This window comes from Coenobita brevimanus, chromosome 46 (genome assembly GCF_032717465.1).
Source record: "Coenobita brevimanus isolate Jiangsu-jjx chromosome 46, ASM3271746v2, whole genome shotgun sequence".
Lineage (NCBI taxonomy): Eukaryota > Metazoa > Arthropoda > Malacostraca > Decapoda > Coenobitidae > Coenobita > Coenobita brevimanus.
In genome coordinates this window covers 11,775,481-12,033,975 of record NC_136999.1, presented here as the reverse complement: position 1 = coordinate 12,033,975, position 258,495 = coordinate 11,775,481, and the positions used below count along the sequence as shown (strand labels likewise).

General features: G+C 41.2%; 1 protein-coding gene and 2 non-coding genes across 3 annotated transcripts; 2 read left to right on the top strand and 1 right to left on the bottom strand.

The window, feature by feature from the left end:
* Window positions 1-75,963: 75,963 nt before the first annotated feature.
* LOC145398811 (cytochrome P450 2L1-like) lies at window positions 75,964-242,375 on the bottom strand. The gene is made up of 10 exons (XM_080271620.1): window positions 242,291-242,375; window positions 231,089-231,188; window positions 222,344-222,474; window positions 221,580-221,798; window positions 180,823-181,022; window positions 177,991-178,105; window positions 170,780-170,960; window positions 167,048-167,165; window positions 98,726-98,870; window positions 75,964-76,148 (listed from the first exon to the last, which is right to left on the bottom strand). Exons 1-10 carry the CDS (start codon window positions 242,373-242,375, stop codon window positions 75,964-75,966), a joined length of 1,479 nt encoding a protein of 492 aa, XP_080127746.1.
* On the top strand, window positions 198,946-199,064 carry LOC145398857 (5S ribosomal RNA). Its single transcript, XR_013897192.1, has one exon. It is a non-coding gene; the product is annotated as a 5S ribosomal RNA (ribosomal RNA).
* LOC145398866 (5S ribosomal RNA) lies at window positions 204,133-204,251 on the top strand. Its single transcript, XR_013897199.1, has one exon. It is a non-coding gene; the product is annotated as a 5S ribosomal RNA (ribosomal RNA).
* Window positions 242,376-258,495: the final 16,120 nt, after the last annotated feature.

Genomic DNA, 258,495 nt, shown 5'->3' with positions numbered 1-258,495 from the left:
GTATAATCCCTCAATATATATATATATATATATATATATATATATATATATATATATATATATATATATATATATATATATATATATATATATATATATATTTATAAATGGCTTCATGTGAGTGTTTCTTCAAGTGTAATGAAGATGTAGCATTAATTACTGGAGGAAAAGGCAACCAAGAAAATAATTTCTTCTAGCATCGCAAGGAATGATACATATCATATAGAATTACAGAGACAGCTAGATAATGGCCCAGATCTAAAAATCACTTTCCATAAGATATGGATATCTACGTACACTTCCTCCCTCCACGTAAAGAGATACTTGAAGCCCATCAGTTTCAACCAACCCCCAAGTGATGCTCCACCATCAAAATTGAGGTCTTATCATCATGAGTACCTGCTCGAGATGTATGATAAAAGAGGTGATCTCGTTGCAGCAGAGGTTCGTGTTAGAATCTATGGTGCCATCAGACATGCAGTGGATGCACAGTATCATCACGATTGTTACATAACTTTTGTTGGAATGGGTAATGTTGCGGCAGCTGCTGCTAGTACGTCAGAAAAGCGAGAAGCAAATCCTCCCAATCTACCACACCTTCTGGACATGAAATACTATGAAGAAGACATTTGCTGATAACTTCATGAAGTCCTTTGACAGATCCCATGACATCAACGTCATATTTGGTCGGTATGATGAACACTCCATTAAATCCCATGCACGTCAGAGATGGGCTATAGGCACAACACCAAGAGAGTATGCGTTGAACAGTAACACCGTACTCCCAACCAGAGGTGTCATCGCGAAAAGTGAGAAAAACAAAGCAGCGCTCATCCAGTATGTGCAACGGTGACAGAACCAATCCACATCTAGAGTTAATTGGGGACGACAGTATATATCATGAAGAAGCTGATGTGAAAATTGTCAGTTATCTTCTGGAGCAGTTACTACAAAGAAGGCACATTCAGATTTTGACTGATGAAACAGATATTTTTGTCCTCCTTGTATATTTCTTTTGGCATTGCAAGTTTAAGGCACAAGATTCCATGAGGAAATATAATGGCAATATGGTTGACATCAATGTTACTGCTGCAATACTAGGTGACAAATCTTATGACCTGTTGACTGCTTATGCATTATCTGGTTGCGACAGCGTGTCAAACCCCTATAGCAAAGACAAGACATCAGCTATCAGTTTGATGTTCAAGTTGGATCTTCATTTGAAGATATTTACCGATGAAGAAGCTGAAGAACATGAGTGGATGAAGGCTGGTATGGATTTGCTCTCCTATTTCTACTGTGGAGAGACTGTTGAATCCCTCAGCAGCTTGAGATATACGCTGTTCATCAACAAGAGGGATGCTCTTGAGATAAAGTCTTCCACCAACCAGAGTGTGCAGCTAATCACATCAAACGTGAGCGGATCCAAGTTCTTCTCTGGATAGCTACCGACAAGAATGCCCCTCCTGCAACTAACCTATCCATGTTTGGGTAGACAATAGAAGAGAACATTCCTGTTCCCGTACAAGATAGTGCAGAGACTGCGCCTAGATTAATAGTACAGCTTGTCGCCTGTAGATGCAGGTCTGCGCCACCATGTTCCAGAGCTACTTGCAGTTGTTGGTCACTTGGACTACCATGCACTACCTACTGCTGGTGTAAAGGTGGTGAACAATGTGCAAATCACTATACAATGAAAAGTACATCTACAGTGGAGACTGATTGAGGAAACTGATGAGGAGGACGAAGAAGCCAATAATGTTCATTGTAATTATTACATTACCAAATGATTTGACCTTGTATGATCATTCATGACCTTCAGCTGACATATTTCTATGTCTTATTCTTCTATTTGTATTACATATAATTTTCATTTTTTACCACATGTGACATGTTAATACAAAAAACTACATTTGACGTACTTATTTCACAATTAAAAAAGTGGTGTGGCTCACATTTCTAAGCTTATCTGACCTCCTGTGACATTAATGATGTCTTTCAAGTGAGCTACATGTAACTTGTACCTTTTTAACTCATATACTTGCATTCCATACGAAAATAGGTTCAATTTGATACCAGACATAAGCATCATATCACAAACGACATTAATCAGGCTTATTAGGTAGTAAACAAGGGGGCATGGCTTACTATTTCAACCTTATTTGACCTCATATGACCTTAAAAGTGACCTTTGAGGGACTTACATTTGATTCGTGCAATTTTTATACTCATAACTGCATTCTTTTTAAAAATAGCTTTAATTTGATACCAAATATGATATGTTTATGTCTCAAAGTACATTTGTCATAGTTACTATTAAGTAAAAAAGGGGGCGTGGCTTATGACGTCAATATAAAAAAATTGTCCAAGGGTGCCAAAGTGGTACCCACATCTATCATTTTCAGCTAAAAAAAAAAAAAAAAAAAATCGAATTAGTACCCTACTTTACTGTTATGTTGAGGTTCTACCAATCTGTAATGTTATCAAGGTTGTGTGTGTGTGTGTGTGTGTGTGTGTGTGTGTGTGTGTGTGTGTGTGTGTGTGTGTGTGTGTGTGTTTTCAAGACTTATTGAGTTATACGAAGCTTTTTAATCCCAGCATTACCCCTACTTCCTTTACGAGGTCTATTCAGAAAGTGTCCGACCTTAGGCTCTTATATTAAAAAAAAAAAAGAAAAAAAGAAAAAATAGCTAACCTGTTAGGCTAGGACGCTAATCCCGCTCAAAACAGGCCCCTTCTGATTTCACACACGTAGCCCAACGTTCTTTCCACTGCCTGAAACATTTTTCGAAGTCTATTTTCGGTATTTCCTGCAAGTGCTTTGTCACATTCGTTATGATATCTTCTTCCTTCACGTGAACAACATGCTCTGCGGATGAACGGTGCTCAAGACATATTGGAGTGTGCAAATCGTGATCCAGACCTTCTGAAGACTGTCATTGCTTGAGATGAGACTTGGGTGTCCGGGTACGACCCAAAAACCAAAGCAAAGACGTCCCAGTGGAAGTATGCAGGGCCACCTGCCCTCCCCTCCCCCCCCAAATAAAAACGTTGTGCATCACGAATATGCATCTGAAGGTCAGACTGTCAACAAACATTACTACCTCGACGTTATCCATTGTTTTTGTGACGCAGTTTGGCGGAAGAGAGCAGAACTTTGGAAAGCAGCAAGTTGGAAGCTGCATCATGACAACGCCCATCCCCATTCTTCTCAACTTACTCAGGAATTTTTGGCCAAGCACAACATCCCGCAGGTCTAGCAGGTATCCTCACTCACCAGACATGACTACGTGCGACTCTTGGTTATTCCACGAGCTCAAAACTCCGCTGAAATGTTCCCGATTTGAGTCGAAAGATGTAATCATGATGAATACGACGAAACACTTGCTGGAGATACTAAGAAGGTTCTCTGGAAAATTTTCAGGCGGTGGAAAGATAGCAGCGCTACGTGTGTCGCGTCAGAAGGGATTTGCTTTGAGGGAGATTAGTGTCCTAGCTCATCAGCTATGCTACGACTATTTATTTTTTTAAGAGCCTAAGGTCAGATTCTTTCTGAACAGACCGTATTTTTTCCATATTCAGTGGTGATTCGCCACTCACTCTTCCATTGCTCATGGTAACAAATGAATCCTTCAGTTCAGTCACTCGATCTGTCTGAAGGGTTCAGATCACAGAGGAGAAAAGATACGGAGTATTAACTCTTACGGGCGAACACGAGACCAGTGTAACAAGCTGGTCAACAGATGGCACTGCGGTCGCCGGTGTGTCGTTTGTTTGTGCACGTAAGTTGACAGGCGGGATGCGACGGGGAATGGCGGTGCAAATAAACATGGCTCCAAACGCTGGACACTACTGCGTTGTTTGTGGGCAAAACCGATGAACTGGAATTAACCTGCGGTTTCATTTCTTCCCAAAGGCCAAAAGGAGTGCGTAAAACAGATGTGATAGTTATGCATAAACAAGTATACAACGGTCATAAATGTACAGTAGGTCCAAATTATGAAGTCACAACAGCTGAAACTGAGCCTCGTCCCGTACGCCTAAGATTAAAATCCGTAAGGATTACTATGCCTCATTTCACATATGATAATGGATCCGTTGGGTATTGACGTGGGACACGTGAGCTTGCTGAGGTAATACTGCTACATTCGCAACGTAAGATATCAGATAATCAATAATTTTTGACAGTATGCATATTTTTTGAACTACTGTTCTATCAATCTATCTATACCCCGACACCCTAATCCCGCAAAGGATGGCTGCAGACAAAACGTCTCCAGGTCCCTCTGTCGCTCACTATTTGACTGCCCTCCCCCCAGTTCACGTTCCCCTCCCTCATATACCTCTCACCTCCATCCCTCGACCTCATCCTCGGTCTCCCCCTCCCTCTCCCTCCCTCCACTTCGCCCACATACACCCTCTTAGTCAGTCCTTCATTCTCCATTCTCTCTACATGTCCAAACCACCTCTGTGTATTTCTCCTAATTTTCTCAATCACATCCACATCCACCCCACAACGTTCCTTTACTTCTTCATTCGTCAGTCTGTCCCTCCATGTCACTTCACATGCTCCTCTCAGGTAAACTCATTTCCACTGCTCTCACTCTTGACTTGTTCCCCTCTAGCCAAGTCCACGCCTCGCTTCCATACGTCAGAGTAGGGATCACAATACTACACGCAGTGACTTCTTAACTTCCATACTCACCTCCCTATTTCTCATCACCGCTTTCAGTGAACCAACAACCTACCTTCCCTGCTGTAGTCTTTCAAGCACTTCTTCCCCAAAATTCCATCCTTACTCATAACACTACCCAAGTACTTGAATGCATTCACATTCTCCTTATCCTCACCATCCAACCGCACTGTGCATTCTGTGACTTCATTCCTTCCAAACACGATAACTTTACTCTTATTTACATTAACTTTCAGATTCCTTTTCTTACACGCTATCCCAAATTCATTCACCATACCTTGCAACTCGCATTCATCTTCACTCAACAATACTGTATCATCAGCAAACCGTACCACCGGAATCTTCCACACGTTACCCTCATTCATTAGAGCCACCCCCATATCTCATGCTTTACCTTGCACCTCCTTTACAATCCCACTCCATCCATGAATATATATATATATATATATATATATATATATATATATATATATATATATATATATATATATATATATATACAAAGCAGAGGAAGGAAAAACAAATGAATAAGAAAAATAATCCATACACCAGATCACTGGTGTCCTCTGTTCATAAAGTATCTGTAACAGTTAGACTTGAACAGCTGTGGGTTGAAATTTGGAGGGAAACAACTCTGGGGAAGCGAGTTCCAGAGGAATGCAGTTCGAGGGATGAAAGAATTCTGATAGGCAGAAGTTCTGCAATATGGCTGTGTGACATTCCAGTCATGAGCGCTATCAGATCACCATGTAGCACGAGGGAAGGCATGGAGAGGTGGCATCATGGATGCAACTTCGTCTGAGCATTTGCCAAAAAAATATCTGTAAAACAATGCAAGGAAGGTAACATTCCTTCTTACTTGTAGGGGAGGTAGTTTATTTGTAATGGCAGGGTTGTTAATAAGTCTAACAACTTTGTTCTGAATTTTGTCTAGTTGTTTTAATGCAACCTCTCCACATCCATTCCACAAGGGTGAGCAATATTCAGGCTGAGAGCGCACATGGCTCCTAGATACTATAGCTAACTGCTCGTCAGTGAGAAGTTATGGACTCTGTACAATAATCCAAGTTTCTTTGAGGCGGTTTTAGCAAGTGATCTAACATGAGAAGTCCAGCTGAGGGCATTGTTAAGTGAGATGCCGAGAATTTCAATACTTTTGGAGATGGGAATATTAGCAGCACTGAAGGTAATGTATGAGTCTGGCAATATCCGTCTATTAGTAAATTGTATAGATAGATAGGGAGATAGATAGATATATAGATATGTCTGTGTGTAAGCATGTGTGTGTGTGTGTGTGTGTGTGTGTGTGAGACCACAGAATGAAGGGTCAAGAAATGTAGGAATATATATATATATATATATATATATATATATATATATATATATATATATATATATATATATATACCGGCATGTTACACTTCGTATGATGAAATACATCAATGAAAAAATACTATTTTAATTAATTATTCCAAGTAATTGGGGACGACAAGGTTAGTGGTGAAGGACGCGAGTGTAGAGGCAAATATATATTCTGACGTATAGGTTACTGGCCTTCGTCGATGATCTTACTTATTATTTTGTTGCTACAGCCAGGCAAATTTCATCCAGGTTTAGGCCACTGCAGCTCATCGAACCTCTGAATTGCCGATTTTGCATGAGAAAGCATGTGATCTGCCCAAGGTACAGGATATTTTGAAGTGGTTAAAACTGACTTGTGTTTTGTTCATGATTTGGAAATAATCACATGAGATATTTCGTATTTCCTCTTTCCCTGTAAGTATTAGCATATTTATGAGTCTCGTGTTACTAAGTGATTAATTCGCAGATAGACAGATACAGATAGATAAATAGATGCAGATATAGATATACGTAGTTAGATGATGGATAGAGAGATAGGCATATGGAGAGGTAGGTAATACTATACAGTTAGATGTATGTATGTTCTTATTAATATACATATGTATTCCATTACATGGACTAGTGCACAAATTGATCTTACTCAAGCTCTTTGGTTTCGTGTACGGTACAGTAAGGTTGACAAACCAACATATTCTAACATGTTTTATATAACGTTTAGTTTGTACACTGTTTATATTCGTCTTCCAGTGTAAATGTCATTACCCTTTGCATGCATAATGGTATGATAAAATCCGCGATTTATGTCACACTCTTGGTAACTGCCCAGCATGTTGTATCGTATCAGCTTAGGCATATGCAAGTTGTGGTATTGTTTGTAAGCTATGTTGATGGTTAAAATGGCATACTCTTGAAAGTATTATGTAATATAACATTCATTTATCTCCAGCTTTAAAAACATGTAAGCTACAGTTAACTTTTTGTTTTCGAATGGTATGTTTCACACAGAAGGATGTATTTATTGTTTTGCCAATATATCCATAGGTATGTGGTACAAGTGCGTCTGAAAACACTAGAAAGGCTTTTATTTTTCTGTTAAATTAATATACTTATGATTAAGGAGCTAAAACAACAGACGGCAATGGGTTTCTGTTTCCCGTCTGAATGCTTTCGGGATAATAATATAACCTAACATGTATGTGGCGAGCTGTCCAACCCACTATCCAAAAAATACCCTATAATATTCTTGTTTGAGTATAAAGTGTAGGGACTGTAAGAGGATGTTCTGGAAAGAGGTGAAGAGAGTAAGACAGGGTGGAAGTGAGGTTAGCAGGGGAGTGAAAGATGAAAATGGTAGATGGAGAGAACACTTTAAGGAATTGTTGAACATACAGGATGGAAGTAATGCACGTATAAGTGGCTGGGGAATGGCTGGGAGAAGAAGGGAGGTGAGAAGACAGGAAGAAATCAGTAGGATAGAAGTTGTGGAAGCGATGAAGAAAGTTATAGTGGGGAAAGCCCCAGGAATTGATGGAGTGTGTGATGAAATGCTGAAGCATGGGGGAGAGGTAGTAGTAGAATGGATGTGGAAGATGTGCAGATTGGCTTGGGAGGAAGGTAGAGTCCCTGAGGATTGGAAGTCAGGTATAATTATTCCCTTGTACAAAGAGAAAAGGGGAAAAAGAAGTGTGTGGTAATCATAGGGGCATTTGTCTTCTTAGTATAATAGGAAAATTGTATGGTAGGATACTTATTGACAGAGTTAGAGAAAGCACAGATGAATTAGTTGGAGAAGAACAGGGAGGCTTTAGGAAGGGAAGAGGTTGTGTAGATCAGATATTCATTCTTAGATCTTTAGTGGAAAAGTTTCTAGAGAAGGGAAAGAAGTTGTATGCGGCTTTCATGGATTTGGAGAAAGCATATGAAAGGGTGGATAGACAAGGATTGTGGAAAGTATTAAGAATATATGGAGTAGATGGAAAGTTGTTGAATGCTGTGAAGAGTATGTATGATGGTGCTAAGGCTGCAGTGCGTGTGGATGGTTAACTAAGTGAATTTTGCTCTTTGAAAGTTGGGTTGAAACAGGGATGTGTCATGTCTCCATGGTTGTTCAATCTGTTCATGGATGGGGTAATAGAAGAGGTACAAGGTAGGGTAGTGGATGTTGGAGTGGCTCTGGTGAGAGAGGATAGTGTTTGGAAACTCCCTGTACTGTTGTTTGCAGATGATACTGTGTTGTTGAGTGAAGACGAAGGGGAGCTGCAAGGCTTGGTGGATGAGTTTGGGAGAGTGTGCAAGAAACGGAATCTAAAGGTGAATGTAGGGAAGAGTAAAGTGATGGTCTTTGAGAGAGGTGAAGTCAGTGAATGTACAGCGAGGTTGGATGGTGAGGAATTGGAAAATGTGAGTACATTTAAGTACTTGGGTAGTGTGATGAGTAAGGATGGAGGTTTGGAGGGTGAAGTGCTTGAAAGGGTACAGCAGGGAAGAAAGGTTGCTTGTTCTTTGAAAGCAGTGATAAGAAACAGGGAAGTGAGCATGGAAGTGAAAAAGTTACTACATGACAGTATTGTGATACCAACTCTAACGTATGGAAGTGAAACTTGGACGTTGTTGGAAGGACACAAGTCAAGAGTGAGAGCAGTGGAAATGAGTGATTTAAGAGGAGCCTGTGGAGTCACATGGAGAGACAGGCTGACGAATGAGGATATAAAGGAACGTTGTGGTGTGGATGTGGATGTGATAGGAAGTGTTATGAGGAACACACTGAGGTGGTTTGGCCATGTGGAGAGGATGGAGGGTGAAAAACTGATGAAGAGAGTGTATGTGAGTGAGGTGGAGGGGGGAAGAGGGAGGGGGAGGACGAGGATGAGATGGAGGGATGGGGTGGAGAGGTATATGAGAGAGGGGGGTGTGAGTTGGGAGCAGGGCAGTGAAATGGCGGGGGTCAGGACGACGTGGAGTCGATTTGTTTGTGGCCACCCCAAACGGAGATTGAGGCGTCTGGCAATAGATGGATAGATAGATAGTATTAATAATACATCCATTATATTCCGAGTCACAAACTTTCATTACTGGACTGAATCTTTGTCTCAGAATACATTATATGGGAGACTACTCACCACCCACATGGTATAAATGGTGAAGGATGCTCATGTACCATATAGTTATCTATTGATAAAATTAAGTTAGTTTCACGTGGTAGGCCGGTAGATTCCCGATTCATAATTTAAGCATAGTCTACCTCATAACCGTTTTCTTTTATTCCCGTTCTCCCTTATCTGTCTTGTGCACCAGATGACGTGAAGGTGTCTCGCAATTTTAACGTTGAGTCGTTACTCAGTATCTTTTCTCCCTGGTTCAGATCTGTGGAAATATGGGTGTGGAACCAAGTCTGAGCTTTTATGTTTGTTCGCTATTTGACTGGCCAATTATAAGCGATACAATGCATTATTTATATTCATATTTCATATTATTCAAGTAATCGGAGTTGAACCCAGTCAGTACATAATACTTCAGTTATACAGATTAAATTAAGTCTTGAGATTTAATGTTGTGACAGGCAGAAATGAATTGCAGGTAACTGTGGTGACCACGACCGCAGTCTGCTACATTCACAGACTGCATGGAGTAGGGCGGATCACTACAGCTGGCCGCAACTGTACTGTATATAGATAGATATATGTTTGTGTGTAAAAAACTTCGCCGTGAAGACATTTATGCAAAAAGCCACAGAAGAAATAAAGGAAGCAACAGTGAGTGCGTTCTTATATTTCATTTTCATACAGAGTGATACAGATACGTAAAGGGTAGAGGTATTTTATCCACACCCGCAGCAGGGAGTGGCACACAAAACAAAGCATGACCTGAATTAAAAATGAGCGATGCACGGAATAATAGGTACATTAGTTTTTTCGTTAGGGATGCACCTGACAAAAGGGGGTAAATACTGCGGCTTACCTTAAGACCTAGAGGATTAATGCTAGGTATGTCCCACACAGGTGTGACTGTGCTACTAGGAGACAACGAGGAACAAGCAGGTGTTAGTTTGGGGGGGAGGGGGTACTGCTTTAAAATTAATTCAGTTAACTATTTATCACATTTAAAATGACCATAGCTTATGTTTCCATTCTTTTCATATGTGCCAGAAATTAGGCAAAATTCTATTAAATTTCTTTTATCAAAGTTTTTTGATCTTGCTAGAATCTTAGAGCCCACCCGGTCAATATGGTGATAGCTGGATGCTTTGTGCTGAAATAAACCACTGATCCGTTGAGCTGTCCTTACACTGTATTTATGTTGTTAATTCCTAGTCTCCAAATCTTTTCCAGATTGTCCTATGTATAATTCGTTAGAGTTTATACATGGGATTTTGTAAACAACGCCTGAATTACTATGTGGGTGGTTCTTCATGAGGATTTTTTTTTTTTTTTTTATGGTGTTCTCATATTTGAATACTACTTGTAAATTAAGTTTCCTATTTTCATGGAAGAGGAGGACAAGGGCTCTTTGAATAGTTTGGAGATTTTGCTTGTTAGCTTTCCCTTCAAGGAATCATTTCTTGGTTGTTTGTGGCACCGAGTTAGTATACATGGTGGATAGTCTCGCTTCTCTTCAACGCTCTGAATCATTTTTAGTTATCATCTAAAAATTCTGGGTCTGAAATTCTATATGCTGTCAAGTATATGGAGAGGAACACAGATTTTTTTTACATTAATGTGATAGTTTGAATAACAGTACACATACATAACATTTATAGTTTTCAGTATGCCTTAGTCTTCACTTTTGTTCCTGATAACGTTTAGATCCAATAATGGCAGCTCATTATCTATTTCCACCTTATGAGTAAACTTTATGAGAACACCATAAAAAAAAAAAAATCCTCATGAAGAACCGCCCACATAGTAATTCAGGCGTTGTTTACAAAATCCCATGTAAAAACTCTAACGAATTATACATAGGACAATCTGGAAAAAATTGGGAGACTAGGAATTAACAACATAAATACAGTGTAAGGACAGCCCAACAGATCAGTGGTTTATTTCAGCACAAAGCATCCAGCGATCATTATATTGACCGGGTGGGCTCGAAGATTCTAACAAGATCAAAAAGCTTTGATGAAAGGAATGTAATAGAATTTTGCCTAATTTCTGGCACATATGAAAAGAATGGAAACATATGGTATGGTCATTTTAAATGTGATAGTTAACTGAATTAATTTTAAAGCAGTACCCCCTCCCCCCCCAGACTAACAACTGCTTGTTCCTTGTTTTCTCCTGGTAGCACAGTCACACCTGTGTGGGACATACTTAGCATTAATCCTCCAGGTCTTACGGTAAGCCGCAGTATTTACCCCCTTTTGTCAGGTGCATCCCTAAGGAAAAAAGTCAGGAACACTCATAATTACTAATCTGACCAGAGTCAGCCGAGGTCGTGGCCAGGCGTAGGCTACACAATCAGACACGCTCGACCATCGTTCCAGAAAGGTTTAGTGCTTCAATGAACAATTTTCTAAGCATCACTGAAACACTTTTGCTTCACATATTACTTTTTCAAGTAATATACATGTATTTTAAGAAATAAACATGAATGTTGATCATTGCTGTTATTTTTAGTGTGTATAGTGATTATGTGATGGTATTTGACACTGATACTGGATTTTATTAATCTGTTAATTATTTCAGTGACCTATTTCCTCAGGCGTGTCTTTAACCGAGCTGTTGATAGGTGATAGCAGAGAAATATCCACGACTACCACAGCAGCCGGCATCCACATAAAATATTCTAAGTATGCTTTATAATTCTTATATCATTGACAAATATTTACCATTACTTGCTACTTTGAACTAAATGCTTTTCTTCTAGTCATAACAGGCCTTGTTACCATCCAGTGGGAATGGTTGCTCTATTTCGACGCGATGTCTTTGCTGCATGTCTCCTCTGGTGAAAATGCGCGCCAGTTAATCCCGTTAATTAACAAATGATTAATATATATGATGCCAATACCCATATAGCACATGCCTATGTACTTGATGGAAATATTCTAAATGCAGACTGAAGAAATGTCGGCGCCTGTCAATAAAAGCAGATTGCTACATTTCGGAACAGAAACAATAAAAATATGGTAAAATCAGAGATGAGGAGTAGAACGCGTCATATCACCTGGTTACAGTTTAACAGTTCTTTGCCCTTACAACTAATCCTTCTGCTTACACTGTTAATCTTTTCTCTCCGTTGGGCTCCTCTGATCACAACCTTATCACCATAACCTGTCCTGTCGCTCCGGTACGGCCTGCGGACCCCCCAAAGAAACGTCGTCTGTGGCACTTTGGAGCTGCGGATTGGGAGGCCCTCAGACAGTACTTCTTTGATTTTCCCTGGAATGATTATTGTTTCCCGGAGTCATCTGGGTGTGCCTTGCGCATTACGGAGGTTATTCTCTCGGGCATGGAAGCATACATTCCTTTCTCATATCCAATGACTAACGCAAGAAAGCCTTGGTTTAATCACGCTTGTTCTATTGCTGTCCGCAACAAGGAGAGGACCTATAAAAGGTACCGGAGCCAACCTACCCCTGAATCACATTTTTTTTACGTTTCTGCTCGAAATCGTGCTCTGTTCTTCGTTTTGCTAAAAATAATTTCATCCGTACTAAATGCTCTCAGCTTTCTAACTCGAATTCTTCCCGCTCCTTCTGGCACCTTGCCAAAAACCTTTCTAACAACTTACCTCATCATCCTTCCCTCCTCTTTTCTACTCTGATGGCTCTGTAGCTATTTCTTCTACCGATAAAGCAGATCTCGCTCAGACTTCCTCCAGTTCCACCTTAGACGATTCCGGTGCTGTTCCTCCATCACTTCCCCGCTCTGACTTCCTTGTGGCTGACATTAAAATTTCTTCAGCAGATTTATTTTCTGCCATCACAGGCCTCAATACTAATAAGGCATATTGGCCTGATGGAGCTCCTCCTGTTGTTCTCAAGAACTGTGCTTCTGTGCTTACACCCTGCCTAGGGAAACTCGCCTTTGTCTTTCAATTTGTACCTTTCCTTCTTGCTGGAAGTTTGCTCTCATTCAGCCAGTCCCAAAGAAAGGTGACCATTCCCAACCCTCTAACTATCGTCGAATTGCTTTAACGTCCTGTATGTCAAAAGTTTTCGAGTTTATTCTTAATAGAAAAATTTTAAAACATCCTTCCTATCACAACCTTCTTTCTGATCGTCAGTATGGGTTCCGTCAGGGACGCTCCACTGGCGATCTTCTCACATATCTTTCAGACTCCTGGTCATCCTCCTTTCGGGACTTTGGCGCAAGCTTTGCCATTGCACTTGACATCTCAAAGGCTTTCGATCGAGTCCGGCATAAATCTTTAATTTCCAAACTGCCTTCTTACGGTTTCTGTCCTTCTATCTGTGCCTTCATTTCTAGCTTCCTTTCTGGTCGTTCTATAGCCTCTGTTGTAGACGACCATCGTTCTTCTCCTAGATCTATCAACAGTGGTGTTCTTCAGGGCTCTGTCCTATCACCAACTCTCTTCCTTTTATTCATCAGTGACCTTCTAAGCTGTACATCTAACCCTATCCACTCATACACTGATGACTCCACCCTTCACCTTTCCATTCGATTCCCGTAACGTCCATCTCAGCAGTTACTTCAATAAACAAGAGATGAGGCTATGGCACACCTAATGTCTGACTTGGGTCGTATCTCTGACTGGGGTAGAAATAATGTTGTTGTTTTTAATGCATCAAAGACTCGGTTTTTGCATCTATCAACCCAACAAAATCTTCAACAGGTATACTCACTAATGTTTAATAACATTCAGCTTAATCCTGCATCATCCTTGAACATGCTTGGGGTTTCAGTTACTCGGGACTTATCTTGGAAAGATCAAATTGCATCTCCTGTAAAGTCTGCTTCCAAGAGATTGGGTGTGCTAAGCCGACTCCGTTCCTTCTTTATCCCTGCACAATTGTTGACTCTATACAGGGGTTTTATCCGCCCCTGCGTGGAGTACAACTCTCATGTGTGGGAAGGCTCCCCACATACAGCAGTTCTCAGTAAGGTGGAGTCAAAGGCTTTTCGTCTCATTAACTCTCCTCCTCTTACTGACTTCCTTCAACCTCTGTCTCTTCGCCGCACTGTTGCATCTTTATCTCTTTTCTATCGCTACTTCAATGGTCACTGCTCCTCTGAACTGTCTGCATGCATTCCTCCACTTCTACGATGGGCACGTAGCACCCGTCTAGCAGCAAACTCTCATCCCTTTTCTGTCCAACTCTCTAATGCAAGAGTTAACCGTTACTCCCAGTCCTTCATTTATGCAACAGGTCAACTCTGGAACGGTCTCCCTCTGTCTGTATTTCCTGCTTCCTATGATCTCCAGTCTTTCAAACGCAGTGCGTCCAGGCATCTCGAAATGATCCGATCTTGAATTTGGCTCTCTCTTGAATTTTGTTTTTCTCTTGGAAGGAACAGTTTTGCGGGCTCGTTGCCTTTGGTTCCTTCTTTCTCTCTCTCTCTCTCTCTCTCTCTCTCTCTCTCTCTCTCTCTCTCTCTCTCTCACACACACACACACACACACACACACACACACACACACACACACACACACACACAAAGTAGTGTAGGGACTTAGACTGCGTGGCTCTTATGTGGTTATAACACTGCCCGCCAAGAGCCTCATAGATTAGTAATCATGAGTGTACCTATTGTTCTGTGCATCGCTCATTTTTAATTTAGGTCATCCTTTGTTCTGTGTGCTACTCCCTGCTGCGGATGTGGATAAAATACCTCTTCCGTTTACGTTTCTGTATCACTCTGTATGAAGATTAAATATACGAAAGTACTCACTGTCGCTCCTTTCATTTCTCCAGAGGTTATTTTGCATATATATATATATATATATATATATATATAGATATAGATATATATATATATATATATATATATATATATATATATAGATATATATATATATATATATATATATATATATATATAGAGAGAGAGAGAGAGAGAGAGAGAGAGAGAGAGAGAGAGAGAGAGAGAGAGAGAGAATTCTTGCTTGCGTTTATTTCCCTTTGTAGAAACTGGTGACGAGTCAATACTGCTTTCTTCAGTTCACTTCATTACTAGGGGGCTCTCCTAGGGAGAGGTAGTCTGGTAGAAGCATGACCAAATTTAACATACGCCATAGAATTGACGAAGTTAAGGTGAACGATGTCACATTTTAAGTGGTTCAGAGATTCCGTATCATTTCTTCATCAGCTATTTATTCCCCACACTACAACTCGATATCCTTCGATATTACTAATACAAAATGATGATTATAAAAAACGTGCAAATGTAGAAAATGATAAATTGTGGTAGGCAAAATAGACTCACCAAGAAAGGATTGGTTCAAAGCCTGGTTGGACGCCGAGAGTAAGATCCCATGACCCCACAACTAAAAGACTCCACTGACGACTTCGACTGAGCAAATCACTTGACTTACTGTCTCTGTGGATGAAGATAAGACCTGATAATACTGTACACTGACAGCCCAGCTTGATTCTCTCTCTCTCTCTCTCTCTCTCTCTCTCTCTCACACACACACACACACACACACACACACACACACACACACACACACACACACACACACACACACACACATCCATCAAAATCTACAGCTTTATCTTGAAGCACTGAGTTATTTCTTTTTGCTATTTTTCCATCGGAGGTGGCAATTTTGCTTACAATTAGTATATACTGACCTTGATTCTCTCGTACTCTCTTTTTCCTAATTATATGAATAAACAGAAGCGCTTGTGGATATCTGCAAATTCATATATATCCCGGTATGTTAAACAGCCTTCCCTCTCGCTGCTCTATAACCAGGTGCTAAATAACGTAACATTCACATTTCTTTTTCCGCTTCCAGTCACCTTTTGCGATGATATTGTCGATTGTACAAATTATTAACGAGGGAACTATTAGAACGGTTACCACGGAATTTTTGGTGAGCCTCACACCTCCCAGTGTAGGTTACCATGACTGAAACTCTTATTGCTGAGATGAAAATAATATCAGTAGTTAAGGACAGATATTTGTGAATTGCATGTATGAAAAATAATAACAGATAAAACAAAACAGCACCCACAGAGTGAATTAAACGCCCTCGATAACTGTTTTACGGGATCAACAATCGTTCTCAAAATCGAATTATTTCATTGTAACCTGATTCTTAACCGTCCCAGTAAATTTGGTCAAAATCGAATCAACTGTTTATCTTTCCCTATGACTTTCATCTTTAACCATTCACTGCGATCTTGATCTCTGATTAATTGTTTCCAAAATCCTATTTCTTACGTTATCCACAATACTTCGACAAAGTTTGCTAGAAATCAGAATATATAAATAAATAAATAAATAAATATATCTATCTATCTATCTATCTATCTATCTATCTATTGCCAGACGCCTCAATCCCGTTTGGGGTGGCCACAAACAAATCGCCTCCAAGTCGCCCTGTCCCCCGCCATTTCACTGCCCTGCTCCCAACTCACACCCCCCTCTCTCAAATACCTCTCCACCCCATCCCTCCATCTCATCCTCGGCCTCCCCCTCCCTCTTCCCCCCTCCACCTCACATACACTCTCTTCGTCAGTCTTTCACCCTCCATCCTCTCCACATGGCCAAACCACCTCAGTGTGTTCCTCATAACGCTTCCTATCACATCCACATCAACACCACAACGCTCCTTTATATCCTCATTCGTCAGCCTGTCTCTCCACGTGACTCCACAGGCTCCTCTTAAATAACTCATTTCCACTGCTCTCACTCTTGACTTGTGTCCTTCTAATAATGTCCAAGCTTCACTTCCGTACGTTAGAGTTGGTATCACAATACTGTCATGTAGTAACTTTTTCACTTCCATGCTCACTTCCCTGTTTCTTATCACTGCTTTCAAGGAACCAGCAACCTTTCTTCCCTGCTGTACCCTTTCAAGCACTTCACCCTCCAAACCTCCATCCTTACTCATCACACTACCCAAGTATTTAAACGTACTCACATTTTCCAATTCCTCACCATCCAACCTCGCTGTACATTCACTAACTTCACCTCTCTCAAAGACCATCACTTTACTCTTCCCTACATTCACCTTTATATATATATATATATATATATATATATATATATATATATATATATATATATATATATATATATATATATGTTGACATTGCCGTGAGACCTTCACCCTCAAAAAAGTTTGCTTTAAATCATATAAAAACTGTTTCAGATACTTCTTTTCCCCACATACGCATATGTCGAATTTTGACCGTGTCCAGTGACCTTGACTTAGGATTTGTTATTCTAAAAAACACAGGATATTTACTCATAATACGATCCAGAAACCTTCCAAGTTTGGTTAAAATCAGATCAGAACATATTTATTTTATTAAACACAAGCACGGGTCGAACTCTGATCTTGCCCTGTGACCATGACATTTGACTGGCTGTTCTAAAAATTAAATAACTTTATTCTTGCTTGACCGTTAACCAGATTTCATCAAAACTGAATAAAAACTGTTTTAGTTAAAACCTGCCACATCCCTGTGGGAAGCTCTCTTGTTTTTGTCAGTATTGCTGTTATTACAATTATTATTATTATTATTATTATTATTATTATTATTATTATTATTGTTATTATCTGTCAACCCATCCATCATCCAATCCAATGTCGCCCCATGAGGAGCGTAGGAACTTGGGGCTAGGCAAGCTGGTCCTGACATTTAAGATGAGTGACCAACCTCACTCATCCCAAAGTGGCATTACATGAGCAATAAACCCCAACCACCCCTTGGCTATAAACCTACACAAGCTCAATCCGATTGGAGCACCTTAATTACCCACTAAACCACCAAGTGCCATATTTTGGTTATATGGTTACCATTCAGCGTAGTAAATAGTTTCCTGGTGTACAGGAAACCATTTGGCTTTGTCAGTGTACTGTCACCCATAGGCAGAAGGAAGAAGAAAGAAGGAAGGAAAGAAAAACAGAAGGGGAAGGATGGAAAAGAGGAAAGACAGAAGAGGGAGTGTAAAGTCACCCGTAGGCAGAAGAAAGAGGAAAGAGTGAGGGAAAGAAAGACAGAAGAGGAAGGATGGAAAAGAGGAAAGGGCTGACATCCACAGCAGCACTACATCGAGTGAGTGGATGGTGAGCGCCCCCACCTACCACAAATTATGTTATGTCCATGTCTGGACAAAAGAAGCAGACAGCTTTCCGATTAAGCTGACAAAGTTTGAAGGGTCTCACCTATTTCGCATTTTCAATATAAGTAATAATAATCTATTGATGGATAGATTATTATTACTTATACTGCAAATGCGAAATAGGTGAGACCTTCAAACTTAGTCAGCTTAATCGGAAACTAAAGCTGTCTGCTTCTTTTGTCCAAATATGGTGGCAATGCTTCAACCGGATCTCCGGATATTATCCGAAACACGGAGAAGCGAGTCGGCCATGCTGTTTCAAGGACCACGTCAGATAGAGAAATGAAACTTTGCTACAATATAGCCAAAAGGCGGACGCAGTGTGTAAAAGGAAATGGTTCCAGTCAGCTGATTACCTAGCCCGGACGGAGTCTGGCGAAGTATTGTTTTTGGTCGAACTTGTTTGATTGTTTGTTTGTTCCTTTGTTGATAGCAACATTACGGGAAAACGACTGAATGAACTTACACGAAACTTTCACTGATCCCAAAAGAAAGTGATTAAATTTTGGAGGTAATCAAGTGGCCCTGAAAGGTGAAAATCAAGGCCACGGATTTTCAGAGGGCAATAACTTGAAATTGGCTGAAGATAGAGATATTTACTATTATGACCATACAGGAACTCGTAATATGGGCTTTCATTTGGCACGAAAACCTTTGACCCTGAGTGACCTTGAAAGGTCTAACTCAAGGTCATGGACATTCAGGAAACTATAACTCGAAACCAGATGAATATAGAGATATTTACTATTATCAGCATATAGGAAGTCCCATAAAGTTTATAATTGGTACCATGAACTTTGACCGTAAATGATCTTAAAAGGCCAAACTCAAGGTCACGGATATTCAGGGGACTATAACTCGAAGCTCGTTGACGATAGAAATTTGCCAGTACTATTATCAAGCTATAGGAAGTCTCATATAGGCTTTTATTTGGCTCCATGACTTTTGATCTGGAATGACCATGAAAAGTCAAAAGCAAGATCACGGATTCTCAGACGACGTAACTTGGACACATTTGCTTCATTACCGTAGACTTTAATTGTGTACCATACTGACACCAAACGGCAATATCAATTCAGTATTTAACAGCAATATAACAACTGCTGTCGGGCGAGGTTTGTTGTGCCTTGCACCACATGTTATTTTCTGAGATCACCTGAGGTAAAAAATTGGGACTTTTCGAGATATTGCAGATGTCACCCAATTTTTCAAGAAAGATTAAAGCTAGAGCCACCAAACTAGGTAAACCTAAGGTCAGTGATGACCTAAGGTGACACGCACAAGATCCATGACCTTGACCTCACCTGGGGTTAAAGATTGGGATTTTTCCAGATATTCTGGATGCCACTAAATTTTTCATGAAGGAATAAAGCTAGGGGCACCAAACTTGGTTATGACCTAAGGTGACATGCACAAGATCAATGACCTTGACCTCGCCTTGGCTCAGAAATTGGAACTTTTCTGGATATTCTGGATATCATCTAAGTTTCCACGAAGAACCTAAGCAACAGCCACCAACCTTGGTGGACTTATAGACTGTGATGACCTAAGGTGACATGCACAAGTTCAGTGACCTTGACCTCAAGGTCCCCTTATAGCTGGACTTATAGTAGGCAGTGGCTGTGGGAAGCTTTCTTTAACAAAATTGTCCTTGGACAATTTTATGGTGTTCTAGTTGTGTTTCTTACATATTTTAAAATTGTGATATTTGTTCGACTTAGTCAGACAGCTGTCTGTTTCTTTTGGCCAGTTATGGTGGCAGTCCTTCAACCGGATCTGCGGATACTATCCAGAACACAGGAAAGGGAATCAGCCATGCTATCTCAACAACAGCTAAAGTTAGGAAGCTGAAATTTTACTACAATATAGCCTTATGGCGGATGCAGTGCGGAAAGGAGTATGGTTTTGATCGGTTGATCATTCTCTGAGATCGCCAGGGGTAAAAAATTAGGAATTTTCTAGATATTCTGGATGCCACTTAATTTTCCATGAAGTATTAAATCTATACAGGAAAAGCAATACCAGTATTGCAACGAACAGCATATTTATTATGTCCAGACTTTTCGACATAATAAATATGCTGTTCGTTGCAACACTGGTATTGCTTTTCCTGTATAAGTTGTCGTTCCCTCAGAACAAGCCTGTCTCAAGTATTAAGTCTAGAGCCACCAAACTTGGTGGACTTATAGATTGTGGTGACCTAAGGTGACATACACAAATCAGTGATTTGACCTCAAAATTCCTCCCTCTATAGCTGAGCTTCTAGTAGGCAATGGCTGTGAGAAGTTTTTATGAAAATTGTCGTTGGACAATTTTAAGGTATTCTAGCTGATTCTGTTATGCCAAATTTTGATTAGTCCTGCAAAACAATAGGATTACTTATTTAACTGTCTCTCAACCATTTCAACTAGTTTGATTAATATCGGGGAAAAAAATGTTGTACCTATTATGTTCACACACACACACACACACACACACACACACACACACACACACACACACACACACACACACACGACGAGTAAAAAGTAATACCCGTTATCCCTTCGAGTACTCACGATAATGATGAAAATAAGTAGTTAGACCCGTGTAGTCGAGTCAGGATTCCGTGGGCTTGAATGATATATTAATAACTGTGCGGCCCTTTTCACTGGGCAAATTGTCAGTAGATTTGCGTACTTTCTCTAAATTGCTTCTGGATCTTATGTTATCCAGTCCTTAGGCAGGATTAAAGGTCAGCATGATGATGTTTTGTACACTACCTCACCTCATCCTTAGGCTGCAGATGGGTTATGATGATGATGATGGTGATGATGATTCCGAACATTATTTTACCTTTGGACCGAGAAATGGGCTGCCATGATGATTTTGATGATTTTAGATCCTATCATACCATATTTTAGATGGATTAAAATGTTTAAGGAGACGATTAGATAAAGAAAACGACCCATATTTACACAGAGTCACTCTCACAAGTTGGCATTGTTGAGCTGGCGTCGTATTTCCTTCAACACAGGACACTTTCTGTCACCCTTGCTCTAGACATTCGTATAGCCTTTTTCTCCATAGCATTGTTTTTTTCATTATCTTTGTATATCTCGTATTGTAACAGACGCAGTCTGAATATCGTAAACAAGACTATCAACCTACCATGTGCAGAAATATACTGGTAAGGATTAGATGGTACGGAGCCTCCTTAACCGAACAGAATACGTGCCTGGTGTGTGAGACTTTATCACGCTCGACGGTTTGGCTATGCACTGTCTGTTGTTGCTTGCTGAGTCAGGGTGAGGAGAAACATATATAAAAACTTTCAACGCTCATGAGTTGTGTAAATGTTCCATAACTCCCACCCATTCAACACACACACACACACACACACACACACACACACACACACACACACACACACACACACACACACACACACACACACATGTACATATAACAAGCAACAATATGTTTAAATGTTTCTAAAACATACACGTACTAAAACGTCTCTCTCTCTCTCTCTCTCTCTCTCTCTCTCTCTCTCTCTCTCTCTCTCAACATCTTCAACAGTCATGATTAGTCTACTCCCACACCCAGCACTCCCACTTACCGATAATAATCATATTCACAGCGCAGCCTTGGCATTCACAAACAGACTTTCGATCAAATGTTTACCATAACTAGATTTGTTTTGCAGGAAGGACAAAGACAGGGGGAGCACAGAATCTCCCAATGTCTCTTGTTCTTCCTCGCAAAGCAAATCTGATTCACGACAAGGAACTGACTAATTTTGTTTCTGTATCTCAGGCATATGTGTGAGACCTTGAGGCCGGCCGACGAAGTGGTTTTGCATGCCTGCATGATAGCAAGTCATCATTAGTTGCTGTGCCCTCTGCTTGACATTGGCTGTTGTATGAGGAGGAGGAGGAGGAGGACTGCAGAAGCTGTTGCTGTCTATTGTTTTGCTGAAATGCAGATATCAAACCATGAAATACTGTAACCCTCTTAACCTAAAGTGCTGTTGAATGATGATGATAACGATGATGATGGTTATAATGATAACTATTATGATTATCTGCACAATGACAACGATGATGACTAAATATGGTCATGCTGTCATTAGTGACTTATATATAACAAATATGACGACGACTTTATTTAATTATAAGTACCTGTAAACGATACACTATACCTTATGTAGTGACCCGTGGTATTGATGCGGTTACGCGAACAAATGAATTGTGTCTGCTATGGGTAACCTCTTCAGTCCTATGACAATCCTTTTTTCACTAAGCTTATTCAACCCATACACAAGTTTCTTAACCCGTCACGTCCCGAGCCTTTCCGCACCTATGACATCCCCCAGTCCCGAGCCTTTTTGGAAATTTTTTTTTCTTATGCAACTTCCGCTTTGGTCGAGAAACTATGGAAAATCTTGATGAAAGTGGTCTCTGCTGTCTATAAGTGGTCTATACAGTTTCCCCCCGCAGGTATCGTATTCTGTAATGGGCTGGATATGCGTAAACGTTTTCTATGGTAAGGAGTAATGGGACAAACAACACACAACACCTCTACATTTATTGAATTTGTACTAATAAACAATAACAGTAACAATATAATGTATTTCAGACACATATATAGGAAAAATAAGCATTGTACCATCGCGCGAGCATAGCGAGTTAGGTCCGAGTCGTATCATGCTATCTGTTAATTTTCTGTTATGAGTCTACCGATCATTTTTTCTACTTGTATACTTCTGTTTCAATGACAATTTACCAATTACAACTGTTTGTAAGTGATTTCAGATGTTTTCATTCATTATGATGACATGCAGCATAAGTATAGCGAACATCAGCTTAGTAAGCGCACTCGCTATGACTCGTATTTCAACATACCAAATTGTTTTATCACTTTCTAATTATTTTCCCATTTACATAGAACCTTTCCCCCACCACTGTGAAGGTTTTCAATTATTTTCATTCATTACGAGGGCATTTAGCGATATGCTAGCGCCTATTCACGTAGCAACCACGATCTCAAACACTCGTGTTTCATCATCTACTTTATTTATTCACTCCAATTATATTTTCCCACTTACATTACACACGTTTACACCCCTCCAATGCACTGTACATACTTACTGCCATTATTTATTCAAGTGAGCGTGAGAATATCGCCTGAAAATACCCTCGCAAGGAATGTTACGTCATACATAATACTCACACACTTATATACTAATTCACTCACACACTTATATACTAATTATTCACTTTATCACTTGCTGACTTTTATTTTGACTAATACGTGCCTTATTCATTCGACTAAGCGTCAGGAAATCTTATCTTTATAGACACGCTATGAATATTTGACTTAGGAAATACATCATCATATACAATAATTTGAACTTATATTATACCCGTAAGAATGTCACATAATAGAAAATTTATAATAAGGGGCCGTATTTATTGCACTGAGCGACAGAATATCGCATCAAACAACCCTCTCTATGTAAGTTTCAACTTAGGGCAGATTTATCTACTTACACCGAATGTTTGCACTTATGTTCTACCCGTAGGCACTTTATACTAATATTTGGCGATCCACATGACTGATATTTTGACAGAGCGTCTGTCTGTCGCATTTACATCATAATTTCTGCGTCCTTTCGCAATCACACCATGCTAAAATTGCAGCAACGTGTGATACTCACTCAAACATGGGTGAATACACAGACCCACGTCACACTGCACGCACTCATAGCGGGTGTCCTTCCTCTGTGTCGTGAGTCTCACCTGGGAATGACTGCACACGTGACACCTGCGCTGGGGCCTAGGTCTGTTGGGCTGGGGCGGGATAGGAGTTGGGAAATGGCGGGCGGATATTCTCTGGGGAGTGTGGGTAATAGGGGCAGTGCGGGGGCGCTGTTGGGGCCTTTCAACAGCATATTTTGCAAAGATTTCTCGTGTGAGCTCCCTCACAAACCCTTCAAGGGTTTCCTGAACTCCTGTGGTCATGGCGTGAAGGTGGTGGCAATTCAGAGTAGTGATATCTAGCAAGTGAAAGAACAGTTTTTTATACCACTTCATCGTGGTCCTGGCACACTCTACCGTCGATATCATGGAGTCTGACTGGTCCACGAGGCGCATGTTTATATTATAGTCCATGACACATTCAGGTTTCCAAACACGACGCCTGCTCTCGCTATGGTACTCAACAGAATCAGTACGGTGCATCAAGGGGCGGTGAACCGTGGACAAGAGGCTTACTTCTCTGTTGTGGTTCCACATTGTTGCAAGGATGTTGTTTGCTTTGAAGAAGACAACCTCACTCCTTGCAAGTTTCCGCCCTACCTTGACCATGTGACGCCGGTTCACCTTTACGGTTCCACAGACTCCCGTTTCATGTCTGTGAAGATAACGAGCGAGAAGAGGGCTAGTGTACCGTTGTCGAGATAGAGAACGTGACCACGATGAAGGTAGTCTTGTATCATCGTCTTTACCACTGCTCCAGAAAGTCCTATACTTCGATCTTCTATTATGTCTGTCTGTGCACCGGTGTACAAGACTACGAGTATGTCTTGCACGTATCCAGTCCTACAGTCACACATAACAAAGATCTTGAACCCAAAACGGTGCCTTTTGCTGGGTATATACTGTCTGAATGAAATATTGCCTCTCCACAACACGAGACTCTCGTCTATGACGAGATCTCTATAGGGATAGAATGAGGATCGAAAGGTTTGCCTGAGGTGATCAAAGACCAGCCTAATTCGCCTCATTTTGTCAGTGTTGTTTGTATTTGCAGGGTCATTAGCTTCATAAAAATGGAGGCGACTTAGAATTTGTTGAAACCGATTACGGCTCATCACTTGACCAAATATGGGGGTAAACATAACAGGGTCCCTAGTCCAGTAAGCAGGAATTCTATTTTTTCTTATTATACCCATCAAAAGGACAAGGGCAAAAAATAAGAACATTTCTGGAATGGAGACAGGGTAATCATAAATCATTGAATGCCTACTCCTTGTTCCCAATCTTTCACTTTCTAGCCGCTGGCCGCTTGCAAACAGGTTTGTTTGAAGCACGATCTGATCAACGAAGGCCTCACTGAAAAACAGGTGGAAAAAATCCAACCTGCTTGAATTACAGTGAATACCTGGTGCAATGCAGCCAGATCGCCCCTGCTCAGTGAAGGGGTGAATGAGGGGAGAAAAATCACTCCCATCCTCCCAATCCCACGACACAAATCCCTCGTCCCCATCACCGCCTTCGTCTGGGTGGGGAGATCCTGGTTTGGGAGGTTGGGGAGAAGGAGTACGGAGGGCTTCCCCACTGTCACTCCTCTTCCCTCTGCCTTTACCCTTTCCCTTTCCCTTACCCTTACGGCCTTGAGGAACATTAGGGGGCTGTGGGGATGAAATAGTTTGATATTGGGGAGCAGAAGACGTGCTGGGGAGTGGTTCCTCCCCACCTTCCCCCTCCATTACCACATCACGTGCTCTCTCACGCAACCTTGCTCGACCACGTGTTAGGGGATATTGGGGAGCATAAGATGTGCTTTGGAGTGGTTCCTCCCCACCTTCCCCCTCCCTCACAACCCCACGTGATAAGGAACGCACCCGCACTGGCCCACGTGATTCACTCTGCCACCTCACACTGCGTAGGGAGAGCAATGACTCACCCACCTCACTCTCACTTTCCCTAATCCCAGGAATGTCCATTTCACTCCCCACTCCCTCCACTTCACTTCCTACCGCCCCAAACAGAATGCTAGGCCCATACCTGATTAGACGACGTGGTGTGCGCTCTGGGCCACGTAATCACCTCCCGCCCATACCACGTGGCAGCACGTCCCACGTCTCCGTCCTCGTCCTCGTCCTCGTCCTCGACCTCGAATTCGGCTTCCAAGGCACGCTGGGGATAGGGATATGACATACCACGTGCCTTCGTTGCCTCCTGCCCCTCTCTAGCAGCACGGTAAGTCACGTACTGCCGCTTCCTTGGTGACGGAACTTCCTCGTCACTGCTGGTGGTTTCTTCCTCCTCTGGCTGCATATAATCTTTGTCCATCTCCTCGTCATCCAGTGGGGAATCACTGTCACCGGTAAAGGTGTCCAGGGTGACTTGAATTTCGCTCTCTGAGAGACCTCTCTTAGCCATGTCTGAGCAGGACCGTGGCTACCAGGTGAGTGGATGAGTGGCGGGCTAGCGCGGGTCGTGCGGGGTTGCCGAGTGTCCCTGCCTGGTGGCAGGTAGGGGAAGGTCAGGCGAGGGTACGTACCGCAAATCAAGCGCGAAATTTGAAAATTGTCGAAATTATGCACATTGCAATTGCACGACGTACTGGTACGTCCCCGGGACTGGCAAATGCAAATCGTGGTGACGTACCCATACGTCGTCGGGACGGGGCGGGTTAAACTCAGGAAAGACCTCATGCCATCAACGTTTAATAAAGGTTATCTTGTTGCCTTGAATTATGAAGAGCCAAATGAAATAACCTATAGGTTAAAAGAACTCAAGAAACAAACATGACGTTGTACTAAAGGGGTTTAATTACAAATTGGATACCTTCAAGGACGTGCGAGATAGTGAAAGAGAGAGAGAGAGAGAGAGAGAGAGAGAGAGAGAGAGAGAGAGAGAGAGAGAGACAGACAGACAGACAGACAGACAGAGACAGAGACAGAGACAGACAGATAGATAGATAGATAGATAGATAGACAGATAGATAGACAGACAGATAGATAGACAGACTGAGACAGAGACAGAGACAGACAGACTACAGTCCGTTTCTTTAGATACATTTAAACATACTGTTGCTTGTTGTGAATTGAATGAACGGAAAGCAATGACCACCACTTGGTGGTGGTCAGAATCAGTGTCCAAACGAAATGGAGAAATAGAAGACGGGAAGGACAGGGGGAAGTTGAGCATACAAGGAGGGTGGAAAGGTGACAAGAGGATGGAAAAAGGGCAGAATATAAGAGAGAAATGGAGGAGCGACTGGGTAAATATGAATTGGAGCAGATGGGGGACATGGAAGGTGTGTGCAAGATATTCACAAAAGAAATCTGTGCAGCATGGGAGGCGGTGTGTGGGGTGAAGAGATGACGAAATGGGATGCAGGGAACAGCATGGTGGAATTAAGAGGTGAGACAGGCTGTGGCACAAAATGAGAAAGCATATAGTGAGTGGATGAGAAACAGGGGCGTGGAAGAAGTTCAAAGACGGAAGAAAGAGTTATATGTAGAGAGGAAGAGAGAGGTGAAAAGCTTAGTAAGAGAAAGAAGAGAGTAGATGAGGAATTTGGAAGGAATTTGAGTGTAAAGTGGAGGGAACGTAAGAAAATGTTCTGGAAAGAGGTAAAGAGAGTTAGATAGGGTGCCATAGAAGTTAGTTGGGGAGTGAAAGATAAGAATGGTAGATTACTAGTGGAGAAGGGAGAAAAAGTGAGCAGATGATGAGAACACTTTAAGGAATTGTTGAGCATAGAGAATGAAAGTAATGCGAGTATAAGTGGCTGGGGAATGGCTGAGAGACGGAGGAATGTGAGAAGAGAGGAAGAAATCAGTAGGATAGAAGTTGTGGAAGCGATGAAGAAAGTTTAAATGGGGAAAGCCCCAGGAACTGATAGAGTGTGTGGTGAAATGCTGACGCATTGGGGAGAGATAGTAGTAGAATGGATGTGGAAGATGTGCAGATTGGCCTGGGAGGAAGGTAGAGTCCTGGGGGATTGGAAGTGCGCTATAATTATTCCCCTGTACAAAGGAAAAGGGGAAAAAAGTATGTGGTAATCACAGGGGCACTTGTCTTCTTAGTGTAATAGGAATAGTATATTGTAGGATACTTATTGACAGAGTTAGGGAAATAACAGAGGAATTAGTTTGAGAAGAACAGGGAAGTTTTAGGGAGGGAAGAGGTTGTGTAGACTAGATATTCATTCTTAGATCCTTAGTGGAAAAGTTTCTAGAGAAGGGATGCAAGTTGTTTGCGGCCTTCATGGATTTGGAGAAACCATATGACAGGGTAGATAGACAAGGATTGTGAAAAGAATTAAGAATATTTGGAGTAGATGGGAAGTTGTTGAATGCCATGAAGAGTATGTATGAGGGTGCTAAGGCTGCAGTGCGTGTGGATAGTGAACTGAGTGAATTTTTATGTTTGAAGGTTGGATTGAAACAGGGATGTGTCATATCTCCATGGTTGTTCAATCTGTATATGGATGGGACTATAAAAGAGATACAAGGTAGGGCAGTGGATGTTGGAGCAGCCCTTGTGAGATAGGGCAATGTTTGGAAACTCCCTGTACTGTTGTTTGCAGATGATACTGTGTTGTTAAGTGAAGACGAAGGAGAGCTGCAAGGCTTGATGGATGAGTTTGGGAGAGTATGTAAGAAACGGAATCTAAAGGTGAATATAGGGAAGAAAAAATTATGGTCTTCGAGAGAGGTGAAGTCAGTGAATGTACAGTGAGGTTGGATGAGGAGGAAATGGAAAATGTGAGTGCATTTAAGTACTTGGGTTTGTGATAAGTAAGGATGGAAGTTTAGAGGGTGAAGTGCTTGAAAGAGTACAACAAAGAAGAAAGGTTGCTGGTTCCTTGAAAGCAGTGATAAGAAACAGGGAAGTGAGCGTGGAAGTGAAAAAGTTACTACATGACAGTATTGTGATATCAACTCTAACGTATGGAAGTGAAACTTGGACCTTGTTGGAGGGACAGAAGTCAAGAGTGAGAGCTGTGGAAATGAGTTCTTTGAGAGGAGCATATGGAGTCACGGGGAGAGAGAGCTTGACAAATGAGGAAGTGAAGGATCGTTGTGGTGTGGATGTGGATGTGATAGGAATCGTTAGGAGAAACACACTCAGGTGGTTTGGCCATGTGGAGAGGATGGAGAGTGAGAGACTAACAAGGAGAGTGTATGTGAGTGAGGTGAAGGGGGGGGAGAGGGAGGGGGAGGCCAAGGATGAGATGGAGGGATGGAGTGGAGAGATATATGAGAGAGAGGGGGTGTGAGTTGGGAGTAATGCAGTGAAATGGCGGGGGACAGGACGACATTGAGGCGATTTGTTTGTGGCCACCCCTCACGGGATTAAGGAGTCTGGCAATAGACAGATAGATAGTTGCTTGTTGTATGTACAGTTGGGGACACAATATCAAACAGAAACACCCCGTCCACCTGCAAGAATTCTCTCCACATCTGGTAACACTGATTAGTATGGAACTTCACCAGGTTTCGTTCGGTCACTAGGACCAACCGAACACGGCGATCATTGCCGCTGTGCTCAGTTACTGATGATAATATATGAGGAATGTTCCGTCAGAAAATATACTGATGATAGTAAGTTTTTAAATTTTATGTCACACAATACACCCTCTGCATAATGGAAGTTATTATGAATGACACGGATTTCATGAGTGGTTTTGACACGGATGTCGTGAGTGGTTTAGTTTCGAGTCAGGAACCATGCAACAGTTAATAGTCTTTCATGTAAGTCATGGTTATCAGCTTCCCCACAACTATCAATGAACAGAAAATTATCGTGACGTCCATCCTCCCTACCGTGAACCGGACATTGGTAGACCTCTGATATAACAAGGTCACTACATACAGGAGGTGGCTCCACAGGGTGCAGCAGGGTGGAGGTGGGGGACCTGGGAGACAGGAGGAGGGAGGCGGATGAGGAAGGGGACACTGGGGGCTAGAGGATAGGGATGATGAGGTAGGAGAAGGTGGACTTTGGTAGACGACAGGAGCTACAGTGGGAGGGATAGATTGCATGGTGATGACTGGGCCAAATCAGTGTTTCATGAAGAATATGGAATTTTTCAGTCCGACCTTGAAACGTTATACTGTACTGGCGTTGCCAAATGTTGTTATTGACCGTCATGGTTTGTAATAGTTCATGACACACTTTCCACTGGGTGACTTAGTAGGCCTACCCTTGAATTATGAGTATGGTGACTATTTGTTAATGTGCATATGTATTATACGTCCCTACATATTGTCAGCTGTTACAGATGTTGTCATACTGATTGGGAATTACCCTTGTAGCTTATTACGTGGTATCATCATGGATGACGACTGATATCGCAAACAGAGCAGGGATAGATCTATGTAGATTTTTCCTTTGTCACCAATAAATATGATCAATCTGACAGTAATGATGGTCCCTATGGTTCTCATTATTATCTGTATGGCATCATCATCATCATCATCATCATCCTGACCTCCTTTCCCACCCAAGGGCAGGGTGAGGAGTAGCAATGTCCAGACAGCACAAACTTGCCCAATCCAAATAGGCCACACTTCCATTCACTCATAATTCAAGCCCCCGGAATCCTGGCTCTACCGGATATGCCAAAAAACATTCACCACATTCTGCAGCTTCACACAAACGTATCCAGTTGAGTCAATCCGGACGCTGCCATGCTCACAAGGGGTGCCAAAATCCCTGATCATGCATTTCTCCTCACAACATTCATCCAGCCAGCTCGATCTCTTGTCAGTTCCCTAGCCTCACCGACTTCCATACCTCTCTTTCTCAAACACTCATCCACCATATCTCTCCACCTTCTCCTTGGCCTACCTCGCCTTCTCCCTCCTTTAAATTAGCTCAGGTATATCTTTTTTCACCACACTATTGCTATCCATCCTTTCCACATGACCATAGCATCTCAGGACACTCTCTTCGATTCTGATTCTGGTGTCCACCGACTTCCTCACTCCACACCTTGCAGGATCACACTATTTCGTATCCTATCCACCCTCTGTACTCCACATACATTCCTCAACAGTCCCATCTCCACTGCTCTTACTCTTGACTTTTCATTTTCATGCCACATCATAGTCTCACACACATATGTTAGAGTTGGCACTAATACTCCCTCATGTAAGCCTCGTGCAGCTGCAACACTCAAGCCTCTGTTTCTTATCAAGGCCTTCATTGCACCATCTACTTTTCTTTCTTGTATCACTCTACTTTCAACTTCTTTTGCACATTTTCCTCTCTTTTCTATCACTGTACCCAAGTATTTGAACTCTGTTACCAATTCCAGTCTCTCTCCATTCACTGTGACATCACATTGGGAGTCCCCTTCTCTCTCAGTAACCATCACTTTACTCTTCTCTACATTTACTCTCAAGACACGACACTCACAGACATCAGCAAAACTCTGCACTAGACTACCAAGTTCCTGTCCGGTACTTGCAAGCAGTACTGCATCATCAGCCTACAACAAATTTGAGATATTCCGTCTATCACCATTCATTACCAACGACATCCCTCTCTCCATTACTCGTGTTTTCACTTCTCTCATCACCCCATCCATATATACATTGAACAACCATAGAGACATCACACAACCTTGTCGGACGCCCACACAGATCGTGAACCATTCACTTAGATGTCCATTAACCCTTACACATGCTTCGCTACCATCATAAAAACTCTTGACAGCACCTAGCAGCTTACCATCTACACCACACATGCACAAAACTTTCCACAATCCCTCCCTGTCTACTTTGTCATATGCTTTTTTCAGATCCATGAATGCCATAAACACCTTACGGTCCTTCTCACAAGCCTTCTCTGCTATCTGTCTCACTGCAAATACTTGATCCACACATCCTCTGCCACTCCTAAAACCCCCCTGTTCATCACTCACTAGGACTTCTGATATCTCTCCTACTTCCTCTATAATAATTCTTCCATATACCGTTCCTACCACACTCAATAAACTTATGCCACGATAATTCTTGCACTTACTTCGCTCACCTTTATTTTTGTTCAGGGGTACAATCACAGCCTTTATCCACTCTGCAGGCACAGTTTCACTCATCCATGCCTTCTTACATATCTTTAACAAGCACGTCATTCCACTCTCTCCACAACACTTAAGCATCTCTGCATACACATCACCAACCCCAGCTGCTTTCCCATATTTCAGCCGTTTCACAGCACTCTTCACCTGTGTGAGTGTCTCGTCTCCTGGCACTGCATTATTCTCTGCACACCCCCAAAACCAATCATGTTTACAGCTGCTCTGTTCTCTCTATTCCCATTCATCAGGCTTTCAAAATATTCTTTCCATCTGGTTCTCACTTCATCTCCATGGGTTAGTAACCTACTACCTGCATCCTTCACACTATCACATTTCTTTCCACTTTCACTTCTACATTTCCGCACCTCTTTCCAGAATAACTTCCTATTTTCAGAGTAGTTCGCATTAATTTTTCTTCCCAGATCATCTTTTACCTTCTTTTTCCTGTAACCACTTTAGCCACTTCCTCATTTCCTCCACCACACTCTTAACCTCCTCATCCCACCGTGCCGTACCCCTCTTCTTTGTTGAATCTCTTGCCACACCACACACCTCTTTAGCATTCATAACTAAACTGCCCCTACATGCATTGCACAGGCTGTCCAGAACCAATTCATTCCAGTTCACTGAATCTAACTCGTCCTCTACTTTGGTCCTGTAATCATCTGCCACTTCTTTGATCCTTAGCTTCTCAACTTTCAGTCTTTCACCCTGACTGCTCTTCTCTCTCCTGATCCACCTCACTCCTCTCAGCTTGATCTTGCATACCACAATCATATGATCTGACAGACCTCCACATCGTCCTCTCACAACCCTCATATCAGCATCCATTCCCATCATCGACCTCTCTACGAGCACGTGGTCAATCAGGCTTCTTTCAACACGATCCCCGTTTCCTCTATACCATGTATATTTATGTGCATCTTTGTGTTTGAAATACGAATTACAAATGCACAACCTCCTCTCCTGACACAATTCCTTTAGTCGATTCCCATTATCATTTTCTCCTGGTACTCCATAACAACCAAGTATGTCATCCTCAGGACCAGTGCCTACTCTTCCATTCATATCCCCCATCACGATCACTTTATAGCTCCTGGGCATTTCTCCCACTACTTCACCTAGCTCATCCCAAAACCCGTCTTTCTCTCTCTCACTACTGTTCTCACACTGCCACTTTCACCTTCTCAAACTTGAACCTGACATACATACACCTCGAGCTGACACATTTGTAGTCTCTCATTGCACTCTGCCACACCTCATTCATCAACAAAGCAACTCCTTCCTTGCATCTTCCTCTCCCATTCATTCCTGATCTTACACATTTCACACCCTCCCACTCCCCCTCTTCGCACCCTTTCATCTTCGTTTCACACAGTGCCATCACAGCATATCTCGCACTCTTGAACACATTCACCACTTCCACCCTCTTGCTCTCCTCATTCACACCTCTCACATTCCACATGGCCACACGAGTCTGCCCATTTGGTTGGGGCCCCTGGGCAGGGATTGGGCCCTCCAAGGCCCTCTGAAACGACTGCCATGATTAAATGATTTTGGATAGGGAAATCTGGGGGACACTTAACCCTGCCAGAAACCTCGGTTATATGGTTACCACCCAGCGTAGTAGAAGGTTTCATGGGTAAAGGAAATCATTTGGCTTGTCACTCAGTGTAGAGGTCATATGGCTTCACTCAACATTGAGTGAGTGGATGATGGGTGCCCTCACCTGTATGGCATCAACGTAAAATAAAGGTGGATTTACTTAACCCATGTATATGTAACCGTTTTCTGTATGCCATGTTTGGCTGCTGATATTACAGATTTGCCAGTGGTTATTAATTATATTTTGGTTCATATTAAGCAACTGTCGTATGCCCTAAGTATTCCTTCACAAACCCTCGAGCCAACAGTGGTGAAACAAGGTTGTAATGTCTGCTGTTATCCAGTCTGAGCAAGTGCATATTACATCAACTATGCCATTGGTTACAGAAATCACCTGTATTAACTGCAAACACACACTTCATCTGCAGTGTGTTTTGTCATGCTAAACAACCGAGTGGCGTTCGCATTGTATGAAATAGATAGGATAAATATAAATACAAGACCATTGCCCAGTTTAAGGAGAGCAACTACTGAGCCACATAACTCAATGGTGTCAGAACATGGAGCTGTTGCCCTGGCTGAGTAACGGTGTATATTGCAATCCACTAAAGAAAACAGGTGAACCACTATAGTTGATGCATAAACATGTGATCCGCCGTTCATGGAGTAGCAGTCATTACCGCCATCTCCCATACCCGTCAGTACCCATGTCTGAGTGCACGCAATTGTCGGGAAGAGGGATGGGGGGACAGTAAACTGGATACTGAGATTGTGAATCAGATTGTTTAGCAGTTACACGTCCTTCATACCACAATTTACTCTATCACTCTAGTGTTAACAATAATCCGACATAAAGATCATATAATACAGCTGATAAGGCATCTCTCTAACCAACTATTAGCTCATCCCAGTATCGCCACATACAGTATGTTCTGGGACTCAGTTCATCCCCCCCCCCCCAGTAAATCACGTGTTGGTTTACACCTGTGCCATACAGATATTAACGAGAACCACAGGCACAAATCACTACTGTTAACTATTATATATTGTAGCAAGAGAAAATTCTTCCCTCCCCCTCCTCTACTTTCAGTATCACAGTCGTCATCCACGATGTTACGTAATCGCAACAAGAATACCTGTAGCTCCCAGTCGCTATGATAACATCAAACAAACATTCTAGAGACGTTTCATATATCACCATGTGATGACATAGTCGTCATCATACACAAATATTGCAGGGTTTGTGTAATGTGCCACCCCATTGGGGGTAGGTCGTCCTTTAGACGATACAACAAAACATGCTGGTAGACTGCGTACCGTGCCAAAGTTTGCATAACGTGTAACAGCCTGCCTATCAAATTCCGTAATCAACGTTAAACGATAGCTGATTTGGCACCATGTCACCAGCGTATCATTTATCTATCCCGTCCTAGTTTCCTGTCACAGTCCACCCTCCCCTGCCGCATCACTCGTCTCCTGTAAAGCCCCCTTTCACCAGCCAGACCAGTATTGCCCCCTCCTCACCCACATCCCTTCTCCTGCCTCCCAAGGCCCCCACCCTGCCTCTTTCTGTGGCGCCACCTAAAGAGGTCTACCAATTTCTGGTTGACGGTCAGGGAGGAGGGGGGTCACGGTAATTTTGTGATTATTATGACAGGTGCGGGGATGCAGACCATCTTATAATGGCTTATATGCTGACCGTCCGTAAATGTTATATGGTTCGTGACGAAACCTGTGTTTCATGTGAATAAATTAAGAATATGTATGGTATGAAATTATTATATTACTAAATTCACAAAACGTTATTATTATCAGCACGGTATATTGTCAGGCGGGATATTGTTTATATACCATCAATAACTGCGCACAGTGGCAATGATCATCGCGTTCGCTTCGTCCTAGCGACCGAGCGAAACCTGAAGTTCCATACCGATCAGTTTTACCAGATGCGGAGAGCATTACACCACCTCGCTGGTGGACGGAGTGTTTCTGTTTGATATATATGTCCGCAACTGTACATGTTTGTGTGTGTGTGTGTGTGTGTTCACTAAAGCTTGTGCGGGTAGGTATTATTAAAATACATTCATGGTGCTTGCAGTCTATTTTCATCAATATTAGAAGGACCCCTTGTGGTGAAGGTAATAACGAAGGTTGTATTTCATCCTGTCATTTCAAAAAGCCTTTCCTAAGCTCAGTAATATTCTCTGTTAATTGCCAGAACGCAACAAACAGAATTGGTTTAAGTTAATGGGTAAGTTAATGAGTGAGAGAGTTGATGACCTTTCATTCTCAAAAATACCAAACCATTAACCCACTCAGGCTCATATGACACATTCTCGTGTGAATATAATCGCCTGGTATTAGTTGAAAGGGAATAATGAAACTGCTTCGATCATGAGAGTTAATGGTGACAATATTAACACTCAGATTCCTGTTTTCTTACTCTCAGCTGAATAAAATCGTCTGACCTGAGCTGGAAGGAATGTTGTCTTGACCATGAGACGTAAACACTTCAGTCAGAAGACGTCTTTTATAATTTATTTTTGACGTCTCTAAAAATTTTACCTGAGAAGGATTAGTATGAGGTTATGGCAAATTCAGTTGTTGTAGGCGCAAGAATTATTGCAATATGCGTCATCGTAGTGAATGGTAACCACTTCACCACGATGACGCATTTATATCTTATTTTTGCTACCACCAGGCAATTAAGACATCGTGGAAGAACATTTTCGCGCTGGAGGGGTCACTTACAGCTTTAACAATTATTGTTTCGCGGCCTTATCGGGCTGTTGCGCACCTACTCCGGTGGAGAGCGAACTTCTCCCTCGAATCTCAACCGTTTGCAGCATGCCATCAACTGTCTGCATTTGCAACACAATGAGTGAAAGAACAGGGTATTTGTTTACACGGCCGAATGCGCAACATAGCGCCTGTGCCAACGGTGCCAAAGTGTACTTAAATTTTTAGTGCTGTAGTTGTATAATGAAGATTACCAATTTTCAGCGATTCATGTCTTCCCGCCGCTCGCCGGTTGTTTTCGTCACCCATGAATGGCTCAAAAACTATGCATCTGCTTTCATTGGTTTTTGCACCATGGCTCGCAGAAATGTATATGGATGCCACTGATAAACATTTTCTTAAAGGAAAACATCATTTTCTGTCACATTTGAATGTTCAAATGGAGCCATTTTTTTCAACCGCTCCTCATGCTGCTGCAAACCGACGAATAGCTCCTTCGACACCGGGCATACCCCGCTCGATATGTTCTGTGTAACGTAAAGCCAGTGGAAACAATTATTAGGAGCCAGAACACCCGTTAGCAAATTGCAGTCAATAATAAATTCAAATGGGCCCATCTGTGACCTAGTGTCAGCCATCCTGCCAAGTTTCATCGCAGACCTTTTTCCAGTCTCGGCTGCGCTACACAGACAGGCAGAAAGACAGACAGCCATAATTATAGCAGGCTATATAGGATTAAACCCCTCAGTGCTAGAGTCATTCCTAGCTTTAATAACACGGTCTGCAGACAGAATAGAACGAAAAAAAAATCTTCATCGCACTAAAGGGATTAGACAATGTACATTAGGCAAGAATGCCGGTCAGCTACCTTCCATCACGTGGTTAGGTGTTTCCTGGTGTGATCTGTTCTTCAGAAGGGCGCAAGTTCGACCCATGGCTGGGTCAGGGAACAGTCTGATGAATTAAACTGTGTTAAAACAGACCTTACAGCTCTTCCACAAGATCTGCTAGCATGCTATCAAACCCATCTATCTATCTATCTTTTGCCAGATGCCTCAATCCCGTAAGGGGGACCACAAACAAATCGCCTCCATCTCGCCCTGTCCCCCACCATTTCATTGTCATCCCCCCAGCTCACACCCTTGTCCATCATATACCTCTCCACTTCATCCTCCCATCTCATCCTCGGCCTCCCCCTCTCTCTTCCCTCCTCCACCTCACTCACATATATTCTACTCGTTAGTCTCTAGCTCTTCAAACTCTCCACATGGTCAAACCACTGCAGTGTACTTCGCCTAACGCTTTCTGTCACATCCACATCACTGCGTTTCTTCACTTCCTCATTTGTCAGTCTGTCTCTACATGTAACTCCAAATGCTCCAATCAAAAAAATAATTTCCAATGCTCTCACTCTTGACTTGTTTCTCTCCAGCAAGGTCCAAGCTTCACTTCCATACACTAGAGTTGTTATCACAATACAATAATGCAGCAACTTTTATGCTTCCGTGCTCACTTCCCTCATCACTGCATTCAAAGAAAGCAACCTTTCTTCCTTGCTGTACCCTTTCAAACACTTCATCCTCCAAACTTCCACCCTTACTCGTCACACTACCCAAGTACCTAAATGCACTCACATTTTCCATTTCCTCTTATCCAACCTCACTGTACATTCAGTGACTTCATTTCTCTCGAAGAGCATAACTTTACTATTCACTAAAATCACCTTTAGATTTAGTTCCTTATGCACTCTCCCAAACTCATTCACCAAGCACTGCAGTTCCCTTTCTTCTTCACTTAATAATACAGCATTATCCTCTAACAACAGTACAGGAAGTTTCCATACCCTGCCCTCTCTCATTAGGGGCCCCTCCAACATCCCCTGCACTAACTCGTATCTCAGTTATAACCCTGTCACGAATCAGTTCGCGACATTTCCCTTTTGTGAGAAGCCACGAACTATTAGTGGAAAACTCACTGTGTATCGCTCAGCTAACCGTTTCTCCCTCCATTTCGGAGTATACTTTTCAAATCATTCGTCACCGTTTTCAAAAAGTGACCGATTTAATGCACGTCACTAAGTGCGCTACTGAGCGATACAATTGTTTCTTTATCGTTCGCCTCTACTTCCCTCAACCGTTAGCCGCGCCTTGCGTCCTGCCCATACAATGTATTTGAATTCAGTCCAGTTGTTGCTGCGACGGAGAGAGGTCCTGTGTTAGCAGTGTGAGGTCACCTAGTACCCAAACTCCACAGTTCTTCAGTACTTCCATCCTAGTTCAGCTTGGGTGATACGCAGCATTCATCGACTATAGTATTTCCTTTGTGTATTTCCTAGTTTTAAGAGTTTAGTTAAGGTGTTTTTCCTAGGAGTAAGTATTTAGCTTTTGTGAGAGTGAGTGAGTGCGTCTCATTTAATTGATTTGAATTGTAACGTTAAATTTATTTTTTGTAATTAATAAATTTAACAGTTCTTTTCCTTGAGCTTAATGTAAAGTAAACTCTTGTTTCATTTCTCCGTAATTAAGCTTATTTCCCACATAGCTCCTAGCTTGCTTAGACGTTTGCTTTCATAACTGGTACTTAGACCAGTCTTGTTGTATTAACTTAATATCCGTTGTGCCACCTGGGAGTTAAGCATCGGCAAGAACCTGATGTTAGTATTAGTTATTTATTGTCAGGGGTGATGTAACTTTCTCCAGAGGCTAACAGTACAGTAATTCAGCAATTGTGAGTAATTAGTCTCTGCTGTGTACTGTTGAGAAAGTTTATAAATTCTCGTTCTTGAGAATCTTAGCAAGTCAGCGTAAAGTAATCGTTGCTTGATGCAGCAAGACAATCATTGTCTCTGCTCTTCAATATTATTGAATATTATTATCAAATTAAATAATATTTAACCATATATATCAAAATTACCCTGATATAATAAAAACCCCGTGACAATTGGCGACCTCATTCCAGGATATTAACTCCTAGCTCTAAAGCTATTCACGAGATAGTGCTCACTCATTCATATTTAGGTATTTATCATTAAAGTTTATAGACACAAGTTTACTGGTGTTTACCGTTAATTTAGCAAGTGAATTTTGCTTTAACAATCCATAGAGTACTTAACTCTAGTTTATTTTTGGTAACGCCAGACGATTTTATTCGCTCCTGGGAAGTCACCGTACCCATTGTGTTTTATTATTGACAATAGTCTTCCCAGTCATTTACATTTTGATTTATTCTTTGCCAGTTAACTGGATAAGACTGGTCACCACTAGCTTGTGTCTGTACTCTTTACTTGTGTTTATTAGCATTCGTTTGCGAAGCAGCAATCAGTACTGAGTCGCTAGTTATTTAGATTGAGTTAGCGACATGGCTACCACCATATTTTTACAGGAAGCCAAAGATATGGGTCTTACAGACCCAACTGAAATTAAAGAATACATACTCTCACGGCATAATCAGGAGCAGCAGCGCGAGAATGATGCCCGTGAAGAGCGTAAGATTCAGCGCGAATACGAGCGAGAACAGAGCGAACAACGTGAAAGAGAGCGTGCATATGAACAAGAGCAGCGTGAGAAAGAGCGCGAATACGAGCGTGAACAGCGCGAATACGAGCGTGAACAACGAGACAAAGAACGAGAACATGAACTTGAAATGATGAAGCTCAAGCGAGATTCCTTGGGTTCAGACACATCTGGTGCAGTTGGTTCAAGCTCCACGTGCGCTCTCCCTGCACATGTTATGGCGACCCCACACATCAAGCTTCCCCCATACAAAGATGGCGAGCGAATCGAGCCATACATAGCTCGATTTGAAGACATGGCTCAGCTTTACCAGCTCGATGATGCAGCTAAGCGGCTTCAGTTTCTTAGCCTGTTTGAGGGCCCTGCCCTCGATATTCTCCACAGAATTCGTGGAGACAATCTCACGTATGAAGTGATGAAAGCTGCACTCATTAAGGCGTATGGTCTCACAGTAGACGACGCCAAAGCTCAGTTCATGCGAGCTCGTCTCCAAGACAAGGAGACAGCTGTTCAGTTCCTCGACCGTCTCACTGCTTACCTAGGTGAGTGGATGGAGAAAGATGAAACTCCTTCCACGCGTGAGGGGATAATTGACCTTATGCTGCGTACACAGCTAGAGAGGTCATGGCCTGCTGAGCTCATAGCACAGCTTAAGATCTGCCAGGTGAAAGATGCCAGCCAAATGGTAGAGAAGGCTGACGCATTCTTTACTGCATACGGGTATCAAGCTCGTAAGCAAAACACCTGGAGCAGAAAAGATACTGATAAGTCTGGGAAGTCGTCTCAGAATGAACCCCAGCAACAAGGCCATTCTCAGAATAATGGCCAAGGTCCAAAACCGCAGTGGAAGGACCAGGGGCAAAACACTCAGAAACCTGAGTGGAAGAGGTACAACAAGTACCCTAACCAGCAGCAGTATCAGCCACGCAACCGACCGTCGGGACAAACTTTTCCACCACCAGCTCAAAAGAGGCAGGAAGCGAATGCAGCCTTCATTCCTCAGCAGCAGCCTGGTGGTCACGTCCCTACCAGTGTGGGTACTTCCCCACAGTTCACTAGTCCCACAGTGACAGTGAACCCCCCTCCACAGATGGCCAATGTTCCATCTTATAACTCACAAGGCACAATGTTTGCCACATCAATTCAGCAGCCTTATGAGTGGCTAGCTGCTTCCTCCACAGGCCCTCCCACAGGTGACAGTACCTTCCTTGTACAGCCAGGGTTTGTGGGAGGCATTCCTGTGAAGGTCCTGAGAGACAATGGTTCCTCAGGTTGCTCTGTTAAGCAGAGTTTAGTTCGGCCTGAGCAGTATACAGGTCGACAGATCCATGCAAAGCTTATTGATGGATCAATGAGATTGTTCCCTGAGGCATGTATCCAGGTGGCATCTCCATTTTATACTGGTACGACACTTGCAGTTGTCATGCCAGAGCCTCTATTTGACTTTATAGTAGGCAATATTATTGGAGTCAAGGATAGTTGCTCCGATGACACTACTCAGACTTCGGCTGCTGCGGTAACACGAGCCATGGCTGAGGCTCCAGATTGTGTCACCCCAGTGATCATTGAATCGCCGCAAGATCTGATGTGTAGTCAACTTGTTGTGCAAGAACAACATTCTGACCCAACACTTGCTACCGTGCGGAACAAACAAAAGGGTCGAGTGATTAAGTATTCACGGGGAGGTCGAGCCAAGTTCCTTCGTAAACAAGGACGGCTCTACCGTGAGTCACGAACACCCGAGGGCGAGGTTCGACTGCAGTTTGTCGTTCCCGCCAAGTACCGCCTAACAGTGTTAGAATGGGGTCATTGTTCAGTCTCAGGAGGTCACATGGGCAAAAGGAAGACCCAGGGCCGTATCCGAGCTGACTTTTTCTGGCCAGGGATGGGACGAGACATAGATAGTTTTGTCCGTTCCTGCAGTGTGTGTCAAAGTAACACCACTAATCAGGGACATGCCCTTCCTGTGCCGTTTCTAACCACACCTGTAATCTCTGAGTCAGTTGAGAGACAGGATAGTGGTAATGTGGGTGTAGACCTGATGTCTCACCTACTAACTGCTTACTAACTAGCAACTGTTGTATGTTGGGTTCCGTAATAGGCATCCTAAGCGATTTGAGTAATCCAAGGACCAGCCTGGTTCCCAGTTAAAAGTGTAGACCAGACGTCTCACTCGTTGGCCCTACAGGACACAGTATATCCAGGGCTTGTACATACATGTATACCATAAGTTAAGGGGGAAGTTTGAGAACCTTGCAGAGACAGTCCGAGGCTGTGTATGAATTACCTTGTGGAATGTCTCGAGCTGTGGGCCTCTCTGAGGATTCCCGGAGAATGCACATTACCCACATGAGTGTTCACACCCACGGTGGGTGTTAAAACGTGACCTGCCCGAGATTGTAGCGATTTTCAGCTTCCTGTATTAGTCGTAAGTGTAGAGTTAGGTTAACCAGTAAACCGCCCGTTCTAAGCAATTTGTGAATTCAAGAACTGGCACGTTTCCTGGTTAATAATGTTAGGTTAACTAGTAAACTGCCCGTTCTAAGAGATTTGATTAATTCAAGAATTGGCACATTTCCTAGTTAATAAGCGTTAACCAGTAAGCTATAAGGGTTCTAAGCAATTTGTGAATTCAAGAATTACGTTTCCTGGTTAATAATGACATAAGTACTGATTGCTAGGCAGAGAGAGAGAGACAGAAATAACAGTTTTGATGCTCCACCTTAATTCCTTTCGCAGGTGTAGCTGGTGGGTGCAGCATTGCCGTGCAGATCAGCTGGCCGTTCCTGTTGCATGCTGCCGCCCCTTCTCTTCTGCCTCGTCATCATTATTTTACTATAAATTTGTATTACTGTGTCATTTTACACGTAGGTACAGTTACACTACAACTGTCACACCTACACCGTGTATTTCATACACTACACTACATAACAATTAGTTGTTAATGTAAATGTAGTGAACTTTCGCTCAGTTTGACCTGAGTACAGGATTTTCACAGTCGTCACGGAGTTTTTCCCTCAAGCTTGTTTCTATTAACGTAAATACGAGTTTTTTTTCGCTCACTGGTGACTGCGACTTTCTCCTGTAGCAGGATAGCACACACACCACAGTGTGAATCTTGTGCGAATGACTTAGGATGTGTACATATATATATATATATATATATATACACAAATTTTTTCCCATAAGGAAAAAATTTAACTTTCTAAGGGCGTAATGTCACGAATCAGTTCGCGACATTTCCCTTTTGTGAGAAGCCACGAACTATTAGTGGAAAACTCACTGTGTATCGCTCAGCTAACCGTTTCTCCCTCCATTTCGGAGTATACTTTTCAAATCATTCGTCACCGTTTTCAAAAAGTGACCGATTTAATGCACGTCACTAAGTGCGCTACTGAGCGATACAATTGTTTCTTTATCGTTCGCCTCTACTTCCCTCAACCGTTAGCCACGCCTTGCGTCGTGCCCATACAATGTATTTGAATTCAGTCCAGTTGTTGCTGCGACGGAGAGAGGTCCTGTGTTAGCAGTGTGAGGTCACCTAGTACCCAAACTCCACAGTTCTTCAGTACTTCCATCCTAGTTCAGCTTGGGTGATACGCAGCATTCATCGACTATAGTATTTCCTTTGTGTATTTCCTAGTTTTAAGAGTTTAGTTAAGGTGTTTTTCCTAGGCGTAAGTATTTAGCTTTTGTGAGAGTGAGTGAGTGCGTCTCATTTAATTGATTTGAATTGTAACGTTAAATTTATTTTTTGTAATTAATAAATTTAACAGTTCTTTTCCTTGAGCTTAATGTAAAGTAAACTCTTGTTTCATTTCTCCGTAATTAAGCTTATTTCCCACATAGCTCCTAGCTTGCATAGACGTTTGCTTTCATAACTGGTACTTAGACCAGTCTTGTTGTATTAACTTAATATCCGTTGTGCCACCTGGGAGTTAAGCATCGGCAAGAACCTGATGTTAGTATTAGTTATTTATTGTCAGGGGTGATGTAACTTTCTCCAGAGGCTAACAGTACAGTAATTCAGCAATTGTGAGTAATTAGTCTCTGCTGTGTACTGTTGAGAAAGTTTATAAATTCTCGTTCTTGAGAATCTTAGCAAGTCAGCGTAAAGTAATCGTTGCTTGATGTAGCAAGACAATCATTGTCTCTGCTCTTCAATATTATTGAATATTATTATCAAATTAAATAATATTTAACCATATATATCAAGATTACCCTGATATAATAAAAACCCCGTGACAAACCCCATCCGTATATACACTGAACAACCAAGAAGACATGACACTTCCCTGTTTCAGTCCAACATTCAGACAGAATGATGCACTCCATTCACTATCCATAAGCACTGCAGCCTCAGCATCCTCATACATACCTTCACATCATTCAACAACTTCCCATTTACTCCATAAATTCTTAATATTTTCCACATTCCTTGTCTATCCACTCTCATATGGTTTCTCCAAATCCATGAAGGCCACATACAACTTTTGCCTTCTCTAGAAACTTTTTCACAATAGACCTAAGAATGAATATCTGATCTCCTCAACCTCTTTCCTTTCCAAAACCTCCCTGTTCTACTCCAACTAATTCCTCTGTTATTTCTCTTACTCTGTCAGTATCTATCCTACAACATACTTTTCCTATGTCACTAAGAAGACAAATGCCCCAATGATTACTACACACTTCATTTTCCCCTTTTCCTCTGCTCTGGGGAATAATTATACCTGACTTCCAATCCTCTGGGACTCTACCTTCCTTCCAGGCCAATCTGGACATCTTACATATCCATTCTACCACTATCTCTACCCCAAGGTTCAGCAATTCACCACAAACTTCATATATTCCTGGGGCTTTCCCCATTTTGACTTTCTACATTGGTTCCACTACTTCCATCCTACTGATCTCTTCCTCCCTTCTCACCTCCCTCCTTCTCCCAGTCATTGTCCAGCCACTTATACTCACATTGCTTTCATTCTCTATGTTTAACAGTTCTTTGAAGTGTTCGTTCCATCTGCTCACTTTTTCTCCCTTTTCCACTATCAGTCTACTCTTTCTATCTTTCACTCCCCTACTGACTTCATCACGCTGTCTAACTCCCTTTATCACCTTCCAGAACACTTTCTTACATTCGTCTCACTTTACCCTCAAATCCCTTGCAAAGTCCTTATCCACCCTCTTCTTACTCCCTCTTAATCTTTTCACCTCTCTCTTCCTCTCTACATGTAACTCACTCTTCCGTCTCTCAACATCTCCCATGTATCTGCTTCCTATCCTCTCACTTTATGCTTTCTTCTTTTGCGTCACAGCATGTTCCACCTTTTCATACCACCAAGCGTTCCTTGCACCTCCTTTCGTCTTCTCATCATTCCACACAGCACCCTTCATGCTGCACAGATTTCTTCTGTGAATAACTTGTACACACTTCCACTTCCCCCATCAGCTCCAAATCATATTAGTTTACCTAGTCGCTTCTCCATTACGCTCACATATTCTGGCTTTTTTCCATCCATCCTCTTACAATCTTTTTACCCTCCTTGTAAGGACCACTTCCTCTTGTCCTTCCCCCCTTCTATTGCTCCACTGGATTTGTACCTTGACTTTCATCACCACGAGGTGGTGGTCAGAAAGTCCACTCCCCCAACCTCTGTATCCTCTTGCATCCATTACAGTATATTCCTTCTCATTCTGTCCTCCACACACACATTATCAATCACTGTCCTCCGTTCATTCAGTTCACTACCTACAGTTCTAATCACTCGCCACGTATACCTGTGGATCATTTTTTGTCTTAAAAAGGTGTTGGCTATCATCAACCCCTACCCAGCGCGAATGTCCTCTAAAGCAGTCATTCTCTCCCACTTCTGCAGGCACATCCCACCCACCAACTACTCCATCCACCTTCACATGCCCTACTTTTCCATTCAGCTCTCCAATCAAAAACACTCTCATTCCTCTCAAACCTTTCCATGCACACTTCCACATTTGCCTAGAAAGCTTCTTTTACTCTGCTTGCATGATCTTGCATTAGTTGCTTACACACACACAATCACCCACGTCTGTAATCTTACTTTCAAGCTTACCCACCCAATCCTTAAACCAACTGATCCTTACTCTCTAATATTCTCCCCCCACTAAAAACTTTGTGTCAGTCCTGTATGAGGCAGCTCTAGCATGTATTCATTATGGACGGTGTGCATTAGTGTCTATGTGGTAAACTATGAATGCATATGGCATGTCTAAGGAATGCTGGAACTTCGGAAACAAACCGTTAAGTCTAAAGTATATCTAGAATCAGGCAAATAAAAAAATCCCCTGGAATATTAACTTCGCAATGAATTATCCGTTGTATTCTATTCCACTTGATTTTAATCAGCTGAGAGTGAGCACATTCGTCTGAAAATGTTAAAACTGTCACTGATAACATCCTAGGTCGGACAACCGTGGTATCCTATTCTAGCGACCTCAGAACGATTTAATACAAATGAAAATGAATCATAAGAGCCTGAATCATAGAAAAGAAGTCATTCGTAATCCAACATTAAATATACTAGGATCTTCATGGACCGTAGTTTAGTCACCCTGTAAAACATAAACGTATCTGTTCATCCACAGAACACGGTAAAAGAAAACTACAATGGTAAACTCATCTAACTATATCTACCGTTAATAAGCATCTGTCTATTAACCTATTGTCATTCATCCTAGTTCCAGAGGGGATGGTGACGTATAAATAACCTCCATTCGCCCTGCTCTTCGCCATCAGGCAATCCCTCCATTCAAAGTCATCCTCATTCACATCCCTTTCCACCCCGTCCCCGGCCTTTGCCTCTCCTAAGACAGAGATGTCCTTCAGTCCAGGTTGGAATCGCCGCTGGGGCAGGGAACAGTTTAAGGATTTGAATTTCATACAAGCAGACTTTACCGATCTGCCAGTAAACCCGTCGACATGTCATAAAAGTATCCCAGCTAATATCAATACACCAGTCCTCTATGAGACAGCTCTAGCTTGTATTCGGTGTGGACGGTGGGTATTAGCACAGAAGTGATGGCATGTGGAGGTGTATGGTATGTAGGAGGGGAACAGGCTGAGAACCTTGAGAACATTGCTGAGAAGCCTATGTCCGGAGTCGGACACATGAAAAAAATGTAAAGGGTGCAAATGATGAGGTGAAAGAAAGAGAGATTGTCCAGGTGGTTGAGGGTGTGAGTGTGGATGCATGTAGATTAACTGAAACTAAATGGAGGTGAGAGTGGGAGACAATGGGAGTATGGATGGGGTATAATGTGCGGGAGTAGGTCAGAATGAGAGGGCAAAAGAAGAAGTGTGTATTGTTGTGAGTAACAGATGGAAGGAGAATACGAGTATAAAGGATTGTGTGGATAAGACTGAAAGTTGGACTACAAAAGTGGGCGATTGTGTGCGTGTATACGCCCACGCAAGATCGTGCAAGCAGAGTGAGAGAAGAGTTCTGGACAAATGTGGAAGCATGCAAGGAAGAGTTTGAGAGGAATCAGAGAGTGTTTTTGACTGGAGATATGAACGGAAAAGTAGTGAATGTGAAGGTGGATGGAGTAGTCAGTGAGTGGGGTGTGCCTGCAGAGATGAATGAGAAAGGCAGCGCTTTAGCTTTAGTGGACATTTGTGCCGGGAGGGGTTTGGTGATAGGCAATACCCTCTTCAGGCACAAAATGATCCATAGGTATACGTGACAGGTGATGAGAAGGGTGGGTGGTGAACTGAATGTATGGAAGGCAATGATTGATTATGTGTGTGTGGATGAAAGGATCCGAAGCTGTGCAATGGATCCAAGAGTATGTAGATGTTGGGGTAGTGGACTTTCTGACCACCACTTGGTGGTGGTCAGGATCAAGGTCCGAATGTAATGGTGAAATAGAAGAAGGGAAGGACAGGAGGAAGTAGTTCATACAGGGAGGGTGGAAAGGTTACAAGAGGATGGAAAAAAGGCAGAATATAAGAGGGAAATGGAGGAGCGAATTGGAAAAATATGATTTGGAGCAGATGGGGGAAGTGGAAGGTGTGTGCAAGATATTCACAGAAGAAATATGGGCAGCATGTGAAGTGGTGTGTGGGGTGAAGAGAAAACGAAAGGGGGTGCAGGGAACATCATGGAAAAAAGAGGTGAGACAGACTGTGGCACAAAAGAAGAAAGCATATAGTGATTGAATGAGAAACAGGAGCGTGGAAGAAGTTGAGAGACAGAAGAGAGAGTTATAAGCAGAGAGGAAGAGAGAAGTGAAAAGATTAGTAAGACAAAGAAGAGAGTGGATGAAGAATTTGGAAGGAATTTGAGTGTACAGTAAAGTGAAGGGAATGTAAGAAAATGTTCTGGAGAGAGGTAAAGTAAGTTAGACAGGGTGCCAAAGAAATTAGTTGAGGAGTGAATGATAAAAATGGGAGATTGGTAATGGAGATGGGAGAATAAATGAGCAGATGGAGAGAACACTTAAAGGAATTGTTCAACATAAAGAATGAAAGTAATGCAGGTTTAAGTGGCTGGGGAATGGCTGGGAGACCGAGGGATGTGAGAAGAGAGGAAGAAATCAGTAGGATGGAAGTTGTGGAGGCGATGAAGAAAGTTAAAATGGGGAAAGCCCCAGGAACTGATGGAGTGTGTGGTGAAATGCTGAAGTATGGGAAAGAGATAGTAGTAGAACGGATGTGGAAGATGTGCAGATTGGCCTGGGAGGAAGGTATGAGTCCCGGAGGATTGGAAGTCAGCTATAATTATTCGTCTGTACAAAGGAAAAAGGGAAAAAGAAGTGTGTGGTAATCATAGGGGCATTTGTCCTCTTAGTGTAATAGTAAAAGTATATTGTAGGATACTTATTGACAGAGTTAGGGAAATAACAGAGGAATTAGTTGAAGAAGAACAGGGAGGTTTTAGGAAGGGAAGAGGTTGTGTCAATCAGATATTCATTCTTAGATCTTTAGCGGAAAAATTTCTAGAGAAGGGAAAGAACTTGTATGCGCCCTTCATGGATTTGGAGGAAGCATATGACAGGGTGGATAGACAATGATTGTGGAAAGTATTAAGAATATATGGGGCGGATGGGAAGTTATTGAATGCCATGAAGAGTATGTATGAGGATGCTAAGGCTGCAGTGTGTGTGGATAGTGTACTGAGTGAATATTTCTATTTGAAGGTTGGATTGAAACAGGGATGTGTCATGTCTCCATGGCTGTTCAATCAGTATATGTACGGGGTTATAAAGGAGATACAAGGTAGGGCACTGGATGTTGGAGCGGCCCTAATGAGAGAGGGCAGTGTTTGGAAACTCCCTGTACTGTTGTTTGCAGATGATACTGTTTAGTTAAGTGAAGACGAAGGAGAACTGCAAGGTTTGGTGGATGAGTTTGGGAGAGTGTGTAAGAAACTGAATCTAAAGGTGGATATAGGGAAGAATAAAGTTATGGTTTTCGAGAGAAAAGAAGTCAGTGAATGTACAGTGAAGTTGGATGAGGAGGAAATAGAAAATGTGAGTGCGTTTAAGTACTTGGGTAGTGTGATGAGTAAGGATGGAAGTTTAGAGAGTGAAGTACTTGAAAGGGTATAATAAGGAAGAAAGGTTGCTGGTTCCATGAAATCAGTAATAAGAAACAGGAAAGTGAGCATGGAAGTGAATAAGTTACTCCATGATAGTATTGTGATATAAACTCTAACGTATGGAAGTGAAGCTTCGACCTTGCTGGAGGGACAGAAGTCAAGAGTGAGAGCTGTGGAAATGAGTTATTTGAGAGCAGCATGTGGAGTCACATGGAGAGACAGACTGACAAATAAGGAAGTGAAGGATCGTTGTGGTGTGGATGTGGATGTGATAGGAAGCGTTAGGAGAAACACACTGAGGTGGTTTGGCCATGTAGAGAGGATGGAGAGTGGGAGACTGACGAGGAGAGTGCAGATGAGTGAGGTGGAGGGAGAGAAAGGGAATGGGAGGCCAAGGATGAAATGAAGGGATGCAGTTGAGAGGTATATGAGAGAGGGGGATGTGAGCTGGGAGCAGGGCAATGAAATGGCGGGGGACAAGGCGACATGGAGGCGATTTGTTTGTGGGCATCCCTTACGGGATTAAGGCGTCCGGCAATAGATAGATAGATGTATTTACATAGGTTACACTCTTCTAGTCAATCGTCCACTCTCCATTCACACCATATTGCCAACTCATTGCAAATAATGCCTGTTAACAATACCAACCAGATATATCAACGCCACAACGGTATCGAATTCTTCAAAATCAACAGTAGACTGTTTGTGTTCACCTGACGGAACTGGGCCACTTCCATAATTTAAAAACTAAGCTGTCATTCTATGATATTCGATGAGCATGTTTTATGAGGTAGGATTTTGTCTCCTTGGTTACAAATGAAACTGAAACCCTAGTCACTACACTTGACCATCAACTGAGCTACAGGGGATAAACGATCTTTGTCAGGTGACAACAAACGCTCTACTGTATAGTGCATATAACCTTTGATGATCGTTGTATAAAATTAGACTTAATGAGTACTGTATAATTATAACAATCCTTGATGATCGTTACCATCCGCATTTAGAAGGCTGAGCGACAATGAATTTGCCTGCCTCTGTGTGTCTATTGATGTGTTGCAGTGTTTAAGTGTATGTATCTGTTCCCGTTATATCTCATGAACGGCCTGAGCTATCACCATGAAATCTTCAGGGTATCAAGTTATGGCCAAAATCCTGGCCGAGTTCGAAAATGGGCACTCGAGGTCAAGGTCAAGGTCGCCAAAGTGGCTGCCAAAGGTCAACTAATTTTTATTGGCCGCCTTTAGCACCATTATATCTCATAAACAGCTTGAGCCATCAACATGAAACCTTCAGGGTATTAAGGGATGGCCTAAATCTTGGACAAATTCGAAAATGGGCACTCGCGGTCAAGGTCAAGGTCACCAAAGTGGCTGCCAAAGGTCATCTAGTTTTGATCGCCTGCCTTTTATTGCTCACGTAATGCCACTCAGGGATGAGTGAGTCTGGTCACTTTCATCTTAAATATCAGGACTAACTTGCCTAGCCCCGGGCTCCTACGATCCCCATGGGGCAATGTAGGATTGGATGAAGGATGGATGAATATATCTCATGAACGGCTGGAGCTATCAACATGAAACCCTCAGGGTATCAAGATATAACCCAAATCTTGGACTTGGCCAACAGCTTCCGAATGCTTTTCTTTCATTGTACCTGTATTATATAACCGTTGATGATAAATGTATATCATTAGCCCTGATGACTACTGTATAAAATAACCCTTTATGACTACTGTATATAATAATCCTTGATGATCACTCCATATAATAGCCTCTGATGACTATTGTGTATATTAAACTTTTATGATGACTGCATAATAACTTCACTGTTCACCGTACACAGTAACCTTTGATGATGACTACATATAACAACTTTTCAGGACTGTATATAATGACTCATTGCATAAAATAACCTTTGACGATGACTCTATATAATTTTTCATGATCACTCCTTATATTAACCTTTGATGATGACTGCATATAATAACCTTTCATGATGATATATGGCAACTCTTCACTTTTCACTGCATTTAATAATCTTTCTTGATGGCTATACGTGTATAATTACTTCTCATGATCACTGGATGCAATAACCCCTGCTGGCTGCTGTATATAATAACCCATGATTACAACTGTATATAATAACCTTTGATAATCATTGAATATAATAACCGTTGATAGTTGATTGTAGCACTAGTCGATTAGGGCGGTACTCCCAAGGTGGATGGAAAGCTGATGACGGAGAGCTGGAGCTTCAGTTTCATCAACCCTCGGGACTACCTTCTGATCATCCCTCATTACTGAACCTTTTCATTGTTTCAGTAACAGAGTAAGCCAGCATACTCCCCTATACAAGTCCTTCTAACTGTCAACACCAAACCACATGCACATAACACACCACACTTCCTATTCCAGATTAACAAAAATGGCATCTCAGCACCCAGCCTCGGAGTCCCCAGAAGAAGGAGAGGGGGGGGAGGATTAAAGCCCCGCCATCCGCCCACCTACAGGTGACGACCAAGATAAATCCATGGAATCACCGTATGACTCATTTCTTGTTCATTTGTGCAACATTCATGGCCTTCCCTTTAATTTTCTCTCTGTTGAACACCATCTCTATCCCTCTAAACTTCACTTTCTCTTCCTCACTGCAACTCAGCTGTCTGAGGTGGCTGATAAACTTTTTTCTGTATCATCCTACTTTCTCCATACTCACATCTAAGCCAAATGTGGCTGTTGTGTATATGTATGCAACAACATACTATCTTGCTCTCATATTTCTGAATCAACTGAATTCTAAACTCTTTGGCTTCGGCTATCCTGTCATTCTCTAATCACATATATCTGTGCTGTGTACTTATCATCTAATTCTTCTGACTGTGAATTTTTTTTTTGACTATCTTACTTCTAAGATCCATTCTAGGTGATTTCATTGTTCACCACCACCTTTGACTCTCCTCCCCTTTCACACATCAAACAAGTCTATATCTTTTTTATCCTTAAATACCTAGAGCTGCATGTACAGCACCTACCAGTATCCCTGACGGCCTTGGAGAGAGTTCTAACATACGAGTACCTAAACTTTTTCTTACAAGCAATTCCTCTGCTTACATTGTTAATCATATCTGTCTGTTGGGCTCCTCTGATCACAACCTTATCACTTTAACCTGACCTACCATTACAATAAGGCCTGTGGACCATCCCAAGAAGCGGTGGCTGTGACACCTGAGAGCTGCTGATTGGAACGCCCTCAGGCATTACATCTTTGATTTTCCTTGGAATGATTATTGCTTCCCATGACCGCGAGCCGTCTGAGTGTGCCTTGTGCATTATGGAGTTTATTCTCTAGGGCATGGAAACATAGATTCCTTTCTCCTTTTTCAGGACTAATGCGCCCCCCCCCCCCCCCCCAAAAAAAAAAAAAAAAAAAAAGGTTTCATCACGCTTGTTCTAATACTGTCCACAACAAGGAGAAGGCCTACAAAAGTTACCAGCCCCAACCTACCCGTGAATCTCATCTCTCTTATGTTTCTGGTCGCAGTGGTGCTAAGTCTGTTCTTTGCTATGCTAAAAATAATCTTATTCATACTAAATGCTCTGAACTGTCCTACCCAAATTCTTCCTGTTCCTCTTGGCAAATTGGCAAAAACCCTATCTAACAACTTCATTTCATCATCCTACCCTCGTCTTTTCCACTTTGATGGCTCTGTAGTTGTTTTTTCTGTTGATTAAGCAGGACACTTTTCTCAGACTTTCTCTTCCACTTCCACCTTAGACCATTCTGGTGTTGTTCCTCCACCACTCTCCTCTCCCCTGAGTTCCTCAAGGATGACATTAAATTTTCGTCAATTGATGGTTTTTCTGTCATTACTGACTTCAGTACTAACAAGGCATATGGGCTTCATGGGATCCCTCCTGTTGTTCTCAAGAACTGTGCTTCCGTACTTACAGTCACCCTGCATACTGTACGTAAACTCTTTCACCTTTGTCTGTCAACTTGTACTTTTCTTTCTTTCTAGAAGTTTGCTTTCATTCAGCTGTCCCAAAGAAGGGCGACCATTCCCATCCCTGTAATTGCCCGATCAATTACTTTAACATCCTGTATTTCTCAAGCCTTCGAAACTACTCTTAACAAAAAAAAAAAAAAAAAAAAATCCTGTCACAACTTTCTTTCCAGTTGTGAATATGGGTTCTAACAGGAACACTCCACTAACAATCATCTGACCCTCCTTCCTGACTCCTGGTCATCCTTCTTTTGGGATTTTGGCGACAGCTTTGTCATTGCAGTTGGTGTCTCAAAAGCTTTCGATCTTTAATTTCCATTCAGCCCTCTTATGGTTTCTATCCTTCTATCTGTGTCTTCATCTCTAATTGCCTTTCTTGTCGTTCTAGAGCTGCTGTTGTAGTTGGCCACCGTTCTTCTCCTAGAGCTATCATTTGTGGTGCTCTTGAGAGTTCAGTTTTGTGACAAACTCTCTTCCTTCTGTTTTCAGTGACCTAAGCAGTACATCTAACCCTGTCCACTCATATGATGATGCCTCCACCGTTCACTTTTCCATTATCTCACAGCATCTATCTCAGTAACTTCAATAAGTAAAGGATAAGGCTATTGGGTACTTAATGTCCGATTTGGCTCATATCTCTGAAAGGGCTATAAGCATGATCTTGTTTTTAATGCGTGAAAAACTCAGTTATTACATCTTTCAACCCATCAGTGCCTTGTACAGGAGTATCCTTTAATATTCAACAATATCCAACTCAACCTGGCATCATCATTGAACATACTTGGGTTTCATTCTCTCGTGACTTATCATGGAAAGATCATAATTCCTCTCTCGTAAAATATGCTTCCAAGAGATTAGGTGTGCTGAGCCGACTCTTTGCCTTCTTTGTCCCTGTACATTTGTTGACTTTATGCAGGGGTCTTATTCACCCATGTGTAGGGTACTACTTTCATGTATGGGGAGCCTCCCCACACACAGCTCTTTTCAACATGGTGGAGTCAAAGGCCTTTCGTCTCATTAACTCTCTTCCTCTCATAGGCTTCCTTTAACCTCTTTCATTTTGCTGCACTGTTACATCTTTATGTCTTTTCTATCACTGTTTATCATCCCTCAACTTGAATCCAGGGCCTTGTGTGTTAACTGTGCCATGTGGAAGAGCTATTGCCGTAAGTGACTTACCAGTGACTATCACTTATATTTTATTTCCTTCCGTTGGCCACTTGCTGTTTTTCGCTGAATAGTTAACACGGTTCCTCAGTTACTTTGTATGAAGGTCCGCTCATACTGTCATCCGATGTGGCAGAGGTCCAGATGTAAAATCTTGTCTTTAATATTGATAACGGAATAAAATACTTGCATTTACTTCAGGATGCAAAGTGATTAGTTCTTTAAAATATACCGAAACTGTGCTGAAAGTTAGTACCCTGAGCAAAACTGAAATAAGCTTTAAAGTAGATATTATCCTCTCGATAAGGTGGTTAGATAAGATACAAAAATCTCTTCTCCACACTCCCATCATTTCAAAGAGACAAGATGATTCTTCTGTTGCCCAAATTACAATTACCATCCCTACATAAGCACCGCAACATCAGCACTACCACCACCACTTTAGCACCATAACGACCACAAGTAGCCAGTCATAACACTTTTCAGTGTCTTTCCGTCAATTCACCATCTGAAAAAGCCAATAACAACAATCTGTGGACACGAGTACATGCAGTGCAGCTTGATAAATACAGAATTCCTACGGCTAGGAATCCTGTTCTCGTTACCAATATATAATGCTGACGAGATCACAGTGGTAATATGCTGTTTAGTATTCTGAAACTCATGTTACTTTGACTGATGTGAGCATCTACTGTAGAGTAGCTGGAAAAATTAGTAGCGTCTGTGTTGATGAGTTAGATCACTCGTCTGCATTGTAACCATCAAGTGAACAGGTTGGTATTACTGCAGTAGTTAAACATAACTGACAACCCGATGATATTATATTTCACTGAACCATACTGTGGACATAACTCAGCCATTAGAGGGCGATACTGAACATTCATTGACGGAAGTCGCTGGAGTCCGTACCAAAACTCTTCACGGTCCGGATTCGGACCGCAGTCCGCCATTTGAGTACCACTGGGTTAACCCTCTCGTTACCATTCGATGCAGGCTGCGTCCTATTGCGAACCGGTACTCGGGAGGCAGGCCTCAGAGTCCAAGGCCACACACTGAGAGACCTCCCCCTTGTCACTGTGCTATTCCTGCACATTCGATAGTTCATAAACAATTTATCCTCACACCCTTATTTATGCTAAGATAATTTTTTTTTTTTTTTTTTTTTTTTTTTTTTTTTTTACCGTGGTCCTGAATAGATATACTTCCTTATGGAGTTGTAAGAAAGATCATCTGAATGTAAATTATGCCTTAATTTATTTTTTTTACTTCAGTTTTTTTTTTTTTTTTTTTCAGGTTTGCCCACAGAAATATAATTTTTTGGTAAATGTTACTAAGGAAAAGTTATACGGTTGGGAATTTATTTGGCTACATATTGGTGTGTAATGAGTTACTGTAGGTCAATTAGGGCTGAGTTTACTGAACACAAAAGGAAATATCTTACACTCGAGCAAGGCTCGTAGCACACTGACTTTTTTTTTTATGCGAGGAAGAAGGAACCAAAGGCTAAGCCCGCATGAACGTTCCTTCCAAGAAAAAAACAAAAACAATACAATAGCGAGCCAAATTCAAGATCCGTTCATATCGAGATGCCTGGACACACTGCGCTTGAAAGACTGGAGATCATAGGAAGTAGGAAGTACAGAGGGAAACAGTTCCAGAGTTGACCTGTTGCATAAATGAAGGACTGGGAGTAACGGTTAACTCTTGCATTAGAAAGTTGGACAGAAAAGGGATGAGAGTTTGTTACCAGATGGGTGCTACGCACCTGCCATGGAGGTGGAGGGATGCAAACAGACAGTTCAGAGGAGCAGTGACCATTGAAGTAGCGATAGAAAAGAGATAAAGAGGCAACAGTTCAGCGAAGAGACAAAGGTTGAAGGGAGCCAGTGAGAGGAGGAGAGTTGATGAGACGAATAGCCTTTGACTCCACCCTATTGAGCAGAGCTGTATGTGGGAAGTCTCCCCACACATGAGAGTTTTACTCTACACAAGGGCGAATAAAACCCGTGTATAAAGTCAACAACTGTGCAGAGGTAAAGAAGGCACGGAGTCGGCTTAGCACACCTAATCTCTTGGAAGCAGATTTTACAAGAGATGCCCTATGATCTTTCCAAGATAAGTCCCGAGTGAATGAAACCCCAAGCATGTTCGAGGATGATGCTGGATTGAGCTGGATATTATTAAACATTAGTGGGTACTCCTGTAGAAGATTTTGACGAGTTGATAGGTGTAAAAACTGAGTCTTTGATGCATTAAAAACAACAAGATTATTTTTACCTCAGTCAGAGATACTAGCCAAGTCAGACATTAGATGTGCCATAGCCTTATCCTTTGTTTGTTGAACTGCTTAGATGAATGTTGCGAGAACCGAATGGAAAGATGAAGGGTGGAATCATCAGCGTACGAGTGGATAGGCTTAGATGTACAGCTTAGGAGGTCATTGATGAATAAGGAAGAGAGTTGGTGATAGGACAGAGCCCTGAGGAACACCACTGTTGATAGATCTAGGAGAAGAATGACGGCCGTCTACAACAGCGGCTATAGAACTACCAGAAAGGAAGCTATAGATGAAGGCGCAGATAGGATAGAAACCGTAAGAGGGCAGTTTGGAAATTAAAGATTTATGGCAGACTCGATCGAAAGCCTTTGAGGCAGTGGGACGACGCTGGGTGCAGAGTTGGTTGAGCGCAGAGGAGGGATACACGGGGTCGCACGTAGTGCTTTGTTCTTTCCCAGAAATCATTCCATAAACAAAAAAACAGAGGCGATTTCCTTCAATGCAACCAGCGTTGAATGGTAACAAGCAGTTGAAATGTACACAAACACAGATTGTGTGAAATGGTAACAAGCGGTTGAAATTTGCACCACGCCCATAAACACGAAGAGGTAAGGAAACAAAGATAGCGAGTTGGATCTCTTATGTTTCTTCCAGTAGATCATCCTCTCCTTTTCGGATGATCTGGTCCCAAATTCTTATGAAAGCAGGCAAGCCCACTCCCTCCCTTACTCCAGTCCTCCATTTGAATGGTATTTAGGTTACTGATTCCACATGAGTAACAGATGCAATAGGGACTTTTTTTTTTGGTAAGACTAATAGAGGTTTTCACCTATTACCTGTAGTCCATACTCCACTCCTTACTCTCCATCCTCTTCACATTCTTAGTATTCGTACCTAGCTGATTCATTCATTCACTTGCATGATCCATTCACTTTCCCTTATATTTGGAAATATGGCAATGCATGCAAAAGGAATTATAAAAAAGTCTATAAGTGGAGTACTGCAGTTGAACATTATTATAATCATTCGGAAAATTATACAGATATGAGTACTACTTTAGGGGGAGTTGATGGTTGAATCGGTAGAGAGGTGGCCTGCAGGCCTGCCAGACCCATGTTCAGTTTAAGGGTTTGAATTTCATGAAAATCAGACTTTACTGGTCTACCAGACCAGGCGACATGTGGTAAACTTACCCCCTCTGATACCAATACACCAGTCCTGTATGAGATAGCCCTAGCATGTATTCAATATGGACTTGGATGTTAGCGCCGAGGTGGTGACATGTAGAGGTGTATGATATGTAGGAGGACTACTGGGCCTTGGAAGCAGGCCGTTAAGCCTATGCCGAGGGTCAGACACATAAAAAAAAAATACAGTATATGTTGACAAGGTGAAAATGTAAATAAAATAAATGTCAAAAATCCTTAACTCAATGAGCTATACGTGACTGAAATGATCCACATAATCATGTTTGCTTATTGACTGATACATATTAAAAAGGGAATATGATTACATATGTTGTCGAAGTTTGAAGCTGAACGTTAAAAGATTTCATTAAAATATATAGCAGGACTACTTGGACATAAGCATTATAATACCAAAAAAAAAAAAAAAAAAGTGCAGAGAAAAACTTTTTTTTTTTTTTTCAAATCTTTATTCTGGCAGTTTGTAAATGTATTTCAAAGATTTTTTATACATCCATGACTGTACTTGTTGGACATGAGTATATTAATTCAGGAAAGAACTAGGCCTATTTGTACATTATAATGAATTTTTTTTTACGATGATAAGAGACTCTGACAAGAAGAAATTAAATTAAATTTATACCTTACCGCTACGAACTGACACTCATACGCTATTGTCCAAGGACGTAGGATTTACATTTTTTCCGACGACCAAACGTTGTATTTTGCATAGCAGAGACTTTTCGAGCGGTAAAGGTTCAATACACATTTCCTTAACAACTTAAGGATGTGTCTGCTCCCCGAAGCTAAATGATATCGTCCGTCAGTAGCAAAATAAATGATAAAAGGACACCGTCCGGGTGAAGGGCTTGAAATGAGAAAAAAAAAGAATAAGGAGGAGGAGGAGGAGGGAGGAGGAGAAGAAGAATTAGAGGGAAGAGAAGTAGATGATGATGATGATGATGATGATGATGATGATGATGATGATGATGAGGAGGAGGACGGAAGAAGAGTGAGGACAGAGGAAAGAATAAGAGTAAGGGCACAGAAGGATAAAGGAAAACGAAGGAATAGAATGTGGAGGAAGAATTGGAGGCAGAATGAAGGAGAAACTAAGAAAGATTGATAGTCAAACTTTATTCGGATGACAAGATATAAATTAACTGTGGTTATAACCAACCAATGATATTCAGCTCAGGGTAAGGGTCTAGAAGGAGGAAGGCTCATAAAAGTAGTATTTGCCCTCTACTGTTCTAAGCCACTCCTAAGCTAAATAAAATAACATGGAAATAGTAGGAATAACATAAAATCATCCCCAAATTAAAGGGCTAATTTCCTCCCAAGGGACGATATCCCCAGCACTAGGACACTGTCTCTCCTGAATAGTAATAAAATGATCTGGCGGCAGCAAAAATAAAATATACACAAAAAACAAAGAGACATGATTAACCCCTTCAGTCTGATGACGTGTCTTTTTAATATATTCATGTTCTTTCCACTTGTTTTAATCCACCTTCCAGAACACTTTATAGCTAAAGGAGTCTGTGATAGATATATCTAAATCCCTAGCTTGAAAAGTCTCTCCTAAACTGACACTTTCCTACGTTATTCACTCACTTGAGATGAATGCCAGGGGGCGCATAGCCTCACTCACCTTCTGACCTCATGTATCCTACAAGGCTTCCCTGCGGCAAGCATCTAGGCAACGGCTTCTCGCCTCCCAGTACTTCCCAACAGAAATGATCGACTTGCTCTAGCCATGAGTTTTGCAGCCTTTCCCTTGGTCTCCTTCCCTGCTACAGACTCTTGTTAGATATCACCCTGCAAGTAGGATCAGCCTTAGGGAAACGTGCCACGTGTCCATAGAGCCATATAACTGAGGCTGGAGTTCATGTATTATGCAGGTAATGGAATTTGACCAAGACTCACGGAGTCATCGCTTGGTATAAACCCATTCGTTCTAGCAATACCTTATGATCCTGCAAAGGCACCTAGTATAAATGGAGCCAATTCGTTGCCCCAAGGCACTGTATAGTGTCCATGTCCCGTTGCCATAAGATAAGCGTGCATCCGGATTTACAGTCTAAGTAAAATACAGCTGTCTCATGCGCAGGAGGATGACGTCACAAGGTCTCCCATAGAGAGAAGTAAAGGGATAATTCAAGTGTGACAAGAATACCCTGTTCAATCAGCTCTGCTGGCTGGAGCCAAGAAACTTTTGAATTAAGGCTGCTCATTGGTTAATGCAACACTGAGGAGCGTGGTAAATCTATCTATCTATCTATCTATTGCCAGACGCCTTAATCCCGTTTGGGGTGGCCACAAACAAATCGCCTCCAAGTCGCCCTGTCCCCCGCCATTTCACTGCCCTGCACCCAACTCACCCCCCTCTCTCATATACCTCTCCACCCCATCTCTCCATCTCATCCTCGGCCTCCCCCTCCCTCTTCCCCCCTCCACGTCACTCACATACACTCTCTTCGTCAGTCTTTCACCCTCCATCCTCTCCACATGGCCAAACCACCTCAGTGTGTTCCTCATAACGCTTCCTATCACATCCACATCCACACCACAACGCTTCTTTATAACCTCATTCGTCAGCCTGTCTCTCCATGTGACTCCACAGGCTCCACTTAACTCATTTCCACTGCTCTCACTCTTGACTTGTGTCCTTCCAGCAACGTCCAAGCTTCACTTCCATACGTTAGAGTTGGTATCACAATACTGTCATGTAGTAACTTTTTCACTTCCATGCTCACTTCCCTGTTTCTTATCACTGCTTTCAAAGAACCAGCAACCTTTCTTCCCTGCTGTACCCTTTCAAGCACTTCACCCTCCAAACCTCCATCCTTACTTATCGCACTACCCAAGTACTTAAACGTACTCACATTTTCCAATTCCTCACCATCCAACCTCGCTGTACATTCACTGACTTCACCTCTCTCAAAGACCATCACTTTACTTTTCCCTACATTCACCTTTAGATTCCGTTTCTTACACACTCTCCCAAACTCATCCACAAAGCCTTGCAGCTCCCCTTCGTCTTCACTCAACAACACAGTATCATCTGCAAACAACAGTACAGGGAGTTTCCAAACACTATCCTCTCTCACCAGGGCCACTCCAACATCCACTACCCAACCTTGTACCTCTTTTATTACCCCATCCATGTACAGATTGAACAACCATGGAGACATGACACATCCCTGTTTCAACCCAACTTTCAAAGAGAAAATTTCACTTAGTTCACCATCCACACGCACTGCAGCCTTCGCACCATCGTCCATATTCTTCACAGCATTCAACAACTTCCCATCTACTCCATATATTCTTAACACTTTCCACAATCCTTGTCTATCCACCCTGTCATATGCTTTCTCCAAATCCATGAAAGCCGCATACAACTTCTTTCCCTTCTCTAGAAACTTTTCCACCTAAGAATGAATATCTGATCTACACAACCTCTTCCCTTCCTAAAGCCTCCCTGTTCTTCTCCAACTAATTTCTCTTTTCTTTCTCTAACTCTGTCAATAAGTATCCTACCATACACTTTTCCTATTATACTAAGAAGACAAATGCCCCTATGATTACCACACACTTCTTTTTCTCCTTTTCCTTTGTACAAGGGAATAATTATACCTGACTTCCAATCCGAAATCTACAGCTTTTTTGATCTTAACACATATGTATTTTTATACTTGTAAACTGCTTGCAATGTAAGCAGCCAGTTTAAATATGGAATAATTTCCGAAGCTAAAGAGATCAAAATTAGCTTCAAAAATTTACCATTTTCAAAGAATATTAAAGTTGACTATAAAATTTTATAAAACAATAAGTGACGTTTGAAGTAAATTTAGGCACTTATTATGGAGCAACAAACGGACGTAGGTGTACACCGTGGTTGGATAATTTACTTCAAACGTCACTCATCTTTTATAAAAGTTTATAATCTTTAATTTTCTTTGATAAAGGTAAACTTTTAAATCAAATTTTGACCTCTTCAGCTTCGGAAATTATTCCATATATAAACTGGCATGTTTTCAAACGTCGCACGTCTGAGCTTCCTGCACGAGTGAGAAGAGACTAAGGGGAGGCTCATCTGCTCCCTACTGCTGCCCCGAGCCAACTGACGCTGCGGGACCCTGTGACGTCATGCACGGGCTGCTCCAAAATTTGAACCAAGCGTGTGACGACTTTATATTACTTAGACTTTGTCTGGACTGAGCGCAGGCAGGTGGGGGCAAGCAAGAGAGGGGGTGAGCTAGAGCGTTTGACCGTCTGCACTACGAGTCTGACTGAGTCAGCCCAGCAGTTGGCGAGTGTGTCCATGGAAACGCCATAATCTCACCCTAGACAGATAGCACTCGTACGAGAGTCACAGCTGCTGGAAAATAGTATGCTGTATACTACAACCTGTCTCTTAAAAGAAGAACCTTGCATTAGACAGAGTTCAAGCTATTAAAAACATAATACCGCCTATCGAGAGCCAGGTCCATTGAATGTGCTATTGGAATTAGGACAAAAATTCAGAATAATAAGTAGAATCATAAAGACTTACTAATAAATCACTACAGATCACTAAAATTGCAACAACGAGTCTGTGGATAATGTGCAAGAAAATCTTGGCAATGTACAGTTTTCTAACTCAGCAAAAAATAGTTACACAACAACGATAAAAATGGGAGAGATATTTTCAGCGTAAATCTGTTTAGATGGAAGTCAGTACCTTGGCAGTCACATGACTTTATCTTTAATACACATAGTTAGTGCTATACAGTAGTCCTATTGTTTTAATGGTGCAATTTACACCAAAATATATGCACCTACATCTTTTCTATCCTAAATGACCAAGAGCATCCTGTACAGCATCCTACCCATATCCATGACTGCCTTGGAGAGAGTTCCAACATACGTGACCTCCTCCTTACAACTAATCCTTCTGTTTATGTTATTAATCTTTCCTCTTCGTTGGGCTCCTCCGATCACAACCTTACCATCTTAACCTGCACTGTCCCTCCAGTACAGCCTGTGGACCCTCCCAAGATGCACTGGTTGTGGCACTTTGGAGGTGCTGATCGGGAGGCCATCAGGGAGTGCTTCTTTTATTTTCCTTGAAAGGATTATTGCGTCCATGGCCGACAGCCATTTGAGTGTGCCTTTTTTTTTTTTTTTTTTTTAATAACAGAATGGAGGAAGGAAAAACAAATGGAGGAAAAAAAAAATAATCCATACACCAGATTACTGGTGTTCTCTGTTCATAAAATATCTGTAACAGTTTGACTTGAACAGTTGTAGGTTGAAATTTGGAGGAAAACAAATCTGGTGAAGCGAGTTCCAGAGAGATGCAGTTCGGGGAATGAAAGAATTCTGATAGGCAAAAGTTCTGCAATATGGTTGATTGACATTCCAGTCATGAGCGCTACCAGATGCCCGTGTAGCACGAGGGAAGGCATGGAGAGGTGGCACCATGGACGCAACTTCGTCTGAGCATTTGCCAAAAAAATATCTGTAAAATAATGCAAGGGAGGCAACATTCCTTCTTACTTGCAGGGGAGGTAGTTTATATGTAATGGCAGGGTTGTTAATGATTCTAACAGCTTTATTCTGAATTTTGTCTAGTTGTCTTAATGCAACCTCTCCACAACCATTCCACAAGGGTGAGCAATATTCAAGCTGAGAGCGCACATGACTCTTATAAATTATAGCTAACTGCTCATCGGCGAAGAAGTTACGGACTCTGTACAATAATCCAAGTTTCTTTGAGGCGGTTTTAGCACGTGATCTGACATGAGAGGTCCAGCTGAGGGCACTGTTAAGTGAGACACCAAGAATTTCAATACTTTTGGAGATGGGAATATTAGTAGCACTGAAGGTAATGTACGAATCTGGCAATATCTGTCTATTAGTAAACTGTATATATTTAGTTTTACTAGCATTAAAAGAGACAAGGTTGTTTTGTCCCCATTCACTGATTGTAGATAGATCTTGATTTATGGAGATGGCTGTATTGAGTTGAGAGGTAGAGATATTAGATTTTGTAAGTGGATGTCTGAGTGTGAATGAACTATGTAGTGTTGAGTCATCTGCATATGAGTGAATGGGATTGTGAGTGACAGATAAGAGATCATTAATATGAACCAGAAATAGGGTTGGCGCCAGAACTGATCCCTGCGGCACGCCGGCGTTAATTGAGTGGAAATTCGAATATACATCATCTACTTTTACTCTTATTTTCCTGTCACTAAGATAAGAAGAAATCAATACGAAGGTTGCTTTCTTGTGCATGGAAGCATACATTCCATTCTCATATCCTTTGACTAATGCAAAACAATACTTGGTTTAACCACGCTTGTTCCAATGCCGTCCACAAAAAGGAGAAGGCCTACACTCCTGAATCTTATCTCTTTTATATTTCTGCCAGGAATCGTGCTAAGTCTGCTCTTCGCTCTGCTAAAAATTATTTCTTTCGTAGTAAATGCTCTGAGCTCTCCAACTCCATTTCTTCCTGTTCCTTCTGGCACCTTGCCACAAATCTTTATAACAACTATACTTCATTATTCTTCTCTCCTCTTTTCCACTCTGATGGCTCTATACTTATTTCTTGTACTGAGAAAGAAGAACTCTTCTCACACACTTTCTCCTCCAGTTCCACCTTACATGATTCCAGTGCTGTTCCTTCATCACTTTCCCCCTTTGACTTCCTCATGGCTGGCATTAAAACTTCTTCAATTGATGTATTTTCTGTCATCACTCACCTTAATACTAACAAGGCATATCGACCTGATGGGATCCCTCCTGTTGTCCTCAAGAACTGTGCTTGTGCTTACAATCATCGTAGGTAAACTCTTTCGCCATTATCTATCAACTTGCACTTTTCCTTCTTGCTGGAAGTTTGCTCTCATTCAGTTTGTCCCAAAGAAGGGTGACCATTCCCATCTCTCTAACTATCAGCCAATTTCTTTAACATCCTGTGTTTCAGAAGTTGTGAAGTCTATTCTTAAAATAATAATGATAATAATAATAATAATAATAATAATAATAATAATAATAAATAATAATAATAATAATAATAATAATAATAATAAATAATAATAATAATAAATAATAATAATAATAATAATAAAGCATCTTTCCTATCATAAGATTCTTTCTGATCGTCAGGTTGGGTTACACAAGGGACACTGCACCGGTAATCTTCTCATCTTCCTTTCAGACTCCTAGTTATCCTCCTTTCAGGACTTTGCCAAAAGCTTTGCCATTGCACCCAGCATCTCAAAGGCTTTCGATTAAGTCTGGCATAAATCTTAAGTTTCAAAACTGCCCTCTTACGGCTTCTATCTTTCTATCTGTGCTTGCATCTCTAGCTTCCTTTCTGGTCTTTCTATAGCTGCTGTTGTAGACGGCCACCGTTCTTCTCCTAGTGTTATAAATAGCGATGTTCCTCAGGGCTCTGTGATATCACCAACTGTCTTCTTTTTATTCATTAATGTCCCTCTTAGCTATACATTTAACCCTAATTTTCTGTACGCTGATTACTCCTCCGTTCATCTTCCCATTCGCTTCCCACAGCGTCCATCTCAGTGCCCATCTCAAACAAGGGATGAGACTATGGCACACCTGACTGGGGTAAAAATAATTATGTTGCTTTTAATGTATTAAAAATTCAGTTCCTACATCTATCAACCTGACAAAATCTTTTGCAGGAGTACCCTCTAACTGTCAACAACATCCCGCTCAATCCTGCATCATCTTCAGACATACTTTAGGTTTCATTCTCTCGGGACTCATCATGGAAAGATCATATTACCTCTCTTGTAAAATCGGCTTCCAAGAGATTAGGTGTGCTAAGCCGACTCCGTGCCCTCTTTACCCCTGCATAGTTGTTAACTTTACAGTATATACAGATTTTATTCACCCCTGCATAAAGTACAACTCTCATGTGTTGGGAGGCTCACCACATACAGCTCATCTTACCAAGGTGGGGTCTAAGGCTTTTCTTCTCATTAACTCTCCTCCTCTTACTGGCTCCCGTCAACCTCTGTCTCTTTGCCACACTGTTGCATCTTTATCTCTTTTCTGTCGCTACTTCAGTGGTCACTGCTCCTCTGCTTGCATCCCTCAGCAAATGCAGCGGGCTAGTAGCATCCGTCTAGCAACAAAGTCTCATCCCTTTTCTGTCGAACTCTAAAGGAAGAGTTAACTATTACTCCTAGTCCTTCATGTACTGAACAGGTCAACTCTGGAACTGTCTCCCTTTGTTTCCTACTGCCTATGATCTCCAGTCCTTCAAATGCAGTGTGTCCAGGCATCTTGAAATGAATGGATCTTGAATTTGGCTCTTTGTAATCATGTTTTTTTTTTTTTCTTGGAGGGAAAAATTTGTAGGCTCCTGGCCTTTCATTCGTTTTTCCTTGAAAAAAAAAAAAAAAACACCTCTCAGAGTAACTGCGTTATAAGATTTTATTCGTACTGTAAAAAAAAAAATCTATTAATCTGCAAAAAAGACTACCACCAGACAAGTATGTACAGTCACTCATAAAAGATAGTACTTGCCCTGTGCGAGGGACATGGTAACTCGCGGTATTCAGGTGTGGCAACAGTGCCCCTGATGTCAGAGATGGGGAGTGAGAAGGCTTCGGAACACTGCTTCACCCCTGCCCCAACCACCCAAACACACCGTCGAATCAGGGTTCAGCACAGTTGCAATGACCGTTTCGTTTAGTAACTCACTACGGACTAAGTTCTGTGGGTAAACGTGATTACACCTACTAAGCAATACATTATAAAGGAATATCTATATAATGTTGAATAACAGTACAAAGCCTTTCAATATCTGGCCTAAAACATTTGAACCTGGTATAAGATGTGCATAATACCACCTAGTTCATGCCTTTCATCCCCCTCCCTCTCTCTTACTGGTGGGAAACAACGTCTGGAGGTTTTAGGTATCTTATGAATCCTGTATTAGGTGATAGGGATTATCTTTTTAATTAAACACGACAGTTTTATTGCGTATCTGGAGTGGGCAGACATCTCATGCATGTGTGTTCGTGAGTGCGTTGGTAGGAATGTGGTTCATCGTCTCAAAGGACCAGAGACAGACAGAGAGAAATCATGTATGTGAGTGAAATTGTGTTCGTGAGTGCAATTATGTTCGTGAGTGAAATTCGGGAGAGAAATTATGGTCATGAGTGCGTTGGCAGGAATGCGGTTCATCGTCTCAAACGATCAGAGAGAGAGAGAGAGAGAGAGAGAGAGAGAGAGAGAGAGAGAGAGAGAGAGAGAGAGAGAGAGAGAGAGAGAGAGAGAGAGACAGAGAAATTATAAAAACCTTGTGAAGGTAATTCACCGGGTCGGTCAGGATCACTTGATGGTCGTGATCGTCAGCTTTTACCCTCCCTGAAGGGAGCTGAGAGCTCATATAGTCAGATCTAAGGGCAGGGCTGTAACCTTCACACACGCACACACCCATCCCCTTGCTCAAGGGGGACAGTAACCACCCTCTTCGTCAGTGAAACTTTTTGCAACCTGAGAGAGGCGCGAACTCCCGTCTACCAGATGGCAAGCGAGAACGTTACCACTGTGCCAGCGAGCGGTGTCGGACATTCAGCGAATAAAGATTGTGAGAGTGGGAACGTGTGGTCGCCGGAGAGTTATGTTGTTGGTGTATGACTGTGAAGGTATATTACATATTTCAAGCAGAGCTGTGACTGATTCGAAATATGACGTGAAGCACTGTTTCATGCAAATCAGCTCCCCTGCACCTCACAGACCCTATTCCTCACCCCCATCCCTGACGTTAGGTGCAGTATTACCAGAGCTGATTGCCCCGAGTTACAACGCCTCTCGTAAAAAAGAGATACTTTCGTTTACGAGTGACTGTACTATTGGCAACATATGAACTTGAAAAAGCATTCACTGAGTCTGTAGCTTGGGTCTGGCAGTTGGTACACCTGCAACCCGTGACGTATTCACATGTTTGGTGTGTCTAGGAGGATGAATGAATGGGTTGCCAATCACTGGTTAAAGCTGACACATAGTTACAAATTATATCGTTAAGAGGCGAGATTTGCCAGTTAGGTATCGTTTGAGAATTCTCGATGTTTCCCGATGTTTACGGTAGCTAGCTTCGGTACATGTCAGAGTTGTAAGTTTGTCTGCTGTTTGTGAGCGTAGTTATTTTGTAAGGTATGCATTAATTTTTATCCTCTTTTTCTTTATAATGTTTTATTTATGTGATTGCTTGTAAAATTATGTAATTTAATTTAAGTCTGGATGCTAAATAATTTACAGTGTTATTTAATGTAAGAAAACTGGAGTGTTTTGCTTGTCTCCGAGTTGGTAACTGTGCTCTCTCTCTAGATTACACCAGAACTGTGGGAAATGTATAAGTTTCTAGTACAATGCAAGCAATTATAAGGACTGATAAGAGACTAGACCAAGTTCAGTCGATTTTCAGTTCAGTTTGAGTGCAGTGTAGTGCAGTGTCAATGAAGTTTGTATATTTTCGGTACTTATGTAATAACAGTAAAGTGTTGTTGGCAAACAATGAAATGTTACTGAAGTTCGTATATCATCGGTACTCGTGAGAAAAGTGAAGTGTTGTCAAACATTAAGCGTAATTGTAGTTAGTAAAGTTTGTATGGCTCCAGTGCATGTGAGAATAGTGAAGTGAAGTTGGAAAGCAATAAATGTAATTATTTGGAAAATAAATACAGTGAACTTAAGAAGCCATTGTTTATTTACAACGCCTGAGCTGATCTTGTGTGCTGTACAGCTACAGGCTGACCATAGAAAGAACAACTCACTGGGCAACGTCCTTCCTATAATGGACTACTGCTGTTGGAGCCTGTGGCAGTGTGGGGATGGGGACGCAACAATATAATTAGAAGACTTTTATTACCCACACGTGCTTGTTTTCTATTAATGTCATACCTCATTTCGTTGACAGATAAACTTCAATTGCAATGTTAATCAATTGGTATTTAGAGGTTTCGTATCGTAGATGATACAGTGGGTGCTCACAAACCTTAAAATCGCTCCTATCTTGCGTTACCAGATGGAAGAGCACTCTTTACCAATGTTCTTTTTTTTTTTTTAATACAGAAATTAAATCATATCCATAAGCTGTATAATGGCATAATCTGTTTGTAAAATGCATACGTCATACACAGATGTGGTTAATGGCTGCAACCGCCTTTATAAAACATAATTCCCCCTTCCCTCTCTGTCAGTTCTTTCATTGCTGGAAACTCACTCCCATATTCCCCTTACCCGCTCCCTCCCCTGATCCCCCTACCCCTCCCACTCTCCCCTTCCCCCTCTGAACAACCAGTCCCCTCCCCCCCCCACTTCCCTCTGCCTGAGGGAGGTGGAGACTGCAGAATCTACTCTCTTTACAGCTTACACCCATAGTGGTTATTTGCCTTAATGGCACTAGCGCGGTGGCTAAGCTATTCTTAATGACAGAGTGACTAGCTCCCCCCTCCCCCCCTCTGTCTCTGTCTGTCTGTCTGTCTATCTATCTGTCTCTGTTTGTCTGTCTGTCTTTGTCTCTGTCTCTGTCTCTGTCTGTCTGTCTGTCTGTCTGTCTGTCTGTCTCAGACCACTTCATATCAGATCTTACCCAAACCGTGTTGCCACTCCGTAGTGCCACATGTCTGTAATGTGAAGTCTATAAGGGAGATCGCCCTTACTCTAGGAATATCGGAGGCAACAGTTTCATTTTCGCTAATGCGTTAAGCAGAAAGTGGAGACCTAAATCACAAACTAAGGGGATGACCACCAAGGGGGACCACGGCCGAAGACGATGGACAGATAAGAAAAGCTGCGGAGAATAATCTCTTTACTAACGAGGCGGCCACACGAGAACAACGTGAGCTAGATGTGACCTGCTCAGACTGTGCGACGACGATTGCATGCCGAGAGTATTCACCGCAACACAACAGACAAAATAACAGCCACTAACACCTAGGCATCGTGAGAGCAGACATGATTCGCAGAGAGCCGTTTGCAGGAAGATCTTATTTATTGGGCTCGTGTTAAATTCACCGACGAAAAAACATTCTCCTCAACAACACACAGGAAGATACATTGCTGGCGAAGAAATAACAGCAAGTTTAGTATTATAGAAGGCATCAATGGTCTGCTTATATACAAGTAAATATGTGTGCATTCCATTTAGGTATTAAATAACACATCTGAAATTTGTGTAAATCAGAGCATATTTCAGGTGCATGTAAAGTTAGTTTCAAAGTGTACAAAAAGAAGAGTTCAGAGTGCAGCATCCGCGCCACACAATTTGTTTTTGATCATAACTTTTGACCCTACTCTGTAACCTTTGCCTTCGACCGAGTATCGTAAAATCCAGTTACTATATGTGTGCCCGACCCTCAACAATTTTACGAATATTGGTTCGATTTAATGAAAGATGTCTTTGACTCTACCTTGTGACACCAACCTTTCAATTACACTCCTGGAAAGAGAATCGCTTCATCCTTGTCTGATCTTAATTCCTCCACGTTTTGTTCAAATCACATAGCTAACTGAGACAAAGAACCGAATCATTACGATTGCCCTGTATTTCTTACCTTTTTCCAACAGATCTAAAATATTATTCACTTCATCCTCTCATGACCCTCAAAATCATTACCACATTCGGTCTGTATTTGGAAAAAAAAAAAAATTGACCATGATCTTGAACTCTAATCTTGTTCGGCCATAATACAATACCTGTTCTGTTTAGTCTCCAATATATTCCGAATTATGATATTCTCTTCAGTAGGATTTCCATTATATTGCCACGAACGTAAGGACTGACAGGCACACGCCAAATAACGTTTGCTCTATTTTCCCAATAACAGATACGATACCCAAAATATCTATGAAGAAGCACGTAGTGGGCACGTCACATGTAATGTATGGGGATGGGGATGTCTCTGTGGTGTGGGCTGTCTCTCTCACATTGACGGACGCATCACAATAGCAATGTATCTTGAAATTCTTGAAGAGGAAGTTCTACCTTCACTCCTTGAGCGAGACTACCCTTTCCCCAGGCGGATACTGTTTTCCAGTGACAACGGCCCAGTTCACACAGCCCACATTGTCCAGAAATGATTTGACGAACACCCTAACCAGGAGCTACTGGACTGGCCGAGTCCGGGGTGCGATATGAACCCTACTGAAAACTTGTGGGGCAACATGGTAAATACTTGGAAGGAAGACGAGGAACGGACGACACAACAGCTGAGGCAGTATGTGGACGGGGTGTGGGAGGTGTTTAGGGGAAGACATGATATGGTGCACAATTTCGTATCTTCTATGCCAACTAGATTGCAGGCTGTGTTTGATATAGATGGTGGGTGACTAAATATTAGTTGCCTTATGGTTTATAGGTACATGTTATATTCGTAGACAAGCTGTCTACAGAAGGCTTAGAAAGCACTGAATTTACCTTGTTTGACAACTGTCATAATTGCTGCTTTTGTTATACGAGCAGTATGTTCATACGCAGTTAGAATGCATGATGTGAAATACATTCGTGCTTTCTAGGTTAAAGTATTGTCATTAATTATATGGTATCTACAAAAATGCTTTAGCAACACATCTATACTGGTGAAGGGAAGAGTGAATATCCGACAGGATAGTGTTAGATAATAACGACACACGAAAATTGTTACTATCCATCTGTGGTGTATGAATGTTCTACAGTATTAAGAAATACATGGTGGGAAAATCAGATCACAAGTTTTACTACTTTTAGTCAAAAGCACATTGCCGTACATATTGCTGGTGCAGTGTCATGCCATTATACATGTGTAGGTAAATTTTTTTCTGCTACTAATCTTTTTGTATCTGATGCAAAGGAATAAATACATACAGTGAGCGTCAGCAAATAGAAGGCCATAAACCTGTAGATAGTGTGAGAGGAAGAGGCAAGAGAACTTGGTAGGGAAATGAATATCGCCAGATTATTAGGAGTGAATGAGGGAGGCGGTGGGAAAGTCGGTAGGTCTGTTGTTCCGGTGGAAGAGGGATCCCGGTTGGTGCAGGGAACAGTATATGGGTATGAATTTCTTTGAAAACAGACTTTGTTGATTTATCATATGACCCGCCGGCATGTCGCAAAAACACCCTCACTAATACTAGTACATCAGTCCTGTATGAGACAGCCATAAAATTGACAGTGGGTGTTAGTGCCGAAGTGGTGTCAAGTGGTGGATTGTAGTTTACGGGAAGACTGCTGTGCCTCAGGGAACAGACTCTTAACCCTACGCCCTGAGTCTGACACATTAAAGAAATTCAGTAGGTTACAGTTGGGAGAGCCCTTCTTGCAGTAGTCCGCCATAGGCTGCTACTGCTGCTGATGATGATGACTGCCCATTTAGCCCGGAGACAGGATTTGCCATTATACTGGATCATTCGTAATCCCAGCCATATAGTATTACAAAGGTTGCCTATCATAAACATAAAACCGACACTTATGCTGGTATCGTTTTATGTAATCGAAAACTCTTCAGTTCTCGAGAAAATTCGATCCCCAGTGAGAGAATGAATGCTACACTGCTGTTCTAGATCTCGTCAACTAGGGTGTGTTGTACCGACCCCTTCTGGACACGGCACCACGCAGCTGTGATCCGTGGTGAGGTGGAAGGTGAGTGGGAGGCTCTTATTACCGTGTGTACTGTACTGTAGATGGTGCGTTTCCAGTGGGAAGCAGCTGCGACAGATTATGACAAGCAAGAGTCAGGCACAGAGCAGATCGAGTTAATGAAATGATAATACTGCCAATATACGTAGTTTTTATCATATGGCATATATTATACACTTTATACTTTGAGTGGTCTTTTTAGTGAAATACTGTATGTGGCTGTATTGTGTCATCATAGCGAGTATATAATAATTTGCATAATGAATATACACTTCCTGTGAATATATAATGCCTCTGAACCTCTCTTTTAATGGAAAGCTGGCCTTTTTCTAATTTATCTAACCATGTCAGTAAAAACTTTGGCTGAAATTTCGTCACACCCACCGTATTATATACATCTGATTACGCACATAGGTAAATACCTATTACAGAGACAACGACTTGGAGGTTAGTGGTTTCCATATTATCCTCGCCACCTTTCAGGGCGACCTGTGGTACTACGGATTGGCGACACACTACTCAGTTAAGATCTGATGTGCGGTGAACAAAGAGAGAGAGAGAGAGAGAGAGAGAGAGAGAGAGAGAGAAGGGGGGGGAGCTAGTCACTCTGTCATTAAGAATAGCTTAGCCACCGCACTAGTGCCATTAAGGCAAATAACCACTATGGGTGTAAGCTGTAAAGAGAGTAGATTCTGCAGTCTCCACCTCCCTCAGGCAGAGGGAAGTGGGGAGGGGAGGGGACTGGTTGTTCAGAGGGGGAAGGGGAGAGTGGGAGGGGTAGGGGGATCAGGGGAGGGAGCGGGTAAGGGAAATATGGGAGTGAGTTTCCAGCAATGAAAGAACTGACAGAGAGGGAAGGGGGAATTATGTTTTATAAAGGCGGTTGCAACCATTAACCACATCTGTGTATGATGTATGCATTTTACAAACAGATTATGCCATTATACAGCTTATGGATATGATTTAATTTCTGTATCAAAAAAAAAAAAAGAACATTGGTAAAGAGTGTGCTCTTCCATCTGGTAACGGAAGATAGGAGCGATTTTAAGGTTTGTGAGCACCCACTGTATCATCTACGATACGAAACCTCTAAATACCAGTTGATTAACATTGCAGTTGAAGTTTATCCGTCAACGAAATGGGGTATGACATTAATGGAAAACAACCACGTGTGGTCAGTAATAGTCCTCTTTATATGATTTGTAGCTATGTGTCAGTTTTAACCACTGATTGCCAACCCATTCATTCATCCTCTTAGACAAAACAAACGTGTGAATACGTCACGGGTTGCAGGCGTACCAACTGCCAGACCCAAGCTACAGACTTATGCTGTGCCAGGTTCATCTGTTGCCGATAGTACATGTACACCAAAGTAAACTTAACCATACACCCCTATTTTTCTCCCTCCAATCCTCTTCCACTGCTGTGACATCAGTACTCTGTTACTGCGTATCATACGGAATGCATCCCACGTACACGTTGGTAGTAAAATATCATTATTAAGCTGTTCTATACCCATTAAACCAGTAAAGATAACTGTTAACTTGCCACCGAGAACTCGAGAGAGCAGGAGTTGGTACCCACTTGCAATCGCTGGTAGTGCAGCCACTCATTTGAGTTACAGTGCAGCATTTTAAAATCTCCCACCTCAACCCGCTCTCGCCCGCCCTTTTCGTTTCCTTCTCTCATTCAGGACACACACATTAAGACAGAAAGCATCAGCACCCTGAAGATACCAGTTTCTAAATAAATGTCAACACCAAATACTCAGAGTGGGTTCATAAGAAATTAAACAGATCATTACAACAATTATCTTCAGCTGATTTACCACCAATGTAAATCACACTACAAAGGGAAGAAGAGGCACGAAGAGAGTGCAGCACAAAAGCCATACAATCAGTCTAAACATCTGTCCACACGATCAGTGGGCATCTGAGGTGCTGAAGTATGGTAATGAAAAAATATTGGAAAATAATCATGTACATTTGATGAATTGATGCACCCTCCTTTCTTCTGGTCTACTGTGTATAGTGTGATTCATCACCCTGCTTCGACACTGATAAGCAACGTGTTCGGACACGACTGCTGCCCACTGATCGTGTGGAAATGTCTTAAGGTCGAATATTTGACCCTCGCCTATGTCCATGACCTTTGACTGATTGCTCTAAAAATTGAATTAATATCTCCCTACCATGCCCTCAACCCATTCTTAAACCCTAGTTTAAATTGGATCAAAAATGTTGAAATTGACATAATTACTTTGACATCCGGGGCTCTTTTCAGCAATATTTTGGCGAATTAAAAAAAAAAAAGCCACTCAAGTAACACTTACAGTACAACAGCTTCCATAATACTTCCATCGCTGTGCTTAGGTCCGCTGTAGTTTTAATGGTTTCTGAGGTAATTAAGATTTGTTGTTCGATTTGGCTCTTACATTTTTTGTTGTTTTTATTCAGCAATATGATGGCTAATTTTGAAAGATCTTCTGAAGTAGCATACAGCATATTACTTTTCCATAACTTTTTCAGTGATATGCATAGATCTAAACTACTTTAGGTTCAACAGTTTTTGATATCATAGTTTGGGTGCTGAATTTGGTGCTTTATGGCTTTTTTATTCCCAGCAACATGGTGGCGAATATTGAATAGCCACGTAGGTAACACCGATTACTGTTTCACAAGCTTTCCAATAATGTGAGTAGATCCGTTATAGCAGTAAAAGTCTCCTAACTAAAACAGTGTCTGTGTTGTTTGCAGGTCAATGGAGCTTCTTTCTTTCTTTCTTTCTTTCTTTTTCTTGATTTTTTTTTTTTTTTTTTTTTGCTCATTTCACCAATATAATGATAGATTGTTTGAGAAAAGTCCTTGAAGTATCATCTATTACTTCTCCATAACTTTTCCAACGATGTGCTTAAATCCGCTACAGCTTTACAAGTTTCCGAAATCACAAAGTTTTGGTGCTGTGTATGTGACCATTTGTCCTCTCCTTGCTCAGTTGAGCAATAAAATCTATCTAAACTAAAATTAAATCATCAGTCTTTTCCTTATCCCATATTGTGATGGAACTTTTGTTCTATTGGAAAGGATGTCCCCTTTCTTTTCTTACCAATGAACCGCTTAAACATCATTTCTATTCCCTGACTGACACAATAAGGTCTTGAGGGATAGGCAGGTGCATGATTGGGTTCCCTGGCAGATAGCGGAGGTCTAGCGTCTTGCCCGGCGGTATGGCGAAACTTAGACTCTGCAGCAGTGCAGTGGAAAAGATGAACAGCTCCATGCGTGCCAAAGCCTCTCCTGCACACTGACGCTTGCCTGAGGGGAAAGCAGTAGTTCAGACTGGAAGAATTATATCTTCCAACCTCGAAGGCTGGAATGGTGTTGTGATAATCATAAATAGCTACACACACACACACACACACACACACACACACACACACACACACACACACACACACACACACACACACACACACACACACACACACACACACACACACACACACACACACACACACACACACACACACACACACACACACACACACACACACACACACACACACACACACACACACATACACACACACACACACACACACACACATACACACACACACACACACACACACACACACACACACACACACACACACAGTTACAACGTGTTACAAGGACAACTACTCCCTCAATGACTTATACCGAAGGGATAGCATGAATGAAGTTTCAAGGGACATTTTGCTGCTTTAACAGTGAAAGAAAAATATAGTAGAGATGAAGGCTCCCCCCATCCACATGTCCCACTCACAGTACAGTTTAAAAAAAAAAAAAAAAAAAAGAAAAAAAAAAAAGCATCTGACTCGGGGGGAAATTGCCAGGCTAGAAAATTAAATAGGAAAGAAACATACAGCCTATGACTAAGTTAGATTTCATAGAACTTTAATCTAGTTTTGAACTGCTCTCTATTGAGAAACTGTAAACTGCTTGTTCTCGTAGGCGAATCCATGTACTGTTCGTTTTATTCGTGAAGAATAAAACCTATTATTAGCTGTCGACACAATCATATAGTTTTGATCAGGCCCAGTGCCTGAAGCCTCCTTTGGGATTCTAGGTGCCTGATGGAGGAAATCAGTTTCAGAGTCTGGATACTCAAGCCTCACGATACCCTTTTTCAGAGTCGATAACGAATACCACACAGCATATTCCAGTTGTGACTGTACAAGAAAATTGTTCAGAATGGACTCTTCCTTTTTTCTGTAATTACAATGCTTCTTTATATAACCTAAAACCCCTTATGCTTCCTTCTCTACTTCAGTGCACCGTTTGGAGAGTTTTAGTTTACTGATGATTAGCAGACCTATCACCTTTCTCCAAATTAGTACTGCTAATAGCGCTTCAAAAGAAAGAATAGTTGGCTCTAGGATTTGTATGATCAGTGTTTCACCATGCACTTAACCAGGCTGAACGGCATTTGCTTCCATTCATATCACTCCTCTATCTTAACCAAGTCCCTATGTAGTTTTTCTGTCTTCTCGAGTGACAAAACGTTACCCCCTAGCTTTGTGCGGTCTGTAAATTTTGCAGGTCGTCTGACGATGCCCAAATCTTTGTCGCTAATACATGCAAGAAACTATAATAGACCTTGAACTGATCCCAGGGGAGCTCTGTTTAAAAATGATTCCCATCCAGAGGTTTCCTCATTGACTGCTTCACTTTACTCTCTGGTGCCGTTTCATCCCATTCTTAATAATTCGTTTAGTTAGTTCTCCCAGAATTCCAGTACACGAGTTTTTGCTTTCAACCTTCGATGAGGCACATTATCAAACACCTTCTGGAAATCCAGATAAAGAATGTCAATTGCCTGTCACTAGTTATAATCAAAACGCATACAATGGAAGAATTCAGTCAAAATGTTCAAAAAGGAATGATACTGGCTAAAACTATGTTGTGAGTCATACAATAAATTAGTTGATTCTTGATATTTTATAATAAACCTGTCTGCAGCTATACCACCTAGTACCTTACCTACCACAGGCTAATTGGACGACAATTTCCTGTATACTGACGATCTCTCTTATAAAAAATGAAGGTCACATATGCTTCCTCTTCAGTCCAGTGGGACAGCCAACGATTTATTAAAGATAGTAGGGACAATCTTGTCACCTACTGCTTGCTCGACCCTTGGAAGAAACTCGTCAGTACCAAGGACTCTTAAATTGGCTTATCTTTCAGACCTTTTTGCTTCGGTACACTGAACATTCTCTAAAGTAACATTATCATAAGTAATGACTAGCTCAGGGCTGGCACTTTCAGCCTCTCTAGCGAACACTGATGGAAAATGAGAATTCAGAATGTCTGTTTCCTGACCATGGATAGACAGATTTACGGAAAGATAAACATACAGGCAGATAAACAGAGACAGACAGACAGACAGGGAGCGTGTGTGTGGGGACGGGGGAGACGGGCTTGCAAGACATTCTGCTGGTGGTCCAAGCTTGATGCCCAGGTGGGTATATTAATGGGTGGATGGGTGAGGGGGACTGGTGGGTGGGTGAGGTGGGATGGACAGTGCGGGTGGATATGTGGGTCAAGAGGCGGGGTGGGTGGGCTGAATGAAGTGGGTGAGGTGGGTGGTTGCACAACAAGTTGGGGTTGGTTGATAGAATGAATGGGTGGGTGGGCTGACAGGAGGGTTGAGTGGGATGCGTGGACTTTGTGGGTAGGGACTGGGGTGGGGTGGTGAGTGAATTTTGTGGGGGAGGGGGGCGGAGGTGGGGGGGATTCCCAGGAAGGAGAGTGGATGTGTGGCTTCCCAAAGGACAATGCAGAGGATAGGTTTACTACACTCGATAAGTGGCAAGTTTATAGTTTGGTGGGTGAATGGGGGAAAATAAGTCCATGAATAGAATAGATCCACGTTAAAAAATGGACCAATAGAGGAATATGAATTATCAAATAAGCCCAAGTAAAGACATAAGTCTGTCTATCTATCTGTCTATTGCCAGACGCCTTAATGCTGTAAAGGGTGGCCACAAAGAAATCGCCTTCCTGTTGTCGTGTCCCCCGTCATTTCATTGCCCTGCTCACATCCCCCTCTCTCACATAACTCTCAACTCCATCCCTTCATTTCTTCCTCAACTTACCTCTCCCTTTCCCAACTCTAACTCACTCAACTCTCCTCGTTAGTCTCTCGCTCTCCATCCTATCCAAATGGATAAACCACCTCAATATATTCCTGCTAATGCTTTCTGTCACAGTTACATCCACACCACAACTTTCCTTCACTTCCTCATTTGTCAGTCAGTTTCCATGTAACTCAGCATGCTCCTCTCAAATAACTCATTTCCATTGTTCTCACTCTTGACCTGTGTCCTTCCAACAAAGTCCAAGCTTTACTTCAGTACATTAGATTTCGTATCATACTACTATCATGCAGTGGCTTTTTACTTCCATGCTCACTTCTCTATTTCTTATCACTGCTTTCAAAGAACCAGCCACCTTCCTTCCATGTTGTACCCTTCCAGGCACTTCAACCTCCAAACTTCCATTCTATCTCATCACACTACCCAAGTACTTTGATGCACTCACATTTTCCATTTCCTCATCATCCAACCTCACTGTGCATTCAGTTACTTCATTTCTTCAAAGACCATAACTTTACTCTTCCCTACACTCACCTTTAGATTCAGTTTCTTACACACTCTCTCAAACTCATTCACTAATCACTGCAGTTCCCTTTTGTCTTCACTTAACAACACAGTATCATCTGCAAAAAACAGAACAGGTAGTTTCCAAATGCTGCCCTCTCTCATTAGGGTCGCTCCAGCAATCACTGCGCTACCTTGTATCTCTTTATATCCCCATCTAAATACAAATTTAACAGCCATGGAGACATGACACATTTTTGTTTCAATCCGACATTCAGATAGAAAAATTCACTCAGTTCACCATCCACACGGGCTGCAGCCTTAGCACAGTCATACATGCTCTTCACGGCATTCAACAGCTTCTCATTTACTCCATGTATTCTTAATACGTTCCATATTCCTTGTCTATCCACCCTTTCATATGCTTTCCTCAACTCCATGAAGGCTGCGTACAACTTTTCTCCCTTCTCAAGAAACTTTTCCACTAAAGACCTAAGGAACAATATGTGATCTACACAACCTCTTTCCTTCCTAAAACATTCCTGTTCTTCTCCAACTAATTCCAGTTATTTCTCTAACTCTGCCAATAGGCATCCTACCATGTACATTTTCCTGTAACATTAAGAAGACAAATGAGGCTACGATTACCACATATATACTTCTTTTTCTCCGTTTCCTTTGTGCAGGGGAATGATTATATCCTCTGGGACTCTACCATCCTCCTATGACAATCTGCACACCTTCCATATCAAATACATACTTTCTCATTCTCTCATCCACACACACATGATCAATCATTGCCTCCCATTCATTCAGTTCACCACCCACCCATCTCATCACTCGCCATGTATACCTGTGGATCATTTTGTGCCTAAAGAATGTATTGGCTACCTCCCCACACAAATGTCCACTAGAGCACTGCCATTCTCATCCACTTCTGCAGGCACACCCCACTCACCAACAACTCCATCCACCTTCACATTCCTTACTTTTCCATTCATATCTCCAATCAAAAACACTCATTCCTCTCAACCTTTCCCTGGATGCTTCCACATTTGCCCAGAACTCTTCTTTCACTCTGCTCAAACGGTCTACATTTTGCGCATGTACACAAACAATCGCCCTCGTTTGTATTCCTTCTTTCAGTCTTACCCACACAATCCTTGAACCAACTGATCCATTCTCTTGCATTCTCCTTCCACCTTTTGCACACAACAATACATACAGCCTCTTTTGTCCTCTCATTCTCATCTTCTCCTGTACATATACCCCAACCACACTCTTACTCTCTCACTTCATCATTTAGTCTCAGTCAATCCACATATGTCCACTTCTGCACCCTCAAGCATCTAACTCTCTCTCTCTCTTTCCCTCATTATTCGCACCCCTTACATTCCGCGTTGAAATCCTTACCATGCACCATGTCCATGGAGGATACGCTTTCATGGGGGAAAGTGGGTCCATGTGGGCATTTGGTGGTTTCCCATGGAAAGATAGTGAGAAGGGGACAGAGTATAAGAGCATAGTGGAAGAAAGATTGGGAAGGTATGAGCTAGAGCAGATAGAAGGGGTGGAAGACGTATGTAAGATATTCACGGAAGAGATAAGCGCAGCGTGTGAGGCGGTTTGTGGAGTGAGGAGGAGATGCAAGGGTGTGCAAGGGACAGCATGGTGGAATGATGAGGTGAAACGAGCTGTGGAACAAAAGAAGAAGGCATATGGTGAATGGTTGGCGAGTAGAGGTAGGGGAGAAGATGAGAGAGAGAAGAGAGAGGTATATGTGAGCAGGAGAAGGGAGGTTAAGAGACTGGTGAAGGAGAGTAAGAAGAAAGTGGATGAAGAGTTTGGGAGGAATTTGAGTGTGAAATGGAGGGAGAGTAAGAAATTGTTTTGGAAGGAGGTAAAGAAAGTAAGGCAGTGTGAAAGGGGAAATAGTAGGGGAGTGAAAGATAGGAATAATAGATTGTTGGTGGAGAAGAGAGAGAAATTGAGGAGATGGAAGGAGCACTTTGAGGATTTGTTGAATGTAGAGAGTGAGAGCAGTGTGAGTATAAGTGGTTGGGGAATGGCTGGGAGAAGAAGAGATGAGAGGAGGGAGGAAGAGATCAGTAGGTCGGAAGTAGTGGAAGCGATGAAGAAGATTAAGCTGGGAAAGGCCCCAGGAATTGATGGAGTGTGTGGTGAAATGCTTAGGTATGGGGGTGAGATTGTTGTGGAGTGGATATGGAAGTTGTGTAGATTGGCTTGGGAAGAGGGAAGGGTTCCAGAGGACTGGAAATCAGGTATAATTGTTTCTCTGTACAAAGGAAAAGGGGAGAGAGAAGTATGTGGTAACCATAGGGGTATTTGCCTTCTTAGTGTGACTGGTAAAATATATGGTAGAATACTCATTGATAGGGTTAGGCATATGACAGAGAAGCTAGTTGGAGAAGAACAAGGGGGATTTAGGAAGGGAAAAGGGTGTGTAGATCAGATATTTGTTCTAAGATGTTTAGTGGAGAAGTATCTAGAGAAGGGAAGGAAAGTGTACGCTGCCTTCATGGACTTGGAGAAAGCTTATGACAGAATAGATAGAAAAGGTATGTGGAAGGTATTAAGAATATATGGAGTGGAGGGGAAATTGTTGAGTGCTGTGAAGAGTATGTACGAGGGAGCTAGGGCTACGGTGCGAGTGGATGGTGAGCTGAGTGAGTTCTTTGATCTCAATGTGGGACTGAAACAGGGGTGTGTAATGTCTCCATGGCTGTTTAATATATATATGGATGGGGTCGTAAAGGAGGTACAAGGTAGGGCAGTGGATGTGGGGGTGGCCCTAATGAATGAGGGTGAGATTTGGAAGCTTCCGGTGTTGCTGTTTGCTGATGATACAGTATTGTTGAGTGAAGATGAATGGGAGTTGCAAGGTTTGGTGAATGAATTTGGGACAGTGTGTAGGAGGAGGAAGCTGAAAGTTAATGTAAACAAAAGTAAAGTTATGGTGTTTGAGAGGAATGAAGTCACAGAGTGTGCAGTGAGGTTGGATGGTGAGGATATGGAGAATGTGAGTGCATTCAAGTACTTGGGTAGTGTGATGAGTAAGGATGGAACATTGGGGGATGAAGTACGTGAAAGGGTACAGCAGGGAAGGAAGGTTGTTGGCACACTGAAAGCAGTGATGAGAAATAGGGAGGTGAGTATGGAAGTTAAGAAGTCACTGCATGATGGTATTGTGATCCCTACTCTGACGTATGGAAGCGAGGCGTGGACCTTGCAAGAGGGGAACAAGTCAAGAGTGAGAGCAGTGGAAATGAGTTACTTGAGAGGAGCATGTGGAGTGACATGGAGGGACAGGTTGACGAATGAAGAAGTGAAGGAACGTTGTGGGGTAGATGTGGATGTGGTTGAAAAGATTAGGAGAAATACACTGAGGTGGTTTGGACATGTGGAGAGGATGGAGAATGAAAGACTGACTAAGAGGGTGTATGTAGGTGAGGTGGAGGGGGGAGAGGGAGGGGTAGACCGAAGATGAGGTGGAGGGATGGAGTTGAGAGGTATATGAGGGAGGGGGGGGTGAGTTGGGGGGAGGGGAGTCAAATGGTGGGTGACAGAGTGACTTGGAGGCGTTTTGTCTGCGGCCACCCTTTGCGGGATTAGGGCGTCGGGCTATAGATAGATACCATGGAAAGAAAACAATTCCACGGTGAAAATAGGTCCATGGGGAAAGATTTTTTTTTGAGACAATGAATGGGGGAAGACAAAACATTGGAAATAAAAAAAGTCTATGTGCCTAAAGGCATCCTCCATTCATAAAATATTTATGACGACTGGAATTCAATAAAAGTGAATTTAATGTTTGTGGGAAGCAACTCCCAGGAAGTGAATTCCAGAGAGTAGTAGTTCTGGGGATAAATGAATTTTGATAAACAGAGATTCTGTATTGCCGAGGAGAGTGTGTGAGTTCATAGGCGCTCCCACCTGCTCGAGTATTTTGGGAGAAAATGTGAAGGGGAAGTACAATTGAAGCAAGTTTGTCAGAGCACTTACGGTAAAAATATCGGTAAAATAATGCTCACGATGCAACATCTCCACGTACTGATAATGGAGGAAGGTCCTGTGTAATGGCAGGATTATTGATTAATCTAATGGCTTTATTTTGAATTTTGTCCAACTGGCTTAGTGCAACCGCTCCACATACACTCCACAGTGGCGAACAATATACGATCTGAGAACGAGGATGACTTTTGTACATTGTGGCCAACTGCTCGTCAGTGAAGAATTCACGAACTCTGTACAGAAGTCCCAGTCTTTTATAAGTATTTTTAGCAAGGGATTTAACCTAAGCTGTCCAGCTTAGGTTGGTGTTTAGTGTGACACATAAGATATCAATTATAATGGATATGGGAATACTGACATCATTTAAAATTATGTGGGAGTCTGAGGGATTCTTTCTGCTGGAGAAATTAATGTATTTAGTTTTCTGAGGATGAGACCATATTTGTTTGTCCCCATTGATTAATTTTAGAAAGGTCCTGGTTCAGAGAAACTGCTGTGTTTATTTGGGAATTCATAATATCAGATTGTCTAAATGAGGTACTAAATGTGAAAGAACTATGAAGTGTCGAGTCATCAGCATAAGAGTGTATTGGGTTGTGAGTGACAGATAGGAGGTCATTTATATGAATGAGAAAGAGGGTTGGGGCGAAAACTGATCCCTGAGGTACGCCAGCATTTTTGGAATGAAACTGGGAATAAATTCCATCTACCATGACCCATATTATTCTATTATGAAGGTAAGAAGAAATTAGAGGAAGCATTGATGCAAGACCATAGTGTGACATCTTAGACAATATGGCCTAATGTCATACTCCGTCAAATGCTTTTGAAATATCAAGTGCTATTGTATGTGTTTCACTATATTGGTCTATTGCTTTTTTAATCTGATGGGTAAAAAGACAAAGAATGTCTACAGTTGAACGTTCATGTCTAAATCCATACTACCGATCATTGATTAATTTATTGAATTCTAGGTACTTGACTATGTGTTTGTTTATTAGTGTTTCAAAAACTTTACTGAGAACGGAAATTATAGCGAATGGTTTATAGTTTGATGGATCAAAAGTGGCCCCCTTTTCAGGAACAGGATGAATATTTGCTTCTTTCCAAGAGGCTGGAAAGCTTGAGGTACAGATGTATAAGCGGGAAAAATTTTGCCAGTACAGGAGCCAACACTGGGGAGCAATTTTTAAGTACTATTGAAGGAATTTCATTTGGACCAGTAGCTTTGTCTGCTGAGAGATTCTGTAATACAAGTTGTACGTATCTTGTGTGAATCTTGACAGGGGGTATTTAAGGGGAATGAAAATCAAGTACAGGAATATTGTGATTTTCTGTATTTAGGGTTGAGTTTGTTGAAAAAATATCCATGGGGGAAAATATGCCCTTGGGGAAACATAGGTCCTTGGGGGGAAAAAAATGGGTCATGGAGTGCATAAGCCACTGGAAGGAAAATAGATTCCATGAAAAAAAATAGGTTCAAGGAAGAAACAGATTCAACGGGAAAAATATGTTCAATGGGGAATAGGTCCATAGAAGAAAACAGGTGCATGGAAAAAACAAGTCCATAGAGAAAATACATCAAAGAAGGAAATTGGTCCGTGAGGGAAAATTGATACAATGGGATATATTATAGATCTGGGTCTGTGAAGGAAAATGCGTCCACGGGATGAAAACAGGTCCATGCAGAAAAAAATAGGTGGTTTGAGAGTTGACCTCTCAGGGGTGTAGCCAGAAATGGGCTCATGTGCCATTGACAGTGACATAAGGATGCAATTCACAGTTTTTGCAGAATTTTGACTCCTATTTTAAAGACATCTCAGACTGAACGTGGCGTCATATCAGCGTATAAACAAAGCATGGTCAAGATCTGAAGTGTGTGCTGTGAGTGTAGTCTTTACATCCCTTTGTTTAACTGATGCAGTTCTCATTGGGTTTTTATTCCGACTGCATGGGAATCATTAACACCTTCTCTCCAAAGACACATTCTCAATTTTATTTGTGCTTCACCGTAGGGAGAGAATTCATTGTTTCCTATTCTCGTCACTGTAAATGGTTTCACTACAAATGACCTTGTGCAAAAATGAATATATATTAAAACCCTGCCTTTCTTTACAACACGACCCACAACAGTAAATGGATCATCTTTTTCCTAATTGCACAGCTGGGTGACAGATATATCTGTACATGTATTACCAAATGATACAGTAGAAGCATCCAATTACACATTATCACTTGGGGTCCAGGCTAGGCTGCAGTACATTTAAATCTTACAAGACCACCTGACGTTTCTGGTAGCGTTTTGCCTTACAGAAAAGCCTCAGTCCAACACTTTGCATCAGAACAGTAGCTCGTTAGCAAACCTCTTCAGTCAGACCAAAGATGTTACCACAGTTGTATGGCACCAAGGTGCCTGAACACCGTGGAAAGAACTATAAACACCCAGGACTGTATTCCAACCTCAGTAATCCTTCTAAAAGGATGAGGAAGTTTCTTAGCACTTTTTGCTTGATGATAAAGTTGACAAATTATATCACATTATTCTCTTATATATATATATATATATATATATATATATATATATATATATATATATATATATATATATATATATATATATATATATATATATACATATACCTAGGCTGCTTCCCCCAAGGAAAGGGAGGTAGCCGAGACAGGACGACTCACTCTCCATTTACTTATCCATTCAAACACATTCATTCGCATCTTAGCTCCAAAGGGGAGAACGTATATATCTATATATATATCTATATCTATCTATCTATCTATATATATATACAGTATATATCTATCTATCTATCTATCTATCTATATCTATATATACAGTATATATCTATCTATCTATCTATATCTATATCTATCTATCTATCTATATATATATCTATATCTATCTATCTATCTATCTATCTATCTATCTATATATATATATACCATAGGGGTAGGGGGGTTTCAAAAATACTCCCCCAGTATCCCTGCTTGTCGTACAAGGCGACTAAAAGGGTTGGTGGTGGGTTAGTGCCCCACCCCGTAAAAAGAACTAACTAAAAAAGCGAACAAAGCGCCTCGGACCTGGACAGACCATACGTTGATGACTAAGGAACGGACGAAGGACATTCTTAGGGTGGGAACGTGGAATGTGAAAGGAGTGAATGATGAAGTGAAAGAGAGAGAGATTGTTCAGGTGCTTGAGGATGCAAAAGTGGATATATGTGGATTGACTGAAACTAAATGGGAAGGTGAAAGGGTGAGAGAATGGGAATATGGTTTAGGTATATGTGCGGGAGTCAATGAAAATGAGAGGGCAAGAGAGGGAGTATGTCTGATAATAAGCAAGAAGTGGAAGGAGAATATAAGAGAGTATGGAACAGTGGGTGCAAGGATTGTATGGGTGAGGATGAAAGTAGGTATACAAGCGTGGGCGATTGTATGTGTGTATGCTCCGACAGAGGATCGAGTGGCAAGAGTGAAAGATGAGTTTTGGGCGAGTGTAGAAGCGTGTATGGACAAGTTTAAGAGGAGCGAGAGAGTGCTTTTGATTGGAGACATGAATGGCAAAGTCGGAAATGTACGAGTGGATGGAGTGGTTGGTCAGTGGGGTGTGCCAGCTGACGTAGATGGGAATGGAAGTGCTTTGGTGGACATCTGTGCTTGTAAGGGGTTGGCAATAGCCAACACCTACTTTCGGCATAAAATGATCCACCGGTATACATGGAGAGTAATGAGGAGAATGGATGGTGAACTTTTTGAACGAAAGGCAATGATAGACTACGTGTGTGTGGATGAGCGAATGAGAAGACAAGTGTTGGATGCAAGAGTGTGGAGAGGGTGGGGGAATGGAGTCTCGGACCATCACTTAGTGATGGCCAAGGTAGAGCTGCAAAGAAAGTGGTTGAGGAGACGAAGGAGAAGACAGGAGGAAGCAACTCCTGTGAGAAGAGTGGAGAAATTGCAAGATAGTGAGAAAATGACAGAGTATAAGAGCATAGTGGAAGAAAGACTGGGAAGGTATGAGCTAGAGCAGATGGAAGGGGTGGAAGACGTATGTAAGATACTCACGGAAGAGATAGGCACAGCGCGTGAGGCGGTTTGTGGAGTGAGGAGGAGATGCAAGGGTGTGCAAGGGACAGCATGGTGGAATGATGAGGTGAAACGAGCTGTGGAACAAAAGAAGAAGGCATATAGTGAATGGTTAGCGAGTAGAGGTAGGGGAGAAGATGAGAGAGAGAAGAGAGAGGTATATGTGAGCAGGAGAAGGGAGGTTAAGAGACTGGTGAAGGAGAGTAAAAAGAAAGTGGATGAGGAGTTTGGGAGGAATCTGAGTGTGAAATGGAGGGAGAGTAAGAAATTGTTTTGGAAGGAGGTAAAGAAAGTAAGGCAGTGTGAAAGGGGAAATCGTAGGGGAGTGAAAGATAGGAATAATAGATTGTTGGTGGAGAAGAGAGAGAAACTGAGGAGATGGAAGGAGCACTTTGAGGATTTGTTGAATGTGGAGAGTGAGAGCAGTGCGAGTATAAGTGGTTGGGGAATGGCTGGGAGAAGAAGAGATGAGAGGAGGGAGGAAGAGATCAGTAGGGCGGAAGTAGTGGAAGCGATGAAGAATATTAAGTTGGGAAAGGCCCCAGGAATTGATGGAGTGTGTGGTGAAATGCTGAGGTATGGGGGTGAGATTGTTGTAGAGTGGATATGGAAGTTGTGTAGATTGGCTTGGGAAGAGGGAAGGGTTCCAGAGAACTGGAAATCAGGTATAATTGTTCCTTTATACAAAGGAAAAGGAGAGAGAGAAGTATCTGGTAACCATAGGGGTATTTGCCTACTTAGTGTGGCTGGTAAAATATATGGTAGAATACCTATTGATAGGGTTAGGCATATGACAGAGGAGCTAGTTGGAGAAGAGCAAGGGGGATTTAGGAAGGGAAAAGGGTGTGTAGATCAGATATTTGTTCTAAGATGTTTAGTGGAGAAGTATCTAGAAAAGGCAAGGAAAGTGTATGCTGCCTTCATGGACTTGGAGAAAGCTTACAGAATAGATAGGCAAGGTATGTGGAAGGTATTAAGAATATATGGAGTGGAGGGGAAATTGTTGAATGCTGTGAAGAGTATGTACGAGGAAGCTAGAGTTACGGTGCAAGTGGATGGTGAGCTGAGTGAGTTCTTTGATCTCAATGTGGGACTGAAACAGGGTTGTGTGATGTCTCCATGGCTGTTTAATATATACATGGATGGGGTTGTAAAGGAGGTGCAGGGTAGGGCAGTGGATGTGGAGGTGGCTCTAATGAATGAGGGTGAGATTTGGAAGCTTCCGGTGTTGCTGTTTGCTGATGATACAGTACTGTTGAGTGAAGATGAATGGGAGTTGCAAGGTTTGGTGAATGAATTTGGGACAGTGTGTAGGAGGAGGAATCTGAAAGTTAATGTAAACAAAAGTAAAGTTATGGTGTTTGAGAGGAATGAAGTCACAGAGTGTGCAGTGAGGTTGGATGGTGAGGATATGGAGAATGTGAGTGCATTCAAGTACTTGGGTAGTGGATGAGTAAGGATGGAACTTTGGGGGATGAAGTACGTGAAAGGGTACAGCAGGGAAGGAAGGTTGTTGTTACACTGAAAGCAGTGATGAGAAATAGGGAGGAGAGTATGGAAGTTAAGAAGTCACTGCATGATAGTATTGTGATCCCTACCCTGACGTATGGAAGCGAGGCATGGACCTTGCAAGAAGGGAACAAGTCAAGAGTGAGAGCAGTGGAAATGAGTTACTTGAGAGGAGTGTGTGGAGCGACGTGGAGGGACAGGTTGACGAATGAAGAAGTGAAGGAACGCTGTGGGATGGATGTGGATGTGGTTGAGAAGATTAGGAGAAATACACTGAGGTGGTTTGGACATGTGAAGAGAATGGAGAATGAAAGACTGACTAGGAGGGTGTATGTAGGTGAGGTGGAGGGATGGAGAGGGAAAGGTAGACCGAGGATGAGGTGGAGGGATGGAGTTGAGAGGTATATGAGGGAGGGGGGGGTGAGTTGGGGGGAGGGTAGTCAAATGGTGGGTGATAGAGCGACTTGGAGGCTTTTTGTCTGTGGCCACCCTTTGCGGGATTAGGGCGTCGGGCTATATATATATATATATATATATATATATATATATATATATATATATATATATATCAATCAATCAATCATTTCCTGTGGCACCCTCGGGGATGCATAGGGCCTCGATGAACTCACACCACCACATCCTGTCTTGTGCTAACTCCTCAAGATCTCCCCAACACTCATCTCCAGCTTCCCGTCTCATTGTCCTCACCCACGTCTCTTTTGGCCTTCCTCTACCTCTCCTACCAGGTGCCACCCACCCTGGTGTACCTCGTACTATTCCCTGTCTCCTATACACATGTCCTAGCCACTTCCATCGTGAGAATCTAACATATTCATCGATCGGCTGCACTCCCGTTATTTCTCTAATTCTACTATTTGGTATCCTTTCCCACCACTTAACTCCTAATATTCTTCTAAGTGCTTTATTTTCAAACACCAAGAATTTATTTTCCATAGTCGCTGTGCTGTACCAAGACTCGTGTCCAGAAATTAAGATACTCCTAACCATTACCTTATAAAGTTTGATTTTTGTATGCACAGAGAAATTGTTATTATTCCAAATATTTTTAAGCATTCCCATTGCCTGATTAGCCTTCTTTAACCTTTCCTCGAATTCAAGGTTCAAAGAACCATCCTTGGCTAAATAAGTACCTAAATATTTAAACCTATCAACTTGCTTTACAACCATACCTCCAATTACACATTCCTGCGCATTTTCCATATTCATATTGATTATTTCAGTTTTTCCACAATTAATAACCAAACCCACCTTGCGACCTTCACTCACCAAACAGTCCAACACTCTCTGCATCTCTTCTGGCCCATCACAAATCAAAACTATATCATCTGCATAATCTAAATCCAAAAGTTTCCTGTTCTCTCCCCAAAGTATACCTGCACCGGTTTCTGTTCCAACACGTTTCATAATGTAATCAATGACCAATATAAATAGTAAAGGCGATAGAACACCACCTTGAATTACTCCGGACTTGACTTCAAACGAATCCTCAGACAACCATCAACCATCACTTTACAAAATGTGTCCTCATGCATGTTCATAATGACCCTCACAAACTCCTCTGGTATTCCATAATGTCTCATGATCTTCCCCATAGACTCTCTCGAAACACTATCAAAAGCCTTTTCAAAATCAACAAAACAAAGACTTAACGGTACTCTCATTTCATTAACTTGCTGCATCAAATGCCTAACTATAAAGATCTGATCATTGCAACCACGTCCCTTTCTAAAACCAGCCTGTTCATCCCTCAGAATACCCTCAACCACCGGCTCCAACCTATTTAACAACACTCTACTGAAAACTTTCAAAGCTATCGGTGACAAAGAGATTCCCCTCCAATTACCACATTCACTCAGGTCTCCCTTCTTCGGAACTTTAACAATTACACCATTCTTCCAAACTGATGGTAGTAACCCCGTCACCCATATCTTATTGAATAGCTTGGTCAAGATCATTATTAATCTATACCCCTCCACTTTAAACATTTCCGGAAATAAACCATCCTCCCCTGGTGCCTTATTATTCTATAACTGTTTTACTGCTTTCTCCACTTCTGCAAGCCTCAACTCTCCTGTTTCTATATTTAAATCTTCCTGAGCAGACGGTATATCCTCTTCTGGTGGTATTGGTCTATTAAGAACTGTCTCAAAATGCTCTTTCCATCTATTTTTAATATCTCCATCTTTGGTCAATAAATTTCCTTCCCTGTCTCTAATTGGTATTTCCTTGCGTTTACCTGCATTACCACTCAGTTCTCTAATCGATTCATATGCTATTCTTTGACTCTGTCCATCATTTTTGTTTATTAGGATTTCAGTCTCTGCAACCTTTTCATCCACACATCTTCTTTTATCTCTCCTAGCTAACCTTCTTACTTCTGAATTCAAACTCCAGTACGCAGCTCTTGCTAATTCAATCTCTCGTTCATCAACGCATTGCATCTCACTCCTCAATTTAGCCTCACCTCTCTTTTTTATCATATCCCACGTTTCCTCTGATATCCATTTCTTTCTCCTGAATCTATGTCTCCTTCCAATCGTACATTCAGCAGTCTCATGCAAAACTTTGTTCACATCCTCCCACATCTCATCTACACTTCTCTCCCCCTCTTCCAACGTTTCCAACACCAAAAACCTATTTCTGCATTCTAATCTGAATTCCTCCTTTTCTTCTCCTTCCCTTCTAAGCTTAACAATATCGTATCTACCAACACCAGATTTTTCCTTCTTCTGATTTTTAAGTTTAAACCTTATTTTTGCAATGCTGAGTTGATGGTCACTACCAATATCTGCTCCCCGTTTAACATGAACATCTAGCAGAGAACTTCTATGCCTCCTACTGATAGCGATGTGATCAATCTGATTTTTATATTTTCCACACGGCGACACCCAAGTTGTCTTGTGTATATTGCAATGCTGAAAGAGTGTGCCCCCGATGACTAAGTCATTTGCTAGACAGAAGCTTCCAAACCTCACTCCGTTTTCACTCATCCTACTACCAACTCCCATCTTACCCATACATGCCTCAAATCCCTCATTTGAACAGCCCATTACTGCATTAAAGTCTCCAACGCAGATCAAAACATCATGTCTAGGTACCCTTCCTACTCCTTCTTGCAACTTTTCATAAAATGTGTCTTTCCTTTCATCGAGTGCATCATTAGTAGGTGCATAACACACAAACAGACTGATGTTGCCATGATTTGATTTAAACCGTGCGTATAACAATCGCTCATCTATAGGATCCCACTCACATAAAGCCTTATTTGCTTTACAACCCAGCAACAATCCTACTCCCTGATAATGCATTCCGTCCTGTCAACCAGATATCAATAAACGTATACCATCCTCCAAATCCAACTTATCGACTCCAGTTAATCTAGTTTCCGTCAGAGCACAAATATCAAGTCCGTAATTTTGAAAAACCTTCACTAACTCATCGATTTTACCGTCATGATTTAGCGTTCTCACATTCCAGTTACCAATTTTAATTGTATTTTTTTGCATTGACAAAGGAATTACATTGTAATTGAGGCAACCGTGAGATTCTTAGCACCCCCTGCCCATTTAAGGGCTGCACGGGACTGGGGGCCATTATTGTTCTTTCAGAGTCCATCAAGGTTTCTTTGGCTAACTTCCTGAACACCTCGCCATTGTGTTGCAGTCGCAGTAGGCAGCTAACTTGCCTGATTGCCCACACCCGAAAGACCCAGCTATGCTGTAGCCAGTCACGTGCCGGCATGCTTCCCAGCCATTTCTCTCTCAAGGAGTTCCTCTGCCTGAGAAAGCAACCACCCCCCTGCTCCCGAGGGCTTTTGATCTGTGTAGGTAGAGGGCGATCACTCCCTCACTAGCCATATACAGTGTATATATATATATATATATATATATATATATATATATATTTATATATATATATATATATATATATATATATACTGTATATATATATATATATATATATATATATATATATATATAGGTGGGGGAGTTCACCATCCACTCACTCGATGTGTCTGCCCTTTCCTCTCCATCCTTTTTTCCTTCCATTCACTTCTGCCTTTCCTTCATTCTTTCCTTGTCCTTCTGCCTACGGGTGACATTACACTCCCTCTTCTGTCTTTCTTTCCTTCATTCTTTCCACTTCCTTCAGCCTGTGGGTGACTCTTCACCGAGTGACAAGCCAAATCGTTTCCTGTGCACCAGGAAACCATCTACTACGCTGGGTGGTAACCATATAACCAAATTTTGGCGCCTGGCGGTTTAGTGGGTAATTATTGCGCTCCAATCGGATTGAGCCGGTGAAGGTTTATATCCAAGGGTTGGTTGGAGTTGATTGCTCATGTAATGCCACTCAGAGATGAGTGAGGCTGGTCACACTCATCTTAAATGTCGGGACCAACTGCCTAGCCCCGGGCTCCTACGCTCCTCATGGGGCAATGTAGGATTGGATGATGGATGGATGGATGGATATATATATATATATATATATATATATATATATATATATATATATATATATATATATATATATATATATATATATATATATATATATATTAAGGCGGAACGAAAGAGAACCAACTTAGGGTTTCCAGGTTGAAACATAGTTATAATGGTGCTCCTTTACAATGACAATAACGCTGCGAAAAAAAAAAAAAAAAAAATGTTTCGATATATACGTGCCCATTTCAGCAAGTTGGATCTAAAAATTGAGTTATTTCTCAAAAAAAAAAAAAAAAAAAATTGGATGAACTAAAATGCAGTTTCTGCATAAAATTTCAGTTTTAAAAATAAAAGTAACATTTCAAATAAATATATTCAAATCATATGAAAGGTATTATTTCACGAAAAAGAAAAAACAGTAGATATGGCATGAACAGTTGAACATATCAAAAGTCTTCTTACTTTCACGCTTCAGGAACAAGCTGTGAGATCACTTACACTGAACGAGCATACCATGGCGTGCTTCATGCCCAGATACTTTACTTGTGGTGGATGTGACGTCCTTGACACAGAGTTCCACTCCTTGGGAATGGCAAGGGTAGGCTACACGTCCAGTACGATGGATTGGCTTTCGTCCGTTTGGTCCAGTCTATTCTTCAGCAATGGAGGAACTGTGGCAGAAGAAAGTTCTACCAGCTCAGTGTACTTCTTGGCATCGAAGTTTATCTTCAGTGCCGATTTTTCAGATATTCTAACTGAGGCTTGGTCATCATTCTCATTCATCTGTGCTTGTTTCATCAACTTGATCTCCATCGAGCGTACGCCAACATCTTCATCAGCAACAGCCGACAACAGGATATTCTCTGGGTGACAAGTAGCTGTTATTGGCAAGCACAGGGCGAATGATCGCCTGATCATCCGACGGCTGCTTTTGAAGGAGCTCCACCATGAAGAAGAAAATTTGGCTCCATCCTGACACAAACTGTTGGCTTTCACCTTGAATCACACAGGAGAATAGTAGTTCACAATGAATGAAACGAGTCGTTTTAGGGTTGGTGATGGTTGCTCCTTTGACATGTTAAGTCGCATTACGCGATTAGCTTTCGTATGCCACAAGGCACGATTCAGCTGTCCTGATTGTGCAGATGGTCCCACACCTTCATTAGTATCTTTACTTAGCAATTGCACTGCCCACCCTAATACAGAGTGTATATATATATATATATATATATATATATATATATATATATATATAGAGAGAGAGAGAGAGAGAGAGAGAGAGAGAGAGAGAGAGAGAGAGATGTATATATATATATATATATATATATATATATATATATATATATATACATAAATAAACTTATATATATATATATATATATATATATATATATATATATATATATATATATATATATATATATATATATTTTGAGAAGGGCGTTCGTCAGGGAGATACAATTTCACCAAAATTAAATACGGCATGCCTAAAAAGTATTTTTTGAAACCTAGACTGGTAAAACAAAGAAGTGAACATAGATGGAGGTAAACTGAAACATTTATGATTTGCAGATGGCACTATCCTAATCTCAGAAACAGCAAAGACATTGCAATAAATGTTAAATGACTTGATAGAGAAAGTCTCAAAGTAGGGTTAAATATGAACCGGAGTAAAACTAATGTTTATACCACGAACACAAAAGAGCGTTGTCAAAATAAGCGAAGAAATTCTTGAGGAAGTCGGGGAGTACAATTACTTAGGGCAAATACTAAAATTAACGAAAGAATGATAGCGAAAGGAAAACATGCATTACAATTGGATGGAAAGCATTCGGTAAACATAGAGACATTATGAAAAGTAGCTTCCAAATATGTATGAAACGAAAAGTATATAACGAATGTATACTTCCAGCTATGAGGTATGGCTGTGAGACATGGAAACTGACAAAATCGATGAAAAATAAATTAATCAGTTCTCAGAGAGCAATGGAAAGGTCAATGTTGGGAGTAGGCTATCTTTAAGGGACAGGAAAATATCAATTTCGATGAGAGAGTAGACTAAAGTCAGAAATATTATAGAAGTTTTAAAAGAACAGAAATGGAGGTTGGCAGGTCATGTAGCAAGAATAACAGATAACCAATGGAGAAAGAGGCTGACTGACTGGAGAGCAAGAGATTGTAAACGTAGCAGAAAATGGCCAGACAGGAGGTGGAGATGAGATAGAAATTTCCTGGGAAAACTTGGAAAAGATTGGCTCAGTCAAGGAATTCGTGGAGAAGGTTCGTGGTGGCCTTTGTTCAGCAGTAGACTTGTAATGGCTAATGATGATGATGATGATGATGATGATTATATATATATATATATATATATATATATATATATATATATATATATATATATATATATAATTTCTTTTAGCCAAGAAACATACAAAACAGAAAAACTCACATAAGAAAAGAAAATAATGGGCTTGATGTACACGTCGGGTATAGTACGTGGATGCCTTAGTTGGTGGTCTGCCAAGGTCACCCATTCCACATTTGTGTTTCATCAGCCATTATGTGTTCTCAAGTCCTCAGCACAGGTAGGAATCACAATAAAACACAGACAAAATGCTGCACACGTGATGGTGGTTGGCAGAGACGTGTACCACACGTGATGGTGGCTGACTTGAATTTCATAATACAAACTAAATTTTGTTGAAATTAATTCAGATTAATTATAAAAACTGTTGATATTAATTGGCATAAAATATATTTTTATTAAAAACAACTCACCAAATGTGAGATTTCTGTTGCCAAATTAGAGTGCTGTGTACAATCCCATCCCATTGCCAAAAGTGAATTCGCCAAATAAAAACTTGCCAAATGTGAGAGTTCCCTGTATTGTATTGTAAGGTACAGTTTGTGTGTATACCATACATTTCTCATAGGGAAAATGTGGTGCATTTCACTGCTATTCTCTCAGTCATTTTACTCATAAAGTATAGATTGGATTAAAAATCTGAATAAAGCTTGATAAAGCTGATGATTTCGTGTGCATACTTTTGTAAATCAAAGTAACATATGTGTGAAAATAAATGAGGAAAAGTTATGAAAGACTAACATACTCAGCATACGGGCCTGAGAGTAGGAGCTGTTATAGTGTGCAAACTACGTGCAAGCCATTGTAACTTTTCAAAATTCATTTTCTCCATAACAGTAATGGTTATAACACTCAGAATTATATCATGGGCTTCCTTAACCTTTGGGCTACAAAACTGGATAGAATTTACATTTATGTTTGTTACAGTGTCACTAACAACATACGAAATAATAAACAAATCAGACTTTTTTTGGCGATTTTCGTATTTTTTTTCGATTTACTCGAAAACTATCAGACATATCAACTTCAAATTTTCACAGATGAAAGATCGTGAAATTCTGCATATAGACATGTCCTTTGCAGCTGCGCGTCACGAGAAAACTTTTTCACAGTGATGTTGGAAAGTTATCAGAAGCTAGTTTTCACGTAAATAAGATTTGTTCAGGCTTCATTTATGTACATTTATTCAAAGGTTTTATGTTTTTTTTCTCTTATCTGATAATTTAAACACCAACGAAGATGATGGGAAGCAATTTATAACAATATAAGCCTTTCTGAGGGTAAAATGGGCCATAGAACTTTTTTCCTTGCCATGCGAGTGGACCTGGCCTGAGCGAGATTTTGGCTTTGTGTGTGGAATCAAAACTTTACTGAAAACTTATGGTGTGTGAGGGGGTTAATCTTACGCAAAGAACAAACTTGACACGATTCAGGACAGAAAGAAAAAAAGAGATGAGATTCGTGGATTGGTTGATGCCAGTACCTTTTGTTGGTGTCCTTCTTGTGGGAAGCATTAGAAGACGAATGATTAAACCAGGGCATTTGTTTATATTTAGTCGGAGGGTAAGAGAAACCATTGCAAGCTTCCAAGTCCGAAAGAATAACTTCTGTAATGTGCGAAGCACATTCAGATTGTTCACTGCCATGGAAGCAATAATCACTTCAAGGAAAATCACAGAACAGTTCCTGAGGACCTCCTGGTCTACAGCTCCAAAGTGCCACAGATGTCGTTTCTTGGGAGAATCCACAGGCCTTAGTGGAGTGACAGGACTGGTTGAAGTGATCAAGTTGTGACTGGAGGAACCAAATGGAGAGAAAATATTTAGAGAGTAAGAAGAAGGATTTGTTGTAAGGAAAACGTCATGTACTGTATATTGGAACTCTCTCCAAGACGGTCATTGATACAGGCAAGGTGCAGCAGCAGCTGCTCTACATCATAAGGGAAAAAAAGATGTAGACTTGCTCACCAGGTGGATCAGTGAATGGAGAGGGGAACCAAAGGTGGTGATGAACACTAAAATTGCTTAGAATCGAGATTTCATAGAAAGAAGAAATGAAATGAACATATTCCAGTTTAGAAGTAAGACAGATAAAGAATTTTGCTTAGTCCATAGAACTAGGGGGAAAATAAACAGCACAGATATATTTAATCAGAGAATGACAGGCTAACCATTGCCAGAGTATACAGCGGATTCAAGATCACAAATACTGGAAGATAATACATGTGCAGCACAATCACCTTTGAATTTGAAATGAGTATGGAGAATATACGAGGATACAGAGATTGTTATCAATTACCTCAGACAGCGGAGTCTCAGTGACGAATAGGTGAGGGATGGAGGAAGGGATGTGTTCGACAGAAAGAATATTATAAGAAAATCCAGAGAAGTAAAGTCTAATACTTTTTCACTAGATCTTCAAGAATGTGCACAGATCCGTTGTTACTTTGCGTTCTCAAAATAACAATTTTGGTGCTGTGGATAAAAGCAAAGCTCGACATATTTTACAGTGCTCTCACTTGCATCCCTTATTCAAAAAGTAAACTGATAAAGAATAGTTACTATTATGACTTTAAAGCTGACGAACATACAGTTTTTAGACGGTGAATAAAACCCACACTTGTAGACGAAGAATATAATTACCAAACAGTTTCGGTGGACACTGCCACCGTCTTTGATTATCACGCAAGAGTGATTCATCCAGCCAATACAGTTTTTAGTTTCTCCATTAGTTAGCCAAACACCCATTGAAATAGTACAATTTTCCACATACCGAGGCTAAATGGCAGAAATCCTTCCTTCTTCGAGTTAAACTGGCCGTTGTCGTCAAGCCAGCGCTCCGGCAGGAACTTGTTGGGTTGGGGCCAGTAATGGGGGTTGTTGTGAATGGAGATAGTAGAGCTGCTGATCAGCGTGCCCTAAGTAAAACCAATTACCATTAATATACATTTATCTTCATGCCAAATTGTCTCCATGGTCAAATATTTGTGATATTTTCTGGTGACCGTATTCTAATTTATGTATACAATAATCTAGAGTACACACACACACACACACACACACACACACACACACGAAAGTGGAAAGTCGGTGAGGGCAGAAGCATTGGCCTCAGCTCAGCTGCATCAAATACCTAACTGTATCAAAAAATGGGTCAGGCTCGGTACTGAGTTAAATCATAGATTATTTAACATTGTACAGCAAGTAACGGCGAGAAAGTGAAGTCCAAAGAAAGTATATCGAATAATCAGAGCCCTTAGGAATTAGCCGTGTAAGCAAGACAGACAGGTGCTGGGTATCAACAGACGGGCGCCGGGTAAATTCCAACACGAACATAACAGAAATGCCACACTGTAAATAGTGATGGCGTAGTTTCATGAAGTGCATCTAGGTTAGAGGAAGGGAAACAGTAAACAACAAAATGATGACTACACAGACCTGGTGGAACTGGTTACATTAAAAAAAAAAAAAACTAGCAGAGAAAGTGAGTGAACTGGAGGAAACTTTCAAACTGGATTTGAGTGAAATAAGGAAGGAAATGTACCAACAAAAAGGGGAAAAAAAGAATGAGGGACTGGTAAAGGATTAAACAGAAAAGATGCAACAGTAGGAGAGCTACAAGGTGAGGCAGACATTCTAAAGATATTGAAGGAAATGGGAAATGCAGTAGTCACCTATGAGAGAGTTTTGAAGGAGAACCATAATGATAAAGACATAATTATACAGGCAGGTAATCTGTAAGAACAAGCCGAGACATCAATGAGAAGATAAATCAGGAAAATGAAGTTATTAGAAATTACACAAAGGATGTTCACAGTACATGGGCAGAAGCAGCTAAAACATACCATGATTTGAAAAACAAGGCTGAAGCAAAAGACATGACAAGAAAAGTGAAAGACAACATGAGAAAAAAAATCCAAGGATGATAAAGGAAACAGCTGAGATTGTTCTGGTGCCAATATTGTTTCCCATGACTAGATGTAGTTTCACACTATTGTTGCATATTACATATAAAGTTGTTTATTCATAATTAACAATGTGCAACGTAGTGTGAATGATAAATAACCAAACACCATTTCACTGTAAAGTGACGCATTTGAAGGATGAGTGATCAGGACTTGCGGAGCCCAGCATTTTCTATAATAAACACTAGAGTAAAAGGAAGGCAATAAAGAAATATGAATTATATATATGTTTAAATCTTGGGGGAAATATTTACCTTGTTGGTATACTTTAATGTAATCAGTACTATTTTACTGAGGTGTATAATGTACATGGTAGTTATGATACTTCTATTCATGTATAAATCCCAGTTGTCTGTGGGATTTGGCATCTCTGTTTTATGCTGACCTAGCGCTCGCTACACCCAGAGGGGATGCAGGCCAGCTAGAGCAGAAAGCACTCATTAGAACGAGAGGGACGTATAACTCTGAGCTCTCTCTGTGTGGCAGTTGTATCTTTCTGTGGCCAATAAACAGATTTAATCTGCTCAGTTTCTGTTCACCTGCACACGCTACCTCTAACTTCCTTCAACAGGATTTTACACCGATTCCCACCATCTCCAGTGTGTGAAAAGACGTTTTGGTGGAGAGTGTCAGCCGGAATTGACTTCGACCAGGCGCAACTATAACCTTGTTTTGGAATTATGAGGTCACGACTCAACTGATATAAAAAATTGGTGATCAGCTGTGGGGTTCCAAGCTGATATATTAGTGACTAGTTGAGGAATCTATACAGCTGAAACATATTTTTGGTGGCAGCAGTGGGATGACACACATAACATTGGTGTTCAGTGAGGATACGACAAGGTACTTAAGGGGTTTATGCAGTGAAAAAACCTTGCAACCACTCATGATCCTGCAGGTGAAACAGAAAATTTAACGCTCCTGTTGCGAAGGGACTAATTTCAGAGCGAATCAGTAGAGCAGATATCAGAGTAATCTCTTTCTCTCTATATCTCTGCCTGGCGAGATATCTCTACCTTCAAGCGCGAATTGGCAATTATCTCGCCCTTGTACCGAGGCCAGTGTGGTGAAGGGTGAGATTGTCTAGATGCATCTGGCAACTCTGGACGTGGAGGCTGGAGTAAAGCAGGCAGGGTGAGCGTGCGGTGTGGTGAGCTGTGTGGTGTGTCTCGGCCCTTCAGTTACCTCACGACTTCTGCGGGGAGGGGAGTGTCGTGTGGTTGGAGGAGAAACCTTGCAGGGCGTGTGGACTTACAGTATGAATCTACTAGGAACTTCAGCATCATATGACACCTAGGTAGTGTACATGCACAGTGAACCCTTAGACACATTTTTTAAGCAGCACATGTAAGTTAAATAATGTGTGTAAAAAAATAAATGTTTCTCAGTTCCCCTCAATACATACATTTTCTGTATGTCTTGTCTGTGTCCCATTCTCTATTGCTAAAAGTCATAACTAATCTATTTGTGTCAGTTTAATTTTTCCTGTAACTGGGAAGGGAATAAATTCTGACAAGGTTAGATGGATACAGTGAAGAAGTGGGGACAAAAATTATCGGGAGATTCAGACAAACCAGCCACAACGGAAGGTGAAGCAGACTCAGAATTGGGTGAGTGGTTAGACACTCTGGAGAAAGACATCCAAACTTTAAGTAGTCAGGACACTTCTAAGGAACTGGATAGTGCTACTGCTAGTGTTCCTTCAACTTTACCTCCTGTCACGCAGGTTAAACAGCCCCAAGGGAGGGACACTGTATCAGTTGGTTGTTCCTGCTACACTACAGCGAGCCATGTTACAATTGGTTCATGACGTACCTCAAGTGGGTCATCCTGGACGCGACAGATGCATATGTGAGGCAAGAAAGAAATACTATTGGCCGACCATGAGGAAGGACATAGAAGCCCACGTTAGTCAATGTGTCAAGTGTACGGAAATGCGGGGAACAACGAGACTTCTGACTCCCATTTTGGAATATCCCCTACCGGAAAAACCGTGAGATACAGTCTCCATTGATCTCTTAGTATTGCCAAGGAGTCATCAAGGCTCAAGCTATGTATTGGTGGCAGTGGACCATTTTTCGCAATTCACTGTTTTAGCACCTTTACAGACGAAAACTGCAGAGGAGGTGGCATACGCTTTTGTAACCTCAGTGATTTGTCCATACTCAACACCTAAGGTATTGCTCAGTGATAATGGCAGTGAATTTCGTAACCAAGTGTTACGGGAAATCTGTTGTACGTATGGGGTGAGGCAAGTTTTTACAGTCCCATGAGCAATGGCCTGGTGGAGAGGACAAACAGGAAGATACTGGAAGTCTTGAGACCAGCAATTAATGTTCAACAAGACTGGCAAGACTGGCTGCCATCAACTCCTCAGAAAATTCGTCAATGGAGAAATCTCATTATATCCTTTATGGAGAGGAGAAGGTGTTACCCTACGATTTGCTAGCTGGACCTCCTATCCCAGTGTATAATCAAGAGAATTATTCCAAAGTACAGCTTGCAAAGTTTCAATGCATACATAGTGAAGTGCAAAAAGAGATTAAAAGCCTCAAGAGTGGAGATGATGGTGAAACAGCACAAAGATAGTCAAGAAAAGACGCTGGAGATAGGCCGGAAGGTTATGATCAACAACCCTGAGAGAACTTTCAAGCTCTGACCTAAGTTCCGCGGACCATATACCACTGTGGAACACGTGCATGGACATACTTATCGATTAATGAATGATGCTGATGGAACTCAGGAGGCAGTACATGCTGACAGGATCAAACCAGTAAGTCAAGAGCTAGGCCTAACTAACCAAATGTCTGATGTGTTGTCCCCTCTGTCTTCGTCACAGTCTATGTCGCCATCCGTACCTGTCCCTAACCAAAAGTATCGCAGCAAGCTACGATCCCACAGTAAGAGCGATTAAGGGAGTATCTTCTCTTACAGGCATGTGGCTCGCGATTGAACTCCTTTTGTGTTACTTCGAGTGGACCTATGGAACGACGTCGGACATGGACACGACTGCGTTGATGCCAGGAGCATTGAAGAGCCCACTTGGAGAAGTGGTGATGGTAGAGGATGCGGTATGCATATACGACCCAATGGAAGGATATCTCCAAACTCCAGATATTGTTAAAGAGGTCTCTAAGGGATTGTTTCACCTCAGACAGGAACTGACGGAAGTCGGCAAGTTATTCAACCGGAACTTACAGTTGACGACCTCAGATAATGAAGCTTTGGTGTAAACCTTGCATGGTGTAACCGAGCTTCACACTGGACATATACTTAGGCTCACAGACAGACTCTCTAAATTGCATGTCGCATTACCTAATGGAAATTCTGATCTTATCAAGCATGTCCATGCACGTACTAAGAGAGGACTTGTGGATCTCCTACTGTAGGTATCCTGTCTCAAAAGCTTTTTGGTACAGTACTAGACAAGGACGTAGAGCAATTGGGTAGACAGATGCATGATTTGGCATTGGTGGCAAAGGTGAATAACAGGCTAATCGTACACATGTATGAACAATTAGGTGAGTTCACTAACAAAGCTAAAGGGATAATTAAGACTACCAACCATCTTGTAGGAGTTGTGAACAACATCCAAACCACCTTACCAACCCTGGCTAACTTAGTGTTAATTGCTGAGTACTTACATGCTCTTGACGAGTCAACCACTGCTTTGGAGTCGCATGCAGCCAATATGGTGGACGGCTTAATCGGTGCAAGTTTGAATAGGGTTAATGCTTTATTGCTTCCTATTCACATTTTGATCAATGCTCTTGATGTAGCTATGGTGAAGCATGGATTTACGCCACTTTCTGGTATGAGTCAACTGGAATATTATTACCCATTGTTAGAGGCTCAGTTGACCCATGATGACATCCTGATATTGGTACCTATGAGGAATGCTGTAATATACCATGCATGGCGGTTCATTCCTTTCCCTTTTGCTTCTACTAACAATACACTTGTTACTCTGAATGAGGGACCAGAGGTGCTAGTTATGTCGGATGACAAAGGGTATATAACTGAAACGACTGTGGATCAATTTGAGAAGTGTAAGGCCTCATTTCTTGATCTCCATGTAAGTCCTGCTTTCCATTTTGTCTTCATTCCGTCTGGAGTAGAGAAATGTAAGATGACCTTGTTGGACACAAACACTTCCTCTGCACTGCAACACTGCACTTTCCAGCCCATTCAACTGAAGTCAGTTTTCCATGCTCTTGTACATGCGAAACAATACTTCTTTCCTAAGACAGAGGACGTAACACTCACATGTGCCTCACAAAACCAGTTCCTTACGGTAAAGGGTTACTATGTTGCACCCAATTATTGTGAGTTATACAGTAAAGAGATAGCAGTTCTACCTAACAAGCACCATCTAGCCTTGTTGGTGAACTTCTCGTCCCAGTTACGACCCTTCTTACCTTCATTCAATGTTTCTACCTTGAATGTGAACAGGCTGTCTCATGTGCTCAAGGAGATACAGTTCCTCATCCACCTGAACAAGACTGATTTAGAACCATATGCACTAGCCTATCTCCCTTCATACCTTTCTCCTTCTTATTTTGGTCCTGACGTTGGTCTTCTACTTGTCGTGGTCTTGTTCTGTGTTTGTGTTTGGGACTACTATCTACGAGGCCAAATGAGAAACCTACTAAAACCACTGGTCCATACTCGTGGATTGCAAGTGGACGTGGCTGAATAGTTAGCTACCCTAAACATTGGTTAGGCTACACAATAGTTGGGACAACAATGTCGACGGGGACGTCAAAGGGTGTGGCCGAGCAATGTTCTGGTGCCAATATTGTTTCCCATGACTTAGTTGTAGTTTCACACTATTGTTGCAGATTACATATAAAGTTGTTTATTCATAATTAACAATGTGCAACGCAGTGTGAATGATAAATAACCAAACACCATTTCACTGTTAAATGAGGCATGGGAAGGATGAGTGATCAGGACTTGCAGAGCCCAGCATTTTCTATCATAAACGCTAGAGTAAAGGGAAGGCAATAAAGAAATATGAATTATATATATGTTTAAATCTTGGGGGAAATATTTACTTTGTTGGTATACTTTAATGTAATCAATACTATTTTATTGAGGTGTATAATGTACATGGTAGTTATGATACTTCTATTCATGTATAAATCCCAGTTGTCTGTGGGATTTGGCATCTCTGTTTTATGCTGACCTAGCACTACACCCAGAGGGGATGCAGGCCAGCTAGAGGAGAACGCACTTATCATTAGAACGAGAGGGACGTATAACTCTGAGCTCTCTCTGTGTGGCGGTTGTATCTTTCTGTGGCCAATAAACAGAGATTTAATCTGCTCAGTTTCTGTTCACCTGCACACGCTACCTCTAAATTCCTTCAACAGGATTCTACACCGATTCCCACTATCTCCAGTGTGTGAGAAGACGTTTTGGTGGAGAGTGTCAGCCGGAAGTGACTTCGAACAGGCGCAACTATAATGTTGCTTTGGAATTGTGAGGTCACGACTCAGTTGATATCTAAAATTGGTGATCAGCTGTGGAGTTCCAAGCTGATATACTAATGACTAGTTGAGGAATCTATACAACCAAAACAAGATTAACAAATCTGTTGTCATCACTGGTAAAGATGAAGAAAAAATAAGGAATAAAATCACCTGAGATAACAAGGAGATGGTAAATATAATGAACATATCGAAAGTAGTATCACAGAAAATCTGTAAGGAAGATGTTGAGGAATTTAATAAGGTAGGGAAATATGAGAGAAACAAGTCAATGCTCCTGAAAGTAACCTTCTAACTGTGAACACTGTAGAAGAGGTATTAAAAAATGCTAGCAAACTTAAGGAATCAGAGGAATATAAAGAAGTATGGTTAAAAGGGTGCCTAACTCAAGAGGACTAGGGATTACTGAAGGAAATGAGGGAAGAAGCAAAAAGAAAGAATGATGCAAGGTCAAATGAAAAGAGAAGTAAATTTTTTTACAAAGTGGTAGGATTGCAAATAAGAAAATGGCACATAAACATCAGGGACTAAATAAAAGTAAGATAGTAGACTCAAACTATATCAAATATGTGAACAAAATTGCTAAGTTCATGTGCTCGAATTAACTCTCTCAAGCTCGTGGACACAATTCGCATCCTTTGAGTGTCTCCTGGTAAATGCACATGGACGCGATTCGCGTCCTTTGAGTGTCTCCTGGTAAACGCACATGGACACAAATCACATGAAAAAGCTGAAAAAAATTCACTATTAAGTTTTTGGCCAATTAGCATCAAATTTTGGTGCATCCTAGCAGGCCAGTCTCGTGTCCAAAGTAAATATTTGGCACCACTGTGACTGCTCTAATGCAATAATGCACATCAGTAAACCTAAGTATCTCATGACCAGCTGGGCTGAAGGGTAGTGCTGCATCAGTCATCCCTTTAAATCCTCCATTTTCCCCCTACCGCCCAAGGCAGAAGCCATAATTGAAATATTGTGATTGTACAGTATTTTTGACTATACTGTACAGTGATTGTATCTATGGAACATAGATATAGTGTTTGTAAAGCACTGGGGCCCGTTATCAGCCATTAGGCCTAGAGGCAGGAGTTGGGATTGTTATATAGGGGTTTGCCACTCTGCTTCACCCTGCCTGTAAATGATGTGAGTGTTTTACCTATATTGTGAAGCCTGTGCTTATATTGTGTGAACATAATAGTGCCTGGATTAGTGAAATAACTGACCTACCTTAGCAAGCATTATGTATGCCATAGACATATGCCATAGTTGCTAAGGGAACAGGCGGTCACATATGCCACAGTCAGGAAGAGAATAATAGAGGAGGTTGGGGTGGAATCATTGTGACAGTGTTTTACATTGCATATGGTTCAGTGTGAAATATACATATAAAATAGCGCAACGAGTGTTCGTGGCGAAATATATCAAACATTGACTAACTTAGCGCAAACTTAGCGCAAGGATCAGAGACAATAAATACGCCACACAGCCACACAGAATTCAGTGAAAAGGTATTGTACCACTCTCAGACAGTGCTATATTGCATATGATTTAGTGTGAAATATACGTATAAAATAGTGCAGAGAGTGTTCGTGGAGAATCTTTTGTAAGCATCACATGCGTGCCACACACACACACACACACACACACACGCTACATAACTTCTCATTTTCAAACCCCTCCAAGACACACACACACGCTACATAACTTCTCATTTTCAAACCCCTCCAAGTCCTGCCAGCAGCTCAACACCTCTGGAGGAAGTGAGTTCTCTGTATTTTATTCATTTGTATATTGACCTATTTCTATATGTCTATATTTTACACAAATAAGTATTGTTTTTTACATATACACATATGAGCTGGAAATAAGTACAGCTTCAGTATCAGTACCTAGCAAAAGAAGCAGTAGTCATGTGAAGTTTCTGAGAGCACTATCAAAATGCTTATGATATTTTACATGTATACTTTGAGTAAAAAATAAATAAATAAATAAAACCTAGCAAGCGAAAATATTTAGGTGTGAGTGAGGAAGGAGAAGAGTGTTTTTATCTCACTTGTGGGGGAGGAGGAGTATTCTATCTTTGTCGTCCATTTACTTGAAAAGTATTGGACATATTGATTTCCTGAAAGAACCATGATAAAGCACATAAAATTCTTCGTATGTACATGAAATAACAATGTAATACCTTTGAATTTAAAAATCGTTGTTACATAGAGGGGAATATGACGTTACTGTGCGTGCATGATGGAAGTGCAGCACGGGCATGGATACCCAATAGTTTTTTGCGATTTATTCGGAAACTATGAGGCGCATGAAAAATCTACGGATACCATGAGAAGACCCATGAAATTCTACACGAGATTATAAAACAAAAACTTAACCTTTTTGAGAAAACTTGCATTAGAGCTCCCTGAACAAAGAATCAGTTTCCGTAGGAAATGACTTTTAGTTTTTTACTATTTTCTCGAAAACTAGAAATCGTATTCAGCCTGGCAGAGCTTATTAGAAGGCTGATGAAATTCCCTTTCAAAACTTCTAATAACAATTTTCTGTATGATGGAAAACTTTCGAACTATGATGTTGGGAAGTGAGATGGATGTCCCAAAATGTTTATTCACACCGGCCTAAAGTACTGCTATTCGTACTTTTCTCTATTATTATTATTATTATTTTTTTTGCTTATCAACCAGAACAAACCGGCAAAAAAGATGATGTAGGTTTCAAGGCAATATATATATGTTTGGGTGGCGAAAATAAGACGAGAATTCATGTTTTCAGAGCCGCGCCGGGGGGCTAGTGCAGAGGGGGGTGGAATTGCACCGGAAAACTTACTAAAACTTACGTGCACGAGAGGGTTAATGTAGATGGAATGGTATCCAAATTATTAGAGATAAAAGACTATATGATAGAAAATAAGCCTCATATTACAGGCTTTTGTCTAATAAAAACAAAATTAACCCCAACGATATCAAACGACTCCAAAAATTTGAACGGGTACAATATTTGGCAGAGACAAATTTGAAAAAAGGAGGAGTTATGATACTAAAAGAAAAAAGACTCCAAGTAAAAAAGATAGAAATAAACATACCCTCAAAAGCAGAATTAATTGCAGTAGAGATAAGTACATCAGAAGGGAAAATAATTATGCAAACTTATATATGCCACCCAAGACAAACACATGGGATAGAGGTGAATGTGAATACCAGGTGGAAAAGACAACTCAGAGTTTAAGAACCTGCCATACTGAATGGAAGAATAATCTGAAAGAATTACACTAAAGGATGATTTTAACACAAATATAAACTGGGATCCTGAAGACGTAAGAAGCTATGAAAATTGTTGGGATCAAAAGCTCCTGGATCTTATACAGCAATTTTTTTTTTCTAACACAACATGTAAAGGAGAACACCAGAAAAATGGGAACAGATGACCCCTCATTGTTAGATCTCATATTTACTAGGCAAGAAAATGAAATTGACAACACAATCTATCACTCCCCATTCTGCAAAAGCAACCATGCAGTATTAGATTACAATTTCAGGATAGCTTATAATATAGTCAGAGATAATGAAAATTACAAAAAGAGGCTACCCTACAAAAAAGGCAACTATCACGACCTAAAGAAGTACTTTAAGGATATAGATTGGGAACAGGAGCTAAGAGGCCAAGATAAAAATGTTATATTAAAAAAAAAGCGATTTTTATGAAACAGGAGTCCAGAATTATGTCCCACGGCACAAATAAACGGAATTAAAGATAAAGAATTGGTTTAATACTAATTGTAAAAATGCAAAAGAGAAAAGAGATTTGCTGTGGATCAGATACAGACAACATAAAAGCGAGAGAGCATATTACAACTACAAACAGGCAAGAAATGATTATACAAGGATAAGGAGAGAAGCTCCAGGGCAATTTGAGGAAGGCATTATAAATAAAAGTACTGATCAGCCGAAGTTGTTTTACAGCTACATACGAAGCAAAACGAAAGTCAAAGATAAAATACAGCCAATCGTAGATGAGGGGAAAATCTATATTAGTGAAGAAGATACTTGTGAAGTATGGTACTAAAAAACTTTCAATCATGTATCACTAGAGAAAGTAGATTTTCGAGAGATGAAAATCAAAAAACATGCCTGCACATATTAACAAACTTATGCATACCGAAACAAGAGATCCAGGAAGAGATGAAGAAATTAGATAAAGGAAAAGCTAATGGTCCTGGTGAGATTTCATGTTTGGTATTACAGGAATGCACAAAAGAGCTATGTAGTCCATTATATATAATATTCAGAGACATCCTAATACAAGGTAAATTACCTGATATTTGGAAAAAAGCAAACATTTTGCCCCATTTCAAGAAAATAAACAGACAAAACCCACTTAACTACCGACCAATATCAATGAACAGCATCGTAAGTAAGATTTTAGAAAAAACTGAAATGAAGAATTTGGGTAAATCTCATGGGAAAATACAATATGATAACAGAAAGACAATTTGGTTTTAGAAAAGGAAAATTATATTACTAATCTATTAACCCGCGGATTGCGAGCCACAGCTCAGGCTGGGTAGCATCACATTGCGAGCCACAGCTCAGGCTGTGCTGGCTGTGCATAAGTGCTAACTACTCCATCCCTAAGCAAACTTACGCATGGTGCTATGCAAAGACGGAGAGAGAGATATTTTTTTTCTTTTCACCAGATGATGCCCTGGATGTTTATCTTCCAATTTTATAATAAACAAAAACTTTTTTTTTTTTTACTACTCCTGTACATAAACTTACCCATGGCCTTACACAAAGATGGAGAAAGAGAGATTTTTTTTTTCTTTTCACCAGATGATGCCTTGGATGTTTATCTTCAAGTTTATAATAAAAAACTAAGAAAAAAATATTTTTTTCCTTCATTTTTTGTGCACCACAGGGTTAGATAAAAGGGTAATTGCGCAATCCACAGGTTAAGTTACTATGATGGAGTTGCAGAAATACTACAGAAAAGAGATGGCTGGGTAGATAGCATATACCTGGATTTCAAGAAGGCATTTGACAGAGTACCAAACCAAGACTTTTATGGAAACTGTACCATCAAGGAAGAATCCAAGGTAATCTGTTCGAATGGATGCAAGATTTTCTTGGTGAAAGGGAAATGAGAACAGTGCTTAGGGGAAACTACTAATCATGGAGAGAAGTGACAAGTGGAGTTCCACATGACTCAGTGCTGGCACCAATTATGTTTTTAGTATATATAATTGACATAGACAGCAACATTGGAAATGGAAGCTACCTGAGTATCTTTGCTGATGATGCAAAAACATAGAGGAAAATTACAAACACAGACTCTTGCATAGAGCTACAAGAGGAATTAAATAATCTTCGAGAATGGAGTAACAGGTGGCAAATGGAATTTAATGTGGACAAATGTCATGTAATAAAATTGGTAAAAGTGAAAAAAGACCAGATTGGGGCTATAATTTAGGAAGTTCAACCATACACACATTAGAAAACGAAAAGGATCCGGAAGTGATTATCAATAACAGCTTATCACCAGCTAACCACATAAATGAAAAAAAAATTAAGGAACATGTACACTAGGGTTATAACTTTTTTACAATTTTATATTCCTGTACCTCAAGTCGATGAACTTTTGCATAAAAACAAAGAAAAAAGCCCTTATTCTTCTCAGTAAAAAAAAAAAAAAAAAAAAGGTCACCCACCTCCCCCCAAAAATAGATTTTTGCACCCGTCTGGCAGCAAACTCTCATCCCTTTTCTGTCCAACTCTCTAATGCAAGAGTTAACCGTTACTCCCAGTCTTTCATTTATGCAACAGGTCAGCTCTGGAACTGTCTCCCTCTGTCTATATTTCCTGCTGCCTATGATCTCCAGTCTTTCAAACGCAGTGTGTCCAGGCATCTCAAAATGATCGGATCTTGAATTTGGCTCTCTATTGTATTTTGTTTTTCTCTTGGAGGGAACTGTTACTGCGGCCTCATGGCCTTTGGTTCCTTCTTCCTTGCATAAAAAAAAGTATAATAATTAAAACAGGAAAATGCTTACAGAGATGCATTAATACTTAAAATCACTGCTTATTACCTAGAATAAATATAAGTAGCAATTTGGCTTTGTTTCTGCATGCAGCATAAAATTCCTGCATCACATTGATTGCACATTCTGTGCACTGATTACTTCTTGGTATCTTGAGTAGGGATGGCTCCTGCTTCTAGTGATTTTGCAATGAGTTTGGTGCTTTTTTTGTAAGGTTTCAATATTTCTGACAAGTTCTAGAAGTCATTTTCATTGTACATCTGATTAATAAACCAGTACCCTGCCTATTCATACGAAATGAATCTGCATTTCTTCTCCAAAGTCTTCCTTGTTGTAGGTATAAGAATGAATGCAAGGATAGCGAGATTGCTCTTGAATTCCACCTTCCATTACCGATAATTGGAATTTTGTGAAAGTTAATCAAAGGAAAATGTCCTTTTTCTTCAAAGAATCTAAACACTCGTGTTAAATGGTACAAAAACTTCACGTCATCTCTCCATCTTGACTTATCAAGGACCTGTTCTGTTCCATTAACCCGTGATGTCCCGTCGACATTCTTGAACGTCCACACGTTTTGTCACTGCCAATCCCGTCGACGTACATAAACGCGAATCAATTGCAAGGTCCCTAATTGCAATTTTCAATTTCTGCGAGTGATTTTTGGTACGTATACACGTGACACCTTCCTCTACAAGATGCCAGGCAGGGACAATGCCTTACCCAGCATGACCTCCTCCCCCCCCCTGCATGCCATTGTCTCAGCAATTCACCTGTTATCAGTAACATGGCCAGCAAAGCCATGTCATGCCACAGTATGAAATTCAGGGCCAGAGTGATTCCCCAATCAATGACAATATGGAGGACAAACTTTACATAGCATTAGAGGAAGAAACAGTCAGAAATGATGATCAGGTAATGCGGGAAAAAAAGGTCAGGTATGGTGATGAGTTAGTGAGTGAAACAATGCTTATAATGCCTATATTACTGCATATAAATTCGTACAAAGTAAATAAATAAATACCGTTTATGCGTGGTGTGAAATAGTTATCCTCCCACAGAACTCGTTTTCTTTGGTGCCAGCCTGTTAGAAAACCCAGTAAGGTAAGGAGGTACTCCTACCTGTATCGAGTATTTTAAATCTCAGGTGAGCGATTTCTCTATGAATTTTCGATGTTTCTCACCAAAAGCGGAGGTTTGAGCCAAAAAAAAAAAAAAAATCCAAAAATGGTCGGGATTGGGGGGAGTCAGTGGTGGAAAAGTGGTCGGGATGGGGCAGGTTAACAAACTGCGATTTTAGTTTTCATAATTCTTTATTAGTGGAAATACAAATGGATATTTGACGTTTGGAGAATTGGTGTTAGCGCCAAGTCCTTCATCCATCACCAAACAGAGAATCCTGTGTAGAATGTGATGCTGACAACCGATAAATTGTGGTTTGTTGAAATTCATATTTACCAAGAACCTTTGTTGTAATCTGACAACTCCACTCTTTTTCCCAGTGTTAATGGTAGTATCAGCAATGATCATTTTTATTGCATGCCATAAGTTATATTCATCAGTAACTTTTGCAATTCCTTCAGCAATATTTCAGCCTTGCCATTTTCCAAACTCAATGCATCCAATTTTATTTCGGTTCTTTAAATTTTAAGTAGTACTACCTGGTACTCATTTTCATCAATCTCCTCTCTATCGAAATGAAAAGACAGTGTTTCCTATTGTAACTTTTCAATCATTTCCTCCTTCAGTGTAGCAGCCTTTTTGTATATTGACTTGTAAATTGCTGCTATACTTCGAGCTGGAATATCAATACCATCATGTGATAATTCTTTGTATATTTTAGCAGCTTTATTTGTCAATACTCCAGCGGATGTCACCAAGTTAGTTGCAACTTCACTTCTGTTGTGTTTTCTGGTTGGTGGATGATCAGTCTCATCTTCATCCTTATATTCGATGTCATCAGATTCAGTGCAACTACCACTGGATGAAAGATCGTAAGATGTTGTTGGTAATGTAGGCTCTTCAGGCAGTTTTCATCTTTTTGAGAGATGAATGATTTCCATACTTGCAACTTGACCTGTTGAGTACCCCTCTTCTCTTTTGCTTTGCACTTGTAGGTGGTAGAGTTGTTTATCTTCATTGGATAACCATTGACCATTTACTTTTGTGATATGAAGAAGTTTATTTAGGGCATCATATTTTCCCCTCCTGACACATTCATTGTAAGATTTTAGCACCCTGTCAAGCTTTCCTTGCACTGCTTCATCTGGCACATGTGAAAAGTTCAATTTATACTCCCATAATTTTGTAACTTCTGTGGAAATTTCGACTATTCCTTCTTTTCTTAATCTGATTTTTGCTCCAAGAAACTGGTAACTTCCAACAACTTGCAGTTGGTTTGGCATTCTGCATTTTCTTCTAATGAAGGTTCTTCTAAAGGCACACTTCCTCTTCTATGTGACTGCTGGATCTGCACCAAATTACGAAGTGGTCCAGACATCCTTCTTCTTCTATACGATAGAATCACTTCTTTTGTGCGACATCATCTTTAGCTAAAAAACAAAAATATTGAATATATAACAGTAACACAGCAGTTATTTTGCTGACTGTTCACCTGCAAACTGCGAAGATAACTGTTAGATGCTGAAAATTGCATCCTGTTTTATAGTATTCAGATTATTCTAGAATGTTCTAAACAATGTTAAACCATACTAGAACATTACAAACTATTCTAGAAAGTTCTAACAACTCTAACATCTGCTGTGCAAGTCTATAAATTTATACAAAATCTATATAAATATTAAAAAAGTGATAATCCTTACGTGTAGTAACGTTAAATATATGGTAATCCATTTTTTTTTTTTTTTTGAGGTGACCTTTTTTCAAACGAGAGGAATAAGGGCTATTTTCTTTGTTTTCAAACAAACGTTCATCAATTTATGATACAGGCTACCTTTTACTTGAATAAAAAAATAAAAAATTATAACCCTAATATACATAAGGGTTATAACTTTTTTAGAACCTTATGTCCCTGTATCCTAAGTTGATGAAATTTTGCTTAGAAACAAAAAAAAAAGCCCTTATTCCTCTCAGTTAAAAAAAAAAAAAAAAAAGGACACCCTGAAAAAAAAAAATTCTATGTGTATATTTACATGTATAATAATAAATAAACAAAACAGCTTATACAAATGCATAAACCCCTTTGTACTCATTGACTCATTAACTGTCTTTTAGGTCCAGCTGCGACTATACTCACTGACGCATCTGGCATCTTTAAAGCAAAAAAACATTAGCCAGGAAGTAAGTTTCTGGCCAATTGGCGTCATTTTAGGAGGCGTCATAGCTTGGCTGACACTCATCAAAAATAATGAGTTGGCAACTGTGGATACTGATACCAGTGAGAAAGCAGACAGGTTTTTCAGTACCAAATGAGCTGTGGGCAAAGTACTGTGCAGTTTTCTCCCTTTAAATTTCCACTCTTACCCCCATCCAGGCTGTGCAACATTTTTCACAATACCAATAGTGCTTATGTTTAGTTTTTTGGCACTGTTGTGATTGGACTTGGTGTTTGCAATAGGAAATTTGGTGTTTGTGAAACATTCCTGGTTGTTATCAGTCACTGGCACAATGAAGATTGTGCCACTGTCCCTAATTAACTACACTGCCTCTACCTTGCACCAAATGTGAGTATTCATCTATAAAAATAGTGACAGTGAATCACGTGAATATACTGTAGTGTGCATATCTAGTGTACAAGGAATTGGTGAAATACGTGCAGTAGCTTAGAGGGAGGTAGGAAACTGCTCTCCCACACTTTCCAAACAGTTCTCTCCCTCTCTCTCTCTCTCAGAGAGAGAGAGAGAGAGAGAGAGAGAGAGAGAGAGAGAGACACACACACACACACACACACACACACACACACACACACACACACACACACACACACTCACACACAACTGTTTGGAGAGTATGGAAGAACAGTAGGTAGTTAAAGGCCAGAGAACAGAGCTGCGTTGATAGTATGCATGACACTTCTCTTTATGACTGTTACCAGGTATTTTGTATTCATAACATTTAACTATAGAGAAAAAATTTCTGGAGGCGACAATACTCAGATGCATATGTAAAAATTTACTGATTATATGTATAACATAAGAGGTGACAATACTCAAATGCTTATGTAAAAATTTACTGATAGTATGTAAAACATAAGGGGCGTCAATACTCAAATGCATATGTAAAAATCTATTGAAGATATGTATAACATAAACATACTTTTTTACTGTATCACTAAACAATTTTAATGTTAAACATTTGCAGATCAACTGATATTCATAGTAACAGCGTCTAGAGGAACGCATATCACCAACACTTGCCCCACTGTTTATTAAGCCTTACAATCCCCATAAAATATACCATAGAAATAGTGCATAATGAACAATAACATGAAAAACGGCGGCTTTTCCCGAAACTTCAAAGATATTAGAAATAAAACAATGTGAACGATGTGTTAATTTTCTATTAACGTGCAGATATGACCGTTGGAACATCTACGAGGAGGACAGAAGTGGACACGTCACCGTCAATGTCTGGGGACGGGTGTGCATTCACGGCATGGGTGTTAATGGGGAGGTTCACTGCTGAAAAATTCATTGAAATTTTGCGGGATTCTTTCCTCCCCTCAGTTCAGGAGCGGAACTATCCATTTCTTCTCTGGCCCTATAATTTTTGTTCAAGACCGCTGCCCCATCCACACAGCGAGAAAAGACTCAGAATGGTTTACAGGTCGACAGAACCTGCAGTTGCTCGACTGGCCCAGTAAGGGAGCTGACATGAACTCTATCGAAAATTTAGGAGGAAATGTGATTAATTGTTGGAAACAAGTGAACGGACACCAGATGAACTTCTGGCAAACATCCATGCTCACATCACAAACCAGCAGCAGCTCATATGGAACCCATGTCGCCTCTATGTCACAGAGACTGCGGGAGGTGATCGTGAAGGAAGGTGGGTGGGCTTCCTACTAATAAATGGGTTTCATACATATCTTGTGTGTTTCATTATCCTCTGATTATAATGGATATTACTCCACACAGTAAAACAATCTAACAGTGACTTTAACAGCTTCATATAACTTATCTGAAAATATAACTGATACACTATATTATATATTTTGCTCACTGACATGATATATTTGGGGGCACTTATACAGGAATTAGGCAAGTTCATGTGCATTTCTTAAAGCAACTTTCCGTTACAATGGCACGTTTTTTTTCCATTAAAATATCATGCTTCCTTGACTGGCACAATGACAACTCTAGACATCTCGCCAACTCGCTAGACATCTTGCCATCTGCTGACATGCCTAAGGTGCTGTTTCCCAATCGTGATAAGATTTAGTAAAACTGCTGAGAAATAAGTTGATCAGCGTGTGATCAATAACAGACAGGCCTACTGGTAAACTACTAGCAACTGCACTTACTGCCTTTCGATGTAGCTTTAAGTGAACATCCACTGGGTGAGCCACCATTACATCATTTATTATACAGTATATAACATATATGTTACTGAACTCAAAGCTATAGTATAACGTAATATACTGATCAAAGGAAATCCGATAAGCTAAGCTTGAGAAACGCTGCACCTCCAACGTTATTTGTTAAACGGATGTTATACTACGGTAATATTTCTTCCTGAAATATTGTTATTCACGTATTATGCCACTCTTAATGCATTTTGCTAATATTTTAGTGTTTGTCTTTATACGATGTTTCAGGTTCAACCTCGAAAACATAATCATATATAATAACGTATTATGCTACAAACTTATAAATAGAACCTAATTACTACTGAGGTGTGTGTCATCAAGTGTGAAAGTCACAGATTACGTATATCAGTCGTGGACGTCCTTAGCCACGTATACACACAGCCACATTACCATAATGACACACCCACATCACATACTACACTCCCCCACCCACACCACATGTATTATCCCCCCCCACACACGGTGTATTTGACATTCTATGTACTGAATGAAATCCTTTTATGCATTCTGTTGTTCCATATGAAAATAAACATAAAGAGCTGTAACATTAATATGTTCATTAACACCACACTGTCAGGCTGGCAATACTGAAACAAACAGACCAGGACTATGGTGCGGGAGAGCTGTAACGCTCCCACAATATGCTCCACAATATATTCTGAGTTCATAATAAGCTGTTTGTATTTTTCAAACGAAATGGTTGTCCATCAGTATGTTAATTTTAATAAATGACATACAGGTAACTGGAGAAACAGGAACCCCTACAGTGACACTATAACGCACCAGAGTAGCTATCGGGATTGTGGGTTTCAGTGGCCACCTCCCCTCTAACTGATATCCGCCACTGAACACACGATTACCTAAAATTTACGAAAACATCACTGTGAGTATGGCTACCCTATGACTATTATTGAAACGTAGGCTATGCACATAAGTATTGTTTATTGGCTAGCGTAATCCGTAAGGAGAGATGGTAATATATTGCACTTGTATTCTGAAACAGTGTTAAATTGTAGGTAAACATATTATGTGCAAGATCATTGTTCATTAACACAACCTGATAATGTGTGTGTGTGTCTCCTGATAGGCAGCTGACGAGTTGAGAGAGACAGAGAGAGAATCGAGGTGGTGGAACAGGCTGCATGTTGTCCTTTGACAAGAGACGGGGTATCCTATGTTTGGTGTAATTTAAAGTGTGTAATCAGTTGTCAATAATAATAAATAATAAGAAACAAATAGGTTTATTATTATTTGGGATACAGGAAATCACTGACGCCATAATAAATATACTGTAATGGCAAGGAATGTATAAAGTAACTGTTGGAGTAAACGTGACCCAAATAATCCCCCTTCCCATCACCTGCCAAGCTCCCGCTCATTTCCATATTTTCCCCTTCCCCCTACAACGCGCCACTTGTGAATGAACTTGCACACTGTTTCTGAACCACAACTCAACCTGTATCGTTGTTCTCGCAACAAGAGAAAAGTTATTTTACATAAATCACACTTTATAAATAGCATAGTGTACAGCTCATTATCCTAAACAATCACACAATATTTATTAGCCAATATCACAGCATAATACAGTGATCACATAATATAATACGGCACAGAGGATGAAGCTTGGCAAATCGAAAAATTCTTAGGCATGTACACGCGAACACACACACACGCGCTGTTGCCACGTTAGCCATATCCCGCGACTAGGTGGTCCAGGTGGAACTCTTGTCGAGTGTACATATAGTGTGTGTGTGTGTGTGTGTGTGTGTGTGTGTGTGTGTGTGTGTGTGTGTGTGTGTGTGTGTGTGTTTTGCTTATCATGTAGAACAAACATTGACGAATAGGAATATGTGGGTTTTGTGGCAAAATAAATATGTTTGGGTGGTGAAAATAAGCCGAGAATACACTTTTTTGAAGCGCTCCGCAGGCGGGGGGGGGGGGAAGGTGATGTGTTGTGGAACACAAAACTTATTAAACTTATCCACACATGAGAGGGTTAATGCTTAAAATCACAGTTTATTATCTAGAATAAATCTTAGTTACAGTTTGTCTTTGTTTCTGCTGGCAGCATAAAGTTCCTGCATCACTTTGATTGTACAGCTCCGGTCAGAATTTGGTGATACAGTCAGCACTGCCAACGCCAAAGCGTCTGGGGTTCAGAGTTCGAGAATTTCGACTCATGTATCTCACACACACACACACACACACACACACACACACACACACACACACACACACACACACTGACAGAAGGAGAGAGAGAGAGAGAGAGAGAGAGAGAGAGAGAGAGAGAGAGAGAGTATACACCTAAGGCATGGTAACGGACATTGACGGAGCATCTCCCTATCTCATTACAATCACGACCAATATTTCTATGAAATATGTAATCCACATACTTCTATATATGTAAAAGACTAGCGATTTTATTATTACGTTATTCCCATGTCACATGAATTAATGTGGTTAGGCAACACAGTATTATATTAACCCAGAATACATCCTATGATTGTATAGTCATAGCTAGGAAACACTGACAGGTAACATTTTATAATATGCCTTGCCCATTGCAATTGAAGTTTTAATTTCAAACTACACTTGTGTAGTTATATAGATGATGAAAGTACTGTATAGTACACCTGTGTCCCGTGAGTAAGCTATGAAACACACGGATGGTCGGGTCTCCTTACGTTTTGTCTAAGCTACGAGTTAATCACATAAGTGACGGATGCGACCAGAACGTGGATAAGCGTCTTATTTTAAATTATGATTAGTAACATGAAATCAATAAACTGTTTTCTCTCTTAATAATAATATAATCATAATTATAAACACTGAAGGGGGATGAAAGACTCAGTTGCTCTGATATTTTCTATTACCATACGTAATATCCAGTCCACCCACCATTTTTCACAATAACTTTCTGTAGCCTCAGAGTTAATGATGCCAGAAACGTTTGCATCAGATCAAGAATTTCGACTCTCGTGTCTGACACTGATAGAGAGGGAAGGAGGGAGGAAATCATCCGAGATTTCTTTGTATCATACGGATCTGGGGGTTACCAGTCCCCGGGAAAATACGGTATGAACAGGAAGGAGCAAAACCTGGAGTTGAGAGGTAGCATCATCGCTCTGCTCGATAGTGGGCTGTCTATACGTGCTATAGCTTAGCGACTTGGCCTGGCACCAAGGACCGTCGCCAAGTGGATTACGAGGTGGAACACCAAAGGAAACATAAACGACCTGCGTAAGGTCTTTAAGTTCTTTGTGCATACTTGGATTTGTTATAGTACGAGTACACAGGGGCGTCCACAGGATTTTTTGTAAAAAGGGACAAAATAAGAGAAATTATACATATATGTGCAGTTTTATCAAAATACACACACTCCAAATAGGCAAAGGCATTTACTTACATGAGTTACATGACTTACATCAAATGCATAGTGACAGAATGCATGAATCGACTCAAATCACTCAATCATCATTGAACAAGAACTGAAGCCGTCAAATTCCAAGGGGGGGGCAACTGCCCTCCCTTGCCCCCTCCCCCTCCGGACGCCCATGCCAGTATGCATAAGATACAGTGTATGTGAACAGTTATAAAGATTTTACCTATGAGGTTACAGTTATTATATTGAAATTTTCAATATATAGGTATTTATATTCTACGAAAATACATATTATCTGCGATTACATCTACAACCATCAACAACTGTCTTGTGACCTGCATAACTGATTGGTGGTGGGGCAGTGTAGGGTATCAGAGGTTTAGTCCTGTCAGTAATGGGGTTGGAGTAAAGAAGGGTCTGTGTTAAGCTGTTAAGCGTGCTATGATGGTTAATTGTCGTTCACGGTAACGTATGACTTACAGTAACATTATAGTATAAAAGTAGTTCATATTTACATGTTATCTATGTTTATTTAGTGCATCCAAACCTGGATGTAGCAAAGACTTGAGAAAAACGCCTGGTAGCTCTGGCTTCCTCTTTAGTCTTCTGGTAACCTTATCATCTCTCCCGCCCTTCCGTTCTCAAATGACCATGTTATATGATTTTTTTTTATGCAAGGAAGAAGGAACCAAAGGCCATGAGCCCGCAATAAGAGTTCCCTCCAAGAGAAAAACAAAATACAAGAGAGAGCCAAATTCAAGATCCATTCATTTCGAGATGCCTGGACACACTGCGTTTGAAAGACTGGAGATCATAGGAAGCAGGAAATACAGACAGAGGGAGACAGTTCCAGAGTTGACCTGTTGCATAAATGAAGGAGTGGGAGTAACGGTAAACTCTTGCATTAGAGAGTTGGACAGAATAGGGATGAGAGTTTGCTAGACAGGTGCTACGCGCCCGTCGTACAGGTGGAGGAATGCATGCAGACAGTTCAGAGAAGCAGTGACCATTAAAGTAGCGACAGAAAAGAGATAAAGATGCAACTGTGCGGCGAAGAGACAAAGGTTGAAAGAAGTCAGTAAGAGGAGGAGAGTTAATGAGACGAAAAGCCTTTACTCCACCCTATTGAGAAGAGCTGTATGTGGGGAGCCTCCCCACACATGAGAGTTGTACTCCACACAGGGGCGGATAAAACCCCTGTATAGAGTCAACAATTGTGCAGGGGTAAAGAAAAAAACGGAGTCGGTTTTTCCACATACCCTTTGACTACAAATCCATATCATTGTTTTACTTAAGCATAGCTGGTGATTAAATTATCGATTACGTTTAGGATCCATTACCATTACAAAAAGATTCGTATTATGTGACATATCTATGTTACGTGATTCCTCTTCCACCAGTGTTAGCGAAATAGGGATGAGCATTGATAAAACAGATAAGGGATGAGGAGAAAATATATGGGTGTATAGAGTAATATAAACAGTCCTGTTAACACGTTCCTCTGTCGGTAATATCAATAAGGAAATTGTCCCAACTGGTTAACAGTGTGTTGTCAAACTCTCGTGGATACTATAGAGGTGACAGTGTTAGCACGTGTAGTAACGTAGTCCATTCGTTGAGACTGATACAACCAAGCGACCTGCATATGGCAACATCTCCCCGCTGAGTGGCTCTGACAAGGTGAGAGAGTGACGTTAGCCCCGTGAAATGATACTGCATATGCTGATCGTTCAGGTTTCACAGAGTCGGACGGATGCACTAAAACCTTACATAGTCATTAGGAAAGACCCACGCAAGCTATAATAGTAACGTTTGAGAACACCTCAATAAGTGCATCACAACCTCGTTGGGTTTACAGCAAACTCCATTTCTTAGAGAGAACAGGAGCTCTAAGGGGGACGACACCAGTAGAGGATGGGAACATTATTGTGGCAACGGAAGCTAACCCCCTTACCAACGCAGCGGCCATAAGGCATGACTTGCAGTTAGAAGTGTCAGCCAGAACTGTAAGGAGAAGGTTACATTGTGCTGGAATACACCATCGCACCCCAGCTCAGAAGGAACAGCTGATGGACCAGCACTGTGCAGGAAGACTGGCTTTTGCACAGCTCATGTTGTGCACGATGATGACTTATGGAGCAGAGCCATCTTTACAGATGAGAAGCATTTCTCCTCTAGTTCCCATGGCAGAGTCTATTGTTGGAGGAGGAATAATACACGGTTAGATATGAACTGTCGACAGTCTTTGCAATACATACGGGTTAATTGCAAATTAATAATAGCAGATTAAAATACTGTAAAACGTATTACTGTGTTGAGAGTGTGGATGTGATGCAAATGTGACCAGAGTTTGCATGGTTGTTTTAGTTTTTTGGTTTATTGTGACCCCGCCTTGGCGGGATGAGGCATTAAGGAATCACATGCTCATCACATTTACACTCCAAACACCTTTTACTGTGACCCAACTTTGTGTCCGTTCCAAAGTACATGGAAAACTAAAACAAAAATGGCCATTTCATCTGCACAGAGTCTGGGTCACCAGCGTCGCGACACCCCCCTTACTACATTGCGCTGTCTTTTTCTCTCCCTTGCTCGACTTTAATTATACACGCTGCTCTCGGGTGTCTGCCCTTTCCTCTCCTCCATCTTTCTTTCCTTCAATCCTCTTCTGTCTTTCTTTCCTTCGTTCTTTCCTAGCTCTTCTGCCTACGGGTGACAGTACACTCCCTTTTCTATCTTTCTTTTCTTCATTCTTTCCTCTTCCTTCTGCCTGTGGGTAACTGACTCTACGCTGAGTGACAAGCCAAATGGTTTCCTGTACACCAGGAAACCATTTACTACGCAGGATGGTAACCACGTAACCAGATTTTGGCGCCTGGTGGTGTAGTGGGTAATTACGGAACTCCAATCGGATTGAGCTGGTGTAGGGTTATATCCAAGGGGTGCTTGGGGTTTACTGCTCACGTAATGCCACTCAGGGATGAGTGAGGCTGGTCACTCTCATCTTAAATGTCAGGACCAACTTGCCTAGCCCCGGGCTTCTATGCTCCTTTTGGGGCAACATAGGATTGAATATATATATATATATATATATATATATATATATATATATATATATATATATATATTATTGAGAAAAATGGTGGGTGGACTGGATATTTAATATGGTAATAGTAAATATCAGAGCAACTGAGTCTTTCATCCCCTTCAGTGTTTATTATTACGATTATAATATTATTAAGAGAAAACAATTTATTGATTTCACGTTACTAATCATAATTAAAAATAAGACGCTTATCCACGTTCTGGTCGCATCCGTCACTTATGTGATTAACTCGTAGCTTAGACAAAACGTAAGGAGACCCGACCATCCGTGTGTTTCATAGCTTACTCACGGGACACAGGTGTACTATACAGTACTTTCATCATCTATACAACTACACAAGTGTAGTTTGAAATTAAAACGTCAATTGCAATGGGCAAGGCATATTATAAAATGTTACCTGTCAGTGTTTCCTAGCTATGACTATACAATCATAGGATGTATTCTGGGTTAATATAATACTGTGTTGCCTAACCACATTAATTCATGTGACATGGGAATAACGTAATAATAAAATCGCTAGTCTTTTACATATATAGAAGTATGTGGATTACATATTTCATAGAAATATTGGTCGTGATTGTAATGAGATAGGGAGATGCTCCGTCAATGTCCGTTACCATGCCTTAGGTGTATACTCTCTCTCTCTCTCTCTCTCTCTCTCTCCTTCTGTCAGTGTGTGTGTGTGTGTGTGTGTGTGTGTGTGTGTGTGTGTGTGTGTGTGTGTGTGTGTGTGTGAGACACGAGTCGAAATTCTCGAACTCTGAACCCAGACGCTTTGGCGCTGGCAGTGCTGACTGTATCACCTAATTCTGACCGGGGCTGTACGTTCTGCACACTTATTACTCCTCGGTATCTCGAGTAAGGATGGCTTCTGCTTCCAGTGATTCTGCAATGAGTTTAGTGCTTTTTTATAATATTTCAATATTTCTAACAAGTTCTTGAAGTCATATTCATTGTACATCTGATTCGTAAACTAGTTCTCTGCCCATTCGTAATGTTAAGAAGCGAGATTTGCCAGTTAAGTAGTCCAGAAGCATCTCGATGTTTCCCGATGTTTACGGTATGTACGAGTCAGAGTTGCCAGTTTCCCTGCTGTTTGCAAGTGTAGTTATTTCATAAGTTGTGGATTTATTTTTATACTCTTTTTCTCAATAATGTTTTATTTACGTAATTGTTAAATTATGTAATTGAAATTAAGTTTGTATAGTTAATAATTTACAGTGTTATGTAATGTAAGAAAACTCTTGCATGTTTTGGGTTGTCTCTGAGTTGGTAACTGTGCTCCCTCTCTAGATTACACCAGAACTATGGAGAAGTAGATCATTCTCGAACAATGCAAGCTTATAAAAGGATGGATAAGAGACTAGAACTAGTTCAGTCGGTATTCAGTTCAGTTTGAGCGTAGTGCAGTGCTCTTAGTGAAGTTTGTGAAGCGTTACTGGCAAGCATTAATTGTAACTGCTGTTAGTGAAGATTATTTTCGGTACTTGTGAAAACAGTGAAGTGTTGTCAAGCATTAAGTGAAATATCAGTGAAGTGCTGTCAAGCATTAAGTGGAATAGCAGTTAGTTAAGTTTGTATAACTCCAGTGCTTGTTAGAACAGTGAAGTTGAAAAGATTAAGTGGAATTATCTGGAAAATAGAGACAGTGAACTTTAAGAAGCCAGTGTTTATTTTCACCTAAGCTGATCTTGCGTACTGTACACCTAAAGGCTGACCATAGGAAAGACAACTCACTGGGCAACGTCCTTCCTATACTGAACTACTGCTGTTGAAGCCTGTGGCAGCGTGGGGTGCGGACGTAACACTGGTGTCAGGAGTGGGATTATTTAGGGCTGCAGTGAATCTAAGCTTCAACATGAAAGCAGGTCTGCAAACAAGGTCTCGAGCTGGGCAGCACGAGGAAATTCCCCTGACGACAATTGTGGAGCTAACTCGCGTACAAACTAAAGAACTCAAAGAGGAACCATAGGCACTGAATGAAGGACAGAAACAACTTGACAATTACATGCCCAAAGTTAAGAACAGAAAGAGTTCAGGAATGAAATCAAAGGACTATTAGAGGCACAAGGGGTACAACTGAAGGCACAGAGTGAACTACTAGAGGCACAATGTGAAGAACAAAAAGAACGATATGAACAACTAGCGGCACAACGTGAAGAACAAAAAGAATGATGTGAACAACTTGAAGAGGCATCAGAGGAGCAACAGAGGGAATTACAACTAAGAATGCAAGGACAGCTAGATGCCTTCATGGGGAAAATGAAGGAAGAACAGCAACAGCTTGAGGAGGAAGTAGAAGCCAAGCTATAGCAGCAGAAGTATGAGAAGGCAGTGCAGCTTGCTATTAGCCTCAGGGGTGCTGCATTGGAAATTCTGAGCCAGATGTCAGCAGAGGAGAGGATGCAGATTTACAGCCAGTGCTAGAGTGGCTGCAGTGGAATACAGTGCGACCATCTTAGGAAGAAGTTTCCAGGCTAAGCCCTGCAGCCAAGAGCTGCTGGAGTCAGTGGGACCTTCTTCATTTGAACAACCGACTACTGGAGCATCAGTGGGAGACAGCCAATGGCCTCAGCAAGTATTGTCAACTGGTCATTCCAAAGAAGGTGAGGTCCGAGATCTTGAATGAGTCCGATAACCAGATCACTAGTGGGCACCTGGGAGTGAAGAAAACTCTAAGCCAAATGTGACAGAAGTTCTACTGGATTGGCATGCGTCAGGATGTTGAAGAGTGGTGTCAGGCCTGTGATATATGCTGTGTCAAGAATGGATCGAAGAAACATAGTTGTGCCCCTCTCTAGCTGTACTGAGTGGGTGCACCGATGGAAAGAGTTGCGGTGGACATGGCTGGACCTCTGCTACTCACTGAAAGAGGAAACTGGTATATATGTGTCGCCATGGACTACTTCACAAAGTGGCCAGAAGCCTATGCCATCCCCGATCAAGAGGCTGCGACTGTTGCTCAGGAGTTGGTTGTCCAGTTTTCTGTCATTTTGGAATGCCAGAAGAGCTACATTCAGACCAGGGTAGAAACTTTGAGTTTGCTGTGTTCCACGAGTTTTTAATTTTTTTATGTGAGGAAGAAGGAATCAAGGGCCGTGAGCCAGCAAAATTGTTCCTTTTAAGAGAAAAACAAAATACAAGAGAGAGAGCCAAATTCAAGATCCGATCATTTCGAGATGCCTGGACACACTGCGTTTGAAAGACTGGAGATCATAGGAAGCAGGAAATACATACAGAGGGAGACAGTTCCAGAGCTGACCTGTTGCATAAATGAAGGACTGGGAGTAATGGTTAACTCTTGCATTAGAGAGTTGGACAGAAAAGGGATGAAAGTTTGTTGCTAGATGAGTGCTACGTGCCCGTTGTAGAGGTTGAGGGATGCAACAGACAGTTCAGAGGAGCAGCGACCATTGAAGTACCGACAGAAAAGAGATAAAGATGCAACAGTGTGGTGAAGAGACAGAAGCTGAAGGGAACCAGCAAAAGAAGGAAAGTTGATGAGATGAAATGCCTTTGACTCCACCCTGTTGAGAAGAGCTGTATGTGGGGAGCCTCCCCACACATGAGAGTTGTACTCTACACAGGGACAAATACAACCCGTGTATAAAGTCAACAACTGTGCAGGGGTAAAGAGGTACGGAGTCGGCTTAGCACACCTAATCTCTTGGAAGCATATTTTACAAGAGATGCAATATGATATTTCCAAGATAAGTTCCGAGTGAATGAAACCCCAAGAATGTTCAAGGATGATGCAGGATTGAGCTGGATATTATTGAACATTTGTGGGTACTCCTGTGGAAGCTTGTGTCGGGTTGATAGGTGTAAAAACTGAGTTTTTGATGCATTAAAAACAAGATCATTTTTACCCCAGTCAGAGATAAGGGCCAAGTCAGAAATTAGGTTTGCCATAGCCTCATCCCTTGTTTGTTGAAGTAACTGCTGAGATGGACATTGTGGGAACCGAATGGAAAGGTGAAGGGTGGAATCATCAGTGTACAAGTGGATAGGGTTAGATATACAGCTTAGGTCATTGAAGAATAAAAGGAAGAGAGTTTGTGACAGGACGTAGCCCAGAAGAACACCACTGTTCATAGATCTAGGGGAAAAACGATGGCCGTCTACAACAGCGGCTATAGAACGACCAGAAAGGAAGCTATAGAAAAAGGCACAGATAGAAGGATAGAAACAGTAAGAGGGCAGTTTGGAAATTAAAGACTTATGCCAGACTCGATCGAAAGCCTTTGTCAAGTGCAATGGCAAAGCTTCCGTCAAAGTCCCGAAAGGAGGATGATCAGGAGTCTGAAAGGTAGGTGAGAAGATCGCCAGTGGAGCGTCCCTGACGGAACCCATACTGACAATCAGAAAGAAGGTTGTGATAGGAAAGATGCTTTAAAATTTTCTGTTAAGAATTGACTCGAAAACTTTTGAAACACAGGATGTTAAAGCAATTGGACGATAGTTAGAGGGTTGGGAATGGTCACCCTTCTTTAGGACTGGCTGAATGAGAGCAAACGTCCAGCAAGAAGGAAAGGTACAAGTTGAAAGACAAAGGCGAAAGAGTTTACCTAGGCAGGGTTTAAGCACAGAAGCACAGTTCTTGAGGACAACAGGAGGGACTCCATCAGGCCCATATGCTTTGTTAGTATTGAGGGCAGTGATATCAGAAAGTACATCAACTGAAGACATTTTAATGTCAACCATGAGGAAGTCAGAGGGGGGGGGGGAGTGATGGAGGAACAGAACTACACTCATCTAAGGTGGAATTGGAGGAGAAAGTCTGAGCGAAGAGATCTGCTTAAGCAGTAGAAGAAATAGCTACAGAGCCATCAGAGTAGAAAAGAGGAGGAAAGGACGATGAGGTAAAGTTGTTAAAAAAGTTTCTGGCAAAGTGCCAGAAGGAGCGGGAAGAATTCAAGTTGGAGAGTTGAGAGCATTTAGTATAGATGAAATTATTTTTAGCAGAGCAAAGAACAGACTTAGCATGATTCCAGGCAGAAACAAGCAAGATGTGATTCAGGGGTGGGTTGGCTCCGGTACCTTTTATAGGCCCTCTCCTTGTTTAAACCAAGGCTTTCTTGCAATGCACACTCATATGACTCCTGGCCATGGAAGCAATAATCATTCCAGGGAAATTCAAAGAAGTACTGCCTGAGGGCCTCCCAATTTGCAGCTCCAATGTGCCACAGTCAATGTTTCTTTGGAGGGTCCACAGGCCATACCGGAATGACAGGACAGGTCAAGGTAATAAGGTTGTGATCAGAGGAGCCCAAAGGAGAGGAAAGATTAACAGTGTAAGCAGAAGGATTACAGTAATTGTCAGAAAGAGGTCAAGTATGTTGGAGCTCTCTCCAAGGCAGTCAGTGACACGGGTAGGGTGCTGTACAAGCTACTCTAGGTTATTAAGGATAGAAAAGATGTAGGCTTGTTCACCAGGTGGATCAGTGAAAGGAAGGAGAGGAGAGCCAAAGGTGGTGGTGAACATTGAAATTTCCTAGAATGGAGGTTTCAGAGAAAGTAGAAATTGATAAGAATGTGTTCCATCGTAGAAGTAAGATAGTCGAAGAATTTTTCATGGTCAGTAGAATTAGGAAATAAGTAAACAGCACAGATATATTTAGTCAGAGAATGACAAGAAAGCCAAAGGCCACAGTCAGATGGGATGGTGGAGAAATTCAACTGGACCCTGGGACAAGAACTGGCCAAGTACTGCATTGATGGACAAACAGAATGGGACCAGAAACTACCTACGTTGCTGATGGTATATTGGTTGCATCCCATGAGTCTACTGGCTACACTCCTGCAAAACTGATGTTGGGCCACGAGTTACACTTACCAGTTTATTTATTAATGGGAAGACCACCTGGTGAAGAGCTGCCTACAGACACCACCGGCTATGCAAAACACCTTCAGGAAAGGCTGGCTGAGGTACATCAAGTGTGAGGAGCCCCCAAGTTTTCAGGAGAGGTGATGAAGTGCAAGTATGATGCCAAGGCAAGTGAGGTGAGCTTCCAGGATGGTGATCAAGTTTGGTTATAATATCCTCAGTGAAAGAAGGGACAGTCACCTAAGCTGCAGAGCCCATGGGATGGGCCTTAGACTGTGTTGGATCTCCTATCAGACGTAAAGTATCGGATTCAGGGAGGCAGGGAGTCTCGCCCAAAGGTGGTACACGTGAACCGCCTGTGGCAGTACCATGGGCCAGGACAGTACAGCTGGGACGTCTCCGAGGAATCATGCTCTCTTGCAGCCAAGGATGTTGAGGAGGATCTCGGAGCTGAAGTGCAAGAGGACGGTGACACTTGCCCAGGAGAAGCTGTGAATCAGGAAGAGGACTAAGACCTTCCAGGAGGAGTGGACTGTTTGGAGGAGCAAGGACGTCATTGGAAGCAGCACAGAAGAAGACATGATAAGCTGAAGATTTATTTCGTGTAAGGTTAAATGTTTCATTAGGATTAAGGTTTATGTTTGTATATACTGTGTATTTTTGTCAGGACGACAAAGAAGTAGGGAGGGGGTAGTGTTAAGAAGCGAGATTTACTAGTTATGTAGTCTAGAAGCATCTCGACGTTTTCCTATGTTTACGGTAGCTAGCGCTGGTACGAGTCAGACTTGCCAGTTTGCCTGCTGTTTGTAAGTGTAGTTATTTCATAAGTTATGCATTAATTTTTATGCTCTTTTTCTCAATAATGTTTTATTTATGTGACTGTTAAAATACGTAATTGAAACCAAATTTGTATGGTAATTTACAGTGTTATGTAATGCAAGAAAACTCTTGCATGTTTTGGGTTGTCTCTGAGTTGGTAACTGTGCTCCCTCTCTAAATTACACCAGAACTATGGAGAAGTAGATCATTCTCGAACAATGCAAGCTTATAAAAGGATGGATAAGAGACTAGAACTAGTTCAGTCGGTATTCAGTTCAGTTTGAGCGTAGTGCAGTGCTCTTAGTGAAGGTTGTGAAGCGTTACTGGCAAGCATTAATTGTAACTGCAGTTAGTGAAGATTATTTTCGGTACTTGTGAAAACAGTGAAGTGTTGTCAAGCATTAAGTGAAATATCAGTGGAGTGCTGTCAAGCATTAAGTGTAACAGCAGTTAGTAAAGTTTGTATAGCCCCAGTGATTGTAAGAACAGTGAAGTGAAGTTGGAAAGCATTAAGTGGAATTATTTGGAAAGTAAAGACAGTGAACTTTAAGAGCCCAGTTTTTACTTACGCCTTGTGTACCGTACACCTAAAGGCTGACTTTAGGAAGAAAAACTCACTTGGCAGCGTCATTCCTATATTGAAATACTGGTGTTGGATCCTGTGGCAATGTGGGGTGCGGATGTAACAGTACGAAATGAATCTGCATACCTTCTCCAAAGTCTTCCTTGTTGTAGGTATAAGAATGAATGCAAGGTTAGCGAGAATTGTTCTTGAATTCCACCGTCCATTACTGATATTTGGAATTTTGTGAAAGTTTATCAAAGGAAAATGCTTTTTTCTTCAAAGAATCTAAACGCTCGTGTTAAATGGTACAAAAACTTCATGTCATCTCCCCACCCTGACTTACCGAGGATCTCTTCTGTTCCATTAACAAACTGTGATTTTAGTTTTTCATAATATTCTTTATTAATTGAGACTATCTATCTATCTATAGCCCGACGCCCTAATCCCGCATAGGGTGGTCGCAGACAAAACGCCTCCAAGTCGCTCTGTCACCCACCATTTGACTACCCTCCCCCCAACTCACCCCCCCCTCTCTCATATACCTCTCAACTCCATCCCTCCACCTCATCCTCGGTCTACCCCTCCCTCTCCCTCCCTCCATCTCACCTACATACACCCTCTTAGTCAGTCTTTCATTCTCCATTCTCTCCACATGTCCGAACCATCTCAGTGTATTTCTCCTAATCTTCTCAACAACATCCACATCCACCCCACAACGTTCCTTCGCTTCATTCGTCAACCTGTCCCTCCATGTCACTCCACATGCTTCTCTCAAGTAACTCATTTCTACTGCTCTCACTCTTGACTTGTTCCCCTCTTGCAGTGGTCCACGCCTTGCTTCCATACGTAAGGGTAGGGATCACAATACTATCATGCAGTGACTTCTTAACTTCCATACTCACCTCTCTATTCCTCATCACTGCTTTCAGTGAACCAACAACCTTCATTTCCTGCTGTACCCTTTCACGCATTTCATCCCCCAAAGTTCCATCCTTACTCATCACACTACCCAAGTACTTAAATGCACTCACATTCTCCATATCCTCACCATCCAACCTTACTGTACATTCTGTGACTTCATTCCTCTCAAACACCATAACTTTACTTTTGTTTACATTAACTTTCAGCTTCCTCCTCCAACACACTGTCCCAAATTCATTCATCAAACCTTGCAACTCCCATTCATCTTTACTCAACAATACTCTATCATCAGCAAACAGCAACACCGGAATCTTCCAAATCTCACCCTCATTCATCAGGGCCACCTCCACATCCACTGCCCTACCTTGCACCTTTACAACCCCATCTATGTATATATTAAACAGCCATGGAGACATCACACAACCCTGTTTCAGTCCCACATTGAGATCAAAGAACTCACTCAGCTCACCATCCACTCACACCGTAGCCCTAGCTCCTTCGTACATACTCTTCACAGCACTCAACAATTTCCCCTCCACTCCATATAGTCTTAGTACCTTCCACATACCTTGCCTATCTATTCTGTAAGCTTTCTCCAAGTCCATGAAGGCAGCATACACTTTCTTTCCCTTCTCTAGATACTTCTCCACTAAACATCTTAGAACAAATATCTGATCTACACACCCTTTTCCCTTCCTAAATCCCCCTTGTTCTTCTCCAACTAGCTCCTCTGTCATATGCCCAACCCTATCAATGAGTATTCTACCATATATTTTACCAGTCACATTAAGAAGGCAAATACCCCTATGGTTACCACATACTTCTCTCTCCCCCTTTTCTTTGTATAAAGGAACAATTATACCTTATTTCCAGTCCTCTGGAACCCTGCCCTCTTCCCAAGCCAATCTACACAACTTCCATATCCACTCTACAACAATCTCACCCCCATACCTCAGCATTTCACCACACACTCCATCAATTCCTGGGGCCTTTCCCAACTTGATCTTCTTCATTGCTTCCACTACTCCTGCGCTACTGATCTCTTCCTCCCTCCTCTCATCTCTTTTCTCCCAGCCATTCCCCAACAACTTGTACTCGCACTGCTATCACTCTCTACATTCAACAAATCCTCAAAGTGCTCCTTCCATCTCCTGAATTTCTCTCTCTTCTCCACCAGCAATCTATTATTCCTATCTTTCACCCCACTACTATTTCCCATTTCACACTGCCTTACTTTCTTAACCTCCTTCCAAAACAATTTCTTACTCTCCCTCCATTTCACACTCAGATTCCTCCCAAACTCTTCATCCACTTTTTTCTTACTCTCCTTCACCAGTCCCTTCACCTCCCTTCTCCTGCTCACATATACCTCTCTCTTCTCTCTCTCATCTTCTCCCCTACCTCTACTCACTAACCATTCACTATATGCCTTCTTCTTTTGTTCTACAGCTCGTTTCACCTCATCATTCCACCATGCTGTCCCTTGCACACCCTTGCATCTCCTCCTCACTCCACAAACCACCACACATGGTGCGCCTATCTCTTCCGTGAATATCATACATACATCTTCCACCCCTTCCATCTGCTCTAGCTCATACCTTCCCAATCTTTCTTCCACTATGCTCTTATACTCTGCCATTCTCTCACTATCTTGCAAATTCTCCACTCTTCTCATAGGAGCTGTTTCCTCCTGTCTTCCCCTTCGTCTCCTCAACCATTTTCTTTGCAGCTTTACCTTGGCCACCACTAAGTGATGGTCTGAGACTCCATTCCCCCACCCTCTCCAAGCTCTTGCATCCAACACTTGTCTTCTCATTCGCTCGTCCAGACACACATAGTCTATCATTGCCTTTCTTTCAACAAGTTCACCATCCATCCTTCTCATTACTCTCCATGTATACCAGTGGATCATCTTATGCCGAAAGTAGGTGTTGGCTATTGCCAACCCCTTACCAGCACAGATGTCCACCAATGCACTACCATTCCCATCTACTTCAGCTGGCACACCCCATTGACCAACCACTCCATCCACTCTTACGTTCCCATCTTTGCCATTCATGTCTCCAATCAAAAGCACTCTCTCGCTTCTCTCAGTTTTGTCCATACATGCTTCTACTCTCGCCCAAAACTCATCTTTCACTCTTGCCACTCGGTCCTCTGTCGGAGCATACACACATACAATCACCCACGCTTGTATACCTACTTTCATCCTCACCCATACAATCCTTGCACCCATTGTTCCATACTCTCTTATATTCTCCTTCCACTTCTTGCTTATCATCAGACATACTCCCTCTCTTGCCCTCTCATTCTCACTGACTCCCGCACATATACCTAAACCATATTCCCATTCTCTCACTCTTTCACCTTCCCATTTAGTTTCAGTCAATCCACATATATCCACTTTTGCATCCTCAAGCACCTGAAAAATCTCTCTCTCTTTCACTTCATCATTCGCTCCTCTCACATTCCATGTCCCTACCCTCAGAATGTCCTTTGTCCATTCCTTAGTCGTCAACGTATGGTCCGTCCTGGTCCGAGGCGCTTTATTCGCTTGTTTACTTAGTTCTTTTTACGGGGTGGGGCACTAACCCACCACCAACCCTTTTAGTCGCCTCGTACGACAAGCAGGGATACTGGGGGAGTATTCTTGAAACCCCCCTACCCCCAGGGTAGACACAAATGGATATTCGATGTTTTAGAGAATTGGTGTTAGCGCCAAGTTCTTCGTCCATCACCAAGTGGAGAATGCTGTCCAGAATGTGATGCTGACAACTGATAAATTGTGGTTTGTTGAAACTCATATTTACTGTATAGTCAGCCAAAAAAGTCGTGTCTTGGTTCCGAACCCAGCAGATATTGGAAGAGATAAGTCGAAGCAGAAGTGATAGCTTCACAAGTCTGACAACTATGTCAGACCAGACTGTGATGGGGATGAGTTGTTTGGGGATGGAGGTGGGGTAATGAAGTATGTGTGTGCTCTAGTTGTCATTGGCAGTGTAGTCTAGCATTACACTTCAGAGTAAAGGTGCTAAATGTGATATTACACCTGATTTCATACCTGCAAATAATTAAAGGTATCATCAACCTGAAATAATGCCTAGATCGTGTAACCAATCAAACAAATGAAACAACGAGGTGCAACCCCGCTCCCTCCCCACTTTCCTCCCACACCCCCGCTGCCGCGTATCAACAAGCCATATAACATCGGAATAAAGGACAGAAAGCTCTGATTTTACTGTATGTTTACCTTCTGAACGTGGCAGGATATATTGAATATATACCTTGTTTGGTGTGGCAGAGGCATGCGGTGCCTTCAAAGAAATAACGAGTAAAGCATTCCACAAATGGTTAATGTTTTGGTAAAGGGGTAAGGGAAACCCATAGATATAAATAAGCCTAGATGCTGGATGACACTGGACTTTTGATGAATGGTTGCGGAGAGAATGGACGTGTGCTGAACTCTCCTCCAGATTCTAGGGCTGCCCCACCGGCGATTTTTCCTAATAAAGTTAGGTTAGCTAGCCTTCATATTCCTCCCTACCCTTATTAGAGAGATAGTAGGTGTCTGTATCTGTTTACTGAGATTGCCTTTGCTTACTCGCCTCTGGAGTGTGCTCCCCACTGATTGCTCTGAGGTGTGAGTCATACATAGGCGCGTCCTCCCGAGAGTGGTTTGAGAGGGTAATCTCAGACTAGGTGTGTATGCCCCAGGTACTTTGTCCTTGCTTGTTTTTCTCCTTCTTCCCACTTCCCCCTCATGGGGGGAGTGGTTACTATGAGGGACGCCCCTGCTGCCTCTCCCCCCTTCAGGGGGGGAGGTGGTCCTGACGAATGTAGCAATGACCGGAATGAAGGACACCAGACTCAAACCCCACTTGACATTCCGGTAGCTAATGCGACATACGTCACCATCCATGCGCTAGGTTCCACTCCCCTGTCCAGTCTCTATCTCTTCCTTATCAAGAAGGTGATTGACCACTGTGCAGGAGAAGTTGAACAAGTTAAAAAACTTGCTAATGGAGATCTCCTGGTTAAAACTGTCAACTCGGCACAGGTAAAGGATTTGTTGAAATGAAAGGATTTTGTTACGAAATCATTCACGTTCAGCTGTACATCCCTAACCCTTTGCATTGCTTGGAATGCCAGCTGTATGGGCATGGTACAAAGATTTGTCGGGCTTCCCAGCCAGTGTGCGGCAAGTGTGCAAGCCAGGGTCATGATGTGGAAAGTTGCACATCAGAGACAGTACGTTGCATTCACTGCAAGGGTACTCAATCCACTTCCTCTAGGGATTGTCCTAAGTGGAAGGAGGAGAAGAAGGTCTGCACAGTGAAGGCAACTGAGGGTATTTCCTTCTACGAAGCTAGGAAAAAGGTGAAGGAGTTGCATGCAACTCCCACGCTGAATAGGTCTTATGCTTCGGCGGTAATGTCCCGTCCTGTGATGTGCTCTGTCGAGACGCAGACTGACCTTGTCCTTCTCCCTCCTGCCACTCACAGTACATCTCTATCTCGACCTCCTGTCCGCTCCAACTCTCTCACTGACATCCCTAAGGCTTCAACTTATTCTCAGGCTGCTGCTGCCTCTCCATCAGTATGGCCTAAAGTGAAGTCTGACAAGCCTACTAAGAATAACATGACCACCCTCACGAAACAGTCACGTCCTCATGTCTTTCCGGTTCCTACTCTAGCAAGGGAGAGAAAGATTAGCTCTTCTCGGGGGAGGCTGGGAGCCTAGTTATTGATGAAAAAATGGAGGTTTCCATCAACAAGCACTGGGATAGGTCCCCCAGTAGTCGCTCGGCTGCTGGCGGGCGACAAAATAAGACAAAGCACACTGGCCCCCAACGAAAATCTTAAACTGTCACTCTCACTATACTACATTGGAATTGTAGGGGTGTTGGAAATAAATTACAAAATCTAGCAATCTTGCTATCTATACACAGGCCAGATGTTATTTGTTTACAGGAGATGCACCTGTAGGATCACCCTGATCTTCCACAGGTAAAACACTACCACTCGTATAGAAGATATGAAGGTCACGGAGTGGCCATATACACACACAAATCACACCCACAAACGGAAGTGATTCTAATTTCTATTCTGGAAGCTGTCGCATGCAGAGTAAAATTTAATAACACGTATCTGTCTATTTGCTCTCTGTACTGTCCTCCACATGGCCCCATTGATAGTGATGCTTTAAATTCACTATTCGAACATCTTCCTGACAATAAGTTAGTGTTGGGCAATTTCAAAGCCCTTCATTATCAATGGGGTAGCTTGAGGATCGATGGTCATAGGGAGCAAGTAGCCGACCTAATACTACAGTCCAACCTCTCTTCTGAACGATGGTAGAGCGACTTGTGTAGATGATCGTACTGGTAACTTTTCGGCCATTGACTTATCTTTGGCCTCGCCTGGTATAAATCAAGATTTCTCATGGGACCCTTATGACAATTCCTTGGGAAGTGATCATTTACCCATCTGTCTTTCTTATAAACGCGACATCGTTTCGGACCCTCCACCTCCGAAATTTAACTATAAGAAAGCAGATTGGGGATCCTTCTCAAGGATCGCCAATTTAGATATATCTGGGGAGACCATAGATGTTAAGGTCGAAAATGTAACTACTTCCATTTTCCACGCAGCTGAGGCTGCTATTCCCAAGACTTCTACAGTTCATGCAAAGCATAGAGCACATTGGTGGACGCTGGATTACTGACAAGCATTAAGATAACGCAATAGGAGATACAGGATTTTTGATAGTCAGCGCACTGAGGAAAATTTTATTGCATACAAACAGGCACGGGAGAGGCAAGGAGAATAATAAGAAGGGCCAAACGTGACTCCTGGCAGTCATTTGTGTCCACGGTGACTTTTACAACACTATTAAGTAAAGTCTGGTCCACCATAAGAATATTAAATAATAAAGGCCCATACTTCCCTATTACCACCCTGCAGGTCAATAATAACATCTATGATGAGCCCGTGGACATTGCTAACATCCTCGCCAGGAGTTTTTGATGTAAGTAGCTCAGCCAATTATGATCTGCGTTTTCAACATCCTAAACGCACGGCTGAGCTACAGTTAACAGACCTTGCCACAGAAGATGTAGACTCCCCATACAACCAAGAGTTTACGTTAGATGAACTGCTCCTTGCCCTTAAATCCTGTAAAGACACCAGCCCTGGACCTGATACCATCACGTACGGTATGATCCAGCATCTTAATCAGGACAACCTGATTAAGATGTTAGAATTGTACAATGAGATTTTGGCGTCCCGAACGTTCCCAAACTCATGGCACTTTGCGCACGTCATACTGATACCCAAGGAGGCTGGTCGTCTTATGAATCCCACTTCATTTCGTCCTATTGTGTTGACTTCTTGTCTATGTAAGGTCATGGAACGAAAGGTAAACAATAGGCTTCTTTTTGTTTTAGAGTCAAAGACTTTGTTAAATGATCAAATATGTGGCTTCCGTAAATACAGAAGTTCACTAGATTATTTAATGAATTTGGAGCATTGTATTTGAGAGGCATTTGCCAATAAAGAATTCATGATAGGGGTGTTCTTGGACATCCATAAAGCCTATGACATGACATGGCGACACGGTATACTAATGAAGCTCTATGCTTATGGTTTAAGAGGAAATTTGCCTATTTTTATTTCAAATTTCTTAAGGAACAGGACGTTCTCTGTCAAATTGCCCCGAAACGTAACATCGGATATATTCATCCAGGAAAACGGGGTGCCGCAGGAAAGTGTGCTTAATCCTACTTTATTTAGCATTATGATCAATGATGTTCTGTCATCAGCTCCCATCCCGAGGAATCTTAAATACTCGCTCTATGCTGACAATTGTGCAATATGGCACTCTTCCCATAATGCACAATTTTCAGCTGGGTGGATTCAAGCAGCCCTTGACTCCGTCCACCAATGTGCCTTGCAGTGAGGATTTAAGTTTTCTGTCCTTAAGTGTGCCGCTGAAGTCTTCATTAATGGTAACGTACCTACTTTGTGCTTAATTTTGGATAATCAGGCGGTACCTTTTCAAAATTCTGTCAAGTTTCTGGGAATTCATTTTGATCGTCAGTTGAACTTCAAAATTCATGTTAATAATTTGCTTGCTCGTTGTGATAAATCTGTAAATGTCCTTAAGTACCTAGTGGTTATTACTTGGGGTGCTGACAGAAAATCTTTATTAATGGTGTATAAGTCCTTTATTCGATCAAAGCTAGACTATGGTGCACAGATGTATGGCTCGGCATCCAATGCCACTCTGAAAGAATTGGATGTGTTGCAGAATAAATGTTGGCGAATGTGTCTTGGAGCCATCCGGTGTACCCGTGTAGCTCATATGGAAGTGGAGGTGAATGTGCCTCCCCTCCATATTCGCCATGACCACCTGGCTTGGTCCTTTGGCCTCAGAACTTCGAGGAAAAGTAATATCAGCAATGTGGCCTGTACCCCCCTGCGTCAATACCACCAACTTCTGCTAGGGGTGCGTTGGCCACTTGCCGTTCGCCTCCACTTACTGACTCAGGAGCTTGGTGTGGACCTCAGTGACTGTGACAAGTTGGTGTTAAAAAATATAGCGCCTTGGGAGCCACCCGGCTTTATCATTGACGTATCATGGCTCCCAGCACCAAAGGCCAAGGCACTGGAGGCGGAGGTCCACCACTTGTTTCGTAACATCATCGTGTGTCACTTGGGGTCCCACCAATTGTACACCGACGGTTCCAAGTCGAGTGAATGTGTGGGTGCAAGTGTATTGTCGACCGAATGTGCCCTCAGGTATCGGTTGCCAACTCATACATCTGTGTTTACCTCCGAACTTTTTGCTATTGACAAAGCCATAGACTATGCTCTCAGTTCTAGGCATGACTCATTTGTCATATTTTCAGATTCAAAATCAGTCCTTCAGGCAATTGCATCTTGTACTACGGACTCTCACGAGATCCAGGGCCGCACCGTTAATAAGTTGCATTCAGGCAACAAGTCATTCACGCTGATCTGGGTGCCTGGTCATTGTCGCATCTACGGCAATGAGCAGGCTGACTTACTTGCAAAGTCGGCTGTAGAACTCGAGGAGACTTGGGACGTTCCTCGCGATCTACGGTCGAGTCTCCCTCTCGGAAAGAAATCAATCAATCTTCTGTGGCAAGGTCAGTGGACCAGACTAAATATTCGAACGTGTAAGCCGTACCTGGGCAACTGGGCCACTGCCAACCGTCCCAGTCGCCTGGAAGAAAAAGTGTTGGCACAGTTACGGCTTAATGCCACCATGATTACTCATATGAAACCTTATATGGAAAAACAATTCCCACCGCACTGTGACATCTGTGATGCGGTGTTATCTATCAGTCATATCATCCTGCGCTGTCGGCGATTTATTTGTGAACGCACTTCACTTATAAATTATTGCGGCGCAGCAGACGTCTCCTTCACCCTTATGACCATCCTGGGTGATGGGGACATTGTTATGACTGATAAATTGATGGCTTTCTTGAGAGAGACCGGACTGATCAGAGTGATGTGACTTTTTTACTATATGGTTTTGTTTTTTATCGACTTTAATTATCTATATATAGTACTATTAATTAGGGTTGACAGTTGACATATTTGAAATAGTTCCTCCTTCCCACTGATCTATATCTAATATTGATGTCCCCTACATTATACCCCATTCCTCGACTGACAGTCACCAGCTGATGATTGTAAGTGTGCAATATAGGAAAGTATTGGGCAGTTGCAGTCGATGATGGTCTGTTGGGCGAGGTCCTTCCCTTTTTGTACATGTTGTGTAAATACCTTATACCACCATGTTTAAATTGTTCTAATTAGGACCGACAGCTGATGTATATGGAAATGTTCCTGACTCGTCTGGTTCCCTTTCATATATTGATGTCCCCTATATTAGGTTGTGCCTCGACTGACAGTCACCAGGTGATGAGTACAGGTATGTCATGAAGAAAGGCATTACATATCTGCAGTCGATGGTGTTCTGTTAGTCAAGGTATTTTTACCATTAGTGTAGGTCTAGTTATTTGTCTCTGTAGGATTTAGTATAGGTTAGCGATTTGTCTGTTAGGTGATTAGTTTTAGGCTCTTTAGATTAGTTTTTCTTTATACTATAAGGTATAAAAATTTAAATTCAAGAAAAAATTTTAAAAATAAAAATACAAAAAAATGAATAAAATAAAAATTATTATATATATATATATGTACGTGTGCATGAAAGTGTGTCTGTATGTATGCATGGAAGTGTCTGTGTGAGTATGTACAGCCGACAGCAGAAGTTCGTCCCTCTTAGCGTGCTTGATACGAGCCTGTTGATCTGGTAACACTGTATGAGATAGAGTTGACAGGTACGCTTTAAATGGCTAATATTAAAGAAATGTGTTCGGAGATAAGAACACATTCCCTAATGATAATATTAATTTGTAGCAGGTGGGATAATGTTATTGTGAAATGTTTGACACTGGTGTATGAAGATTCTTCGTTACGGACACAGACACATAGGATTATTTGGACTGGACTGATGTTGCCAGCAAGTATTATATGAAATATTATAGAACGATTGCAGTCCTAAAGGTGAGGTTGCAAGAAAACACTAATTACGATGTCAGTTACACACTAAACAAACACAGAAACTGACAGTTCGTGTTTCGCCAGTATGCGGTTTAGTTTTACAAGTTAAATCACTTCCTTTTCCGACCTCTCTCCCCACTCGTCTCTTCTCTTCCTAGTCATGCTCTGCCATCATCCACGTTTTATCGTTAATGCTGAATACCGTATGTCTGTAGATAAACTGTGGGAAACAATATAAAAGTGTCAAATGAGCTTCGTTTCCTCCTCCATCGCTTGAAATGTTATCCATGACTTGAATATAAATGTTAGTAACATGAATAAATCGTCACTGTGGTGGTTAGGAGACATTACTCGTCACATTATATAACATTTATATAACCATCGTTAATACAGTGCTCCAAATACACTCCCTCTCCACCCGCTCGCCGTCTCCTCCCCTCCCCCTTCCACTGTCTCCATCACTTCTCCCCCCTCCCTTCCCCCCCTCTACCAGTACCCCTTGTTTCTCTCCCTCAACACCCCCAACCCTTCCCAACGATTTCATTTAACTGACTCTGCTTCTGTTTACCTCCCTAACTAGATCGGTTCTTCATAATTTGAATACAGTTATTACCATTTACAGGACTTTGAGTCTTAATTGTAATGACATTATAAACACAATACTTGTGCATGTTATATTGCCAACTGTATTACACACAAGTAACCAAATTACTTACATAACAATATGTTCATCGTAACTATCAGTGTTCAATACCATCCCCCCCTTGTGGATTCCTTCCCTCCTCGCCTCCTTCCCGCTTTCTGTATCCCTCACCCCTCCCTTCACGTTATAACATATTTATCTGTGTCCCAGCTTGTAAAATATATAATCCCTTCCCTCACCCAAAGTATTCCTGCTTCCATAATCCCCTCCCCCCCCCCCACACATTGTGTTCCGCACTAAAGTGAGACTTATGAGATACGTCTACTTATATATAATTTAAAACAATATGCCATCGACATACTTTGATCTGAACTCCCTCAACGCATGATCTTACAAGGTCAGAGAATGCAGTCAGCAAGATTATCCCTATCATTCCATTCCCATAGCTGCACTGCATGGTTAGAACAAAAGGTAACGGCATGGCTGTCCGTCAGCGCCCTGAACATCTGTTCTGCAACTGCCGATATTATCGATACAGGAGTGACAAGGACTCGGATGGATAGGAAGCGAACCTTTACCATAATTAACCCTTACACCGCGACAATCTCATACTTCCACTTACATCTGCCTGCTGTCCGGGCTCATGACAAGCATATTCCGATAAGGGCTTAATCTACTCATCCAGAGGGGTATAATCCCCCTTCATCGTATATTACGATGATTATGGTAGCCAAATGTATGAGGATACAGCTTTTGTGACTATCATCTATTTTGCTATATTTAATCGTAACTGAAGATCTACAAATTATCACCAAGAATACTGACAGTACTTTTAAGAAAATATTTTCTGGATGCGTGTAGATCATACAACATCTATCTATCTATCTATCTATAGCCCGACGCCCTAATCCCGAAAGGGTTGTCGCAGACAAAACGCCTCCAAGTCGCTCTGTCACCCACCATTTGACTCCCCTCCCCCCAACTCAACCCCCCCTCCCCCATATATTCCTCTCAACTCCATCCCTCCACCTCATCCTCGGTCTACCCCTCCCTCTCGCTCCCTCCACCTCACCTACATACACCCTCTTAGTCAGTCTTTCATGTCATACAACATACGCAATGATTATTTTTCATTTTATACTTTCTTTGGTGAAAAGAAGGACGTTTGTGCTTCATATTTTATGTATGTTGGGATTTATAAAATAAGTGTAAGCAAGATATTAATGGCTAGAGGAGGAGAAATAAAATGATCATTAAACTGAGGCACTGACTGCCGTCCTTTGAACAGTTAATGCCTCTTGACCGCCAATGTCACGGTCATTATAATATTACACATTATTAAAGGATACTATACAAAAACATGACCCAAACATCGTTATGTTGTTCGATTCCCGAGACAAAAATGAAAAAGGGAGAGAAAAAGACATTTGAAATAACAAGGGAGAGAAGTTGGGCAGGGTCAATACAATAACACGGTGGGGAGGGATTCGGAGTGTTGCAGGCTAGAAACAAAGGTTACTGGAAATGGGGGCGGAGGGAGGGGGGAGAAGTGATGGAAACAGTGGAAGGGGGAGGGGAGGAGACGGCGAGGGGGTGGAGAGGGAGTGTATTTTGGGCACTGTAATAACGATAGTTAGGTAAGTGTTACATAAATGATGACGAGAAATGTATCCTAACCACCACAGTGACGATTTATTCATGTTACTAACATTTATATTCAAGTCATGGATAACATTTCAAGCGATGGAGGAGGAAATGAAGCTCATTTGACACTTTTATATTGTTTCCCACAGTTTATCTACAGACATACGGTATTCAGCATTAACGATAAAACGTGGATGATGGCAGAGCATGACTAGGAAGAGAAGAGACGAGTGGGGAGAGAGGTCGGAAAAGGAAGTGATTTAACTTGTAAAACTAAACCGCATACTGGCGAAACACGAACTGTCAGTTTCTGTGTTTGTTTAGTGTGTAACTGACATCGTAATTAGTGTTTTCTTGCAACCTCACCTTTAGGACTGCAATCGTTCTATAATATTTCATATAATACTTGCTGGCAACATCAGTCCAGTCCAAGTAATCCTAGGCGTCTGTGTCCGTAACGAAGAATCTTCATACACCAGTGTCAAACATTTCACAATGACTTAATTATCCCACCTGCTGCAAATTAATATTATCATTAGAGAATGTGTTCTTATCTCCGAACACATTTCTTTAATATTAGCCATTTAAAGCGTACCTGTCAACTCTATCTCATACAGTGTTACCAGATCAACAGGCTCGTATCACGCACGCTAAGAGGGACGAACTTCTGCTGTCGGCTGTACGTGTATATATATATATATATATATATATATATATATATATATATATATATATATATATATATATATATATATACGGCCTTAATGACCAGGGGCTTCGGCCCCAATGGTTGATAGGCCCAAAAAAAAAAAAAAAAAAAAAAAAAAAGATGACACTAATTCAGATGCGTCTGCCAGGCAGCCATCTTGCAATGGTTGAGGCAGACGATGTAGTGTTCCAGACAATGGCCAAAGTTGACCACCATTTACCTAGCAATGCAGCAACACTGTGCTGCTTTTGGGTGTAGAAAGCGTCGGAATACATCTATAGTGACACCGATAGCATGAGTGGCTCAAGTCTCTGATTATGTAAACGTCCCTCAGCTGCTTCCCTATCCCCCGAAAGGAGGATGGTGGGTTCCAGAAGGGAAATTTAAACCTGCAGTCCACCGAGTTCACTTTCCAGATGATCCAGGAACCACAACCATTACCACCACAACAACAGCCACCACCATAACAACCACCACCACAACAACTTTCACCATCACGACAACAACCACAACCATCACCACTACCCCCTGAAGCACCACCATCACAAGAATAATCACCTCCACAACAACCACCACGACAACAACAATCACCACCACCATCACCATCACAACAACCATCACCATAGCAACAACCACAACCATCAAAACAACAACCACAACTGCAACAACCGTCAACACAACAGTCACCACCACAACAACAACAACCACCATCACCACCACCACCACAACAACAACAACAACAACCACAACACCATCACCATCGCCACCACAACAACAACAACAACAACCTCCACCACCACCACCACCACCATAACAACCACCACCACCACCACAACAACAACCATAACAACAACCACCACCACCTCATCCACCACCACCACAATAACAACAACAATAACCACCACCACAATAACAACAACAATAACCACCACCACAACAACCACCATCACCACCACCATAACAACCACCATCACCACCACCACCACAACAATACCACCACCACCACCACCACAGCAACAACCATCACCACCACCACCACCATAACAACCACCACCACCATAACAACAACAACATCCACCACCATAACAACAATCACCACCACCACCACCATAACAAAAACCACCACCACAACAACAGCAACTACAGCCACCACCACCATAACAACCACCACCACCACCACCACAACAACAGCAACTACAGCCACCACCACCATAACAACCACCACCACCACCACCACCATAACAACCACCACCACCACCACCATAACAACAACCACCACCACCACCACCACCTTAACAAAAACCACCACCACAACAACAGCAATTACAGCCACTACCACCATAACAACCACCACCACCACTATCATAACAACAACCACCACCACCACCACCATCATAACAACCACCACCACCACCACAACAACAACAACAACAACCACAACAGCAACCACCACTACCACCATAACAACAACAACCACCACCACAACAACAACAACCACCACCACCACAACAAAAACAACAACAACAATCACCACCACAACAACAACAGGAACCACCACCACCACCACAACAACAACATCCACCACCACCACAACAACAACAACAACCACCGCCACAACAACAACAACAACCACCGCCACAACAACAACCATCACCACCACTACACCATAACAACCACCACCACCACAACAACAACAACCAACACCACCACCACCACAACAACAACAATCACCACCACCACAACAACAACAACAACCACAACAACAACAATCACCACCATCACAACAACAGCAACCACCACCACCACAACAACAACAGCAACCACCACCACAACAACAACATCCACCACCACCACCACCACAACAACAACCACCACCACAACAGCAACCACCACTACCTCCATAACAACCACCACCACCACCACCACCACAACAACAACAACAATCACCACCACCACCACAACAACAACCACCACCACAACAACAACCACCACCACAACAACCACCACCACCACAACAACAACAACAACCACCACCACCACAACAACAACCACCACCACCACAACAACAACAACAACAACCACCACCACAACAACAACCACCACCACCACAACCACTACCACCACAACCACCACCACCACATCCACCACCACTACATCCACCACCGCAACCACCATCACCACAACCACACCACAACCACCACCACCACAACCACTACCACCACATCCACCACCACAAGCACCACCACCACATCCACCACCACCACATCCACCACCACAACTACCACCACCACATCCACCACCACAACCACCACCACCACATCCACCACCACAACCACCACCACAACCACCACCACCACCACAACAGCAACAACAACCACAACAACAACACCATTGCGTAACACCTATAGCTATTATAACCATCATCACAAGAACAACAACCACCACAATAACCACTACCACCACAACAACAACCACCACCACAACAATCACCATCAACACAACTACTACCACTACCAACAAAATAACCACCACTACCACCACAAAAACAAGAACCACCACCACCACCATCACACCAAAATCCACCATCATCACCACCACCACAACAACACCAAAAACCACCATCACTATCAGCACCACCACAACAAAAACCACCATCACCACCACCACCACACCGGCAACAACCGCCATCACCACAACCACAACAAAACCACCATCACCACTACCACAACAAATACCACCATCACCACCACCACAACAACAATAACCGCTATCATCACTACCACAAGAATAACGACCATCCCCACCTCCTCCACAACAACATTCATTTTCATAGTCTGAATTCACTCTAAAACAAGCCCCACTATTACATGCTTGACCGCTCCAAGATGACGGCCGCACAAGACGCTCCGCTGCTGTACTGAAGAATGGGCGATGAGGCATCTACTCTTACTTATATCTATGGGGAAATCTAGCTACAGGTGTTACGCAAGGTGATGAAACCAAGATATACACCCACCAACATATAGTCATATCTTCAGTGTCATTCAGTTATCTATACTGGACAACGGGAAATAGAGGGAAGATTCTAGTTATCATTAATAAACGCTGTTTTATATGAACATAATCGTGACTTTTCATTAAATTCCAAGCACTCGTTATGAAACGTGTTCCACTGTTATTCCGTCCTCTGTAGTATTCCAAATATCAAAGATGAATTAGACATGACAACCCATGTACAGTATATGAAACTGCAGTATATTCTGATTACATGTAAATTCATGATGATGGATATGTAGACATTTAGTGACATAAGTGATAAAAGTTGACTATAACCCTATTGCCCAGTATGTTATTCCCACCAATTTCCACCAGACAGTAATACATGGCACCCCAAACCACTCACCCCCACCAACGTCTGCTCTGACAGTGTTGCCAGACTTGTGAAGCTATCCTTGCTGCTTCGACTTATCTGTTCGAATATTTACGGGGTTCGGAACGATGACACGACTGTTTTGGCTGACTATACCAAGAACCTTTGTTGTAATCTGACAACAACTCCTCTCATTTTCCCACTGTTAATGCTAGTTGTATCAGCAATTATCATTTTTATTGCATGCCGTAAGTTGTATTCATCAATAACTTTTGCAGTTTCTTCAGCAATAGTTTCAGCCTTGCCATTTTCCAAATGCAGTGCATCCACTTTTATTTCGTTTTTTTTTTTTTTTTTTTTTTCATTTTTAAGTAGTACCACCTGGTACTCATTTTCATCAGTCCGCTTTCCATTGAAATGTAAAGACCATGTTTCCTACTGAAACTTTTCAATCATTTCCTCCTTCAGTGGAGCAGCCTCTTTGTATATTGACTTGTAAATTGCTGCTAGACTTGGAGCTGCAATGTCAATACCATCATGGAACAATTGGTTGCATATTTTTGCAGCTTTATTTGTCGGTACTCCAACGGATGTCACCAACTTAGTTGCAATTTTACTTCTGTTGTGTTTTCTGGTTGGTGGATGATCAGTCTTATCTTCATCATTATATTTGCTGTCATCAGGTTCAGTACAACTGCCACTAGATGAAAGATCGTAAGATGTTGATGGTAATATAGGTTCATCAGGCAGTTTTCGTCTTTTTGAAGGGTGAATGGTTTCCTTACTTGCAGCTTGACCTGTTGAGTACCCCGCTTCTCATTTGCTTTGCACTTGTAGGTGGTAGAGTTGTTTATCTTCAGTGGATAACCATTGACCATTTACTTTTGTGATATCAAAATATTTTTTTATGGCATCATATTTTCCCCAACTGACACATTCATTGTAAGATTTTAGCGCCTTGTCAAGCTTTCCTTGCACTGCTTCATCTGTCACCTGTGGAAAATTCAATAAATTCTCCCATAATTATGTAACTTCTTTGGAAATTCCGACTATTCCCTTCTTTTCTTAATCTGATTTTTGCTCCAAGAAACTGGTAACGTCCAACAACTTGCATTTGGTTTGGCAGTCTGCATTTTTCTTCTAATGAATATGCATCTAAAGGCACAATTCCTCTTCTTCTATGTGAATGCTGGAACCACACCAAATTACTCGTACAGACATCCTTGTTCTTCTGTGCTAAAGAATTACCTCTTTTGTGAGACATCATGCTTATCTGAGAGACAAAAATATTAAGTGTATAACAGTAACACACTAAGCAATTATTTTGCTGACTGTTCACCTTCAAACTGCGAAGATAACTGTTAGATGCCGAAAACTGTGCCCCGTTTTATAATATTTAGATTATTCTAGAATATTCTAAACAATGTAAAACCATACTAGAATGTTACAAACTCTTCTAGAAAGTTCTAAACAGTTCTACAATCTTCTGCTCAAGTCTGTAAAGTTAAAAATCTTTATAATCTTCATAAAGACTAAGAAAGTGATAAAACTTCCATGTGGTAACAGTCAGTATATGATAATCCATTTTTTTTTGGGGGGGGAGGTGACTTTATAATTATTTTTAAAATGAAAAGGAATAATTTTTTTTTTTTTTTTTTTTAGTTTTCAAACAAAAGTTCATCAATTTATGATACAGGCTACCTTTCATTTGAAAAAATAAAAAACTTTTAATCCTATTATTTACATCTATCTGTCCGATAAAGCCAGGATTCTGGGGGCTTGAGTGATGAGTGAATGGAAGCGTGGCCCATTGGATTGGGCAATTATGGGCTGCCTGGACACTGTTACTCCTCACCCTGCCCTGGGGAGGGAAGGGAGGTCCAGATATATATATATATATATATATATATATATATATATATATATATATATATATATATATATATATATATACATTATATATATAAATATATATATATATATATATATTTCATATATATATATTATATATATCTATATGTATATTTTATATATAATATATATATATTTTATATATACATATATATATAAATAAATATATATATATATATATATATATATATATATACACAATATATATATATATATATATATATATATATATCTATATACCTAGGCTGCTTCCCCCAAGGAAAGGGAGGTAGCCGAGACAGGACGACTCACTCTCCATTTACTCATCCATTCAAACACATTCATTCACATCTTAGCCCCAAAGGGGAGAACGGACAGATCCTCACCGCATCACACCGCACAAGGGTCAACTGCGCAATGCAATCAGTGACATCCACAGCAGGGCCCGACAGCAGAACTGGTTTACCCCTGCCACATCATAACAGACCCATCCCCTTACCCGCACCTGACCTGACTAGCTGATCAGACCAAATGCGGGAGAATATCCCCTCAGGGCTGCGTCATCACTTATTCATTCACAATTTCTCTCCATTTATTTCTGTCACGCACAGCCACTCTTCCTTGCTCAACAGACATCCCTCTCGCATCCAGCGCTCTCTTCACACTGTCCATCCATCCCATTCGTGGTCTTCCTCTCAGTCTTACACCTCTCACATCAGATCTAGTTATCTTTTTCACCAATCGCTCATTATCCATTCTCTCCATATGCCCAAACCATTGCAACACCCTCTGCTCAACTCTACCAGCCATCTCCCGAACAACTCCAGTTCTCCTTCGCACTTCATCATTTCGCACCCGATCCATACGCGTCACTCCACACATACTCCTCAGACATCTCATCTCCATTACATTCAAACTTTTCCTCTCTGCTACACCCATATTCCATGTTTCAGCCCCATATAATGCAGTCGGTACCACAACACCCTCATACAGCCTTCTCTTTACATCCATTCTAAGCGAACGACATTTAAACACTTTTTCATTCCTCCCAGCACCTTTCCTACTTCATTTATTCTAAACTTCACTTCTGCATCTATTCTTCCATCCACAGCAACATGTGACCCTAGATATTTAAAACAATCTACCTCCTCAAGCAACTCACCATTCAAAACTATATTCATCCCCCTACCATCTATCAACCTCGTACACTTCATCACTTTACTCTTATTCTCATTTACTTTCAATTTCCTCCTTTCACACACCCTTCCAAACTCCTCTACCAACTGTCTCAATCTCTCCTCTGAATCAGTCACCAGTGCAGTATCATCTGCAAACAGCAGCTGCTTCAGATTCCACTCTCCTCCATCAACATTTACCAGACTCAGACCACCTAAAACTCTTGCATTCACCTCCCTTACAACAAATATATATATATATATATATATATATATATATATATATATATATATATATATATATATATATGTATATTTTATATATATTATATATGTATATACATACATATATATATATATATATATATATATATATATATATATATATATATATATATATATATATATATATAAAATATATATAAAATATATATATATATATATATATATATATATGTATATATATATATATATGTATATATAATATATATATGTATATATAAAATATATATATATAATATATATATATGTATATTTTATATATATAATATATATGTGTATATTTTTCATATATAATATATATGTATATTTTATATATATGTAATGTATATATTATATATATTATATATATATAAAATATACATACATATATATTACATATATATAAAATATACATATATATATATATTTTATATATATATATATATATATAAATATATATATATATATGTATATATATACATAATATAAATAAATAAATATATATATATATATATATATATATATATATATATATATGTAATATATATATATATATGTATATACACACATAATTATATATACACACACACACAACCTTCGCAGTCAACCACGTAGCTCATAGCTGACTACACCTTTGTCTCTTTTATCCATACACTTTTAACTGTACACTTTTATCAGTCGATGTTGCGTCAGATTTTGTACATGTATCTGTATATGTATAGTATAGGTGTATGTTGTATATGTCAGATTTTTTATAGTGTATTTATCTATCTTCAAAGTTGATGATGTGTAAGGATTCACGAAACGTCCCATGAAAAATAAATACAATACAGCTACTAATAACATGGATCCGCGACTTACTATCAACAACCTGAATCATAGTGTCAAACGGTGTGTACGAAAACTCGAAAATAATAAACAGAAAAATAGTGAACAATGGCTACGCTTTGGTCTTAAGTGATTTTTGTATATATATATATATATATATATATATATATATATATATATATATATATATATATATATATTTATATATATATATATACTGTATATATCTATCTATCTATTGCCAGACTCCTCAATCCCGTTTGGGGTGGCCACAAACAAATCGCCTCCAAGTCGCCCTGTCCCCCGCCATTTCACTGCCCTGCTCCCAACTCACCCCCCCCTGTCTCATATACCTCTCCATCCCATCCCTCCATCTCATCCTCGGCCTCCCCCTCCCTCTTCCCCCCTCCACCTCACTCACATACACTCTCTTCGTCAGTCTTTCACCCTCCATCCTCTCCACATGATCAAACCACCTCAGTGTGTTCCTCATAACGCTTCCTATCACATCCACATCCACACCACAACGCTCCTTTATATCCTCATTCGTCAGCCTGTCTCTCCATGTGACTCCACAGGCTCCTCTTAAATAACTCATTTCCACTGCTCTCACTCTTGACTTGTGTCCTTCCAACAACGTCCAAGCTTCACGTCCATACGTTAGAGTTGGCATCACTATACTGTCATGTAGTAACTTTTTCACTTCCATGCTCACTTCCCTGTTTCTTATCACTGCTTTCAAAGAACCAGCAACCTTTCTTCCCTCCTGTACCCTTTCAGGCACTTCACCCTCTAAACCTCCATCCTTACTCATCACACTACCCAAGTACTTAAACGTACTCACATTTTCCAATTCCTCACCATCCAACCTCGCTGTACATTCACTGACTTCACCTCTCTCAAAGACCATCACTTTACTCTTCCCTACATTCACCTTTAGATTCTGTTTCTTACACACTCTCCCAAACTCATCCACCAAGCCTTGCAGCTCCCCTTCGTCTTCACTCAACAAAACAGTATCATCTGCAAACAACAAAACAGGGAGTTTCCTAACACTTTCCTCTCTGACCAGGGCCACTCCAACATCCACTACCCTACCTTGTACCTCTTTTATTACCCCATCCATGTACAGATTGAACAACCATGGAGACATGACACATCCCTGTTTCAAACCAACTTTCAAAGAGAAAAATTCACTTAGTTCACCATCCACACGCACTGCAGCCTTCGCACCATCGTACATACTCTTCACAGTATTCAACAACTTCCCATGTACTCCATATATTCTTAACACTTTCCACAATCCTTGTCTATCCACCCTGTCATATGCTTTCTCCAAATCCATGAAAGCCGCATACAACTTCTTTCCCTTCTCTAGAAACTTTTCCACCAAAGATCTAAGAATGAATATCTGATCTACACAACCTCTTCCCTTCCTAAAGCCTCCCTGTTCTTCTCCAACTAATTTCTCTGTTCTTTCTCTAACTCTGTCAATAAGTATCCTACCATTCACTTTTCCTATTATACTATGAAGACAAATGCCCCTATGATTACCACACACTTCTTTTTCCCCTTTTCCTTTGTACAAGGGAATAATTATACCTGACTTCCAATCCTCCGGGACTCTACCTTCCTCCCAGGCCAATCTGCATATCTTCCACATCCATTCTACTACTATCTCTCCCCCATGCTTCAGCATTTCACCACACACTCCATCAATTCCTGAGGCTTTCCCCAATTTAACTTTCTTCATTGCTTCCAAAACTTCTATCCTACTGATTTCTTCCTATCTTCTCACCTCCCTCCTTCTCCCAGCCACTCCCCAGCCGCTTGTAATCGCATTACTTTCATCCTCTATGTTCAACAATTCCTTAAAGTGTTCTCTCCATCTGCTCACTTTTTCTCCCTTTTCCACTAGTAATCTACCATTTTTATCTTTCACTCCCCTGCTAACTTCACTTCCACCCTGTCTTACTCTTTTCACCTCTTTCCAGAACATTTTCTTACAGTCCCTCCACTTTACACTCAGATTCCTTCCAAATTCCTCATCCACTCTCTTCTCACTCTCTCTTACTAATCTTTTCACCTCTCTCTTTCTTTATACATATAACTCTCTCTTCCGCCTCTCAACTTCTTCCACGCCCCTATTTCTCATCCATTCATTGTATGCTTTCTTCTTTTGTGCCAGAGCCTGTCTCACCTCTTCAGTCCACCACGCTGTTCCTTGCACCCTCCTCCGTCTTCTCTTCCTTCCACACATCACATCACATGCTGCACATATTTCTTCTTTAAATATCCTACACACACCTTCCACGTCTCCCATCTGCTCCAATTCATATTTGCCCAATCGTTCCTCCACTTCTCTCTTATACTCTGCCTTTTTCTCATCCTCTTGTAACCTTTCCACTCTCCTTGCAACTACTCCTTCCTCTCGTCTTTCCCTTCTTCTATTGCTCCATCTTACTTGAATCCTAATTCTGGCCGCCACCAAGTAGTGGTCAGAAAGTCCACTCCCCCAACCTCTATAAGCTCTTGCATCCATTACACATCTTCGCATCCTTTCATCCACACACACATTATCAATCATTGCCTTCCTTTGATTTAGTTCAACACCCACCCTTCTCATCACTCGCCATGTATACCTGTGGATCATTTTATGCCTGAAGAGGGTACTGGCTATCACCAACCCCCTCCCAGTACAAATGTCCACTAACGCACTCCCATTCTCATCTATCTCACATCTATATACGCACACACACACGAGGTATATTCGGAAAGAATCTGACCTTAGGATCTAAAAAAATACATAACTAGCCTGTTGAGCTAGGACATTAACAGTCGTGTTCTTAAAGATAATCCCTTCCCTAAACTTACCTTTCTCGTTGAAGGAATTTTAATTTTCATCAGTATCCAAACAGATTCCTTTGGAAGGGAAGGGAAAATGTTCAGATTGGTTGCCCAGTTACGCTAAAATGACCCATCCTGATGATATTTGGTATGGTGGAGCGTTAGATTTATAAACTAATACATCAAAACATGCATATCTCGTGCTGGATAATAAAAACACAACACATTTGAGACGTGGGAGGTCACCACCACATCCATACTGTTGACCTGTATTCAGCCAGAAATGCCCTTCTGGCCAACACTGATGCGTTCACTTGTCAAGACAATATTTCGATAAATTATATTCGAGGAATATTATTATTTTTAATGATTTTATTTGTAAGTGTAAGAATCACTTGATTATGTCCGTTCCATGTACTTGCATGGCGGCGCTCTTTTTTTTTTTTTTTTTTTTCCAGCTGGAAGACAAGAGCCGAATCACTCCTGTGACCTTTATGGCCGATTTTCCTTTTCCTGGCAAATTAACAAGCAAAATGTTTCTTGAAAATAATATCTTAGTGTGACCCTGGCAGTAATGTCTAAGATTTGTCAGTGTCAGGTAATAAAAGATTGGATGAATATCGGAGGTAGTACGTCGCCTGCTCCGTTTATGTCTGGCAAAAACTCCCAACCGACATGGGTAACACTTTTAAAGAGACACAAATAGCACTTAAAAATTAGTTTATCGTTGCAGATCGTATTAATAAAATTGTACAGTACCTTTCATCGACGTTTTAAATATATCTGACACAATAAACTACAAAAGAACGCACAAAAATTGAGAAGGAAATTTTGAAGAGACAGGTCAAATGATTCCGTTAAGCTCCATTAATTTCGGCTGTTCGACGGGAAGACCTTACCCTTCGAGCAGCTCAGAAAGAGAAGTATTTTTTTTTAAATACCAATTCAGCTAAGGATGTCCTTCTCATGCATCTAAAAAAAAGGAAAAACTTGAAAATATGGGCGTAATCCCCCTCAAAGTAGGCCCCTTCTGGCCTGATACACGTAGCCCAGCTTTCTTCCCACTCCCTGAAACATTTTTCAAAGTAGGTTTTCAGCATCTCCTGCAAGTGCTTCGTAGCATTTGTCATGATCCCTTCTCTCGTCTCAGACCGGGAACCCCTCAGCGGAGTTTCAAACTTGAAGAATAACCAACAGTCGCCCGGAGCCATGACTGGTGGATAGGGAGCCTACCGGACCTGAGGGATTTTGTGCTTGGTCAAAAATTCCTGCTTCAGTTGAGAAGAATGGGCATGTGTGTTGTTTTGGAGCTGCTTCCAGTTTCCAGCATTCCAAAGGTCTGGTCTCTTCCGCCGTATTGCGTCACGCAGACGACAGATGTCGAGATAGTTATGTTTGTTGACAGTCCGTCCCTCTGGTACGTTTTCGTGAAGCACAACACCATGGTAGTCGGGAATAAAATCAACATGAAAGTGCATTTGACCTTGCTGCTGGCCTGCCGTGCATTTTTTGGCAGAGGCAGCCCTGCATGTTTCCGCTGGGACGACTGTGCTTTGGTTTCTGGGTCGTACCCGTACATCCAAGTCTTATCTAAAGTGATAATAGTCTTTAAAAAATCTGGATCGCGATTTGCACACTCCAACATGTCTTGAGCAACGTTCATCCAAGAGAAGATATCATGGCGAATGCGACGAGGCATCTGCAGGATATGCCGAAAACAGACTTTGAAAAATGCTTCATGCAGTGGAAAGAATGCTAGACTACGTAAGTCTAATCAGCAGAAACCTACTTTGTGGGGAAATTAATGTCCTAGCTCAACAGGTTGGCTATTTGTTTATTTATTTATTTTTTTTAGAGCCTATGGTCGATACTTTCTGAACAGACCTTGTGAGTGTATATATATATATATATATATATATATATATATATATATATATATATATATATATATATATATACAGTATATATATATATAATTTCCTATGGCACCCCACGGGAAGCATAGGGCCTCGACGAACTCTCTCTCCACCAAAATTTGTCTCTTGCCATCTCCTTCAGGTCCCACCAACACTCTTCTCCTGCTGCTCTTTTTATTGTCCTCAGCCAGGTTTCCCTTGGCATACCTCTACCGGCAGTCCACTCTGACACATCCTGTATTAAACTGCCTTCTTTTCTATAAATGTGCCCCAGCCATTTCCAGCGAGACAGTCTCACATTTTCATCAACTAATTCCTCTCTCGTAATATCCCTTACTCTTTCATTCGTAACTCTGTCTTGCCACTTTACTCCAATTTTATTCTCAAATCCTAATGCTTTCTGATCTGTTGCAATTGTACTGTACCATGACTCATCCCCATAAATTTAACTTGGTCTAACCATGGACTTGTAAATTTTTACTTTAGTATGTACCGAAAGCATATTATTATTCCAAACAGATTTCAACATTCCAACAGCTCTCCAAGCCTGTCTAATCCTCTCCTCAATTTCATTGTTTAATGATCCAGTAGATGATAGAATCATTCCCAGTTATTTAAAATTATCAGCATTTTTCACCACATTATTCCGAATTACACAATCGATTTAGTTCTCCATGTTCATCCTAATAATTTCAGTCTTTCCCCAATTTATTACCAATCCCACTTTTTCTCCTTCCTCCACCACACAATCAAGCACCCTCTGCATCTCGTAAATACTTCCGCAAATCAGTACAATATCATCAGCATAGTCCAAATCCATCAGCTTGTTATTTTCTCTCCTGTTAATTCCCCCATCTGTTCTCCTTACAACCTTTCTCATAACATAATCCATTACCAAAACAAACAGCAAAGGCGAAAGAACTCCTCCTTGAATCACTCCTGACCTAACGTCAAATGGATCACTCAAAGAACCGCCCACCATTACCTTACAAAAAGTGCCTTCATGCAGGCTTCTAATAACATTTACAGATTTTTCTGGGATGCCATAGAATCTCACAATTTTCAATACAGCTCCACGTGAAACACTATCAAAAGCCACAAAACACATTTTTTTTTTTTACGTGTCCGACTCTGAGCAAAGGCTTCAAGGCCTATTTCTTGGGGGCAGTGACCTATCCCAAGGCTCAGTAGTCCTCCTACACCTCCACATATCACCACTTCGGCGCTAACACCGACCGTCCATACTGAATACATGCTATGGCTGTCTCATATAGGAATGGTGTATTGGTATTAGTGGGGGTATTTTTACGACATGTCGGCGGGTCATCTGGTAGATCAGGAAACTCTGCTTTTTAGGAAATTCAGATCCTTAAACTGTTCCCTGCCCCAGCCAGGATTCAATCCTTGGTCCATTAGGACTACAGGCCGCCTCTCTACCGATTCAGCCACCGCCAACTAAGTGACATTTTCATCCCATTAGCTTGTTGCATTATGTGCCTTACAATAAAAACCTGATCATTACAACCTCGACCCTTTCTAATTCCTGCTTTTTCTTCTCTTAATATTTTATCGTTTACTGGCTCTATTCTGTTCAAAAAGATTTTGGAAACGACTTTTGCAACTACAGGTGTCAAAGTTATTCCCCTCCAATATCCACACACACTTGAATCCCCCTTTTTTGGTGTTTTTATAATCACTTCATTTTTCCACTCTTTTGGATTTCACCATTATCCCAATCCACAACCCGCGGCGTCCCGTCGACGTTCTTTTACGTCCACACGTTTTGTCACTGCCAATCCCATCGACGTAAATAAACGCGAAAAATTGCAAGGTCCCTAATTTGCACAATTTTCAATTTTTGCAAGTCATTTTTGGTACGTATACACGTGACACCTTCCTCAACAAGATGCCAGGCAGGGACAATGCCTTACCCAGCATGACCTCCTCCCCCCCCTGCATGCCATTGTCTCAGCAATTCACCTGTTATCAGTGACCTGGCCAGTATAGCCATGTCATGCCACGGTACGAAATTCAGGGACAGAGTGATTCCCCAATCAATGACAATGTGGAGGACAAACTTTACATAGCATTAGAGGAAGAAACAGTTAGAAATGATGATCAGGTAATGTGGCAAAAAAAGGTCAGGTATTAGTGAGTGAAGCAATGCTTATAATGCCTATATTACTGCTTGAAAACCAATATACGCTTGTACTACATATAAATTCGTAACAGTAAATAAACAAATACCGTTTATGAGTGGTGTGAAATAGTTATCCTCCCATAGAACTCGTTTTCTTTGGTGCCAGCCTGATAGAAAACCCAGTAAGGTAAGGAGGCACTCCTACCTGTAATAAGTATTTTAAACCTCAGGTGAGCGATTTCTCTATGAATTTTCGATGTTTCTCACCAAAAGCGAAGGTTTGAGCAAAAAAAAAAAAAAATCCTAAAATGGTCGGGATTGGGGGGAGTCAGTGGTGGAAAAGTGGTCGGGATGGGGCGAGTTAAAAAGTTTCAAAAGCGCAATCAACTCATCATTTTCCACCTTAGGCATTTCAGGAAATATTCCATCCTTTCCTGGGGCAGTAAAATTCTTTAACTCCTTATTGATTTTGCTACTTCTTCCAAGGTTATATCCCCTGTTTCTATCTGCAAATTTCTCTCGGCTGGCAAAATGTCCTCTTCAGCTGGGATTGGTGTCTTTAGAACAGATTCAAAATGCTCCTTCCACCTTCCTTTTATATCCAAATCTTTTGTCATCAAAGTTACCATTTCTACCTTGTGCAAGTTTTCCGTCCTTCTCTTTCCAGTCCCAGTTAACTCCTTTATAGCCTGATACGCTGCTCCTGTGCTCTGACCGTCATTTTTACATAATTTCTGGCTCTGTTGCCTTTTCATCATATTGCCTCCTCTTATCATGTCTAACGAGTCTTTTTACTTCAGAATGCAAACTCCAGTACTTTGCTCTAAGTACTTCAACTACCTGGCCATCAACATGTTGTTCTTCACTTCTTAACTTCGCATCATTCCTTTTCTGAATTGCTCCATGTTTCATGTGACATCCACTTTTTCCTTCTCGCTTTTCCCTTTTTCTTAATAGTACCTTAGCACTCTCATGCAAAACCTCTTTTACCTCTCTCCACATTTGATTAATAACATTGTCTTCAGATTCCGTCAAAGCCTGCAGGACTAGAAACCTGTTTCTACATTTCCACCGAAACTTTTCCTTTATGTTTTCATCATTCCCCAGTTCATCAAAATCATATTTATTACCTCCTCTACAGCTACCATTAACTTTTCTCTTAAGTTTCATTTTAATCTATCTTTATATCTATCTATCTGTCAATCAATCAACCAATGTATCTATCTATCTATCTATCTACCTACCTATCTATCTATGTATCTATCTATGTACTGCATACACACACACACACACACACACACACACACATATATATATATATATATATATATATATATATATATATATATATATATATATATATACACACACACACACACACACACACATATATATATATATATATATATATATATATATATATATATATATATATTGTTACATAGCCTATGATTTCATCATCCTTTGTGTAATTTTAACGCACAGTATGCTGCATGTTTGATCACGAGCGTGTTCTGCCTCAGTCCCCCCCTTCTGCCGTTATATTAGAGTAAGTCGTCCTTTCTGTTGTTCAGAGCAGGATTGTCAGCTCTTTGTCCCCTATGGCTTCATTTGCGCGTCCTTCTTACAAGTTGTATCAAGCTCTGCTGGCCCCTATATAATGAGCTCAGTCTCTGCATCATTGCCACTTAGATCTACTCCTCATTTTGCTCACATCTCTGTCCTCCCCTGTACAGTTATTATTATTGTGAGTGCTCAGGAAGTCTCCAACCATCTAGCAGCTGTGTGTAATTTGAGTATAACTGTTGTTGCATTTTTTCTTGTACTGTGTAGCATGAGGTTGATTCTTGGGCCTAGTAAGTTTTTGTAATTTATGTAAGGTTCTTGTTGTCAGCCATCATTAATAATATTTTGTATCTGTAATAATATATCTGGCATTCACTGAGTAATATCCGGTATTATCATTTTATCAGGGCTGGCTTAGATAAATTTACTCTTGTTAATTTCGTGTTAATAGAGGCTATTGAGTTAACCATATATTTAACCTGTTTTTTGCCATTACATTATCCTTATGAGTCCTGAATGTTTTGTTGTTAGTTTGATCATTAAACTTTAACTTGTAATTTTACCTAACTCTTTTGTTTTGAACCTGGAACTTTACGGGACAGAAGTGATTTTTAGTATTCTCACTTAAAGTGTACATTATCTTTCTCTGTTCCGTAACATAAATCTGGCGACCTCATATCAGGATATTCAGGATATTATCATAAGGATATTGCTTGATATTTTGTGACTGTGATTTATTCATGATGTCTACTATTACTACACTTGATGAAGCCAAAGATTTTTTGTCAAATGTGTAAACAGTGTGTGATGTAGAAAACAGAACAAAGAATGAACTTAAGCTTGTTGCTCAACAATTGGGAATTGCTGTTCACTCTCATCATTCTAAAGATCAAATTGCTGGCATGATAAATAAAAGCTTGTTTAATGAAACTCCTCCAAATGAGCAAACGCAGATTGAATTAGCTAAGTTACAGCTAGCTCTGCAGGAGGCTCGTGCTAAGGAAGCTGAATTTCAGGCAAATGTTAAGCAGGCGGCGTCTCAGGCTCGTATTCAGGAGGCTGAATTTCAGGCAAATGCTAAGGAGGCGGAGTCTCAGGCTCGTATTCAGGAGGCACAGATACAGGCACAAATTGAACTTGCCAGGATTCAGGCAGACCATGAGTATCGCATGAAACAAGGTGGAACTGGATCATCTAGCTTTGATGATTTTGATGTGGCTAAAAATGTTAAATTTGTCCCTCCTTTTAATGAATCTGATTTAACAAAGTATTTTCAGTTGTTTGAGAGGGTAGCTACAGGTTTTAATTGGCCCAAAAAGTATTGGCCAGTACTCCTTCAAACTGTTCTCACCGGTAAAACTCAAGTAACTTATGCATCTTTGCCTCAGGATCAATCTGATAATTATGATGTAGTTAAGAGCTTGATTCTTAAGGCCTATGAACTTGTTCCTGAAGCCTATAGAGTAAAATTTAGGACAACTTACAAGCAAGATAAGCAATCCCATGTTGAGTATGCAAAAATCAAATAAGATCTGTTAGAGCAGTGGTTAAATTCTAAGAATGTGGATTCTGATTTTGACAAATTTAAGCAGATGATTTTGCTGGAGGACTTCAAAAGGTGTATTAGTAAAGATGTAAGCCTATATCTTGATGAGAAAAGAATAGATAATTTGTCTGATGCTGCAGTTTTAGCTGATGAATATGTTCTCACTCACAAGAGATATTCTAGAGAAAAAGGGAAAGCTGAGAGTAAGTACGTTGCCTCTACTCAGAGTACAGGTAACAGGAAAGAGAATAAAGATGATGTTTCTGAGGAAGTAAATACCAGCTTCACCTCTAGATTTCAGAAAAGTAAATGTACTTATTGTAGTAAGCTTGGTCATACTACGGAGAAATGTTTCAAGAGACAGCGTGATGTGAACAAAAAGGAGTCTTTAAATATTCAGTCAATTAGTCTAGTGTCCACTCTTGAGAGTTCCCAGAATTCTTTAACTGAGTTAACTGAACCTGCTTTGAGGGGTAACTTAAATTCTCATGATGGAGCTCCTCTTTTGAGCAGTAACGTGGGTGACACTCTCATGAGTTCATGTGCTAATTTCCTGTCTGATGGTTTTGTCAGTCCTCTGGACAGTAATGACAGGAAATCAGTTCAAATATATCGTGACGCAGGTGCTTGCAAATCCCTTATGCTGACCAGTGTTCTAGGCTCTAATGTTAATTCCTCTGATGAAACTGTAATCTTACAAGGTGTAGGGAATAATTACTTCTCTGTCCCTCTGTGCAGAGTGAATTTAGAGTCTGGTTTTGTTAATGGTTCTGTTATGGTTGGGTTGGTTGAGACACTCCCAATGTCAGGTGTAACTTTCTTACTTGAAAATGATATTGGTGGAAGTCAAGTGTGTCCAGCTCCTCAGCTGTCTAGTGAGCCAGTGGCTGTGACCCAGGATTGTGATGTCCCTGATGTGTTCCCTGCATGTGCTGTCACTAGGGCTAAATCTAAAGTTACTGGTGACTTAGAGGATGATGATGATGATGATGATGTTATCCTAGCTGACACTTTTCTCGCTAATTTGGACCACTCACCAGATGAGGCAGTACCCCGTAGTGTTGATAATTTGTCTCGTCAAGAGTTGGTTGAGTTGCAGGTTGCTGACCCTGAGTTGAAAGGTCTTGCTAACTCTGCTTGCAGTGAGGAAGAGTCAACTGGTGCTTCTACTTGTTATTATATAAAGTCAGGAGTACTTATGAGGAAGTGGAGACCCCCAACAGCATCAGCCGACTGTGAATGGGAGGTTGTACATCAAGTTGTCATCCCTTGTGTTTGTAGGCAGGATATCATTAGAATGGCTCATGATTCCAGTTTGGCAGGACACCTTGGAGTGAGGAAGACTGTGGCACGCATTTTGAAACACTTCTACTGGCCAGGTATCTTCAGGGATGTTTCCTGGTATTGTAAGTCTTGCCACACCTGTCAAGTTGTGGGGAAGTGTAATCAGACCGAAAAGGTTGCACCTCTAGTTCCCATTCCTCCTTTTGAGGCGCCATTCACCCATGTGTTGGTGGATATTGCGGGCCCTTTTCCTAAGACTTCTTCAGGATTTTCTTATGTGTTGACCCTGATTGATATGGCTACTCGTTATCCTGAAGCCATTCCACTTAGAAATATCTCAGCAAAGAACGTGGTTAAGGAAATGCTAGGGTTCTTCACAAAGTTTGGTCTGCCCAAGGAGGTACAGTCAGACCTGGGAAGTAATTTCATGTCAAACGTTTTCAAGCAGTCTCTGAAAGAGTTGGGCATCACCCAGATCACGTCTTCAGCTTACCATCCCCAGACCCAAGGAGCGTTGGAGAGATATCATCAAACACTCAAATCGATGCTCAAGAAATACTGTTTGGAACATCAGAAAGACTGGGATAAAGGTCTTCCATTTGTTGTGTTTGCTGCAAGAGGATCTCCAAATGAATCACTGGGCTTCTCACCTTTTGAACTACTGTTTGGCCATGAAGTAAGGGGACCCCTTAAGTTACTCAAGGAATGCTGGCTGTTGGAGGAAGATGACGTCAACCTGCTGGAGTATGTGATGAAGTTCAAAGAACGGCTGTCCACTGCTTTACAGCTGGCGAGAGAGAATTTAGGAGCTGCTCAGGAGAAGATGAAGACTTGGTATGATAAGAAGTCCAGGTTACTCCACTTTCAGCCAGGAGATCAGGTTTTGATTCTGCTACCAGTTCATGGGCAACCTCTTCAAGCCAAGTTTAGTGGTCCTTATTTCGTGGAGAAGAAACTCAGTAATGTCAACTATGTCATCGCCACACCAGATCGTAGAAAGAACAAGCAACTATGTCACATCAACATGCTAAAGTTATATCACAGGCGGGACGAAAATAATCCAGTCTGCACTGTAGCTGTTTCACCCGAGTCTGCAAGTGAAGCTCTCCCATGCAGTATGAGCCTGAGTGATAGTTTGGGGAAGAATTCTGATATCATGAATGATCTCCAGACTAAGCTTTCTCATCTACCTCCCGAGGAAAGGCAGGAGTTTTCGGCATTACTGCAGGAGTACCCGCAAGTGTTCCGTGCCACTCCAGGAAGAACCACTGTGTTGATGCATGATGTCGATGTTGGAGATGCAAAGCCAATTAAATTGCCTCATTACCGTGTGAACCCAGTGAAAGTTCCTCTCATCCAGAAGGAGCTTGGCTACCTGTTGGACCACAAGATGATTGAGCCCTGTCTGAGCGAGTGGAGTTCGCCCGTCACTCTGGTCCCTAAGCCGGGTGGGTCACAGCGGCTTTGCATCGACTACAGACGTGTTAATCAGATAACCAAAACAGACACTTACCCTCTCCCTCGCATGGAAGATTGCATAGACAAGATCGGAAAGGCTAGGTACATAAGTAAGTTTGAGTTGTTAAAGGGATACTGGCAAGTACCTATCACTGAACGTGCTAGGGAGATCTCATGTTTTGTAACACTAGGAAAGACTTTTGCATGTTCTGTAAGGCCATATGGTATGAAGAATGCATCAGCCACATTTCAGAAGCTCATGAATGTTGTAACAGAGGGTTTGGAAGGGTGTGTTGTTTATATTGATGATGTATTAATCTTCAGTGAGAACTGGAAACATCACCTATGCCATGTCAGTAAATTTCTTGAGCGTTTGGTTCATGCTAATCTTGTAGCTAATTTATCAAAGTGTGAGTTTGATCAAGCTAAAGTTCAGTACCTTGGGTATGTAATTGGTGATGGACATGTTGCACCACCAGGAGCTAAGGTTCAGGTTATAAGTGATCTTCCCAGACCTAAAAGTAGGAAAGAGTTACAAAGATTTTTGGGAATGGTAGGTTATTACAGGAGATTTGTTCTTAACTTTTCTATTCTTGTATCACCACTTACAGACCTACTGAAAAAGGGAGTTAAATTTGTCTGGACCGATAACTGTGAATCCTTTTTCAGCAAACTTAAAGCTATCCTATTAAGTCAGCCAGTGCTCGCTACTCCAAATTTTGCTAAGCCTTTTAATATGGCTGTTGACGCAAGTGATACAGGAGCTGGGGCTGTTTTGCTGCAAGAGGATGATCAGGGTATTGAACACCCTGTATCTTATTACAGTAAGAAGTTCACTCCACCTCAAAAGAACTACTCAACTATTGAGAAAGAGCTTTTGGCCTTGATTTTGGGTTTACAGCATTTTTCATTTTATTTGTGTTCTGGTTTTGACCCCATAGTCATTTATACCGATCATAACCCACTGAAAATCCTTAGTAAGTTTAAAGATAAAAATCAGAGATTGACAAGATGGAGTCTACTTCTTCAGGAGTATTCATTAGACATACAACATGTCAAGGGGAAAGAAAATGTTATTGCAGATTGCTTATCTAGACTTTAGACAGATTGTTTTAGAGTAATAAGAAATTTCCTTTGTAATTTCTTTTTCATTGTGGGGAGGTGTTACATAGCTTATGATTCCATCATCCTTTGTGTAATTTTAATGGACAGTATGCTGCATGTTTGAGCACGAGCGTGTTCTGCCTCAGTCCCCCCCTTCTACCGTTATAGTAAAGTCGTCCTTTCTGTTGTTCAGAGCAGGATTGTCAGCTCTTTGTCCCCTATGGCTTCATTTGCGCGTCCTTCTTACAAGTTGTATCAAGCTCTGCTGGCCCCTATATAATGAGCTCAGTCTCTGCATCATTGCCACTTAGATCTACTCCTCATTTTGCTCACATCTTTGTCCTCCCCTGTACAGTTATTATTATTGTGAGTGCTCATGAAGTCTCCAACCATCTAGCAGCTGTGTGTAATTTGAGTATGGCTGTTGTTGCATTTTTTCTTGTACTGTGTAGCATAAGGTTGATTCTTGGGCCTAGTAAGGTGTTTGTAATTAAGGTAAGATTCTTGTTGTCAGCCATCATTAATAATATTTTGTATCTGTAATAATATATCTGGCATTCACTGAGTATTATCCGGTATTATCATTTTATCAGGGCTGGCTTAGATAAATTTACTCTTGCTAATTTCGTGTTAATAGAGGCTATTGCAGTTAACCATATATTTAACCTGTTTTTTGCCATTACATTATCCTTATGAGTCCTGAATGTTTTGTTGTTAGTTTGATCATTAAACTTTAACTTGTAATTTTACCTAACTCTTTTGTTTTGAACCTGGAACTTTACGGGACAGTAGTGATTTTTAGTATTCTCACTTAAAGTGTACATTATCTTTCTCTGTTCCGTAACAATATATATATATATATATATATATATATATATATATATATATATATATATATCTTTGGGACCCTAACAGGCATGGGCATACGGGAGAAGGCACTGAGGCTAGGCTATCGTGGTCTATGTAATGTACGGTGTAGAAGATCTAGATATGCACCTGGCTGCCATTTTATATGATCGAGAAAAATGTACCCTCTCTTTGATCAGAGCCATTGTGTGTTAAACAACAGTCTTTTCCAGCCTAAGAGTCCACCAGCAGACCACCTAAGTGTCTATTAATCATTCCACAAGAAAATATTGGATTGTGAGGGAAATTTTATCTGTGACTGAGTTAATGGTCGTATTCTAAATGGTTTAGAACCTTCGAGAAACTTTCCTTAGTCACTTACCCAGGACATTATACTTGTTTCCTAATTATGCAAATTATGTAAGCAATATAAATGCCACAGAAGAGTACTAAGGCATTGAATGCAAAACTAAACCACAAAAGATTAACTGGTGCGAAGTCCCCAACGTCATCTGTAGTCTTCATGGTTAGTGCAATGTTCAAATGTGATGAAGAAATGGCAACTTTAAACCAATTTAAAGTGGACAGAGTATAGATTGTGCCCAACCTTAGGGATGATGTATCCCCCCAATGATGTGTCCTGTGAGGTAATGTGCTGCACTCCAAAGGGAACCAGAGACGAGACCCTCATAGTCTCGTGGATCACTGCTTCGACGTACGGTAATCTGTGGGTAAGAAAAACACTTAACAATAGCAAAGGAAATTATTAAACCCTTCAGTCCATTGACGAATATGTTATTACGAACGGTAAAGGATAGATCTGGCCCACTGAGTCTGATGACAATTCAGTTTAGACGAGATATTTGGGACTGAAAGGGATAGAGATAATTTTCATTACCTTAAATACAGAGGTCTCTCCTAAAGTGACAAAAATTGCCTTGTGGCAGTAACAACAAAATAAGTAAAACGTCATTGGATCGAACGGTATTTTAGTCAATAATCTTCAGCTTAGGAATAAAAAAAATGCTTTACCCCTGGTCTACAAAGAAAAACTGTTTCATTTCTCCATCCCAACTCGTTTCTGGTCGTACTAGTTCAAAGAATTGGGAAGGATATGTGTACTGATTTCTAGATCGATATATACCATAATTTTTCCTGCAGATAGAGATAGATAGATAGATAGTTAGACAGACTGACTGATTGATTGATTGATTGACTGATCGACTGAGAGACAGACAGACAGACAGACAGATTGATAGATAGATAGATAGATAGATGGTTACAGATATTTAGATATGGAGAAATATAGATAGATATAGATATAGAGAGACAGGCAGATATAGTCTGAGTGTGTGTGTGTGTGGGGGGGGTAGTGTAATGGTTAATGGTAATGCAATGGAAAAGGGCATGCTGAAATATTGGTATGCAAATATCCAGGTCAGAGTTCTGCTTTAGTGTAGAAATAATAATGACCCAAAAATACAATAAACAAAGAAAGATAATAAAATTCAGTTTTCTGGACTTCCTCCGAACATCTTGCGATAGTGTTTACCGGAGTTATAGAATTAGACAATAAATTGGGTCAAGGTTCTCGTGGGCTGAATAGGTTCCCATGTTATGAGTCCATATTATAATTACAAATCATAATAGATAAATAGATAGATAGAGAGACAGATAGAAGCAGGCAGTCAGATGATGAGAAGGTATTGTGTCTGCGAGAATCGAGCAATGCTAAACATGCTTACACACTCTTAACTCAAGGAATGCTTTATATGCACACGACAGCGCCTCGTGACCATACACACACACATACACACATACTCACACACAGGCTTCTAGAACTTTCCAACCACAGTGTAACACACGTGACACGACCCCTGCTACACCAGAATTTAGGATGCAGAAGCAGAAGGAGACAGGCCATAGAATCGGCAGGTAGTAGGGAGAAGGGCTTAGCAACATGGGAGAGAGAGAGAGAGAGAGAGAGCGAGACAGGGAGGTAGCTAGCGGGACTCTACTTTATACTTCATTCATGTGTGAGAGACTTTGTTAATATTTCCAAGACAAAAATAGTCCCATACTATTCTTTACCTCTCCTGTCATTGCATGACAAAAGGGAACCAAGATTATCTACTTACAAAGTTACTCACGTATAACAACCGCTCGTCCACAAGTCACAAAAAGGACTTTGTAGTAACTTGTAGAGAAGTTATATATATATTAGATTTGTGGACGTGCGGTTGTTATACGTGAGTAACTTTGTAAGTAGATAATCTTGCATGACAGGAGAGGTAAAGAATAGTATGGGACTATTTTTATTTGTCTTGGAAATATTAACAAAGTCTCACACACGAGTGAAGTATAAAGTAGAGTCCCGCTAGCTACCTCCCTGTCTCGCTCTCTCTCTCTCTCTCTCTCTCTCTCTCTCTCTCCCCCATGTTGCTAAGCCCTTCTCCCTACTACCTGCCGATTCTATGGCCTGTCTCCTTCTGCTTCTGCATCCTAAATTCTGGTGTAGCAGGGGTCGTGTCACGTATGTTACGCTGTGATTGGAAAGTTCTAGAAGCCTGTGTGTGAGTATGTGTGTATGTGTGTGTGTATGGTCACGAGGCGCTGTCGTGTGCCTATAAAGCATTCCTTGAGTTAAGAGTGTGTAAGCATGTTTAGCATTGCTCGATTCTCGCAGACACAATACCTTCTCATCATCTGACTTCCTGCTTCTATCTGTCTCTCTATCTATCTATTTATCTATTATGATTTGTAATTATAATATGGACTCATAACACCCAAACACCTCCGCCTTTATTTATAGGATGTCCATTTATGTCTTCCGTCCGGTGCCATACTTTTTTTTTTTAACAGCTGATACGATTTTATTAAGAGTGGAGACAATTTCGAACTAGCAGAGTTAAATCTTGCAGGCATTAATTCTTTCACTACAAGGGGTCTATTTTTAGCACAAATTAAGTACAAAAGTACAGGATGTTACCTGGGTCATGGAATGTTATGTATATGAAAGCGACTCTAATTTTTAATTTTTTATTTTGTTCTTGATGTTCTTTTTTTCTGCTTAAACACACACACACACACACACACACACACACACACACACACACACACACACACACACACACACACATATTGTGCTCATTCTCTGTACTCACCATACCAGTTTCTGCTTTGAAGTGATAAGTATTAGTAAAACCTGCACTGCCTCTCCTTGCAGGACATACTTCCTCTGGTGTACAAAACTACCCTCACCTTACTCAGACTTTCCAGGCATAAATCGGCATATTTAAAAACGCATACAAAAGACTGATTTATAGCCGACGTTTTAGTAGGTTCTGACCTGAAACGATTTGTATCGATCTTAACCCTATCAATCTAATGACGTATATTTACTGAATTCTTACTACAAACAGACAGCTGTATTCAGCTTAGATATACCTTTCCTTAACCCCTTCAGGAAGAGAGCCCCTTCCTAAGTGGGTATGATCATAAGGAAGTAGCAATGATATGATAAAAGTTGCGTCGTTTTTTTGAAGAGATTAATTGCTGTGATGAACTTATAGCTGTATTCTTGACTGTTAGACTAATATTCAGTTTTTCTTTCATGATATTCATATACTGTGCAATGTAGGGTTATATGCCGGATTATCATCATTGATATCATCATCACCCTGACCACTTTCTCACCTAATCATGATGTAAGGTAAGATCTAGAAACAAGGAAAATAAAAATACGAAAGTGGGAGAAGTATCAGTAACATGCCCATTGAGATGTGCCACACAAATATTCACACATTACTCAAGCCCTTGGATTCCTGGATCCACCTCACAGCCCTATATTTAGAAACGCAAGTTTGAGAGCGCTGTAACGTTGTGTATGTGCTAGAAAATGTTGGGAGAAGTACTTTGAGATAGCTTGGTTATGTGAAGGAAATGTTGTTAGAGACAAGAAAAAATGCCTATAGCCACAGACTAACTGTTCCTTTCGAGGCTGTTTGTTATACGGTAGGTTATAACCTACACAGCTATTCTGTGAATGAAAGGCAAAGATAGAAATGCATTAGGAAACGTTTATAGGTTAAGTGAAAGGGGAGAAAGGGACACGGATTCAGATGAGGAAGTATATTGAGTGACAGGTGGAGAGGTATATGAATGACACGACACTGGTACTAGGTGGAGGGAGGACAGGCTGACGGACGCGAACAGGACGACCTGGTGGCGCTCTGTCAGTGCTCCTCCTCCCCCAGAACTATGGTGTCTAGGTAAAGAGAGATTGTTAGCAAAAAGAATAGATTCTGTACGGTAATTTAGTTTCTGGCATGGTCCTGACCGGGCTTTGTCTTCAAGCGTAGCCAATATCCCCTTTGGCAGCACCTTGTCTATCTCGGCCTGCATCTTGCGCTGCACCTGCGGGTTGGTGGCCAAGTAGTACATCATCCAGGTGAGAGAGGCTTTGGTCGTCTCACTACCCGCGGTGAACAAGTCAAAGATCAGGAGGGCCAGGTCCTTTTCTGATGGGGATGATGCAACACGTTTCAGGAAAAGAGAGAGAAAAAAAAAGTGCCTTTTTTTATGCCTTCAGCCTAAGGACGTCTACTCGTATTGTCATTTTAATGATAATAATGTTAATTATATTTAGCTTTGTGAGAACCTTTCATGCAGAAGTGTTTAGTGGGGATAATTGTCAAACTCTTCACTGTGAGAAGTTTTCCCAGAGTTAACCCCCTTATCCTGAAGACGTAAATTTTGCTTTTTGATACCTCTTAGTAACATTATGAAACTTAGGATGGATTATCTAATAGTAGTGATTATATATACATAATAGATGCCCTCGAACTGAACAGGATAAGGTTTTCAAAGTGTAACTTTATTGTAATCAATTACTCATTAAATAAGCCACAACTTCACATGCTGCTCCAGTCATCCCGAGGACATCTTTTTATACTGGCATTTTATTCTTGGAATCTACTGATAGTTGTTATTCACTTTAGGGAAAATGTCGGGCAATGATAGAATAATGAAAGCTATACGAGTATCTAAACCCTTTGGTTTGAAAAGTCTTTCCTAAGCTAAATCAAAATCGTTTGGAAAAATCATGAATGAAATGTAAAAGACATCACGTGATCTCTCCTGAACCGGAAAAAATTTAATTGTAACATAAATTATACATATTAGACAATATACTGTATATACTATATATTATATATGATATTTTATATAGTATATATGGATTATATATGATATTTTGTATAGTATATATGTATTATATACTATTTTTTATTCATTATATATTATATATATTATATATATTCTGTATTATAATATATATATATATATATATATATATATATATATATATATATATATATATATATATATATATGTGTATGTGTGTGTGTGTGTGTGTGTGTGTGTATGCATATAAATACGTATATATATACATAAATATCTATCTATACGGCAAATAGATAGATAGATAGATTTTTTTTTATTTTTTTAATTCATTCATCATCCATCCTACATTGCCCCATAAGGAGCGTAGGAGTCTGGGGCTAGGCAAGTTGGTCCTGACATTTAAGATGAGAGTGACCACCTGAGTGGCATTACGTGAGTCATAAACCCCAGTCACCCCTTGGATATAAACCTTCATCGGCTCAATCCGATTGGAGCTCTGTAATAATATACCGATATATATATATATATATATATATATATATATATATATATATATATATATATATATATATATATATATATATATTTCATCATCCATCCTACATTGCCCCCATGAGAAGCGTAGGAGCCCGGGGCTAGGCAAGTTGGTCCTGACATTAAGATGAGAGTGACCAGCCTCACTCATCCCTGACTGGCATTACGTGGGCAATAAACCCCAACCACCCCTGGGATATAAACCTGCAACGGCTCAATCCGAGGGGAGCTCCGTAATTTTATATATATATATATATATATATATATATATATATATATATATATATATATATATATATATATATATATATATATATATATATATATATATATATATATATATATATATATATATATATATATATATATATATTGTTACGGAACAGAGAAAGATAATGTACACTTTAAGTGAGAATACTAAAAATCACTACTGTCCCGTAAAGTTCCAGGTTCAAAACAAAAGAGTTAGGTAAAATTACAAGTTAAAGTTTAATGCTCAAACTAACAATAAAACATTCAGGACTCATAAGGATAATGTAATGGCAAAAAACAGGTTAAATATATGGTTAACTGCAATAGCCTCTATTAACGCGAAATTAGCAAGAGTAAATTTATCTAAGTCAGCCCTGATAAAATGAAAACACTGGGTAATGCTCAGTTAATGCCAGATAAATTATTACAGATACAAAATATTATTTAAAATGACTGATATAAAACCCCACATCAATCACAAAGACCTCACTAGGCCCAAAAATCAACCCTATGCTACACAGTACAAGAAAAAATGCAACAACAGTTATATTCAAATTACACACAGCTGCTAGATGTTTGGAGATTTCTTGAGCACTCACAATAATAATATCTGTACAGGGGAGGACAGAGATGTGAACAAAATGAGGAGCAGATCTAAGTGGCAATGATGCAGAGACTGAGCTCATTATATAGGGGCCAGCAGAGCTTGATACAACTTGTAAGAAGGACGCGCAAATGAAGCCATGGGGACATAGAGTTGACAATCCCGCTCTGGACAACAGAAAGGACGACTTACTCTACTATAACAGTAGAAGGGGGGAACTGAGGCAGAACACGCTCGTCATCAAACATGCAGCATACTGTGCGTTAAAATTCCACAAAGGATGATGAAATCATAGGCTATGTAAGACCTCCCCACAAAGAAAAAAGAAATTTACAAAGGAAATTTCTTATTACCCTAAAACAATCTGTATATGGCATTACAGAACATGCAAAAGCCTTTCCTAATGTTACAAAACATGAGATCTCCCTAGCACGTTCAGTCATAGGTACTTGCCAGTATCCCTTTAACAAATCAAACTTACTTATGTACCTAGCCTTTCCGATCTTGTCTATGCAATCTTCCACGCGAGGGAGAGGGTTAGTGTCTGTTTTGGTTATCTGATTAACATGTCTGTAGTCAATGCAAAGCCGCTGTGACCCACCTGGCTTAGGGACCAGAGTGACAGGAGAACTCCGCTCGCTCTGACAGGGCTCAATCATCTTGTGGTCCAACAGGTAGCCAAGCTCCTTCTGGATGAGAGGAACTTTCACTGGGTTCACATGGTAAGGAGGCAATTTAATTGGCTTTGCGTCTCCAACATCGACATCATGCATCAACACAGTGGTTCTTCCTGGAGTGGCACGGAACACTTGCGGGTACTCCTGCAGTAATGCCGAAAACTCCTGCCTTTCCTCGGGAGGTAGATGAGAAAGCTTAGTCTGGAGATCATTCATGATATCAGGATTCTTCCCCAAACTATCACTCAGGCTCATACTGCATGAAAGAACTTCACTTGCAGACTCGGGTGGAACAGCTACAGTGCAGACTGGGTTATTTTCGTCCCGCCTGTGATATAACTTTAACATGTTGATGTGACATAGTTGCTTGTTCTTTCTACGATCTGGTGTGGCGATGACATAGTTGACATCACTGAGTTTCTTCTCCACGAAATAAGGACCACTAAACTTGGCTTGAAGAGGTTGCCCATGAACTGGTAGCAGAATCAAAACCTGATCTCCTGGCTGAAAGTGGCGTAACCTGGACTTCTTATCATACCAAGTCTTCATCTTCTCCTGAGCAGCTCCTAAATTCTCTCTCGCCAGCTGTAAAGCAGTGGACAGCCGTTCTTTGAACTTCATCACATACTCCAGCAGGTTGACGTCATCTTCCTCCAACAGCCAGCATTCCTTGAGTAGCTTAAGGGGTCCTCTTACTTCATGGCCAAACAGTAGTTCAAAAGGTGAGAAGCCCAGTGATTCATTTGGAGATTCTCTTGCGGCAAACACAACGAATGGAAGACCTTCATCCCAGTCTTTCTGATGTTCCAAACAGTATTTCTTGAGCATCGATTTGAGTGTCTGATGATATCTCTCCAACGCTCCTTGGGTCTGGGGATGGTAAGCTGAAGACGTGATCTGGGTGATGCCCAACTCTTTCAGAGACTGCTTGAAAACGCCCGACATGAAACCACCTCCTCGGCCCGACTGCACCTCCCTGGGCAGACCAAACTTTGTGAAGAACCCCAGCATTTCCTTAACCACGTTCTTTGCTGAGATATTTCTAAGTGGAATGGCTTCAGAATAACGAGTAGCCATATCAATCAGGGTCAACACATAAGAAAATCCTGAAGAAGTCTTAGGAAGAGGGCCCACAATATCCACCAACACACGGGTGAAAGGCGCCTCAAAAGGAGGAATGGGAACTAGAGGTGCAACCTTTTAAGTCTGATTACACTTCCCCACAACTTGACAGGTGTGACAAGACTTACAATACCAGGAAACATCCCTGAAGATACCTGGCCAGTAGAAGTGTTTCAAAATGCGTGCCACAGTCTTCCTCACTCCAAGGTGTCCTGCCAAACTGGAATCATGAGCCACTCTAATGATATCCTGCCTACAAACACGAGGGATGACAACTTGATGTACAACCTCACATTCACAGTCGGCTGATGCTGCTGGGGGTCTCCACTTCCTCATAAGTACTCCTGACTTTACATAATAACAAGTAGAAGCACCGGCTGACTCTTCTTCACTGTAAGCAGAGTTAGCTAGACCTTTCAACTCAGGGTCAGCAACCTGCAACTCAACCAACTCTTGACGAGACAAATTATCAACACTACGGGGTACTGCCTCATCTGGTGAGTGGTCCAAATTAGCAAGAAAAGTGTCAGCTAGGATAACATCATCATCATCATTATCCTCTAAATCACCAGTAACTTTAGACTTAGCCCTAGTGACAGCACATGCAGGGAACACATCAGGGACATCACAATCCTGGGACGCAGCCACTGGCTCACTAGACAACTGAGGAGCTGGACACACTTGACTTCCACCAATATCATTTCCAAGTAAGAAAGTTACACCTGACATTGGGAGTGTCTCAACCAACCCAACCATAACGGAACCATTAACAAAACCAGACTCTAAAATTACTCTGCACAGAGGGACAGAGAAGTAATTATTCCCTACACCTTGTAAGATTACAGTTTCATCAGAGGAATTAACATTAGAGCCTAGAACACTGGTCAGCATAAGGGATTTGCAAGCACCTGCGTCACGATATATTTGAACTGATTTCCTGTCATTACTGTCCAGAGGACTGACAAAACCATCAGACAGGAAATTAGCACATGAACTCTTGAGAGTGTCACCCACGTTACTGCTCAAAAGAGGAGCTCCATCATGAGAATTTAAGTTACCCCTCAAAGCAGGTTCAGTTAACTCAGTTAAAGAATTCTGGGAGCTCTTAAGGGTGGACACTAGACCAATTGACTGAATATTTAAAAACTCCTTTTTGTTCACATCACGCTGTCTCCTGAAACATTTCTCCGTAGTATGACCAAGCTTACTACAATAAGTACATTTACTTTTCTGAAATCTAGAGGTGAAGCTGGTATTTACTTCCTGAGAAACATCATCCTTATTCTCTTTCCTGTTACCTGTACTCTGAGTAGAGGCAACGTACTTACTCTCAGCTTTCCCTTTTTCTTTAGAATATCTCTTGTGAGTGAGAACATATTCATCAGCTAAAACTGCAGCATCAGACAAATTATCTATTCTTTTCTCATCAAGATATAGGCTTACATCTTTACTAATACACCTTTTGAAGTCCTCCAGCAAAATCATCTGCTTAAATTTACCAAAATCAGAATCCACATTCTTAGATTTTAACCACTGCTCTAACAGATCTTCTTTAATTTTTGCATACTCAACATGGGATTGCTTATCTTGCTTGTAAGTTGTCCTAAATTTTACTCTATAGGCTTCAGGAACAAGCTCATAGGCCTTAAGAATCAAGCTCTTAACTACATCATAATTATCACATTGATCCTGAGGCAAAGATGCATAAGTTACTTGAGCTTTACCGGTGAGAACAGTTTGAAAGAGTACTGGCCAATAATCCTTGGGCCAATTAAAACCTGTAGCTACCCTCTCAAACAACTGAAAATACTTTGTTAAATCAGATTCATCAAAAGGAGGGACAAGTTTAACATTTTTAGCCACATCAAAATCATCAGAGCTAGATGATCCAGTGCCACCTTGTTTCATGCGATACTCATGGTCTGCCTGAATCCTGGCAAGTTCAATTTGTGCCTGTATCTGTGCCTCCTGAATACGAGCATTTGCCTGAAATTCAGCCTCCTTAGCTTTTGCCTCCTGCAGGGCTAGCTGTAACTTAGCTAATTCAATCTGCGTTTGCTCATTTGGAGGAGTTACATTAAACAAGCTTTCATTAATCATGTCAACAATTTGATCTTTAGAATGATGAGAGCGAACAGCAATTCCCAATTGTTGAGCAACAAGCTTAAGTTCATTCTTTGTTCTGTTTTCTATATCACACACTGTTTGCACATTTGACAAAAAATCTTTGGCTTCATCAAGTGTAGTAATAGCAGACATCATGAATAAGTAACAAGTCACAAAATATCGAGCAATATCCTTATGATAATATCCTGAATATCCTGATAAGAGGTCGCCAAATTTATGTTACGGAACAGAGAAAGATAATGTACACTTTAAGTGAGAATACTAAAAATCACTACTGTCCCGTAAAGTTCCAGGTTCAAAACAAGTGTTAGGTAAAATTACAAGTTAAAGTTTAATGCTCAAACTAACAACACAACATTCAGGACTCATAAGGATAATGTAATGGCAAAAAACAGGTTAAATATATGGTTAACCGCAATAGCCTCTATTAACACGAAATTAGCAAGAGTAAATTTATCTAAGTCAGCCCTGATAAAATGAAAACACTGGTTAATGCTCAGTTAATGCCAGATAAATTATTACAGATACAAATTATTATTTAAAATGACTGATATAAAACCCCACATCAATCACAAAGACCTCACTAGGCCCAAGAATCAACCCTATGCTACACAGTACAAGAAAAAATGCAACAACAGTTATACTCAAATTACACACAGCTGCTAGATGTTTGGAGATTTCTTGAGCACTCACAATAATAATATCTGTACAGGGGAGGACAGAGATGTGAACAAAATGAGGAGCAGATATAAGTGGCAATGATGCAGAGACTGAGCTCATTATATAGGGGCCAGCAGAGCTTGATACAACTTGTAAGAAGGACGCGCAAATGAAGCCATGGGGACATAGAGTTGACAATCCCACTCTGGACAACAGAAAGGACGACTTACTCTACTATAACGGTAGAAGGGGGGAACTGAGGCAGAACACGCTCGTGATCAAACATGCAGCATACTGTGCGTTAAAATTACACAAAGGATGATGAAGTCATAGGCTATGTAACAATATATAAAACTGAAGCTATTAAGACAATCAGACAATATCACTGACCATTAAAAGTTGAGTCTGGGTCGTCTTTCCTCTTGTCAATTTCCATCAGGTAACCATCAATCAGGTCCCTTGGGTTGTTTGGGTCAAGTGTGACTCGGTGCTGTCTGATCTCCTCCTGTTAAAGAAAGCCGTGCTGTTATGACATGCATTATGGGTGGCATGGTAGGCTTCACTGGGGTTCTTTCTCAGAGATCTTTTGTTTTTAAAACCTTTTGCAGCTGTCAGGTGTGACTCGGTGCTGACTGAGCTGTTAAAGAAAGTTGTGTTCCTGGAGATTTTTTATTATTCAAGGTAGAAGGAACCAATGCCTGGAAACCAAAAAGTTTGTTCACGCCAGGCAAAAAAAAAAAAAAAAAAAAAAGGAATTCAAGATCCTTTCATTTCAAGCTGCCTGGAGCCAATGCATTTAGAAGACTGGAAGTCATAGATGAAGGAAATACAAACAGGGGAAGACTGTTCCAGAACTGACCTGTTGATAAGTAATAGACTGAGAGTATTGGTTAACTCATGCACTATAGCATCAGGCATTGAAGGGGTGTGAGTTTAGTACACGCCCGCCGTAGTGGTGGGGGAAGGCAACACTCCAGCAAAGAATCAGAGGCTGAAGGGAGTCAGTATGGGGAGGAGGGTTGATGAGTAGAAAAGCCTTTGACTTCACCCTGTTGTGAAGAGCTGTATGTAAGAAGTCTGCCCACACATGACAACTATACTCAGCACAAGGGAAAATAAGACCCCTGTATCAATTCAACAGCTGTAAGGGGGTAAAGAAGGCACGAAGTCGGTTTTGCACACTTAATTTCTTGGAGGCTGATTTTGCAACAGAGGCAATATGAACTTTCCTTGATAAATCCCGAGAGAATGAAACCCCAAGAATATTCAGGGATGATGCACGAATGAGATTAATATTGTTAATTAATATTGGATACTCCAGTGGAATCTTATGACAGGTCGAAAGATGCAGAAATTGAATTTTGGATGCATAAGAAACAAGGTCACATTTACTTCAATCAAGGATATGAGTCAGGTCAGAAATCAGGTGTACAATAGCCCCATGAATACATTGATATTCTGCATAAGGTCTTTCAGCTTTGTCCCTAGCCCCAAGGAAAAGGAGGACAGAATACAGGGGTAAAATAAGGTCAGCCATCAGTCCATCTGGTTCACGTCCCGACATGCCAGGGGCCACAACAGCAACAGCAAAAATAGGTAAGTTTCTGGTCCGCGTTTTAGATGGCAAAGGATATTCGTAACCCCTCTTCTTAATTTGCCTTTTAAATCACAAATTATCTTGTATACTATTCATGTTGTTTTAATATTCACGTAGTTATTTAACATCTGGGGGGAGGCGGTGCCTCAATCACTAGAGAGGTGGCCTGCAGTAATAACGGCCCCAGGTTCAAATCCCGGGTGGGGCAGGGAACAGTTTAAGTATTTGGATTTCATTATATCAGGCTTTATTAATCTACCAGAAGACCCGCCGACATATCGTAAAAATACCCCCGCTAATACCAATACACCAGTCCTGTATGAGACAGCTCTAGCATGTATTCAGTAAGGACGGTGGGTGTTAGCGCCGAAGTGGTGACATGTAGAGGTGTATGGTATGTAGGAGGACTGCTGGGCCTTGATAGCAAGCTGTGAACCTTATGCCCAGAGTCGGACACATAAAAAAAAAAGCACCAATAACAATTTTAAAAAAGCTGAGGTGTAACGTGCAGCACAAAAGCGTCAGGAAAGCTATGTTTTACGAAGTCTTCAGAGCCACTTAGGATATGACCCCATGCCGTGTATTCTCGTAGCTTTGCGTGTCAAGCCTGTGACATTTTTTAAAAATATCCTCTTGCTGCCACTAGACGATCTTACTTAACTTGGGACAGACCTTTAGTACCAAAGAGGGTAATGAAAACTATGTAACTTCGCTAGTTAGAAACTTCTCTCCAAAGTTGAATAAAATCGACTGGTTAAGAAGGCTTTCCAGTTTCTGTATCTGATAAGTCAATATATCCGTGCATGTTATTCATATATCTGCGTCGGCATAAATGAAATATTTAAAAACATCCAAGTAGACGCCACTAGATGCTTAGCCGCGGTGCTCACCTCCGTAACTTAGGCCTTCGATCCTGTGGCATATTTTCCATCAGGTATCCTGGAATACAAGGCCACTGCATCATCCAGGTTATCACAGGTAGCTCAACTAGTTGTTAGCATAGGTACTCATTCTACATACCAACACATAGTGGGTGGATGAACACATAAAAACAAAGAATACGTCATCGAACTGAAGGGAGTTAAAGAACAGGGACTAACCCAATCTTGAAGTAATATAACCGTGACCTAGCCCTACATCAGTTAATAGATGCAGACCCATAGACATCCTGTAACTTGAGTATATTATCTAACAAGGCCTAAATATCTTTCAGTAACGTTAGCTTGCCATTTCAACGATAAAATCACAATGTCATCTTTATGGTTAGGCCAGGTCAGTTAGGTTGGATTCGGATGGGTTCTGTCTTCAAATTTTGGAACACGAGGATATAGCGCCAAGTCCACAGGTAAGAAAGTTTTACCACAAAACTGTGGCAGTGATAGCTTTTCATATCAACTCCAACTGGTAAAACTGTAGACATTAATATCGAACCACGTTTTAAGTCGAACAGTTACTCTTGTGCAATATTCCTAGAAATCTGTTATGTCTTCAAAATTGATATCATTAGTTTTTGTAAAGACATTACTCACTGACTCATTATTTGCCATAATAAAGTGCAGTGGTATTCGTGTATGCAATTGTACTGTACCCCAGACCATTATTCCATCTGGCTGAACAATACTCACATTGAAGAATTCCAGGAACCTTGCTTTGGCGTAATCAATCAAATCAAGCCTGAAGATGCGACTCATGAGCCAAGCAGGCAGGACGGAGTGCAGCCACGGCATGTAGTCAGAGATGGCAACACGGCTCATACTGACTATCAGGTTGTCAACAATCTCTTCAAATTCCTTCAACTTCGAATCAGTCAGGGCAAACTGTTGGCCTGAAATATAATAAACAGCATGATTCAAGTCATACTGCATTAACTGATTACAGAAAGTGAAGTAATAGACAAAGAAAAGTTACACTCGATTTAAACTAGTTTTACTATGATTTTCAAGAACAGTTCTTTACCCCCACACGCTGGGGGTTTTCCAAAGTTGCCCACTCCTCCCTACGGAGGATTTCTGTGATTTTGGAAAAAATACCCTTACTTCAAACCCTAATAACTGTCAAACTATAATAGCTAGAGAAAAAATACTTAAGACTCACCAAATCTTACTCTTTCAATTGAGTGTATCCCCAGGTCTGCAGGTGATCTTCCCGTCGATTAGTAAGGATAAGTTGAAGATGGCAGTTTTTTTCTTTTTTAATTTTAGCAGGCTGCTTCCGAGTGCACACCACTGGTATTGACGGTGGACTCGCTGGCTAGCATTGGCCGCACTGCCCAGAGCAGTGATTGTAACACTGCCTGTGCATCTTTTGAAGGAATTTGGAATTTTCCACTCAGTCTTCGACTTTTCCTTACTCGCCGTCGCAAGGATGAGTTATCACTCCGTTCATATGGCTCCCCATAGAGTTTTCTGCCCATTTCATAGTGCCATTATGCCCCGTAAGTGTGCGGGAAAAAAAACAGCTCTTTGATTTTCTGTACTCACTTCTTGCATCATATATAATAATTTCCTTCTACTATAACACTTATACTTGCACTTGACATCACGATTATGGGTAATTGCATTTTAAGAAGTAAATGCTGTGGCTGTTTCACTCAGTATGGTTGAGTGTGAGATAATTACTTGTACTAAATTTGTGGCTGATTTGTACTAATCAGGGACATCGTGAAAATATTACTAATGGTGTACACAACATACATTATTTGTACTTCACATCACAAATATGCTTATGGTGTGTGTGTGTGTGTGTGTGTGTGTGTGTGTGTGTGTGTGTGTGTACTTACCTAATTGTAATTACCTAATCGTATCTTTACAGGAATGAGTCAAGCTCGTACTGTCCCGTGTCTTAAACCATATTTATCTTACATATCCTTAAATTTGTGAATTGTTTTCGCACGCACTATTTAATTCGGTAGTGCATTCCATTGATCAATTGCTCTGTTTGGGAAACTGAATTTCCTTACGTCTTTATCACCTCTCTTCTTATACAGTTTTTTGCAGTGTCCTCTCGCTGATGCTTCTCCATATGTTAAGTAATCATTTATGTCTATTTTCTCTTTCCATGATATGCACTTATATAGCATTATCATGTCACCTCTTTTCCTTCTCTCCTGTAGTGTTGGTAGATTCAGTTTATTTAGTCTTTCTTCGTAGCTTAGGTCCCTTAAGCTTGGTATCCATATTGTAGCGGCCCTTTGAACTTTTTCAATCTTGTCTAAGTGCTTTTTGAGATGAGGACTCCAGACTACTGATGCATATTCGAGGGTTAGTCTAATGAATGATGTTATTATCCTTCTTAGCATGTCTTCATTTATGTATGTAAATGCTATTCTCATATTTGCAAGCAGTGTATACATGTTCTGTACCTTCTCGCTGATGTGGTCAGCCGGAGACAGTCTGTTTTTGATAATCACACCTAGGTCTTTCTCTCTTTCTGATGTGTATAGGGTTTTATTTCCTAACTTATAATCCCAATCAGGTCTTTTTCCACTTTTACCAAACTTGATTACATGACACTTGTCCACACTGAATTCCATTTGCCATGTACTACTCCATTCATGAAGATTATTTAATTCTTCTTGAAGAAGTTTATTTAATTCTTCTTGTAGCTCTTTACAAGAGTCTGTGTTAGTAATTCTCCTTTGTATTTTTGCATCATCTGCAAACATATTCAGATAGCTCTCATTTCCAGTGTTACTGTTTATATCATTTATATACACTAAAAACATGATTGGTGCCAGCACTGAACCCTGTGGTACTCCACTAGTCACTTCTTTCCATGATGAGTAGTTTCCTTTTAGTACTGTTCTCATTTATCTTTTTATGAGAAAGTCTTGCATCCAACAAAACAGTTTGCCTCGAATTCCTTCTTGATGGTACAGTTTCCATAAAAGTCTTTGGTGTGGTACTGTGTGAAAAGCTTTCTTGAAATCTAAATAGATACTGTCTACCCATCCTTCCCTTTCCTGTATTGTGTTTGTTACTCCGTCATAGTAGCTCAACAGATTAGTAACACATGATTTTCATTTTCTGAAACCAAACTGTCTTTCTGTTATCATACCGTGTTCTTCTAGATGATTTACCCAAGCTTTTCTTATAAGCTTTTCTCTTACCTTGCTTACAACACTGGTCAGTGATACTGGTCGGTAGTTGAGTGGATTTTGTCTATTTCCTTTCTTGAATAAGGGGACAATATTTGCTTTTTTCCAAATATCGGGTAGTTTACCTTGACTCAAGGATTTCTTGAAAATTAAAAATAATGGTTTACTTAACTCCTTTGCACATTCTCGTAGTACCCAACATGAAATTTCATCAGGACCACTTGCTTATCCTCTGTCTAATCTACTTAACTCCTCCTGTGTTACTTTTTCTGCTATTTTTATATCTGGTAGTATGTGTGGACATGCATGTTCCACAGAGTCCCTCTCAAAATTTTATTCTTCTGTAAAAACTAATTGGAAATTCTTATTTAGTGCTTCACAAATATCTTTCTCTTGTGTATAAGTGATTCCCGCATCCGTAATTGATTGTATTATATCTTTTACTTTGGTTTTGCTTCTGATATAGCTGTAAAACAGCTTTGGTTGATCACTACTTTTATTTAATATATCCTCCTCAAACTGTTTTTGGGCTTCCCTCCTTATTCTTGTATAAGCGTTTCTTGCCTATTTGTAACTATTATACGCCCTTTCACTATTATGTCTTCTGTATCTATTCCACAACATATCTCTTCTTTCTTTTGATTTTTTACATTCTGTATTGAACCATTTCTATATTTTCTTATCTGCTTCTTTGTGCTGTGAGATGTACTTCTGGATTCCTATTTCATAAAATTCGCAGAATTTTTTATATACAGCATTTAAATCTTGTCCTCTAAGCTCATTTTCCCAATCAACTTCTAAGAAATACTTCTTTAGGTCTTGATAATTTCCCTTTTTATAGTTTAGGCTCTTTTTGTAACTGTCATTGCTGTTTACTGTCATATGCTATCCTGAAGTTGTAATTTAGTACTGCATGATAGCTTTTGCCAAGTGGAGGGTGATATATTAAACTGTCAATATCATTTTCTTGCCTAGTAAATATTAGATCTAGCACTGAAGGTACATCAAGTCCTCTTTTTCTGGTGGTTTCCCTCACATGTTGTGTTAGGAAAAACTTGCACGAGATGCAGGAGCTTTTGGTCCCAACAGCTTTCTTGGCTAATTGTATCTAGAGTATTCCAATTTATATTTGTATTGAAATCCCCAGTTAGTATAATTCTTTCCGATTTCTTTTCCATTTTATGTAGTAATAATCTTAAACTCTGAATTGTACTCTCTGCCAGGTCCTCATATTCGTCTCTTTCCCATGTGTTTGATCTGGGTGGCATGTACAAATTGGCTACAATTACTTTACCTTCAGATGTGTTGATCTCTACTGCAATCAGTTCTACTTGTGATGGTATATCTAGTTTTATTTCCTTGACTTTTAGATTTTTCTTAGTTAATATTATAATTCCTCTTCCTTTTTTTAAATTTTCTGTCTCTTTTCCATATATTGTATTCCTATAAGTTTAGTATGTCATTGGATATATTTGGTGTTAATTTTGTTTCAGCTAGGCATATTATTTGTGGTTCATTTTCTCAGACATAATCATTCATCTCTAGTAATTTAGATACCATTCCATCCACATTTGAGTACATCAACTTTATCATATTGCTTATATACTTGTCATGACATGGTTCTACTACCTTCCTCCTTTTTCTTCCATCCTGTTTGTGTACCACTTTCGTACCTGCAATCCTATTACTTTGTAAAAAAAATTCTTCTTCTCTTGTGATCTTCCCTCATTTTTTGTTTTTGCTTCCTCCCTTTTCTCTTTCAGTAATTCCAGTTCCTCTTGTGTTAGGCATCTTTTTATCCATACATTTTTGAACTCCTCTTTTTTCCATAAGATTCTTTGCATTTTTTAGTATCTCTTCCACAGTGTTTACACTCTGGAAAGTCACCGTTAGAGGTCTTGTCTTACTTTTCTCGTATTTCCCTAACCTTTTGTGTTCCTCTATGTCTTTACTACAGATTTCCTCTGATACTTCTTTCAGTAAGCTCATTACATTTGCTATCTCCTTTTTGTCTCTTGTGATCTTGTTTTTAACTTCATCCTCTTCTATACCAGTGATTACTATAGATTTGTTTATATCTACTGAATCTCTGACTACCTTTGGATTGTTTTGGATTATTCTTTTCACTTCCTTTTTAATGCTTTTTTCCTCCACCCTTGTTTCTAAGTCTTTCTTTACTTTCACCATTTCAGCGTATGTGGTTTCCACATCATTTTTGTAGCTTTGCACAGCTTCATTCACCCGTGTTATCTTCTCCTCAATATCACTGCTCTGGTCTATAAGACTGCTTACTTGCCTAATTGTCTCTGTGTCATTTTTTAACTCTTCCATAACACTCTCGTGATTGACTACTGTACTTGCCATTTCACTCATTTTCTTCCTAAGTGTACTCAATTCCACTGTTAGTTCACTGATGGTTGTGTCTTTCTTATTGGCCTCCCTTCCTAGTTTTTCTATTTCTTCCTTTGGCAAGTGCATCTGCTTCTTTATTTCATCAATTTCATTTTTGAAAGCCATTTCTAGTTTGTTTACACGTTCAACCAGTCTATTGTGAGTCTCCACTTCAACCAGTTCTTGGTAGAAATCATCATTTTGCTTTTTACCTTTATCCCGTTTCTTTTCAAAATTTGCTTTACTAAAGTATGTATCCATTTTGCAATACTAAAAGAACAGAGTATGTACTTACAGAGTATGTACACTTTCCTCATGTTGCTGTAGTCTAAACAAACCTCAGCTGACTCAGCGCATTTTTTCCTCTTGGTTCTCTTTTCTGTTTGAACAAGTCTTGTTTAAACTTATTATTTTTTTCCTCTTAATAATGAAAAATAATTTAGTCGAACCTGTTACAGAGCTTGACTCATACAAAGATACTAATTTAGGTAATGCCACTGGCCGTGTTGGTTCGGTACGGAGCGCCGATGTCGGGCGTCTGCCTCGACTGACTCCATGTGTGCGTGTGTGTTCTTACCTAATTACCTAATTGTATCTTTACAGGAATGAGTCAAGCTCGTACTGTCCCGTGTCTTAAACTATATTTATCGTACATATCCTTAAATTTGTGAATTGTTTTGGCACACACTATTTCATTCGGTAGTGCATTCCATTGATCAATTGCTCTGTTTGGGAAACTGAATTTCCTTACGTCTTTAACACCTCTCTTCTTATGCAATTTTTTGCAGTGTCCTCTTGCTGATGCTTCTCCATATGTTAAGTAATCATTTATGTCTATTTTCTTCTTTCCTGATATGCATTTATATAGCATTATCATGTCACCTCTTTTCCTTCTCTCCTGTAGTGTTGGTAGATTCAGTTTATTTAGTCTTTCTTCGTAGCTTAGGTCCCTTAAGCTTGGTATCCATCTTGTAGCTGCCCTTTGAACTTTTTCAATCTTGTCTATGTGCTTTTTGAGATGAGGACTCCAGACTACTGATGCATATTCCAGGGTTGGTCTAATGAATGATGTTATTATCCTTCTTAGCATGTCTTCATTTATGTATGTGAATGCTATTCTCATATTTGCAAGCAGTGCATACATGTTCCGTACCTTCTCGCTGATGTGGTCAACCGGAGATAGTCTGTTATTGATAATCACACCTAGGTCTTTCTCTCTTTCTGATGTTTATAGGGTTTTATTTCCCAACTTATAATCCCAATTAGGTCTTTTTCCACATTTACCAAACTTGATTACATGACATTTGTCCACATTGAATTCCATTTGCCATGTACTACTCCATTCATGAAGATTATTTAATTCTTCTTGTGGAAGTTTATTTAATTTTTTTGTAGCTCTTTACAAGAGTCTGTGTTAGTAATTCTCCTTTGTATTTTTGCATCATCTGCAAACCTATTCAGATAGCTCTCATTTCCAGTGTTACTGTTTATATCATTTATATACACTAAAAACATGATTGGTGCCAGCACTGAACCCTGTGGTACTCCACTAGTCACTTCTTTCCATGATGAGTAGTTTCCTCTTAGTACTGTCCTCATTTATCTTTTTATGAGAAAGTCTTGCATCCAACAAAACAGTTTGCCTCGAATTCCTTCTTGATGGTACAGTTTCCATAAAAGTCTTTGGTGTGTTACTGTGTGAAAAGCTTTCTTGAAATCTAAATAGACACTGTCCACCCATCCTTCCCTTTCCTGTATTGTGTTTGTTACTCTGTCATAGTAGCTCAACAGATTAGTAACACATGATTAACCTTTTCTGAAACCAAACTGTCTTTCTGTTACCATACTGTGTTCTTCTAGATGATTTACCCAAGCTTCTCTTATAAGTTTTTCTAATACCTTGCTTACAACACTGGTCAGTGATACTGGTCGGTAGTTGAGTGGATATCGTCTATTTCCTTTCTTGAATAAGGGGACAATATTTGCTTTTTTCCAAATATCAGGTAGTTTACCTTGACTCAAGGATTTCTTGAAAATTAAAAATAATGGTTTACATAACTCCTTTGCACATTCTCGTAATACCCAACATGAAATTTCATCATGACCACTTGCTTTTCCTCTGTCTAATCTACTTAACTCCTCCTGTACTACTTTTTCTGCTATTTGTATATCTGGTAGTATGTGTGGACATGCGTGTTCCACAGAGTCCCTCTCAAAATTTTTTTCTTTTGTAAAAACTAATTGGAAATTCTTATTTAGTGCTTCACAAATATCTTTCTCTTGTGTATAAGTGATTCCCTCGTCCGTAATGGATTGTATTATATCTTTTACTTTAGTTTTGTTTCTGATATAGCTGTAAAACAGCTTTGGTTGATCACTACTTTTATTTATTATATACTCCTCAAACTGTTTTTGGGCTTCCCTCCTTATTCTTGTATAGTCGTTTCTTGCCTGTTTGTAATTATTATACGCCCTTTCACTAATGTGTCTTCTGTATCTATTCCACAACATATCTCTTCTTTCTTTTGATTTTTTACATTCTGTATTGAACCATTTCTGTATTTTCTTATCTGCTTTTTTGTGCTGTGGGATGTACTTCTGTACTTCTATTTCATAAAATTCACAGAATTTTTTATATACAGCATTTAAATCTTGTCCTCTAAGCTCATTTTCCCAATCAACTTCTAAGAAATACTTCTTTAGGTCTTGATAATTTCCCTTTTTATAGTTTAGGCTCTTATTGTACCTTTCATTGCTGTTTACTATGTCATATGCTATCCTGAAGTTATAATTTAGTACTGCATGATAGCTTTTGCCGAGTGGAGGGTGATATATTAAACTGTCAATATCATTTTCTTGCCTAGTAAATATTAGATCTAGCACTGAAGGTACATCAAGTCCTCTTTTTCTGGTGGTTTCCCTCACATGTTGCGTTAAGAAAAACTCTTGTACGAGATCCAGGAGCTTTTGGTCCCAACAGCTTTCTTGGCTATTTATATCTAGAGTACTCCAATTTATATTTGTATTGAAGTCCCCAGTTAGTATAATTCTTTCCGATTTCTCTTCCATTTTATGTAGCAATGATCTTTCACTCTGAACTGTACTCTCTGCCAGGTCCTCATATTCGTCTCTTTCCCATGTGTTTGATCTGGGTGGCATGTACAAATTGGCTACAATTACTTTACCTTCAGATGTGTCGATCTCTACTGCAATCAGTTCTACTTGTGATGGTATATCTAGTTTTATTTCCTTGACTTTTTGATTTTTCTTAGTTAGTATTATCATTCCTCCTCCTTTTTTAAAATATCTGTCTCTTCTCCATATATTGTATTCCTCTAAGTTTAGTATGTCATTTGATATCCTTGGTATTCATTTTGTTTCAGTTAGGCATATTATTTGTGGTTCATTTTCTCTGACAATCATTCATCTCTAGTAATTTAGATACCATTCCATCCACATTTGAGTACATCAACTTTATCATCTTGTTTATACACTTGTCATGAAATGGTTCTACTACCTTCCTCCTTTTTCTTCCATCCTGTTTGTGTACCACTTTCGTACCTGCAATCCTATCACTTTGTAAAAAAAAATTTCTTCTTCTCCTCTTCTGATCTTCCCTCATTTTTTTTTTTTTTTTTTTGCTTCCTCCCTTTTCTCTTTCAGTAATTCCAGTTCCTCTTGTGTTAGGCATCTTTTTATCCATACATTTTTGAACTCCTCTTTTTCCTTAAGATTCTTTGCATTTTTTAGTATCTCTTCCACAGTGTTTACACTCTGGAAAGTTACCTTTAGAGGTCTTGTCTTGCTTTTCTCGTATTTCCCTAACCTTTTGTGTTCCTCTATGTCTTTATTACAGATTTCCTCTGATACTTCTTTCAGTAAGCTCATTACATTTGCCATCTCCTTTTTGTCTCTTGTGATCTTGTTTTTAACTTCATCCTCTTCTATACCAGTGATTACTATTGATTTGTTTATCTCTACTGAATCTCTGACTAATTTTGGATTGTTTTGGATTATTCTTTTCACCTCCTTTTTAATGCTTTTTTCCTCCACCCTTGTTTCTAAGTCTTTCTTTACTTTCACCATTTCAGCATACGTGGTTTCTACATCATTTTTGTAGCTTTGCACAGCTTCATTTACTTGTGTTATCTTCTCCTCAATATCACTGCTCTGGTCAATAAGACTGCTAACTTGCCTAATTGTCTCTGTGTCATTTTTGAACTCTTCCATAACACTCTCGTGATTGACTACTGTACTTGCCATTTCACTCATTTTCTTCCTAAGTGTACTCAGTTCCACGGTTAGTTCACTGATGGTTGTGTCTTTCTTATTGGCCTCCCTTCCTAGTTTTTCTATTTCTTCCTTTTGCAAGTGCATCTGCTTCTTTATTTCATCAATTTCATTTTTGAAAGCCATTTCTAGTTTGTTTACACGTTCAACCAGTCTATTGTGGGTCTCTACTTCAACCAGTTCTTGGTAGAAATCATCATTTTGCTTTTTACCTTTATCCCTTTTCTTTTCCAAATTTGTTTTTACTGAAGTATGTATCCATTTTGCAATACTTAAAGTGCAAAGCATATACTTACAATCTCCGTCTTGTTGTAGTCTAAACAAACCTCAGAGATGACTCAGCGTATTCTTTCGTCTTGGTTCTATTTCCTGTTTTTACAAGTCTTGTTTAAACTTATTATTTTTTTCCTTTTTATAATGAACAATCATTTAGTCTAACCTGGTACTGAGCTTGACTCATACAAAGATACTATTTAGGTAATGCCACTGGCCGTGATGATTTGGTACAGAGCGCCGGTGTCACACGTCCGCCTAGATTGAATCCCTGTGTGTGTGTGTGTGTGTGTGTTCTCACCTAATTGTTCATACCTAATTGTATCTTTACAGGAATGAATCAAGCTCGTGCTGTCCCGTGTATTAAATCATTTTTATCATATATAACCTTAAATTTATGAATAGTTTTGGCAAACACTTTTTCATGCGGAAGTGCATTCCACTGATCAGTTGCCCTATTTGGGAAACTGAATTTTCTTACATCTTTGTCACCTCTCTTTTTGTGCAGTTTTCTGCAGTGTCCTCTTGCTGATGACTACTCATAGGTTATATACTCATTGATCTCATTTTTCTCTTACCCCGAGGTCCATTATAGCGTAATCATGTCTCTTCTTTTCCTTCTCTCTTGTAATGTTGGTAGGTTCAGTTTTTCTAGTCTTTCTTCATAGCTTAGATCCTTTAAGCTTGGTACCCATCATGTAGGAGCCCTTTGTACTTTTTCAATAGTCTCTACATGTTTTTTGAGATGAGGATTCCAGATCACTGATGCATATTCCAGGGTTGATCTCATGAATGATGTTATTATCTTTTCTCAGCGTGTCTTCATTTGTATGTGTGAATGCAATTCTCATATTAGCAAGCAATGTGTGCATGTTTCGCATCTTCTCTTTTATGTGGTCATCCGGAGATAGTCTGTTACTGATAATCACTCCTAGGTCCTTCTCCTTTTCTGATACGGGTAGGGTTGAACTTCCCAGCTTATAATCCCAATCTGGTCTATTTCCACATTTACCAAACTTAATGACATGGCATTTGTGCTAGAATTCCATTTGCCATCCATTGCTGCATTCATGAAGCTTATTTACTTCTTCTTGTAGCTCTCTGCAAGAGTCTGCATTTGTAATTCTCCTTTGTATTTTTGCACCATCAGCAAACATATTTAGCTAGCTTCGATTTCCAATGTTCTTGAATGTTCATATACTAAAAACATAATTGGTGCCAGCACTGAGCCCTGTGGAACTCCGCTTGCTACTTTCCTCTGTAATGAGTAATTACCACTTGGTATTTTTCTCATTTCCCTTTTTCTGAGAAAACCCTGCACCCAAGAGAACAGATTAACTTGGATTCCTCCTTGATGGTACAGTTTCCATAAAAGTCTTTGGTGTGGTACTCTGTCAAATGCTTTTTAAAAATCTAAATTGATACTTTCCACCCATCCCTCTCACTTCGGTAGTGTTTGTGCAACTCTGTCAAAGTAGCTTAATAGATTTGTAGCACATGATTTTCTTTTTCTAAAACCGAACTGTTTTTCTGTTATCATATCATATTTTTTCAGATGGCTTACCTAAATTTTTCTTATTAGGTTCTCTAGTACTTTGTTACGACACTGGACAGGGATATTGGTCTTTTGTTGACTGGATTCTGTCTATTTCCTTTCTTGATCTGGGGAACAATGTTTACCTTCTTCCTTGACTTACGGATTCGTTGAATAGTAATTATACTGGTCTGCTTAACTCTTTTACCCATTCATGTAGCACCCAACCCGAAATATCGTCAGGACAATGTGTTTTTCGATTGTCTAACTTTACTTTTCCTGTACCTCGTTACGATAATTCTATATTTGGTAATATGTGTGGGCATGCATGTTTCTTATCATATCTTTCAAAGATACATTCTACTGTAAAAACTTATTGGAAGTTTTTGTTAAGAACTTTGCAAATATCTTTTTCTTGGATATAATTTATCCACTCATCCATGATGGACTGTATTCTATCTTTAACTTCGGTTTTGCTTCGGATGTAGCTGTAAAAAAGCTTTGGTTGATCACTGCTTTTATTTATAATGTCTTCCTCAAACTGCCTTTCAGCTTCTTTCCTCATCCTTGTACAATAATTTCTTATTTGTTTTTATAGTTGTTATATGCCCTGTCATTATTCTGTTTTCTGTATCTATTCCACAGCAAGTCTTTTTTCGCTTCTGATTTTTTACATTTTGTGTTAACCCACTGCATCCCATCAACGTACAGTATGGATAAGTCACAACTGAGACGCAGTGACATACTGGTACTGTTATGCAGCGTAGTCTGGGTCCCAACTTCTTGGGTCCAGGCACGGTGCAGCCTTGGGTCCTTCATTCTCGACCTGGTCAGAGTACACAGACTACGAAGAAAAGTCCAAACATAACTGGTCAAAGGCACACGTATCTATTAACAATAACCAGTTACACACTACAGTCTGTGACCAAGCCTGGATAGTACAGATTATTCATATAACGCAGAAGAATATATCTTACAGTGAATATCTCAACCTAGTTCAAATAGAGTTTGACCAACACACACGGTAATATGTCTTCACTTATACAGAACAATTCCCACACAGGAGTACACTTATGTCTCATACAATATACCAAGTGTGTTCTGTTCCTGTACATAGAACACCCCCAATACAGTCTATCACAGTATACACGGCGTGTGACATAGACGACAGTATGTTCCCATTCCAGTACACATTCATGTGACATAGATGGCACCTTATGCTAGTTGTACACATCCGTGTGACATGGACGATATTCAAGCTAGCTTTTGTTACACCCATGTGACAGGGAACGGAAGAATAAATCGCTTATTATCTACTTGAGTGACAAGGACGGAGGGGAACTATGGTTATACAGTATCTCTATGTGGGTCACTCACAGTGAATATATCCTAAGTGTATGCTCCTGGCATATACAGTATCAGACTAGTTGGGGGGGGAGAGAAGGGGGGGCATATGACAATCACAGGGGCAGGGGAAACAGCACTGACACTTAGAGGGAGTTCGCCGTGTATCGCACTGGGGGAGGTTCACATTGGGGGAATGGCCCGGGGCCTCTTGCCTCGTATCACTATGAGTAGTGATGTGGGTCTCCCCTGGTATAGCAAGTTCACTGGTTTATCAAGGGGGAAGAGGGGAAGGGTAACACTGGGGACACTGGGGAGGAGCTATTTCACTTATAGTCGTGTCTACGTTACTAGGGGACAAAGCAATAACCTCAGGGTCTTTCTACTCATGAATAAGGAGAGGGGCGCTGGGGCGCGCCGGGGACGAGGCCTTCACACCAGTAGCCACAGGTGGTGGTTGGGCGTCAGGGGTGGGCCGTCAGGAGTATCCTTGGGGTTTAGGTTGTCATTGGGATCGCCACGGGTCCTACAGGAGCTGGTGGGCGGCGTGGTAGGTGGCCCTCTATCTGGAGGGGCCCTGCATGAGGTGGGGCCCTCGGGGTGGTGGCCGAATAAGGCCAGAAGGCGAGCCGCACATCGCTGGCCCTCTGTGGTGGTTGGGGTCCTGGGGGCGGACCTGGGTAGGCCTGGGCCGAGGGTCGGCTGTGAGTCAGGCGGCGCCCTAGCGGGGCCATGGTCCTGTCCAGCAGGGGTGGCCGTCAGGAGTTAGCTGCGGCCGCCTTCACTGGGTGGGGTCTGGTGGCTACAGTGGGCATCAGAGGGACTCCGTCGACTCTGGGAGCTGTGACCTTGTCTGGGAGAGGAGGCAATCAGGGGTGGACTATGGGCTCTTACTCTGGGAGAGTCCGGCAGTGCCTGTGGGTGAGGAGGGAGGAGCCACAGCGACAGGACACCTGGCCTCGGGATCATCTCTCCCTGGCGGGGTACCTGTGGGGGAGCAGTTCCCACTCTCCAGGAGAAAGGGGCAGGGAGAAGGGTGCCTCGCTCTGCCACAGGAGGGGGGGGGCTGAGCAAGAAGCGTTGTCCTTGGTAGGGGCTCCGGGGGTAACGGAGGGGGGAGCTACCAGTGGCCTGCTCCCATGCTTAGCGGGCCTGGTGGTCTCTGCCGGAACTCCAGACCGGGGCGCGAGAAGGAGACCCGGTGGGTGCTCTTTCGGCCAGACAGACCTGTTGGGCACTACTCGGGACCAAGGTGGAAGGAGGCCCTAAGTCCCTTCCTTCAGGTGCCACTGAACCTGATGACGGCAGAAAGGGGAGGCCTGGTGGGCTCTCCTGGCCAAGGCCACAGCTCCAGTGGAGTCTGTCCTCCTGCCGTCGGGATCGCGGAAGTTTAGGGGATGACCAGTGGTCTGTCCCGTGTGGGTAGCTCCAGTGGAGTCTATCCCTAGGCCCGCCGCCCTCCTCAGGAGTCTCAGTGAAGTTGTCTGTAGGACGTGCCAACGTGCAGGCTTCCGAAGGTGGGTGGCAGAGGGTGAAGAACCTGTGGTCGCTTTGCCCAGAGCAGACCCGGTGGATGCTACTGTGCCGCTGCTCCCCTGGGGTAAAACATGACTGAAGGCTCTGGTGGAGTCTTCTTTTCTTTTGAAGGCCAGTCCGGTGGACTCAACGTCTGAGGGCTTGTTTGGGACTTCAGGGTTGTAAGCCCCACCCTTTTTCTGGTGAGTGCTTCCTCCACCAGAGTGTAGTACACTCAAACTGTACACTGCCCGGTGGTCTGGCTGCAGGGAAGAGGGGCATCGGGTCACAAGGGACATATGGTGTTCCTGCCTGGAAGACTTGTGAGGTGAACAAGCCTCCCCATTGTCTCCATGTGGGATGGGGGTCACCTCTCTGTACCCTCCTCCTGGGGTGATGGTATCGGGCTCACCTCTCCATATGGGCATTTCAGGTACGTTCTGCATTTGCAAGATGCATCATTTGCAGATTCTTCTAGTTTTGCAGGTGATTTTTGGTAGGCATATGTGGGAGACCTTCCTCTACCAGCCACCAGGCGGCGACACTGTTTGACCCCGCATGACCTCCACATGCCATTTTCTTGGCAACCCACCTGTTAGCAGTGACCTGTCCAGTAAAGACATGTCTCGCCACGGGCTCTCTGATGAAATTCAAGCCACCCTTGATGACTTCACACACGAGTGTGATTCCCCGGTCGATGACGATGTGGAGGACAAAGATTACATGGTGCCAGAGGAAGAAACGAGCAGAAATGATGATGAGGTAACGTCGCCAAGGAAGGTGCAGTAAGTTCATATGTTCAGTTAGTGATTAATGCTTATATCACCTATATTGTTGTGTGAAAACCAAGTTGTAGGTGGGAGCACCCATCATCCACCCACTTAGTGTAGTGGTACACTGTTTTTCAGGTAGCTCTATATCAACTGGCAAGCCAAATGATTTCCTGTGAACCAGGAAATCATTTACAACGCTGGGTGTTAACCTTATGACCAACCAATACGTGTTCCTACATGACAGCAAGTGGGTTGGCGGAGGGTTAGTGCCCCTCCCCGGAAAACAACTAACTAAAAATACGAACAAGAAGCTTCGGACCAGGATTGACCAAAAGTTCATGACTAAAGACCGTACAAAGGATATGATACAGATTGTGACTTGGAATGTAAGGGGAGCAAATGATGAGGTGCAAGAGAGAGAGATTGTCCAGGTGCTTGAGGATGCGAAAGTGAATGTATGTGGACTAACTGAAATTAAATGGTGAGGTGAAAGTGGAAGACAATGGGAGTATGGATGGGGGATATGTGCAGGAGTAGGTGAGAATGAGAAGGCAAAAGAAGGAGTGTATATTGTTGTGGGTAACAGATGGAAGGAGAATATAAGAGAGTATGGATCAGTTGGTTCAAGGACTGTGTGGGTAAGACTGAAAGTTGTACTACAAATGTGGGTGACTGTGTGCGTGTATGCACCAATGCAAGATCGTGCAAGCAGTGTGAGAGAAGAGTTCTGGACAAATGTGGAAGTGTGCATGGAAAACTTTGAAAGGAATGAGAGTGTTTTTAATTGGTGATATGAATTGTAAAGTAGGGAATGTGAAGGTGAATGGAGTAGTTGGTGAGTGGGGTGTGCCTGTTGAGATAGATGAGAGTGGCAGTGCTTTAGTGGACATTTGTGTGGGGAGGGGGTTGGTGATAGCTAATACCCTCTTCATGCACAAAATGATCCACAGGTATACATGGTGAGTGATGAGAAGGGTGGATGGTGAACTCAATGAAAGGAAGGCAATGATTCATTTTGTGTATGTGGATGAAAGAATGCGAAGATGTGTAATGGATGCAAGAGCATGCAGAGACTGGGGGGGGTGGACTTTCTGACCACCACTTGATGGTGGTCAGAATCAAGGTCCAAGTAAAATGTAGTAATAGAAGAAGGGAGGGACGGGAGGAAGAAGTACATGTAAGGAGAGTGGAAAGGTTACAAGAGGATGAGAAAAAGGCAGAATATAAGAGAGAAGTGGAAAAACGATTGGGCAAATGTGAAATGGAGCAGATGGGAGACGTGGAAGATGTGTGTAAGATATTCACAGAGGAAATATGTGCAGCATGTGAGGTGGTGTGTGGGGTGAAGAGAAGACGAACGGGGATGCAAGGAACAGCGTGGTGGAATGAAGAGGTGAGACAGCTGTGGCACAAAAGAAGAAAGCACATAACGAATGGATGAGAAATATGGACGTGGAAGAAGCTGAGAGACCGAAGAGAGAGTTATACATAGAAAGGAAGAGAGAGGTGAAAAGATTAGTAAGAGAGATTAAGAAGAGAGTGGATGAGGAATTTGGAAGGAATTTGAGTGTAAAATGGAGGGAATGTAAGCAAATGTTCTGGAAAGCGGTAAAGAGAGTCAGACAGGGTGGCAATGAAGTTAGTAGGGGTGTGAAAGAAAAAAAATGGTAGATTACTAGTTGAGAAGGGAGAAAAGGTGAGCAGATGAAGAGAACAATTTAATGAATTGTTGAACATAAAGAATGAAAGTAATGTGAGTATAAGTGGCTGGGGAATGGCTGAGAGAAGGAGGGAGGTGAGAAGACAGGAAGGAATCTGTAGGATGGAAGTTGTGGAAGCATTGAAGAAAGTCAAAATGGGTAAAGCCCCAGGAATTGACGGAGTATGTAGTGAAATGCTGAAGCATGGGGGAGAGATAGCAGTAGAATGGACATGGAAGATGTGCAGATTGGCCTGAGAGGAAGGTAAAGTCCCGGATGATTGGAAGTCAGGTATAATTGTTCCCTTGTACAAAGAGATTCGGGAAAAAGAAGTGTGTGGTAATCATAGGGGCATTTGTCTTCTTAGTGTAAAAGGAAAAGTATACGGTAGGATACTTATTGACAGAGTTAGGGAAATAACAGAGGAATTTACTGGAGAAGAACAGGGAGGCTTTAGGAAGGAAAGTGGTGTAAATCAGATATTCAATCTTAGATCTTTAGTAGAAAAGTGTCTAGAGAAGGGAAAAAAGTTGTATGAGGCCTTCATGGATTTGGAGGAAGCATATGCCAGGGTGGATAGACGATTTTGGAAAGTATTAAGAATATATGGGGCAGATGGGAAGTTGTTGAATGCTGTAAAGAGTATGTATGAGGGTGCTAAGGCTGCAGTGCGTGTGGAGAGTGAAATGAGTGAGTTTTTCTATATGAAGGTTGGATTGAAACAGGGATGTGTCATGTCTCCATGGTTGTATATGGATGGGGTTATAAATGAGATACAAGGTTGGGCAGTAGATGTTGGAGTGGCCTTAATGAGAGCGGGCAGTGTTTGGAAACTCCCTGTACTGTCTTTTGCAGATGATACTGTGTTCTTAAGTGAAGACGAAGGGGAGCTGCATGGCTTGGTGGATGAGTTTGGGAGAGTGTGTAAGAAACGGAATTTAAAGGTGAATTTGGGGAAGAGTAAAGATATGGTCTTCAAGAGAGGTGAAGTTAGTGAATGTACAGTGAGGTTGGATGATGAGGAAATGGATAATGTGAGTACTTTTAAGTACTTGGGTAGTGTGATCAGTAAGGATGGAAGTTTGGAGGGTGAAGTGCTTGAAAGGTACAACAAGGAAGAAAGGTTGCTGGTTCCTTGAAGGCAATGATAAGAAACGGGGAATTGAGCATGGAAGTGAAAAAATTACATGACCGTATTGTGATCGCAACTCTGACGTATGGAAGTGAAGCTTCGACGTTGCTGGAGGGACACAAGTCAATGAGTTACAGTATTTGAGAGGAACCTGTGGAGTCACATGGAGAGACAGACTGACAAATGAGGATGTGAAGGAGCGTTGTGGTGTGGATGTGGATGTGATAGGAAGCATTAGGAGAAACATACTGAGGTGGTTTGACGAGGAGAGTGTATGTGAGTCAGGTGGAGGGGGAGAGAGTGAGGGGAAGGCCAAGAATGAGATGGAGGGATGGAGTGGAGAGGTATATGAGAGAGGGGTTTGTGAATTATAGGCTTCACCAAGCCCTGTTTCAGAGGTCTGCCACCAGGTGGTCTTGCGTCGCCCAGCCTCGATTAATATTTTTGCAGGGTTTTAAAGACCTGAGAAATTGTACCTAATACTAAGTTTATAATAATACTGCTATTTATAAGAATCTTTTTTCCTATTCGATCAAAAGCATATGTATATACCTATAAAGAAAAAATAACCAGGCTCTCAGAGAATCTTAGCTTGGGGACTAAAATAGTGTGCTGTCTATTTACATATATTTGAATAAATTGTGTGCAGTTTGTAAAAGGAGATAACCTTCAGGACTTCTGATGTGTGTATTTTAGCATGCTTAACGGCCATACCACGTTGAGTACACCGCTTCCCGTTCGATCAGCGAAGTTAAGCAACGTTGGGTCTGGTTAGTACTTGGATGGGTGACCGCCTGGGAACACCAGATGCTGTTGGCATCCCTACGTCAAGTTGGGTTGGTGGAGGATTAGTGCCCCTCCCTGTAAAACAATTAACTCTAAGCCCTTGGCCACCCTGTCTGGGATACATGGCGTCTGGCAATGAATGAAAAATGATTAAAGAAGTAATCTTTTCCACTGAAAATAATGCACTGAACAAATGCTTAGTTGGTGAATCTGCCATCCCTGTATTAATCCAAACAAACGGCAGTGCGGTACGACACTATAATCATAACAGAGTACGAGGAGTTGAAGTGTAAACTTACTAAACTGTGCAGTGGAGCCAGGAGAACATTTAAAAGCATTATTTATGTTAGACTTTAGTTACTAAGATGATCAAGACGTCCAACAGGTACGTATTGTTAGGAAAAGTCATACATCAGGCAGGGCAGCACATCGAAAGGTGCTGCCAAACCTGCAGCTACATATCTACTTTCTTTTGTGGATATTAACGAATGACAAATATTTTAATCACTGTTATCCTGCTTTATGGATGGTTCTAGTAAAATTGCCTAGGTTTTGTCTCTATGTTATGTTTACAGAGATGAGTAAACTGACGAAAGCTGAGTTTACAATATGACACTTATGATACATTATATGTAATCAAAAGGCTCCCATATTGTTATTTGTTTGTAGCATATCATGCCAACTGAGTAATTTCGTGAGTAAAATCTGTTTTGGAGTGTATTATTTTGTGTAAAAATTAAAAAGAAATTAAGCACTGGCTACTTTTTCAATGCCTACCCTGCATCAGAGCTGGGCGACGGAAGCGAACCTAGTGGCAGATTTCTGAAACAGGATCTGGTGAAGTGTCTAATTGGGAGCAGGGTAGAGAAATGGCAGGGGACAGGGTGACGTGGAGGCGATTTGTTTGTGGCCACCACATATAAGGGATTAAGACGTCTGGCAATAGATAGATAGATAGAAAACCAATATACTCTTGTACTACATATAAATTCGTACCAAATGAACAAATATCTACCTATTCTGAGTGGTCTGAAATAGTTACCCCTGCCATAGGAAACGTGACAGCAGCAGCGTGGCTCCAGAGAAGACAGTACCATGTGTTCGGAGGGACACCTGTATAACGCACTTCTAAGCTCAGGTGAGCACTTTTTTTGGTATTTTCCAATCTTTCTCATAAAAAGCGGAGGTTTGAGCCTCCTAAAACTTTCCAAATATCTGCAGGGATTGGTGAAAAATCTGCCAGGAGGAGCCGGGTTAAACCACTTATTTATCCTTATTTCGGTTTCTTTGTCCTGAGAGATACAATTTTGGACTTGTTTCATACAGTTCACAGAATTTTCTATATATAACATTGGTACCTTGTCTAAGCTTCTTTTCCCAATCTGTTTCTATGAAGTATTTCTTTAGGTCATGGTTGCCCATTTTGTAGTTTAGGCTCTTTCTGTTACTGGTATCTTTATCACATGCAGTCCTGTAGTTGAAAATTATTACTACATCGTCGCTCTTGCCGAATGGAGGGTGATACGTTATGTTGATATTATCTTGCCTGGTAAATGTATGATGTTGTAATGATGGATCATCAAGTCCCCTTTTTCTGGTGTTTTCCTTTACATGTTGTTAAAAGAAACTCCTTTACAAGATCTAGGATCACAAAAAGATCCCAGCTTTCATAGCTTGTTACATCTAGAATATTCCAATTTATATTTGTATTGAAATCTGCAAGTAATATAATTCTTTCAGACTTCTCTTCCAGTCTGTGTAGTAAAAATGGGAGAAATGGAGTTCCCCCGAGCTAAGCCCTGTATTGGACTATATAGCCCCGCTAGGGTTATAGGAGGGAGCTACCCCTCCCGGCACGGCAGCCCGGGCGAGGCTCGAACTTACAGTCCCCCGATCACAAGTCCAGCGCGCTACCACTGTGCTACCGCGCCCCCCGGTCTCTGTAGTAGAGCTCTTAAACTCTGAAGTGTTCTTTCTGGTAGGTCTTCATATTGGCCTCTTTCCAAGGTGTTTGTTTTGGGTGGCATAAGTTTGTTGCGATTATTTTCCTTTCAGATGTGCCAGTCTCTAATGCAATCAGTTCTACTTGTGACGGTATGTCTAATTATATCTCTTTGACTAGTAGATTTTTCTTTGTTAATACCAGAACTCCTTTTTTTTTTTTTTTTTTTTCAAAATTCTATCTTTTCTCCATATATTATAATCCTCTAATAATTTGAATATCATTCCGCGTACATATGAGTACATCAACTTAATCATGTTGTTTACATATTTGACATTTGAGTCTACTACCTTCCTTTTCCTTAGTCCCTATTGTTTGAGTACCATGTTCTTACTCGTAATCCCATTTCTTAAAAAAAAAAAAAAAATGCTCCTCTCTTCCTCTGATCTTTCCTCTTATTTTGTTATTGCTTCTTCCCTCTTTTCCTTTAGTGATCCCCATTCGTCCTGTGTTAGGCATCTTTTTATCCATACTTTTTAAAATATTTCTTTTACCATGAGTTTATTAGCATTTTTAATATTTCCTCTACAGTGCTTACACTTTGGAATGTTACTTTCAGAGGCCTCGACTTATCTCTAGCCTGCTGTGCTCCTCTATATGTTTATCACAGATATTCTCTAATACTTTCAGAGGCCTCGACTTATCCCTAGCCTGCTGTGCTCCTCTATATGTTTATCACAGATATTCTCTAATACTTCGTTCAATATGTTTATTATATATACCATTTCCTTTTTGTCTCTCGAAACTCTGTTTTTTATTTCTTCTTTTATACCAGTGATTACTAGATATATGTTGATATCAACTGATTCTTTGACCAGTTTTGAGTTGTTTTTAATGATTTCTTTCACTTCCTCTCTAATGCTTTTTTCTTCAATCTTTGTTTCTAAGTATTTCCTTACTTTCACCGTTTCAGCATACATAGTATATACTTCATTTTTGCAGAATCTCATAATTTCGTTCACCTGGGTTATCTTCTCTTCAATACCACTGCTTTGGTCAGTCAGACTGCTTGCTTACTTAACTGTCTTTGTATAATTTTTTAGCTCCTCCATAATTCTCTCATGGTACCAGTCTTCTTTCTAAGTGAAACTAGCTTAATTGACAGCTTATCTATTGTTGTCTTTTTGTTTAATTCCTTTACTGATTTTTCATTTTCTCCCTTCTGCATGCGTGGCTCCTTCTTATTTTCACCTACTTCCCTATGAAAAGTTTTCTCCAGCTTATTCACTTTCTCTACTATTTTATTATATGCTTCCATTTTAACGGTTCTGGGTAGAAATCATCATCCAGTTTTCTACCTTTGTCCCTTCTCGTAAATCCTTCCAAATTCACTTTACTAAAGACAGAACTCATCTTGCAGAAAGTTAATTCTTACTTAGAAAGAAGGCTTTTGCTTACAAATTTGCATCTCCCTGCTATCCGCCTGGTGATAATGATGACACCCAGCTGATGTTAAGTTGCATCAGCGGATTCCTTGGAATTCACTGATTTTGATGTATTCTGTTATTTGGACAACGCCTTTTTTTGCTTATACTTTCTCTGTTATATTAGAACATCACATAATTTAGCCTAGTACAAAGCTTCACTCATATCTAGAAACTGTTAGGTGTGGCCAGTAGTGGCCAGTGCATAATCATAGTGACCTGCGTCCTCTCTCTGCCCTCTCGCCAGTGTGTGTGTTTGTGTGTGTGTACTTTAACTACTCTTAGGCTATTCGCTGGATTTGAATGAAACTTCCTAGGTGAATTCGTCGGGTTCTCGGGAAGATTTTCCACAATTTTCCAGTCATGGTTTTTAGGAGGTGGAACCTCTTCTCCCCAGCCAAATTAAAAATTCTCAGAAATAGAGAATGGAGGGCAAATATGATTTTGATATCTTGGTACATGTCGTACAATGAGCTCTCATCCATGATGCGATATCTGCGGATTGTAACCTACCCAGTGATTCTTGCGTTTTCAAACCCCTCCTCCCCAAAATGAAAACGATCAGATACAGGGGAAATTGAGCCAATGGATTACAATGAAGCCTCTCAGGTCTGTTCGTCTGGTTACTTAATATTGTCCTCCACTGTACCAGTAGTGTGCGCTTTGTGAGCGTGTGGCTAGCGAGTGAGCGCCATGTTATCGCAGTTTCCCTCTGATATATCATTTCTTTATGATGGTAGCTGAACAATGAAAAAAATACTGGAATGAAAGACTCTCTCACATACACCCCCCCACATTCCCCCCCCCCCCGCATACTAATCAAAGTGAATGCAATATAACTCAGAGTTTGTTTAAGCAACATAGGTTCCAACAGTATGCAAGTGCTGGTGTAAGGTGGGGCGCCTTAGCATTCATCACATGTGCAATGCTAAATTTAGTCTTTGCTGCCAACCTGCCGTGTCGACGACGCTGAAATGAAAAATGACTTGGTTATTGATGAGATGATTACAGCCAGAAATTTGGTATTTTTGCTGATTTCACCATCAAAACTTAGTAAAAACGTTAATGTAATATTTTTGGCGGAATCTCCGATATTTTTTCCCTAGAGCTGATTAAAAAAAAAAAAAAAAAAAAACACGACGAAAAAACTTTTTTAGTTTGATTTCGTAATTGTGGCGTTCATCGATTAAAGCAAAACACTCCCTTGGTGAACTCGAGATTTCAGGGGGTTTCTACACCTTTGTGAGTTTTTAGCTAATAACATTGTTCATTGAATTTAATGTACCACATGCAGAAAAATTTGAACTCCACTTCACATAGTAGTTATTAGCATCTACATGGCATGACAATGGGGCTGGGTCGCTCATTTCCAGACTTTGTGAGTAAACATCGCTCGTTCGCTTCCATCGCTTGCTCGTAATAAACTTTTCCACCATTATTTTAAGTGGCGTCAGCCACCCTCCAAAACTTATAAAGATATGGCTTTGATAGTACATGTTGTACATTGAACTCTCACCCGTAATCCTCTATGCGGGAAAAGTGATCTCACCTTCAATGATCCTAGAGGTCAGCTCCCCAAAAAGGAACGGTTAGAAATATGGGAAATGTCTGAATGAAACTTCGCAGGAAGTTCGTCTGGTTAATCTGAAGTTCTTTCACTGTGTACAATTTTCCAACCTACGGCCATACCACGTTGAGTACGCCGCTTCCCGTCCGATCAGCGAAGTTAAGCAACTTTGGGTCTGGTTAGTACTTGGATGGGTGACCGCCTGGGAACACCAGATGCTGTTGGCATCCCTACGTGTCAAGTGGGGTTGGTGGAGGATTAGTGCCCCTCCCTGTAAAACAATTAACTCTAAGCCCTTGGCCACCCCGTGTGGGATACATGGCGTCTGGCAATGAATGAATGAAACTTCTAGTGAGGTCAGCTCCCCTCAGCTAATTAATAATTATCAGAGAATATTGAAGAGAGGGTATATGTGGTTATCATCATGACTTTTTCTTCAGTCCTATGGATGCGCTTAAGAAGCACCCGAAATTAAGATTAGATAGAGCACAAAAGTAGGGAATTATCAATAGCATACCCTGGCTCTCCATCATATGCCTACCCATTTGCACATATTTCAGGATAAAAGAACAGGAGGAAGTAGTGCATACAAAGAGAGTAGAAAAGATGCAGCAATATTAAAAATAGGCAGAATATAAGAAAGAATTAGAGGAGCGACTGGGTAAATTTGATTTGGAGAAGATGAGGGAGGTGAAACATGCATGCAAGGCATTCACAGAAGAAATCTGTGTAGTATGTGAGGTGGTGTGTGGAGTGAAGAAGACGAAAGGGGGTGCAAGGAACAGCGTGGTTAAATGAAGAGGTGTGACAAGCTGTGGCGCAATACAGCAAAACATAACATAGTGTATGGGTAGGAAGCAAAGACATGGAGAAAGTTGAGAGACGGAACAGAGAGCTATGTGCAAAGTAGAAGAGAGAGGTGAAAAGATCAGTAAGAACGAATAAGAAGAGAGTGGATGACGCGTTTGGAAGGAATTTGAGTGTAAAATGGAGGGAAAGTAAGAAAAAGTTCCGGAATGAGGTCAAGAGAGTGTGACAGAGTGGTAAAGTAGGTAGCAGAGGAATGAAGAGTGAAAATGGTAGATTGCTAAGAGAGAAGGGAGAAAAAGCGAGCTGATGCAGAGAACACTGTAAAGGAATGTTATCCTGTAGGCTGCTGAGAGCTCTGAGCTGTCATGCCCTGGTGCTGCTACTTTCGGTTAACATTCGTTAAGAGCCTTCTGAGAGATTTGAAGCAATCTGTTAACCGGTACTTCTCAGATGCTTGCAGCAAACGAGGGGTTACACACAGAGAATGAAAGTAACGCAAGTGTAATTACTTGGGGAATGGCTGGGTGAAGGAGGGAGGTGACAAGGAAGAAATAGAAATGGTAGGATAGAAGTAGTGGAAGCAAGGAAGAAAGTGAAAATGGGAAAATTCCTGTAAATGATGGAATGCATGGCGAAACGCTGAAGCACGGGGAATATGGAAGACGTGCAGATTGGCCTGGGAGGAAGGTAGAGTCCTGGAGGATTGGAAGTTAGGTATAATTACTCCCTTGTGCAAAGGAAAAAGTAAAAAAGAAGTGTGTGGTAATCATAACGGCATTTGCCTTCTTAGTGTCATATGAAAAGTATATGGCAGGATATTTACTGACAGAGTAAGGGAAATAACAGAGGAATTAGTTGGCAAAGAACAGGGAAGTTTCAGGAAGATAAGAGATGGTGTATATTCATCTTTAGGCGTATTGTGAAAAAGTTTCTTGAGAAGGGAAAGAAGTTGTATGCGGCCTTCATGGATTTGGAGAAAGCATTTGACAGAGTGGTTGGATATGGACTGTGGAATTATATATATATATATATATATATCATACATGGAGTAAATGAGAAGTTATTGAATGCCGTGAAAAGTATGTATGAGGGTGCTAAGGCTGCAGTGTGTGTAGATGGTTAAATGAGCGAATTTTTCTATCAATGTTGGATTGAAACATGGGTGTGCCATGTCTCCATGGCTGTTCAGTTCGTAAATGGATGGAGTTATAAAAGAGATACAAGCTAGGACAATGGATGTTGGAGCGGCCCTAATGAAAGAAGGCAGCATCTGGAAACTTCCGGTTCTGTTGTTTGCGGATAATACTGAATTGTCAAGTGAAGACAAAGGGGAACTGCAAGGCTTGGTGAGTGGGTGTGGAAGAGTTTATAAGAAACGGAATCTAAAGGTGAATGTAGGGAAGAGTAAAGCTATGGCCTTTAAGAGAAATGAAGTTACTAAATGCCCAGTGAGGCTGGATAGTGAGAAATTGGAGAATGTAAGTGCATTTAAGTACCTGGGTATGTGATGAATAAAGATGGAAGTTTAGAGGATGAAGTGCTTGAAAGAGTACAACAGGGAAGAAAGGTTGTTGGTTCACTGAGAGCAGAGATAAGAAATGGGAAAGTGAGCAAGGAAACAAAAAAGTCGCTGCATGATAGTATTGTGATACCCACTTAAATATATGGAAGCGAAGCTTAGACCATGCTGGAAGGACACAAGTCAAGAGTGAGAGTAGTGGGAATGAGCTATCTGAAAAGAGCATGTGGAGTTACATGGAGGAACAGACTGAGAAGTGAAGAAGTGAAGGAGCTTTATGACGTAGATGTGGATGAGGCAGAAAGCGTTTGGAGAAACACACTGAGGCAATTGCGCCATTTGGAAAGGATGGAGGGTGAGAAGAAAACGAGAAGAGTGTATGTGAGTGAGGTGGAGAAGGGGATTGGGAATGGGAGACCGAGGAGGAGATGGAGGGATGGAGTAGAGAATTGTCTATGAGAGGGGAGGGTGTGAGTTGGGGGAGGGCAGCTAAATGGCAAGAGACAGGGCGACATGGAGGCGATTTGTGTGTCCACCCCTTTCGGGATTAAGGTGTCTTGCCACAGACAGATGGATTGATTTGTCAAGTTCTAATTTTTTACATATTTTTAATCACTCCTTCAGTCTAGTGACATTCTTAACAATTTTTTCTTACTGCTTTCATTTTTTTTTTTTTTTTTTTTGGTATTCATTTAAGGAATGTCTCATATTAAATGAGATAATGAAGGATGCATGTAAACGTTCCGCTTTGGAAAATTTTACTGACCAACAGGTGACGACTAACGATGGAACAAAGGACGTGGCACAGGTTGCGACATGGAATGTAAGAGTTGCAAATGATAAGGTGCAAGGGACAGAGAGTGTCCAGGTGATTAGGGGTGGAAAAGTGGATGTATGTGGATTAACTGAAACTGAATGGAGGGGTGAGAGTGTGAGAGAATGAGAGTATGGATGAGGTATAAGTGCGGGATTGGGTGAGAATGAGTGGGCAAAAGGAGTGTGTATTATTGTGTGCAAGAGATGGAAGGAGAATATAAGAGAGTATGGATCAGTTGGCTCAAGGATTGTGTGGGTAAGATTGAAAGTTGGACTACAAATATGAGTGATTGTGTGCGTGTATGCACCAATGCAAGATCGTGTAAGCAGCATAAAAGAAGCGTTCTGGACAAATGTGGAACCATGCAGGGAAAAATTTGAAAGGAATGAGAGAGTGTTTTTGATTGGAGATATGAATGAAAAAGTAGGGAATGTGAAGGTGGATTGAGTAGTTGGTGAGTAGGGTGTGCCAGCAGAAGAGGACGAGAATGGCAGTGCTCTATTGGACATTTATGCCTGGAGGGGGTTGGTGATAGTCTATACCCTCTTTAGGCACAAAATGATCCACAGGTACAGTATACGTGGCGAATGATGATAAGGGTGGATGGTGAACTGAATGAACGAGAGGCAATGATTGATTACGTGTGTGTGGTAGATAGAATGAGAAGGTGTGTAATGGATGCAAGACATATAGAGGTTGGGGGAGTGGACTTTCTGACCACCACTTGGTTGTGGTGAAGGTCAAGGTTCAAATGAAATGGAGGAATAGAAGATGGAAAGAACAGGAGGAAGTAGTTCATACAAGGAGGGTAGAAAGGTTACAAGAGGATGGAAAAAAGGCAGAATATAAGAAAGAAGTGGAGGAGCGATTTTGTAAATATGATTTGGAGCCGAAGAGGGACGTGGAAGGTGTGTGCAAGATATTCACAGAAGAAATCTGTGCAGCATGTTAGGTGTGGGGTGAAGAGAAGATGAAAGGGGGTGCAAGGAATAGCATGGTGAAATGAAGAGGTGAGACAGGCTGTGGCTCAAAAGGGTGTGGAGGAAGTTGAGAGAGGGAAGAGAGAGTTCTGTGTAGACAGGAAGAGGGAAGTGAAAAGATTAGCAAGAGAGAGTAAGGAGAGAGTGGATGAGGAGTTTGGAAGGACTTGAGTGTAAAATGGAGGGAATGTAAGAAAATGTTCTGGAAAGAGGTAAAGAGAGTTAGACAGGGTGTTGAAGAAGGAAGTCGGGGAGTGAAAAATAAAAATGTTAGATTACTAGTGGAGAAGGGAGAAAAAGTGAGGAGATGGAGAGAACACTTTAAGGAATTGTTGAACATAAAGAAAGTAGTGCAAGTATAACTCGCTGGGGAATGGCTGGGAGAAGGCGGGATGTGAGAAGAGAGGAAGAAATCAGTAGGATGGAAGTTGTGGAAGCAATGAACGAAGTCAAAATGGGGAAAGCCCCAGGAATTGATGGAGTGTGTGGTGAAATGCTGAAGCATTGGGGAGAGATAATAGTAGAACTGATGTGGAAGATGTGCAGATTGGCCTAGAAGGAAAGCAAAGTACCGAAGGATTGGAAGTCAGGTATAATTATCTCCCTGTACAGAGGAAAAGGAGAAAAAAGTGTGTGGTAATCATAGGGGCATTTGTCTTCTTAGTGTAATAGGAAAAGTATATGGCAGGGTACTTATTGAAAGAGCTAGGAAAATAACAGGAATTAGTTGGAAAAGAGCAGGGAGGTTTTAGGAAGGGAAGAGGTTGTGTAGGTCAGATATTCATTCTTAGGTCTTCAGAGGAAAATTTTCTGGAGAAGGGAAAGAAGTTGTACACTGCCTTCATGGATTTAGAGAAAGCATATGACAGGGTGGATAGACAAGGACTGTGGAAAGTATTAGAATATCTGGAGTAAATGAAAAGTTGTTGATGCCGTGAAGAGTATGTATGAGGGTGCTTAGGCTGCAGTGCGTGTGGAGAGTGAACTGACTAAATTTTTCTATCTGAAGGTTGGATTGAAACAGGGATGTGTCATGTCTCCTTGGATGTTCAGTCTGTATTTGGATTGGGTTATAAAAGAGACACAACGTAGTGGATGTTGGAGCACAGTAGTGAGAAAGGGCAGTGTTTTGAAACTCCCTGTACTCTTGTCTATAGATGATACTGTGCTATTAAGTGAAGACGAAAGGGAGCTGCAAGGCTTGGTGAATGAGTCTGAGAGTGTGTATAAGAAACGGAATCTAAAGGTGAATGTAGGGAAGAATAAAGTTATTTTCTTCGAGAGAAATGAAGTCACTTAATGCAGTGAGGTTGGATGATGAGGAAATGGATAATGTGAGTGCGTTTAAGTACTTGAGTAGTGTGATAACAATATTAAGAATGGAAGTTTAGGAGGTGAAGTGGTTGAAAGGGTACAACGGGGAAGAAAGTTCCTGGCTCTTTGAAAGCAGTGATAAGAAACAGGGATGTGAGCATAGAAGTTAAAAAGTTACTGCACAACAGTATTGTGATACCAACTCTAACATATGGAAGTGAAGCTTGGACCTTGCTGGAAGGACAGAAGTCAAGAGTGAAAGCAGTGGAAATGAGTTACCGTATTTGAGAGATGCATGTGGAGTCACATGGAAAGACAGACTGACAAATGAGGGAGTGAGGGAGCATTGTGGTGTGTATGTGATAGGAAGCGTTAGGAGAAAAACACTGAGGTGGTTTGGCCATGTGGAGAGGATGGAGAGCAAGAAACTGACGAGGAGTGTATGTGAGTGAAGTGGAGGGGGGTGAGGAAGGGGGAGGCCAAGGATGAGATGGAGGGATGGAGTGGAGAGGTTTATGTGAGAGGGGGGTGTACCCCCCTCCACAATATGTCTACCCCCGATGTATATAAGTCCCCCCCAATGCATACATGCCCCCACTAAACTTGCTAGGTCAGCACGTGTTCTCGCGCCTGAAGACGGCGTTATTGCATCAGTTGATAGCAGACAGCCAAGACGGGCAGACTATTTTACTGTGAGCTTGTAATAAACTCCTTATCTAGCTGTTTGTACACGGAGTTTCTATCACCAAAGTATTGCAAGTTACATTTGGTAGCGGTGGTGTTTCGAACCATCAGATTCTGACTGCCTCCTTGGATTTTTAGTGATACAACAAGATACACGACGTCTCGCATCTGCCAGCCTCGCCCCTCCTCCGTGCCTCTAGTGGTGTAATACCTGGCTGTGCTTTCCGAGTGTCCAATTTTTCTCACCAGTGCTCACCTCTCAACCAACCACACCCATACGCCTTGTTCCTGACTGCACATGTCGCCGTCGCTGACTTACGCACCTGTTGCACCTGTTCCCAGCACCTGTTCCGAACTCATCATCGCTCCTGCCCCCACGGTGCCACTTATCACTGTCTGCCCGCTGCCTGCCCACCACCATTCTCTGCATTTGCTACTCCCCAGCTCTACACCTGCCTTGCGCCGACATCTGCCCTCACCACCCACCACCGGCCTCCACCGTTGCCCACATCTGGTCTGCATTACGGAGCCTCTTAAGACCGCCACTCCCTGCTGGTGCTTCATCGCGGCGTCTCTTCTCCTTTCCGCCCAGCTGTCTCTACCCCGCCGCCCCGCCTCGCCCCGCCCGGCCCCGCCCAGCCCAACCCAGCCCCGCCCTGCCCCGCCCCGCCCCAGCCCAGCTACGCCCAGCCACCCCTGCACGTCATACATCTCGACTCTCTCCTGTGTAACTATAGTATATCTTTCCTTTCTATAGAGATTATCCTCGATTTTCTGTACAGATTGGTTATTGTAAATATTCCATCTCATTTCCATTACCCCGTTTTCATCTTCACCTACGTTATTTATAATCCATCTCATCCTTCGCATTTTATTTAAGCCATCCATCCCCGCACCTTCATTCATTTTCCCACCTACTCGTGTATTCCATTCTCTCATTGTTATATTATACATTTCCACCTACGTATCCATCTTCATTCTTTCATCTTCCATTGCCGCATTAAATGTCATACTTTCCACGTCAACCACTTACCACCAGCCCTCTCGACCCGGCAACATCACCTGATCATACCCCGTCTGCCGACTCTAACACAATCACTCATTTACGAAGTGGCAAAGAGTACCACCGCCCTGTACCTGAGACTCCCGTTTCACTTCCCACAATCACTTACTACCCGTCCCACACTCGTGAATCCAGATACCTCCTCCTCTACTCCTGCCTCTACACTCCCTTCTTCCTCTACTCCTTCCCCTGTCGTTCCCTCTCCTGCCTCCCTCCATACCCCGTCTTGCTCGCCCTTAACTGCCACTACCTTCTCTCTCTCCCACACCTCTCCTGCCACCATTCTACACTTCCAGCCATGGCCAACCCTCCACAGTCTATCTATCTCGACAATGCCAATCGTCCCAAATTTACCGGCCAGGACCCAACTTGGTCTGTCTATGATTTCCTCAGAGAAGTCGACACAGAAATACACAATAGACAAATAACCGAGGAATCGCTCAAAGTAGCTTACCTCCTCGGTCGCTTGCACCACGGTAAATCGGACATCGGATCCGTGATCTGTGCAGGACATTTCGATAGCATTCGTACCTTTGCTGATTTTCGTACGGAACTCATCAGCCTTTGTTGCCAGCATTCAAATACCGCGTCTCTCATGGGATTCATTAATCTCCTAAACCAACTAGATGAGGACTTGCGCATCCCAGTGCAATATGCCAAGCTCCGCGAAGCTGCCACCTCCATGAAAGCAACTAGTAGCGAGATGCTCCAATTACTGGTAGGCACGAAATGGTTAGAAGACAAGAATGGCGTTCCAATGCTTTCACTCACCAACTTTGCTGACTTAATTGGTTACCTCAGATTCCTTCACTGGCTTACTCCTAAACAGCGAGAGCTAGCCTTGGAAATCGGTTTCAATCCAGGGGATAAAATTATTCAGGTCACTAAAGCCATTCATGAAAGAACAGGTTCGAACTACATGCGTCAGGGCACCACCCAACCCTTGGCCTCCTCAGTCTGTCACACCTCCACTACCCCAGACCAATCTCGCTCCCGTCCCACCACACGCGGCAGACCTGCCACACATCGCTCTCCTACCGCAGGTCGTGATCAATCTAGCGCCTGACGGAACAGACAATCTTTGATTCTTTGCTGGTACTGTTGCCATCCTGGACATCGAGCATCCAGTTGCGACCGTACATACAGACGTCCTCACTCCCAAACCAGACAGCGTACGCCTTCCCGCTCACGTCGTCCATACTGCAAATACCACAAATCATGCACGACTCACACCACTGAGGAATGTCGTTACCTCAACCGCCAACATTCGGGGGAAGCGCCGCGCCCGTATCGGACCAATATCACGTAGAACCAGAAACCCAACTCCCCATCCGCCATGTAGGTCCCATAACATCCTCGGGTTTAGTCATTCTCGGCAGCAGTCATGACATACCAACGTCATTCTTCTTGGACACAGGATCTATAGTAAATCTCATCTCCGAAAATTCCTTACAAATTATTCATCGCCATCACAACCACGTCAGTTTCCTAGAACCACCAGACATTCGCCTATGTGGTGTCAACGGCTCAGAGTTTAAGGTTAAGGGAAGAGTCACCCTTGAAGTCAAACTCCACAGAGATTTGCCCCCTATCCCCATTGAATTTCATGTCACTAATGACTTGCAGTATCCCGCAGATGCCCTTATTGGTTTCTCCACCATTGCACAACACTCCATTGCATTATTACCTGCTTGTGGTAGTATAGACATTCCTGGATTCCCGGTTTACACTATGGAATGTCCCTGTCCTGTTCTTACGATCAAATCAGTCCTTCAATTACCTCTGTCCCTATCACTACCAAAAAGTCCAACCCAGCCCAAACCACCACTATCGTCATCTGAGAATACAGAGATCATTCCTCTACTGACTGCAAGCAAGGACATAAATTCCTCCATGTCTCCTGATACATCATCTCAGCCCTCGAACATGGCTCTTACATCCTCTCCCGACAACACTATTGCTGACTCAGACATGTCTCAGTTACCTACCTCACACAGCCTGAATGATCTTCAACACGCAGAGACGAAACGTGCGGTAACGAATACGTGCACAATTTTGTTACCGCATGAGTTCACCAAAGTCTCTGTTTGTGTTGCCGGTGCAAAAGAAGGAGTGGATGTACTAACACTACCTGAGACGTGTTGTGTGAATGGCTTGCCTTATGAGTCATCGTGGTGTACAGTCTTAGAGGACAGTTTATGCTACCTGTACTTGCTCAATGTCACAAATGCTCCACTAAAACTTAAAATTGGTGTAAAGATTGGAGACTTCCTAGTATACCCAGCGGCCATAAAGGTGTGCCAGGATTCCTTAATTCCTACTATTCAGACTGATGATACGCCAATTGGTGTATGTACTATTAACTCTACGGGATCTGCGCCGACATATTCACCCGATATGCTCTCACATCTCACTTGCACAGATTTCCCAGAAAATACGCCTCAACTCCTCGACCTTCTGACCTCGTACAGAAACGTGGTTGCCTTACCCGGTGAACCGATGGGTAGAACAGACCTTGTCAAACATACGATTGAACTACTGCCAGGAACTCAGCCGATTTACATACCAGCGTATCGATTTCCTCACAGCCAGAGAACGCAGACAGATCAAATGGTACAGAACATGTTAGACCAAGACATTATTGAACCCTCTGTCAGTCCATGGAATAGCCCACTTTTCTTAGTACCAAAGAAGGACGGCAACTTTAGACCAGTAGTCGACTATCGTAAGGTCAATTCTGTCACCGTTCCAGACCGTTTCCCGTTACCTGTCCTTACTGATTTGCTAGAATCCCTTGGTGAAAATAACGTAGTCTTTTCATCTTTAGACCTCCTCAGCGGGTACTGGCAGGTCGAAATGGATGAGTCCTCTTGCCCAGTTACAGCCTTTAGCACCCCTTCCGGACATTTTCAGTTTAAGAGACTCCCTTTTGGTCAGAGAAATGCTCCTTCCGTGTTCATGCGACTTATCCATTCAGTCTTCAGCGGTATGATGGGACACTCTCTTTTTGCTTACCTAGATGATATCATTGTTGTGAGTAAATCCATCCCTGATCATTTTACCAAACTCCAGCAAGTCTTTGAACGCCTCCAGCTCGCAGGCCTGAAAATCAATCTCAGTAAATGCGACTTTCTGCGAAAGAAAATCAAATTCCTAGGCCATGTCGTAGATGCACAAGGCATTCATACTAATGAGGATAAAACTAAGGCGATTATTAACTTCCCAGAACCTACCACTACCGAAGCTGTACGAAGTTTCCTGGGCCTCAGTGGCTATTATCGTTGCTTCATCTGGGATGATGCATAGATCGCCGCTCCTCTGACCCACTTACTCAAGCAGAATGTGCCCTTTGTTTGGACTAATGACCAATCACAGGCTTTCCAAAAGCTAAAGACAGCTCTTGTAAATGCCCCTGTTCTAGCGTTCCCTGATTATACCACACCCTTCCTTCTCTGCACAGACGCCTCAGGCACTGGACTTGGTGCCGTTTTGATGCAACTCGATGAAGCATCAAGGAAGCGCGTAATAGCGTATGCTAGTCGCACCCTTACAACCGCTGAATGTAACTACAGTGTCACAGATCTCGAAGCGCTAGCGGTAATCTGGTCCTTGAAACATTTCAGAGATATAGTCTATGGTTATCCAGTGCATATCCAAACAGACCACCTTCCACTATGTGATTTGTTCAAGAATTGCAACCTAACAGGTAGACTAGCTAGACTGTCTGTCATCATCCAGGACTTTAATCCCACTTTTCAGTATGTACCAGGCAAGTTGAATGTAGTCGCAGACGCACTCTCACGTCATGTAGCAGCAGCTATAACATCACTGCAGCCTGAAGTAACTGAAAACACTACACTAACGTCAGAAGTTGTTCGAAACTTTCAGCGCCAAGACCCCATGTGGTCCAAAGTCATTTATTTCCTAGAATCTGGCGATGCCTCGACCTTACCTACTCTGCCAGTATCACTAGATGAGTTCATGCTAGATGATGATCTCTTGTACAGGAAAACATTGCTAACAGGCAAAGATATGCCCAATCGCGAAGTACGCCAACTTGTTGTCCCCACTGCCTTCATACCAAAGGTTCTTCATATTGTTCATAATACTCCTCAAGCTTCCCATCCAGGTAAAGACCGATGCTTGCGCCAAGCACGTCTCAAATACTATTGGCCAACCATGCGCCGTGATATCAATGCCCACTGTGACTCTTGCCTCTCCTGCCACCGCCACAAAGGATCAACCGGCTTACCAGCACCTCTCTTACAATACCCAATCCCATCACGACCATGGGAAACTGTCTCAATCGATCTCTTAAAACTACCTCTCACAGAATCTGGCGCTGAGTACTTGTTCGTAGCGGTCGACCACTTCTCCCGCTACTGTGTCCTCGTACCCCTCTCCGACAAGACTGCGAAGAGCATTGCACGTGCCTTTGTAGATCACGTAATTTGCCCATTCAGTACTGCTCATACCATTCTTACTGACAACGGTACAGAGTTCAACAATAGCCTTCTCGATGAGATCTGTCGCCGCTTTCATATCAGTAAGTGCAATGTCGTGCCTAACCATCCGGCTTCCAATGGCCTTGTAGAACGCCACAACCGTTAAATCTTAGAGTGCCTCAGACATCTAGGCTCCCATAGTTCGTCCTGGGATGACTGGATTCCCCAAGTGGCATCCTCCATCAATAGTTCCATCAATGCATCCATTGCTGAATCTCCCTTCTTCGTCCTCTTTGGCTTTGACCAGGACCTCCCATACTCTCTCTTATCCTCAAAGTCGGAACCCATCTACAACATGGATGATTATGTTAAACTAAAATTGGCCAACTTCCAGACAATCCACCAGTATGTCCAATCCACTTTGGCTTCCTCTCAGGAGGACATGCTGCAGCGCCAACATAAGTCCGCCTCTCCTATCACTATCAATGCAGGCGATCTTGTCTTTACTCATTCCCATACGCGTTCCTCTAAGTTGGATGACAAATTTACAGGGCCCCACCGCGTCCTCACTCAACAAGGCAACAAATTTCACCTCCAGCACCTGTCCACTAGGGACACCAGATGGGTCCACGTCGATGACTTAAAGCGAGCACCCCGTGGCCTCGTGTTGGAAGAGTCACTTACACAACCTCCTGCCCCCTCTTCCCCTCCTCCCATCCCTCAGTCTACCTTGTCTCCACCTATCCCTCAGTCTCCTTCCTCTCCACCTCCACCTGCTCATTCATCCATCAATCAATATCGGTCCAAACTGCGCTCTGCCCATCAACCTCTTCACGACCTCCCCCATTAACTCTACCCTGATTTTCTAGGTACGATGTTAGCGATCTCCCTGCTGGCAGTGCTGACCCTCCTGGGGTCTGGGTCAGGTCAGGTCGATGGTGGAGTACATCCCAGGGCCTTGGTCGGCTCGGGAGGCGAGGTAATGCTTATCAATGACGTAACCTCTTTGCACTACGATCTTGCGCCCCTGGCCGACGTAGCCATTGCCCTACCTGCCTACGCGCACCAGCTCCGCGGAATTAGGAACCATCTCACGGCCCTCATGGGGACACACAACCCGAATGGGTATCTCTATAACCTTTTCCTCCCACTCTCCTGGCAATTGGAATACATAGGTAACAGATTCACTGAGCTCAATGACACATTTTCCATTCAGACACCCGTGGGTCGTTCTCGTGTGAAACGAGGTCTCTTCGACTTCGGCGGTGAGATTCTGAGTGGCTTGTTTGGCGTTGCTACAGCCCGTGACATTTCTGGCTTCAAATCTGATCTCCCTCATTTAGCTTCAGCCCTAGAATCACAACGCCGAGTCATTAAAATCCAACACTCTATGTTCCAGAAGCTCACAACCCAACTCAGTGAAGTCACGTCCATTTTAAAAAATTTCACCGATATCTTACAACGCCACCTTTCAGATCTCAACGTTATCTCTCAGTTCTTCTACCTCAAACTCAACATGGATAATCTTCAACTAGCCATTGACTCTCTTTTGTCTCAAGTCTCTGCCTTGGTTCGTATCCTGGTCGATGCTGTCAATGGACGTGTCACTGCCGACTTAGTACCTGTCTCAGCTCTCCGTTCTGTCCTGGAATGGGCTCACTCCACCTTCGGTCTCTCCCCAGTCCTCCCTTACTCCTCCCTTGAATATTATTATCCTGTTCTCGAAGCCACTCTTCTCCCCACATACGTCGTCGTCCATATTCCTCTCCGTTCTGCCATAACCTTTAACCTTTTCCACATCATTCCCTTCCCTTTCTGCCTCAACAACTCCTTGTTACAGGTATCTGTTCCTTCAGGATATTTCCTCCTCTCCCATGATCATCTTTCCGTTGCCTTCCTTTCTTCCACAGACCTCCAGCAATGTTCCTCCCTTATTCCGACCTCTCGTCTCTGTGCTGCCCACCTTTTCACTGTCTTCCCTAGCAGTGCTACACCCTGTGAGGCTGCTTTAGTTCGCAACCATTCCATCTACTCGGCCTGTTCTTTTATCCCAGCTCCTGACCTCCCGGTCCACCATGCTCACCTCAACCATGTCCAGTATTTCTTCTTTGCTGTTCCCATCTCTGTCACAATCATGTGTCCTGGTTCTTCCGTTCGCTCCGTCCCCGCTAGTGGTCTCTACAATGCCCCTGACTATTGTACCATCAAATCAGAGTCCGTCATCACTTACGCCACTCGCTATCACCAGGCTGTTCGTAATCACTCCTATGACATCTTTCCACCACTCGACATGCCTTCTACCCTACCATCTGCCAACATTACCATCACCTCCCCTAACTTGCGCATGCTAACCTTCCTCCATGACAGTGATTTCATTATGGATCAAGTCTCTCTGGCCTTCAGCCGTTCATGGGTTCATCCAACAGTTGTGTTTCCCCCTGTGGTTATCGCTTTCATAGGTTTTCTACTCATCCTCTGTGCAGTGCATTGTTGTGTCAGAAAAATGGAACGTCGACTCCAGGAAATCAGAGTTGCTACAGGCATAGTACGCCCTACACATGACGTAGAAACTCCCCGTACTTAGTGTCCTCTCCTTCAGTGACTACCAATGCCATCTGACAACCAACCTGTGAACAGAACTCTGCCTACTAGAAAATGATGGTATTTCTTTAATGCATTACTGAGTGCCAGTGTATCCTACAGAAAATACAAAAAAAAAAAAAGTGAAGGAAGAACAACAATAGAACTCTCATCTCTACTCCTTGTTTATCATGTATCAAACTATTATTGTGTAATTCCCATTATGTCTTATTCCTTGTATATCTTATATGTATATATCCTTCTAATTCCCTCCCCTCAACATGGCCATGTCTCCCCTACTGCCCCTGTATCATACTTCTCCCTTGTCCAAACCTCCCGGTCCTGCCTTCCTCCTATAATCAAACACCGTTTACCTCCTGGTGTCAGGAGACACCGTCTCAGCTACCCGGGGGAGTAGTGTACCCCCTCCACAATATGTCTACCCCCGATGTATATATGTCCTCCCCCAATGCATACATGCCCCCACTAAACTTGCTAGGTCAGCACGTGTTATCACGCCTGAAGACGGCGTTATTGCATCAGTTGATAGCAGACAGCCGAGACGGGCAGACTATTTTACTGTGAGCTTGTAATAAACTCCTTATCTAGCTGTTTGTACATGGAGTTTCTATCACCAAAGTATTGCAAGTTACAGGGGGTGTGAGCTGGGAGCAGGACAGTGAAATGGCAGGGGACAAGGTGATATGGAGGCGATTTGTTTGTGACCACCCTTTACGATACTAAGGCGTCTTGCAATAGGTAGATAGATAGAAAAAAATGGTCTGTTAGTAGCAAGAAAATATGTAACACCAGAGTGACTTGGCTGATCTGTATCATTTCTTTTCGTTTATAAAGGCTCCAGCATGCTTGCATGCATCGGCCTTGGCCATCTAATGGCGGCTCTCCATGCTGCTTCATCTCTGACAGCCTTTCTTTTCATTTCCTTATCCCTGAGATCACACTCTATAACCCTTTTGCAGGTTTTTTTCGGTCTGCCTAACGCAGTCCTACCTCGTACGTTTACAATTCTCACTTTCTGTATCCATTTGTCATCCCCCATCCTCTCCACATGTCCAGACCATCTCAATCTATCTCTTGTAATTACAACACCAATACAGTCCAGTCCCATCTTGCCTCTGAACTCTTCCATCGTAATTTTAGTCGTACCAGGCCTCGCCTTTAAGGCCGCATTGCATATCGAACTAATCTTCGTCATTTCTGTATGTTTGAGCCTGCGAATATCGTTTTTATTTACTGTCCAGGTCTCACTACCATACAGCATTACACCCCAAACACATGCCATATACAAAGATCCCTGAGCACGGAGGAAGAGCCCTCTCAATGTTAGGAGAGGCCACAGCTCCCTGAACTTCTTCCAACCACTCCTCAGCTCCTCACTCTAGCCACAGAGCTAGCTCCAGCTCCATCCACCTCCAAAACATAGTAAATCTCCGAAGGAAAAAAAAAAAAAAACTTCCACACGCTCATGGGACTCAGCAGCAAGATAAATCCTATCACGCCTGATCTCCACATGCTCTCCCTGACACATCATACACATGAAATCATCATTATCTCGAAGTCTACCTCTGATACCACTGCTTGTCTTAGGTACCCACTTATTACAAACAGTGCACAAAATGGAATTACCTTCTACACCCTTGTGGCAAACCGTACATAGCCACTCTCCCTCGTCATCGACAGTACCGCCACCAAACCTATATACCATCACCTTTGTTTTATCTGTATTTGCTCTGAAGAACTTGTGCTCAGTATCATCTCTTCACTTCCGAAATCTTTCTTCCGTCTCCCTTTCATTCTCTGCAGTCATCCCCAAATCATCGGCATAGAACCTCTTCCGTAGGACGGTGGGAGATCATTTCTAAAGGCACGTGAAAGATGATAAACAATGAAGGGCTCAAGACTGACTCTTGAGGCACACCAACATTCACGGAAAATTCATCACTCGTCTCCACCTGTATGCGAACACCCACATACATAGTCATAATCACTCAAACCAGCAAATCCTCATTCCCAATCTTTTTCATTGCCCACTTCACCACCTCCCCAGGGACTCTGTCAAACAAAGTACAGATCCCTTTTCTTTCCTACATATTTCTCCTGAAGCTGCAGAACTATGAATATGGCATCAGAGGTTCCTGTGCTGGGCATAAAACCAAACTGCATCTCATCAATATTCACTCCTTCCCAAATCATACCTTGTAGAACTCTCTCCATTACTTTCATTATCTAGTCCAAAAGTTTTATGACTCTATAATTTCCTCTAACCAGGGCATCATCCTTCCCCTTCTACACATTTACAGTCACACTTTTCAGCCAATCATCTTGGACCACACACTCATATATAATCGTATTTATCAAATCAGTAACTAACCCCACTTCTGAGGTCTTCAGCATTTCAGCAGTCAACCCAGACACACATGCCGCCTGCCCCACGTGCATCCTTAAATATCATATTCCTTAACTATCATATTCATCCTTTCAGCATTATTTAGTTTATCCAGTAGAAGTCTCTCAGACTCAGATCTTGCCCTGTATACCTTTTTTCTAGCTCTATGCTTGGCAGCCAAGTATTCCTATTTGTTACCATCCTTTTTCCATTCCCGGAAGAACCTTCTTTTCTTAAATGCAGCTTCTACACCTTCATGTAGCAGAAAAAAAGAAAGGTTTGAAAACAATAATAACAAATAAAATACTACTACTACTACTACTACTACTACTACTAATAGGAATAATAACAACAATAATAATCGTGAGAGTAATACTACTACTACTACTACTACTAATAATAATGATAATGATAATAATAATAATAATAATAATAATAATAATAATGGAAATAATAATAACAATAACAATACTAATACTAATATTACTACTACTACTACTACTACTACTACTACTAATAATAATAATAATAATGATAATAGTAATGATAACAATAATAATAATAATAATAATAATAATATATAATAATAATAATAATAATAATAATAATAATAATAATAATAATATCAGTAATAATAATAATAATAATAATATTATTATTATTATTATTATTTATAATTATAATTATTATTATATTCATAAGTGAACCAATATAATTATAAATAGAATGAAAATGATATTACCTTCGAGTGTTGAAATGGTTAGTCTAAACAGACTAACCATTTCAACACTTATAACAATAAGAAATATGCCATTGGATTAGGAAGACCGAACGTAGCAAGGGAAGAAAAATGAAAATACGTCAAGGAATAAAGTGGTTAGTCTTCATGCAGCAAAGATAAAATAAAACGTGATGAGAGTGCTGTGATTAACGTACCCCCAATCATTTGCCAGATGATGTTGACGATGGCAACAGTTAGGACATAAGGCACTGGCGCAGATCTGTCCGCCTGTTTCTTGAACTCTTGCACCAGCTGTGTAGCTTGTGTGTGCATGGCTGCCACTAACCTAGATTTGCCCATGCCCAGGTCCCGCAGCTGCCTTATGGTAAATCGTCTGTTGTTTTGCCACCGCAGACCGCTGGTAGATACTATGCCTGTAGGCGGGAATGGTATACACGTTACAGGAAGATAATGTAAACAGTTCTCGGAGTCTCCCTCGTACAATAATTTCACATTAATGAGATGCGTTTTGCGTATTGGGAGTTTTGCTGGACTATATCATAAATGATTCCAAGGTTGTGCTGTAACTCGAAGAGGGTTTGATTTGCTTTGGTACCGCAAACCGTGCGGTTTTAATGTACCTGGTGGGGGAAGTGGTGGACTGGTGGTTAGACGTGATTTGTTGTTTGCAGAGAAAGAAAACTGTTTGATTATCTGAATTTATCTAAAATAGACTTTACTAGTCTTCCATAAGATTTACTGGGAATTCAAATAAATAAATAAATAAATAAATAAAACTCCGGTAATACACTGGTCCTGATGGAGATAGGTCTTGCATGTATTCAACATTCACTGCACAGTACTACCGTCGAGGTGTTGACATGTGACGGTGTGTGGCACGTATGAGAACAGTTGGGCCTCAGAGAACGGGCTGTCAAAGCAGCACTAGAGTAGGACGTACAAAAAATAAATGACTAACCCTTTGGCTCGATTTCCCTAAGCTTGAATGTGTCCCATAGAGGTCTGTCCAAGATCTCTGGTCTGTTGAAGGCCTCCTTGATGAGCTGATAGTCGTGGAGAAACACAATCACCTGCGTACCCATCCTCCACCTGCAGCACAAGAGGAAAGTGAACAACATCACCTGCTTACCATCCTCCACCTGCGGCACAGAAGGAAAACGATGTCCTAGCGGAAAGCGATAACATATCTCAATTTCACAGTGCCGTGGATTATTCGTATAGAAGATTTATATCCACATAGTGAAACTGTTTGTTTCTGTTAGCAAGATTTTAGAATACTACTGAACGGAATTGCACTAATTAGGCATTGCAACTGAGAACAGACAGAGAAACAAGTGATTAATGTTTGGCCAAAGATCACAGGTCAATGGCAAGATCAACTCTAACAGTTTTGATCCAATATAAACAAACTTAGCAGAAGGTCTGAGGGCCAGGAAGCCTTGAAGGGCTTTAATTCTGAGAACTGTTGATCAAAAGGAAAAGTTCCAGGGCATGTTTCAACCCTATTGTAGATTAATTTGGATCAAACTTGGTGGAAGGGTTTAATGTCATCCAAGAGTAATGCGATTCTGTTTCAAGAATAATAGGTCAAAGGGCAAGGTCAGCTTAATCATTTTGGTGACTTTTGAACCAAACATGAGAAACTGGTCTAGGGATGAAGTAATTCAAGACTGAGGGCAATTGGATGATCAAATTCACATGTAAGACTGGTTTGGAGTGTGGGTGTTGTACTCTCTTAAGTGTTCCTTCTTACCGTGAAGATAGAACTGTTTCGAGTCATCCTGAGCCCTCTTCAGCTATGCAGACCTTCAGTATGTGGGTGTTTTTCTTCCATGGGCAACAATATTCGCATGTAGAACTTATAACAGACCTTTACTTACTTCCTGTGTTACCCCTCTTCCATCCGCGATGGAGGAGAAAAATAACTGCTTGGAGGAGGAAAAAAGAGGGCCTAGATTATCGAACGTGTCGTAAATCCCTCTGTGGTAACCAGGGTACACATTTTTGTACGAACAACGGTAGACTCGAGAAGAGTCTGCAATATCTGTCCCTTGACATTCCAGCTACACATGATTAAATAAGATTTTTTTTCACTCTTGCATCTTTTTTTTTTTTCTTTCTTTTTCACCGATCAAACATATGAAGATTCTGCCCTCTCTGTGTCGTTCTTGTAAAGACAAGTCACAGGTACGACAGGGAAATTAAGGTAATTTTGTTTGAACCCTGGCCCTGCCCCCGTGAAGAGAAAATATGGTAAAGTACAATCCCACATAATTTTCAATGGCCAAAGAAAGGTATGGGGGAGTAATTTTAAGAGCTGTCAACAAGATTACAGGATACATAAGTCTCCAAAACAGTTACATGTTAACACAGGTAGTTTTGTGTTTCGTATTTTATCACTTTGGTATTTACTCTGATTACATTGTGGAGCGCTTGATAGCTACATGAATGAAGATAATATTATAAACTAGCAATATTATTCACATTTCTAGCTTAGGAAAATTTACAAATATAATATTTAGAGCGCTGGAGGACACGAGGTTGGTCTACCAGAGTCCAGGTCATGAAGGAAAAGGACACTATGTCCCTTGGAAAGTTATACATAATAAGGCAACCTCTGGTACGGCAGAGCGTAAACCACATCTGTCTCCGACCCAAAACTTTTACCACCAGACCAACGGGAGGATGACAGTTATTTACACGACGTTTTGTACGGATTCGAAAATTTTCACCTCTGTGTTGCTATTGTTACAGCTTTCATGCTAAGCTATATATTCTTCATTGGTTCCATATATATATATATATATATATATATATATATATATATATATATATATATATATATATATATATATATATATATATATATATATATATATATATATATATATATATGTTACGGAACAGAGAAAGATAATGTACACTTTAAGTGAGAATACTAAAAATCACTACTGTCCCGCAAAGTTCCAGGTTCAAAACAAAAGAGTTAGGTAAAATTACAAGTTAAAGTTTAATGCTCAAACTAACAACAAAACATTCAGGACTCATAAGGATAATGTAATGGCAAAAAACAGGTTAAATATATGGTTAACTGCAATAGCCTTTATTAACACGAAATTAGCAAGAGTAAATTTACCTAAGTCAGCCCTGATAAAATGAAAATACACTGGGTAATGCACAGTTAATGCAAGATAAATTATTACAGATACAAAATATTATCAAAAATGACTGACAAAAAGAACCTTCACATAAATAACAATAAAACCTCACTAGGCCTAAGAATTAACCCTATGCTACACAGCACAAGAAAAAATGCAACAACAGTTATACTCAAATTACACAGCTGTTAGATGGTTGGAGACTTCCTGAGCACTCACAACAATAACTGTACAGGGGAGGACAGAGATGTGAACAAAATGAGGAGCAGATCTAAGTGGCAATTAATTTAGAGTCTGAGCTCATTATATAGGGGCCGGCAGAGCTTGATACAACTTGTAAGAAGGACGCGCAAATGAAGCCATGGGGACAAAGAGTTGACAATCCCGCTCTGAACAACAGAAAGGACGACTTTACTATAACGGTAGAAGGGGGGGACTGAGGCAGAACACGCTCGTGCTCAAACATGCAGCATACTGTGCGTTAAAATTACACAAAGGATGATGAAATCATAGGCTATGTAACACCTCCCCACAAAGAAAAAGAAATTTACAAAGGAAATTTCTTATTACTCTAAAAGAATCTGTCTAAAGTCTAGATAAGCAATCTGCAATAACATTTTCTTTCCCCTTGACATGTTGTATGTCTAATGAATACTCCTGAAGAAGTAGACTCCATCTTGTCAATCTCTGATTTTTATCTTTAAACTTACTAAGGAATTTCAGTGGGTTATGATCGGCATAAATGACTATGGGGTCAAAACCAGAACACAAATAAAATGAAAAGTGCTGTAAACCCAAAATCAAGGCCAAAAGCTCTTTCTCAATAGTAGAGTAGTTCTTTTGAGGTGGAGTGAACTTCTTACTGTAATAAGATACAGGGTGTTCAATACCCTGATCATCCTCTTGCAGCAAAACAGCCCCAGTTCCTGTATCACTTGCGTCAACAGCCATCTTAAAAGGCTTAGCAAAATTTGGAGTAGCGAGCACTGGCTGATTTAATAGGATAGCTTTAAGTTTGTTGAAAGAGGATTCACAGTTATCGGTCCAGACAAATTTAACTCCCTTTTTCAGTAGGTCTGTAAGTGGTGATACAAGAATTGAAAAGTTAAGAACAAATCTCCTGTAATAACCTACCATTCCCAAAAATCTTTGTAGCTCTTTCCTACTTTTAGGTCTGGGAAGATCACTTATAACCTGAACCTTAGCTCCTGGTGGCGCAACATGTCCATCACCAATTACATACCCAAGGTACTGAACTTTAGCTTGACCAAACTCACACTTTGATAAATTAGCTACAAGATTAGCATGAACCAAACGCTCAAGAAATTTATTGACATGGCATAGGTGATCTTTCCAGTTGTCACTGAAGATTAATACATCATCAATATAAACAACACACCCTGCCAAACCCTCTGTTACAACATTCATGAGCTTCTGAAATGTGGCTGGTGCATTCTTCATACCATATGGCATTACCGAACATGCAAAAGTCTTTCCTAGTGTTACAAAACATGAGATCTCCCTAGCACGTTCAGTCATAGGTACTTGCCAGTATCCCTTTAACAACTCAAACTTACTTATGTACCTAGCCTTTCCGATCTTGTCTATGCAATCTTCCACACGAGGGAGAGGGTAAGTGTCTGTTTTGGTTATCTGATTAACACGTCTGTAGTCAATGCAAAGCCGCCGTGACCCACCTGGCTTAGGGACTAGAATGACAGGAGAACTCCACTCGCTCTGACAGGGCTCAATCATCTTGTGGTCCAACAGGTAGCCAAGCTCCTTCTGGATGAGAGGAACTTTCACTGGGTTCACACGGTAAGGAGGCAATTTAATTGGCTTTGCATCTCCAACATCGACATCATGCATCAACACAGTGGTTCTTCCTGGAGTGGCACGGAACACTTGCGGGTACTCCTGCAGTAATGCCGAAAACTCCTGCCTTTCCTCGGGAGGTAGATGAGAAAGCTTAGTCTGGAGATCATTCATGATATCAGGATTCTTCCCCAAACTATCACTCAGGCTCATGCTGCATGGGAAAACTTCACTTGCAGACTCGGGTGGAACAGCTACAGTGCAGACTGGATTATTTTCGTCCCGCCTGTGATATAACTTTAGCATGTTGATGTGACATAGTTGCTTGTTCTTTCTACGATCTGGTGTGGCGATGACATAGTTGACATCACTGAGTTTCTTCTCCACGAAATAAGGACCACTAAACTTGGCTTGAAGAGCTTGCCCATGCACTGGTAGCAGAATCAAAACCTGATCTCCTGGCTGAAAGTGGCGTAACCTGGACTTCTTATCATACCAAGTCTTCATTTTCTCTTGAGCAGCTCCTAAATTCTCTCTCGCCAGCTGTAAAGCAGTGGACAGCCGTTCTTTGAACTTCATCACATACTCCAGCAGGCTGACGTCATCTTCCTCCGACAGCCAGCATTCCTTGAGTAGCTTAAGGGGTCCTCTTACTTCATGGCCAAACAGTAGTTCAAAAGGTGAGAAGCCCAGTGATTCATTTGGAGATTCTCTTGCAGCAAACACAACGAATGGAAGACCTTTATCCCAGTCTTTCTGATGTTCCAAACAGTATTTCTTGAGCATCGATTTGAGTGTTTGATGATATCTCTCCAATGCTCCTTGGATCTGGGGATGGTAAGCTGAAGACGTGATCTGGGTGATGCCCAACTCTTTCAGAGACTGCTTGAAAACGTTTGACATGAAATTACTTCCCCGGTCTGACTGTACCTCCTTGGGCAGACCAAACTTTGTGAAGAACCCTAGCATTTCCTTAACCACGTTCTTTGCTGAGATATTTCTAAGTGGAATGGCTTCAGGATAACGAGTTGCCATATCAATTAGGGTCAACACATAAGAAAATCCTGAAGAAGTCTTAGGAAGAGGGCCAGCAATATCCACCAACACACGGGTGAAAGGCGCATCAAAAGGAGGAATGGGAACTAGAGGTGCAACCTTTTCGGTCTCATTACACTTCCCCACAACTTGACAGGTGTGGCAAGACTTACAATACCAGGAAACATCCCTGAAGATACCTGGCCAGTAGAAGTGTTTCAAAATGCGTGCCACAGTCTTCCTCACTCCAAGGTGTCCTGCCAAACTGGAATCATGAGCCACTCTAATGATATCCTGCCTACAAACACGAGGGATGACAACTTGCTGTACAACCTCCCATTCACAGTCGGTTGATGCTGTTGGGGGTCTCCACTTCCTCATAAGCACTCCTGACTTTATATAATAACAAGTAGAAGCACCGGCTGACTCTTCCTCACTGCAAGCAGAGTTATCTAGACCTTTCAACTCAGGGTCAGCAACCTGCAACTCAACCAACTCTTGATGAGACAAATTATCAACACTACGGGGTACTGCCTCATCTGGTGAGTGGTCCAAATTAGCAAGAAAAGTGTCAGCTAGGATAACATCATCATCATCATTATCCTCTAAATCACCAGTAACTTTAGACTTAGCCCTAGTGACAGCACATGCAGGGAACACATCAGGGACATCACAATCCTGGGTCGCAGCCACTGGCTCACTAGAGAACTGAGGAGCTGGACACACTTGACTTCCACCAATATCATTTCCAAGTAAGAAAGTTACACCTGACATTGGGAGTGTCTCAACCAACCCAACCATAACGGAACCATTAACAAAACCAGACTCTAAATTCACTCTGCACAGAGAGACAGAGAAGTAATTATTCCCTACACCCTGTAAGATTACAGTTTCATCAGAGGAATTAAGATTAGAGCCTAGAACACTGGTCAGCATAAGGGATTGGCAAGCACCTGTATCACGATATATTTTAACTGATTTCCTGTCATTACTGTCCAGAGGACTGACAAAACCATCAGACAGGAAATTAGCACATGAACTCTTGAGAGTGTCACCCACGTTACTGCTCAAAAGAGGAGCTCCATCATGAGAATTTAAGTTACCCCTCAAAGCAGGTTCAGTTAACTCAGTTAAAGAATTCTGGGAACTCTCAAGAGTGGACACTAGACCAATTGACTGAATATTTAAAGACTCCTTTTTGTTCACATCACGCTGTCTCCTGAAACATCTCTCCGTAGTATGACCAAGCTTACTACAATAAGTACATTTACTTTTCTGAAATCTAGAGGTGAAGCTGGTATTTACTTCCTGAGAAACATCATCTTTATTCTCTTTCCTGTTACCTGTACTCTGAGTAGAGGCAATGTACTTACTCTCAGCTTTCCCTTTTTCTCTAGAATATCTCTTGTGAGTGAGAACATATTCATCAGCTAAAACTGCAGGATCAGAAAATTATCTACTCTTTTCTCATCAAGATATAGGCTTACATCTTTATAAATACACCTCTTGAAGTCCTCCAGGAAAATCATCTGCTTAAATTTACCAAAATCAGAATCCACATTCTTAGAATTTAACCATTGCTCTAACAGATCTTTGATTTTTGCATACTCAACATGGGATTGCTTATCTTGCTTGTAAGTTGTCCTAAATTTTACTCTATAGGCTTCATGAACAAGCTCATAGGCCTTAAGAATCAAGCTCTTAACTACATCATAATTATCAGATTGATCCTGAGGCAAAGATGCATAAGTTACTTGAGCTTTACCGGTGAGAACAGTTTGAAGGAGTACTGGCCAATACTTTTTGGGCCAATTAAAACCTGTAGCTACCCTCTCAAACAACTGAAAATTGTTAAATCAGATTCATTAAAATGAGGGACAAGTTTAACATTTTTAGCCACATCAAAATCATCAGAGCTAGATGATCCAGTTCCACCTTGTTTCATGCGATGCTCATGGTCTGCCTGAATCCTAGCAATTTCAACTTGTGCGTGAAATTCAGCCTCCTTAACACAAGCCTCCTTAGCCTGAGACTCAGCCTCCTTAGCACATGCTTGAAATTCAGCTTCCTTCACACGAGCCTCCTGGAGGGCTAGCTGTAACTTAGCTAATTCAATCTGCGTTTGCTCATTTGGAGGAGTTACATTAAACAAGCTTTCATTAATCATGTCAACAATTTGATCTTTAGAATGGTGAGAGCGAACAGCAATTCCCAATTGTTGAGCAACAAGCTTAAGTTCATTCTTTGTTCTGTTTTCTACATCCAACACTGTTTGCACATTTGACAAAAAATCTTTGACTTCATCAAGTGTAGTAATAGTAGACATTATGAATAAATCACAGTCACAAAATATCAAGCAATATCCTTATGATAATATCCTGAATATCCTGATATGAGGTCGCCAAATTTATGTTACGGAACAGAGAAAGATAATGTACACTTTAAGTGAGAATACTAAAAATCACTACTGTCCCGCAAAGTTCCAGGTTCAAAACAAAGGAGGTAAAATTACAAGTTAAAGTTTAATGCTCAAACTAACAACAAAACATTCAGGACTCATAAGGATAATGTAATGGCAAAAAACAGGTTAAATATATGGTTAACTGCAATAGCCTCTATTAACACGAAATTAGCAAGAGTAAATTTACCTAAGTCAGCCCTGATAAAATGAAAATACACTGGGTAATGCACAGTTAATGCAAGATACATTATTACAGATGCAAAATATTATCAAAAATGACTGACAAAAAGAACCTTGACATAAATCACAAAAAAACCTCACTAGGCCTAAGAATTAACCCTATGCTACACAGCACAAGAAAAAATGCAACAACAGTTATACTCAAATTACACAGCTGCTAGATGGTTGGAGACTTCCTGAGCACTCACAACAATAACTGTACAGGGGAGGACAGAGATGTGAACAAAATGAGGAGCAGATCTAAGTGGCAATTAATGTAGAGTCTGAGCTCATTATATAGGGGCCGGCAGAGCTTGATACAACTTGTAAGAAGGACGCGCAAATGAAGCCATGGGGACAAAGAGTTGACAATCCCGCTCTGAACAACAGAAAGGACGACTTTACTATAACGGTAGAAGGGGGGGACTGAGGCAGAACACGCTCGTGATCAAACATGCAGCATAGTGTGCGTTAAAATTACACAAAGGATGATGAAATCATAGGCTATGTAACAATATATATATATATATATATATATACATGTATATATATATATATATATATATATATATATATGTGTGTGTGTGTGTGTGTATATATATATATATATATATATATATATATATATATATATATATATATATATATATATATATATATATATATATATATATATATATATATATATATATATATATATATATATAATATTCTTCATTGGTTCCATAAATATATATATATATATATATATATATATATATATATATATATATATATATATATATATATATATATATGTGTGTGTGTGTGTGTGTGTGTGTGTGTGTGTATGCTAGTGAATGATAAACCAATCATTCTGAGAGAATATTGAAGTAGAATAATAGAGGAATGAATTGCACTATTTCGACTAGACAGTAATCATCATCTACAGAAAAATTATTTTAATTTCCCTTCCAACGTTGACATTAAAAAAATGAAAAGATACATCGAATGCTAATTTGGTGGCAGTACTCACAGATATATATCTCCATACTTTTCCCTGAGATCCGTCACTTGTTGCTCAATGCTCCTCCGTGTTAGAGGGATATACCCGATCAGAGGCAGACCCCACCGACCTGAGAGGTGAGAGAGGAGGAAATTAACGTGTCGTTGTGACCAGTAATACTGCTTGTTGCAAGAATGAAGATTAACAAGGTGATAGGTGTCCACACCAAGGAGTGGAATGCTTTCGAACCAGTGAAACGTGTTCGAGTGAAATTTGTTCGATCAGGTTTAATATATTCATGTCTAGGCACTTTAGATGGAAATGATGTTATGCACAGATGTTATTCAAATTCGCCACTTTCCACTGCAGTTTCAGCTTAAGCATTGGCTGAAGCGATTTTCGTTTTGATATTTGGTTTTCACCAAAATCTAACAAGGACGTTGCGACTTGTGACTCATGCCAAAACTCTAACTCGAGCACTTTGCGAATTACGGCAAAGACATCAGACATCATCATGCGAACTGCATGCATAAAATTACAAGCTGTAATATCATCGGGGTGGTAACGCACTTCCAGTGTGTGGGATTGAAACTACCTAGGCCACTGCAGCTCTTAAAAATAGATAGCTTAAATCCAGTACCACCTCACTGCAATAGGCAGATTGTGTGAATCAGAAAGAAAAAAACGTCACAATGGTGTGACACCAGGCATCATTTAGACCTCCAGTGGCCGAGGTGGGTTCGAGTCCCACACAAAGATGGCTTATCAATCGGATGCATCAGCAGACAAAACCAGTCACACATAAGCTCTCATAAGATCGTTATTTCTGAACAATTTTCAAAATTTAAGTGGCAAATACTAGTTTCCTAAGGACGGCTAATTGAATGATTGTTTGTTTGTTTAAGATTTCCCCTTCGTTTAAGTGGAAGGGGCTGGGCCATATAATTGAATGAAATAGGCTACCCCCAAAAATGCTTATTTCAGCAAGATCAGAGGTATAACAACTGTAAGAATATTTTTCGGATTTTATTTTTTTTTTTATAGAATTTTGGTGATTAATGAAAAAGTGTACTTTATACAGTCATATCAAATTTTCATGAATATTTCACAGGTATATGAAATTCATATTATGTAAATTCAATGTTTCCACAAAACTATATGATTAGAGGCTGACCCAATATACTCGTACGGTACATCTTCACCCAACCCCTGGCTGTAAGGCAAACTCTGACTACACTACACGTTAGTGTTTTCCCTTGTCTTCTTCCCCACTTATTCATACAACAAGAAGGAACATGCAGACTACAACTGGTCGAAGGGCCAACCATTTGACTTGGCCCTATGAACTTGACCTTCAACCGGTTGTTCTTAAATCTGAATAACATCATCCTTGTCCGATTCTTTACCCTTCCACAGGTTTGGTCAAAATCAGATCAAAGCTGTTAGTTGACCTTGCCCTGCGACATTGACCTTTGTTCCATTGTCCTCAAATTAATATCTCTTTCCTGGCTGACCACCAACAATTCCACAAGGTCTGATTTAAGATGAATAAAAACCCAGAGTTCTAACGTGGAGCATTTGACCTTGCTCTGTGGCCTTGACCCTCGACTGAGTGTTTCCAAAATAGAATCCCTTCATCCTTTCTTTGCCTCAGACACTTCCACCAAGGTTGATTTAAACTGGATGGAAACTTACATAATTGACTCAGAATACTTTCCTGAGCTGTCGCCGTCACAATCTGCAACATGCAGAATAACAAGAATTGTGAGACGCCATCTGCTGCACTGGAAATTTAGCTCATTCACTTGGCAGGGATATTTGTGCTTTTGCAGTTTATTCTCGGTGATCAGTGGCAAGATACGACAAAACTATGGCTCAACATTTTTTGTATTGAACGTGTGTGTGTGTGTGTGTGTGTGTGTGTGTGTGTGTGTGTGTGTGTGTGTGTGCGCGCGCGCGCGCGCTCGGTGTATGGTGTGTGTGTGTGTGTGTGTGTGTGTGTGTGTGTGTGTGTGTGTGTGTGTGCGTGCGTGCGGTGTACGGTGTGTGTGTGTGTGTGTGTGTGTGTGTGTGTGTGTGTGTGTGTGTGTGTGTGTGTGTGTGTGGTGTTGTGTGTGTGTGTGTGTGTGTGTGTGTGTGTGTGTGTGTGTGTGTGTGTGTGTGTGTGTGTGTGTGTGTGTGTGTGTGTGTGTCTGTCTGTCTGTCTGTCTGTCTGTGTCTGTCTGTCTGTCTGTGGTGTGTGTGTGTGTGTGTGTGTGTGTGTGTGTGTGTGTGTGTGTGTGTGTGTGTGTGTGTGTGTGTGTGTCGTCAGCTACAGCAGAAATTAGATGAGATCACGAGAGAACTGGCAGATCTCAAGAGTAAAATAACATTACCAGAGAGTGTTTTCAATAAAAAATTGTCACATATGCAAGAGCAAATTGATAAGCAAGCTGAGATCATTGCCAGACAGCAGAGCTTCCTGGAGTCCATCGACAGGAGAGAAAGGGAAACAAGGCTGGTCGTCCTGGGTGTCTCTGATGAGGGCGAGAGCTTAGCAGGAGAAACTACGGACAAGGGGAAACTTAGCAAGATCTGGAGTAAACTGGGCGAACTCCTGAGCATCGAGTCCTGTCGGAGGTTGGGACGAGGTGAACCAGGGGGACGTAAGAGGCCCATCCTGGTGACCTTGGCTTCGAAGCAGGTGCGGGATAAAATTCTTGGAAAGACCAGGAGGCTAAAGGAGACTGGCGCGCCTTATGACCGTGTGTTTGTGAAGAAAGACGTACATCCTTCCGTATGGAACGAATGGAAGCGTCTGCGGGATGTTGAGGCGGCAAAGAGGACTAAACCAGAGAACGTCGGCTGCACAATCAGGCTGGACACGAAGGAGAGGAAACTTTATCGCGATGAGGTGGTCATCGACAGCTGGCGGCCGGCTCCTCTCTAGGTGGACCACAAAGGAGAAATGTTGCAATCATGTCGTGGAACATCAGTGGAGTTCGTACAAAGTTAGAAAAGCCCAGTGTACAGGCATTGTTAATGAATTACGACGAGATAGGGTTGAATGAAGTGAAAACTAGTGATCGTATCGCTCGACCTGGCTATGTTTGTTATAGAGACACTGTGAGGTCAGACGGACATAGAGGGGGCACAGTGGTACTGGTAAAGCGTTGTTTACAGTCATCTGTGATGGGTGTTGACTGTAAAATGAAAGACCAAATTTGGCTCAGATTGTCGCTATTGAACACTGTGCTCTTGGGGTTTTGTGTATGTACCTCCTTCAGATTCGCAATACTTTAATGCTAACAGTTTCAGTTATAGACAAGAGAAAATCATATGTGGAAAAGAGGAAAATTGTAATGTTCTGCTAATGGGAGACCTGAACACACGTTTTGGTACTGGTGTTCAAAATATTTTAGTGAATTTACTTGTCTCTGGATCTGATTATTTCACCTACCCCCGAGATTCCTGATCAAATTAATTTGCCTAATGAGAATGCAAATACTATGACTACTGTATGTGTAGAACAAAATTTAATGGTGGTAAATAACTTGAAATATGCTGAAAAACATTATAAGAGCAATCTGACGTATAGGAAACGTAATGAATGGATTTCTGAAGTAGATGTGTGTATTGCTTCTACCAAAATCTTAAATTGCATTCAAAGCTTCACTGTGAATAATGATCTTGATCTTCCATCGGATCACGCCCCAATAGCAATTGCTCTGTCCCCCCCTGTGGTGGATAGGGTGTGTCTTGGTGTGCGGGCGGGTTCGCTTGCTGATCATACAGTTTTGTATTCAGGTTGTAAGCAGAAGAAATCTCGGTTAAAACGTCCTATAAAGTTTTGTGATGTTCACATCGAAAACTTTATTGGGGAACTTTCTCGATTCGATATTCCCCAGTTTGATCCTGACATTGATACTAATGTGAGCCAAATGGCAGACATTTTGTACAGGTGTGCTAGTGCCAGTCGGTGTGCTCAGGTGACTGTGCCAGAGGATGTCACAGTGAGCAGGTGGGAGAGACTCTTAAATGATGTGGATGACAGGCGTAAGTGGAAAGCTATAGACTGGCGTGGGGATTATAGAGATGATAGTGATGATTCTGACGGTAATAAAAAAAACCCACAGATGAGGATTTCAAAGCCTTTTTTGAGGAGGTATATAATCCACATAATGCTGAACCTATAGTACCTACTGAATTTGATACAAATGTAACCATACCAGTTCTTGATGATGACATAGAATTTGATGCGGTTGTGCGAGAAATACATAGATTAAAGCAAGATAAAGCGTGTGGGCCCGATGGGATAAGCCGAGGAATTATAAAGTTTTTACCAGACCGGTGGATACACTTTATATTAGCGTTGTTTAATGTTCAGTAGTCTTTTCCTCTGGCTCTTATCCCACATCCTGGCAGTTGGCCCGTATGGTCACGATATTTAAGAAAGGTAGCAGATCATTATCCAAGAATTACCGTGGTATAAATATAATAAATTGTTTGGCAAAGCTGTATGACATGGTGCTATCAACTCGGTTAATTACAGTATGTGGTTTGTTCCGTATCGGGAGCAGGCAGGGAGTCAGGAGGGCCGGGGCTGCATTGAACATGTTGTGGCACTTAGACTGTTAATTGATTTAGCCCACAGGAGGAAGCATAAGTTATTTGTTTGCCTTGTCGATTTTTCAGTGGCATACAACTGGGTCCCTCGCGCCAAATTGTTTCGCATGTTACTTGAGTTGGGGTGAGGGTCGCGAAAGTTAGCGGCCCTGGTGGCGATATACGGGGTTACTTTGAGCATTATTGGGACAGCCATTGTAACATCCAGGATCGGCGTCAGACAGGGGTCCCCAACATCTTGTTTACTGTTTATCATTTTTGTAAACAGCATGATTAAGTTGATAAAGTCCAATTGTGGGCCAGATGGTTTTTTACAGTGACCATCTCCTTGTCCTTATGGACGATACTGTTCTTCTCTCTACCACTCGACGCGGGATGGAACATAAACTTACATTTCTGAATCAGTTCTGTGTAAAAAATGGCATAGTTGTGAATAATATTAAGACCAAGTTCTTTGCAATCCATGCGTCAGTGGGCGATCGTGAGCCATTCTGCGTTGGTGAGATGGTCGTGCAGTGGTGTGACAGGTATGTATATCTGGGCAGCCTGTTCACAAGCGACGGAACCCTGTCGTCCGCCATTACCGCCCATGCACAAGCAAAAATGTGCCACATTCTGAAATTTGTGTCATTTCTGGAAAAGAATATAGACATACCATTTTATGTTAAAAAGAAAATGTTTGAAGCAGCCTTAATGTCAACCATCCTATATGGCTGTGAGTCCTGGTTCAATGGGAACTTGAGGCCAATGGAAAAATTGTATAACTGGGGTATTAAACAGCTGCTGGGAGCTCGTATGACGGCCTGCACGGACGTTTGTTACGTGGAACTCGGGTGCCCGCCACTGAAATCTTTAGTACTAGCAAGGCAGAGGAAGCTTTTCCAGCGACTGTGGGGGTAGAGGCGCGGTATGCCCGATGACCCGTGGGTGCACGCCGTCAGGCTGACCATGGCGGCTAACACACCAACAAGTAAACACATTAAGAGTTTAATTAATAATTCTGTTGATGATGTTAAAGTCGGCATTGAATCTTTAAAGCAATCAGTTTCTAACTCTACATCTTCTAGAAGACTAATTTATAATGTGTTGAACCCTACCTTAATAGTTCACGAGATCTATAAATGTTGTGGTAAAACTAGTGAGGTACACAGAATGACATTTAGTCGGCTGCGGGTCATCAGTCATAATCTGGAATCGGCGTGGACGGGGACGTCTCCCGGTAGCAGAACGGCTCTGTCCCTGTGGTGCTGTGCAAACAGAGTTGCATGTACTGAAAGTGTGTCCACTGACTCAGCACATACGTACAAGATATAACTTTACTTCCTGGAGTCAAATCATTGGTGACGATGCTCAGTTTCCTATTGAGGAAATAGTGTATAAGATCCTTTCCTGTTTTGGCTAGTGTGTACTATAATGTTTATCATAACCTATGTTATTTAAAGTGTATTTAATTAATTTTGTATGCTCTTATTCTAACCATGATATATCATTGGGATTTTTTTTTTTTCGTAAAAAATATGATTGGTCAAATTGTAGTTAAGTTACTAATCAGAAATGTAATGATTTCCATCTTTCATTAAGGCTATATAGATGCACTGATCAACCCTTTAATACTTCGCTTGTTTTGTGGACCATAATTGTTTGCTAATATCTGATGTACTGTTTATCATGCTAAGGTTTATTGTTGCTTGAAATCCTGTATGTGTAACAGGATATTGTGATCAATAAATACTTACTTACTTACTGTGTGTGTGTGTGTGTGTGTGTGTGTGTGTGTGTGTGTGTGTGTGTGTGTGTGTAATTCACCGGGTCGGTCAGGATCACGTGATGGTTTTGTGATCATCGGCATTTTACCCTCCCGGAAGAGAGCTGAGAGCTCATATAGTCCGATCTAAGGGCAAAGCCTCGACCTTCACACACGCACACACCCATCCTCTTGCTCCAGGAGGACAGTGACCACCCGCTTTGTCAGTGAAACTTTTTCGCATCCCGAGCAAGGCGCGAACCCCCGTCTTAGCAGATGCTAGGCGAGAGCGTTACCACTGCACTGTGTGTGTGTGTGTGTGTGTGTGTGTGTGTGTGTGTGTGTGTGTGTGTCTGTCTGTCTGTCAGTCTGTCTGTCTGTCTGTCCGCCTGTGTGTGTGTGTGTGTGTGTGTGTGTGTGTGTGTGTGTGTGTGTGTGTGTGTGTGTGTGTGTGTGTGTGTGTGTGTGTGTGTGTGTGTGTGTGTGTGTGTGTGTGTGTGTGTGTGTGTGTGTGTGTGTTTGTGTGTGTGTGTGTGTGTGTGTGTGTGTGTGTGTGTGTGTGTGTGTGTGTGTGTGTGTGTGTGTGTGTGTGTGGAAAAATAGGTCAAACATTTTTATCCAATATTAGCCAAACGATGGAATAATTGAGGGTCTGCCAAAGAGTTGACCTATTGTTTCCTCGGGCAACAGGTCAAAGGTCAAGGTCACGGGGCCAGGTGAATCTTTGACCTAACAAGGTCATCTTACTGTGACGTATATACCTGATTTAGACCAAACTTGGTGGAAGGGCTGTGAGTAGAGCAAAGAGCATCGGATTCAATTTTGAGAACAGTAATTCAAAGTTTAAAAACACAGGGCAAGGTCAAAGTTTAACCCGTATGTCTGAACAATATACCTCAGACAGCTTTGATCTGATATGGACCAAATCGAGCGGAATACTTGAAGATCAGACAAGGGGCTGACCCTTTTTTAACAAAAGGTCAAAGGCAAAGGCCATAATTATTTCAAGGTCAACAAATATATATATATATATATATATATATATATATATATATATATATATATATATATATATATATATATATTTAAATAACAGAACGGAGGAAGGAAAAATAAATGGAGAAAAAAAATAATCCATACACCAGATTACTGGTGTCCTCTGTTCATAAAATATCTGTAACAGTTAGACTTGAACAGTTGTAGGTTGAAATTTGGAGGAAAACAACTCTGGGGAAGCGAGTTCCAGAGAGATGCAGTTCGGGGAATGAAAGAATTCTGATAGGCAGAAGTTCTGCAATATGGTTGAGTGACATTCCAGTCATGAGCACTACCAGATGCCCGTGTAGCACGAGGGAAGGCATGGAGAGGTGGCACCATGGACGCAACTTCGTCTGAGCATTTGCCAAAAAAATATCTGTAAAATAATGCAAGGGAGGCAACATTCCTTCTTACTTGCAGGGGAGGTAGTTTATATGTAATGGCAGGGTTGTTAATGATTCTAACAGCTTTATGCTGAATTTTGTTTAGTTGTCTTAATGCAACCTCTCCACAACCATTCCACAAGGGTGAGGAATATTCAAGCTGAGAGCGCACATGACTCTTATAAATTATAGCTAACTGCTCATCGGCGAAGAAGTTACGGACTCTGTACAATAATCCAAGTTTCTTTGAGGCGGTTTTAGCAAGTGATCTGACATGAGAGGTCCAGCTGAGGGCACTGTTAAGTGAGACACCAAGAATTTCAATACTTTTGGAGATGGGAATACTAGTAGCACTGAAGGTAATGTACGAATCTGGCAATATCTGTCTATTAGTAAACTGTATATATTTAGTTTTACTAGCATTAAAAGAGACAAGGTTGTTTTGTCCCCATTCACAGATTGTAGATAGATCTTGATTTATGGAGATGGCTGTATTGAGTTGAGAAGTAGAGATAGTAGACTTTGTAAATGGATGTCTGAGTGTGAATGAACTATGTAGTGTTGAGTCATCTGCATATGAGTGAATGGGATTGTGAGTGACAGATAAGAGATCATTAATATGAACCAGAAATAGGGTTGGCGCCAGAACTGATCCCTGCGGCACGCCGGCGTTAATTGAGTGGAAATTCGAATATACATCATCTACTTTTACTCTTATTTTCCTGTCACTAAGATAAGAAGAAATCAAAGGAACAAAAGACGTTAGTCCATAGGAAGGGAGTTTGGACAGCAGGGAACGGTGCCATACTCTGTCGAAAGCTTTAGAGATATCAAGAGCTACTGCATGAGTTTCTCCAAAAAGATCAATTGATTGATGGATGGTATGAGTTAAGAGATTGAGTATGTCAATGGTGGATCTTTCGTGGCGAAAACCGTATTGTCTATCATTAATTAAGTTGTTGGATTCAAGATGTTTAACAATATGCTTATTAATTAAAGTTTCAAATACCTTACCAAGAGAATATGTGATAGCTATTGGTCTGTAATTGGAGGGGTCAGACGAACTTCCTTTCTTCGGAACTGGGTGGATATTGGCTTCTTTCCATGAATTTGGGAATAAAGAAGCACGTATGCATAATCTGAATAATTTAGCTAGGACAGAGGCAAGTTCAGGGGTACACTTTTTCAAAACAATTGGCGGAATTCCATCTGGACCTGGAGCTTTGTTGGTAGGTAAATTGTCTAGGATGGATTTTACAAATCTTGTCTGTATTTTAAGTGGGGCAATTTCGGGAGAATCAAGTTCCAGTACTGAGACATTCTGGCTGGTATCATCTATGGTAGAGTTTCTTGCAAAGGTACTAGCAAAGATATCTGCTTTCCCACGTGGGTCATTTGTAATATTGCCATCTGAAGATTTTAGTGGGGGAATGGAAGATGACTTGTTAAAGTTATTATTGAAAGAATTAAGAGTTGACCAGAATATTCTATTGTCATTAGGGTTGTTAAGTAGTTTTGATGCTTGCTTTTGAAGAAAGTTTGATTTAGATAGATTTAATACAGCTTTTGCATGATTTCTAGCAATTTTAAATTGGGAGAGTGATTCAGGTGTTTTTGATTTTAAGTAAGAGTTATATGCTAATGACTTTTGGGCTGTTGCTCTGGCACAATTGCCATCAAACCATTTTGGAGAGTTTGATCTTTTAGTGAATTGTTGACTTGGTATGAATAAATCCATACCAGCTAGTATTAAGTCACAAATGTGGGACTGGGTAGAATTGGGATCACTAGAGAAGAAAGACTGCCATGGAACATCAGCAAGATAATTTCTAAATCCATCCCAGTCTGCCCTGTCAAAGTGCCATCGGGTCACCCTGAGAGGTTCGGAATGGGGAGGTGTAGGAGGGTTAACTAATGAGGCTTTGATGAGATTGTGGTCAGAGGATCCAAGTGGTGACAGTACCTCTATCCTGCATTGATCTGGATTATTTGTCAAGAATAAGTCCAAGAGATGGGCATTATGGTCAGGATTATCAGGTATTCTGGTTGGTTGCTTTACCAACTGGGTGAGATTAAACGATTCCGCAAACAGTTCGCATTCTAGACCAGCGTCGTCAGTCCGGGCAGAATGCAATAACCATTCAACATTGTGTATGTTAAAATCACCCAAAATGGTAATTTCATTGCCAAGGGCCAGGTCAAGGTTACTCAACTGAGTGGATATGGAATCAAATACACTGGGTTCCGAAGAAGCATTGGGGGAACGATAAACTACACAGATATATTTGGTAATGTTTTGGCAATTTAATTTATATAATGAGTAATCAAAACTGGATGAAGTGAAGTTTAAAATAGTGTCAACTGCATATGGGGATTTGATATAACAACAGGTGCCGCCCTTGTTTCGAAAGTTTGTAAGGAGATGGTAACCGGGAAAACAAAATGGAGATATATCGGTAGAGGGTGAGATTTGTGGTTCTGTGAGGAAATATAAATATATATATATATATATATATATATATATATATATATATATATATATATATATATATATATATCAAGCATTGAGGATGGGTAAGGCGAGAAAAATTGGGGGATTCGATACTGAAAACAATCAGTCAAATGTCAGGGCAAAAGTCAAGGTCACTGGGCAAGGTCGACTCAAATAGCTTTGTTCTGATTTTGATCAAACATGGGGGATGGGTTCGAAGACTAGGCTAGAATGTAATGATTCGATTTTCATAGCAATAATCGAAGGTCATTACCACAGAGGAACATCTAATGTCGGCACTTTGACCAGTTGTTGGGCTCTGGTGTTGCACTCTCTCAATTCTCCTTATAGTCTAGTCTTAATCTCTTGTTATGACTGTTATCTTATGACAGTTTAAGTGGATGGAGTATACAGAAGATAAGTTTCCAGGCATCCTTGATACATGATTTTCAATTGTGCGAATGACGAGAAAACGTGACTATAAATTTGAAGTAATTTTCAGCCAAAAACATATCAAGAAAATTAAGAAAACGCAACTCTGTCACTTCGGAACGGAAGGCTTTTTTCGTTTAATGAAAATAAAATATCAGAACGGAAGGCATTTTTCTTTTAATGAAAATAAAATATCACACTGACATGTCTGATCTAGAGTGCTACTTTAGCTATATTCTTTTTTACCCATTTTCTGGCCTGCAACTTCAAGCTGAGCACTATATATATATATATATATATATATATATATATATATATATATATATATATATATATATATATATATATATGTATATATAAGCGCACATGAGATATTTTCATGACAGTAATATGCTCCGACGTGACTACATCAGACAGATGGTACCATACGGAAATAATAGGCTGCACAACGAAAGTACATATTAGTACCTAATGAATGCTGCCTAATGGAAACTGTAGAGCCTGAAGGAAGTGTAAAGGACCCAAGGAAAGCCACTCACCTGGTGGAAGTCCTGAAGGTTTTTTAAGGAATGAGAGCCACAGCAGCAGCAGCAACGCCCCCCAGAGCAACACCTCCACCACCATCACTGCCCACCTCAGCCACTACTGCCTTGGGATATAGCATCAGTTAATTTACCAAGTTTTCATCATCTATAACAATAGCATTGATAATCATAATTTCACCAAACAAGACAATACCATAAGTTATTACGTCGTGTTTTCACCATATAAAATCTGTCTGTCTATTGCCAGACGCCCTAAACCCATACGGGGTGGCCACAAACAAATCGCCTCCACGTCACCCTGCCCCCGCCATTTCACTGTCCTTCTCCCAATTCACAACCCCCTCTCTCATATACCTCTCCACTCCATCCCTCCATCTCATCCTTGGCCTTCTTCTCTCTCTCTCCCCCTCCATCTCACTCACATACACTCTCCTCGTCAGTCTCTCACTCTCCATCCTCTCCACGTGGCCAAACCACCTCAATGTGTTTCTCCTAACGCTTCCTATCACATCCACATCCACACCACAACGATCCTTCACATCCTCATTTGTCAGTCTGTCTCTCCATGGGACTCCACAGGCTCCTCTCAAATAACTTATTCCCACTGCTTTCACTTCTCCAACCAATTCCTCTGTTATTTCCCTAACTCTGTCAATAAGTATCCTGCCATACACTTTTCCTATTACACTAAGAAGAAAAATGCCCCTGTGATTATCATACACTTTTTTTCCCCTTTCCCTTTATACAAGGGAATAATTATACCTGACTTCCAATCCTCCGGGACTCTTCGTTCCTTCCAGGCCTGTCTGCATATCTTCCACATCCATTCTGTTACTATCTCTCCCCCATGCTTCAGCATTTCACCACACACTCCAATTCCTGGGGCTTTACCCATTTTGACTTTCTTCATTGCTTTCACAACTTCCATCCTACTAATTTCTTCCTGTCTTCTCACCTTCCTCCTTCTCCCAGCCATTCCCCAGCCACTTATACTCGCATTACTTTCATTCTCTGTGTTCAACAATTCATTAAAGTGTTGTCTCCATCTGCTCACTTTTTCTCCCTTCTCAACTATTAATCTACCATTTTTATCTTTCACTCCCTTACTAACTTCATTGCCACCCTGTCTGACTTTCTTTACCTCTTTCCTGAACACTTTCTTACACTTCCTCCACTTGACACTCAAATTCCTTCCAATTTCCTCATCCGCTGTCTTCTTACTCTCTCTCACTAATCTTTTCACTTCTCTTTTCTTTTCTACATATAACGCTTTCTTCCGTATCTCAGCTTCTTGCACGCCCCTATTTCTCATCAAGTCATTATATGCTTTTTTCTTTTGTGCCACAGCCTGTCTCACCTCTTCATTGCACCATGCTGTGCCTTGCACCCCCTTTCGTCTTCTCCTCACCCCACACAGCACCTCACATTCTGCACATATTTCTTCTGTGAATATCTTACACACACACCTTCCACGTCCCCCATCTGCTCCACATAAAACAATATGATAAAATAAGTACGTACATATTCACCACCTAGGTCGATGGCCTAAGTTATTTTACCATGTTTCCGTAATGTAAAGCAATAACACAAATTACTGCTAGGGGCGATGCCGATATTTCTTTTCTCTGATTTTCCGATTCTGGTGAATTATTTTGCCTAAATTTTCACCACACTCCTGATAGGGCAATAAAAGAGTGAGTTATGGATAACTTCACCTTGAGAGAGATTATTTTTCTTACCATATTTTCATCATCTAAAATTCATGGAATGTTTTTTTTTTTCCTATATTTTCACCATGCAATGCAGTCCTCATGAAATATATTACTGCTATGCCAACTATTCGCACTAAACCGACCTGGGATACTAGAACAAAAGGGAGCATTCAGAGACTGCAGCACCAGCGCTCACCAACTGGTTTAAGGGCCGAATATTTGACTTTCCCCTGTGACTTTGTCTTTGGCAGAATACTCTCAAAAACGAATTACTTCACTCTTGCCTGACCCTTAACACTTCCACCAACTTTGGTTTAGATCAGTTCAAAACTGTTTACCCCTTCTCCGTAGCTTTGAACTTTGATTGTTCTAAAAATTTAATAATTTAATCCTTGTTATATTCTGAACTCTTCCACAAATATTAGCTTGCATAGGATAAAAGCTGTTTAATTTGACCTTGCCAGTCAGGCAACATTTTGGGTGATCCTCAGCCAATCCACCAAGCCTAATCCAAATCATGTCAAAAGATTTTTAGTTTTTTGTTCGGTCACAGTCACGTGTGATGAACTCAGACTTTGCTGTGACTGGGAGATGTGGGCCCGCAAATTTACCAACAGGATTTCAGGTTTAATCCTTGTACACACCGAGATACAAAGTCTGGAGACAGTCGAGCGACTATGTATCTCGACTGTTGCGATACAGTCCAGATACAGACGGGCTACAGTCCAGAGATGCTTTGGAGACAAGGCAATATTTTCTCTGGACTGTCTACTGTAGAGACTGTTGCGAGACGGTCGCAAGACATTTCTGCTACTTTCTCGCAGGTCTGTTTCTAGACAATCGAGAGACAGTCCAGGGACTTTGTCGCGTCACATTCCACAAACAAGGAGTTGCGTGTGGTATCTCGGAGAAAGTGCTAATTAGTTAAACTGAAATTAAATGTTGTAGCGTGTAGCACCTCTCATCAAAAGCCAGGCGGCAACTGAGCCTCCGTGATTGAACCATCCACCACGTGAATTCTGAAATATCAGTTTACAATCAACATTTGTCATATTAAATTCAAAAAGTGATATTCCAGTCACATGCAAAGTGTTCATGTGAAGATATACATTTATGGCCGAATATATATATATATATATATATATATATATATATATATATATATATATATATATATATATATATATATATATATATATATATATATTGTTACATAGCCTATGATTTCATCATCCTTTGTGTAATTTTAACGCACAATATCCTGCATGTTTGATCACGAGCGTGTTCTGCCTCAGTCCCCCCCCTTCTACCGTTATAGTAGAGTAAGTTGTTCTTTCTGTTGTTCAGAGCGGGATTGTCAACTCTTTGTCCCCATGGCTTCATTTGCGCGTCCTTCTTACAAGTTGTATCAAGCTCTGCCTGCCCCTATATAATGAGCTCAGTCTCTGCATCATTGCCACTTAGATCTACTCATTTTGTTCTCATCTCTTTCCTCCCCTGTACAGTTATTGTTGTGAGTGCTCCGGAAGTCTCCAACCATCTAGCTTCTGTGTAATTTGAGTATAACTGTTATCGCATTTTGTTCTTGTACTGTATAGCATAAGTTGTTAATTCGTAGGCCTAGTGATATTTTGTGATTCATGTGAGGGGATGTCAGCCATCATTAATATTATTTTGTATCTGTAATAATTTATCTTGCATTAACCCGCCCCGTCCCGGCCACTTTTCGACCACTGGTACCCCCCAATCCCGGGCAATTTTCGACCTTTTTTTTTTTTTGCTAAAACTTTCGCTTTTGGTGAGAAACATCGAAAATTCATAGAGAAATCGCTCACCTGAGGTTTTAAATACTCATTACAGGTAGGAGAGCCTCCTTACTTTACTGGGTTTTCTATCAGGCTGGCACCAAAGAAAACGAGTTCTATGGGAGGATAACTATTTCACACCACTCATAAACCGTATTTATTTATTTACTGTTACGAATTTATATGTAGTACAAAAGTATATTCGTTTTCAAGCAGTAATATAGGCATTATAAGCATTGTTTCACTCACTAATACCTGACCTTTTTTTGCCACATTACCTGATCATCATTTCTAACTGTTTCTTCCTCTAATGCTATGTAAAGTTTGTCCTCCACATTGTCATTGATTGGGGAATCACTCTGGCCCTGAATTTCGTACCGTGGCATGACATGGCTATACTGGCCAGGTCACTGATAACAGGTGAATTGCTGAGAAAAGGGCATGCAGGGGGGGGAGGAGGTCATGCTGGGTAAGGCATTGTCTCTGCCTGGCATCTTGTTGAGGCAGGTGTCCCGTGTATACGTACCAAAAATGACTCGCGAAAATTGAAAATTGTGGAAATTATGAACCTTGCAATTGCAGGACGTTGAAGTACGTCCTCGGGATTAGCTGTGACAAAACGTGAGGACGTGGAAGTACGTCCTCGGGACGGCGCGGGTTAACTGAGCATTACCCAGTGTATTTTCATTTTATCAGGGCTGACTTAGGTAAATTTACTCTTGCTAATTTCATGTTAATAGAGGCTATTGCAGTTAACCATATATTTAACCTGTTTTTTGCCATTACATTATCCTTATGAGTCCTGAATGTTTTGTTGTTAGTTTGAGCATTAAACTTTAACTTGTAATTTTACCTAACTCTTTTGTTTTGAACCTGGAACTTTACAGGACAGTAGTGACTCTTAGTATTCTCACTTAAAGTGTACATTATCTTTCTCTGTTCCGTAACATAAATTTGGCGACCTCATATCAGGATATTCAGGATATTATCATAAGGATATTGCTTGATATTTTGTGACTGTTACTTATTCATGATGTCTACTATTACTACACTTGATGAAGCCAAAGATTTTTTGTCAAATGTGCAAACAGTGTGTGATGTAGAAAACAGAACAAAGAATGAACTTAAGCTTGTTGCTCAACAATTGGGAATTGCTGTTCGCTCTCATCATTCTAAAGATCAAATTGTTGACATGATTAATGAAAGCTTGTTTAATGTAACTCCTCCAAATCAGCAAACGCAGATTGAATTAGCTAAGTTACAGCTAGCCCTGCAGGAGGCTCGTCTGAAGGAAGCTGAATTTCAAGCACGTGCTATGGAGGCTGATGTTAAGGAGGCTGAGTTTCACGCACAAGTTGAACTTGCTAGGAGTCAGGCAGACCATGAGTATCGCATGAAACAAGGTGGAACTGGATCATCTAGCTCTGATGATTTTGATGTGGCTAAAAATGTTAAACTTGTCCCTCCTTTTAATGAATCTGATTTAACAATTTTCAGTTGTTTGAGAGGGTAGCTACAGGTTTTAATTGGCCCAAAAAGTATTGGCCAGTACTCCTTCAAACTGTTCTCACCGGTAAAGCTCAAGTAACTTATGCATCTTTGCCTCAGGATCAATCTGATAATTATGATGTAGTTAAGAGCTTGATTCTTAAGGCCTATGAGCTTGTTCCTGAAGCCTATAGAGTAAAATTTAGGACAACTTACAAGCAAGATAAGCAATCCCATGTTGAGTATGCAAAAATCAAACAAGATCTGTTAGAGCAGTGGTTAAATTCTAAGAATGTGGATTCTGATTTTGGTAAATTTAAGCAGATGATTTTGCTGGAGGACTTCAAGAGGTGTATTTATAAAGATGTAAGCCTATATCTTGATGAGAAAAGAATAGATAATTTGTCTGATGCTGCAGTTTTAGCTGATGAATATGTTCTCACTCACAAGAGATATTCTAAACTAAAAGGGAAAGCTGAGAGTAAGTACGTTGCCTCTACTCAGAGTACAGGTAAGAGGAAAGAGAATAAAGATGATGTTTCTCATAAAGTAAATACCAGCTTCACCTCTAGATTTCAGAAAAGTAAATGTACTTACTGTGGTAAGCTTGGTCATACTACGGAGAAATGTTTCAGGAGACAGCGTGATGTGAACAAAAAGGAGTCTTTAAATATTCAGTCAATTGGTCTAGTGTCCACTCTTGAGAGTTCTCAGAATTCTTTAACTGAGTTAACTGAACCTGCTTTGAGGGATAACTTGAATTCTCATGATGGAGCTCCTCTTTTGAGCAGTAACGTGAGTGACACTCTCAAGAGTTCATGTGCTAATTTCCTGTCTGATGGTTTTGTCAGTCCTCTGGACAGTAATGACAGGAAATCAGTTCAGATATATCGTGATACAGGTGCTTGCCAATCCCTTATGCTGACCAGTGTTGTAGGCTCTAATCTTAATTCCTCTGATGAAACTGTAATCTTACAAGGTGTAGGGAATAATTACTTCCCTGTCCCTCTGTACAGAGTGAATTTAGAGTCTGGTTTTGTTAATGGTTCCGTTATGGTTGGGTTGGTTGAGACACTCCCAATGTCAGGTGTAACTTTCTTACTTGGAAATGATATTGGTGGAAGTCAAGTGTGTCCAGCTCCTCAGTTGTCTACTGAGCCAGTGGCTGCATCCCAGGATTGTGATGTCCCTGATGTGTTCCCTGCATGTGCTATCACTAGGGTTAAGTCTAAAGTTTCTGGTGATTTAGAGGATAATGATGATGATGATGTTATCCTAGCTGACACTTTTCTTGCTAATTTGGACCACTCACCAGATGTGGCAGTACCCCGTAGTGTTGATAATTTGTCTCGTCAAGAGTTGGTTGAGTTGCAGGTTGCTGACCCTGAGTTGAAAGGTCTAGCTAACTCTGCTTGCAGTGAGGAAGAGTCAGCCGGTGCTTCTACTTGTTATTATATAAAGTCAGGAGTACTTATGAGGAAGTGGAGACCCCCAACAGCATCAGCCGACTGTGAATGGGAGGTTGTACATCAAGTTGTCATCCCTCGTGTTTGTAGGCAGGATATCATTAGAGTGGCTCATGATTCCAGTTTGGCAGGACACCTTGGAGTGAGGAAGACTGTGGCACGCATTTTGAAACACTTCTACTGGCCAGGTATCTTCAGGGATGTTTCCTGGTATTGTAGGTCTTGTCACACCTGTCAAGTTGTGGGGAAGTGTAATCAGACCGAAAAGGTTGCACCTCTAGTTCCCATTCCTCCTTTTGAGGCGCCTTTCACCCGTGTGTTGGTGGATATTGTGGGCCCTCTTCCTAAGACTTCTTCAGGATTTTCTTATGTGTTGACCCAGATTGATATGGCAACTCGTTATCCTGAAGCCATTCCACTTAGAAATATCTCAGCAAAGAACGTGTTTAACCCCTTAACCGCGGGGCGTCACTTTCGTGACGCTCGGCTACAATGGATCATACCGCGGGGCGTCACTTTTGTGATTCTGTGTTATTTTGAATTATCCCGGGCTCTCAAGTGGTGGCTTGTATCATATATCAGTACTGCCAATGTCCAACACTAGTCAGCACTCCAAATCTCATCTGTACTCCCATCCATTGTTGACATTTTAGCTATTTTAACCCCTTCCTGACTCCCCTCCCTACCTGCCCTCCATTACCCTCTCCTCTCACCTCCCACGCCACGCTGCGCTACGGAAATTTCCCCCTTCTCTTTCCACAGATTTCATCCATTGAAATCAGGCCTATGCCCTATATTTTTACCCAATAATATATACCAAAAAAAACAGGTAAGTGATAGTGTTATACTCCAGAAATTGCCTAATTATCACCTGACAACACCTCACGTGCATTCATTCGCTACATTACCACGGTAATTTCCCCTTTGATTTATGCCTTGTAATCGATGTCTGTAATAAAAATATATATCAGAAAGGAAGGGAGAATCCTAATTGACATTTACAGTCACCTGGAACTACCTATTTCTATATTTATTGCCGAGATTTTCTACCTATAAAAAATTAGCATGTAAGTTAGCAGCAGTAAGCCTAAAGTGTCATTGTCAACCCTTCCCTTCTCAGATAATTTACCCCCTTCTTGACTCCCCTCCCTACTTGCCCTCCATTACCCTCTCCTCTCACCTCTCACGCCGCTCTGCCACGGAAATTTCCCTCTTCTTTTTCCACAGATTTCATCCATTGAAATAAGCCCTATGCCCAATATTTTTACCCAATAATATATACCAAAAAAAAACCAGGTAAGTGATAGTGTTATACTCCTGAAATTGCCCAATTATCACCTGACAAAACCTCGCGTGCATTCATTCGCTACATTACCATGGTAATTTCCCCTTTGATTTATGCCTTGTAATCGATGTCTGTAATAAAAATATATATCAGAAAGGAAGGGAGAATCCTAATTGACATTTACATTCACCTGGAAGTACCTATTTCTTTATTTATTGCCGAGATTTTCTACCTATAAAAAATTAGCCTGTAAGTTAGCAGCAGTCAGCCTAAAGTGTCATTGTCAACCCTTCCCTTCTCAGATAAGCCGCGGCATTTAGTTCCTTGTCCTCCACTGCAGAGACAACATGTCGCACTCGCGCCCGCCATTCCTGCCGCTTCTGCGCCCATTGCAAAGGGCCCCGTGACCTCTACCCCCAAGAAAAGTGTTGAGGCAAGCAGGAAAGGCCTCAGTGACTCTGCAGTGGCACGAGAACTTGCTGAATTGTCGATGATAATAATGGACAGCGATTTTGACGATTCCGGTGAATCGTGTGATGAGCCGGGTGAACTTATCGCGCCAGAAACAGCGACAACAAGTGCTCCTACTAGTGAATCTGTGTGTAGCTCCAAGGGAAAGGAGCCTTTAGTGCAGGAAGGAAAAGAATTTGGGAAGGGAGTGAAAAGGTGGCGTGTTAGCCCCAGAACAATGCCACCACGTGACCCAGCCCGCCATGAGTCACGAGATCATTCACCTCCCCGTTCCCCAAGCCCTGCTTTACTCATCTCATCATCATCGTCGGCTGAGTTATCTCCGGAGTCTTCGTCGTCGGAGTCACCACCAGCATCAACAGTGAAGGCCGGCCGTAGAGGTAGAGGTAGATCTAAGAGAGTGAGAAGTAGTGTAGCTAGTAGGGTAAGGGCTGCTAGTGCTGTACGGCAACCTAGGGTCAGTGCGAGTGACCTTGACCGTGATAAGCCTCCCTCTCAGCCAACTTCCACCACCACCACCACCACCATCCCTGCACCGCCACGCCAGGGAATCCTGGACGCCTTCGCGTGGACGGAAGGGTCAGATTTTGTCCCCGAAAACCTGGTTTTCGATGAGAGCTCATCAGGAGTTCAGCCTGCCTTCACTATGGACGAAAATGCTGAGTGTGTCGACTACCTTTTGGCCTTCCTAGATGACGAAGTCATGCAGCACATATGTGATGAGACTAACAGGTTCGAATCACAACGTGCTGCTAGTGGTACAGGTGCAGCCAAGATGCAACAGTGGACCATGCTGAGTGCAGGAGCTGTATGTGTTCTTTGCCCTCATGCTTCTTATGCCACACTCCAAGAAGCATGAGTTGGAAGAATACTGGTCCATGGACCCCTTACTACCCTCACCGACCTTCAACAAGTACATGGCCAGAGATCGCTTCCGGAACATCATGGGAAACCTGCACTTTGCCGAGCAATGATGTACCTTCCCAAACCGACCCACTCTGGAAGATCCGGGAGATTCTGAACAGAATGAAGGATAAGTTCATGTCATTCTTCCACCCATTTCAGAAGGTTGTCATTGATGAGTCCTTGGTTCTGTTCAGAGGACGTCTTCGGTTTGTCCAGTACATTCCAAGCAAACGCCATCGCTTTGGAATTAAGTTCTTTGTACTGTGCGACTGTAAGGACGGGGTACATCCTTGACTTCGTCATATATTCAGCCAGCACTGTCGATCTCGATAAAACACACCCCTTGGCTTCTCAGGCTGTGTAGTGAAAGTGCTCCTAGAAAAGTATTTTGGTGGGAATCATGTGCTGTATACAGACAACTACTATACAGCACCGAAACTTGCCAAATACCTTTCTGAGCACGGCATTGGCTCCTACGGCACTGTCAAAAGTAATCGTGCCAACTTCCCCAAATTCCCAGAGGCAGGAAACTCGCAGCGAGGAGACGTGCACCTACGCAAGTCTGAGAAGATGCTGGCAATGCGGTGGCATGACAAGAGAGTCGTGCACATGCTCACCACCGTACATAAGGGGGAGATGAGAGACAGTGGGAAGGTCGACCGTAGGACAGGCGAACCTGTGATGAAACCTGATGCTGTGTTGGACTATAATATAAACATGCGGCTGGTGGACAAGTCCGACATGATGATTGGTGAGATCGACTGCCTCAGGAAGAATACTAGGTGGTACAGGAAAGTTTTTCTGCATCTCATAGATATGACGATGCTGAACGCCTTCATCCTGTACAAGATGAAGGTAAAGCCACCCAAGTCCTTCTCCCTGAGGTTGTTCGCCAGGACTTGTGTCCAGCAGCTGCTGGAAAAATATGGTAAGGTGCAAGCAGCAACTCCAAGGCGCCATCCAGTTACACTTCCCGACCGACTTGAGCAGAGGGCGTATATGGATCGGCACAGACTTGAGCTAATGCCTGCCACAGGGAAAAGGAAGGCTGCGATTCGCAGGTGTCAGGTATGTGCGCATACCACACGCCGCACACCTGAGCATAAACGCACCTCTTGGCAGTGCGCTGAATGCCAGGTTCCCCTCTGTGTAACCTGCTTCTTCGATTATCACAGCCAGAAGCAGTTCTAACAGTGCAAGTGTGGAAGCAGAATTATTTGGAAATAATGTGTAAATAATGTGTAAATAATGTGTAAATAGCAGGTGAAAGCAATGGATGTTCAGTTCATATGATTGAACAGTGTACTATAGTTTCATCTTACTGAAAGTGACAGTGAATAACATATTGTAAGTAAAATAGAAGGGTAAATATTGAAAATAGAATAGAAAATGTAAATAGTAATGTAAGTAATTAGTAATATAAGAATATGAGTACAAGTAATTTATGTTATAACAGTGAGAGTGAATCCGTGGCTCTCTACGTATTTTACTGACTGAAAAATAGAATGACTTCAGTGACAATAAAATAATACGACTGAATGAAACTTATGGAGAAAGACTCCAGATATATATAAGTGTGATATAGTAATAGAAATATAAAGTGTGAGGGTTTTATGAATAATAAATGACAGAGTGCCTAGAGCGAACTAGGGCAAGTGCGGCGATCAGACGCGCTCGTAATTTCCATTGCTTTCACACTGTTTTTTTTTAGTATGGATCCCAAACTACTTGAAAATGGTAGAATAGTGTTTATAGTGTTTGTATCCGGCTGTGGTAATCATATAACGGGTTGTCGGGAAGTGTAAAGTGGAGACTTAGTTACCCTACTTCAGAGGTCTCCACAAGTCCTACGGAAACTGACGAAGGCTCAACAATCATTCCAGGAGAAAGCTGAAGGTATGTGCTATAAGCATATATAATTTTATTATTCTAGGACTAATAACTGATTTTTAGCAAATATTTTTTGAGAGTCTGTCGGAGCCCAAATAACCCCGCGGGACACGCAAGTAATTGGTAAACAAGCCCGCGGTGTAGGGGTTAAGGAAATGCTAGGGTTCGTCATAAAGTTTGGTCTGCCCAAGGAGGTACAGTCAGACCGGGGAAGTAATTTCATGTCAAACGTTTTCAAGCAGTCTCTGAAAGAGTTGGGCATCACCCAGATCACGTCTTCAGCTTACCATCCCCAGACCCAAGGAGCGTTGGAGAGATATCATCAAACACTTAAATCGATGCTCAAGAAATACTGTTTGGAACATCAGAAAGACTGGGATAAAGGTCTTCCATTCGTTGTGTTTGCCGCAAGAGAATCTCCAAATGAATCATTGGGCTTCTCACCTTTTGAACTACTGTTTGGCCATGAAGTAAGAGGACCCCTTAAGTTACTCAAGGAATGCTGGCTGTCGGAGGAAGATGATGTCAACCTGCTGGAGTATGTGATGAAGTTCAGAGAACGGCTGTCCACTGCTTTACAGCTGGCGAGAGAGAATTTAGGAACTACTCAGGAGAAGATGAAGACTTGGTATGATAAGAAGTCCAGGTTACGCCACTTTCAGCCAGGAGATCAGGTTTTGATTCTGCTACCAGTGCATGGGCAACCTCTTCAAGGCAAGTTTAGTGGTCCTTATTTCGTGGAGAAGAAACTCAGTGATGTCAACTATGTCATCGCCACACCAGATCGTAGATAGAGCAAGCAACTATGTCACATCAACATGCTAAAGTTATATCACAGGCGGGACGAAAATAATCCAGTCTGCACTGTAGCTGTTCCACCCGAGTCTGCAAGTGAAGCTCTCCCATGCAGTATGAGCCTGAGTGATAGTTTGGGGAAGAATCCTGATATCATGAATGATCTCCAGACTAAGCTTTCTCATCTACCTCCCGAGGAAAGGCAGGAGTTTTCGGCATTACTGCAGGAGTACCCGCAAGTGTTTCGTGCCACTCCAAGAAGAACCACTGCATTGATGCATGATGTCGATGTTGGAGACGCAAAGCCAATTAAATTGCCTCCTTACCATGTGAACCCAGTGAAAGTTCCTCTCATCCAGAAGGAGCTTGGCTACCTGTTGGACCACAAGATGATTGAGCCCTGTCAGAGTGAGTGGAGTTCTCCTGTCACTCTGGTCCCTAAGCCGGGTGGGTCACAGCGGCTTTGCATCGACTACAGACGTGTTAATCAGATAACCAAAACAGACACTTACCCTCTCCCTCGTGTGGAAGATTGCATAGACAAGATTGGAAAGGCTAGGTACATAAGTAAGTTTGATTTGTTAAAGGGATACTGGCAAGTACCTATGACTGAACGTGCTAGGGAGATCTCATGTTTTGTAACACTAGGAAAGAAAATGTTATTGCAGATTGCTTATCTAGACTTTAGGCAGATTGTTTTAGAGTAATAAGAAATTTCCTTTGTAAATTTCTTTTTCTTTGTGGGGAGGTGTTACATAGCCTATGATTTCATCATCCTTTGTGTAATTTTAACGCACAGTATGCTGCATGTTTGATCACGAGCGTGTTCTGCCTCAGTCCCCCCCTTCTACCGTTACAGTAGAGTAAGTTCTTCTTTCTGTTGTTCAGAGCGGGATTGTCAACTCTTTGTCCCCATGGCTTCATTTGCGCGTCCTTCTTACAAGTTGTATCAAGCTCTGCCTGCCCCTATATAATGAGCTCAGTCTCTGCATCATTGCCACTTAGATCTACTCCTCATTTTGTTCACATATCTGTCCTCCCCTGTACAGTTATTGTTGTGAGTGCTCCGGAAGTCTCCAACCATCTAGCTTCTGTGTAATTTGAGTATAACTGTTATTGCATTTTGTTCTTGTACTGTATAGCATAAGTTGTTAATTCGTAGGCCTAGTGATATTTTGTGATTCATGTGAGTGGATGTTAGCCATCATTAATATTATTTTGTATCTGTAATAATTTATCTTGCATTAACTGAGCATTACCCAGTGTATTTTCATTTTATCAGGGCTGACTTAGGTAAATTTACTCTTGCTAATTTCATGTTAATAGAGGCTATTGCAGTTAACCATATATTTAACCTGTTTTTTGCCATTACATTATCCTTATGAGTCCTGAATGTTTTGTTGTTAGTTTGAGCATTAAACTTTAACTTGTAATTTTACCTAACTCTTTTGTTTTGAACCTGGAACTTTACAGGACAGTAGTGACTCTTAGTATTCTCACTTAAAGTGTACATTATCTTTCTCTGTTCTGTAAAAATATATATATATATATATATATATATATATATATATATATATATATATATATATATATATATATATATATATGAATAATTGCCAAAACCAACAGTGGAATCACTAAAACTAAATATTATATCATGGCTGAACCATATACGTACACATAATTTTTCAACGATGTATGTAAAACGTGTGAATATACCATAATTATTATTGGGACAGACCCATATACATACAGTATAATCTTTCAACGATGATATATAACTTTTATGCAAAATTAGAGTATATAACTATACTCTATAATTATTTAGGATAGAACCATATACATATAATAATTCAATGTATATACAACTGTTATGCATAAATAATGAAAAAATATGTGAATACTGACGCCTCTTAGCAGGAGGCGTACATTTGTAAATGCGAAAATTAAAAAAAAAAAAAAAAATCCATCATCCGTTGTCAAATCCCTCCGCACCAAGCAACTTGTATCTTGTCTCCCATATCCAGTGGGACACAAGATACAACCAAAATATTGTGTTTGGACTGTCGCGTGACTGTCCAGCGACAGATTTAGATTCTCCTGAGACAGTCGCGCAACAGTCTAGTGACATTGTCGCGCGACTTTTGCTGGATAAAGAACCTTGATGTGTACGTGACCCAGAGACAGTGTCTAGCGACTGTTGCGAGACAAATTTAGATTTTTCTGAGACAGATGCGAGACAGTCCAGAGACCATGTTAGTATCTTGGTGTGTACGAGGCTCCGCATTGCTACTGGATGCTTTACTGGGGGCTCAGATATTACATCCATGGAGTGCAGCTGCTATCTAACTCTCATACAATCTTTCAGGGTACAGGTAGAGAGTTTCCTTTGTGTGTTGCCCAGTGTCATGACTATACTGTGTACACATAGAACAATCTCCTCAGCAGATTTGGCAAGAAGGCAGCTGGCCTATACCGATTCATGAGATTCCACCACGTCTGAGTCATGATGGATGAGCAACAAACATCCGCTCACTTACTTTTGTTTTCCCCTGGTAAATCAGATGTCTCCCGACATTATATAGATGAATAAATTAACAAGACAGTTTATAAGTGAATGAAGAGAGAATTATATGACAATATATCATACTAATAATTAGAATCTACATGTTAACAAGTAGAACATTTAACTAAATTAATGTACAGGCATAAGAGAATGATACAATTCTGGTATATGTTACAGCAATGAAAAATAAAATTACATAACAGCCGGTTACACAGGAATCTCAATGGTGTCGCGAGAGAATATATTCTTGTAATAGCTAAATAATGTTCACATAATTAGGTGGGTGTCCACACGTCTTCACACAATTCAACACTGTATAGCAGAGGTGGAGTGCGCAGTGCTTTGCCCATTTTATCATAGTCCCACTCAACTTACAATTTCTTCTCATGACTTTCACATTTAACAAGTTTCGCTGTTCCTTGTTTCGTATTGTAACCTAATTTCATGGAGTCATTTTTTCATACGTTTAACATCAATGGACAAAAAATAATTATGAATTAAAAACAATTCGACTATGGAAAATACAATAAGAGAATACAATGAAGGCTCAAAAAAAGTGATGAAGGAAGTGATATATTTTGACTAAAGCATTCTTACAAGGAACAGATGTGATGGGGAAGATACTAAAGGAAAACACAGGACAAAGACGAAGGGTTTGAACAACGGACGAACAGGAATATAAGAAATTAAACGGGACATATGATCATGAGACAGAAGAAAGAGATCAGAGTTCGTAAACGCAGTTTAGTCATTGTTGAGGCAGAGGGAAGGGAATTAGTTGTAGGAGAGAACAGGAATATGGACCATCATAGTCCTGGAAAGAAAGGGTAGCGTCTAGTACTGGATAGTGCAATTCTAGATTCGAGAAAGAAAAAAAGAAACAGAATTAAGAAAAAAATAGAACTGAGATTCAAGTCAGTGCGAGCCCACCGTAAAATTAAGCGAAGATTGACATTGGGACAAGATCCATGGCAACATGAAAATTGATAAATTCTCTACTTGCTACATAAATTTTGGAAGGTGGTATATAAAATTTCTTTAATAACATTAATCTTATCATTTCACCAAACCATTCAAAGCTTGTTCAGTTGCATACTTACTTCATTCATATATGTAACACTACTTCCTAGTGACAGAGAGGACTGTATCCCTATCACCCAGAGATGGACAAAGGACAGCTAGTACCGGCAAAGCTGTCTACTTTTTTCACATCTTACTCATAAAATGAATCCAGAGTAATGTTCAGACCAGCTAAGTGGTCCTGACAGGAACAGACACAAGCAACAGCGGGGCTGGTTGCTGAGCAAAGCTTTGGTTTGTTCTCATTAACAGGTGAGTAGAAGGGGATGAAAGGGAACAAGGGCAGAAGGACGAGGACGAGGAGGAGGAGAAGTAGGAGGAGGAGGAGGAGGAGGAGGAGGAGAATTAGTTGGAAGAGATCACTAGACTTCGTGTGTGTAACATCTGAGCACCAAATAAAGCATCGTGAAACATTAGGAGCCTTAAAAAATAGCCTGAAATCCTGAAGGCATATCTATGGGCCCACATCTCACATTTTGTGTGTGTTGCCTAAGGTCACGACTATACTGTGCACATATAGAACAGTTTCCACAACAGATCTAGCAAGAAGGCAACTGGCCTCTGCCGATATCATGTGATTCCACCATGTCTAATACATGATGGATAAGCAACAAACATCCGCATGCTTACATGAATTTAACCATTTTTTTTATTTTACTGAATCCCTTTGTTCTTGTTTGTCCCTTAATCCCTTCACAAAATTTGGTTTAAATCAGAACTACAGGATCGTGTCCT

Excerpts from the sequence above, each read along its gene's own strand:
- LOC145398811 (XM_080271620.1), bottom strand. The coding sequence starts at position 242,375 with ATGGTGGTGGAGGTGTTGCTCTGGGGGGCGTTGCTGCTGCTGCTGTGG. Across the intron at positions 221,799-222,343 it reads TAGGGAAATCGAGCCAAAGG|GCATAGTATCTACCAGCGGT; the intron begins GTTAGTCATTTA and ends TCCCGCCTACAG. Across the intron at positions 98,871-167,047 it reads GGGGATACATCATCCCTAAG|GGCACGCTGATCAGCAGCTC; the intron begins GTTGGGCACAAT and ends GGTTTTACTTAG.